General features: G+C 41.4%; 6 protein-coding genes across 8 annotated transcripts in view; 1 reads left to right on the top strand and 5 right to left on the bottom strand.

The window, feature by feature from the left end:
- The window catches only part of usp43a (ubiquitin specific peptidase 43a), a 126,504-nt gene extending 28,801 nt beyond the window's left edge, over positions 1 to 97,703 (bottom strand). The window contains exons 1-12 of the mRNA XM_075462609.1: positions 96,632 to 97,703; positions 82,214 to 82,369; positions 52,083 to 52,186; positions 42,050 to 42,142; positions 35,884 to 36,019; positions 33,466 to 33,610; positions 21,878 to 22,046; positions 18,419 to 18,530; positions 13,912 to 14,015; positions 11,443 to 11,520; positions 11,084 to 11,213; positions 6,303 to 6,422 (exon numbers count right to left, since the gene is read on the bottom strand). Coding sequence (XP_075318724.1) covers positions 6,303 to 6,422; positions 11,084 to 11,213; positions 11,443 to 11,520; positions 13,912 to 14,015; positions 18,419 to 18,530; positions 21,878 to 22,046; positions 33,466 to 33,610; positions 35,884 to 36,019; positions 42,050 to 42,142; positions 52,083 to 52,186; positions 82,214 to 82,369; positions 96,632 to 97,243 — 1,959 coding nt within the window. The 5' untranslated portion in view covers positions 97,244 to 97,703. The remainder of the gene's footprint in view (positions 1 to 6,302; positions 6,423 to 11,083; positions 11,214 to 11,442; positions 11,521 to 13,911; positions 14,016 to 18,418; positions 18,531 to 21,877; positions 22,047 to 33,465; positions 33,611 to 35,883; positions 36,020 to 42,049; positions 42,143 to 52,082; positions 52,187 to 82,213; positions 82,370 to 96,631) is intronic.
- Positions 97,704 to 100,123: 2,420 nt separating this feature from the next.
- Positions 100,124 to 113,656, bottom strand: cfap52 (cilia and flagella associated protein 52). Its single transcript, XM_075464345.1, has 14 exons — positions 113,596 to 113,656; positions 112,673 to 112,872; positions 112,443 to 112,579; positions 112,224 to 112,352; positions 111,914 to 112,013; positions 111,258 to 111,374; positions 110,659 to 110,759; positions 110,355 to 110,525; positions 109,274 to 109,422; positions 108,968 to 109,113; positions 107,510 to 107,661; positions 105,215 to 105,317; positions 100,818 to 100,929; positions 100,124 to 100,444 (listed from the first exon to the last, which is right to left on the bottom strand). The coding sequence occupies exons 1-14, from the start codon at positions 113,654 to 113,656 to the stop codon at positions 100,263 to 100,265; spliced, it is 1,860 nt and encodes a 619-aa protein (XP_075320460.1). The 3' UTR covers positions 100,124 to 100,262.
- A 367-nt stretch (positions 113,657 to 114,023) lies between these two features.
- LOC142379204 (uncharacterized) lies at positions 114,024 to 119,285 on the bottom strand. Its single transcript, XM_075464344.1, has 3 exons — positions 119,137 to 119,285; positions 117,070 to 117,127; positions 114,024 to 116,972 (listed from the first exon to the last, which is right to left on the bottom strand). The coding sequence occupies exons 2-3, from the start codon at positions 117,116 to 117,118 to the stop codon at positions 115,852 to 115,854; spliced, it is 1,170 nt and encodes a 389-aa protein (XP_075320459.1). The 5' UTR covers positions 117,119 to 117,127; positions 119,137 to 119,285; the 3' UTR covers positions 114,024 to 115,851.
- A 1,286-nt stretch (positions 119,286 to 120,571) lies between these two features.
- Positions 120,572 to 132,578, bottom strand: LOC142378288 (TBC1 domain family member 24-like). Of its 2 annotated transcripts, none has more exons than XM_075462607.1 (11): positions 132,287 to 132,578; positions 131,944 to 132,131; positions 131,558 to 131,819; positions 131,290 to 131,403; positions 126,283 to 126,699; positions 124,356 to 124,595; positions 123,493 to 123,648; positions 122,554 to 122,617; positions 122,300 to 122,398; positions 121,346 to 121,622; positions 120,572 to 120,932 (listed from the first exon to the last, which is right to left on the bottom strand). In XM_075462607.1, exons 1-11 carry the CDS (start codon positions 132,484 to 132,486, stop codon positions 120,757 to 120,759), a joined length of 2,193 nt encoding a protein of 730 aa, XP_075318722.1. In that variant the 5' UTR covers positions 132,487 to 132,578; the 3' UTR covers positions 120,572 to 120,756. The 2 variants fall into 2 exon arrangements, with proteins under 2 accessions (XP_075318722.1, XP_075318723.1); XM_075462608.1 differs by having other exon boundaries at positions 132,016 to 132,131.
- A 2,814-nt stretch (positions 132,579 to 135,392) lies between these two features.
- stx8 (syntaxin 8) lies at positions 135,393 to 186,601 on the top strand. Its single transcript, XM_075462605.1, has 8 exons — positions 135,393 to 135,507; positions 136,241 to 136,340; positions 136,421 to 136,515; positions 136,800 to 136,910; positions 139,639 to 139,772; positions 142,489 to 142,581; positions 170,492 to 170,593; positions 183,890 to 186,601. Exons 1-8 carry the CDS (start codon positions 135,491 to 135,493, stop codon positions 183,952 to 183,954), a joined length of 717 nt encoding a protein of 238 aa, XP_075318720.1. The 5' UTR covers positions 135,393 to 135,490; the 3' UTR covers positions 183,955 to 186,601.
- ntn1a (netrin 1a) lies at positions 184,993 to 256,603 on the bottom strand. Of its 2 annotated transcripts, none has more exons than XM_075462603.1 (7): positions 256,307 to 256,603; positions 255,096 to 256,144; positions 213,134 to 213,322; positions 204,028 to 204,177; positions 202,093 to 202,149; positions 194,019 to 194,093; positions 184,993 to 187,790 (listed from the first exon to the last, which is right to left on the bottom strand). In XM_075462603.1, the coding sequence occupies exons 2-7, from the start codon at positions 256,117 to 256,119 to the stop codon at positions 187,462 to 187,464; spliced, it is 1,824 nt and encodes a 607-aa protein (XP_075318718.1). In that variant the 5' UTR covers positions 256,120 to 256,144; positions 256,307 to 256,603; the 3' UTR covers positions 184,993 to 187,461. The 2 variants fall into 2 exon arrangements, with proteins under 2 accessions (XP_075318718.1, XP_075318719.1); XM_075462604.1 differs by having other exon boundaries at positions 202,093 to 202,146.
- Positions 256,604 to 257,877: the final 1,274 nt, after the last annotated feature.

Raw genomic sequence — 257,877 nt, 5'->3', positions numbered from 1 at the left:
TTTGTTCTGCTGAGCTTTATTCCATGAATAACACTGGTTTCTGAAAGATTTTTCTGGTTTAGCTGCTGTGCTGCTTTCGACAATTCTGTTATGACGAGTAACCATAACAACGGGAGTGTCGTTTACTTGCGGGAGCAGATGTGATCTCAAGTAATCTCTGGATAAGACAAAAAATCCAAATGAGTTGAGAGGAGACGTCACAGATGTAAGGTAGCAGCAAAAGGGAGAGAAAGGAGGAGGAAGCTCTAACTACTTTTTCCTTTAATCGTCATAGGGAATGCAAGATCACTAGCAATAGATAGATCAATAAATAGATGAGCTTGGAGTTCTGATTTTAATAAGACAAAAGGGAATATTGGAAATTTGTGCTTCATTTAAGGCACAGAGAGCAATTTCTGCTTAGCTCCCAGATTATACAGACAGACAGGGCAGTAACAGTAAAGTGAAGCAATGTCTCAATATCATGCATGTTACACTGTTGGCTGTTACTTTTCATCCATGTTGTCTCCCACCAATGGCGAAACGATGGCAGATCTGGCTTTGTTAGAGGACCTGAACGCGCGCATCAGGCGCGAGAGAGTGTTCCGGGACCGCCAGGATTTCTTTCGGGAAAATGATGAGTGGCTTATGAGCCGTACAGGAGAGGCGCTTTAACACTGCGCATACGCAAAGACGTAGCTCCGATCAGGCCAGGCCAGCCACCCTCTCCTCCAAGGCACTCAAATCCAAACCTGGATCGGAGCTCGGAGCTCTCTCTCCTCTCAGTGAGCTAAAATCCCCAGTAAACTTTCATTAAAAAAAAAAATCTGTGGATCACCAAAGGTTGTGGTACAAAATCAAATGTCAGGGGAACAAAATCTGCAGTCATAAAGCATACAAAAATAAATTGACAGCCATCTTAAGAGCAAGTAAAAAATTAGTATTATACAATATTACTTGATAGTAAAATATATAATATTCAAGGCATGTGGAAGACACTGAATAGTATAATTAGAGGAGGTTCTAATAGTACCTGCTATCCAGAGTATTTTATGGAGAATGACAAGGTTATTTGTGAAAAGCAGGAGATTGTGGACAGATTTAACTAATAATGAACCAATGATTGATTTAATTGATACTAATCCAAATTCTATGTTTCTTGCTCCCACTGATGAAAAAGAGGTCTTAGACACAATAAAAAAATGTAGTAATAAAATATCTCAGGATATTGATGACGTAGACATGAGAACAATTCGAAGTGTTGCAGAAGCAATTGTCAAACCGCTTATACATATTTGCAACTTATCATTTCAGTTTGGTCAATTCCCCTCCAAAATGAAAACCGCTAGAGTTATCCCTTTATTTAAATCTGGAGATAAATACTGCTTCACTAACTACCGCCCCGTCTCTCTCCTGCCACAGTTCTCAAAAATAGTAGAAACAATATTTAATGTAAGATTATTCAAATTTATGGAGAAAAAAAAACGATCGATCCACAGCACTTGCGTTGATTGAACTTGTGGAAGAAATTTCAGATTGTATTGAAAAAAACAAATTTATTATCGGAATTTTTATTAATCTCCAAAAGGCTTTTGACACTATTGATCACCATATTCTACTGAACAAATTGGAACATTATGGCATTAGAGGAACTCCATACAACTGGTTAGAGAGCTATTTGCGGGGCAGACGGCAGCTTGTTCAGGTTGATCAACATAAATCTATATGCAGAGAAATTGTGGGGTCCCACAAGGTTCAATTTTGGGGCCAACTCTCTTTTTACTTTATATTAACGATATATGTAAAATATCTAAAATCATGAAATTTATTCTATTTGCAGATGATACAAATATATTATGTTCAGGGGATGACCTGGAGAAACTTCTGAATAAAATAACGTAAGAAATGTATAAGTTAAAAAACTGGTTCAATATAAATAAATTATCATTGAATTTGAATAAAACTAAACTTATGCCGAAACCGAAAAAACAATGTGCCTGTACAAATAATAATTGATAACATAATAATTGAAAAAGATGAAAAACTATCTTGGAAACCTCACATAACACATGTACGATCAAAAGTGGCTAAATGTGTTGGTGTGATGAAACGCTGTAGTTTTGTATTAAATCAAAGTTCTTTATTTATACTATATCACTCCTTTATAATGTCATACTTAAGTTACTGTATAGAAATCTGGGGAAACTGTTACAAGACAAATTTGTTACCTTTAATCACACTTCAAAAACGAGCCATGAGAATTGTTCTTCACGTTAAATATAATGAACACCAACACACTTTTCCTCAACACCTTCAATTTAAAACTGTGTGACTTGATTAATTATAGAACAGCTCAAATAATGTACAGGGCATCGAAAAATTCTCTTCCTAGTAATATTCAAAATCTATTTCAAGATAGGGAAGCTCACCACAATTACAAACAAAGGGGAATTAATAAATTATACCAACCAAAAGTAAGAACAACCCTGAAATCTATGTGTATTTCGGTGAGGGGAGTCACATTATGGAACAGTCTAACAGGGGAAACAAAAACCTGTACAAATTTGGTAAAGTTTAAAATAATGTTCAAAAGAAAGGTGATGAGGAAATACCAGGAGGAGAGTGACTGATGCCCAAAAACCTATTGTATTAACTATTGTGTGTATGTTATGTGTGTATGTATGTATATATATGTGTATGTGTATACATGTGTATGTATGTATATTCTGTGGGGAGAGGGGTATAGGGTTGGAGTTTGTCTGGGCCTGTCTGTGTCTCTGTCTTTGTCCTGTGTTTGTGTTGAGAGTTATTGTAATGAATTGTGTTTTTATGTTTGTTTTGTTGTGAATTGTGTTTTTATGTTTGTTTTGTTGTGAATTTTGTGATTGTTTTGTTGTGAGCGGTTGAGTGAGGGGTTGGAATATTAAAAGCAAAGCTTCCTCCATCCCCTTTTCACAATTAGCTACAACACTGCGATTTGAACTCTATTCTGTATACAGATGAAAGAAAGAAAGAAAGAAAGAAAGAAAGAAAGAAAGAAAGAAAGAAAGAAAGAAAGAAAGAAAGAAAGAAAGAAATATAAAGCGTTATTTTCTCAAGGTCTTTCTAAAGTTAACTCATTTTGCAGCTTTGCAACTATCTGAAAATGATTTTCAAAATGTTGGAAATATGTTTCCCAGCGTGAAATATGTGGAGAAAAAACATGTAGTATTCTCCTGACAGGGACAGCGAGTTAATGAAACACTACAAATTAGATGATGCAGGGATCATATTCAATATCATTACAGCCAGAAACAAAAGTGAACATTTGGCAACTGGAAAAAGCAAAACTACCGCAGTAATGACTTCTCTCTTTTGAAGTGCTTCCGCTCTCTGGGACTAAGTTGTCACTGCCACTGACTGTCTCCACATGGATGGAACGCTCCTTTTGAGTGGCAGTGCTAATGACATGTTAGCCTGTTTGCTTGGAGTTTAAGTGGAGATTTACACGTCTATTCTCCTACTTTTAACTTTCCTCTTGGTGGCCTGCTGCTGTAGAATAAAGGTGCAGGATGTTAAAATACTCAAAATGAACAGGTTGGTGTGTTCAGATTTTGGACTGGTAATGTAAATATGTCTAACCGGTCAGCAGATTTGGAATAGTAAGCTGGCCGCAGGGAAGCCACAGAGGGAGGTTGATGATAGGACATGAAAACTCACAATGCACTGAGAGCAGCACCTACACCTTGCAACACCTAAGCAACAATAGCTCTGTGTCACCCTGTGTCCCATAACGAAACAAACACCACCCAAGAGTCCAACAGCAAGACGGCTCCCTAGGATGAATTAATGAGAGAGTGCCTCAGCCAGCTGCAGACAGAGGGTTAAAAGAGGAAGAGGAGGAAGCATGGAAGACCGAGCCCTTCCACATGATGGATCTTCACATGGCTTCTCCTACAGGAGGTGGCCGATATCCAGAAATCCAAGCCGGGACCAGATAAGCTCTGCTCGAGTGACAGCACAGAGGCTCTGCTCACGGTAGCGCAAACTGAAAATCGAAGAAAGATGAAATATCTTAAAATCACATGTTAAGATATTTCTTCTTCCCAGGATATTTTTCTGTCAAAGCATTTCACTTGCATCAGTCGCTGAAGTCTTTTCTTTCGCTCCGTTCTTTAAAAAGATGCACTTTTGGCCAACAGCACTCGGAAAACCTGAGGCTTTTATATTTTAAAGGAGGTGGAATTTCATTTCAGCGCCGTTTCTTTTGCATTTGAACTAAAGTCTGAGGTCTGCTGAAGTGCCTCGCTCAACCCCAACTTTCTTAAATGGAGTGTCAGCACTGCTGCGCCAATCTAAGCTGCCTACAGTATAACCAGAAAGTCTGCTTTTGCAATGTTGACTCAAATTCTGTTCATGTTACACATCTCTACGGGTAGCGCATGTGTTTGCGATAGATCCTTTTAGCGCCTTAGAACATAACCGCTGTAAAACAACCAGAGAGGAACATTTGGTTACTCTGTCTTCTTGTCACTATAAGAGCCATTATTCCTGGGTGGCTCAACCAGAATAAGAAAAACTTTATTGATACTGGAATTGCCTGCATGGACAAACAGATGTGTAAATGAAGATTAAACACATTATATGAGGAGCCTTATGTATAAATTTATGTGTAGATTAAATCTATCAAGAAATTGAATCATAAGGTGTTTGTCTAATATAAAGGAAAGTGACATCCAATACATTTTCTGACATCTGGAAATACTGGAAAAGCCAATTTTATGTGGGCCTATCCAATCCGATTTTTATGAAATGATTGTCTCTGTGTGTGTGTGTGGGGGGGGGGGGGAGGGTGTATGTATTTTAATGTCTTTTTAATGTACTGCATATTCTTATCTGGACCTTGAGTCTGTGAAATAAAGTTTATTATTATATGATAAAGAATAGAAATGTCTAAACAAAACTACAATAAAACCTAAAATAAACCCAATATATTGACTCTAAAATATTGAGCCTGAGGCTAAAAAAAACTTGAAAAGTCACATTTTTCTTGTGCTGTTTGCACATAATTCTGCTTATGTGAACAAATATAGAGTATATGCCCCATTCAATAAGTTTTTGCAGTGTTGTGGCAGAAGAACAGGATCTAAGCATCAGAGCCAGAGGTATAGGACGTGGAGGGAGTAGAGGTTTCCAAGTCTCTATGGGACACAGCAACAAAAGTGGCAGAGAACAAGTGCTTGAAGATTTAGACCAAGAAGCAGGTGCTGGCTAACTTGCCAAAGTCTTTATTTTTTCTTCCTGACTCCACTGAGCCTCGTGGGCATTAGTGAATTTTCCTAGAGTGTTGTCCTCTCTTCAAAGAATTCATTGGGGATATTATTCAGAGGGTCCTGCTCCAACCCCCTCGAATCTCAGCTCACCAGTCTCAGCCTGCATTATTAAGCTTCCATGTTCTTTGGAAGCTGTTCTGTTCCCTGATTTTACTTTTTAATACTCCTCTGTTGAAAACTTGCATGCTGCAAACAAGCAACCGCAAGTGCAGCCTGAACATTTTTCAGTTGAATTTTATTTCTGTATTTCTGTAAATAAAATTCTTTCCTTTCTGTAAAAGCTACGGATAAACGGTAACAAAAGCGAAGCCATGCCGTTACCGAGAGGTACCTCAAACCCACAACTAAAAGTAATAATTCTGAATCTGACATCTGATGCACAAGACCAAGGACCCAAAGCTGTCTGACTGTTCATTTCGTTTCATTTCATTGGGTGACAGCCACTATTCATATGAGCACCTCCAAACTCTTGTCTGCGTTTCAGACTTTCTTTTATGTATTTTAATGCTTCTTCCACTCCCTGCTGCAATGCTTTTATTTTATGTAAAGCACTTTGAATTGTTTGTACATGAAATGTGCTATATGTGCTAAATACATTTGATTTGATATTGTCAATTCTCTTTTTCGGCTCACCATCTGGTTTCTTAGTTTCACAGGAAAATACCTCACTGAGAGACCTGTGGAAATCACAGGCTCTTAAAAAAACAACAACAACAAAAAAACGTAGTCGTGCAATTACCCTTTATCCGACAAATGTTTTCACTGCATCTTTGTTTTGAAGTTTCGTTAAATGTATTCTGCAACCCCACAAATGATTATGACCCCACTTTAAATAATCCAAAGGGATGTACTGTACTCATCTTTAATGTACACTGGATCTTTAGTGCTTCTTTGTTTGAGCAACTCTTCATAAAGAATTATTGATCAGTGCAGCTTTAAAATGTGGACGTTCAAGTGGAAGATTATTTAGCACAGCTGCCTTCATCAACAGCCACTTCAACTATTGCCCACCTGTCGGAAGCGCTTGAGGTGGAGGATGAGGATGTCGGGCAGTGTCCACAGACTCATCTTCAACATGCCCTGCTGAAGCTGCTTACAGTGGGGACACTTCCAGGCATCATCTGGATCTAGCTGCAATCGGTAAATTGAAAAGGCAAACAAATGGTTACACAAACAGAACTTAAAGTCCACATTAAACATAACTTCATTTTATCAATGTTTTTTTTTTTGTTTAATCAAATGTGCCCCGGTAGAATGGTGCAAGTTCACTCGTACTCGTTTAAAAGCCTGAGTCAGAAATAGAATAGGATTGAAAATGCAGATGAAAATTGACTTTGACTTTTGTTTTAAGCCAGTATCAACCCAAAGATATCCAGTTCGTCAACTAAAGCATAGGAAAATCATTAGAATGTTTAAAAGCAATTTTCCTCAGAGAAAGACTGGAATTGACTTTGCATATTTGTCCCTCGACAGTACATAATATTATCAAAGGTTAAAAAAAACAACTTTTTTTAATTTATTTTTTTATTATTTTGGGGGGCTTTTTATGCCTTTAAAGGCGGTAGCATGGTTGCCGCGTCTGTCACGGCGGTGGTGGACCGTGACGTCAAAATGACGTTTCAGGCCTGGCGCTTGCCTTGAAAAGACGGCGCAGCGCGTTGTCGTGCACCAGTCGATTTTTGTAACTTGGCGGCGCCGAGCACAACGAACCGGATGGACCGATGTGAGACCAGGCTCAGTGAGGAGGTGCGTTTGTACAGGCAGCTGTACGAAACTGCAGGGAAACAGCACAGGGAGCACGTAAACTCCCCAAACTGGTACACAGAGATTGGCAGAACTTTGGGGAAAGAGGGAGAGTTCTGTAAGAATGTGTGGAAGCAGCTACGGGACAGATACGTGAAGGCAAAGAAGAGGGCAGAGACTCTGTTGATGCCGGGGGCTTCAAACCTTTACCTCTTTTAACTGAATTAAAAAATTAAAATGATCCGAAAACTGCAGCAGTATCATTAATTACAGTATTCTTGCTCTTGACAGCGGCATTGTTTTCTTCTCCACTTTCGTGGTTGTAGAGTAGAGGTAACTTTCACGCAGCAGCGCCACCTCTGTGACGGAGAAAATTGCAACTACTGGCGCGCAACGACTTGCGCCACTATATAGGGTCCTATGGCGGGCACGAACTCATGACGTCATCAACACCGCTCGCGCGAGCAGACGCGGCAACCATGCTAGAGCCTTAATGGATAGGACAGTTAAGAGAGACAGGAAGCAGAGAGAGGGGGGGGGGGGGCGACATGCAGCAAAGGGCCGTCCGATGCAGGACTCGAACCGGGCCAGCTGCAGCGAGCCACATATTACACAGGTATGGCTGTAAAAGAGGAGGCTCCAGTCTCTCTGCCCGCTTCTTCCCTTGATACATTTTGAAACACAAATGCAATGACCATTGTTGACCACCTTAAAAGGTGTTTTTAGCAGAATGGGGACCAAATAAAACTTACAGCACACGCAGGTTTCCGTTTCCTTGCCAACACAAGTACAATTGCGCAACTGCATCCAATCAGGAACAAATCTCCCTTGCCTTGTTGTTTCATACCTCCAAAGGTTCATGATTAACTGACTCTTCAGAGAGGGTTATTGCTAGGGGCATAAATGCTCAGTAATGAGAAGATACACATCACAATTTAGAGGATACGCTTATTGGTTATTCTTAGCTATTATCCTGTTCATGTTAGTAATAAAATTACAAAATGTGTCCCCGGATAAACAAAGGACAGTCATCTTCTCCAGCCTTCATCCAGCCCACAGCCATTCACGTTTACATTCTGGCTGTCATATCTGTCTCCATGGATGGTCTGTGCAGCTTTTATGATATTTTTTTTCTTTCCTGTAAAGGCTTTGTTGGCTCTACTGGCCTGTATTTCAATTTAAGAGTGGTTGTGCTGCCTGTTCCCCAGGTTTTAACCAAGAACAAAGACTAAATGAAGCTTCAGATGATGGTCATTACCTTCCTCTGTATACAAACTTCAAAGCTTCCTTTATATCAGTGCCTGATCATTATTACTGTATTCCTCCCAGTCAGTTCATGCTTTTGGTCTTCCTCCACCAGCAGCATTTTTGGTGTTAGTTGGAAATAAAATTCTAAATAGCTCCTTTCAAGCTGCCTCCCACCGGTGAATCTGCATTTGCGTGACAATAGATTTCTATTCAATCTTAAGAAAAAGAGAGAAAAAAAAACCCAAAAAACCTTGAGGCAAAAAGTGAGTTGGGTTGGGAGGTGTCAGGGAATTCTAAAGAAATTCTCAGACCTATTTTTGTACCTAAGCAACCGATCTTGTAGCCATGACCTTGACTGCACTCGGTTATGTTTCCGTCCATCATTTCTCATAAGCGCTTATTGCCATTTACAGTTGACAATAGGCTGACTCCTTCGTCTTGTTGTCTCGTCATTTCAGCCCCCTCCGCTCACACGCTTTCATAAAAGTTCCATCACTCCATCTCTTCACCTCCATCCACTGCCAGGCTATTTCTGTACACTACCAGGTGCCGGTTAAAACAAATTACTGTCACTGCATATTAGGATTAATTCCTAAATCTGAAATAAACTAAAAATAAATAAATAAATAAGACAAGAGAAGACCAGGCAAGACAAAACATTTGCCAGGGCACTGGTTCCTTTGAGCACATCATTCAATCAGCCTTTAGAATCTATTTTTAAAATAGGGAACCCATGTCTTGCTTTTCACAAGTAAAGTAACTGCCTCACCTGAGACCTTGAGCAGCATGAATAAAGTACAGAGCATAAGAGCATAATAAGCCTGGCACCTACGGGACCGTTCATCTGGGATTTGAATAGGTCAGCCTCAATTAAATGTGTACCCATCAATTTCCTGGAGTCTTCTACAAATATGGAACAATACCGCAGCCACCAAGAGTTTTCCCCCAGTGGGCTGGTTGTCACAGTGTCAATTAGTGACAGTAATAATGGGAGCCTTCAACACAATTAGTACATAACTAACTTGCATGATAATGAAGATGCTCCTTACAAAAGCAATTTTTTCAACTTCAGCTGCTAAACTAATGTTATTATAACATTTCATTATAACATTCTTTTCTCATTATACCTTAGTGCACAGCTCAAACATGTTGGGAATGCTGTGTAAAGTGTAAATAGAAACTGAATTTTGGTTTTCAACTTTAATGAACTGGTTTTTCGTTCACAATTAAAAGTGAGACATTTTACCATTTCATAAAAAAAATAACCCCAAGAAAAACAACAAATCTGGAATTTAATGGAAGAAACTTTGAAACATGGGCAGGGCAAAAAAAAAAGGCTGGTGAAGAAGCTGGTTTTAAAGAAAAGAAAAAAAGAGAGCACCTGAAAGAGACAGAGTCTCTCAGAAGTAAACATGGGCAGAGGTTTAGAAAAAAAAAAAAAAAAGGAGACATCTCTGCGCACAAGCAACTCATCTGAATATCAGTTTGGGATGACCGTGATCTTTTGGCCCTTTGTTACTTTGAAATCAGGCATGATTCTGTCATGGAAATCACTGCATGGGCTCAGGAACACTTCCAGACATCACTGTGAGCACAGTTCACCGTGTCATCAACAAATGCAGGTTATAGCTCCATCATACAAAGAGAAAACAATTTGTGTTCATGATCCAGGAACACAACAGCCATCTTCTCTGGGTCAAAGCTCATTTAGAATGGACTGAGGCTGCGGCAGATTGGAAAACTGTGGACAATCCACCTTATTAGTGCTCAGTTAAAAGCCTGCATCTCTGATGGAATGGGGGTGCATTAGTGCCAATAGAACTGGTAACTTGCACCTTTTAACAGGCATTGTCAATGGTTAAAGGCATTTACAAGTTTTAGAGCAACATATGCTTGGCCTTTCCTTGAAAAAAATCATCATCTAGATGAGAGCACATGTCAGCAAGACAATGCTAAACTGCAAACTACCAATAGCATGGCTCCGTAGTAGAAGAGTTCAGGTGCTGCATGAATCATGTTGGAAGATAACTTCTAATTGTATACGATGCTGTATGAAAATTTTTTTAATTTAAATAAAATCATTCCAAAAACTCCTCATGTCAGGATGAGCCCTTAAGAGGTGACCCAGCCCCCCCCCCCTCACTCACTCAACTTACATCTATCACAGGTGGCATAAACAGTGGGGACATTTCATCCAAATTCAGATTGAGAGAAAAGCATCCATGCTTACTTAATATAAAGAAAAATAGGGGTGTCACAAAGAAAAGGTTGACAAACTGCAAGATCATAATTTTGAGAGAAAAAAAAAAAAGGCCTGTAGGGAGGTCATAAATTGCTTGTAACTGAGCAAAAGCAGCAACGGACAAACTCCCCTTAAAAAACAAAAACCTGTCGTGTCCATCAGCTCGGGCTGAATGAAAGCATTTTGGTATACGAGAGAACAGGCACTGTTTCTGCATACATGCTGCCTTTCAGCAAATGAACCCTGAAAATTCCCTTTTCCTTCATTTTTGCCTCCAACAACAACAACAGTTGTTTGATTGGTGCATCGTTTCAATAAAATATTACTTACAGCTCTTAAGGTTACCATGATTGAAAAATTTTTTTTAAATCTTTTTATACTACACTATAATGAGATTAAAAGGGAGACGAAATAAAACTGTAAACAACCAGTTTAGAATCAGTGAGTCACAGGGCAAGCTAATTGTACAAAAGTCTAACTCTAATTGCAATTCTAATGGCACTGGCTCCATGAGACCCCTTTTTTTCCACTGATACAGCCCTGTTGCCTTCTGTCTCACCCGTTCTTCTTTGGTATATAGCTGGAAGCACTCGTCCAAGGTACAGCTGTGCTGCTGAAGGTGCTGTTGCTGCTGGTTCCTCACACTCTCTGCATCCTTCACCACCTCCTCCTGGATGCTGCCAAACAAACTGAACCAAGTACAATGTGTATTGTTCTCATTCATGTGCGAATCAAACTTTGTTTACACGGTTCAAATCAGTAGTCATGCATGTTTGTGTCACCTGACGGACAGACTGGTTTGGTGTATGTTCATGGAATTTCAACAGCCGGGGATCCTCTATACAGACTGTCCTGATTATGGTTTTTCTAGTTTCACATGTGTACTCTACTGGGAGTACAAGTGGGCACCTTACTTACCATTCTTTAGAGCTGTGTTCCCACTCGATAACAAGTTTCACATGGGGAGGTCCCCCCGGGCCACAGAAATTCAACGCTCTATGATACAAGGAAGAGAAGAACCTAAATATTACTTTGCAGATTCACACACTTCCATGTTGTCCCAGTTGACTCAAAAACCCAAAACCAGAAAAGACAGCTGGAATTAGTTTTGCAGCACCTAATAGAGTTAGTCTGGTGACAATGAGCTTTGGGTTGTGTGTGGGCGCTTCTATTTCATTCTACAATGACACACACACACACACACACACACTCTGGCAGCAGGAATATCCAGACTGATGCTGTCCACAAATGAGATCTGGCCAAAGCACATATCTGCATGCAAACACAGGAGAATCCCTAATGCGAGGATTTGTCCTTGATGAGGACAAATTTTATCTGCATTCCATTCTCCCGTGAAAACACGCATTACTCCCTACCTCCTGGCTCAGACAATGTCACTGAAGTGCACTTGACAAAATGACTCCATTTGGTACATGCGGCAGTGTCACCAAGGTTTTTATTATTACTTATGTGATGTAAAAACCTCAGATACAACTCATTGCCATTGAGAAACTTTTGCAGTGACAGCTAAAATCTGTTGGAATAAGTTACACAGGGATGCTAGATCAGTTTAACACACCTTTAGGCCCATTTTAACATAAATAATAACTTTTTCACCTGAAAACAGATTAATTTGACTCTTAGATTTTTTTTGTGCATTGTTTGTTGGTAAAAATCTGTTCTTAAAAACCTTCTCTTACCGTTCTGTACACAGTCTCCGTCTGTACATATAGTCTGACGGACGGGTGGAGAGGAGCTGGAGTCATGTTCACGCTGCCATATCTATGTGGAATAAATAATGCTGCATTCCCAATATGCCTGCTGTGTCGCTGTCAGCGAATAAGGCCTGTGTTTACTTGTTGGTGATCGTACTCCATTCTCCATGATGATCAAAGCACGAAATGGTTTAAACTTCCTTCTTCTTTCTCTGCATTTTGCTCCTTCCCTACATCTTAAATTGAGTCTTCTGGTTTGGAGATGGCAGCGTGCTTTGTCCTTTGGAAAAAATTTATTCATTGTAATCAACTGAAGCAATTCGTTGATTCTCCCCCCCTTTTTTTTTAACACATAAAAGATCAGTAGAAAATTCCAAGATGGTAAAAAAAGGGAAAGGAAGAGTAGGGCTACTGCAACAAGATACAGTTAGGTGGTGGTGGTGGTGAAAAGGGAGGAGGAGAAAGAGAAAAAGGAAAGAAGAATTTTGCTTGTCCCTTGAAGTAATGATTCACTGTTCAGTTCTTCCCTCTATAGGTCACCACTCCATTTAACATGACAAGTCTTACAGGCTTTTACTCAGCATGTACGGTGCACTTCATATGGAACAAGTGAGTTTCACTAACTCTTCAAAGCGTGTACAGAGCATAACCACTAGGTGTCAGGCTTACGTAACAACACAAATCAAGGACCTCGATGATCTCAATACGGTGTCAAAGGACTACCACAAACACTGAAGTTTGACAAATAACTCAGTTACAACTGCATCTACGGCGCCTTACTCTCCTTGATCTTACCTTAAAAAAAAGAAGAAGTCATAATCCGCAACTAAGGAACTTAAAATGTATCACGCCTGACATTCTTAACTCAAAACAAAAAGGGATCCGTCCTGTCTGTGTGATTGAGTGCTTCCAGCTACACTTCAATTTCAGTTGTTGTCTGATGTCATTCTTCTGTTGCTCGGGAAGGACTTTCATGTTGAATTTTGCCTTTTAAAAAGTCCATCAGCACAAATGCTGTAAGTCAGTGGAATTTGATGTAGGCACTGATCTGTAACAGTCACGTGCGTGGCACACAGATTCAGATGCTGATGCATCAAACACAGGCTTGTTGAGACAAAGGAACACAAAAAATATACTGTCCGGTCTGAAGGATTACAATGTTCTTGCTCCTTTTTGGAGGGCCTGACCCTCACCCTCAGCTCAGGACAGGACAGCAACATCAGTGAGCTCCTCTGCTGGATGATGACATCATGATTCTTTTAAATCACACAGACTTTATTTTCACACTGTCAAACAGAGCAGTCTACCCGTTCTCTTTTCATCCTTTGTGTGCCCGCTGAATTTCTGAAGACTTGATGCTACAACACCTGTTCACCATGGTTAAATATGAATTATTGTCATTTCTATTCCTGCTTTCACTTCTTTATACCATTTTTGTGTGTTCAAGGCAGTTTGTTGGCCTTTTCAACAGCAATTTATCATTTAAGTGACATGTTTTTCTATACAGATAAGATTTATTTCAACATCACTGCCAAATAATGTACATATCAGTGTTTCAGTGTGGGCGTCTGTCAAGGATGAACTTTCTACTGCATATGTGATAAATGTCTTTGTAACTTCAAAGCTGCATGTACGTGTTTTTCATTGGTTTGAGTGCACGCGTGTTGCCCACCTATCAACAGCTGGGTGGTACAGTGGCCTGCTGTCCTTTGGGGTCAGGTAGCTACAGGCTGCAGATCCTCCCACCACTCTGATCTTAAACAGGGGACCAGCATTCTGCAGGGAGACATACACAGGTCAACATTCTCGTGTCCTTAAATTCCGCCGCCACTTCTCAAAACAGCTTCAGGACATCTGCATCAGATGTTCTGAACCTTTAGATGATATTAAGTGTTGCAGGTAATAGAATACCCAACCATAATTTCATGTTGAGGAACAGTGTTTTTAAATTGGTCCATTATTTGTTGATGCAGTTTTTTTTGCAGATTGTTAAACCTCTTATCTATTTTCCCATTCTGACAGTCTCTGCTCCTCTAAGGTGCTCTTTTTCATGTCATTCACCAGTTGCTAATTACCTCAATTAGTTGCATCACGTTCCTTCAGCTGTTAATTATTGTGCAAAACCTTTTTGAGACGGTGCTGCTGCCATCAAACTCAGGATGAACTAATATTTTTTTGAAAGAGTAAAATGTCTTACTTTTAGTGTTTGATATGCTTTCAGTTCTCTAAAAGAATTACACACACACAGTCACTCATTGTTAATTAAACATACTGGAACTGTTTAGTAGACACTGAATGCCTACCTTACATGTGCCTTTCTACTGTTAGACCTTCCAGAACCAGGTTCATTTTGCTAATTTAGAACCATTCATTCACGTGCGAAAACCAAATGATCATGTTACATATATGCAAAATCCTACAAGGAGGAGTAATGGGAAAGAGTTCGGCTGACTGTAAAATCTAATACAGAAAACAGAGTCAGCATTTGGCGGAACACAACTGTGTACAACTATGCAGGCCACTGGCATTTAACTGCCGGAAGATTGTTGCCTAAGGCAGTGTAGCTCGTGAAAATCAATACAAAAATAAATAGCGAAGCCATATAATTTCCATGCACAGTAATTTTTTCAAGCTAGTTACGCTAAAACTGTGAGCAACACAGAAAGGCAACGACACATGGGTCCAAAGTGGGGGAAAAAATGAACAGGTTCAACCTTATAATAATAACAATAATAAATCAGATTGCTGCTTCGTCTCTGGTGTGAAAAAGAAGAGAAAATAAGTTAAAAAGAGTTCATGAACCAAATTCTCCTTGTATCTGTGTTTTTTCACTCCGACCATGGAAAAGAAGATGAATGCAGACGTAAAGGTACAGCTTGATTTATTTACACAGAACATAAATGTCAATTATTATTTTTTGGTTGTCTGGATGATGGATGTCATTTATAAGCACGGTTATAGAGAGCAGAGGGCAACACCAGGTTGCTAATTTGTTATATGTGCGTGGCCTGCAACATTATTTGAGAATAAAAACTGTGGTCGGGGATAACGAGAGAAAAATTTGTTGGTTAATAAGAGCCTGAAGCGGCAAATTAAATAAGCATACCCTGTCGCGGTTTCATGGGCTTGAATGAGCGTACACGTCGAGAGCAGACACTTGTCGCTGATGAGTAATAGAGCAGGGGCTTGGTGGAGATTTTGATTAAACTGAAGAGTTAAGCATCCATTTCCCTCTCAGCTTGTAAGCGCCACCATCAATGATGTTCTACTGCTACCCTCCATGCAACAGGAATCATTTAAAGTGGCTGAGTAGAAATGGTCTTATCGGAAGGCCTCACTGTTAGCTGTCAAAAAAAATAAGGATTTATAAGAGGAAGTTGTCCTTCAATTCAATTAATTTTTATTTATATAGCGCCAAATTACAACAAATGTCATCTCAAGGCACTTAAATAATAAAGTCCAATTCAAGCCAATTGGAATTCAATTCATTGTTATTTATAAAATAATCCAATTCATTCATATAGAGCCAATTCAAAAACAATTTCCTTGCTAAGGAAACCAACAGATTGCACCCAAACTTGTCTTCAGTCCAATCTCCCGTCCTGAGCGTGCCTGAGAATAGATTCCTTCAGGCTCTATTTGTGCAAAACCCATTTTAATAGAGCGTAAAATCAAACACTTGGACAAAACTGGCTTGAAGTCACCCTGAAATCAGCCCCGTCTCTGCTCATTAACTGCCAGCCGATCCACTTCCTTCTGTTGAAGATAACAGTAACTCCTCAAAAATCAAAGCCCACCTGGTGGCCTTGTTGTCTGTGCTGACGAGTTGATGAATGTTACTTTGACCGAAATAATCTTCCCCTCAAGAATATGATGTTTAGAAAAGGTTTAACACACACAGTGTTGGTCAGATGTTAAATTTGTCCAAATATTCCAACGCTTCAGAAAGTGTCCATCAGGGAAACCGGCTGCCGAGTTATATATCGATCAATTGATTTTTTTAAAAAACATTTTTCCTTTGAATCTCTTCTTTTATCAGCCAGCACTGATCTGTGGCAGTTTGTTCTTTGTTGTCAACATTTCTCCCTTCTTGCTTTGAAAATCTCTTTAGTGCACATTCAGTTTTATGGAAAAAAAAAAAAAAATACAGTAACAGTGTTTACCGATGTCAACGGGAATAAGAATAAAAACTATGGAAGGACTGAAAACACCGGTGTAGACGGCGTGTGCGGGAATAGATCCTGAACCATTAGGTGCATGTCAATGACTCAAATGAAGTAACTGTACCCTGGCGCTTCCCCACCATTAACCCCTGCCCTCCATCAGGCCGAACGGAGCTCCTTTCTCATGTGTTTGCTTTGTGCCAACGCCACAGTGTTCATCAGTGCACAAAAGCCACATCTCAATGCATCTTTAATTAGTTTTAAGCTGCTGCACAGTTTTTATTTAATAAAGTATTCGGTGGCCTTTGGCCTGCATCTTACTCTTTTTTTGCCTTATTGTAAGACCAAAATAAATCCATTAGAGATTTGAGAAGGATTAAAAAAAAAAGAAGAAGAAGAAAACAAAACAAAACATTTAGCATTGAGAAGAAGACATGAGGAGATTTTTAAACCTGGCAAAAGTAAGTAGCAGCCTTTCTATAGTCGCAGAGACTAGAGAAACAGGACTGTGGGTAGCTATAGTTACAGTGCTGGGGAACTTAAACGCACCTCAGTGCTGATCTTTCACTGGCCAAGAAAGAGAACCAGTGACTCCTGGGTCCCAATTCTCCTCTCTGGACACTAACTGCACGCTGATAAGATCTCATTATGTTTAGGTCAAAGGCAACATGTTTTAAGATACACTTCAGTACCACCATTTAGCCATTAGCAAGCAGTTCAAATGAATCATGTTATCGAAAGTGAGCGTCAGAGATGTTTTTCCATGTTTTCATCTTCTGAGCTGCGCTTCACCAAACAAACCTGTAGGTGGCACCATGAAAACATCTGATGATAAAGCAGGAATCAAAGGAATGAAACAAAGTAGAAACAAAAGGAAAAAACTAATAAATAAATAAAAAAGGGAGGTGGATTTTTACATGTAGGTCAGCTTTTTATTTCCTTTTACACCCTGCCTTGTACCTAAAACACAAAAGACCTCTAGGTGGCACCAAAACACTGAACTCTAAAGGTAAAGGAAAAGGCCCATTCCGTGAACTGAAGTTCTCACACCTGCTGCTTGTCTAAAGACCTGAAAACATATAGGCTGAATGAGAAAAAGGAAAAGGAACGAGCTGTTAAAAATGCCATTTTACTTACCATAAGCTTACAAAGCACCCATTTTCTGCTTCTTTCATTTTTCAGCGGAGCAATTCTTCATTGTTTGATTTTTACAAGCATTAAACTGAAACCAAGCAGCCTTGAGACATAGCTGATCTTCTCTGCTTAAAAATATATAAACAAATCCAACAAAGGGCCCTGCTGATTGCTTTTTACCACGAAGAAAAGAAAGATGAGGGCAAAGAAACATTCAACCACTTTAAAGGTGGCCAGACGGGTTTTAAGGCTCTCACTACGAAACTCAGATAGCGATCAGTAAACAACAGACTGATACTCCTCTTTCTTCTCGTCTTTGCTGCCGGATAAGGCTGCCTCAAATATTGCCTGTCACCACTGCGTTGCCCATGGCAACAGTGTGTGCAAGTGTATAAGTGTGAATGGGTGCCTATATGCGGATGTGTACTCAGGAGTGACGAGCGGTGATTAAGAGCTTATGATGTACAGATCACTTGAATTCACTTTGAGTAAAAGATGAAGCTGAGATGGAGCTCATGAGTGGTTGTTGTCAAAGCTTGCAGTACAGGCTGAGTGGACAGGTAGGGAGGGGAGAATTTTAACATGCAAGACTGGCACATGATAAAACAAGCACATCAGAGGCAGAGCGGGCACTGTATAAATACCAACTAAGGAATAACAGGAGTTCTCTGCACACTAAGAAGTAATGACACAACTGATACATTTTGAAATGATCCAAACAAAATAAAAGGTTTTTGGGGTTTTTTTTCACATCAATCCTCTGCTTTGCACAGCAATTTTAATCTTCTCCGTCCAAGTCCACTGTCAGAGGCCCAAGAGCCCCTGCGCTGTAAAGAACAGAGTGGGTGACATGTTATTGGTTAGTGAGGGTGCTGGAAATACCTGAGCCTGAGATTCATTCTGCATTAGATAATAGAGCTTGCTGAGGATGCTCTGATGCAACTGGTCCCAGGAGATATTCCTGTCTTCGAGCATGAGAAAAGGAGGGCCGAATCTGAGGGGAGAGGACAGTATTTTGGTCTGTAACACGACGTAAAAACTATGAAATAGAATTCAACTTTGACTAGTTTGGTTAGAAAAATAATAGAAAAAAAGACAACTCACAAAATGCTCTTTTTTCTTTAAAAAAAAAAACAAAACAAACCTCTTTCTCAAAATGGTACATTTTCTAAGATGCAATAAAAGCTTCCACCTGAAACTTAAGCTTAAACCACTGATCCGTTTCAAATATGATCAACTTCAAATATAAACAAAACTTGATGCAAGTGACTTACTCAAAAAGATTGAGAGAAAGGCAGAGAAAAAATAGGAAAGTTTATAGAATATACTGTACATGAAACACAGTTCTGGAAGACTCAACAAAAAGCAGAGTATTTGGCGGCAGGTGAGGGTGTCAGGATTGGATATAAAAGGAGTGTCCATCAAAGACGTTCCAAGCAAAGATGGGTTGTGGCTCACGAATTATCAAAAAAGAAAACATTTCTCAATGTAAAACTGCAAAAGACTTCCTTACACTCCCTGATTCTTTTCAGAATATTTCGCTCTGTAGGTGCTGAAAGACCAAGGAAGGAAAGCCATGTTGGACGTGCGGGACCTTCAATCCCTCAGAGGGCATTTGCATAAGATGGCATCATCATAAGTATAGTTGCACGAGCTCAGGAGTACCTTGGAAAACCCTTTTCATTCAACACAGCCTGCTGTAATGTAACCTGAATCTGTATTACCCAAAGAGGAAGCCATATGTAAACTCTATGTAGAAACACAGCAGAGTTCTCTCAACATGAGCTCATCTCTGATGGACAGAAACAGAGTGGACACATGGCGTGAACTCATATGAGTCTACATTTCAGCTGTTTTTTGGGAAAATAAGCCGTTCTTTGTGTCAAAGATGAGCGAGACCATCCGTGCTGTTATAAGAGAAGGGTGCAAAAGCCAGCATCTGTGATGGTGTCGCAGTGTTTCTGCATCTATGGCATTAATGACTTGAAAGTGTGTGAAGGTAAAATTGATGGAGAGAAATGTACTGGGATTCGGGAGAGACGTGCTTCCGTCAAGGCGGCGTCTTTTCCCCGGGAGGCTTTGTGGTTATTTCAGCTGTAAAAATGCCAGAGCTCACTCTGCACGACTCTCAGAGTGTGTGTGTGTGCTTGGCTGCTGAAAACGAACGGAGCATCATGAGGAGGAGAATCAGACGATGACAACCGTGGACTGTTGAGAGCAAGAATCAACACAAATTACTCCAAATTACTTCAGTTCCCAATTGATGAAAAAGCCCGATTGAAAAGAAGACGTTGGTCTTCTATGTCATGGGGTTGGTTTAGTGTGTTTGGTTGTTAGGCGTTCTGCAGCCTGATCCTCTGACAGGATTCGGCACCCGAGTGGGCATGGAGCATTTCTGATGGTGCGATTACTGAGAAAAACTGTATTTTCACTTTACTATTTCTCAATGGCCTTCTCAGACTATGGACCTAATTCTTTAGTTTTATTGGTCAATATTTAATGTTGCACAAATCAAGGAGCTCAGAGTTTGTTCGTTATTTTGTTCGTTTGTTTTGTTGTCCCGCGGAAGGAACGGGTCAAATGGCCAAAGTCGGCGCAGTATGCATTGCCTGCAAATTTACTGACAGCATTTTGTTAAGTAAATTTAAAAAAAAAAAGATGAGTACAGCAGCTATCGTGCCCTTTTCCCCAGATCATCTTCTGCAGATAAATAGCTCCACAGACAGTGATATTAACCGAAATAATACAAGTGAGTCTTGAAGCTTGTGAAGAGATGACGTTTCAAATGTCAGATCCTGACATTATCCAGCCTTTAGAAACGTCTGCAATCTGTTCCTGTCCAACCACCATCCACACATGGAAGTGTGAGCGAGCGCGAATACTGTGTTCACGCTTGAACACTTGGAAGTGACACTACAATATCAAGTCCCAAAGGGCACACGATGACTGAGACTGGATCGTAGAGGAGACAAATAAATCTGTCTGCCCTTCTGTTGGTAGTAACTTTCCTTTGGTGTCAAACAATTACTGTGCGACTGCCGCCGAGACCCTGAGCAGCTGCTGTCATGGACGCAGCTGAGTAAAGACCTCCAGAATAACACTGCGTTTCTAAAAGTGGATTTTTTTTGTCATAATTAGTTTGCGAACAATGTGACGACTTCATTTTATGACAATTAAATGGCGGATAAACCGGATAAGGCTCCACAGGGATGAGGGACGCCATGAGTGTTTCTTAAAAAAAAAATTAAAACTAGGGATGCACTGATCCGATATTTGGGTCGGATATCGGAACTGATATAGAAGAAAATTCGAGATCGGGTATCGGTGACAATGGGCCGATCCATATCGGACAATTATTTTTTATTATATTATATTTTATTTTTTTCCCCCCTTGTCCTGTCCAGTATTGGCATTCATCCAAGGGCCTTCTGCCCCCTCTAGTGGTGAAAAAACATGTTAAGTTGGGACTACCTCTGATTTTTTACAGTTTTTAACAAGCTAGAGAAGCTATTGTTTTGTTCAGATGCTTTTGTAATGGATGTTTAATTCCCATTTACACTAAACTATATAAAGAGCTGACTGCTCTTTATTTTGAAAGTCTACCAACCAAGCTAGAGAAGCTATTGTTTTTTTTTCTCAATTTCAGCTCCTTCATTATCTAATATTTTGTTTTACATTGGATTTTGAATCCCTAATTGCACTGACTGAACCAGTTACACTTGTTATATTTTTATGGTTAAAAATTGTTTTACTGCTGCACAATTATTAAATAATGAAGTAGTTCAGTACATTTATATCTGTTTATTTGTTTTTTAAAAATTAGGAAGGACATGTTTAAGTCAAGTCTGATGTTGCCTTGCACAAAAGAATGATCCCAGTCTTTTCCACACAATGAAACTTACCGTTTGTTACCGTAATTCCGCGCTGTTTTTCTGTATCGGTATCAGATCGGTATCGGCCGCTACTAAATCTCAGATATCCGTATCAGAGGTGAAAGAAGCGGATCGGTGCATCCCTAGTAAAAACCCAGCAGGAACTGACGGATATGTTGCCACAACAGTTAAAACCAGTTCTTAGACTTTAGATTAAAAAAAAGATACACAGAATTATTCATCATCAACACAATCATCGCTGATGATTTGATCATTCTGACACCTGCGTAATGTTTTTTCCCCAAACAGCTCAACACAGAGCCGTCTGTAGAGTAAGGTGTTGATACTAAGATAGCACCAAAGGATGTGTGTGGGGGGGGAGGGGGTCACTAGTCACTAGATGAGGCTTCAGTCAACGAGATGCAAACTGAACCCATGCTAAATCTAACATTCCACACCCAAAGCTCACCTGGCAGCTTTCTGGCCGGATCCCGCTGTGTTGCACATGAGGAGGACGACTCTCGTGGGGCTGCTCTGATTCAGGTACTCGGAGGAGAGGCGGCCAGACGGAGCTAACCTCTGAACGTCAGGCCCAGCAGTGGAGGTGTAGGGAGAGGAGGGGAGGCTGTGGTGATACCCTGAGCAGAGCAGAAGCAGTGGGGAGAAACATTTCATGAACGCTGACACACAGACTGTTGGAGTACGTTAAAGGGTTTTACAACAATTATCAAAATGTTTCAGTTTGCCAACTTGATGTTAACAGGCTTCGTGAGGAAAATATCTGCAAAGCCACTCTTTTAATTAAATTGAGTGCAGTTTTTCTTTTTCATTGCAGACTAAGATTGCGAGTTGTATTTGATATAAGCAGCTAAGACGCTTAAACTTCAGTTTTCTTCAACCTTTTAAACTGCAACTTTGGACAGAACAGAGTAAGTCAATTAAAAAAAAAAAAATGTAAAAACTGCTGTAAACTATCCAAAAAGATCCCTTTGTTTTAGATCCCTTCCACCAGCCCGTCCATAAAAGCGGCGCTCATTCTAAAAGCCAAGTCTATCAAGCTGGTAAGTTGGACTGAAATGGACCACAGTTATAAAACAGCTTTGGGGGCCACGATGAGGAATGGCTACGAAATACTGGCCTCTAAGGTGACATGTTTACACAGTGATATGGAAAACATTTATAGAAAAATGCCCACTATGGTAAAGTTGCCCTTTGATTCTCGTTTACCCCGAGGGGCTGTAAAAGAAAGGAATTGCACCTGCTACAACACAAGAAAAACTTGCCGCTGTGATTAATAGTTGGTAATAGCTGGAGGGGAAACAGAAGGCACAACCTCTCGTCTCCGAGGAAACACAAACTTTGACATTATCAGAGGATTTAATTAAGCAGTGCTCGTTTGATCCCCAACATGCAATTAATCACTGCCAACTTCCAACATCTTTCCCTCTCCCTTTTTTCCTCACACACACAAAAAAGAAACCTGAACACACGGATGAAAGCGAGCATGAATAGATGTAAGGCTTAAATGCAATGCCTCCACAAAAGCAAGCACACAGACTATTAAGGCACACACAAAGGCCTGCGTGAAACAAATCCTTCTAGCAAACAGAAACATAAAAGGCCAAAATTCTCACTGAATCGGAATTCCAGGAAGCGAACCCATTTGGATTGGAAATGAAAGCTATGGAGAACCAAAATGCTGAGCAGGTTTGACCAAACTGCTACTAAATTGTAAAGAACAATCTGTCAGAATGGATGAAAAAATAACACTGTTGGACTGTAGTAATGTACATCTCGAAGAGCTGCACAAAAATCTATTCACTATTTCTAAACCAGGTGCTCTCACCACTTCAAGGTCTGACTGAGTCCCAGTCTCAAACAAGCATTCCAGTAAGACTGCTCACACATCAAATACATATGTGAGACCTACAGTTCTGTGCACAAGTCTTCAGCCTCCTCTCATTTCTTTATATCTTGCCAGGATAACTGGAAACAGATAGAGAATATAAGACAAAAGCAGATTCAGTGCAGTTCTAACAAATTGAAAAGTCAATATCTGGTCATTCTTTAACACAGCCTGGTCCCTCTTAGACGAGCTTTCTGTCCTTCCTTTAAGGAGTCTTCAGGAATAGTTCTCCAGGCTTCTTGAAGGACATTCCCAAGCTCTTCTTCGGATGTTGGCTGCCTTTTTTCCGTTTCTCTATCCAGGTTTGGTTTCACAGCATTGGTCGTATGTTTGGGATCCCCGTCATGCTGAAAAATGATGTTGTTGCTAATCAAGCACTTTCCAGATGATATTGCATCTGGGGGGAAAAAACAATTGAATTGTCCTTTATTCAAAGTTCAATTAGAACAAGATCCCCAAACTGACTATTAAACACTCCATTGTTTTTTTTTGTTTTTTTTTCATGTAGCTGCAGATGCTCACTGTCTCCGGACCCTCGAAGTACATCGATTTGGACAAAATTTCCAATTTTTGTTCCATCCCTCCATCAGACCTGCTGCCACTGATTCTCAGTCCACTTCTTGTGTCCTTTGGCACAGCTCAGCCTTTTCTCCCCGTTTCCCTTCCTTAAGAACGGCTTCTTGACAGCCACCCTTCCATGGAGATGGTATCTGACGAGGCTCCGGTGAACGGTAGAAGGAACAACTGAAAGGTCCAGATGCATCTCTCAGGTCCAAGTTGGACTTTTGTTCCATTTTACGGACATTACTTTCAGATAGTGTTAATCTGTTGTAGATGTTTTCTAGGCTTGTAAATGCTTTTGAACTCTGCTTGTTCAGTTTCCTCTCTGTTTTTTTTTTTTTTTTAATTAAGGGACACACTGCACACAATGCTGAGATATGCCATTTTGGCTAATAGCTCCTTGAAAATAACCTTGTTGCTCTCTTAATAAGGGGGCCTTTTTAAAGCTTGAATGATTCATCGATTCATGATTCATCGCTCAGTGTTCAGTCGCCTAAGCAAAACAAAAAATTTTACCTGAAAATGGTAAAGTAGGAAAAAGTGGAAGAGAAGCCAGTTTTCAAAGAAAAACTCGGCAAGGCCTCCAGAAGTCTGTAGAACTATTGGTACAGACCTCTTTGAAATGTTACATGGAGGTCTGGCTCCATAGAAGCAAAATATAAAACAGAGCTGATGTTTACTGCACTTATGAACTGAGACGGTGCTTCATTGTAAGGGTTCACAAACCAAAACTGTTTGGATCCGTGGTTCTAGTAAACAGCAGAATTAGCAAAACCTCTCCAGATGGGAGATGCTGTTTATTCAGTCAACCCACGTTTTCTTTACACCTGGTACTTTAAGTCATTTTCAAACCAGAAAGTGACATGTAGTGCATGACAAGCAGCATCATTTCACCCACAGGTCCCGAATGTGCCTGGAGAGCCTCCTGCCAGACCTTCAATCTCACACCACCTGCCGCCCTTAGTGAGACGGACAGATGAGAAGCACAGCCTGAGGGAGGTGTTAGAGGGGTGAAAATAGGGACAAGTAAAAGAGTGTTGGGGGCAAATGGAAAGAGCAGGGCTCTCTCATTCTAAAAAGTGATTACCACAGTCAGGTGTGAGATATCAGGGAAAACACAGATTTAGTGATCCCCCCAGCATGATATTAGCGTTTGTCGTTATTATCACAATGTCATGGTTTGTACGATCCTCTATGTAATCTCCTATCCTATCTCCTGTGTCTGCCAAATGCATAAACATCTGTAATTAAAAGATAAAAACTAAGCCTGAAGTGACCCGAGGGAGAATGAGACAGACAGAGACAGGGAGCGTTTTTAAGGAAAGGAAACCAAAGGGAGAAATATGAATAAGTCCACAGACGGGAGCTGGTGTGCATGGTAAGATTGATTAAACAGCTCAGTCCTGCACAAGACACGACGCCCCCTCTGGCTCTCACACTCCCCTTCCGACGCCATCCTCCATTTCTTCATTTTCTTTTTCTTCTTACACCCTCCTCCCACCCAGGGACTCCACACATAATTGCCTTTTTCACCGACTGTTAGGCAGGAAACCAGCTCTTAGCATCAACGAAGCGGGCAGGTAATGGGAGGGAAAAAAAAAAAGATTGAAGTAATAATTGCCACGAGAAGAGAAGACTTCTGCGCATCTCATATCCGAAGGTTGGGTGAGTGAGAGATTTTTTTTTGTTGGAAAGGACGCTGTTACAACTTCTTACTGTGGCTTCATGCAGACATATGAAATGTTCTCTCTTTTGTAGGAACGAATCCAAATCAAAAGAACTCACACTGAACATTTAAATCAGCGAAGACAGTATTTGATTACTCAATGTACCAGTTCAGCTATCAAATAAGAACATCTTAAAGATGACTGTGTTGGAAAAAGCACCACGTTGTCTGTCACGTCTTCAGATGATGACTGTCGGAGTGTTAAAAAGAAAAGGTATCTTGATGGACCTCCCCAGAAATCACTTCAAGCACAAAAAGTTGAAGGAGTCCTCGTTTACTCAGGGTTAATGCACATTTTCCATTTCAAAATCCTAAACTTTCCAGACTAGTCGGTGTACATTTTAGGGCATCCCAGTGCAAACATGTAGATATTCATCAAGTGGATTTAAAGTTTAAAGGTAAACATGCGTGTTACAGTCATTCTGCTGCCAAATATTTGACAGAAGACTGTAAGATTCTGGGTACTGCAGCTCGTAAAAATCAATTACCACCAAAGCAGTGAGCAACACGGAAGAGCAACAGCATCCTTTATGGGTGCGGCCTCTCGATCTGAACAGTGAACCCAAAGTGCAAAGTGCTTTTCATCTGCATTCTTTTGAGCCATCGTGTGGGGACGACTGCTCTGGTGACAAAACAGATTTGATTTGTTGCCGGTTCCCTTGATGGTATTTTTGGCTGAACGCAGCTGCCATGCAAGGTGCTGCCATCAGGAGCAACTTGGGACAAAATGTCTTGTCCAAAGATACTTTGACAGGTGGAGAAGCCGTGGCCTGAACTGCAAATCTTCAATTAGGGAGCAGTACGCTCTAGCACCTGAGGCCCAACCCTCTGCGGTGTAGATAAAGACACATGGGCACAGATGACATCCGTGGGTTCTTATTTAGCAAGTTGACTGAGCTCGAGGCTCCATGGTGTATGAACCAAGCGATGACACCAAGGTGGCTACATTCATCTGTTAAATATCTGTTAAATATCTAATGAGCCTCGAGCTCAGTCAACTTGCTAAGTAAGAACCCACGGATGTCATCTGTGCCCATGTGTCTTTATCTACACCGCAGAGGGTTGGGCCTCAGGTGCTAGAGCGTACTGCTCTCTAATTTTAAATCGAAGCTTAAGACCCACCTTTTTAGACTGGCGTTCGAACTCTGATTAGGGCCACTATGCATCCATTCTATCCGCTCTTTTTTAATTATCTTAATTTTATAAAAATTTTATTCAATTAATTTTATTGCACTTGTGGAAGGCGTTTAATGCCCTGCAGCACTTTTAGCACTTTTACCATTTCTGAATCGTGTTTTATGTTTTGTTTTATGTATTGTTGTTTTTATCCTGTTGTAAAGCACTTTGAGTACCAGTTAGCTATTGTAAAGGGCTATATAAATAAAGTTTGATTGATTGATTGATTGATTGATTGATTGATTGATCTATGAAAAGCACTCTTTTTTTCATCAATTCATTCTTACAAATTCCCAATGATAGGAAACCCCCCCAACCCACCCAAAATCTCATCTATATCAGCAAAATGGGAAAAATTCCACTTTCTTCTGCTGCAAAAGAGGCAAAAGTCTGAGGAAAGTGAGGTCTTATTTTCAAACACCTCAGTGAGTTTCATTACTGAGGTGTAAACTCAGTAATGAGAACTGCAACAGCAACAAAAACTAATTAGAACAAACACTCAGACGGGGATAACACCTGCACAAATCCGAGGTCCTGGCGGCTGACAGCCGTCTGACCGCACAATGGCCTCCATGACGGCTGAACACCTGAGCTTTTGGCCAACGGCAAAACGACAGACAAAGAACTGAACACACCCGATTCGAGCCTCATCTTTCCTCTCTTCCTTTACTTTTTCTCTTCCACCGTCCCTCATTGACATGCCATTCATCTCCGGTCCCCCGTTTGATATTTAATAAGAAGGCACAATATTGCATCACCAGCTGCCACAACATCCGAGCTGAATCCCCATATTAAAAGAAAACAACACATGTGAGCCACAGCGCTGCAGTAATTCCAATAAGATTTTACACTTGGTTACATCATGTCTCAAATATTTGTCCAGCATGGGGAAATTTAGACTGCTTGTGAGGCACTCGGTTAATATGTTTCACGAAAGAGTAAATGTGGTGTTTTAGGAGGAAAAATGTGTAGGAAGCTCAAGATGTGCTGTACGATAATAAGGTTTAGATGTTCAAAGATCAAGAGTGAGCACGCAGAAATGTTGAATACTGTGATGGTGATATGAGGTGGAAAGATTACCTGATAAGAATCAGGGCCTAATTTCAACATTAAAAGATGTAATTACATTGGTACCCTGGACTGAATCAAATGTGTAATACACCTCTTTGATGGCCTTACTCTACCATGATAGTCCCGCTGAATTGGACGGTTTTGCTGAGTCAAAGTCAAAGTAAATGTAAAAGCAGAGATCAGATTATTTCTCGGCGGACACATGCCGGATGAGCAGAGTCTGCACTCGGATCTGGCTGTGAAAGCCGCGTGCGATTGCCTACAGTTGCTTGTGAGGTAATAACAAATAAAACATACCTAACAAGCAAAGTTGACGCAGTTTACAATGCACCATGATATGAAACCTTTGGATGACGTTCGAATTTTACAATAAGGAAGAGATAATGGGCAAAGGTCTGTGGAGCCTTGATTAGGAACGGCGGTGGCACAGCAGATCTGAACTCTCACGGTCACGGTGAATCCCTGAATGCCAATAAAGCTTGTGCCAATATAAACGACAACTCAGAAGATACAGCAATGGATGCTTGCTATATAACAGCTGTCGTGATGTGACAGTCAAGTAGAGATTGAAGTGAAACAAGAACTGCCAAAGGAAAGTAACAAAATAAAATTCCTTTGCTCTTCTGTCAATATCTGGTTGAAAAGAGCAAACCGATGGCACATTTATAGAATCCCTTAAATTGCATCTTACCCCCACACGTCTCAGCGCATACTGCACCGTCTTACAGGAGAGACACACACTCCTAATAACTGCAGGTAATCACCAGTGGCTTTCACATTCTGTTGCTGAAATTTAACTAGTTTCTCACCCATAGACAACGTGGCCTCGCACTCCCAAAAGTGTCTCCAGCGAAACAACGATCAATACATTCTACCGTAAACAGCACGTTTTTAAAATGCTGAAGACTCAGAAGATGCTTTTGATGCTGAAACCTAAAAACAGCTACGAAGAAAGCGCAATTATAGAACAATTTTGGGGGTTTTTTTAAGCTGAATTTTTGTTTGTTCGTTCTTGTTCTTGTCCAGGCTTGATTACTGTAACAGCATCTTTACAGGTCTACCTAAAAAGTCAGTTAGACAACTGCAGCTTATTCAGAACTCTGCTGCTCGAGTCCTCACTGAGACCAAAGAAGTGGAGCACATCAGTCCAGCTCTGAGGTCTTTACACCGGCTGCTGGTCCATCAGAGGATAGACTTTAAAGTTCTGATGCTGGTCTATAAAGCTCTGAATGGTCCAGGACCAGAATGCATCAGTGACCTCCTGACCCAGTATGAACCTTCCAGACCCCTCAGCTCATCTGGATCCGGTCTTCTATCAGTTCCCAGAGTCAGAACCAGACATGGAGAAGCTGCGTTCAACTTCTATGCTCCACATGTCTGGAACAAACTCCCAGAAAGCCTCAGATCAGCTGAAACATTCAGTGTATTTAAGTCCAGGTTGTAGACACACCTATTTTCAGCTGCGTTTAAAGGCTCAAAGCTTAATCACATTTTAACTATTGTTCTTATTTCTTTCTTTTTGTTTTAAATTTAAATCAAGCTTTTTATTTCTCTGATTTTATCTATTGTTCTTATTTCTTTCTTTTTTGTTTAGAATTTAAATCGTGCTTTTTATTTCTACTGTTTTAATGTCTCTGTAAAGCACTTTGAATCGCCTTGTAGTTGAATTGTGCTGTACAAATTAACTTGCCTTGCCTAAGCACTGAGCGCTTTAATGACAGAAAAACCTCCCGTTATTACTGTCGTCATGCAGAAAATCATATTAATTTTGTGATCTTGCTGATGGCCTGATATTCTCATAAGATTTGCAGGATTAAAAATAGTCTAAAATATTTATACCGGTTTGGGGGAGGGGGGCTGATTAACCTGCGGTGCTGAGCAGATAAATGAGAGCAGAGTGTCACTCGTGAAATGTAGAATCCCTCTGGGCTCACAGAACAACACAGCGGCTTCAGCTCGGCTCCGAAAAGTAAATGTGTGTTGATATTTGTCTCTTTCAAGTCGCAGGGGCTTGTTTGTGAGAGGGAATTTTGTGCCTTCTTTTCTTTCCAACACCGTGGCCTGGTCCGTATATCCTTTCCGTTTATAAGCAACCCCCACAATCCACTCTGCTCAAATTCCGGTGAAGACTCGGTCTTCACTGTTCAATTTCAAGAGGAATTTGTGAACATCACACGACTCCAGCGGGCTAAGCTTTCCCAGGCTTCAGAGGAGTCCTCTGCCTGTGTGGGTTTTATCACTCTATTTATTTGCAAATCGCCTGGATTGTTGAAGGTGAAATAGGACGTGATCGTGGCACTTTGGACCTAATTGATTTTTCAGTGTGTTTTCCATCATGAGACCTCCTGCTGCAATTTCCTCTGAATGCAAAAACTCAAAACCCACCAAACATTTGCACACAAAGACCGCTACTTATAACAACTCAGGAATTCTCAGCATAGACCGAAACTTCTCCTGCATCACTTTAACACGGTTGCTTCACCAAAATGTTTACATTCTCTGCTCTTTTTGAAAATCCATTCATTATTCATTTATCTGCTGTATACATATATCTGCTGATCATCGCTCTCAAGATCGAAAATGGGACTCCATTTGCCAAAAACAACAGCGAAAACCAAACACCCACGGATAGAATTCACGATGCCAACTGTGGTGAGTCAAAAAAAAAAAGAAAAGGAAAATAGGCACAGTCGGTTTATCATTTTGGGCCAGACTAAAATTTCCCAAGTATCAGATGGATTGTTTTAAAATCTTGAGTACACATTCGTGCAGAGACACAGCTGTAGAGTCTTGTCTTGCTTCCATGTTGTTCAAATCTATGTTTGTTTTACAGCAGGACAGAATTTCACGTCCCATCAAATCAACATTCAGGCCAAAAGGGAAGTTGTAATGCGAGTCGGTTATTCATTACCTTAGGGGACCTTGAGGCTTTCTGTACAGGCATCCATCATGGGCGGCATGCAGCTTTACTTTTCACACAAGCTGCAAAACAAACAACTTGATGGACAGCAGGAAGACTGTAGTCCAAAGACCAAATTCAAACGACGTGTTTCCACAACATACAGAAACACCAGTAAAACCCGCTTGGGGAGGTGTAAAAAGTTGCCCCTCCGAGTCTCACTTTGTCCACATAGAAAGAAGACATCTAAAATGGCAGAAAGATGTCTATGCTAATTTTTTACTGAAAACTTCAAGTGTTCTTTTTCAACATTAATTTCAAGCAGTTGAGGAAATGTTCGCATTTAACCTGGAATTTACCGGGATCGGCTGTATAAAGACAGACGGTGCACTTGGAAATTATTTGGAACTTTCATTTTGCTTCGCATTCAGGTGCCGACTGGCACCCCCACAGTCTGATATTAACAATGTTCCATAAAAAAGTTTAATTCTAAGGCTAATTTTTTCAGGTATTATCTTCCTTCTCCATCATACCATTGTGAGCTCTCTGCAGTAATAAGTGTGTGAATTCACATGCTGTATTTTTAATTGAGAAAAGGCCATCCTAAGGACCCTCTGCATGATATTGAGGTATAGCCATTGGATGGATGGATAGATGGATAAATCCCGCTGAATAGATTTCTTTCAGCTTTTGTGATTCTGTGATTTATTCTGAGCAATTACTATTCATGATATCACATAAATCATGCGCTCACAATAATGGAAGTCCCATTTACCAGAGTACACCTCAGTGTGTTTCTGCACATGTGTGTGAGTGTGTGTTCTCTACGGGGACTTCCTTTTTATTTATGAGGCCCTCCAGTGTAATTCTAATGAATTCATTACCTACATGACTTAGAAAGTCACTGTGTGACTCACATTGTGGGGACCTGCCTTCCCTTTAGGGACAGATTACCATAAAACAGCTATTAGATTTTAGAGTCAGGACTTGGTTAGCCTCAGTTCGAAGGGGGGGGGCAAGGTAAATGTCCTATCTAATGCCTGATACTCTCTGTGGGAGAGTTTATAATTTTCTCCACAACAACGATCGTGACGCCGCTCGCTCTCCTGATATTGTTTTCATTGAGTGAAGTGACAACAGAAATGCCTCTTTTCGAGGAAGTAAAGGGGCTTAATTTTTCATTAGCACTTCGAGCATGGAATTTAATTATCATCATTCTTCTTCACAGGTAACAAAATTGCCCTCAAAAAACTGAATAAGCAGTCCATTGGAGGCCAATATTAATCACAGCCCGATACAGACTGCTAAAAATATCACAATCACTGTGATCGTTATTGTTATTCACCTCAATTAAGCACCATTCAGAAATGGTCACAGAATTTAGTGAAAAATGCATTCACACAGGCTGCCATTATTATTTTGCATGATGCTTTGGAGCCCATGATATATTGTCTAAGCTCCTGTATCCTTCCCGAACCTTTCAGAAATGTCATAATTCATCAGCAAGAGATGAGCACGCATGCATATTTACCCTTTGTACAGCCATAGATCTTTGCTTGTTTTATACAACATCTTTTCAACCTCTAGTAAACGGTGTTGAAGGCCAGGTAGTCAGTGATTGCACTACAATGCAGCTGAAGCTCTTAGCAGATGGCTGGGAGACAAACCAGCCTGTTTGTTTTTAGTCTAAGCACAGACCTCCACTCCCTTGCTGAACATCCACTATTCTATATATACACTTACAACATCTCCTCCCCTGGCCAAAGTTCAGCTGATAACATTAACACCATAACTTGTACCCATCTTGATTCAACAATCTACCATCAGCGTTACTAACACGTTGCAACAGGTTATCTTATCAACAATGTGGGTTCATTTGACCTGCAAGTAGTAACTTTTGGCAATATATTGTCAGTTTTTTTCTTTTTATTAATCAATAAATATTGCTACATAAATAAAACACTAGAGACATTTAAAACCATATTCTTCTGACTCATTTTAAAGTACACACATTCCCGGGCCTGAAACTGCCCTGGAGCGCCTGGAGCTCTGAGATACCGCACTTCAGAGCCTGGTTTTCCGCCCGGCATGACACCATTTTGCTTTACGGTACCACATCACGATGTGTGTACCACATCACACACATCACACTTTTGCCATAACAAATAATGTAAAAAAAAAAAAAAAGAATCAAATGAAAAAGTCAATTTCACCATTATGAATAAAGTCGGAGAGGAAAAAAGACCCTTGTCGTTAAAGATGCAGCAACTAGACCAGCAACAGAACTACTGAAGGGAGTGTGGAAGAAGAAAAAAGTGTACGAGCAGGACACGGGACAGCAAGAAACATCTGATTGGATTTTACTGCTCAAAGAAAAGCACGATGTACAATAAGCTTCATTTTTGTCAGTCAGTAATAACTGCTTGGTTCCGTCGGTGAAGTTGCCGACCTGCAGGTTCAAATTCACTAAAAGCAGAACCCCGTTTTTTTTTCTTTTCTTTTTAAATCTCATCTTTTCTGTTATTCTCACTCCAGGCTCACTTACATGCTTATTTCGAGCAAAAATATTTGTTGTTTTTTTACTTATTTTTGGAGGCGCATTTTTTCCAGTGTGTAAGTGTGAGTCACTGCGAATGAAAGTTAATTGAGAGGACAGGAGGAGGCCGAGACAACTGGAAGTGAGTGTCTGCAGTGTTTACAGCCTGTTGCCATGGTTACCTGAGTGTGGCGCAGAGCCGCCGCGACTGCAGTGAGGAGGAGCCTGGAAAGCGTAGACGACGTCGCTGTCGGCAATCGCGGTCAAGTCGTCGCCGTCCGAGAAAGAACGCTGGAAACCAGTGGAGTACAGCTCTGACAGGATGACCTGTGCACGGAGAGGAAAACATTGTTTGTTTCTCCAATTCCAAATGATCCTCATCTCAGGTCAGTACAATTTAAGCTGATTTTATTTTCAACTTTCTGCCAAAATACTCAAAGAGGATATTCTGACATCAAAAATACATCAAAGCACCTGGAAAAACGGGTGTTGTGACGTCAACAGCTCGCTTTGTCTTTCATTATTCACTATTTATTTGCTTTGTTTGTTTATCTGTTTATCGTCCCTACCAAGATTCAAATAGAATATTTAGCCTCAAAATACAGTACATTTGTTCAAATACACTCAAGTTCAGGACTAATTAATGGCCTACTAAAAGAGTAAAACTTCTAAATCTTGCAGAAGCTGCTGTTCTCCCTCCTCAATCCCCCCAAAAAATACAGACCAGTGCTGCCTTTTTACTCATCTATGAGCAATCGATGTGTGAGGGTGGGGCCCTGCGCCAGGCAGTGACGCTTCACAGAGCCAGCTGACTCAGAGCCAAAAGAGGGCCTTTTTCCCTCCTTCTACAATCAAATTACTCACAGTACAGACACTTACTTACAATAAAACAAACTCGCATACAATCTTCTCACAGTCCAAAGAAATGTATGTTATTCACACAAACATGTGGACAGTTAGAAATGAAACAAATAACCTTGTGTGTTTCGCATTTTTCTGAAGTGATGACCAATCATGTGCATGGAGATGGTCTTTTTGGGTTCTCGAACAGCAGGGAGTAAACTGTCACGTGGCTTGAGTTTGATACACCCCACACGTAAAGCAGTGAAAGCAACCATCACGCTACTTAGAACTGTGTCATTTTTCGCCCTCATCGGCCTTGTGAGCTCTTTGCACTCGACTCTGCCAGTTCCGGTGTACACTGGAAGGACATACAGATAGAACCAAACTAAGCAACAACTTTAAGTTTTCTAATGCAAACTAATGAAGTAGTTATATCAGCCAAGTCTCTCACATTACCATTTTAAAAACTCATGAGATGACTTCAAATCACTGACATCACTTAACCCAAGTTTTCCTCTGCTCATAAACAGGAAAGAGTGAGATTTAAAACACGCCATAAATATCGGAGAGTTTTACCACCATCAAATCCATAAATTAGAGAGTTAAGAGCATCCTTGGAACAACGAGTGGCCCTGATGTTATTTAGGGTGACCAGACATCCCTTTGTTCTTGGGGCAGTCCCAGTTTTTAGTGGCCTGCTCTGAGAAATATCTCCCAGTTTATGGGGTGCATTAACAGTGTTGTTAAACAGATAACTGCTTTCTGTCTGCCCAAATAAATCTCAAGCCAATTATGAGGGACCCTCCAAGCCATTCCTCTATGGTAAAACCGTCAAATGGGTTTAATGAACTTTTACACCCCCCACAAAAGGGTTAAGGGTTCCCTTGTAGCTTCATCTCCACAATAAAGGACATTTCTGATGCGACTCACATTCTGCCATTAAGTCAACGACAGACTTCCGACCCATAGAAAAAACATTTTTCATTTCTTGGGTCATTTGATAGACTTTTCTGCTCTCCTGCTGCTGCTGACCAGGCTTAGAGAACCCAGCAGCATTTATCATCTGTGAGAGGACAGGTGATGGTCACCCGCCTCTGGAGCTTTTTCATTTAGCCTTTTTCTCAAAGGTGACAGACACTCTGCTCTCTCATCCAAGTTTATAAGTCTGCGTTGCTATAGAGTAAAAAAAAAAAAAAAGAAGATGTTTCCTCTCATTGTAAGTAATTATCTGGATTGGGAATTTAAGAACTGTCCACATGTGGGATAACCACAAAAACACAAAGAGATTCTTAATGATGATCTGTCAGTGAGTTGCCTCACTGTTGTAATCTTTGTTTGTTACACCCACCACATCGTAAAAGGCTGTCCATTAACTGAAACAGACTTTTCCTGCAAAACCACTCAACCAACTGAACTCACCAAACTGAGGTGACTCTTACAAACTTTTGGTTCCAGTGTCTTTTGTTTACAGTAAACCTTTTCGTATGATTGTCAGAGATAAAATGAGTAGTCGACTTTTTTTTTTTTTTGACGTGTTGTTTTGTTCCCTCGTTACCTCTAACAGTCCAAATCAAAGCTACTAAACTTGACATTATGCAAAGAAAAAGGACCTTGTGTATTCCCCTGCGTCATTTTAGAATTTCACAATTACCGTGTGTGGGGTTGAACTTCTCAAACCTCTCTGAAAACACCAAACACTTGTCATCCAGCAAAATGGACACGAACAATTAACTGCAGTGTGTGCTGTCCCAGTGTACCTGGTCAGGGGGGATGTTACCCTCCGTTGCTACCATCGCTCTCAGGGAGGATACAGGACCAAAAAGAGGCACGGCGAGCCCCACCCGCAGGTATTTCTGGCTCTTTGAGCTGAACACCAACGTCACACACATCGGCCTGTGAAGCACAACAGACAGAGGAAGACACTGAGCAGAAAGCAAGTGTGTGTGTGTGTGTGTGTGTGACAGTAAGGAGGGGCAGAAAGACAGGGAGAGTAAGACAAATGGAGAGCCAGAGCAAATTGTTCAGCGGGTTGGATTTTCCAACTGGACTTTACTACACATTCTAAACCGATCCGGGCAAACTCAGTTTGTTACACATTTGCATGCAGACACACACACACACACACACACACACACACAGTCCAGAGATGCACAAACGTAGCAGCTGTGAACTGTCAAAAGACCAAAAAGAGATTAATGTATCTGTGCAGAATTCTGGGAAACCAGAAAAAAAAAAAAAAAAAAAAATCCTGTTTGCTATGTGTTTGAGCTAAGCTGACTTCAGCTCCTGAGCATTAAAACAAAACACTTGATAGTACAGAACTGAAAATACGCTGTTTGAGACGCAACAATTTCCTTTGATGAAAATCTAATTGCATAATCCGTCCATTTGTTTCCGATTCAAAACACGAAGTCATTTAACATTTTCAGATGTTACCTTTGCAGGGTTTTCATGTTTTTCCGTGTGTTTTGATTTATGCCAGACTGGACGTGTAGAACAAAACCAGTTTAAACAACAATCTGAGCACCTCCTGTGGAAGATGCAGGGATGGAAATAATGGGGCAGACAAGTTGACAAAAGGTGCAGGGATAGAAGGGAGATCCCATCAGACAGTGGCAGGAGGACGAAGAAAAAAGCAGAAGAGGGAGGGGGAAAAAAAGCAAGGCCGTGCCATTTAATTTGGGATGAACGTGGGGCCGTCGCAGACACCTCCACTTCCTGTTTCCCATCATGCATTATTCAGGCGAGTAACGTGTTAGCAGTCGGGAGGCTGACATGGCCGACGGCGGAGGATCTGAGCAGCCGTTTTGTCTGCCTTACTCCGAGACGAGACGCAGGAATGTGAAATGAAATGGGACGAGCAGGAAATAAAGATGTCATCCTACAAAGCAGCAGACTTTTTGCTGCCGCTTAGCTCCCTGCAGGTTCAAAGCCTGATTGTCTCTGTTAAACAACCTCTCAGCAAAAAATAAATAAATATATCAATAAATATATATGAACCCCAGATACACAGAGCACTTCAGCTGTCTTTAGAAACCCTGCTGAAACTATAAGAAGCACACGTGTTTCTTCATGTTGTAGCTCCAGATCTTTGAGTGTTCATATTAGAAGTGAACATGCCATTTCATTTGTTGCAATGCATACCCTCAGCAGGAGCTAATATTTGCATGAAAATACTTGTACTTAGTGTAAGTGAGCATTTTTTTGTCTACTGACGAGATGAATTTGGATTGCAGTTAACGACAGAGTGTGAAGGAGCGTCTGGGACGGGAGCTCCAATTTGTGAGGATTGCTCTCCTGCCACCTTAGCCTACTGCCATAGTTAGCGGTTTGGTTTTTGCTTAAATTCTAGGAGACGTGAAGAGCAGGAGGGAAGGAAAAGGAGAGAATATGGGCCTTAACTGCGATGCTGAATGAAAGATCTGCTAATCGACAAGGCGGTAATGTGCCAAATTTGGACCCCTCCCCCCCCCAAAAAAAAATGTGGAATTCTCCTTTTTTATTGAATTCTAAAACCATACATTATAAAATTCCTTATGTAGTATGTTCATCTTATAGTCACATATGCAGTGGGTTGTGTGAGTCATTATATTGATAAAGATGTTTTGATTATTAAAATCCATTAGAAACTGTTAGGAGTAGAAATAGAAACATGTCTCAATCTAAAAGGTTGATCCCACAGTTTAGATTTGGAGACACTATCCTGAAGTGAGAATTCAGGGTCCGTGCGTATAAAAGACAACCTCGGAACAAGTGCAATTACAACATGGCGGCCAACAAACCGGCGGCAGACGTCCACTTCACAGACATCCGCTTTGGTTTCTGAGCAGATCCAGATTTGCAAATGAAAATCGACATCGTGTTGTTCATGATTATACAAACAAGAACGTCTGGTAATATTCTAAAATGAAATATTAGCTTTAATAAGACGGCTGGTGGAAAACACTTGGATGCTGGCATTATCTGCAGTACCCATGTCTGGATGCCATGCTGGCAGCCAGACTCTGCTGCCTCTCAGGGGGCCTCAGACTTATCAGGCATTCAGCTGGGATACTGCTGCAGCAGGACAGAGCGATGAGGCCTCTGTGTGTGTCAGTGTGGGGCCGGCAGAGTCCGCAATGAATCCGACTGAATTTCGCTCCGTGCTGGGCTCAGGCAACTGCAGGGGCCGGCCTCTCGCTGTCAGAGAGCTCAAGCTGCAAAACCGAGTTTGGGGTTAGCTCGATGGAAGCCGTGCAGAGAGGATGCAGAGCAGTGGCGTCTGCATGCTTGAAGATAGGAAGATTCATTACACACTGAATGCAGACACGTGACGTGCATTACTATGACATTGTTTTAATGCATTTATTCACCATCTTTTTATTTGTCCATTGTTTGACTGGACGAACGGGCAGAGAGAGAAAGGACATCACGTCTGAAAAGAGTCTCCACAGCTCATGGTTGCAAAGACACCCCGCATTCAACTTATGTTGAACACCAATACGGTTATTCTTGCTGGTTAGACCTCTGCTACAGCTGAAGGTGAACCGGGGCTTTGATGGGAATCACTGGGGACAAAGGGCTCCACCCATTAACAAGAATGGTGCACGGACTGAAGGGCTCTCAGAAGTGCACCGATTAGAGCACATGCTTTTTATGTGCTAATAAACATCTGGCAGAAGTCTGTTCATTTAAGATGAGAAAGGTGGGGGGGCTGCCATCCAACACGAGATGCCATACCTTTTGTGGCTTAATCTTTCAGTAATGTCACAACAGCAGTGTTCCTGTAGCCTAGAAATCTAGACGCCCCTAGCGGCCGCAAATGGAATTTGCTCCGGGGCTCCTGTACAGCTTTTTGCTGTACGGGTCTGGCTTGCTAGGCTAGTGTTCCTGTACTCCTATACATATATCTCCTGTTACCATGGTTACTTCACTGAGTGACATATCGCCTCAGCAACTTTGGACAGTTTTTGTCTTTTCTATGGACAGGCAGAGTAGGAGGGTGCCACGGGCAGAGGCGGGGGATAGCTTGTGAGTGTAGTCACCATTCTAGCACAAGCTGAATTAAAATGGATACAATTTGTGCTCCCGCAGCTGGTCTGACCAGGCCGACTGCAGCCAGACCAGCTTCATTCATATCTTGAACACCCATGACCCCATTTCTGGCTAACCTTTAGCACAATGCGAGACAGGAACGCTCATACAACGAGAGTCATACGTGCACCCGTGCCGTTGTGGAGCACACTATCGGTGTGATGAAGGCCAGGTGGGTGTGTCTCGATACAGCGGGGGGGCAAACTGCTCTATAGCCCAGAGAAGGCATGCCAGATTATTCTGGCATGCTGCGTTTTGCACAACATTGCCATGAACGAAGGTCTCCTACTACCAGGAGCCAACCCAGGCAGACAACATGCCAGAAGGCCCCCTCATGGACCGCCCCATCAAAGTACCATCATGATGAGGCAACAACTGATTGCACGGCTTTAGGCTGGGCCATCGTGTTGTAATTAATCGAAAATAATCAAGAACTCGACTTAGAAAGGTTTTTGTTTTACATTTTATTATTCTGAGAATTTGTCAACACATCTGCTATGCATGCAAGACTATTTGATATCTTGTCCAACGTCACAGACATATTCTCCAGACATTTTAAAATCTGCTCTTGATTTTTCAGTACTGCATCGGATACCACTTGGTGTGCGTGGGAGACGGCGGCGAGCTGGAGCATCAGATGGTCCCGGCTGTGGTGCTGCGTCCAGTTGCTCTTCCACTAAATAAAATGTTGATCATGATTGACTATTCCCTTCACCTGCACGTAACATTTACAACATTTGAACAAAGGGAAAATGAGTAGAATCAGAGGCGGGTAAATCTTATTTCAATCTTTTTTCTTTTCATGGTGTTAATATGGTCATTATGAATTATGACAATGGGAAATTATGAAAACAACAAATAATTTCAAACATACCTTCACAGTCAGGTTGATGCAAGTCGGTGTCCAGGGGAACATCCTCCACCGAAATGCCTGACAGTGCAACATCACCTATTATGGAGCGTATTGTTTCATCCACCACGGTGACAAAGTTTCCCCTCGACCTCCTCCAGGTGCAGCCATCGAGCGCCTGGCCATGGCGAGACTCAAACCACTTCTTTACTTCGGTGGCAGTACGCACCAGAGGTGACACGGAATTAACAGCACTCGTTATTTTGTCCCATTCCTTTGCTTTAGCAGGCGACGTAATTCCACTGCTGACACGGCTAAAAATGACAGCTTTTCGTTTCTGGATCTCTGAAAGCAGAATTTACATCTCAGAGCCCGTAAAGTGGTTCTTTTTGCGCCTTGGTGCCGTTCTCATGAAGCGACGCTTCCTGTTTACACACTTTTTCCGAAGTTAAGAGCGATTGTTGAATCTGACGTGGCATGTTCGTACGAGACCTTCATACGAAAAAGTTGAGAGAAATTTAGATTAAGAATACGAAAATGTTCTTGCATGAGGCCCAATGTCTTTACGTTACCTGAATAGTGATATAAAATCAGAGCAAATCTCAAACGCTTCAAGTTGACACGGTCTCATTGGGCTGCTTTTCAGTCTCAATTTCTGACACGTTTAGCCATCTTACGAAGTAAACAGAGAGATGTCAATGAGAGCAGGTGCCATCACAGGTGCCATTCAAACAAGAGGATCTTTGTTACTCATTTCACTTATCACTGGTTTTAATGGCTTTTCAGAGTTTGGCATTTCACTGCATATAAAAACTCAAAAGCCATTAATTTATGTCCGTTTATGGCTTTATGGCTCACGAGGATGAAAATGGAGAAAAGTAGCTACATATTAGTCGAGGTTGCACAGTAAATGGTGCCGCCTCGGCTCTGGTGGCTCAGCTGCTTCATTTAGAAGGCAAAGGAACCCCCCCCCCCAAAAAAAAACAAAAAAAAAAACAGGTAATTACTCAGATTTGTTGTTTAGAGGTTTTTACTCTCTCTGCTTGTATCTTTATCGTCAGAATATAAATACCATCTGCCTCTCTTGCTCCGTGTTTGTCCCTTTCTTCATATGTCAAAGTCATACAGCCTTACAGCAGCACCTTGCTGACATGCAGCTTCTGGAACAGTTAAAAAATGGAAACCACACCAAAAGTGTCCGCTCAGGGACTTTTGACAACCAACATTTATCACTTTGTAATGACCGTGGCCAAAATCTGTCCGTGTACACAGCCAGCCTGCGCAGGTGTGTGCTCAAATGTCCCCCTGAAATGTGTGCAGTTTGAGCTCTTAGGATTTATACAGCATTAGAATGTCTAGATCTATTCTATTTCACTGAGATCCGGGGAAATCTTATGTCCACAGAGTCAACTGACAAGCAGAGAGACAAGTAAGGTCTCTGATCTACTGGGTGATTTCATATTAAAAAAAAAGATCATACTGATAGTTTAGACAATTATTACCTTAATAGAGTCCTAACACAGAGAAAAGCGTGAGCAAGCTTTTTAAAGAAACAATCAGAAAAATCAAATGTCATTATTGATAAACCAACAGAAACCTACACTTTACTTAAGCCACATATTATTAATGCCTTCGTATGATGAATCCATATCATTCTGGCACTGAAATACAAACACCGTCACATATACAGTACCAGCCACATGTTCCCGTTAGAAACTAACAGCTCGGTGTGTCCAGACTTCTGATGCACCTGAAAAGTGAACAACAGAACTGCAAATGACCAGGATCCCTGTTCTCACTTTCCAAAGCGATGTAACGTTGGGTGAATGTAAGAAAATGTAAGCGGGAATATATAATGCAGGAATAAAATGTTTGGGCGAAAGAGTCAAAATGAATCAGGGTGAGAGTACAAATATGTGCGAGTGTGCCAGAGTGAGTTATGGCTGGTACAGCCCCTCATGCTTTTCACTGTACCACTTGTCATGTGTGTTATACATCACCTGGTGTGTCGAAGGGGAATGGGCAGAGAGATGCATAAAAACGGGTCAAAGGTGTTGCTCTGTTTAAGGCAGTGAGGGCACGTCAGTGAAGACCTGGGGAGAGGCACAGAGACACACAGAGCTTTTTTTAAGTTATTACATTTCTTTGACAAGTATGAACTAGTAACATCGAGCCATCTCTCTCTCCATCTATTATATATATATATATATATATATAAATACATACATATACACATATACATATATATACACATATGTATACATACATACATATATATATATATATACACATATGTATACATACATATATATATATATATATATATATATATACATATATATACAAACATACATACATACACACATACATACACATACATATATATACATACATACACATACATATATATACACACACACACACACACATACATATATATATATATATATACATATATATACATATACATACACATATGGCTATGAATCGCGTGCAAAGCAGCATGGGAAGAACCAGACGCCATTTGATAGACATTCGTAGCGCCCAATAAACGGCTCTAGGCATTCGTAAACCACGCCTCAAATACGAGAAAATGCACACTTAGTTCCCAGACCACCATCTCATCGAGATGTGGACGCGTCAGCCAGGCTAAAAGATATTTACAATTTCGATTAAATGTGCAGCATCTTGAATGTCAATGTGCATGTTCCTTGTGTACAGTGGTGACTCAGCACATTAAGAAGCCAACCTGGGCTCTGGTGCGTTGCTGAGAAAAAGGGCGGCAAAGCAAGAGAAGATTTAAAAACATTATGTCAGTCAGTTGGCACACAGTAAGATAAGTAAGGTACAGACAACACAAAACTGGAAAGGATAAGATGTAGGTGGGTGGAGGGTTGAAAATAGAAATAGAAATAAAAAAGGAAGATATGTTAAGGAAAAGAGTTGAGGTGGAAACAGAAATGATGGGCAGCAGACAAAGAGCTGGAGAGATGAAAAATGAAAAGGTCAGCAGCAGGAGAGTTGAGTTGACAAACACTAAAAAGGCAAAGCTGACACAGAAAATGACACAGACAGGTTCTAGCAAAACAAAGAGGAGCTGATCAGAGTGGAGGACTGACATGAGGCTAGAAACCCATCCTTTGGGCTGCTATCAGAAAGAAAAAGATCTGTATCCTGACAAAGCTTTCAAAGGCAGCTGGTGACATTCTAAAGATGTGGAGAAAGACTGTGTTAAAAGCCCCAATATCTGAAAACCATATATAAGAAAGCATTGGGTTTTAATAAAATAAAACATATGATAATGAAATCAATAAAACCAAAAGCAAAAAAAAAGATAATAATAATAATAATAATTTAGAGCCCATGAAGCTGTTCTTTCAGTCTAATGAACAGCAGGGAGTCACATGATGCCCATCACCGTCAGACAGGCTGCCACAATACAGAACACACGAGTTTGGATTAAAAGATAGAAAAGGAGAGAGGCAATGTTCTCCATTTAGAATGGCAACACACAACTATATCTTCACAAAGTAAGGAGCGGTTTACTGCTGTAATAAAGGAGACGTATTCAAAAATACATGCATCTTTGCCCTTACGGGTTCATGGTTTCCTAAAGTGTATGTAGAATGTCTCTGTGTGGAATAACACCAAAGTGTTGTTTGAAGAAATTTAGGGAAAGTTTCTGAGTCAGAATCAGATCCCAAACATCTAAGTGAGCAGCGCGATAAACCACCACAATGAAGAATGTGGCGCAGGATGTCTGCAATTGGTAAATGTCAGGGATGGGCATTTTAAGTGAGTTTTAATGTCGACTAATCAAGCCAATTAAAGTCGATTAGTCGAGACTTCATTGTGACACGTCATCGTTAAACTAACATTAATCACCAAAGCAGTTATTTGCACCAGCCGTTTGCTACCACACGAGGGTTTAACTACAGAAAAGTTGTTTTTCATCGTCTTTCTGCAAAAAAATAGCACTCTTTAAAAAAAAAAAATGTTAAAAAAAAAGTAGTCGTCTGTGTGTGCCGTTCCGACTAATTGACAAACAATTAGTCGTGCACAATCCCTAGTAAATATGCTAACATTGCGTGAGTTTCTGAGAAGCTGTAGAGGCAACAGAGGGATATGTTCACGTGTCTTGGGTATAAACGTAGCCCCCTTAGCTGCCTTTTCTTCAGGAAAGCTTATCCATGTTTCTGATCTTATTAATGCTTCACTAAGAGGCAAACTTAGTCATATTCATATATTGAAGATCTGTTATCATTCATTATACCAACCGTTCTGTTATTAGCTATATTTTTTAAATGCTTCCTCTTAGAGGAAAGTTTATCCATGTTTGTTAGCTTTTGTTAGTTTACTCAAATTACCTGTTATAGTTATACCAATCTTACTATTAGCTACAATTAATGTTTTTATTTCTGTGTCTTTGGCTGTGTTGTATTTTTTTATGTCTTTATGTAAAGCACATTGAGTTGCCTGTGGTATGAAATGTGCTATATGAATAAAGATTGATTGATTGATTTTCACCCACTTTAACCATAATGTTTTTTTTCACAAAATTCCATTTATATGTCTAATGCCAACACAGCACAGACATTTGAAACTGTTTCACTCGCAGCTTGCATATAAAGACTCTTGCCCTTTTAGTGTTGGCAACAGCCTCAACTTTGAGCTTCAGTCTCCCCATAAAGTAAGCATCCAACAAGCTCTTGTTCCAAGATGTCGGATGAAACGGGTCAACACTGCCAAAAACACCTTTTCTTGAAGACGAGAAAAAACAAAGTACAAGCAGATCACTTTGGCTATTAAAATGCTTGTGATGGATGACGAGTACGCTCTCGCCCCTCTGGGGGGGCTCACAAAAAAAATAAAAATAATAAATATATATCTCACAAGTGAGGGTTCAAGATGACTGGATAAAAGGAGTTCCATCGACATAAAACTTATAACAGTTGTCTTTTTTTAGGTTTGGCTGACATTTATGGTGATAAAACATCATTTTAACAATGTAGAGAAGCCAGGAAACATGGAAAAGCATGCCATGTGACCTTTAATAGTAGTGAGGAGTAAATTTGTTGTTGGAAAAAATTAAAAAAAGAGAGAAAAAGAAAATGTTTTCTTCCTTCCATAATGTGAGGCTACTGTAAGTGTACCCCCACCACATTACAATATGACTTTTGTTTTTGCACAGTAAAAAGGATAAATGTAAATACAAAAGGATATTCACTTGATAATGTTGTGGACTAACTGGCCAGCGCCCACTTCAAAGTAAGGTTCAAAGGAGTTGGGGGGGTGTCAGCGGGAGGGAAAGTGCTGTGTAAGGCTGGGCTGAGGGAAGCGCTGCGGGCGGCAAAGCATCAAAAGTAAAGAAGGTCAATGTTCGGCCATATTTGCAGCCACTCAGTTGAGCAGCAGTGGAACGGCCAGACTGATGCCTCGGAGAGAGGTCAACATGGGCACATCCCATTTTTTTATTTTGGGAAGTGAAGCCCCTGCAGACATCATCTTTGAAGATCAGAAAACGTTAACAGTCCTTTATGGGGTGTCACGTCTTCAAAGGACACTGTATAAAAGTAGAAAAAAAACTTCTCAAACTGGATAATTATCAAGTTCCTCTACAATGCATTGCGTCCATAGAAGTTAACATTCAAAAAGTGTTAACACAATCTCACTTCAACACTGTTAACCAATGCAGAGGGCACCTGTCACTAAATCAACTCTGTTACATCACATGAAGTTAATTAGCAAGGTTACTCATAAATTTGCCCAGCTAAAGCTGTTTTTACCAACTTCTCCATTAACTAACTTATCCGTTGTGTCGCCCAGAGTTCAAATTAGAGCACTTTTCTCTAAATAAGGTCTCATGAAATAGTGTTTTTAATCACACAGGAAGTCATCCACAATTTCATTAATATGCTTTTTAGGTGTTTTCAGTGCCACTGCAAACCGTGTGTTGCGAGGGGCTGACGCCTTGCCTTGTCCTAGCCAATTGACCCAAAATATTTTTGTGTGACATTTTACAGCAAAAGAAAACACACGGAAGGCTTGAAATGTGTAGAAGTGACGCCGTGGCAGTGAAATAATGTTGAAAAGTAGAAAGCATAGCCAGTCATAGCACGTATGCATTTAAACGCCATTCATTTGGGTAAAAATCTTAATCTGCTTGCAGTTAATCATAATCAACTACACAGGGTCATGCAATTAAAACTCTGAATCACTTGACAGCCTTAAAAGGCATATTTAAAGATACAGACTTTGCTTTGTTAGATAATTACTGAAAGGGGCCGTTAGGTCAGCTTCAGCAACAAAGAAAAAAAGATTAGTTGGCTTTTATGTATTTTTCATTTGAGCTTTTTTCACATTTTAGGACAAGAGCTGAAGGATTGGACGTTTATTAGACGTGTATGTATGTATATATATATAAAAAAAAATGACATTGTCGAAAATTTCCACTTCACATCTACGTCTAAATAAAAGCCAGACCAATAGGTAAAAACCTTTCCCAGCTATCTTGTTTGTCTAGATAGAGATAAAGACTGAGGCTTTCTGCACGTCTCCCAGGTCATTAAAAAAAATAGATGGCTCAAACTGAGAGTGACAGACGGAGGAGGGAAGGAGGGAGGTTTTGACAAAGACTCATTTAAACACTACCGCACTACAGAGTGACTGGAGCACAAAACTCCCACATCGGCAGCTCAAACCGCAAGACAGTCCCGGCTCTAATCACAAACATTTATTCAGATCAGACAGCTCCAGTGGAATCCTCTGAGGACAATCTCTGAGATATAAAAGGAATCGAGAGGGAAGAAACAAGAATAATGCGAGAACGAGAAAGTGATAGAGACAGAAAGAAGGGAAGGCCAGAGAGCAGCACAGAAATGCACACAGACGAATGGAGGGAGAAGAAGAAGAGAGGAAGAAGAAAACAACAAATAAGAGAAGTCACAGCAAGCTTGCAATGGAGTGATGGCTCTTTTGTTATCCTGCATTTTGAGGCAAAGTGACTCCAAGTGATCCACAGTGATAAGATGGTGCAAAGGGCAGAAGAGAAAAAGGAAAGGATAAGGAGGACTCTGGACTCAGCAGACTGAAACAAGCTCACACTAATGAGATAAGAACACACATGGATATGACTATGCATATTTACACTTTAGGTGGTCCGATAAAATCCAGTGAAGTGAACAAACTCCTTAAGATCCAATTCTCTAGTGCTGGTTAACCGAGAGTGAGTCACCGGCCGTATCCTGCACGGTACTAAGCAAGTACTAAAGATAAACACCCTGCACACAAAAGCACTTTGCTAACCTTTATTAGGCTTTTAGCAATTTTTGGATGGATCTACTTTACTTTGAGATTCAGTTTAAGGACTGATGATTTATCCAAAGATGTTCTGTTGTTGAGCTCTCAGATTTGGAAGACAAAGAATGAAAGAGAAACAGAAAGAATCGAGTAATTAACACTGCAGCTACAGCCCATCAACACAAGCCCACTCTGATCATTGAATGAAGCAAAAAGCCCTAACAAAGTGGTTTGACTCACCATCTCCAACTTAATTTCAGCAGAGGAAACTGTAAACTCACTTTATAGTGAAAATACATGGATATAGCATGCAATATGTACATCAAATTGAAAGGAAATGTCAAATTTTCTCTAATTTAATGGCTAACAACTGGGACAGCCCTAAATACGACTGGCACAAAATGAAGCTAACCAGCCTCAAATCCGAAGGATTACTCACAGAACTACACAAACCAAAAGCAGCAACAAAATCCATCCAAAAGTGGTATTTCATGCAAATGATCTCAAAATGCCCACCTTCTGTGGCTGCAAGAAAAAATAAATAAATAAATAAAAGCCCTAATCATCATCCCCCCACCACCGTGCTTAACAGTTGTTTTTCAAGAAATATGCCATTTGGTTTTCACCTAATGTGATGCTCAATTCTGGTCTTGTCTGTCCAAAAGACATCACACTTCAGTTGTTTCAAGAGAGCAGAGGTTCTCATACAGTATTCATTTTCATTAGGGGTGTACAATGCTTAGTCAGTAAAATACTAAATAAATAAAACTCATATATAAAGTCATTTCATGAATCTGTGCTGTGTTAAAGAGCTAACAGCTGTTCATCACTAGTCCCTTATGAAACATTTCAAGGGTCTTTACAGGCCTCAGAAGTGCTTTTCTTACAGAAAGAAATGAGTGCAAGGATACAGCGGCATATTCGCTAATAGCACCCATCATGAGACTGAGCGAACGCATCATAAATGTCAGTTAATGTGTCCTTACATGCCTTCTAAATGTGTGTGTGTCATACACATATAGTGAATTGGGTCCCACTCAGCCGTGCTTAGAGGCGCGTCTTTGTGAGGGTGTGCATGTGTGGCATATAGAGCCAATTACTGCAACTCGAGGTCTTACCCTGCTCGCGCTCCCAGAAAACCTAAAGACGTATGGAGAGATGGTCTTCTAGATATAGCTGGAATTGTTGGGGAAAAAAAGAAAAGGAGAGGGGACATGTCTGTGGGAGTTTGTGCGAGGTGGGAGATAGAACAAGGAAAGGCCAAGGAGTTTTGATTGGAATGATTTGTGTGCAAAAGTATAGGGCCAAGCTGCTATGTGAAGATGTGAGAAATTCATGTGAAAACGAATCTGCAGCCAAGAGTTTGGAAATGTCGCGTGAACACACAGGTTTGCGTGCGAAATATGGTGTGAAAACAGTCGGCGGAGAAGAGACGGAGGAAGAAATCAAAAGCAACATTCATTCTCATTTCATTCCAGAAAAAAAACGTCACAGTGGAAAGACTCGGTGCAAGTAATTTCAATTAGCCAGTTTGAGGGCCCGGGCCCCATGGCAGTCAAGGCTCAGCAGGAATATACGGCATCACGAAGCATTTAGTCCGTCATCCACGAGACAGGGAACGGGATAATCCCATGAAATAAAGGCTAGTTAACCCCAAAGAGCAGTCAGAGCTCGACTGGCTCACACCCCAACCCGCTGCAAGTCAACTGTGGGCCTTGGACAGAACAAGACTGAAAGCCTCTATAGAGTGGCAGACTGTGAGCAACGTAATCACTTTCACCCATGGGTTTAACACATTTATGGACCGCAAAAGGATTTAAATATACAGTTTACATCACCCACAAGATTGACTTGGTTCATTAACGCTGTACCACCTTACTTGTGCTCATTCTCCCTGGCGAATGTTTGATAGCCTGACTTGAGCTGATCTCAATGAACAATCGATATTCATTCCGACCATTTGAAAATGTTACCGTGTAAGGTGATTGACTGTTTGAGAAAAAGTGAGAATCAATGTTAAGTTCCGGAAGCTTTCTCGAGACTGCAGCTTCTAGTTATAGCCATGCGTCTTAATTGAAGCCTGGTTTGTAGCTTAGCTGCTAACTTGTCGTTACGGTTTGGACCGACTGCGGTGAAGATCAAGCACAGACAACATCAGTCAACCCCAGCGTGGGACTGTAGAAGCTCAGAGCAGATCCCTCAGCAACAGACTGATCCACCCAGTGTTGGAAGGATCAGATACGGCTGTCTGGTCAATCGTCCACATGGTGCTCATTTCCATCCGTCTCACCATGACATTTCAGTGCAATATTTCTCTCAATAATACTCTCCATCACGTACCATTTGGTTCATGGTCTACGTATAGTTTCTGTTGCTCAGTTTTTGCAAGAACTTCTGGAATTTCTCTTGGTCTCCATTGCTTCCGTTTCACTACTTCAAGCATTTATCTTTTTAATATGTTGTGTATATTGGTGGGCGACTAAATATTAGTCGTTTTCTGACCGCACAGCACTTAATCTAAAGCGTAAAGCGATGATGCAGGTAGCCCACCAGTGTATGTCAGCAGGTGCTATACTTTGAGCAGGAAGTATGATTTAACATGAACTTCAACTGTGGAAAAAAAAAAAAAAACGTATTCACTTTTTATAATAACAATCATTTTTAACTAAAACTCTAAACCAAGCTCCCCCTCAGCTATTGTCCGAAAACATTTGAAATCTGACAATGCTGCTATAAAAGCGTATATATAAAAACAAGAGCTGCTATGACACAGGAGCCAGGATGCCCTTGCATGGAGAAGGCCTAATTGGGAAAAAAAAAATGTTTCAGGTGCAGCAATGCTCAACAATATGATAACGTCAAGGACTTAGACCAGGCGGCGGGGCGTAGAGCCCTGTTGCACGGCCAGTTGCTTAAGGTGTGGGGAAAATAGAAAGAGCATCTGTTTGGTGTGTGTCAACTGGCACAACTGGTGTGTTCAGGCCTTGAGGCTCTCTGCCTGGGCGGCACCTTCAGTTTTGCGGTTAAAAAGTTTCATCCCCTTGATGGCACTGAAACATGAAAAAAGGAAGATATGGAAACGCTGCATCCTTTTCTGGGACTGAGCTCATTTAAAATGGATTGAAGGACACAGCATCCTCCAGGCTAAACATGAGAGGGACGTTTAAACTTGTTCAGAAAACAGCATCCGTGATGGTACTGGGGTGCATGAACACATGCACATGACATGCACGACTTACACATCTATAGAGGCACTGTTAATGCTGAATGATAAATACGAGTTCTGGAACAACATATCACGTCTTTGTCAGGGAAGGCATTGCTTACGTATTTAAGCAAGACAATGCATATATAAAACAAACCATATTCTGCACGGTGTAACAACAGCTGTGGTACCACAGTAAAGGTGTAGGGCTTACAAGGGTGCTGTATTTGAGAAGGGGATACGGATTAATGACCAGTTATTATCAAAATACTTTAAGTGTGTGTGTCGACTTAAGCCTTGATGCAAATCTAAAGCAAACAAATCTCTTACTACAGATCACTGACCAAGGGACATCGATTTGGTCTCTTGCCCTCTACTCAGTCCATACAAATAAAAAACCAATTCAACACAACACGGTACTAATTGAATTCATAACTAGTCACCCAGGCAGTCCTTTGATATATTGTGTATCATGCATTAGTGACCTCTGTTGCTCAGCAGTTGGTGTAGACATGTTAGAGGAAACAGTCTGAGCCTCCAGGGGCTGCAGGTTATTACAAGAGTCTGCAATGAGATTCTCTCTTATATCCTCCTTGATTATTTATCTTACATAAGCAGCTGTATCTGGATTAGATGGCTTTATTCTGTCATGTCCAAAACGATGATAGGTTACAACTCAAAGGTAATATATTTCATACCAAGAAACAACTTACTTGCATGGACGGTACTGATGTTTTGATACCTATAGAAACACTGTATTTGTCTAAGTGCAGATGACAGCCTACCTCACATGACACAAAAAAAGATGCACACGAGCTTTAATCAGACAGTGTAGCAAAGAGATAAAAAATTATTCTCATCACGGCTGAATTTAGTCTCCTCTACCAGTTAACATGTTTAGGCTAAGAGGCAAAAAAATGGTATTTTTCTCCTCATCCCAAATCATCTAACTGTGCACTCACAATATTAAAGTCTGAACTGATAAAAGCTTGCCATTTTCATCAGTATATCTCACATAACATCTAACATCACATGCACACCATTAAGGAACCGTGTGAAGAGTGCCTTGAGTCAGTTCCATTAGAGGCTTGATTAAACTACAAAACCTGAGACTGACTTTCCACTGTGAGCGAAGCAAAGCGAGCCAGTGCTAAAATCCCCTGAATCCTTCACAGGTCTGTCTTTTTTCTTCCTCCCCAAGAGTTGCAGATTCTTCTCCTCAGGGGGAGAAAATACATTCTCACCCGGCTGGAGTGTATATTCTCTTTAATGGTGTGTATTGCACTGCATTTATTCAAACCTAGCCCCAAGACATTATTCATAGTGCATAGTAAATAATTTATGTGAGATTTGAGTTTAAAAGGGTAGTTCTCCTGCAAGAACCGTACATTTTATGCATTTGGACAAGACATTTTCAAGGTTGCATTTGATTCGAGGTTATCCCCCACATAAATATCAACAAACACAGAGCATTGTGCAAAAAAAAAAAAAAAGATACTTTTTCTAATTTGCAACTCTCTCCCTCTCACCTGTATTGAGCCTGGAAGTGTTCCTGGACGAAACTGTGTCGACTTCGAGGATGCAGTGTGCTGGCTGAACTGGGACTGGAAGGATTCTCCGATGAACTGGGGCCCTGCAGGCAGGTGCAAACACAGTAAATTAGCACTTCTATGGACATTTGGAGAACTCAAAAAAACTGCAAGAAAATGCTTTTACAGAAAAATTCACAGACGAAAGCAGGAATGATCCCACTAAAGAAGTGCAGCCCATCTGCGTTTGCAGCGTCTTCCGATATCAATGGACAGGATTTGCCGAAAGAAAAAAAAAATAATAATTTGTTGCAAGGGAAAACAGAAGGCAAGAACAAAATGTTTAAAAAAACAAAAAAACACCACCTGCAGCTGCTGCAAATTGCCGCATTAATCACATTTAAAGCTTGCTGCTTTACAGGCAGAGGAGATAAGAGACCAAACCGCTTGCACTTTGTTCTCTATGTGCATCAATTTAGTTCAAACAATGAGATGTCTCCATAAAGAAGGAAAAAATAATAAAGGGAAGCATTTTACTTCCGCTAAAATGAACTTCAAAATGCGATAAAATGCTACAGTGTGACACGGACATGCAGTCGTGGAGAGATGGAGGGAGAAAGAGCGGGACAGTATAGAACTTTAGCCCGTCTTGTGTTTATGTCACCGAGTCGACGCGGCTTACAGAGCCTACTACATAATGTCAGAAACGAGTTCATCCATAACATTTCAGAGCAAGCAGGAGGACAGAAGGACTTCAAATAAAAGAATAAAAGGACGACGACGATGATATAAAAGACGTGTGAGTATAACTCCTGAAGTCACCACGACAGACTGCTGCATCTTTATCTCACACAGCTGATAAAGATGTCAGCAAACACAAGGCAGCAACAACAGATTTACAGGAGACATGTGATGGAGAAAAAAAAAACTCGTCTGTGCTCAAGAGCAGAAATGCAGCTTGGAAACTCAGAGAAAAACAAACAAGCAGGCCCATTTTGTTCCGGGCCTCATATCTCCGCCGAGCTTCAATTTTAGATGATGCCACAGTCTCTGTCCCTTTGAAGTGGGAAGCCGAGAGTCTTTTGTTCTTGCTTTTTAGCTTTGCTGTTAACATCAGATCCTACTGTTAGTTACGCAGCTCACTTCAGAAATAAATGAGCTTTACTTTGTTCCATGTTTTATATCTCTTCCATCAGAGTTCTAAGTGGCGTTCCTACGAGTCGGATGTCAAAATCCGATTTCTCTTTTGTCACTGCAGGCACCATCAGTACACCTGCAGTAATGGCAGTTGCGATATCTAAAAGAAATGTGACACTACAGAGGGGTTTGCCCCATTCTGGAAAACTTAGGTTTACTGTAGGAAAAAGTGAAACTGTGTGAGAGTGTGATCTTTACCTTATTTCTGCTACTTTGTCTCAATTTCAGTCTCAGCCACATCCTTTCTTTGATCAGATAATAAATCCTTTTAAGTTTCCAAATTATATATTCCAACAAAGGTCGTGGGTGGCAGCAGGTGGTTTTGTTCTTGCATGCACTTCAGTTGATTGTTAAAAAATATATGTAGTTTATTTTTGACAACAAAAAAAATATGAACAAAACAATAAAACAAAAAATTTCTTACAATTTGGATGAAAAACGAAAGTTAACTTATTTTAATTTAACAATATCTAAAAGTGGTGAAAAAAAAAAAATCATTCAACCACCTCCCGTCCTCACACCGGCAAACAAAGAAAAAAGAGCCCCTGGTGTGTTCTTAATCTGTCTGATTAATGGGCGGGTCTAAAAGTCACCAAAATAATTTAAACAATCTCTAATACAAAAATGAACCCCAGATCTTGACTTGAAATCAACCAAAGTACATTCCAACTGCCCAAAGAAAACCAAACCGATAGAACCCATGACTTACAAAACATAAATGGCCACAACAAATCCTGTACTGTGGATTTGCCGAAAGAGCCGAGACACCTAACGCAGGTGTGTTCAATAACGCTGCCAACACAAACTGATCTGGACTACCAGCTGAAACAAAGAAAACAAAAAAAAAATGGAAGCAATGAAGTTTGTGTAAAAGGAGGCTGAAACAGTGGCCTTTAACTGTTTAACTCCAGGTATCCCAACTGGTTACTGTCAAGAGTTTTCTGGTTTTGATCGAAATTTCATAACCGTCGATCACCTGGCCGAGGAGAAGCGCTCTCCCGCACAGAAAAGAAAGACCAGCTCTGTTTACCACTTTGGGATGGACACATTGTTTCGTTTATTCAGGCGACGCTTTCAAATGGTCTGAGAAGTAATTATGTGACGCATGCGAATCTAAATAAATTATGATCCAAATTCAAACCCTTATGTGACATCAAGCCGAAAACATAGTCATAGCACCGCGGTTTAGTCTCATCCACTTTCTCGGGGGAAATGAGACTTCCTGCATCTGTCTCGAACCGTGTCCACAGAAATAATGACTATCCAACTTTGATGAGGCTTTTCTTTTGTTCAAACTAAATCCAATCACTGCTGCATTCACTCCGAAGAACAATAACGCTGCTTTTGGCATCTTTGAAGACTTCTCCAAAGATGGCTCTTTCCTGAATACGTAATGAAGCAAAAGCAGAAATTCCAACAAGCGTTTGTGGCAGTTTGTACTCAAACTTCACCTCGGCCCATTCTCAGACCTCGGCCTCGTGTCAACAACTTTGTCTACGAAGCAGATTAACACTCAACCTACAAGTGAACTCTTCGGTCTACTCCAGAGTTTAGGATTCCCCCGATATGACCAATGCATAATGCGAATATGGTCGCACATTATTCTGGGATACCCTTACAGCTCGTACACATATAATCTCAGAGTGAAGTCGAATATTTTCATTTCAAACCATCTAATCTGTGATTAAATACTTAGTGGGACAATTCCGTTTTTTCTCAAAGTAATGACAATACACCGAAGACCCGCTGAACACACAGTTTGGAATATCTACAACTAGAAGATAGTGTCGGGGAACTTTGGGCACCTAACTACTGTAATTACAATTCAACACGTGACTCGTGTTGTCCGGGAAGCAGACACCCTTTCCACTTTTAAGACCAGGCTTAAAACTTTCCTTTTTGATAAAGCTTATAGTTAGGGATGGCTCAGGTGAACCTGAAACATCCCATAGTTAAGCTGCTATAGGCCCAGCCTGCTGGGGGGCCTCATCTGTCACACCTTTCCTCACTTTACTCTCTTTTTCCCCCCTGTTTAATTTCTGAAATGATATTATGTACATGTGACATTATTGTGGTCATTAACTCATGTTTCTCTGTTCCAACAGGTATCCTTTGAATGGTGTTACAGTGGTTTTTTCCCCTCTTTTCTGTCCTCTCAAACCCCAGCTGGTGGAGGCGGATGGCCACCCTTCCTGAGTCTGGTTCTGCCAGAGGTTTCTTCCTGTTAAAAGGGAGTCGTTCCTTTCCACAGTCGCCTCAGGCACGCTCAGGACGGGAGATTGGACTGAAGACGAGTTTCGGTGCAATCTGTTGGTTTCCTTAGCTAGGAAATAGTTTTTGAATTGGCTCTGTAAGTATGAATTGGATTATTTCGAAATTAATTATGATTACAATGAATTGAACTCCAATTGGCTTGAATTGGACTTTATTAATTAAAGGTATGGTTCGGAGTAGATTCACTCTAGGGTCATTTGAACCGTGATATCCAGCCAAGTAGCCCACCCAAAGTTTTTCTGATCTTGGCCGAACATCAGCTGAGTTACTGAGTTATCCCGAATAGCTTAGTACAAGCGCTAACGGACCCTGGCAGTATCTCCAAAATTACCACACTAAAACCACATGCCATGACACCAAACTTCTACAGTAGTACAAATATGGTCTGTACTCACAAAACGATGCATTTTGAAGTTTGTACATAGTCCAGGAGTTTATTATTATCAACACAAGCCTGATAGCTTCTCTGCTGCTAAAGCTGCATCGACGTCACTTCCTTGATCTGGGAGCTTCAATGTAAGATGAGGGTTGATCTACTACTGTAGACAACAAAGCAAGGCTGCTCAATTTCTCCATTGATAAAATAAATTCACAACTCTACAACATAAAAATTCATAAAAAAAATCATGTAGAATATAGCATATACACAAAGCCCTTAATCATCAGGCACCCGGTTACATCTGTGACCTGATCCACTCCTATAACACAACCAGGCCTCTTAGGTCCTCAGACCAGAGCTTATTGACTGTCCCCCGCTCTTGTCTAAAGACAAAGGGTGATCGTTTCTTTGAGGTAGTGGCTCCAACTCTTTGGAACTCTCTTCCTCTCTGTCTATGGTCTGCAGCTTCTTTAGACATTTTCAAAAAAAATCTGAAGACCCACCTATTTAAAATAGCTTTTATCTGTACTTAAAGTGCCCATCTGCTCTGTAGCCTCGTGCTTTTCTGCAATTACTGTGTTTTCTTATGTGTGTATATGAAATGTTGACTTGCATCGTATTGTGAAGCACTTTGTGAATTTTATTTTCTGTGAAAGGTGCTATACAAATAAATTTATTATTATTATTATTATTAATGGATTCCATGAACAGAGCTAATCGAATAGCCACTGTATGAGATTTGTGAACCTCAGAGCTAGGGGTGGGCGATATGGAAAAAATGTTGTATCACGATTTTTTTGCATAAAATCACGATTTCGATTTTTTATCATGATCTTCCATCCAAAAAAAAAAAAAAAGACCAATTACAGTAGAGTTAAGTCGACATGCTGAACCACAGAAGAGCTAAGGAGTAAAAGAAAGAATTTGGCAATCAACACATTGTAATTCAACTGTAACCCAATTCAAGATGAAAAATAATGATCTAATTGATGACATCTGACACAGTGAGAGTGAAGCAACCGGAAATAGAAAAACGAACCTCTGATGACGACTTGACTCCACCTCATGATGCCATTTAGCAACAGATGAGCAACGCTGCATGTTCATTTACTGCAGCCACAGTCACGCACTGCCATCACCAGAGCGCCCTAAAGGAATACTTTTCAACTGTGTAATGTTTGTCACGGTCGCGGTGCATCCCTTTTCTCTTGCACTGTAGTTAGCCTACGAGCTAGCGGTTTCCTCATCCGACCTGAGAGTGCTGCTGCTGGCCGTGAGTTTCTCCCGTGCGCCGCTATAGATGTGCTGTGGATGGTGCCGCTGCTGCTGTTCCCATTCCTGATGTGGACCTGCAGCAGTGGGTTAGGGTAGAAGAAAACCCGAACCAATTCCAAATTACAGAGGTGGATTTCCTCTTCTTCACCAGCTCGTCGGCTTGGCTTTCAGCCATGGCTGTCCATGCGTTTTCTAAGTTTTTACAAACACAACATGGAGGTGTGTAAGAAAGTGTCACGACACACAGTTCGCTATGATTGGTCGGTTAGGTTAAGGACGCCCTACGTCTGCCGCATCGGCGGGAACCAGCATTGAAAAAAAATAAATAAATCATTGCGCTGATTGGCAAAGGCGATCTATACGGTTTCTCTAATTTGGTAGATCGCCTGCGATTCTCCACTCTTCCTCGCCAGTCACGATTTTATATCGTCAGATCGCGCACCCCTACTCAGAGCCAACTGACTTGTATGTTATACACACCAAGAACTGAGGGGGTCACTCAGACACTGAAAAGATGCAGCTTTTTATATTTAAAAAAAGAAGACGAAAAAAAGTAGGAATTTAAACTGATATGCTTGGATATTTTTCATGAACACGTAGCCATGCGCAGTCCTTGTAATGTACAAGTGCAATACACTGAAATTGACTTGAACTGAATCCTTTTTAAATCCCAAATGGAAAAAGATTCCCAGGTCTAACCCTTGCCGTTGGACCTCATGATCAAAACAGCGACATAAGACGGTTTTGATCACCAGTGTTGACCCCATTTTCTGTTTTTTTTTTCCTCAGGAGGCCTACTCAGCCAAAGAATGAGCTTCTTTAAGGAGGAGGAAGATCTGAATGAATAAATAAGCTGTAGGCTTCCAGCCGCAATATGTACTCCAACAATATTTACAAGTGAAACCCAAGTTTCATTGTAATTCTAAAAAGTTGCAAGTACTGCGCACCAATATTAAGGTAAACGCTTACTCATCATTAGATACAACATTCAAAAAGATTCACAGGGAAAAGCATTAAGTCGCCGAACGTCTTCGCCTGCTGGTTGGCACGAGTCACCTATCACACAACATAGTAAGTTAGGTCACCTCTGGCTGTTACAAAGTATGATATGCACCAGAATTCCTGGTTTGAACATTGTTGGAAACCTTTTGGATGTGTCAATTACACAACTCAACAAAATACACAAGCTCCTGTCTGGCTGGTTTCTAACTTTTCAATCTTTAATCATCTTAGCAACAAAATGCTTCAATCAAAGGAGGCTGCTGGTGTAAAGCCGCATTTTACCCAGACCGCAAGTGCTGCTTTTTTTTCTAAACAGACTTTCTTCAATTCCTCTGGCACATGCACATTTTAGCAACTAATGTTCGCGTGCATTATCGCGATTGCTTTACAACATAGAGGTACATGGCAGTGTAAAGGTAGCAGTCAGAGCCAGCTGGTCGGCATGCTCCGTTCAGCAGATTTCTCAGCTGTAGAAATCACAGACATCTAAGAACTTAAAACAGATGTCTCCACTGCTGAGAATAAGAGTTAAAAAAAAAAGTAGAGAAATATAAAACTGCATGTCAAAATGTCACTATCCCACACTTGGAAGACTTACAAAGTACATGGTAAGGTAAGGTACAGTACACACTGCAGATATACACAATGGGACGGAGCAAGAGAAAGAGCGTTGGGTGTACTGAGCCTCCAGCATTGACGGAGTAATGAATACTACCCTAATATTGTTCCAGCTCTGCTAACATCTGCCAAAAATAGATGAGGGGGTCTGCCGCTGGAATAACAAGTGAACAGTACACTATATTCAGAAGCACTAAGCTGTTCTATTGTCACATTGAGTATTCTCCAAAAGACCTTGAATGCCAACAGATATAAGCCCCATTAAGCAGCCTCCTGTTGCTGGCTGACCAAAATGAGTTGCAGCATCTCCACGCTCACGGTGAAGTCATTTCTAAGAATGATCCTTGTTCGGCATGTTGTAGTTTACACCGCGTACCTGCGCTGACTTTGTCCTCTAAATAAGCACGGTGCGTTCTGAACTGCTGCGATGGAAAAAGGCAGATGACCAAGTGAAGACATGGTAACATGCATCCATTGTATTGAATGAACACCTTTTGGTCAAAGAGAGCTCAGTTTTTCTTTTTTTGGGGGGGGGGGGGGCACGTTCACTGTAGGGCCTGACGACAACCGTCGCACACTTCCTCCGGCCAACTAAACCCCTTTTTAATAATTACATCAATGCTCTTAAATAAACTACCTTTATGCGTTGGCAGCGAGGTCATAGCCAGCATATTTTTGGGGCGTGAAAGGAGCCCAGGTACCTTTGAAGAGAACAGTGTGTTCCCCCTTCCTCTCCGTTTGCCTCACACATCGCAAGCATGAGCCCAGATTGCATCACAGGAGCAGCAGAGCCACATGAACTCCCTGATACAAGATGTGGAAAGTGCGTTTTCTGCGCACGCTCACGTGCAGAAATCCGTGTGCGCGCACGCCGAAAACACCTGAAGGAGGCGCAATGAGTTTCAATCAGCCCTTCCTAATTATTTGTTTTTGTCGTGAGATTTTACTGCTGCGAAATGTGTGTATTTATTAGATATAATAGGTGATATTGATAGGTTTATTGGTATTATTTCTGGGACATAAAACAGTGCAAAGTGAACAATTTATAAAAATGCCCATGTCTTTCTAATAAGTACACGATCGATGTCAGTCATTGTCGGCGGCAGCGCGCACGTGTGTGTGTGTGTGTGTTGGAGTGAGCTCACATCTAAGCTTCAAAACAAAGGCAGAAGGCCAGACAGGATGGAATCTTCCCAGGAAGTCGCAGTGCTGCCCCACACAGTCCAACTGATGCCCGGCTTTACAACCATCACCAAGGAGCCACGTGATGACTTTGAACCTCGCCATGATTTGGGGCTCAGGTCTGCGTGATCAGTGAAACATTTCTCTAGTAGAACCACTGGAAATCTCTTGGCCCCTGCGCCCCCTTTGTCTGCTGGTAGAAGCACAGCTTCCCTCTGGAGACCTTCATACTTCAATCCCTACATGAAAACATATGTTGTTATCAAAGCCCTGCTGATTCCCAGTAGCACGCAGTCATGCGCGATGTTTCTGAGGCACTCTGCAGAGCGCTGGGGAGTGAGTGGGAGTTAGGCTCAATGTGTGAGGCTGTATATTTTTAGGTGTGTGTGTGCGCGCTTGTGTGTGTGTGTGGTAGGGGAGGGACTTGCAGTTTCAAAGCACGTAAAAGTCTGAAATCGATGTAACAATGAGAAAGAAAAAGTTTTGTTTTCGGGCGAGTTAAGAGTAGCTTGCCTGGAGGTAAAGAGACTGAATTACAACTAAAGAGTAGATTTCAGCCGAGTCACTGAGAGGCAAGCCGCCACTGTGAAAAAGCAATCTATATATTTTTCTACATATTGTTTATTAAACCGTACAAGCAGAGCTACAGAAAAACTACTTCCAAATCAGAGTCGTCAGAAGCAAATAAGCAATACGGGAATAATTCAAACAAAATGGGTTAATAAAACACCTGAAGATGATATAGATTCAACGTGGAGAACAACATCTATCCACAACGTGCTTGAAATGGAGCGGACTTCGTCTGGATTTTTTTTTTTGGCTCATTCCTCTTTTATGCCACACAATAAAAGGGAGGAGTCACAGGACCAATGCTGGAGGTTACGTCACTCACATGACCTCTGGAATATGCCCAACATTCACACAATTGTAGGAAAATATTTAGCTTTGGAAAAAATTGGGGGGGGGGGGTTAAGTCTGCAACAGTGTGCAAGTCCTGTAGGGCTGTCACTTGTGCTTCAGAGACTGAAAAATCTGCTCAAATGTGGGGAATCTTTGGACGTTTTGAACGGTTTGGTTTTATTAAACTACAGTCTGTAAATGCGTCCACAGGCTGTAAGGAGGGATGGATGACAGTTTGGCTTAGTTTGTTCTGGGATCCAGCAGAGGGCGCTCTAGTGACAGCTTGACCTAATCCATGCCCTCTGTGACCTCAGTAAAACAAGTTAATGTTGTGTTTGCTACCTTACAACTAAAATGGAGGACACTGGCAAGCGATGCCTTTCAGAGAGGACATTCATAACAGCGACTAATCCGAGCAGCGGGAAATCCGAGATGACAAAAAGATGGGAGCTTTGTAGCATGTGTGGAACACATTTGAGTGTAGCTCAGCATGTGATTTGACTCCGCCCACGTCATCTGTGTTTGTTGTTCTGGAGTGAGAAGCTCGGAATCAAATGATTTCCTATGAGCCAACATGCTGACATGCATAGAAGTCTGCTTTCGCTCAGCCTGACAGTAATTAGTCATGAAAACCCGCTTTTTGATGAAAAATAAAGAACTTCTGAGAAAACATGTCTCTCTTACTTTGCTGAAAATGTTTAAAATAAAAGAATAAAAAAATAAATCTAATGACAGTTAACTGATGGGATGACTTATAGGCTCTTGGAAAAGGACAATGAGAGTGGTTTTTTCCCCAATACTACTGGGACATTTGCTGAGTTTCTCTACCGGGTTTGGGGAAAGGAACACACATGATGTCGGGAGCAAAAATAGCCGTAAAAAAAAAAAATAGACTGTGCAAGGGACAGATTCACTTATCATCCCAAACCACATTTCCAATCAACCGGCTGGCTCAAGAGGCTTAACACATTCACCTTTGCTGCCAGCACCTGCTCCGAGTCATCCTTACACATTCAGAAGAAAGCCTTCTCACACATGCCCGAGCATTCACATGTAGGCATTCGCATAGAACTAAACAAAGACTTGCATACAACGACCCCGTTTCCTTTTTCTTTGTGCGAATATTGACGGTTGATGACACTGCATACTTGCACTCCCAACCTTCTTCACTTTCTATATTCAGACACGGTCAGAATCGGCTTCGGACTCAACAAAAACCACCTTCGGTTTGAGCCACAAAGCAACATTCTCTATGTTGGCAAACAATGAGTCTGACAGCAGAATTTGACCGACACTGAAAGAAGAATCAGTTTCAGCCGCTGCTGAGGTCCTTTTTTTCGCCCTTTTCACCTTAGCAAGGCGAAGCATGATCCTGCAGTGCCAAATCCAGTCGGGGTATGACCTCACGCATCGATTCCATTGGCTAAAGTCATGAAGTTGTGAGAAAATTCCTGTGATGAAACCAGGCAAACTGAGCCTTGATGTGAGCCACAGGCAGCCTGAGGCTGTGTGCGACGTGGTTGGTACAACCACCTTTTCCGAGTTAGCATGAGCAACCTTTACATATCGACAGCTCATGTAAGATAAGACAACGAACCTCTTAACCCTGGGCATCTTAAAAGATCTATTCTATGTTTGTTTCCTGCAGCAAGATGAAGCCGATCACACTCAACACAACAGAGATGAACTCGCCCAGTGTGGCCAACATCCAGCAACTCCCACAGTTCCAGGCATCTCTGATGATTTATCTGTGCAGGGAACTTGTCTGCCTGCTGTGAGTGCACAACATTTTGATATAAAGTTGCAAGCTCAGAAAATTATCCCCAGTATCTGATAAGCGCCGCATTCACAGCGAGAATATAACAAGGAAACATAGATGTCATGAAGAACGGTGTGGGTGTCGCAGACTCTTCTAAAATAGAATTGTTTTTAGTTTTTTTATTTGTTCCAAACTCTCACTAAAACTGTTGTTTTTCTTGTGTTTGCAGCTACCATCTTAACAGGTGAGCGTCTGCACCTTTTTATGTCTGTGCGAGTTTGTGCTCAGTAAGTTCCAAAGCTCTTGGGAATATCTTTGCGGAGTCGAGGCTGCCAAACTTGACGTTTTCCGTCTGCTGCAGGAAAAGATGACGTCTCCCGCTGTGCATGAGAACAAGGTGAGCCTACGCTGACAAAGGTGTTGGATGCGTCAAACCAAGCCAGCTCCGTGTGTACAGTAATCATCGCATCACGGCACTTCAGTGCAGGCCAGGTGTGGGCTGGTATGAAGTGTTATGGTATGAACGTTTCATCAACAGCTGGACCGGGCGTTTGTCAGAGTCTGCTCACATTCCCAATTAAGCAGCTTCTAATAGAAAATCAAGCTGCGATGTAGCAGTTTTACTGTGACGCTCAACTGACTTAAATGTGTTCGATGGCCCATGTCTGCACAGATCTGTGTGGACATCTGACAGGAGCCCAGACAGTAAGTGGACATGAATGTAGTGACCATGAATTGGAGTCAAACTCTTGTAAACTTCTACAGAGAAGCAATAAAGAACATCCTAACTGTACAAGGCATTGCATTGGGTGATTCAAATCTGTTTTTTTTTTTAACCTCAACTAATACTCAAGTGAATAGCTTCTTATTCCTTATCAGTTACATGTTGGAAGACACATCCCGTATTCCTTCTGTTTCAGAGCGGTCAAATGATTGTCGCGTGCCAGACAAACGAAACATCTTAGGAGGCTGAAACGATCAGAATTAGGTTCGGATCTGTCCAAACCTGGAACAAACGCGATTGTGAACGACAGTGATCAGCGATCACCAAAGTGTTTTGGTGTAATCAAATCAAGGAAAAAGCGAGAGCGTCGCTCTCAGCATTGTTTCTGACAGTGAAATTAGGAGAAACGGCAGAGCGAGTGAGACACGGACAGAGAGAAGTACAGACTAACTCACAGAGGCAAAGAAAGGGAAGCATTTCGGAGCAGGGCAGGAATGAAAGAAATGCTGCCCGTGCATTAAACCAGCTGAGTCACCTCGATTCTTTCAGCTCTGGGCAGCTGCTAATTCGGCCCATTCAAAGGTGGCTTATGGTAACAAGACAAGCTGGGAGATAACGGCTGAAGCCACAGGCAGTTTTAACCCCTCTTCCTCATCTCGTCTTCTGCTCTCTTTCAGAAATCATACCCCCTTCTCCTCTTTTTCTCTCCATGTTACAATAACTCTCGACTCTCCAAAGTTAAAAAAAAAAAAAAAAAAAAAAAAAAGCCTGTGTCCAAGTTGTGATCTGGTTTTTCTTGACAAAATGGTCATCCTTTACCAACTGGTTTGTAATCCATTGTTGCAGCTGCCAGAACCGAGTACATACAAAGTATCCCTTTCTGATCTTAGACCTGTCCCCCGAGGGTGTTGCATGCACCCACTTCATTTTATACAATGCCAAGTGCAGGCTGCCAGGCTTGCCACTCTCTGGCTGTTACTATGGTGATGTCAGCAGTGCCAAAACATAGACAGGACAGAAAAATAAGCAGCCTCAGACAAGAGGCAGAGGCAGCGCTCTGACAGCCAAATCCTGCTTGGCACCACAGGCCAGAGCCATCTCATGGCGTGTGTGTGTGTGTGTGTGTGTGTGTGTGTGTGTGTGTGTGTGTGTGTGTGTCTAATCCGCTCACTAGATGCATTCATTCCCCAGAAAATATTGATTCAGTAAAATAAAGGAACTGATGTCACGCAGATAGAGGGAGGGGAGCTCATTAGCTTCTAAAGAGGAGGATCCCTGTAAGGTTCTGAGGGCAACAGAGCTTTGTAATGGCCACTGCCAGAGCCTCTGGTGCCCTCAGAGGAAAAGCAGCACAGCTGACCGGCGGCCTGCCGTCCCGGGACAGACTGGGAGAGATCACCTGCAAAAAGAACAAGCCGAGAAAATTTCAACTGAAACGTAACAAAACTGAGTAATGACACAGAGTTACCGGACAAATCTCTTCAGTGGAGGAATGAGGGGTGGCTCTGGCCGATTTAAAAAGACACGTTTTCAACAGTTGGCTACAAAAACTTGGAACCGATCTGGCAAATCCATTATTATCCTTCCTTGACCCGTACCTGACGGGATTTCAAACTCCATGCGGATACCAAGCAAAATCTTCAACAATTGAAAATTATGATTTGGACACAATTTCTTTTTTCTTCAAACTGGATGTTTTTTTCCCTTGTAAACTATTTTGTGACCTCTCCTTTAAAACACAACATACGTTTGTTCATTTGCACTTATCTTTCAGCAATGATGTCAAGATGGATTAAATATGAACGTGTTGAGTTGCCCGAAGTGATTTGACTGACACAACAGTCATCAATTAAAATCTGTTAGTTGCACAATTACAACAAATGTGATTAATGGCTGCTCTTCCTTCACACTGCTGTTGAGCGTAATGATTTTTATTGTCATTTCATTCTCTTCTGCAGACTGATTAGTTGCTCCAGGCTTTGAAAACATGCCTCCGCCAGACCAGCTGCGGTGTAGTTTAGGCATCACGCTGCTGTTGTGCTTCCACAGTGTCTCGTGCTAAATGTTTGTGGTGAAGTCGGAAGACTTGTAAACCACTCAAGTGTTCGGCCACAGCAAGAGCAGGACGTGAAATACACGGCGCTCCCATTCATGACTTCGCCTCATAAACTGAGCACTTTTATGTCGGAGTGAGTTCTCCGCTGGCTGTTTCCACATCTCGCTCTCATCATTAACTCTGGACTGTCATGTCACAGGGGGGCTCTCAAGCTCGCACCTTTGACAAGCGAACCGATGGCTCAAAGTGTGGAGCGGAGAAAGAGAACTACAAGCTGCTCACCAGGCAGACACAGACAGAAAGTCGAGCCGCAGTTTTAATTGCTCCCACCTGTATTGTACGATGACAGCCCGGCGTTACCTCTACGGTCTCTCACTTGCAACACACACAGATTTCATAAGAAGCATAAAAATCTCTGGCCACATTTCCAAATTGCCCCATGTGTGCCGCTGTACGGTACAAAAACGGTCACAAAAGTTATTTTTATGTCGTTGACAGCAGTCGTTGTGCTGGGTGTCCCCGTTTCAGCTGCTGGTGAGGAGAGGAGCCGTGTGTCTGTCGGCAGGGTCGGCAAAGATGGCAAAACAGATATCCATTGCAAATGAACATCAAATTAGACGCTAAATGTTAGTGTCGATCACACGGATTTCTTTTTGAAAACCCTACTTGGACAATGTGGAAAAAGGGATGTTAGTCTTTTTTTAAACAATAGATTGATTGAACATCCTCAAATGACAAATAGAGATATTTCTCATTTCAAATTAATGTTGAAAAAAACCTCCCAAAACATATACAGAAGGAAGAAGGTGAAAAATAGAATCACGCAGTCCTTTAACCTTGAGTTTTAAGATCTTTGACCAAAATGATCCAAAATGAACTAGGAATGAAAAGGAGGGGGGGGGTTAATTTCTTTCTCAATGAATCTCAAAAAAAAGTACAGAGGATTAAGCCTTAGCTGGTCAACTGGATTTTTAATAACCACTTAAAGGTCCTCTGTGGATTGTTATCAGCCACTTCTTTGTGCCTTTGCCTTGCATGAGACGTTCCAGTTGGCAATAATGCTGCTGCTACTGTCTGAAAGGCTCCTGGTTTCAGTCAGGAAAGGTCCGCGTCTGTCTTTTGTAAACCCTTTATCCCTCTGTAAAATCTGCCACCCTGGCACATTAGCAGTTAATCTGCAGCAAAGCCAAGAAAAAACACCGACACCCACACAGAGCCAACCTCAAAATAAAGTGTTACACAGCCAATGCAGTAACTATCCATTTATATTTCGGAATCTTCTCTGTGAAGATTCAAATAAATTAGTTTATTTTTGTTTTTGTTGTCGTTGTCCATTCGAGTTGTACTATAACAAAACAAGATTTGGGACTTAAATGATTTGGAAGTTTTTTCTTTTAATGACAAGGAACAATAGACAGGAACAGGTCAGACTGCATAGCAGTGACGAGTCCTGTTGAACAGGCCCGTGGGCACCAGCAGGACACATCAGGAATAAAAGGCGATGGAAATGACAATGAACAAGGAGCCCGTGTGCGAGTCTTGTTTGTTTGAGTAAGACTAACAAAAAGCATGTCCACATGTCGTTTCAGTTTCAACCAGAAAGACCAGTTCTCAATACCAAACACTGAAGACAATACATGACGACAACTGTTAAATGCCACATAAATCCCTGTGAGAATTTCAAACGGATTATCGCTGCCTTCCTGCTAGTGTCTGTGACAGTATAGGCAAACAACAGCCACGAGATAACCACATCTTTATTTGGATTAATACAGAAACCCACGAGTTCTTGTGACCAATTCCACAGAGCTCATTTTACAATTTCATTCCAAACAGAAAATGGCTTTGAAATTGTGCCTGGGACCAGGCACAACAGTAAAGAGAGTGAGGAAATCCATACTTGTCAGACAGAATTAACGTCTATACCACTTTTATTAAATCAATTCAATTAAAACTAGAAAGCTGCAAGCAGCCTTGAGCGGGACCGAGATGTGCGCACGTTGGGGCATGCGCTGGACGCCGTAGTCGCGCAGCTCTGCCCACACACACGATACCCTTTACATACGTACGAGGTCGTCAGGGTGGACGTGTGTGCCAAGTTTCATGACTTTGCGATGATGATAAGGCTTTCAAATCACAAACGCCATCACACGATTTTCATCGCCTGGCCACGCCCACACCGTTTAGAGTTTGGGAAAGTTTCTTCATGATTATTTCCCCCGTGTCTTAACAGTAAACTGGCCAAGTTTGAAGCTTGTAGCATTAAATCTGTAGGACGAGTTCGATCATATGCAAGGCGTGGAATCGGTCCAAAATGGCACGAAAACTCACTTTCCATTCAAAATGGCCGCCTTCCTGTGGACGTGGGACCATGGCGGCATGAGACTTTTTTGTGCGTCTGGGCATGATGAATGAGTGTACCAAATTTTGCCATCCCACCCGAAACTAACCCCAATGCGGGGACTATTTTTAAGCATCGTAGGGGGCGCTACAGAGTCCATAGATGCGTTTATATGGACACGTTTAATCTGATTAAATGCACGTTTAAACCGATTACACGTGTAAAGAGATTAAATATGCGTCATGTAAACAGTCAAATAATCTCCTTAAATATAAACGGGTTGTCCGGGAAGCTGTTGCAAACAATCCACATCTTTGACAATAAAGCCCTATTTAAGAACAACTAAATTCAGAAACATTTTTTTTATGTAAATGTTTATACATTGCAGAAAGTGGAGTCACAGCTTGTCAGCCTGGTCGTTTATGTTTCATTTATTCAAATTTGTTGGTCTCTCAGCAAAAGAAACCTTTTCCAACTCCAAATTCTGAAGGACAAAAAAGAAAAAAATTAACAGCATTTTGCACACTTGTCATGATTTTTAAGCTTGATACAGTAATTAATGTGGAAACGAGGTGGAACCATTCCAGATCACATTTTGATGCATTTAAATAAGGCATCGTGGACGAATATGACAAACAAATACTAAAAACACTGAGAATTTAAAACAAAGGCCTGACCATGGCCACGATGTTCTGTTCACAGTACTGTAAAGTTTTTCATAACATATCAGCATTGACAGAAATTTTATTTCAAGGTTGGGGGCGGCAATACGCAGAAAGTCTTCTCATTGGTGAGGGGAGCACTGTTGACAGTTATCATCATTTAATGGGCTTCCATCTCTTGCGCCGTCATTTGACATCCGGATATTTCCACCTCTATTACAGCATCTGAGCAGTGCTTCGTTCAGAATAGGCAAATGTGTTTGTTTTTGTTATTCAGACCTACCAAACACACCATTTAGCACACAGCAATAATGATGGCATTACCTTTTCATAATTCTAAATATGAAAGGGCTTCATTTTTTCATAATACTGATGTAAGTTCAAACAAACAAACCTGAGACACACTTGTGCCGTCCAAATGACACACTTGTGAGTCATTGTGATACCAGTTTTGTTCCTTTCTTGTGAAGACTATCAAACTGCCTTTGATATCGCAAGTGACATTCTTATGGAACCATTTCAGGGACATAATGTTTGGTAATTTGAAACAAATATCTGAAATTGAAAAAATAAAAAATACATTTTGAAACTGAAAGTACGATTTTGAACTTGAAATTTGAAAATCAGTAAGTGTAGCAAAAGCCATTTCAGCTTGAATTCCACTGCTAAACTTTGGGAAAAATGTGCTAAAGTGTGACTTCAGAAGAGCAAAATCATCACTTACTAATATATACATGGTGGGACGGATGGGACGGATGTGCCCGAAACACCTTATAACTCATGTGTAAACACTACAAATCCATAACAGGCAGGGGCAAATGATAGAGCCACGAGCCGAGACGAGGCTGTGGTCGCCCGGGTAGATTTGCGTTTGACCAGGTAGTCATCACAGCCAGCAAAGCCTCCTCCATGTAGGCAGAACAAGAAGGCTGCATATCTGGACATTTGGAGGGTACTTCTCACGGTGTGTGCTTTTAATTAGAACCCTGCTTTGGCTGCAATTAAAGCCATTTCACAAATACACATGAATACAAGTATCCAGATAGGAAAACATATGGAGAGATCAGAATTGGGCAATAACGAGTTACATTTACTTGAGTAAGTTTTTGAAAAAATTATACTTCCAGGAGTAGTTTTAAATGTCTATACTTTTTACTTTTACTTGAGTAGATTTGTGCAGCAGAAACTGTCCTCTTACTCCGCTACATTAGGCTACATTGAGCTGGTTACTTTTCTTCTTACCTCTTTGGTATTCTACGCCTCATTATTTTTATCCCCCCGCGTACGCCTCATTTTAATGTTTTATTCTGACAGAGAGACACTTCCACCAAAGGCTCTACCACGTGACTGTGTTTCACCAATCAAACGTAGCCGTGCAGTCTCGTCACATGACCATAATCAATCTCAGCGGCGGGACGGGTTAGCTTTACAGTTTACAGTTGTAGCAAACAAACAAAGAAACGGATGAAAAATGTCAGAATCAACGGTCGGAAATGTAGACACAGACAAGGAGGCCAGGCCTCATAATGAAAGCATGTTTACCTTACAAAAAGTGAAACAGCAGCTACATTATGCGGTGTCTTCTGTGTGTACCAAAACAAACGGACATTTCAGCATTCAAAAACTCAACATCTAACTTGAAGAAACATGTAAATTTCCTAATTTATTTATTTTTTCCATGGATAGGCGAATGTTTGTTTTTTAGGTATTTTTTATTGAAGTACTTGAATTTACCTGGATTATTTTAATTTAAGCTATTTTGTAATTAATTAATTAATTTTATTTTGTTTTATTGATTGGATGAACTCTTACTCAAGTAATTATTTGGATGACTAATTTTCACTTTAACTTGAGTCATATTATTCTTAAGTAACAGTACTTTTACTTGAGTATAATTTTTGGCCACTCTACCCACCTCTGGGAGAAACAAACACAGGTAGGATGACGGGGAAGATGCCACGCTGAAGTGAACTGTGGGATACTTTGTAGGTGTGGGAAATGTCCACTTCTGAAGCATGACTGAGAATAATAATTTATTATGGCAACATGTATAACTCTTACGCCGCGATTTGTGTCGAATGTTACCCCAAACGACTTAAACAAATCAAACTTTATCAGTGCCATGTCATGTTGTGTTCACTAGGAATCACGTTAATACCGCCTACAAGAGGTTGCAAACAGGTTGTTGCAGTTCCCAGTTCCCAGGCACCCTGAATGCAAGATGAGAGTGATCCCTTCAGCTGGCTGTCACTCAGTTCCACACCCCTGTCATCTGAAGCCCCGCCCCTCACGTCAGAATAGTGCCAAAGGTTGTATGAGCATTAAAAAAAGGAAAAGAGAAAATAAATAAATCACAAACTGAATAAAAAAGACTTTTGAACTGAAAACAAAGTTTTTCAAATTCAGATATTTGTTTCAAACGAACAAACATTATAACCCTGAAATGGCTCCATACTTTCAATTTACAGGACGCTTTGGAGCCCTGAAAAAATGATGAATTAGCAAGAAATTGGGTTAAATTTTCCTAATGCAGCAGAGCGCCATGTTTTTCAGCCAATGTGGCAAAAGTCCAGAGCATGACTAAACCAGCCAGAAACTTACAGAATATCTTAAAGGATAAGACCGGTTTTTTGACATTGGGCCCTTGATTTCACATTATAACATGATGTTCTACTCACCCCTGCTTGTTGTTGGTCATTTGGAGCTGTTCCGAAGATATTCGCGAGGCGTCCGGCTGCTCTCTTGAGATTTTCGGCCATGAAACGGTTTCCTATGGGCAAGCTTATACAGGTACAAACTATGCTGTTTATAATTTATTAATTACTCTACACCAGCACTGATAACGTGGAGGTGCGTCGCTTACTTAAAAAAATCCGGGTTACTAATTTTGAATTTTAGCCGAATGAATAAATAGGCAGCAGGTCTGTGGGCTGTCTGTGGCAGTAGCACGACGAGGACGTCAGTAACACCCACTTTACGACAAAAAAATCAAAATTACAATAACCCGGATTTTTTTAAGTAAGCGACGCACCTCCACGTTATCAGTGCTAATGTACAGTAATTAATAAATTATAAACAGCATAGTTTGTGCCTGTATGAGCTTGCCCATAGGAAACCGTTTCATGGCCGAATATCTCAAGAGAGCAGCCAGACGCCTAGAGATAAAATAAGACAAGGATGGGTGTGAAAGCACTTATGCTGAAATCAAACTGTGTAACAATGATGAAAAACACGAAACATTGCATGAACATTTGCACGAAATAGTACGTACGTACGTACGTACTTTGTAACGACCTGCAGCCTAGCATTTAAAAAGGAGTCCACAGTTACTCTGAAGGGGGCCTCTGTCATTTATTTTTTGGTTCATCCCAACTCAACAGTGAACAAAATCTACAGCTGAATAAAAACAAAAAAAAATGTAATCAAAACATTTTTGCAAATATATCTTTTGGGGCACCATTTACACAAAAACTGTTCAGGAGGTTATGGAGCCATTTTTCTTAATGAAGGCATACATCGCTGCCCTACTTTTAAAGATTTATATATCCAGGGCTTATGGGCCTGAAACTGTGGGACACAGGCAGGGTAAAGAAGTGGCAAATTGTTTAGAGACTGCTTTTTTTCCCCTCTTTGCTTTAGCAAAGCATTCCTGATTTTATCACGGCTTTTGTGTGAAGTTTATTCTAAGATCTCAGAGTGGTCAAACCCAATGTGCGATTGTGTCTTTCCTGATTTTTGGCTGACACAAAGATATCAAAACGCTAATAAGCAGAGAGCAAGTGTAAAATAAGGATGCAGGAAGTAGTAAAAAAAACAATGCAATGACCACGCCATCCAAATATCATGAAACACCCTGCATGGTCTGTGGCTGCATTCACATCATACCCTGAAATGGGACAAATCCAAGAAATTCCAGCTGACAGAAACAAACAAATAGCTCCTAAAACACAAATTCAGGTTGATTTATCAAGCACCGTCAGCATTCTGTGTGCCTTTCCAGGGCCTTGATATCCTATCAAAGACACAGTTTTGTAATCCACAGGCAGACCTGGACTTCAGCTCCTTAAATCCATTCTCGGAAGAAAGGACTTTAAACCTAAACAGAACGTAAAAGTCATCATCTGTGTATTTATTCAGCGACCTTTCGGAAAAAGCTTTTTAAATGCTGAAATTTTCAGGATTAATAATGCAAGTCTTCCAGCTGCCTCACCTTTGCTAGTCTATTTGACTTTTATTCTATTCCTATCAGTAATGTCAGAGGTTTTCCTAGCATAGGACATGTTTTTGGCCCATTCAGCAAAGAGAATTCACATCCATGTACAGGTTGTTGCAGGGCTCAGACAACAGAAGATTTAAAAACATACCACAAGCTGTAATATTTATCAACAGTAACTAACGTTAGCCTTAAGGCATAGAACATTTATGGCAGCTTGGCAACGGCCCCTGCTCAGCTCCCCTGAATCCTGGCCATCCAGATCTGAACTCCAAAATATCAAACAGTTATAACAACATCCCATCCTATGGGCCAAACATACTTACATTGAACTGAGGTTTAAGACCAGATTTCTCTCCAGAAAGGAGGATAAAGCTGGTGTCGTCAGAGCCCAGCGTAATCAGAGCAGTCAAGGACATCTCCGTCTACTTGTGAAAAACATGTACAGGATGGTTTTAAAATGTCCTCAAAACTCTTCCTGATCTCATAACACCACACACTAAGAGAGGCCCGCTGACAGAAAGGCAGAGGACACAAGGTGGTTGGGAGGACTTAGAGTACCTGCTGCAGTCTCATGGGCATCAATCAATCACTTGGTTAATGTCCCTGCCACTTATGGATCTCCTCTGTGTGCCTGTCATTCACTGCGACTGTTTTACCCCCTAAGAGGACATATTGAATTTTTCATCACCCCTTTCAGCGCGACATTTCAGTCACAGCATCCCTCTTTCGGGCTGCTCAGTGGACAGTAGGGAGCCGCATCAGATCCCTCGGCTCACAAGCTCTGCCAAGTCTGATTTCTACTAGCCTCTGTGTTGCTAAGTTCTCCACTCAAAAATATCTTGCAAGAGTTCTGTGAACCGGTCTGTCCATGGGTCTTTTTCTTTTACCTTTTTTTTTTTTTTTAGTTAACCCATGAGAAGAACTGAGATTCAGATTGGAGAGTTCAGCTCTCATCATATGATCTCTTGGGTCAGATTGTCCACCCCAATAGCTCATAATCTTCTTTGACTGAGATGAAACCTATTGTAGTTTTTCTTTCCAGTGTTGCAACACCCGTGAGAACTAATCTTTCGCTTCATTCAGGCTGTAAATGGCTACTACAATTGTGGCTCCCTGCTGTTCTGAAAATGGCATCTCTGGCCACACACTCAGACAAGCAGATGCTCAAATACAGATGTTTCCTGGCTCCATGGCTCTTATTTATATCCCTATATCTAGATCTTTATTCTCACACGTCTAAAAATCCCAACCTCTCCCGCTTTACTACTCTCAAAAACAAATGCGTAATTGCGTCAGCTGCCCTTTCCTTGCTTTCTTTCTTTCTTTCTTTCTGGGCACGTCTGACTTCTCCTCATAGATCTGGGCTGGCATTCTGAGAGACAGTCAACTCTCTTATGCCACATCACTTAAAGGGGAACTCCAGGGCATTTGAAGCGCATTTCCATTGCTAGAGGTTGTCAAATACTGATAGTAGGACACAGAGAGGTGCAAATCTGCGCTCCCTGTGTGGAGATCGCGCTGTTCGCTCAGCCTGTCATGCGAGGCTAATACGTGGTGGCTAAGGGGCAAGCGCTAACCCTTCCACGTAAAACAACAACTTGCACACAGCAGAAACGTCACACCACTTTATAAACCATCCGACAATAAAGTCACAAGCCTTACCATCAAAACCATATGCATGGTTCTCACATTACTGGCATGGGGACGTTACAAAACAACTTTATAAACAGCATGTAACTCACCGGTTAGTTGTACGCTCGCGCATGTGAAAGCCCAAAAGAGTCAATGGACGATACTCCCATATACAAAACAATTATCTTCTCTAGAAAAACTGCGTTCAAGTATTTAAAACATTACAACAATACATGCCCAGTAATATTGTTGTAATGTTTTAAATACTTGAACGCAGTTTTTCTAGAGAAGATAATTGTTTTGTATATGGGATTATCGTCCATCGACTCTTTTGGGTTTTCACATGCGCGAGCGTACAACTAACCGGTGAGTTACATGCTGTTTATAAAGTTATTTTGTAACGTCCCCATGCCAGTAATGTGAGAACCATGCATATGGTTTTGATGGCAAAGCTTGTGACTTTATTGTCGGATGGTTTATAAAGTGGTGTGACGTTTCTGCAGTGTGCAAGTTGTTGTTTTACGTGGAAGGGTTAGCGCTTGCCCCTTAGCCACCACGTATTAGCCTCGCATGACAGGCTGAGCGAACAGCGCTATCTCCACACAGGGAGCGCAGATTTGCACCTGTCTGTGTCCTACTATCAGTATTTGACAACCTCTAGCAATGGAAATGCGCTTCAAATGCCCCGGAGTTCCCCTTTAATATCTTACACTTTTCTATTTTGACTTAAACGAATGTCTAAAGAGTGATGCAGTAAGGCAGAGGAAAAAAATAAATAAATAAATAAAAATCGGAAGAACAACAAAGGTAAATAGTGAAAATGTGCTTTCATTTTCAAGTGAAAGCATGCTGTGTTACGAGCACCGCAGCAGAGGTAGGCTCGAGACGCCATCAATCCAAAGGAGAAGCAAAGAAAAATAAAAGAGCCGTCAGAGCTGGTTTCGTCTCAATAACACACAGCAGCCACAAGAGAGTTCACATTATGTCTCTGCGGGAGAGGTCTGTTTTAGAGAGCAGGTCAGAGTTGGAGTAGAAGCAAATAACCCAAAGATATTTCAGAAGGAATCAAGCTTGGGCTGGACACTAACAGGGGGAAAAGTGAACTATTCAATTATGGTGAAAAAGAGAAGACAAAATATGTACATTGAGGAGTACTTGAGAAAGCAGAGGGCACACACACACACACACACACACACACACACACATAGCCCTTGTAAATCCTATTAGAGTGGTAGCGGGGGGGGGATTAGCCAACCTATACCACTCTGCTGCGACTGTTTCACTCCGGAAAAATATAGAAACACTCAGAATCACTACCATACAGCATGTTGTTCATGCAGAAAGAGGTTATAGCTCATGTTAGGAGGGCCACAAAAGACTTTTTCTCTTTTACAACATTAAAAACGTTGTAATGCTCCTTTAAACGATGAAGAGAAAGGAAAAGAAAGGCACAAAGACACTAAAAACAAAAATTGTGGATTTCTTGTTCCCGCCCTGTGTCAGGTGAAATTTGTGGCATCTCGAAAATGTCACAAGCGCCTAAAGTCAAGTTGCTGGGTCGAGTATGGGGTCGCAGCTGCGGCAGGGGTTGCACCGCTTTCATGTAACCTCTGTGAGAAGAGAGATGGGTGCGGAGCAGTGAAGGGGGAGAGCGGCCAGATGGCAACTGAAGGCTTCATGACAGAAGAGCTTCAGCTGGATGATACATCAACGCCGCCAGGGGGAAGGAAGGAAGAGTGACCAACATTCCCCATAAGTCCCTCTCAGATCCAACAGATAAAGAACTCAGATACTTAAAAAAATAAAAATAAATGCGATGCAAGAGTCACTGCCTAGAAACAAAAGCTGTACTTCCTTGACACCAGTTTAGGCTACCAATCACACACAAAGTTCATCATGTGACCTCAACTATGCACCTCAGCAACTCAAGTCACAGATGACCCCACAAAGAGGTTAAATACCTTAGATGCCCCACCAGTTAGTTAGAACTCAACAAGCATGAGAGCTCCTAAAGAATCTACATTTGTTTACCACATACGAGTTTAACAAGAATAGAAGCTGTGATCTGTCAAGACAAGAATTCACGTTCCCCAAAAGCTTCAGACACATCTGTAGATTAGCACAAGTTCCATACCAAATCAGTTTTCCCTGGGTAAATATTGGGTTGTTATTTTAATTTACTAACAAAATGATTGGCATAAACTGGATGTTTTTAATGGTAGGCAACAATGCTAATCTATAAACAGACAAACAGAAAAACTCCAATGATCATATTATGTGAAAAGCACATGGACATGCTGGACAGCAGAGCGTGGAAACATTTATAATTAATAATAATATGTAAAAAAGCACAAAAGAATGAGGCTGAATTCCAATATAGCTGTTCATTGAATGTAATTGATTGCCAATATGATTCTCAAATCTCACATGTTGGATTGTTGGAGCTCAACAGTTAAAGTTAATTCAAAGGCGTTCTTAATATCTGATAAATGTTTCTTTTAAAAATGTAGAATATTGATAACCTCTTCTTCACTGTCCCTCAACAACTGTACATGGTTATTTAATTACGTATGGTGCTTGAAATATTAATCCTCCATTTGCATTTTATTGTCAGAACTGAGATACTAGCATTCTGCTGGAGAAATTCAAGGCTTTGTCTTTAGTCTCTACCAACAATGATGTAGGAAGGCATTCGTGACATCAGAGCATCAATGTTCTGTTGATGGACACTGATGAAGAACACACCAGCTAAAAGGTCCCATCAGCCTCCGCCTGTCAGCAAATTCAACTCTTTCACTGACATTTGCTTTGCACTCTCGGATGAACTTGAGTCAAAAGCTCATGGAGCGCTATCAAACTCACCATTTCTGTCCCTGTTGATAAGAGGACTTGCTCACTTTACAACAGACACTGGCCCAACTTCAAAGTCTATGTCGTTGCCAGCAGGGCCAAGAGGTTTCTTTGTTCCTCTCTCTACACCAAATCCACTTGGGGCAGAAAGGCCGACCACTATCGACATTTAAAAATCGAACAGCGCATACATAATTCTTTGGCACTGGCGTTGCACTGGCAATCCTCCGATGACTGTCCTCAGGGTGAGACACCAGATTTATTTAAATACACCTGCTCTGAATCCTACTCATGGAAGGTAAAAACTAACTGTGCGCCATGTGCTCGCTCAGCGAACAGTGACTTAGTTTGTTGGACGGTCTGCCGGTGATATCAGAGTAGTTTCGTAATTGTCTCCACATTTTGAGAACTGCTGAGGCCTGAGGGGAATAATCTAATGCACCAGTAATGAGACACAGAATATCATGTAATCGGTTCCTGCATCTAGCAGGTCAAGAAAAGAAAAGGGAAAAAGAAAAAAAAACTCACTTGTGGCCAAAACTTCCCTCTTGCTTTTCACCGCTCTTTTTTTTTTTTTTCTATTCTAACAACTCCTGCTCCACAAAAGAGTAATATCTAAGACGTTATTGTGTGCTAAGCCATGACTTCACTGTGGTCTTCTATTAGCTGGTCAGAATCCTGCTGATATGGAGCCAGTGAGGCGAAAGGGAAACCAAGCCAGTTTAGCGAGGTCCCATTCGAGGGAGGATTAACATTATTGAGCTGCCTTCCTGTGTATTCAGTCTTGTTGTTATATAATGCTATTTAGGTAAAGCCGGTGGACTGGTCACACCATATATATGTTAGCAGGTATACTGCACAAACAAAGTCTGTGACATGAGCGGATCCCTCTGTATGCCACACTAAAAACAGATCTGTTTCCTTGCAAAGCTTTGTATCGTAATGCAAACCAGGATCAGTATGTAGGCTGGCCTGTGACAGACACATCAGCGTCCAAGTCATCCTATAACGCCAACTTTTTTTAATTAACAAAAAACCGGGGAATAAATTTGTTAACCAGTAAAGTCCATTGCTTTCAAGACTCAGCACTGACATCAATACATGTTCCATCACGGCTGAGCAGACAGTGATGCAGAGTCAAACCCTATTGACGGCATCTCAGGGCCGGGTTGCACTTTTTATTAGCGTTTTAGATTTAATCTCCAGAAAGATGTTGAAATTCTCAAGAGTAATGGGCTCCTGTTGAAACAAGAACATATTGATGCTTGTTTTCCACTCTTTTACTTGGTCTCTGGCTAATTCTCAGGAAAACACAATAAAGTTGTGCATCATGTATTGTTGTCTGACAGATGTGTATATATACATATAGACACATATCTGTATTCCACTCAGATAATTGAGGTTTGCAAATGTTCAACAGAGAAACAAACAGGCCGAGGAGTCTGAGATATACTGTATATCTCGTGTGTATGAGTAGCTGCGCACGATAATACCCTCAGATTAAAACCAAATACGAGCGTGCAACGGGAGTCAGATCAATTTGTAGCTTCAGTCGTGTTGGTGACACATTCATCTCTGAAGTCCACATCTGTTTCATTTACATTTTGACATAATGTAGTTACATCTAGATGTTTATCCATTGATTTGGGACCCGTGGTTGTGCAGGTGCTGCGACTTACTCGCACATTCCCAAGATAAACTTGGCTTCTGTGCTGTGACGAACATGTGGCCCGTCTGTTCTGTACCCTGCCTCTCACTTAATGCATGCTGGGATAGATTTTAACCCCCTTTCAAGCTTGGACATGATAAGCGGTTTACAGAATGGATGGGTGGATTTATTGATTTATTTGGATTCCCATCAGCAAGATTCAAAGTGGCAGCCAGTCTTAGTGAGTCCCTTTGCAGAGACTAATACATGAGCCAACGGAGGCAGACAAAACATTAGAGTACAAGACAAGTTACAGCCTCCGGAATGACCACACAGTTTAACCCAACTGACATGGTGTCAGATGAGCATGACATTAGGATTTACTGGAAGCCCCCCCCTTTTTTTTTTTTACTCAGTTATATTTGTGTGTGTAATTAGTAAAGCAATAAATCAGTGTGTTGTCTAAACATATGTCCATGATGGATTTCATGTCCTCAACAGAGGAAGGATGTAAAACATTTTGTCGGTGAGAAAATATCATCTTGCTTAAATCAATACAAAATATATGACCATAAAGAACATAAAGAAGGGATTTTTGATGAGCGAAGTCAAAACAATAAATGTGCAGAATGTTTTTCAATCAATCAATCAATGAATTATACTTTATTAATCCCCAAAATGCAAAATGAATATTTTTTGGTATTCACTATTGAGATTCACTATTGATACATCCATCCTTGATACTAGGCTGAAAGACCAGACAAAGCATTTAAAGTCATAGGTGCTACCTCACCTACCACTCCATCTTATTTTCTGTCTGTCCTTCTGCACTGCTAAAAAGACTTCCATCGTCTTGTAGTTACGGTTAAAAAGGCATCAAAAAAGACACATAATTTTAAAAGTCAAATGATATTCTGTTATTATAAATGAAAGAGTGTGTGAATTCCTTGTCCACATGACTGCACACTACTCACTCTAAAGTTATTAAAACACAACAATTCTTATTCTACAGTAATGAAAACAGTAAATATGATACTGCAGTTCTATCAATGGACCTCCCTAAATGTAACACGCTGGAACTTTAACAAATGAAGATCCTAGATGATAACCGACCCTTAGATAACTGATCCAAATCTGTTTCACTACCATCTGATTGAGAAGATGATGAAAATAGGATTCAAAAGAGGATATAAGAAAAGCTTTTTTTTTTTCCAAATGAAAAAAAAAAAGCATAAAACCAATAGAGAGCAGACACAGATTAATTTGGAGATTGCAATGAAAGAGCCATTTTGACTCTTTAGAGATACTTAAGCTGTCCCAAGATATTTGTGAAAATAGAAAATAGATTATTACAACATAATCTTTCTCTTGGATCTGTTGGAACAGTGTAACTGTAGGAAGAAGAAACGCTAAGTTCAAATAGAACAGTGAACCTTGTAGTACAGAGCTAACTGTTCATTTTACATTTAGTTGGATACCAAGATTACCCATCCGCCATTGCAGCTTACTTGAGCTTCAAACCAAAAGGAAAAAATGAGAGGATGCAGATTACACATGTGTTGTCATTATAATTAATAGTTATTATTAGGTTATCAGGACCGTGAAAATCAAAAAATTCTACAATGTCTTCAAGAAAACAAACAACTGCCGACATGAGCACTAGCCTATTAGCAGGCTAACCTTACGTTAATTTGGCTAACTTAGCTGTTGAACTGTTAACATTAGCTTTGTTTGCTAAAATTACAGCAGCAGAAGAATTGGATAACTTCGATGATTGGGAGAAAAACGTTACTGTTGACCGCGGTGGTGACGTAGTAGAGATTTCCAAACAGAGGAATTTTTGTTTAGAGAGCTTTAAAGCCCAAGTCAGCATAGCGCTTTTCTCAGGCAGTAAAGTGCTAGCAGGGTGCTCGAGAGCGCTTCCCGCCTGCCTTCTTATTGTCAACGGATGAGCTTGTCATGACTCAGTCCAACAGCGCAAAGAATTCGGTGGCTTTTGCTAGAATAAAAATTTTAGGCGGGAAATATAAAGTAAGATTTATAACTAAAGCAATAGGGCTCCTGAAGCATCGCTGTTAGCATAATGGGGCTAGCAGTCTTTAAGATACCATGATTTACTGGCAGCATAATGAGTCACAATCCTAAGCCGTTTGCTGCACGTTACATAAAGTGTGCCTTTATTAGCACTGCTGTCAGAGTAATGGGGCTGGGTACTGAGCAGCACAGCAGCAGTGACAGTTAAGTCAGTAACAATATTCACTTTCTAGGACTGCTTGTCCTCAGTGGGCAGAGTGGAAGCAGAATAAGCAACGCTGCCAGTAAACTCGAAGCAAACTGAGAGGAACAGCCTGATATTAACTAATGTAGTCAAACACTGGGGGTTTGTCACAGTGGGTGCCGAACACAGCAGGTCGTCATATTCAGTATGCTATACTGTGAAGCACAAACAACATACAAACACACACAAAATTATAAAAGACTAATTAGAAAGGTCCCAAAACAAATCCAGGCCATTCTATGACTACGGCAACACAATAATCACGGAGTTGAACGCAACTAGGGAACATTTCCGATTCCTTCTAAAGTCATGATCTGAGACCAAGAGATTGTTCTCATTTACTAACACGTCAGAAGTAATGTGAGTAATTTAATGAAAACAAAACCTTTTTGTCTTATAACTTGCCAAAAGCACGAGAAAATGACTGACTAACAGCCTTGTTGCCGATGGAAACAAAGTCCATTTGTGTCCATCTATTCTAAACTGAGCACGATTAAGAGAGGAGAAGAACAGAAAAAAACCTAAAGTGCACTCCTGTCCAGTCCAGCAAATGTATCCACCAAAGACAATTTTTACTTTAGGCTCTAGGAGAGTTTAAACATCAGATTTTAAATAGGACATAAAAGTAATAAACTCCACCATGATGTGTACGCACTTCATTCCTTCTAAACATATCACGTCTAGTCCTGGCTACGTTCCAAGTGCGAGGTTGCAAGGTGAGCATCCGAGCAACATCAGATCTGTGGTTAGCAATGGAAAACAGACTCATTAACCCTTTCCTTTTCTGCACACATGTGAAGTGATTACTTTGACTAAAATGAAAACAAGAATGTTGTCCATCAGTAATCCATGAACAAAAGAATTTCCACAGAGTTCAACACTAGTAAGATCTGCCATGGTCAACTTAACATAATAAGATAGGTTTGTCATAATGGGGCCGGGTGAGGGTACAGTATATTGGAAAGTATTCCAGTTTCATCTCATAAAGGAAATCAAATAGTTTGAGGAGACTAGAATATAGATGGTAGACTTTGTGCGCATTTGTTTTTCTTATGATACAATTAGTCTATCAGCCAAAACATCGATTAGATTCCTCATTTTTCATCTAGGCAAAGAAAGCAAAGGAATGCAGACTCACCTTGGTGCTGGCTTTGGTCTTACTGCTACTGCTGTTGTTGTTGTCAGGGCTGGGATTGAAATCTTCGTTGACTCTGTCCAAAAGCCAGAGGAGGAACTCGAGGGCATCGTGCTGAGAGTTTCCCCGAAACTGAGAGCTGTATTTGGCCACAATGCTCTGAGGAGGGAGGAGACATCACAATCAGAGTGTCACTTTGAATGAATTAGACACATCTTTTCTGTCAAAAACAAACAAACAAACAAAAAATCATTCAAAATTCTCATTGGAATTGGAAGATGCTACGGTAGACCTACCAGGTATTACAAGAAGAAACAGCCTTTCTGTATAATTCAACCTTGAGGAACGGGGTAGGGAGTGTACAATCAGACAGAAAATTACATTAACACTACAGTAGGTGGCTACTGCTCCGACTCTCCTTCACTCCGTGTGTGTGTGTGTGTGTGTGTGTGACTGATGGGATCCACTATCTGCTCCGAACCTCATTAAAAATCACCACATTATACCTGCAGTATCCCGGGATCTAAATATAAACACAGGAGGGAGTCACCCCTCCTGCTCCATTCTGTCTGACAGAGACAGCCCGCTAATGAGCTTCATCACCATGAGCGAGCGCTGACAGGGGATGAAGGGATGTGGGACAGATGGAGAGAGGGAGAGAGGGAGCTGCGGAGTAAGGAATGGGATGCTGGCGAAGTTTCAACGGGCCGCCGCATGTTCGCCCCGTCTCTCTGTCAAATCTACGCCAGAGTTGTGACAGGCCCAGAAATATGAAGTGCCAAACCACAGGCAGCAGGGATCCACAAAGTTATCAGCCAAATTGGAGAGGTCAAGCTGCAAAGGGTGAGACAGAAGGAATATTCTCTAGAAAACAGTGACAAGACTGAGTCTAATTACAGGCGACATCAAGAGGCTCGGACTTCACGGAGGAGATCTCTCTCTCTCTCTGTTTTGTGTGTCACAGCTGGTACCGTTAGTTTTGCTCATCTCTTTGATTTCTGTTTGTGCGACTGTCTCTCGTGAAGTGTGCCGCACGGCTTCAAAGACACTTTGCCGAAGCAGAGAAGTTGTAATCCCATGCATCACTTCTTTTTTATAATTGATTTCTTGCAAAGGGAGGAATGAAAGGAAGAAATCAGGGAAGCGGGAGCACAGACTCTTCAGGCTGTGCGCGGTGAATAAGGAGTTATCATGACGCGCCACGTCAGATGGGACGAATGAACACGCCACGTCATGTTTCAGAAGGAAAAATAAATAAACAAATAAAATTCTTAAAACTCACGAATCACTCAGGGAACTTCGATGCGGCATAATGCACTCGGAGTTTTGGGATTTAAACTTAATTTACTAAAACGAGCAGTATGCTGCTGGTGAGTGGCATGCAGGCTCGCGTGCCCACAAACACCAGAAAAAAGAGATATGACTGCCAGTTTAGATAAAAAAAAAAAGGTACTGCAGAGGTGAGCTACTTTATTCAATACATGTGGCAACAGAGGTTTCTCTTAAACAAGACTCTCTCTGACCGGGAGAAAAGCTTAGCTGATCACGCAGGCGTCCTCCCGGCCCACTCTTCGTGGAGACGGGCTGAGAACATCTTTCCTCTGTGCAGCAGGGAGGGTGTGGCGTCTCTAAAGCCGTCGTCCTCCCTGAGTAGGGAGAAAGGCTTTGAAAATGGGTTGTTTTGCCATGAGGCTCCATCCTCACCTGTATGCTATTCACGAGGGAAATAAGCCCGACTCCTGAGGGCTGCGGGGGGGTAGTAATGGACCCTTAGCCAGAGGCAAACTGTAACCAGCTGAATAGCATTTGAGTTTTTTCCACTTATTGTGTTCAATGTCTTCGGAGGTACACTTCCGTTCAAAGGCCCCTGAATCAGTCTAGATAGAACAATCATTTCCAGGTAAACGTGTTGGAGTCAGAGAGAAAATATTACATAGCCACACAGCCATAAAAGTGGAAAATGCCAGTGAGTGAAGTAGGCCGAGGACAGGTTGAAATGTCAAGTTCCTCTGCACACAGCTACAGTCCTCAAGTCTGTCCTGCAAACAGCTCTGGTGGGAACTTAAGTGTTTGTTGAGTAAACACTTCAGAAGTAGCCAAGGAGAGGATAAAGGTGGGAGGAAGGCTCAGCTTGAGAGAGAGCACAGAGATTACTCGAAGCACTATTGATCAGTCTGGGCCGAGAATCCGATTCTCAGCCCACACCTGACCGGGCCCCTTTGTTTCTTCTAGTTAATGTCTTCATCAAATCAGAGAATCTGCAACAATGGTATGCTGTATATGAACATTTTGAATATCAGCTGTTGACTTGAGTCATAAGCAACACAATCTGTCCGAGTTGGTCTCTTTTTCTGCTTTAGTGTTGCTGACGAACTCTTGACCTCGGGTATTTCAGAGAAAGGGCATTTCACCAAAACACAATGTCACGATAGAAAGATGTGAGGATGGGCACTTTAAAGGACCCCAGTTTGTTTTTGTTTTTTTAAACCAAGTCCTGTGTGATAGAACTGTTGACGTTTAGCCCCAAGAAAATGGTTCACTGAAAAACACCATCTTTCAATGAACTCCACTAAAACCCCCGACAAAAAGAGGCGGTGACGGGAGGTTCTTATGGTTGAGGAACGTTGAGACAAGCACATGTTTTCAAGGAGCCTTAAATGGTGATATAATGGTAATGTTAAAATGGTCATTCTCAAGTAGCATTATATGGAAAACCATCTTAAAACACACTGACCAACTCAATTTGGCAATCAATACGAACCAAGGAGACGAGGCCTCGTTAGGCAGACAGAGTGGACGAGGGGGAGTTTTTCCAGAAACTAAACACAAGATAACAAAATGACAAAAGACAGACGTGCGTCTGCAGTCTTCACGGTGTGGGGGGAGGACCCCGCAGTGGTCAGCAGAGGCAGGGCTGCACCCACACCCACATGTCTGCCGTAGTGTTTTATCTTTCAACCTTCACTTCACCTCACACCTTCAGCACGCCCCCCCCCCCCACATCCATCCTCCCACTGTGTAAACAATGAGGGATCGGAGCGCTGGCAGGGCAGGAATTTACTATAAACTTACATCAGGCAAATGACCCCCCCACCTAACCCAAAAAAATAAAAATAGCAGCTCGCCCCGCTGTGGTTCAGCCTGACAAACGGGCCTGGATGGATTCCAAAGTGAAAGACAGAGAGTGACACTGACACATTATGAAGCAGAACCTTAAGAGGAAGTGCTCACACTTGTTTTCCACGCACAGGTGTGGCTGGAATGAGACTGGATGCATCATCTTATTACTGGCAGCTCGCTCCATTTGCCGTGCCATTTCTCTGCAGCCTTGTGTTGCCAGATCGCTTACAGCCTCCACTTCCACCACCTCGTTCATCAACCCGTTTCTCCCCAACACACATCCTCACCGTTTCTGCGTCTTGTGCCGTCGGTTATTTTTTCTATTCTTCTCCATCATGCAAGAACCATTCCCGCCACTAATCAGTGGCACCTGAGCTCCCGTCTGCCCAGCTACATCTGGTTAACACACACACACACACACACACGTCTCTCTCAGCAGTGTAGCACCTTTCCTCACACAATCATTCTTCCACCTCGAAACATGAGCCGCCTGCGACTTGTACCTGTATCAACTAGCAGACTAGATTAAACTCAAACAGTGGGACACATGCAGGGATTTCTCATGACAAATATTAATACAACCCAAGTTGAAATCAGACACATCTCTCAGGCGACTCCGACAAAGCCTGAAAGAAGTCCTCCAATCAAGACCCAAGCGAGTGGAGACCGAGCAAAGATTGCCCGTCCACAGACGTGGGATGAGAGGTGGACAGATACGATGGACATAATCACCTCTGAATGCTTTACAGGCCCCGGAAGGCTCTGCTGAAACTGAGAAATTGATTCTTTGAGGATTCACAGCAGAGACTGTAAATTCGCTCCCAGGTGCACAACCGACGGAGCAGAAAGCCGCAGCTGTCACAGCATCAAGAGCCGTGTGAGCACTCTATAAGAAGCTCCGAGACTCGAGGTGAAGCCGAGTCTTTCTATGACGAAGCGATTACAGCCTCATACAGCAGAATAATGAGGACTGATGGAGTCCCACATATAAATCCCGGGAGGGATAAGAACCCGGTGGAACAGGGTCTCATTTCGTGGTGCTTAGCGAAATGGTGCAAACACCATTTTCCTCGTGTTTCTTCATTGTGTGCCGTCACAGCGGTGTAGCTACAGAGTACGGTTCACCGAGTCGTAATAAAGCAGCATATGGAGACCGTTACTGTACCTGCGAAGGGTCTCGTTTCTCTGTAAGAAGCAGGATGTATGTGGCAAAGTAAGTAAAAGAGGCTCAAAAATCTTCAAGCCGCACTTCATTGTTGCCAAACCAACAAAAACCAAAAATCTCCCATCTGCTCAACTGAAAAAGTGCGGCAGTCAGACTGAAACGAGAGGCAGACCCGCGGAGCACTTCTGAGCTGCTCAGCACAGAAGGTCCAGGTGGCGTATGGCCCCACTGCTTTACGAGCGTGCAAAGTATCCGTGGTCATCACTGAGAGCGAGGACGGTCCTCAAAGGAGAGCGGAGACAAGACGAGGCAAACGAAGCGTCGGTGTCTCTGCCCACTCACAGCTCGAGGCTTCCTCTTTCTGACACAGTCACTGCGTGTTGTTCCTTAGTGAGACGTTTGTTAAAAATCTAAACAGATAAAAACTGAAGAAAATAGATGTGGGACACAAACAAAAAAACATTAACATCAAATCTGAATTGTGAGAGCAAAATTGGAAATTGGGACTTTCAAAATATGAAAATATCCTGCAGGTGCGCATTGATTAGAAGAATTTTAACTTGTGGCTATGGGAACCTGAAGAGGTGGCGAAGCCGAGTTTCTTACAGCGCAGCATATAGGTCATTCATATCGTGACCCGGCACTCGAGGAGGGTGCAATAAATGCTCTGAGGGAGGTGACGCTCACAGGTGTCCAGCGTGGTCATCACATGAAACAAACACAGGAAGCCAAACAAAAGGATTTCAAAATAATACAGGACGTGAACATAAAGGGGCTTTAACACAGGATACAGTGGATGCTGTGCTCCACCTCCATACTCATTCATGTCTATGAGATGCACAACACAACAACGGACCCGAGCCAAGCTGGGGTTTGGGCGTGCCGTCTGCTCGCTCTGCACTGAAGTAAAAACAAGTTCAACTCGGGCACGGCGCTCTCCGACTACACGTCCAGTCTGAGGGTCTCTGCATGAGCGCTGCAATAAAAACAGACATGCTGTAGCAAAGACAATAAATAGATAAATCACTGCATGGCCTCAGAAGCACTACTGAAAACCACCATCAGGGAACTCTGTTCATCCTCATGTAACTTACATCCTCATGCAAGTTAACGCCTTTTACATTCAAAGGGAATAAAAATAAATAAAAATCTATCCAGGACCAGCCAGAAAGTAGCAGGTGTGTCCAAATAATTTTGAACTGTATGACCAACATCCGGCGAGGCGATCGTCTTCTCCGAGCTTCAAATGGACTCGGGCGAGGTGGAATGCTGTCCTGCGGTCTTTCATGAAGACGGCGTCCTCCGTGCGAAAGATGAAAGAGTCCATCCAGTTTGTTGTCAGGGCCGCGGGGTTATGGTCAGTGATGCAGGTGTTCCAGCATATGCTGCCATTAAAGGGATAGTTCGCCTCTTTTGACATGAAGCTGTATGACATCCCATATTATCAACATCATTTATGAACATTTTCTTACCCCCCGCTGCGTCCTGTGAGCAGAGTTCCAGCCTCGTTTTGGCGTCCACGAAGGTAGTCCGGCTAGTTGGCTGGGGGTAGAAAAATAAAGTGTTTTGCTTCTCAAAACAATATGCGTTCAAAAGAGTAATACATTTGCATCACAAAATCGTTCTCGATGAAAAAGTCAGACCTCACATCGCTTGGCGCTATTTTTGCCTCCCTTGATATCAATGCGCCCAGCCACCTAGCGATAGCCGCACCTGTTACGGTGTTTGCTGCTCGGTCTGCTCTTCGGTCTGCAGTTTACATTGGACGCATTGATATCAAGGGAGGCAAAAATAGCGCCAAGCGAAGTGAGGTCTGACTTTTTCATGCAAAACGATTTGGTGATGCAAATGTATTACTCTTTTGAACGCATATTTTTTTGAGAAGCAAGACGCTTTATTTTCCTAGCCCCTGCCAACTAGCCGGACTACCTTCATCAACGCCAAAACTCGGCTGGAACTCTGCTCACAGGACGCAGCGGAGGATAAGTCAATGTTCATAAATGATGTTGCTAATATGGGATGTCATACAGCTTCATGTCAAAAGAGGCGAACTATCCCTTTAAGAAGACTTCTGTGAGACTAATTCAAGTTTTAGAAAAAAAAAGAAAAAAAAAAAAAACAATTTGGAATTTCAATTTTCAAGGTTTTCTTTACACCATTTTCACTTAAATGATCCTGCAGTCTGTGCCCAGCTTTTGTGGAAACAGATGCATTATGTGTGGAATTTAGACTGACATGGTATTGTATATTACATTTATACATCATAATCAAACTTTGAGTGTCCGTAAGTCTTTAGAGGTAGAAAAATACACCGCTGCGGACCATTCTTTGTATTCATCTGGGAGTTTTATTCTGTGAAGCAAATAAGGAATGGGAGGTCATTCCATGTGCCCTCTATCTTACTGTGGCTCCTTTCTGTATCTTGTTTCGTCTTCTGTACGGTCTGAAGCCATGGAAACCAGTCACAAGCCAGACAGTTGTTCAGAGAGTGAGATTACGGCGTCTTTATCATTTTAGCTTCTCCAAAACTGTTAAGCGCCGTGGCGACAAAATGCTCCTCGACAGAAAATATGGAGAAGCCCTGAAAATATCAAATAATGTACAAAATACCCCCCCCCCCCCCACACACACACACACACACACAAACAATTTTATTAAGATCATGTAGAGAAAAAATTGATTGAAAAAAAAACCAAAAAAACAACCGTATCAAGTCTAAACAAAGAAGTCAGTTTTCAGTTCAAGATGAGTGCTCATAGAGCTTAATGAGCCGTTTTAACCGGCTGACCAAGGAAGAGGTCAAAGTAATAGTGACGGTAGCAGTGTGCCTTGAAGATAGAAAACGCACAACAGAGGAAATTAAAAACAAATGGGCAGAAACAGGAGTCAATGTTTGCGATTAAACTCAGAAGGCAGTTGAAGGCTTTTCTGGATGTAAAACCACCACTAATTCCTAAACAGAGGCAAACAAGTTTCACTGAAGAGAAGCAGTCGTGGACTGAAGATTGGATGAAAGCAATTAATCCCCAACCTGCATTGGATAAGGGGATGGTGCCAGAGCTTTTGTGCGGTGCAGGTCCAGTGAAACCTAAAGATGGGCACCTGAGGAAAACAGGCTAATGGCCATTTTTCTGACTTAAACCTCAGCGATATGGGGCTGATGTCAGGTGAAGAACCGGAGGAGATGGCAGTCATTGCGATCACAGGACTTCTGACTCATTGCAGTAACCGAAAGAGGGTTTTGGTTTTTCAAGGTGACCATTCGTCTCGCTGCCAAACAAAGAGCATTCAAACTTTTCTTCAGAAAGGACATGACTCAATGACACGGCCATCCAACTCGCCGGATCTCAATCCGACTGATTCACGATGGGAACAGAAGGTCATACGTGATGAGGCTCCATGCTGCAAAGCTGAACCGTCTACCGCTACACGAGACAGCTGGAACCCTACTGATGAAGAATATTGTTTTTCCTTTGTGTAGTCAGTATGGGTGGGCGAAAAAAATAGATTCATGTACATATCGCGATTTTTTTATGGGATGATTTTAAAAATCGATTTTTCTCCCCTGGATTGATTATACATATATATATATATATATACACATATATATATATATATATATATATATATATATATATATATACCCTTGTCCTGTCCAGCATTATGGCAGCAGAATTGTAATCTAAATACCGTTTATGCTAAACACATTTGCTATGCCAAGGGAAGCTTTATCGATTATTTTACATCATATCCGTGTCCAGATAAACTTCATCAATTCATCACATTAAGTTATGTTAAAACTAGCCCACATTTGTGCTGTGTGGACATTTCAATTCATTTTGTAACTGTAAACTTTAAAAAATGCCTCTTTTTGTCTCAGTTGAAATAAATGTCAGCTGCTGGACTGACTGACACAGACTGATGTGCATTGTTTATGGGAACGACATTCATTCTAGAAGTGTATGATTCAACTTGTTTGTTTTTTTTAAGGAGGAAGAAAATTGCAATTACTGATTATATCGAATCGCAATACTTGGAGAATCGCAATTATCAAGAATCGTGATACAATCGAATCGTGACCAAAGCATATCGTCCCACCCCTAGTAGTCAGTGTTTTTCATTAGTGCAGCTGCATCCAAGCTGTCATACAAGTCTGAGCACCGGTCGAGCCAATTCCATAATTTTTTACTTAAGATTTTGCTTGCATGAATGCTACTGCAAATGTACACATTTAGGACTCTCCCATCTCATCTTTCATCTCCCCTGAGAAAGAGGTTTAATTTCCACGACTTCTCATTTCTCCGGCGAAAGCCAACTCTGAATGAAGAAAGAGGTTCTACTTATTTCAATGCCGACTGAAGTTGCTGCCGTGTCGTTCTGTCGAGACACCGGCAGACAAAGACGGCAGCAAAATCGAGCCCGGAAGGAGAAAAGAAAGCCGGCGACTAACCCAACAAGAACAGAACCGGCACCAATGATCAGTTTGCTTCCAGAACACAGGGATGGGTGGAGGACCGCGAGAGGTGCTTTATTTTGGTAACAAGCAATGTCATCCCTCCACTCTCCATCTCTCACTCCCACCCTCTGAGTGCACACCATTATTGGCTTCTCGGCAGGGGGGATCCCCCTTTCTGAGCCAAATGCACTCGCCACAGTAAACATCCTTTCTCCCATTTCACAGAGGAGCAGGCAGACAGACATAAATCACTGTGTCGATGCAATGGGGCGTTTGGAGAAAAGGTGAACGAAGGACATCTTTTTGTTATTGTTGATGTTGCTTTTTTTTTTTTCAAACTGCAGCCAAGCATGAGAATATTAGATCGCCATGGATACACGCTTCCGTTCATTCCGTTCATTTAAAGAGTTAATTAGCATTTGGGCTGCTCATCGTGCTGTCTAGACTGCGATAAGAGCCAATTCAACTAGAGTGAATATATAAATAGTTTTCCCTGATTTCTTCATTCAAGTCCTATTTTCAATAAACGGTTGCAAGGTTGTATGAACCCTTTCTAATTTAAAAAAAACTCAGAGAATGTGGTCCAACCATACAGAAAAACTCAATCCGACTGAAAAAACTGACTCCATCAATGTTTCTTGCAGCTACTCATGACAAATGAACAACAGTCGGGAGGAATTTTGGGCTCTTCCTCCATGCAAAACCAATCATCCTCGTTTCAACAGTAACCTAAGTGCAGTCTTTAAATTTCTCTATTTTTTCCCTTTGCAAAAGTTTTTTTTTATTTTTATAAATATGAATGCACCGTTCCATCAATGAGCCTTTTTCCACAGATGTCACGCAATCACACATGATACACCTTCCAAGCCAGAAAGGGAGGGGAGTGACAGATACAAAAGAAGCAATGGGTGTAAGCACGAGCCAACTCTGCAACGTCAGCTTATTGTGCACAAGAACACATTGATGTGGCGCTGAGCGGGCTCCGTCTGTGTGAATTACCGAGGAGGAATAGCGGTACTTACTCGCACCAAAATACTTTTGGTTGCAATGAGATTTTTGGTGTTTGTGTGAGATGCTAGCCTAGCAAGCCAGACCTGTACAGCAAAAAGCTGTGCAGGGGTCTAGTGACGCTGGATAGCAGTGTGGGCGGGATAAACGGTTGTCTGTCAAGTTGCCTCTGCACTCAACGCCACGCAATAGGATGGCGCAACAACCAATCAGAGCGATGAAGAAGGATTACGTAGTCAGCGCAAAGGACCAACGGAGCAAGCTGGTAAATTAAACTTTTACCGTACCCGATGGGCAAAATTCCGAAAACGTCCTTTTTTAAAAAAAAAAAAAAAAAAACTTAAGTGCAGTTATCTGTTCGTCTCGCAAAGAAAACTGTATATCTAAATCTTCCAGAGTCGCTGCCAAAGCCAAATTGAAAGACTGTTCGCAGCCATCGTTTACCTCTCTCTGGAACTACACACTGAAACGTCGCACCTCTGTCGTCACTAGGTAGCCCGGCCTCCGACCCCGCTCCTCACGATTTGATTGGCCCGATTAATTTTCGATTTGTAGCCTCGCAAAACGACCACAACTGACTAGACAAGCCCGGGAGCAAATTCAATTTGCGGTCGCTAGGGGCGTCTAGATTTCTAGGCTAGTGAGATGCTTCATTTTCTCCAAAAAAAAAAAAACAAAAAAAATAAAAAATAAAAAATGCCTTTTACCAAAAAGTTGATCTGTGGCAGATGCTTTTGGCAATTGATGCCATATTTACGCATATCAAAGCCGTTACTCCAAGATCCTCTGAAAGTCAACAAATCTTACTCGAAAAGAGACGATTTCTTTTTTTCCAGAAACCAGATTTTGACTTGTGTGAGACCTCACATTTACAAACTAATCTCCTTTCAGTAGAAAACCTCCCTTTAAGTATCTTTCCAAAAGGTTGCAAATCCAGAGGTGCGCACACTTACTCAGGCGTGAGTAATAGTTCTACATGTGCTCGTTCGGAGACAAGAACAGCCCAACTGTTTGTGTGTTGTTAGATCAGTCAGATTGGGCGGGTCTACAATTGGAAATCAGATTAAGATTAAACCACATTTCAGTTCATTGTGATTAGTGCAGAAAGTTTGAACGATTCCCACAATAAACTGTATCCTCCTCAGCTCGTCTCCAGAATGCCCGTGTTTCTTTTGTGCACATGCTCCATCGATCCAACATCCCCCAGCCACTGATGCAGCAAGCAGTGACTCCTCAGAAAGCCTGCTAATTGACTGTGAGTCACTAAAACCAGAATGACTACTGAAGGCCCGAAAACTCTGCCTCATGACAGACAGGAAGTATGACGCCTTTTGTGTGCAAAAGGTTTTACACTTGTTGATTTAATGCATTTACATTGACCAGATAAAAAGGTACAGGGCCGTGGGAAGTAGTTTTTAACAGGGGGTGCGGTTTAAAAAAAAAAAAAAAGGGGGGGGGTTCTCAAACTTGTAGAATGTTATGTAAATACAATAAATAGCTGTATATATCTCCTTCAATGAAATATTTTAATGAGCAAAAAACGGAGCCTTTCCTGCAATCTGACCGTGGAACTCTATCCGTGCTCGTGTGTAAAGGGCTCATATTTTGCAACATTGTTGCGAGCTTTAATTATATTAGAACGTTGTTTAAGTTCCTGTTGTTACATTGTGTTTAATCGTGTCCTGAACACACAGTTTAGGTCAGTGGCGGCTTTTTCGCCCTCGTTATGGTCAACGCAAACACCCATACCATTTCAAAAAAAAGTATGCAGCCTCATCAACTGGTAAAATATTGCATTTTATTAAAGCACTAAAAATTCATGGCAACAAGGGTAGCCTATACATTAGGCCTACTGAACTCATGTGTGTGATGTGTCCCACGTCAGCTCACACAGCATCAGTCGAAAGTAATCACTAACAGAACTAATTAAGAATTAACTACATGCTGCGCGGTGGTAGCCGCAATAACAGCATCGTCGAAAATAACTCAAAACTCAAAAAAATAACTATGCGTACATTACTGCTCGACGGCAGCTGGCTTAACAGCATTTTTAAAAAATTAGGCTATATAGAGAACAGAATGTTGCTGGGCTGAACTTGTTGGCCACACCTCCATCGAGGGTCTCTGTGGATGACGAGCACAGACAGACAGTGGACATTAAAGCTGCAGTCTGCAGGATTTGTTGTTGTCATACGTAAAGTCCTAATTTTTGGCATTTTAAGAGTTTACATGATCTATCAGAACGCTTGAAGTTGCAAACGGTGACCTCCGTAGTCGCAAAATGCAAGAAATGCTTATTTTTCGCACGCACAATCGGTGATTGACAGGCAGCAGAGCCCAGCTCGTAACCTGATTGGTTACCTTTTACCGGTCCGGTCTGCAATTTTGTAAACAAACCTGCTGGCTTTGGAGGGACCTAGCGGGACATATAGGGGACCTAGAGAACTCTTTTTTTTTTTGTATTGGGGTATTTAATGTACTACTTTCAGAATCCCCGGACAGTTCCAGGCATTATGCTTGAAAAAGAGTTGCAGACTGCAGCTTTAAACCAGAGGTGCCATAATATCATAAACCACGTCTCATTCTCAGCCTCCTCATGGAATGAGCCTACACGCGGCACGCGAGTCCTGAGTCTTAACTTTATTTTTGTTTAACCTTTTTTTTTTTACTATTTTATTATGTTTATCGATGCATTTGTAATGGATGCAAACTAGCAGAGAACAGTCGAGTCTAAGCATAGGCTACATAAGTAAACCGCGCTGTCTCGCATTACGGAGTAGCTACAGATGTCAATAGCAACTTTGTATCGGTAGACCGGAGCAGTGGCTCAGTTGGTAAGAGACGTGCTTCCGTTGCTTGAGTCGGAACGTTTGTGTTTTGAGACGCATGTTCGAATCCCGATTGGAGGAGACTGTACAATAGGTTTTCATGAAATATATTTTTGTTAGCTCCCCACCATCTCGCAATGCACATTCAGCAGGGGGTGCAGCCGCACCCCCTGCACCCCTAGTTCCCACGGCTATGAAAAGGTACAGCTCCAGTTAAGTCTCTGCGCATTTAATAATTTGTGTTTGCAAACAGAGGGACGCCTGTTTCCTCTTACACCATGTAAGACAGTCTGGGAATGCGGACAAACCACCTTAAGCTGAGGAACAGGTCAAACTGAGAAACTGCAGTTTGAATCTAATCAGTAACCAGATAGCATGCACACACAAAACTACCACCAACTCATTACGACAACAAGTTAAGGCCAGAAGCCAAAGTGGAGAAATGTCTTTATTGCCCCACATGACTAATGTTTTTATGTTCCCCTGAACAACTCCCAGCTAAGCTTTTATTGATAGAAGTACACAGGTTGAGCACCGCCATAGAAACCACACAGTTCACGCCTTATGCGTGTCAAATTTTCATGCGAGACGTGTTCATTCTGTTAATATGTTTGCATAGTGGCACACTGGCCGCACAGGTTTCACTAAGACCACAAAAAGCCATTTTCTCTCAACCCGAAGTGGACAGATTCACGTGGGAAGAATGTGTATGAATAACTAAACCGGAGGATGAATGGGTGGCATCTTTTAATCTTGTAACATGCTTGAGGTTTAAAATGTTCCCGATGAGCTAATGGCCTTTAGTTTCTACCCATCCTGATTCCTCTGGACAGCTGCTGAATGTAATTCACACAGCACAGCTCAAAAACAACTTAAATGCATTTTTATGGTAAAACCAAGACCCACCACTACTGCTGTGCTGCTGAGCCTTCTGGCTACAGGCTTATTGTGTGAATGAAATGAAATTAAGGATACTTTAATCATAGAGACAGGGGCGGGGCCACAGGGGCATTGGCCCCAGCTGAAATCTGATTGGCCCCCTGACGTTCCCCTGTCCTGTCACTCATCTGTCTTTTGTCCGGTTCAGTTCCCGTCACAAAAACCGAAGAATAATGCTGTTTTAGAGGAGTAAAATGTACAGTAGTCACCCACATGCAACTGTGTGTATGTTTGTGAGAGAGATGTTTTGAACTGACAGTATTTGTGAAAAAGTAAAAAGGTTTTAAAAAAATGAAATAAAATGCTGGATTTTCTCACATGCTGTGTGTGTGTTTGAGAGCATTTTGTCTATGTACAGTAAAAATGCATGTAAAATTGGTTAGGAGTTTTTTTTTTTTTAAATTACGTGTTTAATTAAGTGTTTGAACATGGTGTGACTGGTGAAATGTATACAGCACCTTACCAAAACAGGGAATTGTGTGCAAGGGTGTTGGACAAATACTTGGCCCCTCTATGAACACTGTGGCCCCTTAATGGCCCCTTACTCAGAAATATCCTAGATCCGCCACTGCATACTGCCTCAAAGCTGAAGAAGACTCTGGCTGAACACACCATTGTTGCAGTTTGTCAAGCAACTGGTAATGAGATTTAAAATGCCGGCTTCTGTTTTATTGGGCTTCAGAACAGCATGCTCTCAGGCAACTAAAAGTTAAACTCATGATTACAACCCATGTGAATGAAACGCCAGTTTAGTTTTAAGGGTTTTACGCGCCACGTTACATCCCGAGCCTTGCTTCTATCCAGCAATCCAGTGTTTTCTTCTAAAGGCATGTTCAACTGTGGTTTTACTTTTCCAATACTGTCTAATAGTCATTAGACGTTTTTCTTTAAAACTCTGCGCTCACCTTGAACTCCACAGACAGCTGCGGCGTGTACTCCAGCGTCCACAGCGCTCGAACCAGCGACGCCAGCTGCTCCGTCACTTCTCCTCTGGCACCCTGCGGCTCCCCGGCTTTCGCTTCGCCGTTCGCCCTCCTGTGGCACAGATCCGACTTGTACTGCTCCAGCCCGAGGTACTCGGCCAGCAGGTCGGTGTTGCTGAGGCACTGGACCACCGCGTTCATGAAGCAGGTGTTGCCGTGGTTCTTCAGTCCCTGCACTCCGGGGGTCTTGTCGCCGGAACACCACGACAGCCTGGCTTTCACCGAGCCGTGAGAGGAGACCGTGGAGCCCTTCTTCGCGGCTCCCTCTCTGAACGCGTGAGAAAAGTCGCTCTTTAAGCCGCCCGACGCGCTCTGGGAGAAGCCGCCGTCGTCGTCCTCCGCGTCCGGCGGCTCCGCGTCGCCAAAGTGCGCCAAAGTCCCCAAAGTTTTGAGGATCCTTCCCATGAAATTCCCAATGGACCGCAGCGATTTCCTCCTCGTAAATGTCCCACCTTTGTATTTCTGCTCCCTTCGCTTTTTGGTTTTGGGCTTCATCGGCTGTTTCCTCGCCTTGCTCTCCCTGCGGCTGTCCATGGCTCAGATCTCACAGCCACAGGAGCGAAAGGAAAATGAAATAAGACTGAGCAGTGCACCTGTCTGCCAAGCCGTCTCCTCCTCCTCCTCCGCTTTACTTCCCTCGACTGAGGCACATGATTACTGAGATTATTACGCTGACATCTCCCAATTTGTTTTGTTTTTGTCAGCCGTCTGCGCGTTTTGGATGAGCGACTTTCCGCAGGAGCTACAGAGAGAGACGGAGCAGGTTCGGCGGGCTGCGCTTCCTCATCGATGGCTCTCGGCGCTGGATCTTGCGCCAGGCGGTCCGACTCTCCCAACACCGCTGTTCCTCACTCCCTCCCCCCACCCCTACCCCCCCCAGTCTGTGGCCGTCTCATGCCCGTTCATCTGACAGGAATTTATTAAAACCCGGATTAGATCACTGAACTTCCCTCTCGCTGAGAGAGCGCTCAACTTCGCACGTCTGGTTGGGAACACCGGGAAGAAGGAAGTTGTCTTTAATGGGTGTCAGCCTGAAACCGCCCCCTGTAGGACCAATTACAACATCACCTGCCTCCATTCTTTTTCAGAGGGTGTGTAGAATACCTAGGTGGCATTTCCTTTACGACTGTAACATCCACGAGTCTATAAACGTGTCTTTTTATTTATTTATATGTATATATATATATATAAACGCTCCTAAAAATCTGAAACACTTCTACACATACAGCCTTTCAAAGAAAATGTGAAAAAGGAGATTTTAGACATCAGGACAAAATAACAAATGATTCCAACGGTCCTCACCGGGTCTTGAAAATGATGCAAACGCCACCTGAGATGAGCAACAACACATGACATCTTACACTGTGGTAACGTTTAACCAAAACTAAGCCAAAATGCAGAATTAGTGTTTAAAAAAACAAAAAACAAGTCCCTTCACAAGAGTTAATCATCAGCAGGTGTGAGCACCTCTATAAAAGCAGTGTTTTTTAGCAGTGTGCTGGTCTGGAGCGTCCAGGTGAGTTAATGCCAAGAAGGTAAGATAGAGGCAGCCATCTTAGAGGATTTTTATTATTATTATTATTATTATTATTTATTTTATCTGCCCATCAATCTGGAAGAGTTCTGCAACTATTTCTAAAGAGTTCTGAGTCCATCATTCTACAGTAAGACGGAAAACGTTCCAGACAGTTGCGAGGTCTTCCCAGGAGTGGACGTCACAGCAAGTTCACCCCGAGGTCAGACTGTGCAGTGCTCAGAGAAACGGCAAAAAACCCAAGAGCTTCTGTGCATCTCTAACTCTACGGGCTTCGGTAGGCACGAGACCAAAGTTGAGATGTTTTAAGAAGGTGAAAACCAAACTAAGCATATCAGCACAAACGCCTCACACCAACGGTCATGCACAGTGGTGGAAGGGTGGTGATCTGGGCTTGTTTTGCAGCCACAGGACCCGGGCACCTTGCTATCGTGGTGTTGACCATCTCACTGTAAACCAGTCACATGTGAGGCCACCTGTTCCGAGAGCAAAAGCTTGTCTAAAACTGAGTCATGCAACGGGGCAAGAATCCCAAACAAGGCAGGAAATCTAAAGCACAGCTTCGTTTCACTGTAGTGCTGTGGGGGAATCGTTTTTTTTTTTTTGTTTGTTTTTTTTGGTGGTTGGTATATGCTTGCATATCTGTGTGTGCTTGTATGTTTAAACAGTAAGTAAAGCTATGGCTGTGCATATATGCTTATGTGTCATATAGAATGTTGCCAGCTTTCGCCATCTCTGTTCAGCTCATTGGTTTCCATGTTATGAAAAGTGCTGCATGAAGACAGGCGCCATTAAGAGAGCTGTGGATAAGTGAAAGCCCGCAAAGCTCAATGAACTGAGGCAACGTTGTGAAGAGTGGGACTAAATTCCTCCACAACAATGTGAGAATGATGAAGGACCGCAGCTAAAGGTGGTTCTACGAGCTGTTAAAGCGTGGGGGGTGTACTTAGTTTTTGTCAGGCACTGCTTTTGGCTTAGATTCTCTTAAATAAACAATCAAAAGGTGTCAACATGTCACGTGATGCTGTTCATCTGAGGTTGGATTTCCCTCGTAGCCTAATGGCACTTTGGCGGGGACCAGAGGATTTTTCTTCATTACACCCTGACATGGAAAACCCTCCAAAGAAAGAAGGTGTAGCTTCTTTTTGACTTCATACGGCTTTGATGTGTGCACGTTTGTGGATCTCATGCATAAGACGACCTCACCTTGCTCTAAATGGATGGCACTGAGAGGAACTATTCACACTGTGTCCACTTCTGTTTCGTCACACTGACAAAATATCACATGTAGACCCATGATTTACAGTCAGGTTTCTCCCTGCTAAGCTGGTCAAATGAATCCTGATGTACTGTTTCGCCCGACACACGATGTGCAGCTCTGTCTCTCAACGGGGTTCGAGCATCTTTCGTGCAGTGTTCAATATTCTAATCATCTGAGGCTTAATTTCACAGCTCAGCAGTGCTAAAGATTGAATTTAGCGGACCAGATGTGTGGATTTATTAAAACAGATAGTGAGGTAGCCATTCAATATTTCTCAAATTTTCCTGAGGCTTTTATTCCAGCACCGTTAGGGGAAAATGTTCCGCCACCATACCAGATAAAAGAATTCTGAAGCTAATGGGATACTACAATGTGAATGCATACTGTGATGTTCCATGCCCCGGAGTGGAGTTTTAAAAGCTTTCACTTTGAAGGGGTATCAGCATTAAACTTTTTTTTTTTTTTTTCATAAATTCAGTTTTGAATTAAATCGATATGTAAGCCCAATAGCTCACGACTGGTTTAAAGAAAGCCATTTGGCCGCAGTTGAAGCTTGAATCCTCGTGTAACTCTTTACAATGTGAATACTGTCTAAATCCAACATAGCCAATGTTGCCTCATTAAGTCAATTTACTATCTTCCGAGTGTCGGTCCATTCTGCTCAATACAGCTAGTTCAAAGAAAACGTAAAGGAAGAAAACTTTCCCAAAACAAAATAAATCGGAGAAGGAGTAAAGATCTCAGGACCCAACGCTACATCAGGAGGGGGAGGGGTGGGGGAACTTCCACCGCAGAATGGCTCCGTCTGCGCTGGTGGTGACCAGGATACGGCTGTTGGAGCAGATCTTCATGCTGGTGATGCTGCTGCCATGAGCTATGCCCATGTGGGTAACCTCACCTTTCATGAAGTCCCACACCTTCACCACCTTGTCGTCTCCGCCTGGTAGAGAAGGTGAAAAAGGAAATATATACTGATAACCTGAAAGAAACCTGCGAAAATCATGCCCTATGGTGTCAGTGGGAGAGCGGAAAACAAAGGCTTTTGAAGTGATGAAACATACTCGACAATAAAAGTGTTTTTAAAAAAAAAAGAAAAGGAAGAAAAATAAGTTTAGCACACACATGGAAGATCAAAAGGCGGTTCTGAAAACTAAAAGTCACTATGAAACTGTAGCTACAAATGTCACCCTTTACCTCAATGTCAAAGGATTATTATTATCTGTATCATGATAATAGATTCAGCATTTATCTTTGCTTGAAATTTAACCCCAACGTAAACCTCTCTAAACGGAGCACAGAAGCAACACAACAACCTGTCACAAAGTGTTTGCCGTCCTGTGTGATGTGCATGCCGTTGATAGCCCCAGACCGGGAACCCTCCAGTTCTCTGATCATACAGCCATCGTAAACGTCCCAGTAAGCCACCTGAGAATCAAATGAACACAGAGACGGGCTGAAATGCAGTTGCAGGTGTCACACGTGCACCGCAGGCTTTGTTCATGGAAGAAAATGAAACGATGAAACAAACGTATGACAAAAAATTCCACAGAACCAAATCGTACCACCCCAGATGAGACGGCCTCATTTCTGGATCATGTTCGCATAATATGAAACCTGCATTTGTGGGTGAACTGTGTTCACAGACAATGATTTCTGGAAGTGTTTCTGAGCCCACGCAGTGATTTCAGTAAGACAGAATAATGTCCGTTTTAAAGGAGTGCTGCCCGAAGAATACAGTCATCCCATACTGATTTTCAGCTGTGGGCCTTGCACACAGAGATGTCTTCAGACTCTCTAAATATTTTGATGATATTGCGCACTGTGGATGACCGAAAAGTGGTTGGTTTCTATCAACCTGTCACACCCAACTTTTCAAACCTTGCTTGCTGATCTAAATGAGATTTAATCTTCCCTACTGCTGAACAGCTGCCAGAGTACCTCGTCTCACAAAAGGCAATTGTTGGCTGAGCTTATTTATAGCAGCAGAAACATGACGGCGCAAAAGCGATCCTTCCTTGTTATTTACACACATAAGCTGGTTAAATTGCATAAGTAAGCTGTTGTAAACGAGGGCACAGGTGGGTTTGATCATTAAAATCAGCCCTCTGAGCCATCCTGCATGAATGAGTCTCCTGTGGAAGATTTAGCAGCTCATCTCAACACTGCTATGAGAGTGTTAAAGTCTAAGTTTAGAGGCCATTTCGCAGTTAGCAAAACACGTGCCAAGCAGATTGCACTTCAAATCAATTAGGTTTTCTTGGACAAGAAAATTAAAGTAAAGTGTTGGTGCATCGTATCATTTGGCTGTTGGAAAAGATCCGGTCACAACGGAGCTACTCAGAAAGAGCCCAACGTTTCTGGGACTTGCCAACACCATTGCCCCGATCGCCAATAATGCATTACAGGGAGGAACGTGTCATTCAGGAGATGGGTGTCAAATATTGTTGGATGTGATGGATCAAAAGAGGAACAAAAGACAAGGTGAAATAAATAAATAAATGAATAAAGGATCTTATTTATAGCTTCAGCCTCGGCACATTGACTCTCAGAGCAATAATCTTCCATTAAAAAGTGCAGGAACGTTGCTGTGGGGAGTCTGAGTGTACAGCATTCTTCTGCCTGGAACGGTTTGCTCATATTATTACATCCATGAATTGCTTGAGTTGATTTAGAGGAACTCAACCACGCTCATTATGAACACCGAATAAAAAGTTCTACAATCCTTTTCATCTCTCTATGTGTGAAACTGGAGTGTGTTTTTTTTCTATGTTGTTCTTTTTTGCACATTCATTCAGTTCTGACAGATGTGGCCGATGCCTCTGTCGGCAGTGTGCTATCTGAGCCATCTATCAACACTAATGTACAGACATCTGTTTTTGCCAGAATGATGAAAGCTACTGTATATGTTCTCCTCCTTCCTCCCGCACTGGCCATTTTCTCTCTCTTCCTCGTTGCCACAGTCACAACCTCTCTTTTCTGTCTCGTGTAATTTTTCTAGCTTATCAGAGACCCCCCACCTGCGTGAGTTGCCTTGGCCCATCTGTGTTTCCTCCACCTCAGCCTGGGAAACTGGCCCACAGCCACCACACATGCCACCAGAGAATTAATTACAAGCAGATATCAGACCTATTGTTGGCTCACCTTAAATGTGGGACAAACGGTTCACAACTACGCAGGGTGTACCACGCACAAAGAGGAAAATGTGAAAGTTAACTACAAGGAGAAGTTAAATGCAGAGTTACTAGGAAACCCATTATTCTCCATCCATGCATTCTATATACCCTGCTTATCTTTAAAAGGTTCTGAGGGGCGTGGGAGCCCGTCCCAGCCTGACATCCAGTGAGAGATGGGGTACACCCAGGATAGTCTGTCACGTGGCTAACATTCCCAGCAGGTTCAAATCCAGAACTTGCTTGCAGTCGTCACCACTGCACTGTGGTGCTGCCCTCTATCATCCTGCTGTGCTACTGCAATCCAGAACAGCACACCAATGCAAGGTGTCGAGCTCAGGGACGTGGGCAAGGTAAACAACGCCATCGCTAAGGTTCACAAGTTGAAGCAAAGACAGATCACATGGGCACGAGAAGAGAGAGATGCTCAGTGGAGCAGATGATAGAGCCGTGCAGCAACACTGATGGACAAAACTGCAAGTCACATGACCTTGGAAAGCAATGGGCCTCATGCAAGAACATTTTCCTATTTTTATTAGCTTGTATAAAAAGCCAAACTCACTGCACAGAAAGATTTTATTAGAGCCTGGAAATGCTGCAGGAAACCCCAAATTCACACTTGATGCATCAGAAATTTGGATTAAAAAAATCAGCCCATTGAGACTGAGTGTCAACTCAAAGTCGTGTATTTCAACGGGATTTCCTGGCTGCTGCTCTTTTTTTAATAAAATCCTGATTTTATAACTGCAAAATCATCATTCAAGTAACTTAAAGACGTATGTGCTGTGAATTTGGTTACAGTTAGAAGCGGCTCACACGGTCCACAACGTCTCGCCGTTGAGTGAGCTTCAGTCAAAAACTCTATTCTGCTCCAGTTCTGTCTGTCTCAGTTTAGGGAAACCGATAAGTTGGAGCGAAAGCTTTACTGTTGATTTTTACACCACATCACTTTTGCATCAGACGGCTATTTTTTTTTTTATGTCACTGCGTTTTCTTATTTGCACGACCATCCATGATGTAACACAGTCTGTTTAACACAGTCCATGCGGCGCAGATCAACTGATGCAAATGTGAGGTGCAAAAATTGACGATATTGCTTTTGCCCGCACTCTTATGAAAAGTTTGAGTTGTGAGTTGTTTTGGATAGCGAAAAGTTTGCCCTTTCGTAGCCCCGTTCTGAGTCTGAGTCAAGAGCTTGACTCAGAGAACTGACTATGCTGCAGGTAAGATGCTACCTGCTCATAAGTATGTCATACAACCCCACCTAAAAGAAGCTAAATATCCCCTTAAGCTTTAGCTGATGGATTGTTCAAGAATATGCTTGCTTATCACCAAACAACCATTTCCTTGTAGAAAATCAAAAATCTCCATTTTAATTGGAAAAAATGCAGTCCACATGCTTTCAGCTACCATTCCAGTTCTCCAACACAGAATAACTTGGAAATGGTGAGTCAGTACTACATCTCCACTTATTGCACCATTATCATTATTAGCAACAGCGTCATCATCCCATCTCATTAAACACAACCTCAACCTGACCCTACATCCCACTCTATTTAGTCCTCCTGGCCGCCTTTCTTCTTTTCCTCTCAGTTCTGTCGGGATGAATTTCCCCAGAGGCATGCTGGGAGATGAGGAAAGCTTAGAATGCGAAGAGGAGAGAGATGGCGTTGCTATTTGTTGTCTCAGACAGAGCGCCTGTGTCCTGGGATGAGCAGATGGTGGATCTGGCTGGTGGCACAGGCACATCCGCAGGAAGGCACGAACACCACAGCGCTCCTCTCCATCCCTCCTCTCCCTCACCTTCTCTGAATACCTCCCTTTCACTCCTCCTCCGCTCACATCCACAGTGCTGTGCTAATCAGCACAACTTGTCCTCGGCTCTCAGCATGCAGGGACGGCAGCAATATGGGTCTAGCGTGTGGCCGGGTTCAAGGGGTGTGGGTAAAAGCGCACAATCAAGGGAACAAGCGTCTCATTCTGCCACGGTGAACTTCCGACCTTATGCAAATTAGCTTTGCTCAGCTAATCAAAATGACTCACTAAATGAAGGGCGTGTTTTTGCCCCAGTCACTAGCAGCCAGCACAATGGCTTAATTATGCTGTGCCCAGAAACAAACCGCAATCTATTGCAAACTAATGCGCGGACATGTGGGTGTGTGACTGTGCAAGGTGTTCACTGCGCTCCTCTGGGCTGCTCTTACCAGAGAAACAGACTTTTACCATAGTCGCCAAGTGGACATTATCATGAAAATAATGAGGCATTTGAATTTCCAGCGACAAGTGCCAGTCCCTTTGAACCTCGAGGGATTTTCAGTAATTACTGAGCATTACATTTTGGCCTTGAGGCGTGCCAGCTGAGTTATGAAACCACCAAAAGAAAAAGGCTCACGAGATCACGCTGATGGGTCATGCTGGTCGGGATAAGAGACAGGCAAAAAATACAAGTTTTTAAATCACTTAGAATTAGATGAAAATGTACTGAACTGCGGCGGGTAACGAAAAAGGGAAAAAAAGTGATATCAAAAACCACAACAGACCTTTCTGTCAGTGCCACTGGTGATCACCTGGTTTTCCTCTGGATGGTAGCAGATGGTCCGGAACAGTGTGTTGGCGATTATCATTTGAAGGCTCAAAAATCGACTAAAGGAGGCGATACAGAAGAGCCAGTAGACAAGTTAAAAGAAATGAGACAGAATGAGTTTCACAGGTGTAGCAGTGTCCATGAAAACAAATCTTACCCTACCTCTCACTCAGTTTGTAATAATTCTGAACAAAATACAGCACCGTGCAAAAGTCTTAAGCCGCTCCTCATTTCTTTATATTTTGCTTCCAGACTTTGTTGTAATCGTTTAAAGTGGTCTCGATCAATAGTTCTCCAGGCTTTCTAAAGGTCTTTCCAAGATTTTCTTTGGATATTTGCTGCTTTTTTCAGTCTTAAAAAAAAAAGAAAATAACATCCAACTTAAAAGAGTGTTGTGTTGTGCCTTTGCGTAACAGACAACTTAGCAAAGAACCCATTTTAACTTGTATATTTAGGCACTTTGATACGAGCAGTCATTTACAAAAACAGTTAGACAGTTTAGTTGCTTTCAGAATAAAAGTTTTGCACTAACAAGGTGATTCCCAAAGAACTATTCAATGAAAAGCTTAGCATGTCTCAGCATCATGTGAAGTGTGACTTTAAACAATTTGAGATAACTGAACACTCGGAGGACTGAAAAAGGACCGAAAAACTATCTGCAGCAGATGAGCAGCATCTGAAAGTGATGTCCTTAAGAATTAGAACAAGATCCAGCAAAGACCTGACACAGGACCTGAGACATACATCTGGCCCTTCAGTTAATCCATCTACATACACGTCTCATCAGAAACGGTCTCCATGGAAGGGTGGCTGTCAAGACGCCGTTGTTAAGGAAGGGAGAAGAGGCTGAGGTAGGCCAAATGACACAAGACCAGGGCTGAAAATCAGTGGCAACAGGTCTGATGGAGAGATGAATCCTCAACATTATAGAAGGTGGTCATATCAAATATTGACTTTCAAACTCATAGTAAACTGTAAAAACTCCCTTTTGACTTATATATTGTCCGCCCGTTTATGTTTACACGTGTTGCAATTAATCACTGCACCTATTTCCCATTTTCCTGGTGCAAGGAGGGCTTTCTGGGCGGCCGTCCTGTTGTCACCGGGACCAAGAGTCAAAGTCGATGAGACTGGAAACAAGAGTCTTTAGAGGAGGATATTCTTTATTACTGTGTACACGGGGTCATACAGCTCGCATGCATCAGAGGTAATACCTCGGAAAAAGAAACCATGTCCCATTTATACCCTAAGGTACGTGCAAAACAACATGTCGGTCATGTAGGTGTTATTTTCTTCATATGGTTTCTGTAAGGAAAGTCCAGACATGCTGGTGCCATGTTGACATGTCCTACGTTTTCTCTGAACCCACTGGTGCCATATATCATAAGACTGACCCTTCCAAGGTCATACAGCATCAATCAGGTCGTGCTTCTCTGGCAAAACATACCGTCACCCGGTAACAAGCTTGTATCAAGAAATGAGGGGTGGCTCAAAACTTTTGCACAGTACTGTAAGTCAATCACGTTCAAATCTCTAAACGCGCACATTTAAAAGAAAACCTACTAAATGAAGGTGTCGGCTTGCAAAAAGTTCTAAAACGAGCAACCGATTGCGTCTGACTGGATTCACTTAGACACTCATCTTAATCCTGTTCAGGAGTCAGTAGTCATAGTAAATGGGAAATCCATGCTGCTCTTGACGAAAACCGCCTAAAAAGCCTTTAATCCACAGGCTTGTTCAGAGAAAAGATAGACGGTGAAAAAATATGAGCACAGTCAGAGTTTTCGATGGTTTTACTCTCCTTACGGTAGAAGCCCATGGCTTAAAAGATTTAAGCTTTTTTCATACAGAGTGCACTTTTTTTTTATTTAATTCGTATTATACAAGCCAGACACCAAAGAACAGCCTCAGTATTTCTCTTATTTTACAGCTCTCGTCACTGTTACTAGGAATCAATTCACAAAACTTTTAATTAAATACTATGATTAATTCATTTTTGGCACCTTTCTCGATCTCAATAAAATAAACCTTGTTGTGGTCTGAAATTGAGAATTAATTTACCGCTGTTTCAACTTAATGAAGTGGCTTTTCTAACTGATGATATGCTGTGATTTATGTCTTGTCATACTATTTCTAATAGATATGATACGAGATTAAAGATTCAGAGGGGCTACGCAGAGGAAATGTGAGGTGTGTGTTTCTAGTTTTGACAGACATACAGTTTGATATGATCTGTGGATGGACCACTCACACTAAATCCCAGACGATGCAGGCACCATCAGAGCTGGCGGTGACACACTCTTTGTCGTTACTTTTGATTTTGACACAAGAGACTGTGGCGTTGTGCTTTTTCATGATCTCCAGCAACTGATGGCCATGCGGCAGCAGCTCCCAAACACGCACCTGCAAAGAACGAGCACAAACTCATTCACAGGAAAACCGTAATACGTCCCATTTTATCAACCCATTAAAACCTCTTACAAGTCGGGTCGTAAAAGAATTGCAAAAACTCTGCACACCCTTTGAAGAGCCATCGAATATATATCATTAGAAAATAGAAAGAATATGGTACAACAAGTAAGCTGCTAACTATTTTGGAGTGTTTGTCCACGGGACCACATCTTACACTTCACTATGGTGCTCTTTGTGGAAAAAGCTTCCATTTCTTCCAGTTCAGAGAAAGACTCCCCAAACATAGGGACAAAAGTCACCTGGTCAGATGAGACTAACATGGAACATTCTGACCAACGAAAATCTCAACCATCTCAACACAGTTGTAATGGACCTCAGATCAGCAGGTATTTTGATCCAGAGATCCTTGGCAGATTTGCATCTAACAGTGGAGGGTCTTTAGCCAGAACTCTGGTAGCTGTATTCTGAATGAGTTGAAGCCATCCTACGGATTGTTTGGATAATGCTTAAAATAAGCATTAAAGTAATCCAACCTGCTTGATATGAATGCTTGAATACATTTCTCAGAGTCAGTTTGAGATCAAAGCTTTTTAACTTTAGGTCCATTTCTTAGCTGGTAGAAAGCAGCTTTAGTAAACATTGGTAATATGATTATCAAAACTGAGATCAGTTAACAAAATAATGCCATGGTCTCTGCATGCATGGTGGTCCTGGTGTCATTGTGTGGTAAAAGCTATAATCAGCTGGAGAAGGAGATTCAGAGCAAAGTCCGAATGAAAGGATGAGCGATCGTGTTGTATACAGGTAAAATCCAAAAGAAAAGCTGGTTCAGTCTTCCTGAGAACTATCTGCTTTGATACGCTGTACGAGTCATACCACATGGTGCTGGAGGCCGTTCAGATTTAAAGAACTGTAGCAGGTTTGTCATGAGGAATGGGCAAACATCTCATTGTCTAAACGTGCCAAACTTACAGAGACATAACACAAAAGACTTATGGTGACGTCTGTATCTTGAACATGCAGTAGAACATAATGGATTCAATTCAGTGTGTGCAGGTTTCCTCAATAACACACAGCTGCGTGTGTCAGAAAAAAAATCAAATTTAAAGGCTACACAGTAATGCACAGAGAAGTACATCAGACAAATCAGACAAACAAAAAGGAGTCAGGAGAATATTCAAAATATGGGATAACAGGTGACTTCTCGAAGAATTAGACGGTGCCGTGATGATAAAATGGAACCTGTTCATGATGCTCGTGGAGGTTTGAAGATTTCCGTATAATAACGTCTACCGACCTGTCCTGCTCCCCCTCCACTGACGATCCTTTTGCAGTCCCTGGTGCCAGCGATGGCCGTCACACCCGTTTTGTGTGCATTGTGAATGATGAGCATCAGGCGTCCACTTTCGGGTGCAAACACACGAATCTTATTATCATTCCATGCTAGAAAAGAGAGTGAAATCCATTTTTACTGGCCTGCTACCAAGATGTTTAGTTTGACTCAGTGCTTGAGAAAAAAAAATCATGTCAGATAAAAGTAACGGAAAATGACAGAAATTAAAGACAGAAAATGCATTGTTGTGGTTGGCTCCCCGATTCCTACCACTGATGATGCTATGTCCATCAGCCATGAAGTCCAGGGAATTGCAGGTCACATTAGGAACCGTGATACGCAGCAGCTCTTTGGGCCTGTCTTTGTGCCACAGTCTGATGTCTTCATCCGAGCAGGTTGCAAACAGTTCAGATGTTCCACTATCCGTGAAATCCAAAGAGAAATGAGGAATTAGTCACGTGAATGTCAACCTCACTTAAGGTTAAGTTGGGTTAAGCTGAGCAAAAGGCATTCAATCTTTAGTTAATCAAAGTTCCATTGTAAAAACAAATGTCATAATGAAGAGGTTTTAGAAAAAAACAACAATTGACATTTTTCTGAGAACATAATGGATGAGGCATGCATGTGTCACCCTCTTGTGGGAAATTGTGGGACTTGAGTTGCTGTTGTATGAAAATAAAACTATAGAAATATGATGGTGGGGGGTAAAAAGCTGCAGACATTACATAATGCCTGCTGGAAATTTAAGAAATGCTGTTCCTGAAATAAATAAGGAGGTCCCTCTCTCTTTAAATGTAAATGTAAGGCCAACGAGCAGATGAAGTGAAGGAGAGTAGCGATGCGCCGTTGCTTCCCTCTAAACAACATTTTTAATTCATGGCAAATTGGGAAAGCAATGGTGAGCTCTTGTTGGGCTTGACAAAAGTAAAACCTAACGACATATGTTTACAGAACTTAAAATAGTTGTATAGGGGGCTGATATTTGTGCTCTTTGGTCCTTGTTGAAAACTGCAAAGGCATCGACACACTGCTGATCTCGTCCAAACATTAATCTTCATCATAACTGAGTAAATACAGGCTTAGAAGTATCTCTCTTTCTGCTTCAGGCCGGGCAGGGAGCTGCTTTAACACCAGCGCTTTAGCAGAGTTTCATTTTTCTGAACGTCATTTAGTCAGTTTATGGCCAACTGTGCAGCCCTCGCCAATTCAAAAAGCTGAAATAAGGCAATTTTATTCCCTCTGTCGGAGCTTAGATTCGAGGCATCGAAAAATGGAACAGATGGTAAATGTTTTGTTATCTCTGACTGACACCTTTGACTCTCCGATCCTGAATTGCCTCCCCGCCACTTACAAAGGGATGGCTACATCCTTGACAGCATTACTGTGGCTGGTGGACACGAGTTCAGCTTTGAAGCTCTCGTAACTGAAGCGATACATCTGTGCAGCCTGTGTTCCAACAAAGAACTGTTGCTCGTCAGCTCTTACGGCGATTGAAGTCACCCCCTTTTCCAGCTGGGCTATCCTAATGTGGGGAGCGAGGGTGCAAAAAGAAAAGCACAATAAACACATAAATAATGCTACCCTTTTTACATCTGTTTGAAAATGCAAGTATACACGTGTGAGGAAGATAGAAATGATACAAGACTGAGACTCACTTAAGAGTTTTGAAGTTAGCTTTGGAGCACAAAGTCAGGGCGCCAGATCCAGAGCCCAGCAGCAGGTCCCCAGACTTCAGCAGCCTGAGGACACTGACGCCCTGCACAGAAAAGACTCGAATCATCCATCCATCCATTTTTTATCCCCGCTTAATCCAATGTAGGGTCGGGGGGGAGGGGGGGTAACAGTGAGGTAACAGTGCTAACCACTCTAATCATACGATACTAAAAAAAAATAAAAAATCATTTTTTTGTATGAAAAATAGAAGAATACAAATTGACAATTCAATTTAGTCAAATGGTTCCGCCTTAAAAAATAATTCTATGAAATATGAGCAAGGGCTGACACATCTTACATAAAATAAATGACTCACAGTAAATTTAAAAAAAACACTGTCAAAAGGAGACAGACAAGTGCACGTTGATCCATAAAACATGTGAAAGAAATTACCCTTGCAGATCAAATGCAAAGCATTACATGAGTCATTTCCACAGGAACATTTCATACTTCACTATCAGGTGCAGCACGAGTAAAGAGCAGCTCAAGTTAAATTCTGTGTCCAGAGAGGAATATAATGAGCACCGCTGGGATGGCTTACCTGGGAGTATGTCGCTTTAACTGGACCATAGTGACTCAGAGTCCCCATCTTCAGGTTAATTTTCATTATGTCTCCACTGGTGGTTCCACAGAAAATAAACTGATCATCCTCAGACACCTGTGCGATAATAGCAATTGAACATGAGCAGCCCACTTTCTTTCTGCATATCTGGTGTAATATACTTTTTTTTTTTTTGAATGATGAGAAATGATAGAATCCCTGTCATACAGCAAATTTTGCTGCCAGGGAATCAGACTTTCTTGTGATCTTCTAAAGTGGTCTTGAGCGAATGTATTAGTTCTCCAGGCTTTCTGAAGGTCTTTCAAAGTTTTACTTTGGACATAGGCTGTTTTCTGTCTCATTTTCAGTTCAGTCCTTGTACCTGATGATTTTCAAAGGAATGTGTGTTTTTTTTTTTTTTATAAAAAACACCAACCTATAAATCAGTCAAGCATAATCAAGCAACCGAACCCAAGGGATGGATCGGAAACAACTTAGCAAAGAATCAATTTTAGAGTTACTAGCAGCTTGTGGCAAAGAGACACAATTTGTTCCCATTTCTTTAGCTGGATCTACATAAAATGCCAAACTGTCACGTTCGTGGGGTTTTCCCTATGTTTGTAGTTTTGTGAACAACTGATCTCATGGCCTCATACCTCGATGCATTTCACAATCCTCTTCAGCTTGCCTGTGTTACAGTCTGTGGGCCTTATTTTTCTGTTGGGGACATCCAGTTCCCAGACTCGCAACGTATCACTGCCCAAACAAACAAAAAAAAGTGACCAAATGGTATTTAAACTAAAAGGTAGTGGAACCCTAATTAAAGCGATCAGGACAAGATGCACTTTGAGAGAAAAAAACAAACTTTAATGACAAGTAAATCTCATAAGCAAGTATACTGATATTCATTTCATAACACCACTGTACCCATGTCTAACAGAATTCTAGCTGACGTGATTCACTCACCTCCCGCCAGAAACAAAAATGTTGTCATCTGTGTTTGAGTACTGCACAGTGAGGCTGTGACCGGAGGTGCGACCTGAAGCCGGGCTCCCACAGATGGCCTGCTTGGTCTCGATATTCCAGACGACTATTCTAAGAACACACAACCAACACCTCGCACACTACGTTCTGAATTTCCATCCTGCTTTATATGCTCCCGTGTGATGCTGTACGGAGCCCTACCTGTCATCGTCGTGACCCCCAAGAGACACCAGGTACTTGTCGTTGGGCGAGAACGCGAGTGCCTCCACCTTAGCCTTGTGGAGTAGCAGCTGGGCATGAATTGCTCTCTGTGCAAAGTTCCATATAATCACTGTTGCCTAGAAAAATGTGTATTTAAACAAAATGTTAAATTACAACGTGCCGTGGCTAAGTCAGAGACTTTATAGAAAACGTATCCTGAGTTGGGCTACCTGAAAGCCCATGAAGTTGACTTGCCCAGAGGCAATGTATGATCCAGTTTTGGACACTGAAATACAGGATACATTGTTTGTGTGCCCGTGCAGGAACTCCTGCTTGCCATCTGTGATTCTCTTCAGAATAACTGTGCATCCCAGAGGATAGATCAGGTGTTCCCTGCCTGGATGGATTCTGAGGCCAGAAGGCACATACCCTGATGAAATAAAGCATACCATTCCATGCCATGAGAAAAATCGCACAAAGAGAAGCCGTTTATGATCACAATACACTGTGTTCTTTTTTAAAGGTGTATGAGCAGAGACTCGTCAGAATGTGCAATTGCAACATGTCGTTAAAAAGTAGGCTCTTTGCAAGACCGTTATCCTACGGAAGAGTATTAGGGCCAGGCATAAGAAAAAATATTTTAAATTTTAAATATATTTTAATATTACATTATGGCCATACAATATGTGTAATTCCGGAAAAATTTGCAATATTTTATCAGTTTAAATAACTCTGTTCCATTCACTACCATATATTATTTTATATTTCATACTGTGCCTTCATTTTATTTCAATATATTTAAATTTATTTTAAACATAGTTTTGTTTTAATTTCTGATTGTTTTATAAGCACCTTTGGAGTTGCAACCAAATTTCATTGTAGTGTAAATTATAATGACAATAAAGGCGATTCATTCATTTCAACTTTATTCTCGACATGTTGACTTTAATCTCGACAGGCAAAATATAAATATTTTTTCTTATGCCTGGCCCTAATAGTCTTCCGTATTACCCCACCACCTCCTTCTATAAAAATAGTATTACACGTGCCAATGAGCAAAAAAAAAAAAAAAAAAAAAAGTTTTTTTGTACGTTAATTAGCGCACTAGTCTGTATACTATTTGGAGTCGAAAAGGAAGTTAGCAGGAACTTACCGTTGAAACCGATAGCAGCGTCTAACTCTAGCTGAGCGATGCTCTGTGTTTCTTGAGCCATGGCTTAAAAAAAGTACAACGACAGTGACTTATGTACTTCACCTGTGGGACGTTAAAAAAAAAAGGCCTACTTCCGTCAATAAATTTAAAATGAACAAGCGTTTTTTGTAGTTAGTTTCCTTCCTCCAACAAAGGCCAAAAGTTGCTCACCGTGCCCCAATACAAACGGTCGCCTAGCAACAACAGCTGCTGCCGTTGGGCGTTCGATCACGACAGCTCGTCGCTGTATTAACGTCCCGTTTCAAATTCCAATTTAGAACAAAAAACCACTAAAAACGGGGACATTTAAATGAACGACAAGTCCTCCAATCACATAGGTGGAATTTACCGTTAAGTACATTTATTTGACAACTTAACTTCAATGCAAATTTAAGGTGCTTACACTTGAGCCTTCTCTTTCCATGCCACTTTCTGCTTCACTACATTTCTCCGACACCTTCAGTTACATTTACAAATAATACTTTTGCACTAAAACAAACAAACAAACAAAAACCTGGAGACCAAACAAAACACCATGGCATATATTTTGAATTTTTTTTAAATAATAGTTTGAAACAGATCATTTTGTCAACTGACAGAATCCATCATGAAAATGAACAATGGCTAAGCACAAAACAGCTCATAATTAGCATTATTTCAAGCTGCAACTGTAAAATCCTGCTTTGACATAGAAGTAGTGGTAGCATAAAACTAACGTGATAATACCTAAAGTTTAAGTGTATATATACACTCACAGGGGACATTTTTCAGCATTCCCTTTACTCTCAATACTTTCCTGATGACATACTTTTACTCCGACAGTGCTAAATGTGGAGTTTTATTTGATACAAAGCATTGTTGTATTAGTACTGCAATAACCTTGGGATATGGATATCTTCCCCATGTAGGACAGCTATATACCAAAGACATATTTATTGTGTTTGCACTTCTAATAGAAACATTTCCACGATCTAAAATGTCTTCTGTACTTGCGTTACATGAGAAACCTGAAAAGTAAAGAAGCTAAAATCATATGAAACCGTTCTTATATGTAAGACTAATTCTAAAAAGCTGATAAAACGAGGCCGGAAATATTTAGATAACAGTAAAAGCCAGTATACACCATAGATACATTGTTGAATATGTATTTCAAGAGTACTGACTTTTGTTATTCCACATTTCCAGGCCTGAAACTGCCCTAGAGGACCAGAGTTCACAACTTTGGTTTCCAACACACCGTTTGCTTTAAGTGAGTCATATTTACCTTATTTTTAAGACCTGTTTTGGACCAGCCTTTTAAAAAACGATGTCATGATGAAATAAATCCTTCACTGAAATAGAGCATTGGGAGCAGTACAGTGAACACAGGACAGTCAATCCCTTTATTGGCAGTAAGTTCTTTTGCATGTAGACAATGCCACAAGTAAAATGAGTGGATTACACCATTACACCATAATGTGCTGTACATCTCAACATAAAGTGAACTTTATATGCGGTAAAAGACGCATGTTCATTTGAATTCTACTCAATCTGGAACATTTAAAAACTCTTCTTGCGTTCTACAGCCCGACCACTGCTCACATTTTAAAGCTTCGAAGCGCTCGCATTTCTGGCCAACGCAATAAACAGCCACGTAATCTGAAATAAACTGACCATCCACATGAATAAAGAGCAGTGCAACAGCTCTTTTGTCCTCTTATTTGGTATAGCATTAAGTGTTCTTAATTCTTCAACGTTAGTAATAATGCTTGTACTGTATTTGACAAATACTCGCTGTTTTTGGTACGTGACACTCTTACCGCTGGCGAGGGGCTAACTATCATCGACACAAGAAAATCACTGAGCAACTTCTTGAATGGACAAAACCATGCAGGGATGTGTAATGATACGGATGCAAACCATTACAAATTCCCTTTTAGCTGTGACAAATCCTATGATGAATAAACATGATATAAACAAGATGTGAACACACGTGAATTTACACTCACACGCATGTCCCAATAAACACAAATGCCATATTATTTACCCCCTGTCTTTGATCAATTAATGTTATCGGGACAGAACAGGACACCAGCGTCCTGTTCTTTGAATTTCTAACTGGCATTTTGTGAATAAGTCAAGCATTCACAAGGTTAAACGTCGCAGAAGTTCAAAATTCCTTTTGCTTGACCGTCTCTCCGGGGGGAAAGCTTTCCGATATGGATTTTGCTCCCGTTTTCAGCAGCAGGGATTCAGAGCTGGTCCTTCAAAACTCGATACGTCTTTCGACGTGTCCAAAGACATCTGTCTGTGAGCGTGTGTCCTTCTGTGTCTACTGAGAGAATGGCTCCATGAAAACCTGCGACCGCAGGTGAGGCACAGATAGGGTCTTTCCCCCGTGTGCGTCCGCTGATGCTTTGTCATCGACTTGTACCGTGTGAAAGTTGCCCCACACTCATTGCAAATGTATTTCTCGGACTTGATGTGGACGTTCTGCTCGTGCTCCTTCATGTTGCCCAGCTGTGAGAAGCCTTTGCCACACACGGGGCAAAGATGCGGCTTCTCTCCCGAGTGAATCAAGCCGTGAGTATTCAAATCCTGGCGAGAGTAAAATCCTTTGCCGCAGATAATGCATTTGTACGGCCTCTCCCCTGTGTGGCTCCTCATGTGTCTTTTAAGTCCCTCTGAGCGGGAGAAGCAGCTCTCGCACAACGTGCACCGAAACGGTTTCTCTCCTGTGTGGGAGCGGAAGTGCCGGCGGAGCTCGGAGGCCTTAAAGAAGCACATCCCGCAGTCCGGACAGCGGTGAGGCTTTTCCGGCTGGTCCTCGTGGGTCTTTTCGTGTGCTTTGCAGTGACCCGACTCGGAGAACCCCTTTCCACAGACGGGGCAGGTGAAAGGCTTCTCACCCGTGTGCGTTCTCTTGTGGCGAACCAGTTTGTTCAGTTTACTGAACGTCTTCATGCAATATGAGCATTGGTGAGGGACCCTCGGTTTCTTCGAGTGCGTGCGCCTGTGCCTCTCTAACTTTGAGGGCCTATTGAACACTTTTCCGCAGTCAGGGCAAGGATGCTTGTTAGTTCTCTTGTGGCAATTCTGGTGTCGGAAGAGCTTATCCTGCTGAGTGAAACTCTTCTCACAGCGCTGACACTGATGAAGCATCTTGGGCTTCCTGGTGTGGACCGGTTTATGCCTCTCTAGCTTCGATGGTCTGTCAAACGTCTTGCTGCAGACGGTGCAGGGGTAACACTTGTCTGACGTGTCGCTCGCTGCCCGTTTGGGGTTCTCGGGCTCAGCGGCGGCTGAAGCGTCGCTGGCATCCGATTCGGAGATTACCTCTAACTTGACATTTCCTGGACCTGTTGAAGAATCACAGGTTGTTGTGAAGTTTTGAGCTCAGGAAAAAAAACAACGACAATAACAACAAAAAAAACACAACCAACCATCAATACATACTTTCCTCTGAAGATTCTGTTTTAGGGTCCGGTACACTGTCTGGGCCCATGGCTGCAACCTATAAACATAAACACACGAACACACACGGAGATAAATTACATTGTGAACAAATTTTGTAGAGCGGTGGTCGAAAGAAATATGGGGAATTTAAGACTTATTTTGATCATTTTGGGTAAAAAAAATTTTTTAAAAATCTGATGTGAATACGAGTGATGGAAAGCAAGGATGAAAACTTTGCTCTCTCACAGGAATAAACTCATTTTCATTACATGGTATGGTAAGATATGACTTTTAATATACAGAGTCGGTAAGAAAGGGACGCTCAAACTCTCTCCTGAACTGTCTGCAAGAATTCTGTGGATTAACTCAACTAAATAAACATTGTGTTGATAACTTCTATAACATTCAGCAGCTGAGTTGTTGTCCAACGGCTGTCTCAAGTCATGTTTGGAGGCTCAACTCGGCCACAGCGGAGAGCTGCATTGTGGCTCCTCGGGCTGCTAACGTCTGCGAGCAGTTGGACTCTTCAGTTAGAAATTCGGGAAAAAAAATTTGCCGAAATGCTCAAATTTATGGGAATCTAATGATGGGACTCCACACTGTTGGGAAAGGGTTCTTACAACTCTTTTCAATTTGATGGGGCGCAACAATTTCTTCACTGAGATCATTACTGCGGTCTCTCCTCTGTGTTAACACACACCTGAACGCTTCACACCAAGCAAACTGCCAAAAACCTGAGCTTTTGTAGAGGCGCTCACACCTGCTGATGATCAGTTAATCACGTGCATTTGACTGGCAGCACCTGACTTAACCTCTGTTATTCTGTATGTATCAGTTATTGTTCATCTGACGATTGAAAAATAAATAAATAAATGCATTAACCTTAAAACTAAAAGAGGGTATACATTCCTTTTCACATGACTGTGAATAAAATTGTTCGGAGGCTCCGTTAAAGAAGCCGAACCGACTCTGTAAAGACAAAACCCAAAGAGATGAAACATCAGAAACAGATAAACTACCGAGGGGTGAGCTTGGTTAACAGCATCCGCAGCAGGGACAAATTAAATGCTGTAGACTTTTGGGTTCTCACATGCAAGCCCTGGGAAAACATTAGAAAAATGTCAGGGCTGCGATCCACATGTGAGAAAAGACTTTGCCAAGAAATGGTGAAAAGAAGATTTTTCAAAGGCTTTAGGGACGTATGAAATAAGTGATTCTTGATGGATTAGCCTTCGCTGGATAATGGCCTCCTCAGTGAACCCTTCTGAGCTCCTTTGAGTCCTTCTCCAGCATGAGATTTACAATGTGAGGACACTTCAAAAAGGTCATTGCCAAGCCGTGATTGCTCTACTGAAAGTGCTATTATCCAGATACTGTAAAAGAGGGGTGGGTGTATACTGTCACTTACCATTTTCCACAAGATAAAAATGTAATTTTGTGCTACTTGTTTGTTGTGCCAGACCTAATAACCGAGAGCAAAGAAGGTGGTTGGTGATTAATGTATTATCTTTTGTAATTGGGCTGCCATATAATGTTTTTAGCCTGAGAAAGAGATCACTCGATTCTCCTCCGGAAGTCATTCTGGGTTATAGTTCATTGATATTTGGACTGACGAGAGAGAACAGCTTTTGTTAAAACACTCAAATTAATCCTAAAGAGCAGACTTCCTCCAGCAGTTGTACACACAGTGTATTTTACACATTTACACAAACTTTAACGTTGGCTGCCCATATTTAACCAGTTGATAACGCTTATTTGTTGATCAAACAGTACATGCAGCGACGTTTAAAAAAAAAAAAAAAAAAAAAACATCAGCAGGGCAACTAAAGTGTGCTAAAATGTTTTTGAAGTCCGTTTAGCATGACCCCCACATTTTGGAGAAAGACAAGCCGCACTATGGATAACGTTCGTCGTTTTATCGCTGAGGGTTAGGGTTAAAAATACGAAGTATGAGACACACACACAAAAAGGTAGAACTAGACTACCACTAGCTACCTTAGCTAATGCTAACGTTGTCGTGTTAGCTAACAACACAGTGAAAGTGTGGCACATTTAATTAGGTCAGACCTCTCTCTAATAATCCTCAAAAGGAGGGTGTCACATCTCCTGTCGTCACCGGTTTCAGTCAAATGTCGTACACGTGAAAAGAAGCAGCAGGATGAAAATCTCAGCAGTTCACCAAATAAACCACAGCAGCTCTGCTTTGATGCGCGCTCCCCTGCGCGCTCCCCACTCATGTTCGACACTGTATTTTGTTGCATGAGATATGTTATCCAGCGCTTTCCGACGAAATATATCACAACGTAGCGACTGGCTTTCGGACGCGGTATAAATGCTGAAAAAGTGCGGATAGCAACGTTTTTGTTTTTAACGAAGAATGCCTTTTATTAAACTTTTACTTTCAAAGTAACATGTGTCTATGCATGAAATCTGCACGGCATCTTTTAACTTATCTTGACTGCTTGTTTTTAAATTCATTTAAATGAGTTTATTTGTTTCTCATTATATTCTTTTATGTATTTTAATGCTTCTTCCACTCCCTGCTGCAATGCTTTTATTTTATGTAAAGCAATTTGAATTGTTTGTACATGAAATGTGCTATATAAATTTGATTTGATTTGATTTGAACTCACAAGCCCTACGCTGATTATTCACAGAACCCAGATACGCTTAACTGTCCTACATGGTTTTTCCTATCATACTTCAAGTATGTTATTTATTGTCACTCAACAAAAGAAAATGAATTTTCCAGTTGCCACCCCTAACACTTATTTTGTCAAACGGTCCTAGGACGCAGCATCGAATAGGTTGGGAAAGTAAAGCGCGTTTGGTTAGTCATTTATGACCCAATACATTAGATTAGAATAATATAGCTCTGTCTAAATCTATCAGGAATCAGAATTAAATATTTCAAAATGACATTTTGTTAAAAATTATGCAGTCCCAGATTTGTTTCCCCTTCAAACGAAACTATTTACCAAATTGCAGCTAAAATGACTGCTCAGTTTTTACAGTTGGTGAACTGCAAATGCTGCATGTGTTGTCAGTAAAATGTGTGAGATGCTGTTTTGTGTAAAAACAACTGCTTTTAAACAATAGAAATGGAGGGCTTTGGTCCTGCAACATACCAGGAGCCCTTTTTCAAAATGTCAACCTTCCATTTAAAAAAAACTCTACTATCCATAAGTCATCATTTATGTTGAATGTTCGTGTTCAACATAATGAAAAATGTGTCTTTGTTTCAATCTTCATAATAAGGCACATATCTAAGTCAGTTAGGAGACATTGAAATGACAAATGGAATGTAAAAGCATTATATCATGGAAGATTGTTTACAAAACGCAGCTGAACTGCAGAAAACTTGTAGTTTTAACCACCACACATCTTATACTGGTACACAGGACAGTAAAACCAGTGAACTTTATGGGAGATGCAAACCAGACAGAGCTGTAATATTTTGATGCTTCTGCTCCTGCAGTGTGGTTACTATGAGCCCAGACAGTGAAGGTTCATTCTTTATTTATTTTTCAGTGTAAGTAAATGAATTTCATATCATGTATAAATTTACATTTCACAATATAAATATCTGCAATCTGAATACAAATCGGGTTCACTTTAAATAGCATCAACAAAAAAAATGGCCCGGCGTCGGCTAAAAAACAGAGTTATGAAGCTGTTCTTCACCTTCTACTGAGTGGGGAAACACTGAGATAAGTAAATAGAGTTCTGGATGCCCCATACTTCCAGGGACTGGATCTGGAAATGTTCCCTGCAGAGAGGGCTGCTTCCGAATGTGTCACACGGCTCTGTGTATCCTCCCTGCAAGTCCTCCTGCAAGCAGAGAGCGTGGCCCCCATCCCCACCTGAAAAGATGACATGAATGTCAGCACTATTTGCTTCTGAAGAGTCCACATCTCTGCTGAGGAAACTGTTGAGATAATTGTTCTCTATGAAGAGATTTTTTCTTTTTTTTTTTCTTTTAACTGGCCTTGTTTGAATGTCCCCGGCTGATCAGACCGGGGATAAAGCGGGTACACATTTCCACAGTTTAAAACAACTTAAGGGTTTAATAGCAGATCAAGCAAATAGTATATCGTAGATTTGCACACCGCGTCACTTTTACATCACACAGTTTTGAGGACTCTGAACCATGTTGCAATATTTTCGGTAAGAAAATGTTGTGACAAAGTAGCTGCTCATAACTTCATACAAGCCCAATTACAAAACAAATCTTTGAAGAATAAGAATATTCTGACTGTATTTTTAGCTGATTTACCAATAATCAGTTGACTGTCATCGCCTGCTATGAACATTGAAGTCTCTTGCTCCTTTGGTCTCTTGGGGTCTTTGGCAGTCCCGGGATCTTCTGACGGCACAGTGAAGGGGATCATCAGGTAGCTGGGGTTCTGAGGGGTCCCAGTGGGACAGGTCAGAGTTTGACCATTCGAGACCTGTGAGGAGGCTCCGTTGCTGGCTCGAACCGGCTGATGAGAAGCTCTTCGGCTCATAATGGTGACCATTGCCCGTTGGTAGCGCTCCATGTCGGGACGGAGCTGAAAGAGCAGTCATATTTTTGTTTAACCTTCATAGCAGTTTGGGAGGCAATGCAGGGTATGGTGAAAAAAAATCTAAACTCCCAACAAACTCCCACATCTTATCTGGGATCTTGACAAGAAAAATAACAGCATGATGTCACCCCTAAAAATGGCAAATTGTGTTAAATGAGCATACCATACACACAAGGTTTCCAGTTCTGGTCTTTCTTGAGACTACAACAGGCTGCAGAGTTACAAAACGCAAATGTTTTTTGACCCCAAGTGGCTGTAGAATAACTTTCTATATCTGAACCATTTAAAGACAGTTTAATAGTGATTTTCAGGATGATAAAAATCCTCACCGATAACCCCTGTAATGTCTGTCACAGTTCACATTTTCAATTTGTAAATAAAAAAGCCTGAAACGCTGAAACACAGCGATAATAACATGTCAGAAACTTGGACCAATAATTTAACTGCCCATGTCTGGACACATTCCTCACCTGTAGACCTCATTATGCACAGTGCTGCTTTCTTAGAGGCGATGGCTGAGCTTATAGCACATTTGTACAAAGCGTATTTACATCTAAAAATCTTTCCTTTGTCCGTATGTTGACGCAGGTATCCAAGACTTATGTCAGGAGTAATGTGAACATAAAAGTTAGATTCCAAAGGAAGGTAGGACAGCGACTCACCCTAAAAACGAAACACTCCCCAGTTCCAAAATATGTAAGTTCCCGAGAGTCGTGATTTCTTCTTTCTATCACATCTGTCGACAGAAAAGCTCCAAAAACCTGCAAAATGAAAGATATAAATATTTTAGTCGCGTACTAAACTTGTTCCATGGACCATGAGCAGTTTTTCACCACATTAAGGTTGCATCATAAAGTGAAATCAAAAGGACAAGCACACACAATTATCATGTTTGATCCATCTTTTTTAATGTTACCTCGTCATCCATTGATTTGATAATCAGGGCCGCTGGTTCGTGTCCCTCCACGTGTGAATAAAATCTAAACGATAGAGAGATAAAGGAAAAAAGCATTGGTTGTTTTGTTTTTGTTTTTTCCCGAAACTGATACAACTGGCAACTTTAGCTTTTAAAGGTTTTTACACCATATTTCCCTTTGAAACTAATATGTAAAAACCTTTGGAGTTTTTTAAGGGCATAACTTTCCAATGCAGCAGCGTTCAAGAACGAGAGAAAGCTACGTTGGTTGGTGTCACATTTTCAAGGCTCCAAAAAACACTAAATGATAGTTTTCTTTTGAAAAATTGAAAGCTCAACTATATCATGTCCAAAAAACACTGAGAAGGAGGTAAGCATGGGGTGGACAGCGGTGTTACATAGCAGACTGTCCCACCATTTAATCCAATTCAATCCCTGTCCCACTGAGCATTGTCCATGGGCTTTTCAATTCAGTTAGGGTTAGGCTTGAAAAATATTTGGACTAGATATAATATATTGGTTTAAGTTGTGAAAAAAACCTATTTAGACTTGAACATTATTGAACACATGGTTACATTGGCTTCATTGTGACATTACAACATTTGGGACAAGTGGAAAAAACGAAGCTATAACACATTCTCTTGAGAGACTGAACATTTTGTCACCTCTGAACTGCAAATGACTTGACTTTTACATTCAAGGTAAACATGTTTATGGTGCAAATATACCACCCGCCGCTGGATTATGGATCAGTACGCTTGCGTGAACTGTCTTTATCAAATACAATCAAGTGAACTAATAATATAAATGCAATGATAACTATTACTTTACAATAAACGACTCAAGACGTTATTCAAGCTGCTAAAGAAACAAATGATTAAACTTGTTTTTTCAGGCAGTTTCTTATATGTATCTAGTTATTGAGTAAAGGTTACTTACGAAGTGAGACCTCCTCCCTGTTCAGCTGTACTAAACAACCTAATTGGGCTGAACAGAGCAAAGCGCTCAGGAATCCAGGCCCACATGACTCTCATCTCAGTTTCTGTCACAACACTGGAGCTGAAGTTCTTGAAGTCCACTGCGCCCACCGTCTTCCTTTAAGAGCATTGGAAACAGAGATATTAGGAAATGGAAATCAAATGAGTCGCAGTTTGAATACTTAGAATGACATTAGTTGGCATATCTGCCATCCCTGACGAAAAGCACTGTTTTCTTTATCTTTTGTTTCAGTCAGTGGGGTTACATGGCACTGAAAGGATCGGATTATTGACTAACTATTGCTAATAGAGCCACTTCCGGTTGACCGCTTCACCACCACCAACAACAACAACAACAAACTCAGGTATTTCGAGAAAATGGAGAACGCAGAGCAAGATGAAGCTACGTCCCTCTACATTTGGTCTGTGATGAGCTGCTTGTTGCACAAACGCGATGCACAACGAAGCATTCTCCATCGCGTTGTTTGTTTCTTTCCGACGGCGACAACAACAGTAATATCGTCTCCTTTGACTTCACGACCCCGGGAAAAAATCTCGAGCATGCGCAGAAGGCAAAGTCTAATTCACCACGTGCTTCACCGTCTACAAGCACGTTTGATTTGACTTTCAACCCAGTTATCTCGGTGTCTTAATCCGATCCAATCCGATCCAATTTCTTGTCAGATTAAGGTGTCTACATGAACTTAATAACTCAATCTTATTGTAATTTAGCCAATTATCCGATCCCTTCAGTGCCATGTAACCCCACTGAGTGATACTTTTTACATGCCTGCCTTTAGTTGGCGGGTCTGTTGGGAAGCCTACCTCTCCTGGTATGTGCTGACACCTTTTTGCATCAGGGAGTCCTTATTGGCAGTGAACAGAAGGTGGAGCTCCCTCCGCGTGGCAATCGGAACTTTAAAGGCTCTTTCCAGAAGCTTCTCGGCTGTGCAGTGGCGAGCCACATTCTGCACGAAACCTTTCATGTCAGCCCTAAAGTCCTCCACATCTGCCACTCGAGATGACACAGATACCTTGTAGAGATCGAGCAAAGCCAGTGCCACCCTGCAAAGAGAATTAATGAAATTTAGTTGAATTTTTTTCGAGGAATGTTCATGCATGACATCAAAAAAGCTCTGATTTCTATAGCCCTTTTTCCATCAGATTCTGTAGCGAATTAAAAGTTATATCGCATTACTTTGTTGCGATATAAGATGCGTTCGGTTAAATTTTCCATCAAACAGGACGATTCTAGCGAAATAAAATGACATCACCGGAACGTGCTGATGCGCATTATTCTGACTCGACCAGATGATTTTCCATTACAAAAGTGGCGAATTGTAGTGAATTAGAATGCTCGGTAGCGCGCTGTTAATAGCCGCTTTCGGACAGACCGTTCTAAGAAAGTAGTTATCAGAACTACCCTCCTCGAATTTCGTTCTGATAACTATCCTTCCCCAGCGGAACTGTTTCAGTCTGCATTCGCACATGAGTCGGGACCTGATAGGGACTGATGCGCCGCGTGCAGCCGTCTGCTTCAGTGACGTGTTAGCCGTTAGCCGTTTAGCGCTACATTCAAACACAAAAACAAAACGGTAAAAGTAAGGAGAGTAGAAAAAACACCACCAAGAAGCTAATATGGAGAGCGGGGAGGCCACTGTGTTTATGATCTGCATGATGGTGATATTAATCATGGACAATCACTTTAGGCGTCTAATATCGAGGCTGGAAAAGCTCACAGAGAGAGTCAGGAGAAGATACTTTTTTATTTCATGAAGGAAGAAAGGAGAGCAGCGCTGCAGACAAATGAGACCAGTGTACGTTTAACTTATTGAACACCCGCCGGTTGTGTCTGTGTCATATGAGGAGACATTTCAGCTGTGATAGCATGACATGGGGCGTAGCTACCGACCACCACACACCTCCGTCAGATCGTTCTACAGAACTATGAAAAGACCCGACCTCGGAGAAGGAGCTAAATAGTTATAGGAACTAAGGGAGAAAACCCCGAATTCCTGTATGTCCGAACACGGGAGAAAACGGCCCCGCGGATTAAAAGGTTATTAGAACTGCCAAAGGTTCCTACAGTCCGAAAGCGGCTATTGTCAGCCTCCGGGAATAGTAACAGTTGCTATAACTTTCAAGGCTATAAGTACCTTTTCACCATCGGCTTTCGTTTTATTTATTAGGCTAGTTACTTATTTAGAGTTATGGACCGTAGGATAGGACTAAACATGCTGCTAGTGCTGCTATGTCAGCTTATAATTGCCGTCAGAAATATAAGAAGGAGGACGAGAGCGAGGCGAGAATTAACTATGCTGCTTCAGGACCACCTTGAACACCAGAATTGTGTTGAAAAAAAGCAGAGTCTCTGCTCTCGACCAGTTCTTTCTTTTATCATCGGACATTGTTGTTACTAGTTGTTGCTGCTGTTTTGATACCGACAGGATAGGTGAAATGGGGCGCCTGAGCGGCTCAACAACAACATTCGAATCCTCGCGCTTTACCAATACCATCTGCGCATGCGTGGCTAGTCTGAATCGCATTAACCTTTTCCATCACTTCTGTAGTGATACAACTTAGCCCTGAACCACCTATTTCGAGCGAATTGATTTAATGCGACAAAACAGGCGTTCTAGCGATTTAATCGTTTTTCCATCACCTGTATGGCACTGACGTCTTGATGCGCATCAAATTAAAGCGAATCATGTCGTTGATGGAAAAAGGGCTCGTAAGTGCAGTTGCAAATGACCTGTAGAGAACCTTGTAGCCCTCCAGTAGGTAGACATCCAAAACTCTGATGGCATATGTGAATGGAAGGTCAGCAAAAATCCACATGATCCAGTCAGAGTAAAACTCAAAAAGGTTCTGGTGAGACCTGGCGATCAGCTTCCGAATGCCTCGGCAACACCTGTTGGCAAGGTCCCCGAATGTCATACAGGAAGCACGGTAGGTGAGGAAAGTCTGGTCACTGTAACGCTTGTTATCGTCTTTGTAGCAGATGAGTCGGGACACGCTGTAGAAACATTCAGCTTCGTCCTCGCTGAAGTGGAGGATGAGAGAGACCAAGGCAGGAAGGATGGGGCAGAAGCTCATGTCTGGGAAGTATTCGCCAAGGCAAAGAAGGATCTTCTTAACCGAGTTCAGGCCCGCTTTGTTGAGACAGTACCTGGAAGGGAAAAGAGCAGGCTCAGACTCACTTGGTCCGAAAAATGGAAATACAAAGAGCGTGCGTGTCATGGGCAATCTTCCAACTTGGACAACGATGCGACAACACTAAAAAAAACTGATGTGTGGATAATGTGGAAACTGTGCACAAAACAAGGTGTACATGTGGGACCGTCAAATAGACAGATATCAAAAGTCATAAGAGAACTTAATACAAAATTTCCTACTGATCATATAGTGGTTGGAGGTGATTTTAATCTAACCCCTGATGAATGGATGGATAGATGGCCTTCAAGACTTTTAAGAGAGTGTAAAAACCCTATCATAGAATACTTTACTAACAGCAACAAATTGATAGATATCTGGAGAACCTTGAATAAAGATATCAAACAATTTACTTGGTACAAACCCAATGGTCAAATTAGATCACGCATCAATTATTGGTTACATTACACTTAGCTGACGCTTTTTATCCAAAGCGACTTACATCTATTTAGATACAGGGTATTGGTTACAGGCCCTGGAGCAATGTGGGGTTAGGTGCCTTGCTCAAGGGCACTTCAGCCATGAATAGAGGTGTAGGGAGAGGTAATGGCGGGACTTGAACTTGCAACCCTCTGATCTTAAGTCCGCCTCCCTAACCACTAAGCCACGGCTGCCCATGGTTGATACCTCATTCAATTTCACAGTATGTTACAGAGACGGTGATCTCTAACTGTCCTTTGAGTGATCATTGTACTATTAATCTGATTAATTTCCAATAAATTTAAAGATTATTGGAAATTTAATTCCCAATTAAAAAACTAAAAACTAATTTTGGATATTAAAAATGATGACATTATTAGCACATCAATATATAAATGGGAATTTCTCAAATTTAGTATTAGAAAATTCTCAATCTCATTTAGTAAAAAACTAAACAAACAAAAGAGAGAAGAAGAAATAAATGTGGTTAAAGAACTTATGAATCTTTATAGCAAATTAGATTGGACTGAGGAAGAAAAAGAAAGAATTAATAACCTGCAATGCCAATTGGATGTGATGTACTTGAATAAAGCCAAGGGTGCTTATGTGAGGTCCAGAGCCAGATGGATAGAAGAAGGAGAAAAAAACACAGCCTATTTTTGCAACCTTGAAAAACGCAGACAAGAACATAATTCAATCTGTAGTTTATTGATCAATGGAGAAGAATGCACAGACTCTAAACGCATTTCAAATGAAGTTTTTAAGTTTTATAGTAACCTTTACAAATCCTCGTACTCATAGCAAAATGTCACATCCTTTTTTGACAAAATCAAGAATATAATTCCGGTAATTGATGATAACTTTAAAGATATTTGTGACGAAAATTTGACTTTCAATGAATTTGATCTTGCTATTAAAAACATGGCTTCTGATCGATCACCAGGGCCGGATGGAATAACAACAAACTTCTATAAACACTTTTGGGAAGATATCAAATTCTTACTGTCTCAAGCTTTAGTTGAATGCATTAATCAAAAAGAGCTCATAGAAACAATGAAACAAGGGGTAATAAAATTGATTCCAAAACCTGGAAAAGATAAAAAAAAATGTAAACAACCTTAGACCTATAACACTATTAAATACGGATTACAAGATATTTACAAAAGTTTTGGCTACAAGATTAAAAACCGGTATCTCTAAAATAATTAGCCCAACACAATCAGGATTTCTAAAAGGAAGGTCGATCCATAATAATATCCGTCTGGTTCTGGATCTTATTGATTACAATCATCTAATTAAGGATGATGGTTTTATGCTGTTCCTGGACTTCCGCAAAGCATTTGACTCAATTGAACATGCTTTCATTATTAACACACTTAAACATTTTGGGTTTGGTAAAGTATTTCTTGATATGATTACAATGTTACACACAGATGTTAACAGCTGTGTTTCTCTCTCAGAAGGTACATGTTCCAGATTCAGGGTAGAAAGAGGCATCAGGCAGGGTTGCAGTATTTCACCTCTTTTATTTATTATAGCCACTGAATGACTAGCTATTACTGTTTTAAATTCAAACATTGAAGGGTTAGACATAAACAACCACAAATTGATTATAAGTCAGCTTGCTGATGATACAACTATATTTCTAAGAAATAAGAATCAAATTCCATTAGCCTTAGAAACAATAAAGTTTTTTTCTCAGGCCTCAGGTTTGCACCTGAATCTGGACAAATGTGAACTCATGAGTATCCATGACTGTTCTGATTCTTCGTTGTATGATATGCCTGTCAAAAAGGAGACCAGATATCTGGGGATTTGGATAACTAAATGTGAAGAAGTTAGTGAAAAAAAGAATATGCAAAATACTATTGACAAGTGCAAAAAAACTTTAAATAATTGGCTACAAAGAGACTTAACGCTATTCGGTAGAACCATGTTAACCAAGGTTGAATCATTATCCAGATTAATTTATCCAGCATACTCCCTCGCCATCCCACCTAGAATTATAAAAGAAATCAATAGAATGAACTTTAATTTCATATGGAAAAATAAGCATCACTACATCAAAAATGGAGATTTGATAAAGGATTATCAGGATGGTGGATTAAAAGCAATTGATTTTGAAATTATGAATGATATATTGAAGATCAAATGGCTTCGTTCTTTTTTAAGAAATCATGATGAGATATGGTTCTCGCTACCTTCTCTTGTTTTTAAGAAAGTTGGAGGCATTGATTTTCTCTTAGTCTGTGATTTTGAAATCTCAAAACTGCCCATAAAATCATCCAAATTTCATCAACAGCTTTTGTTAAATTGGAAACTGATGTTCAAGCATAATTTCAGCCCTCATAATGTTCCATTGTGGAATAATCGGGTAATATTGAGTGGAAGGAAGTCTGTGTTTATGGAAGACTGGATGACTAAACAAATTTGGTCTGTTAGACACATAATGGATGATGATGGAAACATTCTTGAACTGAATTATTTTAATGCTAAATATAGCATGAGTTGTTCCAGTGAGACTTATAGGAAAGTTATACATAATATCCCACAAGTCCTTATCCAATCAGTAAAGAACAATATCTTGATCATTCCAACTCCAAATTTACATAAAATAAAATTAGATGATTTGGACCTAGTAAGTGATAAATGTAACAATAAATTTTTAAGACAGTATTCAGTAAACACCATATACCCAGGTATAACAAGAAGCTCATTCATTCTTAGAAATGATAACAAATGTGAAAAATCAAATATTCGGACAAAATACTTAAAATTCCCAGTTCCCCCAAAATGTAAAGAAGTTAATTTCAAAAATATAAACAACATCTATCCCTCAAATGAATTTTTAAAAAGAAGATTTAAATTTGTTGTAGAAAACTGTTATAACTGCAAAACAAATTTGGAAACAACAGAACACCTATTTTATGAATGTGAGACTGTCCAAAATTTGTGGAAATCTCTACATGACTTATTATCGTCCAGTTCCATAAGCACTGATTTTTGGTCTTTTCAAGATATCCAAGTAGGCGTAATCCTCAAAGATAAGAAAACAGAGTTCTTGATAAATAATCTCATCATCATCACTAAATTTTATATTCACAAGTGCTGATATGCCAAATCCCCACCTTCATGGCTTGCATTAAAAAATAATATATCCTTATTACAAAAATGTCTGAAACATATAAATAATCCCCATGCAAATAAATTATACACACTCATAGAAAATCTTAACCTGTCCTAACCTCTTGTAACTGTTTAGAAGTTTTTTATTTTATTTTATTTATTTATTTTTATTATTATTTATTATCCCCCTTTTTTCTTTTTTTTTCTTGGGCATTTAAGATCCTTCAATTTTTTATATATATATATATGTGGAGGTGTGAATATGTAAAGTTAAAAAAAAAAATAATAATAATTGTTTACTTCTGAGTATGTCATTGTTTTGTCTATGTGACATGTTTGAATAAAAAAAAAAAAATAAATAAATAAATAAAAAGAAGCTGTTCTTCTTCGATGTCGAGCAACTCCAGATCCATATCTTGCATACACTTTTTTTTTTTTTGAAAGATAAACACTTCCGGCGGCGCCCCCGAAGTTCTCGTCACCGCCCACCAAAATTCTCGTGAGGGGAAACTGCTGTGCGTCCCGAGAAATTCCAGACCGAGGTTGCAGAACCATAACATGAAAAGTGGTTCGCGACCAGAGCAAAGCAACACGTCAAGACGATAGACGCAGAACTATAATCCGCCCTTAAGGCCTAAGTTTCATACTCACACATATTAATAACCTGTGGCCTCGCAAAAATATTTCAATTCTAACCTTTGTGTCATGGCCATACAACATCATATTTCAAACTGATATCACCTGATGGGTTTCGCACATGTAACTAGACAGGGTAAAATGCAAAGCAAAAGTGTTTTGAAGGAAGCCACAAGTGTAGAAAAACCACAGAGAAGCAAACCAATATCGAACTCCAGGAGTGGAGTTAAAACACGCTCCTGAGCCACAGGCTCAATAAACCGAAACGTTATTCGACCAGGGATTTTCGTCAGAGCTGAATAATTAACTTCAAAGATAAAACAGAATTTTCTACTGTTGTGCAAGTATCATCTCAAAAAAGTACCTTGGTATTTCTCCATCCTCCATGTACTCTGGGACTGGATGGGTGCTTAGTTTCTGCTCTCCAAAAAGCTTCTTGGCCAGCTCATAGTAGACATCTCTGTCTGGAGCAACAGCCCTGCAGCAGATACCATCAGTTTGCTGTTACAAATTCATGCCATGTGAGATCAAATTAACAGGTACAAAGAGGTCAATATCCATCACGCCCAAATGCATGCTTCATGACAGATGATACTCTTAGAATTTTCTGTATTCACTGTAATGGCTCTAACCTGGAATTGATGCTGTGGATGATGTGATAATAAGCTTTGGCTCTTAGAGTGTGAGGCATGGCCCAGAATCCCTCTCGGCCCATTGTTTTCAGTTGCTGATGGTCGCTCTTTGAGATCTGTAGATATCGTTCTGCTGCTTCGGGGTCAATCTTCTCCCAGTCCACAAACTGTCCGTACTTCATCCCAGAGCTGGAGCTTATCTCCCAGTTGTCTGACTCAGAGATGGTAATCATGGACACCGACTTGACATTGCCTCTACTGCCTGAGAATAACAAGCACAAATACTGTTAGTGTAGGTTTGTAACAGAGGAAAACTCCTTTTGTTTTTCTCTCTCCAAATTTTAAAAATATAATTTCCATTCTTTTGTAATGCATTATTAAAGTACCATTGAGTGTTCTTGAGAGTGAATGCTTGCTTGGTTTAAACTTGGACTTCTTAGGGCTGACGCCAGACCCACCCCGGTTTCTGTTCTCCTTTCGGGACACTTGATCCTTGAATTGTGGGCTGGACCTTGAAAACTTCCCCGCGTCGTAGTCAGCGCACAGTTCTGATGTCTCATAGCTGTAAAACGACCTAAACAAATGTAGATCCAGCATAGATTATTCAGTCAGTGATGTTTTTCATTTATCATGCGCTGTCAGAATAAAAACAAAAGATTTCAATCTGTATGATTATAATTCAGTATACATTTCTGATTACAAATCTAATCGTGAAACATGAAAGTATACCTGGAGCGGGGTCTTTGGATGATTTGCTCTGTCTGTGTCTGCAAGCCATAGTTCTTACTGTCCTCTGGGCTGTAGTAAGAGTGGGACCTTTGCCTTCTGCCTGTTGCCACAGAACTCAGGTCTTGGTCAGAGGATGTATGTGAAGTTGAATTCATGTTTCCAAAATTGAAGATCTCTGGTGTCCTTGAAACTTGAATCATCTCAAGTCCTGTTGTTCAAAGACATCAACGCTGGAACGTAACACAGGAACGCACCGTCTTTTGTCACTAGTCCTGCTCTCAAAGAGCTCGGGCTTTATATAAGCCTGAGGGCTGCAGTCATGTGGGTTAGGCATTGTTTGTGTGTGGTGGTTCAGGTACTGAAAGAAAAAAGTTCCACTGATTTTCCTGTTTTTATCACTGGCAACTGTTTCTGAGAAGTCTCTGAAAAACATCCACAGAGCCACCCCCATCCAATAGAGCCAAAAAAAACAGGACATCAAATCATTTGAAAATTAAAATAGAAATGCAGCTTTTTTTTTTTTTTTTTCACGATCAGCTGTGCCTCAAAAAAATATAATCCATACATCCACTCATGTTCCACAATCACTTTTGATTGATTGAGTTGAGCTTATTTTCAGGCAGATTACAAAATAAATACATTTCCATAATACATATGAATTTACATATTCATCTAAAACAAAGGTAACAGAAATCAATACTCACTCGAAAGGGAGTGAGATGAAGTAAAAATACTTATTTGCTCCCACCCCCATTCAAAAATTACAATTTATATGGATGCGTCTTACATACATTGGCATTGTTTTTAACTTTCAACCTAATTTTAACATATTATTACACATATCTTCTCATCTCTTATTTGATGTTAATCACAATTTATATGATGATAACATAATAGCCCGTGCATATACATTACAAAATTTCTTCAGTTTTGTATTTTGTCATTACTTCCACTTTATATGTGGCCTTGAACTGATGAATAGAAATACACTGCTTAAGTTGTTCCTTCAACCCATTCCAGAGCCGAACCCCAATCACAGACACACACATGCTTTTTCTGGTTGTTCTCACCGCTGGCACTTTAAATATTTTACATCCCCTTAGGTGATGTTCTCCATGTCTCAATTTAAAGAGTGTTTGAATATTATTTGGCAGAGTATTCATGCTGGCTTTGTACAATAATTGAGCTGTATAAAAGTTTACCAAATCCAGCAATTTGAAGTGTTTAGATTGCAGAAATTATGTGTGTGTGTGATCATAAAATCCAGCTTCATCTTTACTTTTGAAATAACCAAATGGCCTAAAGATAACCAAAGATTTAAGATTATGTCTGGATATGAGGGCTGCACGGTGGTGTGGTGGTTAGCACCGTCGCCTCACAGCAAGAAGGTTCCAGGTTCTACTGGGGCCTTTCTGTGTGGAGTTTGCATGTTCTCCCCGTGTATGCGTGGGTTCTCTCCGGGTACCCCGGCTTCCTCTCACTGTCCAAAAACATGCATGTCAGGTTAATTGGTGTCTCTAAAATTGTCTTTAGGAGTGTGTGTGTGGTTGTTTGTCTCTGTGTGGCCCTGCGATGGACTGGTGGCCTGTCCAGGGTGTACCCTGCCTCTCGCCCGATGACCGCTGGGATGGGCTCCAGCCCCCCCGCGACCCGACCGACGGATTCAGCTGGTGTAGATAGTGGATGGATGGATGGATGGATCTGGATATGAGGCGAGAAAATAATTTTTTGGAAAAGGAGGGCAACCAAGTGGTAAATAAACCTTTTTCTCTGAAACTGCCTTGTGCCATGCAAAATGTCAAGGGGGGGGGGGGTATTCCAAGAAGTCCTCATAGGTCTATTATTCTGCATAACATGTGTATGTTTTCATTCAAACACGAGCATTGCTTGGTTACAAAACAGAAAACCTCTACAACCCTCACATGTGGGACCTACGTGGAACGGAGCTCAAAAGCAGCCTTTGCTCATTGGTGAAGACAGAGTTGTGCTGCCAGAGGAAAACTTCTACACCTGAAGAAAAAGAGAGGAAAACATGTCACACACGTGGAATCTTGAATCTTGACTGCATTTTTTATTCATGTGAGGGATAAGTCGCAGTCTGATCGCAGAATTGCAGATGCAGCTCTGCACACGTGGCTGTGGGTTACTAAGCGTCACTAAGTCTTAATATTCAACACAAAGTTTACCCTGTTATTTTTTTTTTAGTTAGTTTGTTTTTGTTCTAATTGACTTTTTACTTCTTTTTAAGGCAAATTTAGATTCAGACCTCCTCTTTAAGACCCACATTCAAAGGGCCTGTAATAGAGCAATTTTTACTTTGTCAAATTTCAGATATATTAGATGAATTCCATGTTGGGGACTGCATGGTTGTGTGTGGTGGTGAGCACCATCGCCTCACAGCAATAAGACTCCTAGATAGAATCTTGGCTGGACTCTTGGTGTATTTTGCATGATCTCCCCCCATGAATGAGTTCTGTGGCTTTCTCCCACAGCCCAAAAACATGCCAGTTAACTTTACTAGTGATTCTAAATTGATTTTAGGGGGTGAGTGTGAGTAGGCCTCTCACCCTGAATAAGACAAAGTGAATATTGTAAATAAATGAATAAATAGAATTCTACATGGAACAGGGGTAACTTGTCTGCAGAGTTATTTAGATTTGTCTCAAGTATCAAAGTTGCATCCATCTGAGTTTCAAGAAGCAGGCTTTTCCAGTAGAACATTTCCGCAACAAGATAAGCAGTGTCTTGTTGGTGCCTGTGGGTATGATAGCACTCCCAAGTGTTTTAGTACTCACATAACCTACCAAAGGTTGCCATGTTTAGACAGATATTGGTGTTACTGGTTATGTTTTCCTCTTTGACCAAAATTAGTGTTATGCACAGGACTTCATCCATGGCTCGATTTGATAATTAGTTTTCAGCACAAAATTATGTGTCTGTTTACAACACAGCCACCATCATAACTGAAGTGTATGTATACTGTATATTTAAAAAAGAAAAATCACATTTACGACATTTTTGACGCTCATCTGTGTAAAGTTTATTTTTCTGCGAAAACTAATCGACGCGGCCTTGGAGTAGAATGGTCTTCGCAGTATTCCGTAGTGACGTCACATCCAAAACAAGCGACAGCTTGGTGGTGATTACTGTCGTATGGTCGTACCGGTTCAAACGATTTTCGCTCCATAGTTCACTTTTATAACAATGTCCCAGGATCCCTGGTAGGTAATGTTTTCGAGTACTTCAATAAACCGTCTCAGACGTGTCCTGAACAACAACAAATATCGTTTCTACGTCTAATTGATTTGATAGCTGCTGTGTTCCTAGTTAGCTGGTAGCTAGTTCCTTATTAAGATTAGCCAAACACAACAACATGCTCTTTAAGATGGTCTAATTACTCTCTTAATTTTGTGTTGATAAATGTAGTTTTGTTAGGGTTTGCGCTTATTCTTCGGATAAGCAAATTAACAAAATAGATAGAACAATTGAAGACATTTTAGATGATTAATGCTTACTTTCTGCTTAAAAAAATAACTAAACCGTACCGATAACATATAATGGCGCAGCATTAAATACTACTGAAGGGCAATTGTAACGTTTGGGTTCTAGAATCAGTCCATTGTTATCGTGCAGTTAGTAGTGTGTTTGCATCATTGGTTACATCGTTTATTAATCTCTTAGCATTAAAAAAAAAAGGCCCCAAGGGGTACATAACCCCCTCCACAAGTATGAATGTAAGCACTGGCGTTAATTGATAAACTTTTGATTTATTTATCTAATTTGAAACGAGAATAATTTGATCTTCAAACGTTCCACAAGATTTGGATTGTCATGAAATATTTCCTAATACTCTTGCATTTTCTTTCCAGATTTGTGTTTGGTAGCAATATGTACGTACTGTGACAGTAATATCAGTCTTTACTTATCATTTTTATCCCATTCATTCATCTCAAGGTTGCAGAATTATGATGCCACTTGTCGCCTGGCACAGGAAGTGGCGGAAAACATCCATGAAAGGAACAAGCAGCAGAGAACAGGGGGGAACCCCGCGAAGGTAACGTGTTAGACTCTCTTTTAAAGTGAAAAATGAGGTGGTCTTGAGTTCACAGAAGTGCATGCGCTCTGTTTTTCCAGATAAACATGACACTACGGGCGTCGCTGCAGAAGCTCAAGCAGAACATTTCCCAGCTCAAAGAGGGCTTGCTGCGAGCTTCTTCTTCTAGGCGCATGTATCCTTTCCTCTGACGATTGTTCAAGCTCTCAGAGTCATCAGACTGAGATTACAATCTGGGCAGGAGTGATTTCTTGTGCATTAACAGTGGTGTTCCTGTAGAGGGCATTAGAGTTTTATTTAAAAAAAAAAAAAGGAACCTCTGCACCCATACACACACACACTGTGACAAGCTGTGCTCAGGATTCTGAACCAAAACAAATGTATATAAAAAAAAAAAACTGGTCCACGTTCTTTGAAGGTCATTAGAGGAGTGTATGGACCTTGATATGGTCTTCTCAGAATGCAGTCAGAAGCCGACAGGAGACAGAACCTTATCGATGACCTTCTGACCAGAGAGAAGCAGCTCAATGCCACTTTCAAAGGAGATCTCTCGGAGCCTGAACCCACCAGGTATTAACAGCTAGAGAAATGAGTTCATCCTACCTTTAATAAATTGTTGAGAAAGTCAGTATTTTTAAATCTCATCAAATGTGGGTGTAAGTAATGTATTTCCTTTAAATTTTAAATCCATTTATTTTCCCCCTCTTTGTGTCCTCAGTGGAATTTTTTTTTCACCCTGACTGTCTGTCTAGGAGGGGGGGGGGGGGCTTCTTCTCAGAACATGTCACCTTTCATTTTGTGGATTTCATCTCTGAAGTCTTTTTAGATTATTATTATTATTATCATCCTATCCAACTGTATGGCTGCCTAATTAAAAATAACGAACCCTCCTTCTCTTGTCTATGTTCCTGACCAGAAGGGTCATAGACTCCGTTCTTTGCTTTGATGGTACGTTACCGGTCACTAAGTTTCCGCGGAAGTCTTTGTGCATCCGAAATGACCCGTGTGCTCTGGAAGGAAGTCTCTATATCCGCCATTTTGACAACTTCACGGCCAATTCTTTTTCATTAGATCTGCTCGCTATGCGCTGTTGATCACACATTTGGCACTCCCCCGAAGTAGCCACACACACACACACACACACACATTTACGTGATTGAACGAGTGTATCCTGGTGAACCTGCATAAAGGAAATTAGTTTATTGGTTATAACTTAGCCGATACTCTGCAGGTAGTGGAGATGATCAAAGAGCTGAGGAAACCGATCAGTGTCTTTATCATCATCTGATGTGGTGTCGTTAGAACTGTTTAAAGCAGCAGGTGGTCATGAGGCTAAGGTTTGACCTAGTGTGGCACAGGTGATTTTTGTGTGGACAGGAAGAGGAAATGATGTCGTGTGAATAGTTGGTGCCCACCTTATTGTTTAAACACTGCAGAGGATCAGCATGCACTGAGAAATGTTGCGTAGCAACCAACATCTTTGTGGTTCCAGACGTTTTTTTGGTATAAAATAACAGCAGAATCGGTTTCATCAGATCAGTCGGACTTAAAAAAAGAAAACACTTGCTGATGCCTTGAGACGAGAGCGCTTTTCTCTGATATCCCTCACAAAGTTTTGGTTTTGGGATTGATCTACTTAGTGGTGCTTTGAACTGGCTTTCATCTAATTTTTACAGACCACACACCCTATTACATGAAAGACTTTGTTAAAAGGGGGAAAAAAAAAAAAGAATCTCAAGCGACATTTGCTAATAAATTAGCTTGGCTAACAGGAATCATGTGGTCGTATGGTTTTTAGTTTGCTCAGTGAGACCTGCATTTAATAGTGATATGTGGTGGGTAATTTGGATTTAAGGGTAGGCGTCGGACCCATTCCCACTGTGTGGTCTCTGTGGGAGGGGATAGATTGGCCATGCTTGGATGATCTAAGCCACTTTTTTTTTTTTTTTGGTGAGAACTTTGGGTAGAAAGAATGGCATGAAAGTTGCTCGAGGGATTTTAATTTATCCCTAAAACAATGAATTCTAGGCATCTTCTTTTCAGTCTAAGGAAAAGAAGGACATGGCGCCTATTTTTGAAGGCTGAGTTCACCCTCTTGCCCCTTGGACCCACCTTTACTCTATTATTCTCTAACCTTTCCTTCATATGTGATTGCATAGGAAATTGTTATAATTAGTTAAATCTGGCCTGTCCAAGTCACTCAGTCAGGACCTGGATGCTCAGGCCTCAGTGGTGACAGTCAAGTGCTTAGTGGGTGCCAAGAGATGTGCCTGACTGGTTTTGGCGCTTCCCACTGGCTGCCTAATTGGATCTTCACACAGTGGGTGCTAGTATGGAGGAAGTGCAGGTCTGGCACATAGTAAGCACACATCTTAGAAAGATTAGGCTGAATGCTTCGTCTCATCCGCTCCTCTGCTGTTGTGAGCCTCGGCTTGCTTTATTGGGAGTAGTCTCACATTACTTTAAGAGGCTTCTTCAGAAGAAGTAATACAGTAAGATCTTCATAAAAGTGTTATGCCTCAATTCCAAAACTAGCATAAAATCTTCTAAATTTGAAAGATTTAGTTTGATTGTACTAACAATAGCCTGATTAATACCAAGTGAATGACTCACATTATAGGACTTTAGCACATAGGTCTAAATAAGTAATGAATTATTAATTTTTTGTCTGTTACGCTACATTTAGTTCAGGTCCCTTTTGCACTACCTTTAAAAGCAGACACCTTGTGCTCAGCAGAGACGGTTAAATCTAGAAACCCTGAAGTTGTTGCAGAAAGACACAGCTTTAAACTATTAGAATAATAGCTTTTCGACCACACAGCAGAAGTTAGCGCTGCACAAGACAGCGCAGAAAGCTCCGGTGTCTCACTTAGACATGATGATGATTAGTCCCGATGATCACTCACTGTTCAGGAGCCAACTTGGTCAATTTTGATTGTGGGGGGACAAAAAGGACAAAAGAGTAAATTAATTTGTTTTTCTGTGCGATGGATGTGGTGTCGTAATTGTTAGAAAAAGCACATGGCAGACAAAAGTGAACAAGAAGAGCAGTTGTACATATGTGCATTGCACTTCCGTCCCATCCAGGCATATTGACCGTGTCACTGGAGCATGATGGGTGTTGTTTTAAACCTGTGCGCTAAAAAGTGATTAACAGGCTAAACAAGCACATATCCAAAGGCGATGTGTCTTTCAGTGTTGGTGCATGACTAAGTTTTTGTTTGGAGGTAACAGTAATTAGATTTTTTTCAAATCAAAGTTTTTAGAATTGCACAACTGTTGTGATTATGACCCACAGGTCCACACTGATGGCCGGAGGGGCAGCAGCCAGTGGAAGCTCTTCGGCCAACCCTTGGCTGATCAACGAATCGGAGGAGACCAAGGGTCTGACCTTCGGGGAAATTAAACAGCAGCAACAAAGAATTATTGAAGGTAATTCAACGCAATAGTATTACACTCAGGATTGATTCAATTCAGTTTTAATTAATGTTGCCAGTTCACAATGAAAGTTATCTCAGGCTCCTTTACAGGGGAAGTCAGTAGGTTCAGTACAAGTCCAATCCAGTTATAATGCAATTCAGTCCAGTTAATTGTAATGATGACCATATAATGCCAGTTGATTTAAAAACTAGCCTAGCTAAAGAAAGCAAGAGATTGAGTTGAATCTTGAGTTTGCTTCAGTCCCCCATCCTGAGCATGCATGGAGCTTCAGGTGACAGTGGGGAGGCAAAAATCCCTTCTGACCGGAATAGACCTCCAGCAGAATAAGACTTAGGAAGGGTTTCCCTTTGTCTCAACCTGTTGGCAGTCGGCTAACGGGATGTACTACAAAGTGAGACTAACAGCTCGGTAAGGTATACCAAGCTTAGAATCACAGTTTTTATGTCGTTAAAGGTGGCTCTGTTTTAACCTGGCTTTATCACCATGGTAACTTGAATTGAACGCATAACCTACTCTGGAGTAGTTTTAGTTGAGAGTTCAGGATTGAATCGTATCCCACACATCAAAATCAGGATGACACATTGAAGTGATATTGAATCTGTGCCGATTCCTCTCATTGAAATTGAATGCGCTTGTTTTTTATGGGCAGTTTTCATGAAAGAAGCAGCAGGCGTGTATAAACGTACCACTTTGTACAAATGATGATTTTCTGGCAGCATTCCTCTCTCTATTGAAACAAGCTGTGTTTTTTTCCTGAAGTTATATTTATAATTTCACACCTCTCCATTCATACAACCTGCTCCTCTGATGAGTGAAGTGTTAGGCAGTTGGTGTATTTTGCGTCGGAGAAGCATCAAACGATCCGTGAAATGAACGATTTGTTGCAGCACACAGAACCCGAAGAGGAAAGTCTTAGTTAACAGGATAGATTCTGATCACCGTCAGAGTGCCAGTTATCTCTAAGAGGAGTTTTTCCATTTTCAGCCTGGCACTCAGTGGGGTAACATGGCACTGAAAGGATCAGATTATTGACTGAATTACAATAAGATTGTGTTATTAAGTGCATGTAGACACCTTAATCTGACAAGAAATTGGATCAAATCGAGTTACTCGTGATCGGATTAAGACCCCGAGATAACTCGGCTGAAAGTCAAATATAAACGTGCTTGTAGACGGTGAAGCACGTGGTGAATTATCGAGATTTTTTCCCGGGGTCGTGACCCAGAAGTTGGAAGAGACGATATTACTGTTGTAGTCGCTGTCGGAAAGAAACAAACAACGCGATGGACAATGCTCCGTTGTGCGTCGCGTTTGTGCAACAAGCAGCTCATCACAAACGGAATGTAGAGGGACGTAGCTTCATCTTACTCTGCGTTCTCCATCTTTCTCCAATGCCTGAGTTTGTTGTTGTTGTTGGTGGTGAAGAGGTCAACAGGAAGTGGCTCTTTTAGCAATAGTTGAAATGGGTACAGCGCCACCTATCGTATCGGAGTATGACACGCTTTGTGCCTCTGATCCCATTCATTCACCTCCATATATCCAAGGATAATTACCCTTGCTCAACTCATTCTTAATGTAATGTATCTGATCCTTTCAGTGCCATGTAACCCCACTGAGTGTTTAACATGTTTCGTTATCAACAGCTCTGGGATACCTGCTATGGAACCCAAAGTTACTGACACCAATGATAGATAAAGATCATCACTTTGGGATCAGTTGTGATGTTTGTTTATTAACAAATTGGGCCAGAAATAAATGTAGGAGCTATTCAAAGCATTAAATATAAACAGTATTGTGAATCACTTCAAAACATTTGTTAATCTTCTGCTCAAATATTTTTCTTCACATCAACTACAGCATGGTAATCCTCACATAACATAGTGTAATAATTTAATGTGGATGTGAACAGCAGGTGGATGACTTACAGTTATCACTACTGATTTCTGGAAGACATGCAATTTTGTTCGCAGTCAATTAAATTCAGTATTTAATTGTTAAGAGATTTTGTGATCAGTTTGACTTGGATAAGACTCGAATGCTCTCCCTATAATACGAGACTACTACGGACGAAGCTTCGGACATCCACTAGAAAAGCATTTTACGAGTCAATAACCACCGTTCAAGTGAAGATTAATTTTTGTCAACAAATCTACCTTTTGGACTCCACTGTTCTCACGGTGAACACACGAGCACATTACAAAAGGCAGAAGTTTGATAGAGATATTGTGTTGGCTGGAAAGTGGATGGAAATAATTTGTACTGAAGGAGTTCTGGCCCAGCTGATGCCAACATATAGGGTGTGATTATTTGAAGTCCCATTTACAAGGCATATTGTAATCCAGAACCTGCCGCTATGAGACATTTTACTGCGGTATCTTCATTTCGGCTCGGCATTTTGTCAGTCTGAGATCAGAGTATGGTGTAAAGACCGTGAAAACAAACCACATGGCGGTTTCTGGACCGCTGTGAGATTCCTGGTGGAGTTGGGTGACTGTCGTGTCGACCTGAACGTGTGGGAGAAAATCAAATTCCTGTGGTAGGGAACATCCCAAACTTAGAAACCTACAGAGTCCAATTTTAATTTTTTTCTCTCCTTTGTAGAATGTTTTCCCTCCCCATCACACTGATGTTATTCTAATTTTATATTTGTATTTGTATCCATGTCCAAGTTTGTAGTCATGTTCTTTTCTTTCTCCTTTCTTTTCAGCCCAGGACGCGGGCTTGGACGCACTAGCAGCCGTCATCAGCCGGCAGAAGATAATGGGCCAGGACATCGGCAATGAGCTGGAAGAACAGAACGGTAAAGTTTAATGTGCCGCAGCGTCTGTGCATATTTGTCACACAAATTCCAGAAACATTACATGCGCGAGGTGCGAAAGCAGTCAGACAGACTTTGTTCTGGTGTGGAAGAACTTGCCTCATGCACCTACACCCTCGCAGCACGATACGGTACCGAGCACACACGAGTGTGAGACGTGTGAGAGCTCCTGACCGTACCGTCAGGTCATCACCGTGTCATCCAGCCCACAGAGAAATGTGACCTCACCATTCATGCAACTTAGATAAATAGAATGGGAGGGAGGAAAAAAAAAACCTGAGTTTGGTGCTCTGCAATAAGATCTGCTCGGAGCTAATAGTGCTTTTGAGTTATTCCTGGCAAAACACCGCTGCTCAGTCCATAAATAGCTGCCATCGCAGGTAGAACGCGCTGCTCAGGATGGAGTGTGTGACCCATGGCCGTTTTTAGACATTTTTAGACAGGAGGTACTTGAAACATAAGATTTAGAGATTATCATCTGTCAACCATTGAACTATTAGATACTTTAATGCATCACCGCCGGAAGACTGTAGCAGTTGATAGGCCAAGGCTCGAAAGTGTTGCCTTACTTAGATGTGGTACACATGTATTCTTATCATTATCATTTTCTTTTTTTCGTGACTGTCGTCTCTGATGTTTACACCGACCCAGAACCCGCATTAGTCTGTCAGTGTCTTCACTAACAACAAGCAGGAAAGTAATGTCTCTGTTCAGAAAGTGCAAGTCATTAAAAGAGCAGATCATTTAAAGCTGCAGTCTGCAACTCTTTTTCAAGCATAATGCCTGGAACTGTCCGGGGATTCTGAAAGGAGTACATTAAATACCCCAATACAAAAAAAAATGAGTTCTCTAGGTCCCCTATATGTCCCGCTAGGTCCCTCCAAAGCCAGCAGGTTTGTTTACAAAATTGCAGACCGGACCGGTAAAAGGTAACCAATCAGGTTACGAGCTGGGCTCTGCTGCCTGTCAATCACCGATTGTGCACGCGCGATACAAGGTAGGCTCGTCCCCACGCTTATTTATCTAGACTATTGAACTTCATTACGGGCTTGTCTAATTACTGTGTCTTCCATGATCGCAAATGACAGGTGAGTTGATGAATGAGGAGTCGTGTACGCGCATCTGGCGTGCACGAGTTCTCATGTGTTTTGATGAGGCGGGACAGGAAGTTGAATAACTTTTTATTTTTCGGTTAAAAAATAAGCATTTCTTGCATTTTGCGACTATGGAGGTCACCGTTTTCAACTTCAAGCGTTCTGATAGATCATGTAAACTCTTAAAATGCCAAAAATTAGGACTTTACGTATGACAACAACAAATCCTGCAGACTGCAGCTTTAAGCCATACTGACACTAAAGGAGTGCAGAGACTGAGTGACGCTACGGGTCGGACTCTTTGTCGCACCCTCTGGAGCAGCGGAAACATAAGAGTTGATATTCCTTTCTCCATGGTTGGCCAAAAGTGAAAAACACAGTCTTGAGGCTTCAGTAATTAGCAGAGCCTGTTGAATGCCCCTCTGAGATGTGCAGTTAGACATCTCAGCCGAGAGACTGTTGGCTTTATAAATGGAATGGACGACCTGATTATTCTCAGAGGAGATTTCTCACCAGCTGCTCGTCTCATACGGTCAGCACGGTAGTTTTCTGTTTCCGCTTTGATGACCACTTTCGTGTCATGAGGTGAAGGCTTTGTACGATGCCGCCATATCCCATCGGAACGTTTTGCCAAAACATTTCCAGATTGAACCAGGTGATCTTGTTGTGGAAATGTAGGCCCTGTGATGGGCAGCACATGTACAGTTGATGTCGATTGAGAACAAATGGGAAAATGGAATAAAATGCTTTTCTTTTGCTGTACTAAAAGAGAAAAATCATTGAAGTCGAGTCTTAGTGTGTGTTTTATGAGCCTAATGGTAATAAGTATGTTTGAGTCTGAATGAAATTATAGAAAATTGAGCAATCTCAATCCTGATTTTATAACTGCAGCTCCTCTCACAAAACCACCATTCAAGTAAATTAAAGACAACACCTGTGCATTGAATTCGGCTACATTTATATGTACAATGATCTCCCGCAGAGGAAGTTAGAACTGGCAAAATGTATTGGGACATTTTCTCACACAGTCCGTAGCATCTGACCTACTTCAGTCAATAACTCGATTGCCCAACCCTGAAAGATTCCATTGTTCTTCTTGGGGACTTCAATGTCCATGTCAGCAATGATAAAGTGACCTGGAGAGGCATGATAAGGAGGAACGGCCTCTATGATCTGAACCCGAGTGGTCTTTGGGTTTTAGACTTCTGTGCTTGTCATAGATTGTCTATTTCGAGCAACATGTTTGAACATAATGGGGTGCATAAGTGTACCTGGTACGAGACTATCTCTGGCCAAAGGTCGATGATTTACTTTGAAGTCGTGTCATCAGACCTCAGACAAGATTCGCCATGAGCTGCTAAAGGATCAGGACATGGCGGGGCTGTCTTGGCTGTCATGCCTCTTAAAGGCAGGGTAGGGGATCTTTTTCTGGAACATTTTTTTACATATTGCTTGAAATACTCTTCACACCCCCATTGCAACCAATTAATTAAAAGTTTTGACACAAATATGAAAAGTTTTAGTGGCCTCTAGAACGTACAATCTAGGAAAAACAGTATCCAATCATTGTGAACGGACCGTTCACAATGATTGGATAGATTGGATAGATTGGATCCAACAATGATTGGATTACACGTCCAGAAGCTTGGCAGGAAGCTAAACTAGAGCCAGCTTGGCTAGCACCTAGCATTATTAAACGTATAGTTAGCATAAACTAAATACTAAATACGGCAACGATCGATGCTTGCTGTCAGAACAGCGCTCGTGCAGCTTCGTGCTCGTGCGCGTTCATGTACTCTAGAGGCGTGCCTTCGGGGGGAAAGCAAAGAAAAGGGTTGGGACTTTTTACCTGTGTATTTTCAAAATGCAGCTTCGCTGGACTCAAAATCCAGGATCTCCTACCCTACCTTTAAGTGTTGCATGGAGGTCTGGGGCAACGTCAGTGGAGTGGCAGATCGGGGTGGTGGTTGACCATATTTATTTTGAGAAGGTACCAGAGATTGTGTTCAAACTGCAGAGGGATCACACTACTCGGCCTCCCTGGGAAAGTTTACTTCAGGGTTGGAGGGGAAGCTCTGACAGATTGTCGAACCTTGGTTTTTGCCCAGGTCGTGCGCAGTGGACCACATCTTTAACCTCAGAGAGTTACTGAGGGGATCATGGGAGTTTGACCATCCGATCTACGTGTGTTTTGCTGACTTGGAGAAAGCCTATGACCGTGTTCGCAGAGGGATTCTGTCTGGGGTACCGGAAGTTAAGCTATGCCAGCTATTCGGTCTCTGTAAAACCAAAGCAAGGGCTGTGTGTGCACTCTTGGAACCAGGTCGAACACGTTTACAGTACGTGTTGGACTCGCCAGGGCTGCCCCTTGTCACCGATCCTTTTTGTGATATTCATGGACAGGATCTCCGGGAGAGGGGGGTGTCTGGTTTGGGAACCTCAGGGTCAGACTGTGTAGAAGAATTGCACAAATGCTTATTGAGTAGATGTTTTCAGATGTAGTGGCTAACATAGTCATTTGAGTAATACAGAAATTTTCAACTGAGTAAATTAATTATCTGCATAAAAAAGTTATAGGATTTGTTTCTGTGCGATTATTTGAGTTAAAAGGGAGTCCTCTAAATGAAATGTGCTAATTGATAACTTACACACAGACCGAAGGAACAACTTATCGCTTTTTTTCCCCCCAGAAGTGTATGAAATGTTAAAGCCAATCTCTGAATTGACTTTACAAAGACCTTACAGTGAGCTACTTGGCTTAATTCTGTCCAAATTTTACAACAAACCATCAAAAAGAGTTTCTTTGTCAAATGTCAAAATTGAGACAAAACGTAAGAGGAAAGTTCATTGTTTTCGGAGTCACATGACAAATGGATTTAAGTTGTGAAGCAGAGGAACGGCGAGACCTCTTGTTGCTCTTGACAATTGGCGCGTATCCTTGGCGTCCAACAGTCTTTCCTTCTTCCGAGTTCTTTTTCCGCCCTGATCACTGTACTGTAGCCGTGTTTTCCTATAAATAGATTAAGCTCTTTGTAGTCGGGCTGCTCGAGTCCAGCTCATGACCGAAGTGCAGTGAAGGTTGCAGTCATGTCCTTTTTGGGAAATGATTCCGGGTGAGGTCAGCAAGTAAAATGACCCGTTTTTAGAGGTTTAGGAGTGAACCCAAAGCCCTCAGTGACTCTTCTTCTCAGTCCCAGCTGGATTTGAATAGACTTAAACGTAGAAATGAGTAGGTGGACCAGTTCTCTAAATTTCAGTCGCCGGTTTGTGGCACATAACAGTCCTCCAATTTCCACCTTACATGCCAATCTTAGCAAAAGTAGAAATTGAATCCTCATTGTAAGTTTTTTTTTTTTTTTTTTTTTTTTTTAATTAGTTCAATTATATGTTGTCATCATCATTTCTTTTTTCTGTGTTTCTTACGTGATACTGCCACAGATTAGTGTTTTCATTTTCACAGTAAATGGTGCTGAAAACAGTCTGACACATACCAGTTGAAATGATTTGCATTAGCAGCAGCTTCCCTTACCAACAAGAAAGATCAACATTAATTATACTTTATTAGTGTTGATATTCCTCATTCTGTGGCTTGGAACGGTGACATCAGCCCATGTCAGGGTCTTATATTTATAAGTGACAGACAGTGGCTGGCTCATTAAATTTACTTCCTTTGAAAAGGGCAGCAGAAATTGGAAGCTGTCTCATTTGTCGGGTTTTAATGTTTTTTTTTTCTTTCCAAATTGGATTGGACTGCTGGCGAAAAACTGCTGCAGTTGCACAAACTATGTTCTGTAAAAGTCTCTCCTCTTATATTCTTGTGGCGTACGTAAAGTATGTATTCATTATAAACCTTAAAACTCTCACTCACCACTGGTTGGGTTTTATTGTCTGCCTCGTCTTCCCGTAGACTCGCAAACTGACATATTCTCATTTGTAAAGCTATTCTTGGCCTCCTCCCATCCTACCTACAGACCTATATTCTCCAAAAAAGTATTGGGAAGTTATTGTCTCACCTCTAAAGATTTGTCTCCTTTATCTTTACCGAAAGCCTGTACTGAGTAGGGGAAAAAGGCTATTGATTATATTGCCCCCCTAAAATTGGAATCCGCTCCAAAACAGCCTGAATCTTAAGCAGCCGGTCTCACTAAGTGAATTTAAACACATTTCAAACATTCAAGATGTGGGAACATCTGGCTGTAAATGTTATGATTGATATCGCTGCCCCTGGTTATGTCGACTGTTGCGATAACTTGACAAGTAAATAGTTGCCTTTTCTTTTGTTTGGGATGTTTTGATGGCTTGTCGTTAATTTCTTGTAATGGGCACTTGCAGCCCTTTCGTATGAGTCTATATTGTTGCATCTATTGCTGCTCTGAGCTGCCGTCTGCCTTGACCTTAACACGATTGACAAGAAGACTTTTGATCTCAAGAGTTTTTTACATTGATTAAATAAAGTTTTTATAATGATTATAGCATGCATAAGGTGTAACTGAAAACCTGAAAGATAACTAAGATTAGTTATTAAAGTAAAAGATTCTGGTGTTTTTTTTATTGCTCTTTGGTTTCCTCTGCAGATGTTGGATGTACAGGGGTGCACATAAGATTTTTGGTCTTGTTCTCAGGGGATAACCTAGGGTTGCTGCTTGGTCCTCACATTTTGAATACATTTTTTTTTTCTTAACCCACCTCACGGGAGGGATCCGTGGATAATGTGACATATACTTTAATTTCAACTGAAAATGAAGAGAAGCAGCACAACGAAGCAGTCTGTTCTTTAAACCCTTGTAATTTTCTAAGAACATGACTGTGTTTCAGGCTCTGAAAACTAAATGTGCCAATATCTACTTTTCAAACACCGAAAACCAAATGAAATGACAGCTTTTTAAGCACTTATAAGAGTTACTATTTTAAAGCATTGATGGTTCTGTTATCCTAGAAAAGTTCATCATCGTCACCTGACTACCTCTGTTTTCATTACCAGTTGCTTGAACTACTTTCTGCGGCTCTCTGCTACTGGCATACTTATCAAAAGCTGGATGACTAGAGTTTTTGGTACCTGTCTAAACGGCATATTCTGCACCACATCTCTGTGCGTTCATCATTCGTTTGAAGCCAGCTGACCTCCTGCAACCACTTTTTCCGAGAACACGCACTTCTTTTGCGGTTCAGATTCAGTCTGACATTTCTTTGGAGGTGGAGGAACACCAAAGTAATCGCTTAATGGAGCTTGCGTCTTTGACATTTTGACGACGTTCTAAAACAGTGGCTCATAGGCTTATCCTGCGCTACAGATTGCGCAACTATCTATCCCCAAATCTAACGAGCGTTACAACGTTTCATCTGGCGTGCATTCTTTGTTTTGGTCGCGCCTGAGCACCTGCACACCACTTATGTGCACCTTTGTGGATGTAAGACTATTGTTGTAAAAACAGTCTTCACCTGAGCCTTTCACATGCACAGCCATACACATGTTGTCATGCTTAAGAGGTTGACAAAAGACACCTCCAGAAGCCACCAAAAATGTCTTGCAACAAGGTAAGGTAATAAGACTTTAGTATAATAAGAAATAAGGAAGCATATTTTTATATACTGTTATATATGTGATGAAAAACTGTTCTAGTTTATGTGTGATACAGTTTGCTTTTTCTGATTGACATTTTTGAAGGATGTGAATTTGGTTTGTGTGAAATCAATACATGTATAATCTGCATTATATACATTGAAGTGCCATCACTTGCAAGACAGCAGAAAACACTTTGAAAGCCTGCAGGCCTTTCAGACTTTGGTATGAGAACGGCTAAAAGTGTCCAAACGGTTTTAAGTAAGAAGAACTTATTTTCATGTTAGTCTGAAACAGAGCGAAGGTGTGAAACTGAGGCTTCATATGACTTGCATTTCAATCAATGCCCATTCTCCTGCTGTGTCTTCTCAAAACAAGCATCTGTGTCGTTGTTCTTCTCCTCATCTTTTTCTGTCTGGGGTATGTTTTCTTTTTTCCTAATGGGAGATTAAGCAAGATGCACGGGTAGTCGGGCCGCTTGGTTTGTGTGGTTACAAATATTTGGTTTCGGTACAGTTGGCCGCAAAGATGGATCCTGGCTGACTGGAGAAGATGATGAAATTCCGAGTGGATGTGGAAACCATTAATTGCCTAATTAGCCAGCAGATGATAGCAGATAGGTTCTTTACATATTGATTATAAATATACGAGACAACTTTTGTAATTTTGATTTGAGCTTTTCTTTCCGTGTTCTGCCGTCCTTTTAGGATTTTGTGTATCATTCAGAAGCCTTTAAATGAAACAAATGACCGTTGTAAACATGGCTCAGTTTGCTAAAGCTAGAGTTAATTGTGAGTAGCCAGCCTTAGTATAGTTCCTTATTTTTTGGCCAGCATATTAAAAAAAGAAATCCAGATAGACGTCGTTTCTGTCTAATAATTAAACCAGTGATTTGAGCCTGCGTCGGAAGAGCATGTACACAGACGATATGGGCAGCACTAATGACTTCCAAATAAACTCAGGTGGAGGTAGAGGAGAGACGCTGGCTGCTACAGCACAGTGACATCAGCACTGCAGCAACCCCAGAGAACAGACCTCCGCTTGCTTCTGCTTTTAGAAACAGCTCGGTGAGCAAATAAACCGTGCTTATGATGGCACTAGGCAGAAAGTCAGCGTGATTCCAGTTGTAGATTGATTTATTGTTTGTTTGATTGGCTCCACTTGGAAGTGAGGTTGCTCGTAGTGACTGGCGTTTTCCAGACGGCGTGGAAATGCAGGGAGTCACCATGTGATGTTCAAAAGGGCGTCATCGAAAGAATGTCGAGCTTGCAATGAGCCGCAAAAGAAAGCATATTGTGTGTCCACTGGTTTGTCTCGTGTTTGACTTTGAATCACTGAGAGCGACAGATGATGGAGGAATAATGCTGGGCACTCACTTTTTGTTTGGATTTCTCGTAAGAAAATGTTCACTTTAGACTACTCCTGAAATGGTTGAGGATGGTTCTGGGTTTGAGGAGAATTCCAGCTTTCTCTGATCATTTGCATAAAATGCAAATGAAAGCGATAGATTTGTGCTGGGAAGACAAATAGCCAAATGAATAATGATGATGATGATGATGCACTGGCTGGTCAGATTTCTGTGCCAGCTTAACCGGCACACAATCAATCATGACCCCCTTTGGCTTTGATCCTCCATTCATCCATCTCAGCATTCATCTATGTCTGAAGGCTTTTGGTGTCACACTGATAGATATGTGGTGGAGAAGGGGCCAACAATGACTTGAGGGACTCTGTTCACATCAACCAGCGGCAAGTGATGAATAATCCAGTTTAGGCACAGTAAGAAAACTTCACTTTTTTGGGACAATAAAGAAAAACATCTCAAGACATTTCATCCATCAGGTCTACTTTCGTCTTTCTTGGTGGACTGAGGTCACTCCTCTTGGTCAGAGAATGAGGATTTATTTTGATGTGCAACATGTTCCATATTTCACTGATACTTTTAACATCACTTTTAGTTTTATTTCTCATTTATGTCTCAGAAAACTATAGTTTCATGTTCAATGGCACTACCTTTTTTTCTGTTATTTAAAGAAACTGTCTTACATCCAGTTGATGATAAAAGGCTATCATATAAATAGTTATCGACCAGGTCTGTTTGCACGGTTGAATTTGCTTCCAACTTTGAGGTGGCAGCTCACTTTATTGCACTTTCTGAGATGAGAGATTTTTGATATCTTCATTAAGCCTTAAAATGATCTCAGTCTCTCTTTCTCACACACACACACACACACACACACACACACACACACACACACACGCTGAGATTCACAAGTCACATCATATCTGCATATGATGGAGACAGGAACCCAGAGAAGTCCAGTATACAGAACAGAATGATGGATGAGTTAGGTGGGGTCAGTCCCACTCATCTGCAGATCCGGATCTTTTCCAGATGTCCGCCAACAGGCCTGTGGAGAGACTGGGTGAGGTTGTTTCTCTTCCACTCCCTGCCCCATCCATCCTCAACAACTTTCACAGCCAGTGAAGCTGCCAGTGGCAAGCTATTAGAGAAAATGAATTGGGAAAAAGTTTACGAAGATGTATATTTTAATGAGAAAGGAAAGAAATAACCCAGGTCGATTTCACTGGTCTTTTCCACCACTGTCTTAAAAGTAGCAGCATGAGAAAATAGCTGCGTTTCCATTCAATAGCTGAAGCAAATCTGGAGCAATTTTTTTTTTTTTTAAATCTCCCAAAAAAAGAAATGACAAAGACATTTTCCCATTACCACAACTTGAAGGAAATTAACTAGGCTACTTCAGGTCACCACAGAGTGGCAGTATAAGCAAGATTGCTTGCAGTTGTGATTCAGTAGAAGTAGTTCTAACAGTAAATAAACCCCAAGGAGGTAAAAACCAACAACAACTGTAGTGGACAGCCATGAGAGGAAATTGGAAAGTAATTCTTTAAGACTTGCTGTCACGTCAGTCGCATGAGTTTATTGGTTGCCCTCTCAAACAAAAATTACCTGGTTTGTCACGTCATTTAATCTTTGCCCGGTCAAACACGATTGGAAAAGTTGTTTGTAGCCCCCCATATATGCATTGAGTCCTCTTCTAAACAGGCTTATGGAATTTACAGGGTTTAACATGTCTTTGAATCTCGGGCTGTCTCAGTCTGTTACTATCTGTTCGATGGATTACTACGTTTTAACCATCCAAACGCTGGTTACCATTTCACAATCATAAACGCCTGAAGTTCAAACTTATCTGGAGGTTGCACACAACATTTGTTAAACTTAATAGTCTTAGATATATTAAAGCTGTACAAGTTACTCACTAATTCAGTCATCCAGGTCAAAGAATATCGACGGAAGGAGTATCGACGCAGCCTAATTTTCATGTCTGCCTTTATGTGTTAAATATCCTCATCCACAGTAATCTTTCTTTACCATGCAACACTCATCCTTGTGAATAAATAAACACGTCTAAAGATAATCTGCTCAGCTACTTCTGTGTTACATGATCACAGCCATGAGGCAAAGTACTTTGTATTCACTATATTTTTGCTGGAGATACAAGGAGTCGTTTAAACATACAACACAAGAACATAAAGAAAGCCAAACACAGATGATACAATTTAAAAAGATGTATCAAATCAAATCAAATCAAATTTATTTGTATAGCACATTTCATGTACAAACAATTCAAAGTGCTTTACATAAAATAAAAGCATTGAAGCAGGGAGTGGAAGAAGCATTAAAAATACATGAAAGAATATAAAGAGAGTAGAATGTATAATGCTGTGACTATTTGTAACAGTTCTGTAGTCCTGCAGTGTTTTGCAGAGCAATGCAACATGCAGTTGCTCAATGCAGTGGAGCGTTTAGAGCATTTAGGCTCACTGAATTAATTTCCTTTTGCCTGTTTTTGTCCATACACCTTTATAGCGATCATAAAGCTTCATATATGAGTTTTGTGTTTTTGATCAAAAGCTCTTTTGTTTGTACTTAAATGCAGCTTTAACACAATCAAGTGATTTCTATTTATATCGGACGTTTTATGCATAGATTTGTTTGGCCTCGGTTCTTCTGTTGAGGAGCAGGGACCTTAAAACTAGACATCTGTTTGCAATGTGGTGCGTGTGCAAATATGTCAGTCATAAAAAGAATAAAGTGTCAACATTTAGAGGAATATTAGAGTGTCCACTGGTCACCTGTATCTCAATGGATCGCTGGCTCTAAACAAAGATGTTTGACGGCATTTTGTTTGCACAGCTAAGCGAGGTGGCTGCTTTTTGCTGGGAGAAGTTCCTGGAGCGTGTGGTATGTGCACATTTAACAGCAAACTAATGTTGGTACTGTGCTGTAACATATCCCTGGAGAGCATTTGTGGGCTGATTGTACAGGGGAATCGCATTAACCAAATGTGTTCATAGTTGTGGTGTTTGGGAACCTCTGCTGTTTCAGCTGCCAGCTCTGTTGGCTCAGGGCAAAGGATTCCCTGCCATTTAATGGTACCTTAGACTGACTCAGCCTTGGCCCCGGCAGGTTCCTTTTGGCTAACGCAAGTGACAGCGGGAACAAATCTCCCGCTCTGTTTATTTAATTGCTAACTGCTCTGGTTTTGGAGGCTGTGTTCAAAGGGCCGAGGCGCAGAGAGCTGATTTGCGCTCTCCTCCGTCTCCGAGAAGCACGGGTCATCCCACATAATGAGTGGAAGGACTTACTTTACGAAGTCGGCCTGAACCCATAGCAAGCACGTGGTTCCCATTTAAGCACAGGGGAAAGATTTTACCTTCATCTGCTGGGCATTTCCATGTGTTTATGTGTTAGCGTGTGCAAGTTAACATATATACAGCACATCTGCTTTTTAGCAGTCTACTTCAGTGTGTGTGTGTGCACAGAGATGAGTGTGTAAGTGTCCCGCCTGAGTGTGAGACCCTTTTTTTTTTTTTTTCTTCTTCTAAAAACCTAGTACACGCACCACATGTCCAGCATATGTAGTCAGGTTGTGATTGGCACACAGGCTTTATTTATTAGAGGCTATTGGCCAGTCGGAGATGAGACCGCGTTTGAGGCAGACATTAGCGCAGGACCTCACACGCAAGCTGACAAAAACACACAGACGCAGTGTGCTACAGAGCATGGTGGGCTCCGTAAAGACATTTAGAAGTACATGAGGGAAAGTAATGATGAAAGAAAAAGTAAGATGGTTGGTCATTGTGACGATGAGGTAAAATCTTTTATCAAAAGCTTTTTTTTTTTTTTTAAACAGCCAACATTTTTTCTGAAGACTTTTACATTTGAGGAAATTATATGAATAGAACATCTTGCAAGACCAAGATGACAAAGTGCTTCATGTGAAGCTGTGTAAGAATTTGTTCAGAACAGTTAAGTTAATTTTAAGCTACAGTTTTCAGCTTTGGACCCGCTTCCCCAACACAGCCTCCAAGACGAGTGGAAGCAGCACTGTTCAAGCAAGCTGGAGACAGTGGATGTGCTTTACTCTGTGAGCGTGTTGTGGGTGTGTTTCTGAACTGCTGTGTCACTTCTGTTTACCAGCTGCATCCTGTGAGCAGTAACTGCTGAAATTAGCTAAAGATCATTGATCTTCAGCATCGGGAAACTGTATCTTAAACGCCTGTGATGTCGCCTGCACTCTGGAGCTACGGTGAACAGTGCAAAGTTGCTTATTTAAAGCCGTTGTGAACAATAAATGTTTTTACTGTGTATTTGTTGATTAAATGAATTATCCCTTAAAAAGAAATCGAAGCCAGTTCAGTGATTGATGACCCTTTTCTCAGCAGAAAGGTGTTGTTCCGGATTTTTTTGTTACGTTTTTCTGTCATGTTAAAAACACGGTTACGGAAGACCTGTGTGAAGTTGGCACCCCATATGTTGAAAATATGAATAAAAGCATTTTGGTTCGTTTGTGCATCGTTTGTCCAAACAAACGATTCCAACCATTTTCGAGTCATTTGGATGTTAATGGGGTGCTAAGTGACCTAAGGTCACCAACCTCTTAAAAGTTAAATATTTTCAAGACGGTTTGTGCACAAACGCTGATTTTGCCTGCACAATCGTGCACAAACGAACCAAAATGGTTTTATTCATATTTTCAACATATGGGGTGCCAACTTCACACAGGTTTACGGAAGAGACCCACTTAAAGGTCAATGTTGATCTGAAACTGGATCCAGGAGCTTTTTATGCAGCCTTGTTGGAACCGCTTGTGTTTGCTTTGAGCCGTCATAAATGCCGAGTCAGGGGTGGAGACTGCAACCAATGAGTTGGATTTTGTGACTATTTTTGCGGCAGGGTGACTAATTGTGCAGTTAAGTGTGTGTGTGTGTGCCCTCGCATGACACTGATGTGTCAACCATATATATCTATTCTATCTATATGATAGATATGTTTGCTATGAAGTTACAGTTTAGCTTTGTCAAACATCTAACTGTGGTTCTATTTTAAAGGAAGGTAAATATATAGAGATTTATTTATTTCAACTAATTTCTGTAACTTTCTGTGATGATTATTGAAGATTTGCTGTTGTTATAAGAAGACAACAAACTAAAATGAAACAAAGATCAGATAGCTGATGATGTCACATACAGCGTCGGCAGGTCTCCGGTGTCCACTCACTTTAGACCACTCACAGCAAGCAGTTCAACATCTGGGATGCAGAGGCACTCCTTCTCAGTGACACTTCCTTTCTTGTTAACAAGAACTGCCGTCCTTCCTCCTTTACTGTTACATCTCTGTCTGCAGTCTCTGCCTTCCTAAACAGTCTTAACGCTGAGTAGAGAGGTGTTGGATTTGTTCTTGCGCTCATGCTTTAGTGAGAAGAAAAAAAAAAGATCTTCCTGATATTCCTGCTGCCTCCTAGTCAGGGGTCCATCTGGCCCATTTTATCTGCCAGTGATCGCACACTTCCCATGATGATCAAGGGAAGTAATGTTTAAACTTCCTCCTCCTTTTTCTCTGTTTTGACCCCACTCTACATCCTAAGGGTGTCCTCTCAGCTCATCTGGATTTTGGGTCTTATTACAGGCATTATTTTAGCTTTGGAAAGCTCAATTAACTGTTCCCAGATGCAAACAACTTTCTCATTGTCATGGTAATGCATCATGAATTTGCCATGTGTTGGAAAAAATTCACAGTTTAACTCAATGATCATTTAAAAAACCAAAAACATATGCATATATAATATTCTGCTTGCTCTGGCGTAAGCTGTAGACTTGGGATTTTCACTGCCTTTTTGCACTAAATTGTGTGTAGAAGGCAATTGTAGACATAACATTGGCTATATATTGTTATTGTACTGGAGATTTTTTTAAAACAGGATCAAGTGGGTCTTAAAGCGATTACAATCTCTTAGCCTTCTAACTGATTCATGTCTAACTTATGATAAATACTCTTTCATCGTGTTGCAAAAAGTGTCACTGTTATGTCACCTTGAAAAAAAACAAACAAAAAAAACCCCTTTCATGTGGCATTTGGTCTGTATCCATCTCATCTGTTATCTGATCACCCTGCATGTGAACAGTCAAAAAAACAAAAACAATCTTAGGAACCACGAACGGGAAAAAAAAAAAAAAAAAAAAATTCAAAATGTTGGTTTGCGGCACACATAAAACAAGAAGCCTCTTTTTATGGTGTAAATGGTTGACATCTGTTTTATGTGTCATGAGCACCACACAGGCTGCTTGAACCAACATGTCCCCATCAAAAGGCTTTTCATCTGTTATCTAATCACTCTCATCAGTTCCACTTTGGGCTTAATCCCAGCCTCCCTCATTCTTTCCAAGTGGCTATTGTGACACATTTGACACAAGCAGGGCTGAAACTGCTACATTTTGCACTGTTGCACTCTCACGATATACAATCTTAAGATTGATGTATTATAGTGACTTCATATGATTTTAATTTTTTTTTGGGACAAATTGGTGACCAACCCAAAGTGTCTAAAATGACTTAAGTGTGTTTGACGATGAGCTGAGACTTTATGACCATGGATGAAGTTAGCATTGAGGGACTGATGCCTTAAATTTGCAATGCCCCTGATTTGCTGGCAGTTGCCACAGGGCACCTTCAGAGGTATCGAGCCCATGGCTTGGTGGGGCAGAGCTGCTGTTGTGCCACACAAAGAATCAACAGCAAATTAAAGCAGGGCCTGGTCCTAATTATTTTATTAGTGTATTGAAAGCTTGCTATTTTTTTTTTCTGTACTATGTAAACTCTCCTCACATGCGCATACTGTCTCAGAATTCTGTCTTCGATACATAATATTTTTGTACAAGCATGAAACTGATGCATGGCAAAAGTCTAGTAACACACACACACACACACACACACACACACACACACACACACACACACACACATACATTGGAATGTCCTTTATAAGATGTTTTTTATCAGATGTCTTTTTCCCACCAAAAGTTCTTGCCGTAACTCTCGCATGTATTTCAAATGATGCCAATCTCGAAGTGAAAATCAAGATCTGGATTTCAGCTCTCGCGTGTAGCTCACGCACGAGCCCACTGGTGGGCAGTATAGGCAGTTGCAGCATAACGCTTACAGTTCTCAGTAAAAACTCTAGAGGAGACTTTCAAACTGCGGTGATCCAAGGCCGTGTGCTTCCTTCTTGCTGTGGGGAAATCAACTGGGAGTCTAGAGCGATGAAGAGAGTCATAAGACCTCACACAGGATTTGTTAATTTATTGAAATTCACCCCGTGGAATTTCAACCCCATCTCTTTCTTTTTGGCTCATCAGTTGAAGGAACTGTATAAATCGCACAACAGAAGTAGGTGCGCTGTCAGGGAGAGTGCAGCAGAGTGCAGCTTCTTGGACTGTAATCAAATGCTCCGACTGATTTGTGTGTGTGTGTGTGTGTGTGGTTTTTCATGCTGTGTAATTGAGCATCCAGCACTGTTTTTCAGTGCAAACAGCCCGCAGTGCAGCATGTGGTCTTATTGCATTTTTTTTGCTGTTTCCAGAGCACCCGCCACCACTTGTAGCTGCCCACAGTTATGTTGGTGGCTCTTGGGATGGGAAGTCGTTCCAGGCGCTGTGGTGCTAGGGTCTTCTTTTAAAGAATTTGAATATTTAAGTATGTTTTATTGGCATGAATTTATTGCATCTAAGTGCAGTATTTTGTATCAGGTTGTAAAGTTCCCAACGTAGGTGCCAAAAAGGAAAACAATGGCAGTAACAAGCACAGGAAAAGAAAATTGAACTAAAAGAGATTGGACCTTACCTTACACAACAGCTTCCACAATAGAGCGGATGCTCTCATGTAACTGTGTTATTCAGCCACGGCCCACACTTGGAGCACTTGAATTAACGGCCTCTGAGTGGAAAAAATTCAACATGCTGCTGCTGCTGCTACACGTGGAATTGGGGATATATTACATATAAATATCACCTTAAATTAAAGCTGTTGGTCTCAGCTGGCACTTTAAAGTGGGATTTGTCAGTGAAATTAAGATGACGAAGTACAAAATGGACATTCTGGTCGAATATGGACAAGTTTGTACAAACATCTTTTATTTTTTTTTCTAACTTTCGTAACTAAAACTGTAAACATGGATGAAATAATTGTATAGAACCCTCTTTGTAGCCCATGTTGTATGAGAAAACAGTTGTAACTTGTAAGGCCATTGAAATGTTTTTATTATACTTTTATAGATGTTGAGATTATAGTTTTCTTATAATCTTTTTCCCCTTACTCCCTTTATTTATATGAGTGGTAAAACATTTGACTTGTGAACCATGGGATCAGAATTATAAAGGGCAGGTTCCAAGTGTGATTTAAAAAATCATCAAAACTTTGACAATAAACTCAGTTTGGTCATACTTGGAGCAAGTCACTGCCTGTTCACATTTCACTTGCAGAATAAACCAGTTGTTGCTCCTTCAAGGATGTATTGACTGGCTTGCATCGAACCCTCATCCACATTGCAGACCAAAAGGAGCGTTGTTACACACTTCTGTCCCATCTTATGCAAAAACTTTGCAGTTTTTTGGACTTCAAATGAGAAATGCTACATAGTTAATCATGTCTATGGTTTGTCATCATATTGTACAATAAGATTTTTTTACACAGAAATAAAAAAAAAAGATTATTTTTTAAAAACAAATCTCAAGACTGATGACATCATCTATTAGTAAAAAAAAATAAATAAATAATTTTAGTTTTTAAAGCTTGCTTAACTTTCACTTGCCATTAGTGAAAAAAATCCGTCAGCTTTATTCCATAGCTGCTTTCTCGGCCCAGCATTTTACAGACTAATGTCTCATCACACGTGGATGAGATGGGGACTCGGCAATGGGAAATCAGAAATCAGTTTGTGCACGCATCCAGAGAACTGGCCCCATCAGAAGGTGATGGGCGGATCATGTTCTGTGCAGCATGGGACTCCAGTAAGACGAGGAGAAGAGGACTGCGTGTTAAAATCAATAGCAGCATTTGAACTTGAGAAACCTTTTCCGGGAGTCTTGTAGTAAGGGGCTCCTTTTCTTGGCCCTCAGGAACCATGGGCTAAACGGAGTTTATGGGCAACACTTTCACAGTCGGTTGCTCAGCGCTGATTATGACAAAGCAGTGAAATCGCTGGAAAATCAAATTAATCTTCGATCGTTTCACTGCGGTTATGTTCTACATCGAACATCCACAGCCTGTAGAAGTGTGTAACATCAACTGATTTGAGTCAATACAACTGAAGCAGACTTTGTTGTTTAACTGTGGCTGCTCTGATCAGAGTGACAGCAACAATGCCGACAGTTTGGTCTTCTGGGCCATATTTTTCCATCTCTGAGGTGTTTTTGTTATCCCATCTTAGCTCATGTTGTGATGAATAAACCAAATCTTGAATCTTGAAATCACCTGCTCGACCCAACCTCTCATTTGCTGGGGTTCACAGCGTTTTTTTTTTTTTTTTTTCGTCAAGTTGATTTAAAGATGAAATTGTCTTGAATTGTTATTTTTGACAAAACAACATTGGAGGACTGACAGCATCTGCCCCAGATCTGAAAATGCCCCCTCCTACTCCCTGCGTACAAGTTCACCTCGTGCCTTGTTCCCTGATGCAGTAAATCACATAAAGTTGCTTATGCTTTTATTTTCTCGAAGCTGCACTTTCCTTCTTTTGCAGTCCAAGAATATGTGTGGCTGTCTTTGTCACAAAGGGAGCAGGCATTAGAAATGTACTCACTCAAGGTATCACTCATTTCTTTCAGGCGGTCTTGTGAGGTTTTCAAACTGCCGTTAATGTCTCTAAGTGAATGTGATGAAAAGATCTGTGTTGAAAGCCTGTCACGGATAGATTATATGCCAACTCCTTACCAAGTATAAGCCTGAGTAGGCTCCAGTGGCCCACAACCCTGAACAGAGTAAAGCTTACAGAGATGATGGATGGATGACGGATATGGAGAACTCTCACATCAGATGCTCGCACAGAAAAGTCCAAACCTACTATCATCATATCTGAGAATTTCCCTTCCCGTCCTTTGTCCCACTTGTGTAGAACTCATCTATCAGGGACAATGTAGCTCTTTATTGCTTCATGCTCCTCTGTCCCGTTGAGCAGCCGTATGAGTTAGCACTGTAAACGAGGATTCTTCCCGTGGGATACGAATACTTGTTGGAAGCTTGTCGCTTCCAGGAAGTGTGTGGGCCTTCTTCTGTTTGCTTGCCAGATTGGGGTGTGTCTTTTCAGTGTGTTGCTCATAGACCAGAATGCGTGTATACGTGTTTTCTTGTCTGTTCATAAGAGCACATGTGTCTTAATGCGTGTGAGTGCATTATGAGCAGGACGGCGTCTGGCACGAGGATCAAAGTCTCGCCATAACTCCTCACTCAGCCAGCGTGTTGCTGGGAAGCTCCACTCACCACAGGGGTTGCTGAGTTATTACACTCAGATCATTTCAATTAGAACACAGTTGTTCAGTTAGTGAGAAACTCTTTTCTTTTTTATTTTTTTTATATAAATTTGTTTATTACTCCACAACAACTGAGAGAAGCAATATTTGGCCTGCTTGAAATGTGCTGTTAGTTGCCGCTGAGCAGAGAGAGATTTGGACGTTATTTTTGTGATTTTTGTTTTGAGGCAGTGCAGCATTATAATTTTTTGTAATTTTATTTTTAACAGACGCATTTCTGTGCAGAACTGTTCGAAAGTCTTTAGCCAGCCCTATTTTTTTTCCCTGCTTTATATATTTTTATCCTATGTTGCCTGGAAAGTGAAGAATAAGTGCTGCGATTAATTGAAACGTGTGCAAGAATAAATGGAAATGCAAAATTCCAATGCCAAATTGGAGTTTGTACACTTCTAAGGAGCCTTAAAGTCAGTATTTAGTAATGACCACTGCTTTGGATAGTTGTGGACCTGCCATTTCTTTATTTGTCCTCGAGTATCCTCAGTTATATTTTCGAGGGCACATGCCCAAGTTTTGGCTAATTTCTCGTTGGGATTCACTGCGTTGGTGTAAAAATACAATTTTTGTGCTGTCCAGCACTTGATGGGACAGGATGCTACAGCGGAAGATGAGCTGATCACTGTTCAATCACTGTTTAATAATCAATAATCTACCTATTTTCAGATCTCGTGTCCGTTTAAATCCGCTCGGTTTCTTTTTTCATTAGTTCCCAGTGCCTTGATTGTTCACCCCTCCCTGGTGTCCCTGTTAATGAAGTGCGATGGTAGCGATGAAGTGCAACCACGACTGGTTTGGAGCTGCAGTGCCAGTGACAGGGTGGTCCCTGCCTCACGCTGCTGCTGCTGCTGCTGCTGCTGGCACCCTCATGCTCATCACGCACACATTGTTCAGTGGCACCAGGCCATAAGAGGGGTGATGGTAGAAAGCCTGGTAATCATTAGACTCCATGCCTGTTGGTCTTGTACTTTTTGTCAGACTTTAAAAACCTTTTTTTTTTCTCCCCTTAAATTCTACAATGACAGAGTGGATCACTTGTGTATTAATTGTACGTAATGCACCGCTACCTTCAGCCAGTGTGCACAGTGTTGAGTGATGTCTGGTCTTTATGAGATGAGGGATGCTGGTGAATCTGTCAGCCATATTCAGATGCATTCAGTCTAGGAAATAAAAGTTGTGCAAGTTTTCTTCATTCCTCTTACTTCTATCCTCATTCAAGGCATTGTTTTTATTTTTTTTTCTGTGATTGATGAACTGTGATTGAGGAATCCTTTCCTCAGATTTCTTCTGTTCACTTGCATACTTATTTATTTGACAAATCTCCATGTCCTGTGACCATAACAAAGCATGTCCAACGCGACATACAAATGTTTGACATGTCCTGCAGAACCTCAGCGGACTGGATTCCCACGTTTTGCGAGGATGCCCGTGTCTGGCGTCTGGGTGGTTGTACGTGATAGAACGCGACTTGTATGGAGGTCTTTCTTAATTTATGCTTCTGTCTTTGAGGGGCCTTTTTGTCAAACTTTGAGAAAGCCATTTATCAGCTGGTCATTCTTTTTTTTTGTCCATCATGTGCAATGATGGATCTTTCGGTGGATGCGGTAGGGTTAAGGAGGTGAGACTGCCTGTGGGACACACAGCAGGTTTCAATTTCACATTGGCACACAGATGGCCGGCATTAAGGCTGGACATGTGACAGCCAGGTTGTCAAAAATGCTCGGTGACCACTTTTCCAGCTATTGTTGTTATTCTATCTTTAGATAAATATATTTAAATATGTTTGATTATCTTTTGAAATTGAGTTTAGATTATTTTGTAATTTGTCAGTGTTGAGCTAATCTTACTATGTTATAGTCACTGGTAAGTACGAACATGCACAAGTGGCATAAGTGAAGACATTCATCATCACACTGTCAGCTCTGCTTTGGAGAGGGATAATGTCTAATGATGCAATAACTGGTGTCGTACCCCCATCATGTTGAGGAGATGAGACGGTCACTACTTTTGGAAGGACGCGAGATTCATTGGGGCCTGAGAGGTTGATGATGTTCAGCAGTGAGACTAATTTGTACACATGTGGCCGAGCACCTCAGAATGCCAGATGCTTGGAAGGTTAATTGAGAGAATGGTGATGCCCTCACAAAGCATATCTGCACACATTTGATCAGGAAGACACAAAAACAGACATCTTATATTGGGCTGAATTTCTTTAACTTGGGTGTTAAATTATTTTTCAGGTTTAATCTGTATATAAGTCCATCACCCATATATTTGTGTTATTAGGCCTTACATTCGCCCTTCTAACATTATTTTTTTCTAATTCTTTGCATCAAGAAAAAACAAAAAATTCTCTAACATTATTGTAATTATTTTGTACATGTACAGTATTGTCCTGTATACATTATTTTCCACTGTTATATCCTCAGGTTCATTCCTTGCTAGTTTCGAGACGAGCCTTGTTGGCCCCTGAATGAAAACCAGTTTGTTTTGGACGTCGCAGCTGAAGTCATCTTATTGACCATCTATCACCATTGTGAATATTTAGAAATGATTGAACGTGAATAAGAAATAAATTAAGACATTTTTGTTGGCTTCCGAGTAGATCTTTAGGAAAAGAAAATGTTTTCCTGTTGGCATTCCTAATGCCAGATTGGCAAAAAATAAGGATTGAGCATGATTAATGTCCAAGGGCTTTTTTTTTTTTTCCTGTTTTTCAAAGGTTTGCACTTAGTTTACAAACTGGTCAAATTTCCTTTCCTCCCTGTGACTCCCAGGTTGAGTTTTTGTAAAAAAATAAAAATAAATTAAGCCTCTGAGAAAGGAACAAATAAGTTGAAAGAAGACTTTCCAACATTCTACAACTTTCTGTAAATACCGTAATTACTCTGAGTTGCATCAGAGTAAGTGCCTCAGTATGTGTGCCAAGTGAAGTTCCAATTACACCCAGAGACGTGTGTGTTTTGGTTGGCAGCAGAGCTCTGACCTCCGTGCACAGTCAGACATACCGAGGCCACAAGTGGTAACAGTTGTGGCCATAACCCCCCCATACATTAAAACAGAAACTATAAAAGAAAGGTGGTATGGTCCTCATATGCTCAGGAGAAATCCTCACCTTTTTTTTTTTTTGGCTAATTGACTTGATTTGGGCTTTGCAGAATGATGCGATGATTGGCTTTGAAGTTCATCATCTAACTTTCTGGAAAACAGTTTTATTCTGTGTGATCTTTTGTCCATATTGGCACGTGTTTGGCACGAAAACTCTTCCTTTTCTGTTATATTAGTTTCTTGACTGCCTTTTGGTCTGTATTTTGTGTCATCACTTTGGTCACGTGAACCAAACAGTCACTGATGGAGCACTGCAGGGGGTCTGAGGACTTGGGCCGTCCTGTTTTGATGTAGTTTGTTGACCTGGAGTTAGTAAGTCTTGTGGTATCTTCCGGTAGCTGCTGAGAGCAGAGTTTGGCACCCACCGTCACACCGCAGTACTTTATGTGGCAGGGCTGCTACGAGTGTGAAACCACAAACCAAAACCAAGGAACAGAATGCTGCCGATATTTGTACCGTTTGCAGTTTGTGTCAACGCTGAACGTGGTGCTGACGTCACTGGAATGAAAATGTCAGGAACACAATTTGAACAGTTTTGCATGGCAGGTAAACTTGCTGTCTGTGTGGTACCTGCTCTGTCACACTACCTACCTCCACCAAGTCTACCGACACCTTCTGAAAAGGTTTCATGCAAATCCCGCTATAAGGTTTTGAGTAGCCCTGCTAACAATTGCACTTTGTCTTTGTCTTGTCATTTGCACCTTTATTGTCACCGTTACTTTCATTTTATTTTATTTTAGCATGACGAGGATAAGCCTGTCCTCATTTGCTGTCGCCTGTGCACTTTAATGTTTACTGTCATGTGTTAGTTGTTGGTAAATGTCTTGTCCTGTCTTCACCGTGCGATAGTTAGGAACGTGATTTCGATCTCTCTGCATGTCTTGTATATATGAAGAAATTGACAATAAACTTGACTTTGACTTTGACTTAACAAACAAAGAAATAAACAAAGCACATATCCTCATTGCCAGAAGCAAATAAAAGGCTTTTTTTCACTGAGGTTGTACCATAGAGCTAGAGTTTCTGCTTCCCACTTCTGAGGTACAGAAAATGCAGCATGATATCAACTTGAAGTTGGGTGGAGATGCAGGTGAGGAAGCTGGATGGTTCTCTGAGCTGGGAGTGTGACAGAGAAACATCCACTGCAGCAGCTCGCTGAATGAAAGATTTTCAGACCTGGAGGACCCCACTCAACGTCATGGTTGTGCTTTTTCAGTGTTTTGAGGTGTTTGTGACTTCAGACATCTAAATATATGCTCTAAAACACAGAAAAAAGTTGTAGATTTTTCTTAGAAATAATTTCCTTTTACGTCCAACTTTGAGGCTGATAAGTGATTTTGCTCTAAACTTATCGGCCTGTGTACACCTTCACCTTGTGGTGTACCTAAACATGAAATTCCCCGACCTCAGCAGTCTTTCATTGTTGTCTAGTTTAGTTTGTACCTTTGGGTGGGTCGTAATCCTTTCGTCTGGACCAGCAGCAGTCGACCCTGGCGATGGCAGATCTCTGTCCAAGGTTTCAGGTCATGCTGATGGCAAAGATGGAAACAGACCTGTTAACTGATTAGCCCCCGTAGAGCACACTTACCACGGGGAACAGGAAGTTTATACAAAAGCTGCAGAATATTCCAACCGAGATGAAATGGTGTTGAGATGACTCAGAGAGGCTGGAGACTGAGGTAGAAGGTGATGTCATGTGAGAGCAACATCTGTCTCCCATTGATGTGTGTACGCTTCGGGGCTCTCATGCCTCTACTTAAAAAGGCCAGTTTTTTTACCTTTATTTTTGTTTGTTTGTTTCTCTGTAAAATTAGGCACCGTAGGTAGCAGAAAACCAGAACAGGAACCTAACGTCCCTGCTCTTGTATCACTACCTCAGTATTTTAAATACAGAAAGAAAGCAGCGCATAATGACCCTTAAATGTCTCCTTTGTTGTCCATGTTTTACATGAACCAATATGTAGGTACAGATTCTTGCATTTACAGTTAAATTCACCTGATCGCGTCCCTTTTTGGTGTTCTTCTTTAAATAGTTCAATGACAGCTGGCAATGGCATCATCGAGTGGAGAAAAAAAAGTGTTTCATGCACAGTAATTATTCTGCTGGGCTCCAGTTGCTGTGTGGTAAAGGATTTGTATTCCATTCCAAGACTTGAGGCCCTGGCCATGTTTTCACGTTGACTGATGATGAACGACAGACTGATCTCCAAAGGGAGAAACTGTCTTCCGGAAAATACATGAAACAAACTTGTTATTGGCTGTAAAAAGTGATTTTCTGCCACTATATCTTTATTTCATATTGATAGCTCTGCTTTCTTGGCTGCACAAAAAAAAGAAAAAAAACCTTTTATGACAAGTGCTTTTTTTCAAAAAGCACTGGGAAATATTTGGTTGTTTTTTTTGCCGTTAAAAGAACACAACAACATTCTCAGTAACAAGTCCCTCGGCTCAAAGAGAGCCTGCAAACGGCCTTGTGTTGCACATGCAGTAGATGTAATTAGGGAAGCCACAGTTGAGTTCCTCCACAACAGAAAAAAATCGGCTTATTAGTTTTTAAATTTATATTCAGTCGCTGTGCTCAGAGGAGTCTGAACGCTCGCTCACTGCACGGCTTTTTTCCACATTTTACCAGGAAAAGAAAAATCATTTGGATTTGTTCATTACTGTAGTATATTAGGATAGACTTAATCTGACTCTCATCACTTTCATCACTGCGTAATCTGTATCTTAAGAAAAAGGTGAAAATGAATCGCTGTGATTTCAGAGGTTTATTCGCTCTAAAAGCTTTTTTTAGATGAAGAAACGTAGCCTGAAACATGCGTCTCCTTTATGTGTGACGCGTCCCAGGCTGGGCCAGAAGCTGGTGGGCACGGAGGCAAATGCTATAGGAAATTGGGAATCATTGGGCACATAGATTGATGATCGGCTGAAGCCAGTACCTCGTAGGGTAACAATTCGGATTATTTAATGGGGCATTCCATTCAGCCGCGGCCGCTGTATTTTGGCAGACCTGCCACACCTGCCACACCCCCAACCTTTCTGAAATTATAGATAAAATATTTATTTCAACTTAAATCACAGTGGGAATCGTATTACACCATATTGTGGCTTGTGACGGACTTTGCGAGTGGAATCCGTTTTTATTTTCGCTGAAATATAGCCTACCTCCAGTGTGGCTGCTTAACGTTAGATCTATGGCCACTGGCCAGGGCAGATGCCTGGTCTGCTCTCAGCTAAGCCCGGCCCCGCCGCCCCTTCTTAGAACTCGCGAGCACATTCTACCAATCAGAATCACTGTAGGCCCCTACTTAGCATAATATCATGTAACATTTAGCGCGCCTGTATAGATGCTATTGGGGCAGGTGTATGATCTGCCCTGATATGATGTATGACTTGTCCTGGACATGGAAAGGACTCAAAGGGTTTAAGAAATATATTACTCCGCCCATCTAGCCAGTGGGAACTTCAGTGCCGCAAAATTCCCCTACAAACTTGTTGGATAAAACGGATAACTATGTCGGATTTGATGAAGGATATTGGCTGTTTAATCCGGATTCACGTTTGTGGTAGATAAAGATTTTCCTTTATAGTTGCTATCTTACAAAGTTTAAGTGATTGTGAACGAAGTCTTTGCAAAATGGGAAACTGGGAGTGATTTAATGAAATAATCTTAGCTTGATGAGCAAAGCAATGTTGAGACAGTAAACAATGTGTTGACAGCTTCGTACATGTACAGTAGGTTACTTGTCTGCTAGCTTAGGTTTCCCCAAGACTAGCTAAAAACGTTGTAAGGATCTCCTCCGAGAATCTTTGCTACACACTGTCCCACATACTGCTGTATTACTCTGCACAACCTCAGGAGCGAGTCACTCTGATAGTAGGCTACAGTGAGTGAAAGCAGTAATCCGCCGGTGAAGTTTTAACCATGGCTGCTAGCATCGAACCTGTACTCAATAGCGTTGAGTTTCTCTTGGAGAACTCATGTGAAAGATTTGGGAACAAAATTGGCTATTAAAAACCTCGGCCCCCATAAACCTGATATTAATATAGTTCAGCAAACAATGGATAAGGGTAGGTCTTTCAATCGGACGTTTTCCCGTGCGTGGTATGACAAAAAGCCCTGGCTCTCTGGTTGTTCCAATAGGAATAAAATGTTCTGTTTCCCATGCTTGCTCTTCCAATCACCTGGCACGGGGGGACAAGGGGATATGTGGAGCACTGTCGGTGTGTGTGACATGAAGCATTTTTCGGAAAAGGCAAAAAAACACCATCTGCGACAAGTTTCCCTCTAATTGAAACGTAGGCAGTATTAATTCCTTTCACAAACTTTCTCTTCGCTCATTTTCATGGGGCTTTTGTGTTTGTTGTATGGCAGACTTTTATGCGAGTGCGTACATCCCCCCCCTGCGTATGGTTGCATAGACTATTGGCCTATTGGGTATGCTCCATAAAGATTTGCATTTTGATAACGCAGATCATCTGCCCCGCCTATTTTCCAGACCACGAGCCGCTACTGGTTGCTTTGCAGCTGTAGTTGAAGATCGTGCCGTAGCTCAGGTGCATTTTATCCTGGTGGGAAACACGTCGATAGATTGAGACGTCATGGCCTGAATCAAGAAACTTTGCACCGGCTGACTAACAACACTCTTTATGACTAGTTGGACTGGCATGCGGCACAAATGGCTCAGTGTCTACACCCCTTCCCCTGACTGTAAAGGAAGAGTTTCTTCCCACCAAATTGTTGCCTGATGCGTAGATGATGATGTGGGCGTCTCCGGGGATCCTGCACATACGGCAGTCTACCGTCCCCTCAGTACTCGCTCTCTCACATTCCGACCTTCCGCACTGACGAGCCTCACTTTCCTGCCTCGAATTTGTGCATCTTAATCACCCGATGTCAGCCGAAACGCAAACCCTTTTTAGTTGGAGAAACACGTTCTCTCACCAGCTGAATTAAAAGACAAATACCGCTGACAGCCCTGAGCGCACACTTGCAGGAATATAGTCTTGTAGCAAAAAAACCCTTCAATCCTACTGCCGAATACCATTTTAACACACAGCATCAGCCAAATGCTGCTCCTTATCTTGACATGAACGTCTGTTTTAATTGGCACTCGGCTCCGGTTTGTGGATGAGTTCATTTTCCCACTGCTGTAAAACATTCTGTTTTACTGCCTTCTTTATTATTCAGGAATTGTTGTGGCTACTGGACAGTACCCGTCATCAGTGCCGGAGCAAAGAGGAAAAACAGGCCACCGATCCACAGCTCCAGACACACACATCCCAGTTGAAATGGCCAATTTGAGTTGTGTTTTGTAATATATCTCCTGATTTATAGCAAGAGTAATGAGGCATGTTGTTTTGAATGTTATTACTCATGTTTCTTCGTCTGTTTATTCACAGTTTTCTGTCGGTGTGAAATTTTGAATCCCGCACGAGGCCGATTGATGGCCTTTGCAAGAAGAGAAGTTGCTTTGAGTGAATTTAGTTCTTTTACGTCCGTCTGTCTTCAGATTACTGAGTCGTTTAAAAAAAAAAAAAAGTTCACGGTTGTATTTGTTATAGCCACTTTCTAAGTCAGCCATGGGTTTAATGATTTAATGAGATCTCCCACCAATGTCATATTTTCATACCTAACTAAAACAAATCCAGAATTTGGCTTTCTTCCAGCACTTATCTGTTTTTGTTGTTGGGCCAGACCTCTGGAGATGCCATGTCAACACGGCTGCTAACTCTAACAAATCACACAGACTTCCATCTGGACGACCTTCAAGTCAGGAAGTCCCACTTGAAAGACCCGAGCCAAACACACACACACACGCACATATACAAAGAGCACATGAGCACACTTACGTGGAAAAAAACACTCGTTTTGTTTTGATGCCTCTGCAGCGTCCCTGCAGCCTGAGCTCACGCCTTCAATCCTCATGAACAAAAGATCCTGACAAGATCCACGATGGATTCAGGGAGTAGCTAAGCCATTTTTCGTATGAGCCGCTCCCTCCTCCACCACTGGGAGCGGGTTCATGCACAGCTTCTGCCTTTTGAATTTGCTGACTGGTCCGATGTCATGTCCTGCGCAAACTCCCACTTTGTCATTAAGGGTAATTTCCTTAATTACACAAAATAAGGGAAGACGGCCTTTTGTGTAAGAAATGAAACAAAACATTGGACATCATAACTACTCAAAGATTGCACATAATGAGCAGATATTAACTTGGACTTGTCTCCCCCTCTTTTCTTTCAGAAATCATCGACGACCTTGCAAATCTCGTTGACAAGACGGATGGCAGGATTCGTGATGAGACACGGAGGGTGAGGCTGGTGGAAACGAAGTCAGCCTCATGTGGTGAGCCCTGCTTTGTTTACTTGTGAGGCACTAAAAAGCATCTCAGCCTCGTATCAGAGAACACAGCTTCTTTCTATAAAGGAGAAAAAGTGTATTGATATTACAGCATTTCCGCAGCTCTTTGTCTGCAGACGTATGCTGTGTCAGAGATCACATCAGTGTTAATTTCATCAGCTTTTTTTAATTTAGTCTAAGTCTTAGTCACAATGTCGAAAATCAATTTTAGTCTTAGTCATATTTAGTCATTGCCTTCCCAATTTAGTCTTAGTCTTAGTCACAATGTCGAAAATCAATTTTAGTCTTCGTCAAATTTTAGTTATTTTAGTAATTTTAGTCAACACTGTACATAATAGAACTTCTCCACACACTGCTTCTCTTTTTAACATATATCACACTGTACAGAGTAAAACTTCTCCACACACTGCTTCTCTTTTTCTCTATTTTATTTATATAACACTGTGCAGAATAGAACTTCTCATCTTGGCCACCACCGGCATCGGCGGCATGATCAATCATTATCATGCAGGTTGTTTTGTTCTTCGCGTTGTAAACGAAATGGCTCCATACATCCAGGCGTTGTTTTCGCCCAGCTCCAACAAACCGTATACCGGTATCCGAGCCCGACGCCATGACAGGACTGCAAAGTTGAACTAGCTATGGTTAAGTTATAGCTTGCTATCGGCTACGTTACTTGACTGATTGAGCCGCGCGAGGCACCGTGGGACAGGCGCCGTGCAGGGACAAACAGGGCAACAGCGCGTAATCTTCTGAAGTTCAAGAAACATTTATATTAACAATTACAAATTAATTATAAACAATTACATTTTTTAATGTCCATTCGTCCATTGCTTGTAAATTTTGTCTTGTCTTAGTCTCGTTAACGAAAATAATTTTTTATTCTCGTCATATTTTTATTTTCTGGAAGCAATTTTGTGCGTCATCGTCTCGTCGTCGTCACGGGAAAAAGGGGCGTTAACGAAATATTTTCGTCATCGTCCTAGTTGACAAAATTAACACTGGATCACATGCTCACTCACTAATCTTTACTGACCTCTTTAAGTGTTGTACACGAGGACTTAAGAATGGCTTAAGAATGCTTTCTTACTCTACTTGGGTCACTTTTTTGGGGTCCATCTATGGAAAGCCCTATTTCAGGCACCGGGCCAGTACAGCTACACATTCTTGTGACATATCGGGTGTATTTCACGAAAGGATTTGAGCTAATTGTGTTTGAATTTTCCACTCTGCGCACATTAATTATAACAAATTAAGCACATTATTTTCATGCCACAACTTAAGTATTTGTATTATTTTGTGTTTTTTTTTTTTTTTGAGATACTTCTTACTTCTATAATAGAGATTTTCCTATGATTTATATTGCTAATGAAATGGGGAAAAAAAGATCACTTATGTTTGTTGTTTTTGGAGCTGCTGCAGGTCTGATTGATCAACAACTGATTTCATAAGAAAGAGGGCAAAACAGCAAAAACAACAAATATCAAAAAGCACAGGTGCAACAGCTGCCACACTCACTGCATCGCAAAGCATGTCTTTGTCCACTTTGACCTCACTCTGGCCTTTTCCAAAGCAGGGCAAAGCTAAAGCACCAACAAAACACAACCAAGAAGAACCCACAGCTGAGACTAGTTTTGGTCCTGCCCCGAAGTGGCCACGGCTTTGAACTCGGCCAAAAAAGAAACACACTTCCCTACCTCCCTTAGTGTGTGATCTGAAAGCTACACGGCTCGACAGTTAATAGCAGTCCTTTAGCTACACAGTCCTTTTAGAAACTGAGCAGTGTTGTTGCTCTTGCTGACTTGGAACTCTTTTCCAGAAAGAATGGTGCTTAATGAAGCAGAAAAAATGATGCTGATGAGGACAAGCCTCGTCGGTATGGAGCATTATGTGGCTGAGTGGTGGGTGGACAACTCTGTCATGCCTGCTAACATGTCCCAGGCTTTGAAGGAGGTAACTTAAGAAATCTTCAAATGGCTTTTGAGAGTTGCGGATCAGACAATGTCATCGTTTTGTCTCAACTTTGCAAAGGCATCGCCCGGTGAAGTCGTTACCACGTGCCTTATTTGGTTTGTTTAACATCTGGTTTATCATTTACGCTGAATCTCTGCTCCTCGGCTGCCATGAAAGGTGTGTTAGCTGGCTAAAGCCAACCAACGGAATGGGGCAGCATGAGCCAAGCTCATTTTGCCCTGTGAAATGTTAAGTCCCCGTTTCCATGGCAGAGGCTGCATTGTGTGCCAGCTAACAGGCGGTCTGAGACAGAAACGGAGCATGCAATAGGAAGGTCAGCCTCCAGAATGCTTCACTCTGTTGGTTGTGTCCCCATGGCGCCCGAGCGTGAGTTTGTTTGATGATCCCAGAGCTCATATTGTGTTAGAATCACGACTCTTTCTATCCTTTTGTTGAGCTGGTTCTTTTGCTTGCCCCATCTTCTTCTGTCCTCCTCCTCAGTTTTCAGACTGAAGAACGTTTGTGGACCCTGTGTGATTGTGTTTTTGAATGCGTTTCTGTAACACCCTGCATTTCTATAGTGAGCACATGTGCGCATGTGGCTATTTTATTTTATCTTTTAATTGCACGTGAGCAAACAATCTATTTTGATTATAAAGTATGAACTCGTGCATGCCTGGCTGTGCTGAAATGTATGCCTGTTAGTCTCAGACCCTCTTAGTGAATGGAAAATCCCCCTATGGTCTTCTTCGCGCTCACCTCTATGCTCTTTTTCTTTTTTTTCTTTTTTTCCCCATTCCTCTCTGTCATCCCCCTGTTCGCCGTCTGAGTTGTTTGACACTCTTCTTTGTGTCAAGCAGAGAAAGAACTGAAAATACTACATGCCACAAATTGTTTGGAGGCCTTTCCTTCTTTCTCCATGGCAGTGTGTTTAGAATTCCTTGGCTTTAGGGCTTTATTTATTTTTTGAAGCTCTGCTCATCCAAAGCCGGTGTTTAGTGTTATGTCTCAGCCGTGTCCTTGTAAAGTTAGGATCGTCTGGCTTTGACAGCACAGAGTATACTTAACATAACTATTGGTCGCTGCCGCATTGTAAAGGACAAAGCGAAGCTCTTAAAAGCGAGAAACATTTTTGAGAAATCTGAAAAATGTTTTTCACTGTAGGATATTCATTATTAATCATCAGGCATTTGCAGGGTATAGCAGATAGTGTGCATGCACGCATCAGGGATCTCCAAAAGAGCAGTTTAATGCTGCAGAAGCAAAACGATGGAACGGGTCATCTCACCTGAAGGAAAGCACCCTCATGGTTCCTGTGGTATACTTTGCACGACTCTTGGCTATAGCGTTGTGAAACAGTCATTATTTTTGAATATACTGAGTTCTCGTGCAGCACAGGCACGTGGGAAACATATTTCCACTAAACCTACACCAGATTTATATGCGACTGTTTTTTGTTCATATTTAAATATATTTGGACGCGTCCACAATATAGATGAGAAATGCAACATGTGGGTCATTCTTAGCAGCGGTTTTCACTGTGATTGCTTCATAACATTTACATCTGTATTCACACATTAGGTCACTGCGGGCTGGAAGCTATGTTCAAGCCAGCACATACCTGAAGCTCCAAGCCAGAAACCGTTTTGCTTTTCAGTTGTGGAGTCACAGTCCCTGGAGTATTGCCTTAAAACCTGTCCAAAATACTACGTCGTTGTGATCATCGCCCCAAACTGTATATCCTGTATAAATCCTAAATTTTCTGTATTTGTTAATGGCTCTACACAGCGGTGTACAGTAAACAAGCAGAAATGCTCAGATTAGGTCCATAGAACACGAGGCCATGGTTAACACGAACCAGCTAACTCAATTTGCAGGTTTAGATTTTTTTTTTAGCTTCAAAACTCACACTTTCAGTTGAGATATTTTTCTATTTAATCGAGTCGAGTGAAATACATTATTAGGTCATATTGACTCATATAGCCAGGACCATATTGAACTCTCTTCAGCCAAAAAGAAGAAAATGGAAATAGAACTTTGCCTTATCTAATGGCCCTGTCACACTGTTGCGTATGAGAGAAGCCTATGAGTTGCGTATGAAAATTAATAATATAATTTTCATACGCACGAAAAGTCCTTGAAAATAAAGAGTGACTAGCGTATGAGTAGCATATGAACTGCGCATGCCCAGCGTACGTTTCAACGCGCCTATATCAGCAGCCTTTCCACATTGCTCCATTATTGCAGTAGACGATGCGCTATCAACATCTCTCAAGACATTCATCTCGATCATGCCTCCCAAGAAGCAATCGTCGTTTGCCCGGGCCTTGGGCCAAGGAAAAGGCAAAAAAACACAAGAATCATTCTCACCCAAACCTGCTGAAATGCCTGATGCACCTGTGGCTGATGAGTTACATGCTTCTGAGCGATCAAGATCCCCAACTCCTCCTCCTGACCGCTCCCGTGAATCGTCGGTTGCCTGCCGCCTCCATCTCCGCCCGTCTGGCGGAGATGGAGGCGGCAGACGGGCGGAGGCTATAAATACGCTAGCTGTACGGTACACCTTCATGCCAACATATGGCAATTTATGTCCAGCGTTCTCGACCTATCAGTAACGTACCCATATCGTACCTCTAGCGTATTCAGCGTATGCCTAGCGTATGCTTAGCGTATTAACCATACGCACAAAAGTTTTGAGCATGTTCAAAAATTTATTTCTGCCTCAGCGTATGCCAACGTATGCCAGCGTGCTTGAAACGTATACAACCTATGCCTAACGTTCCCCTGGCGTATGTCAGCGTATACCAGCGTATGAGTGATCATTTTCATACGCAACTCATATGTTTCTCTCATACGCAACAGTGTGACAGGGTCATAAACAGAGGAACGGGAATTTTTGGTAAATTTAAAAAGGAACTTTGATACGTCCAACCTTGAATTTTTTTTTTTTTTTTTTTTTTTTTTACTTTTGAACCTCTAATCCACTGCTGTCACCACAGCATAACTGAATGAACCAGATTTACTGCTCGCTTTAGCTGATGTTGTCAGAAACTGAGGAGTGGCTTTGAGTTTGGTTGGATTAGTGTGACAGATTAGTCTTCAGGGCCAAGTGATCTCTTGGAGTGTTATGTGAGTTGGAGCATCGCCATCTGACAGCATCAGTGCATGAGTATCATGCTCATCAGAGTTAATCCTCAGCTTCTAGAGGGCCACTTCTGGAACACTATAAATCCCAGAGGTGGCTTGCATCTCAAGTAGGGGTTCCCTATTTGGGCTAGAGTGGTTATCCAAAGAGACTGGATGAGTCATGGACAAAGAGTAGGATCAGTTTACTGAGTCTGTAATTGTAATTTAGGGGTTGCTAGGGCTATACTAATCCCGCTCAGTCGGGAAGTGTAACTTTCAAACTTTTTGTCGACTCTGATTTGAGACATTGTTCCTTCTGCTTCTGGTTCCTCTTGTTGCCCTATCATGTTGCACTTTTGGAAACCAGAAATGGCAACTGAATGTGTTTAACGCAAGTGCTTCAAGTTACTCCTCTTACTCATGATGTTTCCACATCTCGCATCTCTCTGCGAGTGACAAGTTTTAGGAAATATGCCTCAAGATATTTATAAATATTTAAACTGTTTTCATGGCTCATTTCTGCCAGGGCTTCGGGGAGACCAGTTTACTCCTTGTTAACATGTTGAGATTACGAACTTACATCATAGTGCATCTGGTTTGCCAGCGAGTTTAACTACCAGCTGATTATCGAACCCTTAGATCTCTGTAATACTTTCTCAACAGAGCAAGCCAAACTGCACACTTGTAAGGGAGTGCTCTAAAGAAATGACAGACTTCATAAAAAATGGATGTCTGCATTGCTCAGTCGATGGCACGATACATTAGGCAATGACTACTGGATGGATTGCCCTGAAATTGTATACAGATATTCAATTTGAAATATTCTGCCTCTAAATTTGGTGCAGTTAATCGGCCATCCATTGCTCACAGTGTGACTCTCACTTTACCTGATAATCCCTTGACCACCATCAGGAACTCCGCACAGTGAATTGAAATCAGTTCATCATCATCTGTTCAAAATCAATAATGATATAATTTTTCTGTATACACAGTCTACACACTGCGTACCATGAGGATGTGGACTAATGGAAGTAGCCAAAATGACACACATTGTAGATCCTTTATGCCTCACTCCATTAGCTTTATTAATTTGAAAACATATTCCCATCTAAAGTCACTTTTTTTTTTTTTTTTGCAGGCTTAAGAATTCTATTCTGTTTGTGCTGTTTTGTGCGTTGAATCAGAAAGGTTAAATATTAGAAAAGGAAAAGGGAAAGTGCACGTGACGTCACACCGCCTGTTTGAGGCTATGAGTTTATTGGATGTTGCTAATTTGCCCCGTTATTCTGTTAGCGTTTGGTTTATTTGGAAATGTAATTATGGTGAGATGTTGTTTGACAAAGTGCATCGGCGCTTCACATGAGCATAATTGACACAACGTAGGAACAGAATAACATTTCACTTTTTTCCTGCCGTGTGGAGGAAACTGAAAAGATAGCTCGCATCCAAATCCATTTTTTTTGGCATTTGTCTTTGATTTGTTAGTGCAAAATTTTGAGGAAATGTTTGTCTGCTGTTTATTTGATGGTGGCCCACACATTTATACAAAACCAGAGTGATCCATCACAGCCTCGGTGTGGAGCTTTCTGCATATGGCCTAACAGATGCTGATCTGAGAGCTGCATCCATCTCTATCAATCTATTTATCTAAATGAACCGATCGTTCTCTGTAGCCTTGCTGAGCTAGACTACACAAATGGTGTGTTTAGTATCTTTTTTCAACAATATTTCACATTGGCTGTAAAAGACAGACTGCCTGACAGGTTTGACTCCACGTACATTTGTTCAAATGACTGACAGTATGACGATTTGTTACCCCTGCACCCATCCATCTGTAAAATGTACATGAGAGCAAACAGATTTGTATCGCCTGAAATATTGACTGTATAGGCTCTAACGGCACTTATACAAAAACTCCTCGGGTGGTTTTGCGTGGGGAGGCAGCAGGTCAGGATCACTGGCCATCGCTTTATTAGGAGTCCCAGGGTTACCTTGACAACTTTTCTTCCCTTAACGCTTGCGTTGGACTCTTAACAACTTTTTCCTCTCATAACTTATTTGTTTACTACTAGAGCTCGTTGCCCTAGCTACCAGAATGGTGACCACTAACCAAAATTTGTGACACCATATCCCTTTTTACGTTGCTTCTTTTTGTCTCCGCTGGATAGTTGGCAGGTTGCCGAGTGCTGGCGTGACACAGCAGAGAGCAAAAGAAAACAGACTTAGAATGAGACGCGGTTAAGGATGCCAGCGAATTTAGCGTAGCTGTGTTGCTAAGCTTCAAAACGGATGCGATCACTCTCCTTTTCTGCGTTAAATTCTTGTTTGATTGTTTCACCAAACGGAAGTGCAGAAAAAAAAGTGTGTTAATGTTTGTTAGTTGTTTTAGGAGGAGAAGGACCATTAATAGAGGCGGCTGTTCGAGGTTTGTGGCTCTTTACCTTTGCTCAGAGTAACTACTGGACACCTACACAGATTTTGCATAACGTGCGTAACTTTATGAAAATAGTTCAAGCAAAACTGGAGGGACGCCATCCTGTGATTTACTAATTTATGTGAATTTACATGTGCTAACAAAGATGCCATATGATTTGAGTTAAATATTCAAATATTAAACTAATTTATTGAGCTCATACTCTTAAAAAAGAATAAAAAAAAAAAGAAAACCCTTTGTGAGAAAAGAACAGCGTCACATTAATCTTGTTAGCATAAAATTTGTCCTCTTCCTTCAGAGGTCATCCTCGCCCTTTGTGGTCCAAAAGGTCTTTGAACTTTAAGCAGGGGGCCCGACGGGAGTACGGAAGGACGCTCAGGGGTCGTCTCTGTCTGTTCGTGGGGTCTCACCAATTATTGGTTCTCTCTGTGATTTGTCTTACTGATGTGTCTGAAAATCGCTAAAATGGGATGAACCCAGACTAGGGGCCTCCAAAACTCCTGGGTGGCCAGTCTGTCAGCACACACCAACTACCTCCCTCAGTATCACTGTCACAGCAGAGCACCAAATCTAGCTGGGAAGCGAGCGCCGTTATTGTCGTTGGCCTCTAGAGGCCCTCTGAGGGTCACCGGCAGTCTTGGTCACTGGGGCAGACAGGGACGGTCCAAGGAGAGCAGGAGGGTGCGGGTCAAAGCGGGTGTCGGCTGAGACTTCGCGACTCACTCATATTTTATGTTGAAGAGTGTGAGAGCCTTGCTCCCTCGCAGTGCAAGCATGTGTTAGCCTTTAATGCTGTTGTTGCTATGGTGCATGGATTGAGGTGCTGACAGATGTTGGATCGGAATCAGTGAAATGCTGATGTCTCAATCCGTTACAGATTGGGTTTTGCTTAGGTATCGTTTACACCCAAACAAAGATAATTGCTATACATTTGTATGTGTATTTGCTTTAAGCGAGAGGCTTTTAAAGAGTCATCACAAGTACTTGAGCGTGTCTTTCTCCTTTGACATTTACATTATGCTCACATGTGTTAGCTATTTGGCGGAGAGGTCCTGTTTTATCCAGTGATGACACCTAACATGCATCTTCTGTGTGAACGTGCATAAAAGCCCTGTCCAATCACATAAGATAAAAATACACTTTCTTCAAAAAACGAACTACATTTCGACAAAGATATTATCGTTTGATAGAAGGAGAGATAAAGAGATGACTCGGAGATGAGTGGAAAAAATGAGACCTGGACATCTGGGCGCCTTGCAGTCGAGCGCCGTGTGCTGTCTTGGGGAAGGAATAGGCACGTAAGGGATTGAGCATGGCTTAAATGTTGCCTTCTCTCTTTACCTGTGGGAAAACTGATGAATCAAGAATGTAAAAAATGTAAACACAAAGCGAAAAAGATGGCGAAAATACCAACCACATGCTCGCTAACACAGACCAGTTGGAGTTTGGTAGAAGGATGGAAATACTGGGTGGCTGTGACCTCGGCTAAAGTTTTCCACGTCTTATTTGTGTGTCACATAGTTTGTGCTGTGAGTTGTAGTTATAAAGAATAATATGCAGAGCGAAAGATTTCTGCATCGGTGTTAACGGCGTGCGTGGTTTAAGCAATGAGGTTTTAATGCGTACTGAGTTTGTTCGGTTTATGCTCGCCGTTCTCCCCCGAGTGAGTGGTTGGGTGCACCAAAATGGGCGCGACAATAGCTGTTGCTTCAGGCGCTTCGGTGTCATTTCAGCAGGTCACGTACCTCGCGATTTCTGTAACCCGTCACACACTAAAAATCAGAAGGGCTGCAGGTAAGAATGTGCATCAAAAACCAAGAAGGCGCAGCGATTGTAAATGTTACACAATCGTCAAAAATGGCTTCAAATTGAAATCAAGAAGTTGAAACTGTATTATTCTCTGTCTTGTGATTATTTGTTACGTTATGTCACGCAATTGGATTTATTACATAACTCGTTTCACAAGCTCCCTTTTCTCAACAACGGATTCATGTGATTCGTTCATATTTAGTTCAAAAATTGAATTCACTTTCGCTTTCTACGTTGACTTGCAAGCAACTTTGTTGGACTCCTCTTGCTGAAAGGTTTATATTCGGATCATCCTAACACCTCATCCTGACTGAATGCGAGCGAGCGATTGATTAAAAAGTGATCAGAATGCGTACTTCTCAATCAGCCTGTCCTGACATGCCGCGAGCAATGTCGCTCCGTCCAGCGATGACGCCGACCCCTTATAAAATCGCCCGCGCCGTCTCTATTTGGACGACATTTCGCGGCGGCGTCCCGCCCCTAAACACTTATTTTTGGTTGAAATGAACACGCTGCCTCCTGTTGACAAGCTAGTGAGCAACAGGTCAGCATCACTCAGGGAATAACGGACGAGGAGAAGCTGATCTTTACCGTGGAACAGCCCCCAATGGTTTATGACCCCAAACACCCGTACCACAAGGATCTGAACCGAAGGGAGCCAGAGAACTCTGTGTTTCAAGTGAGTACTTTCTGAACCAATAGAATCCCTCCCGACAAAATCATCACGTTGCATATCAGGACACCCTCGCGAAATTTCAGTGTAACAGATAGAATAGAAATAGAAATAAAAAATACTTTATTTATCCCCCAATGGGGGAAATTCAATAATAAGATAATCAGATAAGATAAAGCGCTGTATATTTCTGAAAATGACCCAGATTTGAGCTTTTAACGTCTCACTTTCCGATTGTTTTAAAGGGATAATCCGGAGTAAAATGCACTGTAGGTCAATTTACGGGATGTTGGGAGTACATACGTTGAGTTGACATCAAAATCATGTCATTCGGATGTGTTTTGAGAATTTTTATTTGACCGTTTTCAGCCAAAAGTCGTTAGCCTGGAGGAGAGTGGGGCATATGGTATCGCCGCTACAAAACGCTATTTTTACACCTCTTCTACAGCTCCAAACAACATAACACTTACGTGGTAGTGAGTAGAGGGTCCCTAAAGCCAAACCGAAGTGTCCCGAGGTCTTCATGTGGTCGGATAGAGAGTCCAGAATGAATTTAAAACCAGCCAGTATCTTTCCGGAAATGCTCCTGCTGCAGCTGGCATCTTCAGCGTAAAGTCCGTATAGTAGAGAGCCGAGTGTGGAGTAACACGCTCTGGAAATTCACAATTTCGTTGCCGTTTTTTTTTTTTTTTTACAAACATAGTCCAGTATTTCTTTCGAAAGCCAGGATAGGAACAAACACGCACCATAACTCCAAAAGTTTGCTCCGCTGTTTGTTCAACAATCTGCTCACACACCTCTCCTTCTTCTGTGATGGTCACTCCAGTCACGCAAAAGACGTCTTCCGTAAACAGGAGGCTAGGTCACGCGAGACGTAAGGTCACGTGACATTTTATAAAATTCCAACCTGTTAGTAAGCTAGGCTTTGCTGTTGCATACAACTTCATTTCACTTTCGAAAGAAATACTGGACTATGTTTGTAAAAAAAAAAAAAACGGCAACGAAATTGTGAATTTCCAGAGCGTGTTACTCCACACTCGGCTCTACTATACGGACTTTACGCTGAAGATGCCAGCTGCAGCAGGAGCATTTCCGGAAAGATACTGGCTGGTTTTAAATTCATTCTGGACTCTCTATCCGACCACATGAAGACCTCGGGACACTTCTGTTTGGATTTAGGGACCCTCTACTCACTACCACGTAAGTGTTATGTTGTTTGGAGCTGTAGAAGAGGTGTAAAAATAGCGTTTTGTAGCGGCGATACCATATGCCCCACTCTCCTCCAGGCTAACGACTTTTGGCTGAAAACGGTCAAATAAAAATTCTCAAAACACATCCGAATGACATGATTTTGATGTCAACTCAACGTATGTACTCCCAACATCCCGTAAATTGACCTAAAGTGCATTTTACTCCGGATTATTCCTTTAAATGTCTCAATATGTTTTCAGTTTATACGACTTATTTTTGGAGCATCAGCAGTTTTGTAGACTTGTGCTAGTTGTTATGCAAACAAAGTGTAGCCCATGTTTAACGAGTCGGATGGGGCAGCAGTTGATGGGGTGGGGCCCTGGAAAGTGTACCATCACCACCTCTCTCTCTTAAGTCCCAGAAAAGTCCTACAGAGATGGAAGAAGCTGTGCAGGAGCAGGATGGAGCTACTCTTACAGGAACTTGGATCGTTTTTAGCATGATTGAGTTGAGTTACGCTGCTGCTTCTGCTCTGTGGCCCACCAGATTTGTTAACCCCAGCATTATCTTGATAAAGTGTGTTTACAATTTATCAACAGATCGATTCAATGTCGTCATTTCATAAATATTTCATCTGAAAAAGCTTTTTCAGACACGAGTGATATTTTTTATGCTCATGAAAGCAATTGAACCTTGTGAGAAAAGAAAAAAAGGGCACTCTTCACGTATTTTTGTTTTCAATATGTCTCCAATTAGCTGATGTCCTAATGTTAAAGGGTAACACACCGGCCCAGCGCTGTGAGCCACTCTGCACAATGTGAGGGTCCTGAAACAGCTCAATATAATGTAACCATGAAGTTTGTTTTTTTATTATTCTCTTTACCTGTGTTTTTCTTCTGTCTTGTAAAAATATCCTCCATAAAAAAGCACTTTGAGAGTGCTTTCTGTGCCAGTGAACCGTTGGGGTTTTTCATAAAATGACAGGGATGCTGCCAACATTCTGCTTTATATGAATACATCTTCGTCAGCCTTGGTGCAATGCAGGAGAACGATTTGGCAAAATGTCAGCATCAAATACAGTTACAAATGGCAACGATAATGGATGAGACATTTGGTGTGTGTCAAACTTTCAAGCGGGATTATTTAAGGTTGAACCCGAGTAGATCCATTTAAGCATTCAGAATAATTTTGGTTTAATACAGTTCAAAGCCTGGAGGTGATCTACATCTTTTCTAAAGGATGTAAATTCTACCTGTACTTTACTGAAGTCAACTGCAGAAGCTTTTTTTTTTTTTTTCCAGGGTGGTGGCTGTAATAAAAAAACTGTAATACTTTCAGGTCCTGAGGGTAAAAGCACTTTGATGAAGTGTGAGTGAGCATTTGCACATTTTCCTCCGCTGCCATAGTATCAGTGAAAAACAATGATTATCCTCTCAAGGCAGAATTGGAAACATATGCCTATCGCATTGGTGCAATCTGTGGCAGCAAAGCTTTTTTTTCCTCTTTTTTTTTTTTTGCGACCATCGAACGCGTGCGAGTGTTGAGTTGAGTCATCGAGAGAAGACTGTCCCGCAAGGGCAAAGAAACACCGGGCTGGTGTCAGACCAAGGCCTTTTAAAAATTAGTAGTGAGGTATGCCGGCTTCCTGCCTCTTCCAAATGCGTGCTCCCTGGTGTCTGATGAACTCCCCTGCTTCCCTCTGAGCCTCAAATCAAGGTTGGAGTTTCTCAGCTGTCTGACATTTACCATTTCAACCAAAAAAAAACAGATTTTGATGCTGTAAAGGCTACATCACAGAGATTTGACTTCATCTTAGAACATCAATTAGTGTGCGTATTGCTCCGTTTAAGGGTTCATTGATGTACTGTGACTCCGTATCTGATGTGATACACATATTTTATTGTTTTATTTGTCCCCCCCCTCTGTGCACCAACTTAAAACTGACCAAACCCTACTAATGAACGGGGTATCTCATTATGGCATTTTCACAACTTTAAGAAGAAACCTGCAGTCATGTTGTATGTTAATGTGGCTTAATAAAGCTCGAAGTTTATATGACTGCTTTTGTTTCTCCTCTCTCTGAATTTCGCCGCAGGGATGCTGGTGGTGATCGTGCTGCTTCTCATCGCCATCATAGTGATCGCCGTGTGGCCCGTGTAGCCGCCGAAGACCGCAGAAACCGCGGACTTGTGTTGGACCGCCACGACGCCAGTTTGGTGACTTAAAAACGACTTTAAAACAACACACGGACATCTGTGAGCCATCTCTCGTTATATTTCCCAATCTGGTCACTGGATGGGATTGTCCCACCACGGATGTGAAAGGAAGACTTGTTCCTTTAGCAGCACGGAAGCATGTTTTTTTGTGTTTTTTTATTTTTTTTTTACAGTCCGTCTTCAGTTTGGCTGAAGGATGCTGATGACGTTTGTCTTTTCTTTTTATAAATATTGTGCAGATGTGAATCGTCTTCTTTAATGGTTTTTCAAACGTCTGCTCCATTAAATCGACTAATAATCAAACTATTAAGTTATTGTACATATTTTTAGCCCGGCCCGCGGGGAGTGTTGACCCAACAGTAGGACCTCCCGCAGGCAGCTAAAGCTTTCCTCTCATAAGTCTGTCTGTGGTCGGCGTGAGGTTTGCATTGGGTACAGTAACTCTGCAAGCTTTGCAATATTCGCACTCACTTATATTTACCCATGCATCACTGTAGCAGCTGTAACGTTATAATTTTGTTTGGGTTTTATGATGTTTATTGAACAGCTCGTAGCCAAAACAAACAGCTCGGCTGTGTTACTAACATGGCTCTTTTTCCTTCCTTGTAAATCAGTTCAGCTTGTAATTTCTTATAAATGACATTTCCAGTTAATAGCCCCTGGATTCCTGTCTGTCTGCGTTTATACCATAGGCTACTGGCTCCTCTCTCTGGAGTACTGGAGTGTTTTTAACATGATATTTAGCCGGGGTGGACCTTTGACAAAGTTTCAGCGCTCTACTGCTGCTTTCATACTTTCCATTCTGAAATATTCATAATATTTTTTCCTGCTGGACTTGAATCTGAAATGAGTAAATTGAGAGAAACTGTCTATATTCCATAGCTAAACTAATAAAAAATAAATGATTAAAAAAAAAAAAACACAATTCAAGGCAACGAAGACAAGTGATTTTTCAATGTAACAAGAGTTTATTTCAACTGGAAATCTGAATTTAGTTCTACCAAGATGGTGTGTTCAGTAGTTATTTTTCTCTCTTTAATGTCAATCATCTAAACAACCACGAACAAGTAAAAAAAAAAAAAAAAAAAAAAAATAGCTGAAAAGACAATAAAATCCACAATGTCTTGTGTCATTAAATATATTCATATATAATAACCGTAATATATTAGTAGGCATTGTAAAACATTGCTAAAAGTCTTTGCAATGGTGACAACAACATTTACAATTCATAGTATGAACACAAAGCAATGCTTTGACGTATGTTTATGGCGTTTCATCTGGAAGCTTGTCGAACCATTGCTCCCAAGACGGAGGGAGAAATTTACAGCATGAGGCTACGAGAGACGTGTGATTACAGGTTACAAATGTGCCAAATGAAAATAAAAGTAAGACGTCGACACGCAGCGCTTTGTTGAAGGTTTAACAGTGAAAGGCAGGAACATGTGAAGTCTGTACGGGTCAGTGTGGAAGAAGCCACCAGCACTTAGCGTCGTGTTGGGATGAAATCCATCCAAGGGTTTTGTAAAGAAAAATCCAATTGCAATTTTTTTTTTTAAACTACCAGCATATCAGTTGATTTCTGTTTTTGTGTTGTGAAGAAATCCCCATCTTTGTGACAATTCTGATACCACTTTGGGCTTTTTTCCAAACCCGAGCCGTGTTTTTACCATCCGCTCCGAGAAGAAATCCAAACTGAACAGCATACAAATAAACTGGCAATGTGGTTTGAATCAGGCATGCAATTCGCTCCCATTTCTCCGTGGGCAAGTGCTGAAGTGAAGAGAATTAACGTGGCAGGTCAATGGCAGACTGCAGCTCCTAACTGGCCGCACAGTGTCCTTTTAGTGAATGTACATTCATGCAATGTAGTTCCAAACTCCAAAGATGTTTATCTGCAGTCTTATAATACTGTAGGAAGTATCTCAGTTGGCACAAGCCCGTGTGAAGTGGAGTTCAAGAGCGAATTTATGTCGTACCTTTTTTTTTAGCTTAAATTCTTTGCACTATAAGGATTTATTTCTGTGCCACAAGGTCCAAAAATAATCTTTTCATTATTTCTATTCTTGCTGCTTTCAACAATCCTGCACGTATTACTTTAGAATTATCAGCATGTTCCATATATAGGAACACCCTTTCAAATACAGTGGTTTGTACTAGTTATTGTTAGTAAAAGGCAGAGGTCAGTCAAAAGTATTTCTTCTTTATTCAAATCCATTTTTTAATTTCTATGAGCAGGTATCAATGAGTTCACGTCTTGGAGATAAATCATATAAACATCTGCGTTGTTGCACTTGTGAAATACGAAATGTGCTTTTTTATTTTCTTTCTTTCCTGTATCCTCTGAGAAAACGTAGCAAACGCAAGTGCACGGCAGCACTTTTACCTGCAAACTGCTTGAGATTTTCTGAATATCAACATACACGCGAGAATGGCCTCTGATTCTCAAGTTGCTTGTTGAAAGGACTGTTTTTTTTTTTTGTTTGCTTTTTCCGATATAAAGACAAAATAAATCACAGTAAGTACTGAAAGTGAAATCAGTGATTTGAAATGCACCTTTCCCCCTCCAAAAGAAAAAAAGAAAAAAAAGAAAAGTAAATACCATAAGCAGCACCTTAGTTAACTGAACATTTCTGTCTCAAATGAGACGCATTCATAGGCAGGTTTTTGTGAATAATTAACCAGCACATTCTAACAGAAAATTAAGGGGGAGTATACAAAAAAAACTTTTCTTAAGTTAAGAAAAAGACCAATTCTATATGTTCTTTTTGCTCCTCTTCTGCCAATTGTATATTTTCAATTTGTAAAAGACCCTGATGGTTACAGGAAAAAATGCACAGCTCAAGCATCTTACTGGCAGCTAGATGGGATGCATTTCTGTGGATTAGCAACAACATCTCTTTAAGCACAAATCTCAGGAAAGGAAATACAACTGCATGGGACAGATAAGTGAGGACTTTTTGATGAAACCAGGTGGCTTCTTGGCAAAACAAACAAAACAAAAAACATGCAGAGGCAACATTGCAACTGTAATTAAGTGGCTTTTTTTTTTTTTCCTTTTTCAGTTTTTGCAACCAGCATAGAATGTCCGTAAAATTTTGAACAATCAATATAATGATTTCATACTGGTAGAAAGAAAACAAACACAAAACAATGTTATATACTGGTAATAGGTGCAAATTCGGCAAATCCACAAGAGAGACGAATCTCAAAGTAAAATAAACCACAAAACCAAATCTGCGAGGTGAGCTCCTTCAACAAAAGTTCACTAGAAAAAAAACAAATCATCCTAAATAATTCTCTTCATGCTTCTACACAAAAAAGCAGCGACATAAACGGTCTCCTCTGTCCGAGGTCCTCTGTCTCTCACCTCTTTTTTTTTTTTTTCTTTTAATCCCAAATAACCTGCTCCGCATTACTCGTGGACTCCTCTCCCTCTCCTCCAACTTTCCACCTATGGCTTCTTGCACTTGCCTTTCTTCTCACGCTGCTGGAACTTCCTGAGCCTGCGTGCCCACGTGTCCCTCCACTGGATAACCAGACTGCCTTTGTCGGCCACCACTCCACTCTGGCCGGGGGAGTCCTCGTCATTCCCCAGCAGCAGATACTTCTTCCCAGGCTTGATCTTGGGACACTTGCAGGCCACGTCCTTGGCGCGGACCCACAAAAACTGGTCCCCGCGGCGGATGCGGCTCTCGCCTTGCTTGTAGACAGAGATGATGTTGACGGTAAATTTCCACCATTCGCCGGCTTTGTCTGCCTTCAGGATGTGCACCTGGACGGCTGTAATGTGGCAACAAAGAGGTGAAACATTGTTTGATGTACTTTTCGCATACATGCAATACAGTTGTGGTCAGATTTTGGGAGTGTTCTTGCTTTTTACTCTCCCTTTGCACAGGGTAGGCCTAGCTTTTTTACGAGGAAAAGAGAGAACACTTAAAGCAATGCACTGTCTGTCCAATTATTTTAGCCAATCCTGCATAACTTGAAGTTATTTTCATACATTTAAGTGGGATTTATGACATGTCAGTAAATATGAGTAGACGGCTATTCCCTGGTTTATTTCAGCTCCAACCTTAGTTATGATTTACCCTGAGCTGTCTGGGCGCACATGTTTAGGTTATCAAAGATATATTTTGGATTGTTCATCCACTAAACTTTGTCGTTTTGCCCGTTAACATCTGCTGTCACGACTATGTACTCTGGTGTAGCTGTAGTCACGTTCTCTTCCTGGAAGTCTTTCCAAAGTCCCAGTGAAACAACTGACATCTGTTCCAACACGTTTAGCATTTCAGTCAAAGTCAAAAAGTGTATCGGAAAAGACAGCATGACAAGATGACAAATATATCTATACATATACATTTATATTCTTTGACTGTTCCACTGCAGCCACATTATATTAATCGCTTGCTGTAAGACTGTCTGCACCGACCATGAATTCTAACTTCACAAGAGTGTTTCAATGCTTGAGCTGTAGGATCAGCTTCTAAAGTCCAACCTGCGTCCATATCTGCTCTCAATTACCAAATGCTAAACTTATCTGTTCGCCGCAAGTTTGAAGGAAAATCTTTTCATGAGTTTAAAGAAAATAAACATCTTTTTTTTTTTTCATCAAAATAATTACCCACTGCATATGACCCCATGACAAAAAACGCACCGCTGAACATATCTAGAAGTATTATAATCTGTTTACTTTGATGAATTAGCTGGAAAAAAAGCGGGGTTTGTGCGGTAGCAGATTTCAGTACAATACCAGCTTGTTTAACCTAGAATGCAAGTATTTGCTATACTGACAAAAGAAAATCCCACAAAAACGCTAGATCAAAAGCTAAGACGATCACTATATTCTGAGGAATATGTTATCTGGGTGCCCCTGAATGTCTGTTAAGTGTTTTGCGGCGTGCTATCCAGCCGTTGTTTAGATATTTCATCAGGACCAGTGGTGGACCAACTTTTAGACCTACACCGCCATGCTAGCAGCCATGCTGCTACTGGCTAAAAACATCAAAGCGCAAAGACTTTGTCCAAAATAATTCTGCTGACTTCTGCGTCGTGATGTGCTTTTACCTGATTTTAAAGAATCTTTCCATACCAGTAAAAATGCTCCTGGCTGTCTGAATCAAAGGTTTTGCTTTTCTACTCCACAGAATGTCTAATTAATATGTCAGTAGACATTTACTGTTGCATCTGAAAAAACAATATTTCTCCTGTGCATTTTTCTTATGTGACTAAAGACCTGTCACGATGGAAGAAAAGGGGCTTTTGTGTTTACATCATCAGCACACACTCTGTCTTCATCAACAACCGGCAAAGATTTGGCCACTATAATCGCATATGTTACAGTATGCTGACAGACTCTGAGAAGACAGGATGATGACCTCAGCCAGATCATCAAACAATGAAATACAAAACTGTAGATGGTATTTGTTTTTATTAAAAAAGACATTGCATATATTGTACAGAATAAACAGAAAATTCATTAATTAGGAAAGATTGAGCTAAATGCAGATCCCTCATCATTTTTGGCAGCAGGTTTTTAATCAGCTGACAAATCTACTGAGACTATATATGGGATGTAAGTGAAAAAGGGGAGATAAATGGCCAAATTATGGAATAAGTGGATAAAAAGAAACCTCTCAACTATTATACGTTAGCTGGATAGACACTCATGAGGAGTGAACTGATGTGATCCTCAGAGAGCGAATATCCTCTCATGGATCCAGTGCTCGTATGTATCAATATGCATTATATTGATCAAATCACTATAGTTCTCCTGTGCATATGGTGCAGAATTTTAAAGGAACCATCTTGTTAAAGGGTCACTGGTTTCACCTTCAGGATAGAGCTAATGGAGGGGAACATCTTGGCAGTATTCAGAAGAAATCCAGTTTTCAGTGCAGGTTTTTCAGTTTATTATTTCATTAATTCATTTCACAAAGTTCGCTTGTTGCTAAACCTTTATTTAATTTGACGCTAAATATAGTATGTTGTGACTTTATGATCTAAATAGACTATTTAAATATTTCTGACTGAACCATGGACATTTGCTCGAGCCAGCAAGGGAAGTAGTAATGGGTCCGTCTCGTGTGCTTACAAACATCCAGCCAACATTGCTGAACTCGCCACTCTAACTGAGCTGTCATCACTCTGTGGATTCCGCAACGTCGGCTTGATGTGTGCAAGGACACAGCGATGCAGAGCTGAGGCGCCTCTGGTGTGCGTGAATTACAAGGAGCAGGGGGTTAACACCTTTTCTTCGCCTTGGAAGTGCAACCGATTTGTGAAAGAGGTTAAAGTGATAGTTCGGAGTAGATTCACCCTGGGGTCATTTGAACCGTGACATCCAGCCAAGTAGCCCACCCGAAGTTTTTTCGATATTGGCTGAACATCAGCTGAGTTACTGAGTTATCCCGAATAGCTTAGTACAAGCGCTAATGGGACCTGGCAGTATCTCCAAAATTACCACACTAAAATCACATGCCATGACACCAAACTTCTACAGTAGTACAAATATGGTCTGTACTCACAAAACGATGTATTTGGAAGTTTGTACATAGTCCAGGAGTTTATTATTATCAACACAAGCCTAATAGCTTCTCTGCTGCTAAAGCTGCGTTGACGTCACTTCTTGATCTGGGAGCTTCAAAGTAAGATGAGGGTTGATCTACTACTGTAGACAACAAAGTATATGCTATATTCTACATGATTTTTTATGAATTTTTATGTTGTAGAGTTGTGAATTTATTTTATCAATGGAGAAATTGAGCAGCCTTGCTTTGTTGTCTACAGTAGTAGATCAACCCTCATCTTACATTGAAGCTCCCAGATCAAGAAGTGACGTCGACGCAGCTTTAGCAGCAGAAAAGCTATTAGGCTTGTGTTGATAATAATAAACTCCTGGACTATGTACAAACTTCCAAATGCATCGTTCTGTGAGTACAGACCATATTTGTACTACTGTAGAAGTTTGGTGTCATGGCATGTGATTTTAGTGTGGTAATTTTGGAGATAATGCCAGGGTCCGTTAGCGCTTGTACGAAGCTATTCGGGATAACTCAGTAACTCAGCTGATGTTCGGCCAAGATCGAAAAAACTTCGGGTGGGCTACTTGACTGGATGTCACGGTTCAAATGACCCTTGGGTGAATCTACTCCGAACTATCATTTTAATAGCGCTGGCAGTGCAAGGGTCGATAGGATGGAGAATCAGGTTAACCCGGAAGCTAGCAGAGTGAACTCTCAGCTCACAGCAGAAGCCAGGCCAAGTGAGAAGCCATGACACTCCAACCGGAAGCTCACTTGCCCCAGCCAAGACTTTGCTCCAGGAGTGCTGAACTAGCCAACAGCTAGCAGCCTACACTACAATTGAGCTGGAGGCCCAGCCAAGATGTCATTTAGCCAGCTCTCGCCAAGTCCAGCACTTCAAGAGTGAGCAAGCCACTAGCTGGCTGACCAAATGCCGAAACATCTCGCTTGGCTTTGCTTCTGCTGTGAGCTCATGGGGCAAAACATTTAAATTTCTTGGCTGGTCCTATTCTCCCAGAGTAAGTCTAGTGTTTTAATTTCTTTTTTTCTTCTTTTTTTTGTCTGGGGTTTATTAAACATACTGTCACAACACATTCGATTGATTGATGTATGGCTGAATTACACCAATTAGTCATTACTAAGTAGAGACAGGGAAGGCTTGTATCAACTGCTGGTCGGTGGAGTTGTCTGAGGCCAGATTAGCATGATTACAGATCCCCATTCACTGAATCGGGATGAAGAGGAAGAGTCATTTCCAATTTTAAAGACATAAGAGGTTCTTTTCTCGGCAAACACTTGAAATGTACAATGCAGAGGTAGGCAGGTGAGTTATTATTGGATTTATAACTGCCGGAGTGGGACTCTTCCAACTGTGTGTATTGTCCTTAGATCATTTAACAGATCGTTTTCATAAGAGCTGTATTTGTGATTTTATGTCATAATGTCAGTAGACTGAGCTGCTGTGACCTGACAGTGACCCCTGCAGCTCCTCGCACCCACCAGCTGCCGGCGTGTGCTGCTCTGTTTGGGTTTGGTCAACAATCGCCACGCACACTGAAATGCACAGGATTTTGCTGAGATGAGATTTTTTTTCTATCCATCCCTCCCTATGCCCTGCTCTCGCTTTTGAGTCTTTTATACGTGTCTGTATATCAACCACAGAAGCTTGTGGCATCGTTTCCTGGCGCAGCATGGAGCCCTGCTCCCTGCTGATCTTTTCAAAACATTCCAAAGCAATGCCTCTCTTGAGCCAAATTCTGGGGATTTATGCTGTATTTGACTTTTTGATAAGCTTTGCTAATTTATGGTAAATCCTGCACAGGGTTCTTGTTCAGTTGAGTCTTGAATATGTTATTACAGACTGTATGGATATGCACTGTTAATTTTCCAACAAAAAAAAGCCCCAAGTGAGAGCAATGCGAGAACAAAGTGGATTACACAGAGGATAATGTAGCACTTAAAACTAATGGTGGACACATGGATTAAATAAAATGATCCAATTCTTTTAAAAGGAAAAAAAACTTCTTGTTAGAATAGAGAAATCTTCTTACTGTGTGTATCAGCTGTACACCATTGTAATGAGAGCGTGAAAAGGAAGCCTCCTTGCTGTGCTTTTATTGCATTACAGTGGTCTTCATGTTTGTGCCGTCTAATGTTTCAGGAGCTCACTCTGGTCAGTCAAATTAATCCGGCAAAAGATACCCTGCTTCTACTCAAAAATATTTGAGCTATAGCTTTTTGTCTTATGCTTGATATTATCTCATCTGTCAGTACCAGCATACCCTCTACACTCCACACTCACAGCACATGCCAAATCAGCTTGGAAGCTCTTCCGAATTCACATTTTTGCCTTGGGATATGTACATACAGTCGATAAGGGCACTCAGTCTAGTGTTGAATGATGCTTTTTAACACATCCCGATGCCTCTTTTTACTCACATCACACCCCTCTTTTTATCATGCAGGTTAACATAGCTGTTGACATGTAAGTCCTGTTGATAAAATGATCACTGTTTTTTGTTTTTCTTGTAATTTTACCTAGATTTAAGATAAAATATGTCATTTAAAAAAAAAAAAAACATTTCCAGCCCTGCAGCTGACATTTTCCCGCAGGGACTGGAACGCATTGCAGAGACCACGCTTTTCTCATGACATCAACGACAAGGTGGGAGAGGTGGAAGAGGAGGTGTCTATAAGCTGACCCCTTAACTCCTCCAAATCCCTGCAGAACAAAGCCTGGACCTGTCCGTCAAGCTGCTGAGGTATGCTGCAGGATGCCCCTGCTTGGTTGACCAGCTCTGTAGTCCGACTTCAATCAGGGGAGGGGACGCAGGGGCGGGAAGAGGGGAGAGGTCATACGACTTATCCACACCTTGAATGGCGCGGCAGACGGATGGTCGCAGGAATGCAGCGAGAGACGCTCTGGTTGAGGGGGAAGTGGGCTGCCATAATGAGGATCTCTTAGAGAGAAACCCACTGTCTGTCTCACTGACTTTGCTTTATCCGCTGGGGTCTTAAATGCCTCCACAAAGATCACCTGCCTCCCCCCGCAAACACACACACACACACACACACACACAGTCTAATTCTATATCCTGCCTTTTCCCTGAAGCTCCCTTTCTGTCCTCCTGTTTGTGTTTTCCTCTCTTCTTCCTTGAAGATCTGTTGTCTTTTGTTTGATCCTTTGTCTCTCCCCGAGAAAGCTGGAGTAAGACTCAAACTAAAATGCCTCCCCTGTAAACTATAGGCGCTGCTCTGGATGTATGGGATGTACATACATATCTTAAGTATGTTAAGTCTTAGAATAAATTTATGCCTTTTTTTTTTTTTTTTTTCAGATCATTTTGCTTGGGATCAGTGAAAAAAAATGTTTCACAGGGATTCTAGTCTTCTATTTGTCCCAGCATACTGACAAACTTGCTTATTAAAAAACTAATGCGAGTTCTTCCATTACATCGAATGGCCAGTGTGTGGTCTGGTGACTCACCATAATCTTTCTTGCAGTACTTCTTCATGTTGATTTTCAGTTTGCCTTTTGACGCCTTGCAGTACGAGTCGCAGTCTGCAAGAATGAGGGAGAAAATACAGTCAGGAGGTTATTGGGAAAAAGAATCACCACAGTGAGTAATTCTATGTAATGAGGCTGCCTTGTGGTTTTTAAAATCAAGGTGCGAGGCGTCTTGTGAATTAAACATGTTATTATTCCTTAAAAACTCATTGTGGAATTAATCTCTTTCTCAAAGCGTTTTGAAAACATGAAAAAGAAAAACGCTCACGGCTTTAGTCGGATTTGCTGATTTTATTTCGTTCCCAGTGCTTAATTAAAACACATTTTGGTTAACGCAATAATTAAGTCAGAAATACTGCTCTCAATGAGAAAATGCAAATGATTTTTCATTCGTACTATTGTCTGTGTCTAATTCCTGGGCTTCTTGTTCTATATTAATAAATCAACGTTTAAGTGTTCAATGCTTTTAAAAATCCACATCTTTAAGTCAACAGTCTGTCACTTTTTTTTTTGTTGTTGCAAAAAAACAGAAAAAGTGACGAAACCAAGAAGAAAAAAAATACTTAAAAATATTCGAAGAGCACAGGCTACACTTATAAAAGGTAAGTCGGGAAAAAAACTACAAGAGTTGTGACTTGAATTCAAATGTATTGAAATGATCAGAAATTTCAATGAAACAGACGTATACATTTTAAAATCTATGAATCATAAATCTGTGTATATATACACACATATGTATAAAGAAACAGAAAAATATCATTATGTATGTTTTTATCCATTTTCAGTAAGAGAAGCAGGAACAAGACCAAATCTCCTGTAAGCACCTGCCATTTACCATCACAAATAAAAGTTCCTGGAAAACAGTAACTATGTTTGGCTTTCTGCTTCAACCGTGTTATGTGACATGACTGGTGCAGCGCCACTGCTGGAATAATTGTGTGTTTGTCGGTTGTGGTGGAAGACACCACAGCGTCGCCCAGTGAGATGGCAGCAGTGATTGCAGACAACTATAAATTACTGTTTCTTGTTGTCAGACTGTGGGAATGAGGGACCACCCCACACCCGTCCCACCCCCCACTTCTGTCCAAATCTCACCTCGTTCGTCACCTCACTGCCCTGACCCCCTGGTTTAAAAAAAAAAAAACAGGATCACATCAAGACCCTACAGAGGACCATGTGAGGCTTTTGCATTTATTTCAGAGTGGATGGGGGGGGGGTTGGTTATTCAGCTATTTGAGGGATTGGAAGGTGGGGGAGTGACGGGGGTCAATGCCACACAAAGGAAGGTCAGGAAGGGAAAATTAACCATCCATAAAGCGTCGGGCAGAGGACCCTTTGGAGGGGAGGGAGAGGGGTATGTCCACTCTGGGGCCGCGAACAAATAAATACCTCACGCAGGCAGAGAGCTTACCCAAATCGCCTCGCAGCTCTGTGCTGCGGGGAGGCTGTCAAACACATGGCTGTGTGTGTACCGGGCAAGTGAGTGGTTCGAGTTTGTCATCTGGATAACAATCTTAAAAGAAAGCATATTTGGGAGAGACATCTGGAGAAAGTGATCAGGAGAGCAAAGAGCCTTGATTAAACTTTGTATATTTAGTGAGAGTTTGGGGAAGTGTGTATGCTGCTGGTTGCAAATAAAGAAAAGATGACTCTCGTACTGTGAGCACGACACGTGGACCGAAAGCCAGAAGTCTGCACTGAAGATAAGCACATACACAAGAGATGCAGTTCCTCGAAGTTAAGAACACTTCAGTGACTCAGCACGGTCATGAAAGTGTGTCCGTATCTCGCCGTATGTGCCATATCTGTATTCAAGGTGTGTGGGCACATGTATTGCAAACAATAGCTAACCTTGCCCCATGCCTAAATAAATATGCTAGTTTCCGCCTCTCTAGTTTATGACTGTAGACTGGCGGAGACAGTTTATCCCGTCATCCACTTTTCTGGCCCCAACAATCAAGAAACTTCACAGATTCATTGATGACCTCATACAGCTTAATGAGGCTGCTATCCACTTACAGCGAGGGACACAATAATGGGATGTTAGGCCGTATTAGAGGGGGGAAAAAAATCCAATTTTCTTTTACAACGGAGAAAAAAAGGTTCAGCTGGCTTTATTCGTTTTACAGTTAATTTCTGAGAGTTGTAATAAGTGTCGTAGCAGAGGAAAAAAATTGGATGGATTGCAAGTTGTAGTATGGTGATGGGATGGTGGAAGAAGGATTGGAGCTTTCAGACAGCCTGAATATGACAAAACATCAATGATGTGAGCAGATCTTTCGTCCCCCTTTATACTGAATTTCAATTAGGTTGCCTAGGGAACGCCACAACAAGAAAAAATGCACCAAAAGAAGGGAAGGAGGTGGGAGAATGGATACTGGTGTAGAGCAAAGGGGTGGAGAGGATGACAACAAAAAAAGAACAAGAAGAAGAAGATGAGGGAAAGCTAACAGCAGAGTGGGATGTGGACATGGACGCCCAGGAGTGAGCTTATGTAAAAGCCCCAAGGCTGGTAGCCTTACATTCTAGTTAGAGGGGGCACAAAGCTGGTGCTGGTGCTAGTAAATAGAGAAAGAAACAAAAATAGGCAAAGCAAATGAACAGAGGAGTCTATATGAGCTGGACCTGATTACCATGTAAATGATCGAAATGGGGGCTGAGGAAAGGAACCTTTGTTTTCTCATAACCCCCCCTTGATGCCATCATGATACTTCCCTTTGCTAGCCTTTCGTTCCCCATTAGTGTACCCCTGAGACACAGCTCCGGGCCCCGCTGAGAGCACCCCGAGATCCCCATTTAGGGCCAGGCAGTCCCCTACCGTGAGGACAAATGTTCCCTTTGTGCGTGCGTTACAAGCGGGAGAAGTGGAAGCAGCCTTGTCGTACTGAGCTAAAATGTGCTTTGCGTGTTCAGAGTAGATGTAGTTACTACAGCGCTTTGTGTCCTGCCTTTCAGAGAACTGGCAAGTTTGTAACTGAGAGGAGGACCTTTGCCCCCTCTATCAAAGTACCGTACGGCCCTTTAAACTAATCGTTTTCACTGAAGCTGCTTGGAGGCAGACGGGATAGCCAACACTTTACAGTGCTGCAGACAGAAGCAACACCAACACTGTCATCACAGTCAACAAGCAACTTCAAGGTTCTTTTTGGACACCAGGTGCCTTAAATGAAATGCTTCATCAATTTGTCACTTCTTTGTTACTGTTCTCCACATCTTCATTCTGACAAACAATGACACATGTCGCCAGGACAACTCATAAAAACCCGACGCTGCGTGAGTGCGCTGTGGTTGCCAAGAACAAGCTGAAAAGACCACTTTTCTAAATGAAAAGGTGCTGTAATGAAGGAATCTGACTTGCAAAGGTTTTATTTCACATAATGTAACAAAGTTAACGTTTCCATCACATCTTCTGTTTTCACCGTCTCCGACATTTGCTGTCAGCTCTGTGGTTTTTGTTTTTTTTTAAGAAAAGAAAGGCTGCACCATGACCACAAGTAAAACCTAAGTGTGGTGGACCACTTCCTGACCATTCCCTGTACCGAGCAATCATCACTGTTATTTTCACATATGTCATGCCATCATCTGCAGTAGTAGTAGTGAATGCAAGATTATTAAATTCTCAATTTCTCAGTTGTGTTTGGAAAACCCAAGTCATGGTTAAAGATGATATGAAAAGTTTTTGTCAATCTAATTTTAAAAACTCACAACCACTGAATTTAAAAAAAAAAAAAAAATGAATGCATGCCTAGTGGCTCTAAATATAAGATACAAAGTGAGAACATGGCCACGGAGGCAGGGCGGTATCAGCAGTACAGGAGTGGTGAATTAAGGAGGTGTAAATGATGGTCCCGGGAGGAGGGCTTTCTCTTTCAAACAGACTGATTGAGAAACAAATTGTGGCAAATAAAGCATGTAATTAGATTATAGAGCCCAGTGTGCTGCCCTGCAGTGCTCTCCTCTGCTCCTCACTGGGCTGCTCACATTAGAGCGGAGGTTGGATCCCGTCCAGCAACGGCAGAAAGAGAAAGGAGGACAGAAAAAGAAGCCCCCTCCTCCCTCTTTTCTCACTGTATTATCACAGAGTAAAAGGTGGTTTGTTTTCAGCAGGCAACAGGCTGCGAAGAGGCTGCTCTTCGTTCTTGACCTGATTTGAGATTATACTTTGGGGTGGCAAGCAATCAGTCCTGATAAGGTACATGGATCATATTCTATTACGGTAATTCAAGAGTATTGGATAACGCCTGTTGATTATTAAGATTAAACACAGAGAGAAAATAACCCTGCCAGAAGGATTTTGAGAAGGAAAAAAAAGATAATGACAATTTAGCAATGTGTTCTTCCATTTTTGTCTGTGCTTATTGCATATCATGTCTTATAGTATTTTTCTCTACAACTTTAACACAGCTTAGTGGTGTAATGACATCCCACATCAAAGAGTCGGAGAAACGGAAAGTACAGGGTGTGTGAAGCAAGACTCATGTCCCAAAAATCCAAGGAGGGGTCCCGCTACAGATCCTGATCGCTTGCAGCCTTAGACACGACCTAGTTATCCTTATGAACACCATCGTCATCATTCCAATTCTCCAGCTCCTCATCATTATTAGTTAGTTTCACATCCTGTCCATTCTGACAGGCCCGAGCGGCCACCGCAGGTCATCAGCGGTTAATCTCCTCCACATTTTGTTGCTATGCAGACGTCTCTGTCATGACCCGTGGGAGTGGCGACTCACACCATCCATGACCTACCACCACAATGTGTGTTTTGTCTGGGCCACACCATCGGCGCTATTCTCCATGCATTCCAGCCCTCCGTGTGGTCGACAAGGGGAGAGCCCTGCTGCAGGAGACAAATTAATATCCACTCCATCTTCCCCCATAACCTCCTTTCACCCCCTCCACCAGCCCACCAGCCCCACTCCCCCACCTCAAGCGAGGCGCAACAAGACACCTGCCTCACAGCTGTTGGTCTCAGACTTGCACTTTCCTTTCCATTTTTTTTTCCATAGTTTCATCTTCTTAAAATTTATGTTTCATCCATCATTTCCTCAGTGTCTCTCAGTGCCAGGCCAGCACATCATTGCACTTCTTCATGTTTTACGACTTCTTTGTCTTGTTCTCTCCATATTCTAAACGCTGTTTGATTCCACAGTGTACATAAATAGCACTTCTTATCCCCTGTTCCCTGCTCAGAGAATGTGAGCAAAGGGAACTTCCCTCCACAAAATTCTTCTATCATGTGTTTTCTGTAACGTCTCCAACAAAGATGGTACTTTTTTCCGTGAATTAAGATGGTCACCTAGTCACCTGAAATAGTGCTACTATTGTACTTTTTGCACAGGAAACTAACATAAGTACCTAGTTCCCTTAACCAAGCTAGCAAAACCGAATTAGCAAAACCAAACTAGCCTATTAGCTTGCTAATAGGCTAGTTTTAAAGTCAAACCATTTTTTATTTTCTTTCAATTTCCTCATGATAATTTTCATAGTTTTTAACACTGTTGTTCTGAGGTAACTTCACCTCTTAAATCACACCAATAGTAACAGTAATTAGTAATTACCTTTAAGATACATATGTAAACAGTTAAGCAAACTCTTGTTTTTAGTTTGGAATTCAAATGAGTCACACAAACTGGTGGGTAATCTTGCTATTGAATCCACTGTGAAGTAATGAACCGTTGTTCAGTTCTTTTTTGCACAGTTCACAGTTCGCTCCCTAAAACCTCTTTCACTTATATTGTAAATGTGTTCATATAAAATTCTTTGCAGAGCCTATAATGAAAATCTAATGTTGTCCACTTCTTTGAATTATTTATTGCACGTTTGTGTTTTTCTTGTAAATTCATTATGCATGCCAAAAGCCTTTTTTTTTTAATCAATTATATCTAACATTGCTTTTGTTAAAAGAAAAGAAAAGAAAACTTTAATACTCCACACACTCATACCACATCTGTTTGCAATCACAAACTAGGTGATATCATAGCTTTTGGAATACCAGGCTGAGCAGAGGAGGGTTTGTTAAATGACCTTCTGAAGAGACTATTGGGAAAGGTTTGCATCCTCTGGGCCTCAAGCCTGGGTGGGCCAGTGGGACCCTTGATTATGCAAAATGTCCAACAGGGTGCTGCACCTTACAGTCGGCATTAATTCTGTCTCTAAACAAGTGCTAAACAGACCAATGCTTACTAAATATAAGAGATTCTCAGAAAGTAGAACATAATTAGATTATCTGCAGCATCATAGCCCAGATCAATCGATTAACAGTTGTTCAGTGAAACAAATGAATCACAGAAATACAGTAGTTTTAGCCCTAAACGAGACTGTAATTTAATTACAATCTCTATAATCTTTACCTGTAATTATTACAGGTAAAGATTATAGTTTATATATAAAAACAACAGCAAAAAACTGTAAAAAAAAATTAAGAAATGTTGTAACCTTTTTTTAAGCATTCATTTGAATAATACAATTATTCTCTGACTTTACCGTTACTCCCTTACTGATGTGAAAAATCTCTACTGCACCCCAAAACTAGACAGATTCCTGATGAGGGGGCCAAGAAACCCCACATATTCCAGCTCTGCACCACACACAGTGTTATATGAAGACAAAGCGTGAAACAGAGAGAGACGAAGGAGGTCGAAAAGAGTGAAAAGAGACTTAAAGAGAAAAGAAAAGAGGTGGAGGAGGGTTGGAGACTGGCAATATCCCGACTCTGCTGTCAGTCAAGGCTGTGCAGGGAACTTTCGGGACCTCAGAGGGCCTAACAACAGCTGCAGGACACACTCGCACACACTCACGCATAACACGTATGTTTGGCCTCCTGCAACTTCACAAGGGAGACAGGAAGCACAGTACGAGCCAGATGACTCGACTTTTTCCATCAAGATATTTAGAAAAAAAAAAGAGGTTTGGTTCAGGTGAAGCAATTCGGTCAACAAAAACCATAAATCTCTTACTTGTTTTCCATAAATACACGCATTTCCCTTTCCATTGTTATAAAATACACAAAGAAGACTAAATTCAACTAAAATTCAACTAACATAAGCAGAAATTCAGCCAATTAATAAGCTTACATTCCACTCTAAAAATACAGAATCTCTAAGTGGATGCAATGTTCTGGGACCTAAATCTAACCCTATAATAGATAATTAGTTACATTTGCCATAATTCATCTCATTATTATTCAAAGAATTAATAAAATCTTATAATGATTGCCTCTTCCAAGGAGATTTTGTGGTGGGTATATTTCATCTACATGATAGCATGATTACTCAAAACAATTTGAACTGATTGGGGCATGGCGTATTTTAGAAAGGATTAACTTTTGATGTCGATCTGGGTCTGGATCCAGATCCAAAACGTTTTCAATCAGCCTACGCGGAGGTATGTGTTCTTGGACCCCTCTGGTTCTCTAATGTAGTTAGACTGCTGCCGTAGTATCTAATGTATTGCGGTAGATCGTGGTGCCACGTTCCCTCTGTAAATAAATGTTAAACCCACAAATTTAACAGAAACCATCTGGTGTGGGAATGAGAAAAGTTGTGGTATCTTTTGCTAAATTACAAGATGTAGGTCCATCTATCAGTTCCTCACAGCGCTCAAGAAAGCAGACTGGAAACGATTCAGTCTAAAAAGATGAAATATCATCAAATCAAACAAACTGAAAGGTCCAAGGCCCATACATTATACCAACACCCCACTGTGCCACAGTTATCCTGATTAATTGTGAAAGTGCGAGAGATTAAAGGAGGTATATCCCAGAGTTGCTGCTAATGGATTTAATATTTATGAACCCCCTAATAAGGAAGGGAAAGACTAGTGGGATCCAATTTATCCTGCAGTCTGTTTTTACACGAGTGGAAAAACATTGCAATGAGGAGTGGAACTGAAGTGTGTGAAAAATCCCATATCCATTCATTTACATTTCCACAACATTCTTAACATATTTCCCTAAAGGATGAACGTTCTCAACATAGCCGTGTGGATGTGTGGCAGCTGCAAGATGAATACAAACAGAAGAAACATTGGATGTCTGGTTCTCAGCTGTACTCACCTGATGGCTCCTCTGTGCTGCTAGATGGAGTTGTAGGAGGAGAAACTGGGATCTCTACTCCAAGAGACAACAAGAAATACAAAGAAAGATCAGCTTCATTGATCTTTACATGTGTACATCAATACAAGTGTACATCTATGCATGTGTACATCTATAAAAGGTCATGTGTATTTGTCTTAGTGTGCATTTGTGTTTGTACAGTATGCAGATGTGATCATTTAATAAAATGAAATGAGTCCGTGTTGAAAGTATAAGCTGTTTATAACTCTGATTTAATTTTTCAACAGACAAGATGTTAGTCATTATTTTCAATCGTTATGCTGAACTGTAAGTGTAAAATTGACTCAATAAATTATCAACAGGGAGCCCCAAGTAATTTTCTATCCTCCTAATGACTGCTTGATATGGTTAGGTTTTATATTTAAAACCTAATGACAATTAACTGTGTCTCTGTAACTCAGGGGTTGAACAGGGACCTTTGTTGTCTATCATCATTTCTTTACAGCAATCCGTGGGAAAGTCATTGCAACCATTTATATAAAGTGGGGACAGAGGTTACAAAATGTACAGTTTAAGCTTCTGTAAAGTTAAAAAAGGAAAACAAACTTTCCACTTTAATTAATCTTCTGTTTACGTCTTATTTTAGTCCTCCTGAATATTCTTTTGCAGATTCATGACAAGCCTCCTCTGACACCAGTCGGGTTTCAGTTGCTGTTTTTGATGCACATTCAGAAAATAAGAATGGTTAAGAGTGAATGGAAGCTGTAAAAATAAAAAAAAAGTTCCACTAATGCACAAAAAAAACATGTATTAACAGGTCTTTGTTGATTGCTCTTCCCAGAATTCTCTAATTTTATCGCGTTTTTACCTGCTGGCTCCTTCACTTCCTACTCGCATTTAATCCAGAACTCCAAGCAACTAACATTTAAAAGTTGAGCGGACATTTCAGCCTCCATCCGTGTGTCCTACTGCAACCACAACAGAACTGCTGAAGATTTTGGACGTCCAAAGACTTGATTCTTTCAGCCCTCCTTCTTTCTCTGCTGTACTCAACAGTGGGCAGAAAGTTGACACACAGGAAAAAAAAACATGCATGGAGAACGGCTCCCTTATCTCCAAAAGGAGCAGGATGGCAACAGAAGATGTAACACACGCATGGTTGTGGGCAGGAGGGAGAGCAAAGGATCATCAAAAAGCAGGGGGTAGACAAAGGGGACAATAGTCCAAACCGCAGAGAAGTATCAAAGAAACATGCAGAGACACATGAAGGTAAGAGATGTGCGAGGAGTGGTGGTTTTGTGCATGAGGGGGGGGGAAGAAAGAATCAAGTCTTTTGATCATGTAAAATAGGATTTTTCACAGCTGGGACTGAGGAAAACGTGCCTCCAACATTCAACTTCTTTACGCGCATATAAGACTCTGCAGAATGATGTTGCACACCATTGTTGACCATTTGATGACAGGCAAACAATTGCTGCCAAAAAAAACTGGCGCCGAAAGCCCAAAGGTGCTGATGCTGCTGTTGATAAGCCACCCTTTATGAGTATTCAGCTGTCGTGCCATATTCAAATGATGAGCCCGCTTCTCATAATTGCCTTGTGTAGATTTATGGCTGACATCATTGGAAAGAGTAAGCAAACTCAAAGGTATAACAGAGCTCTATTAAAGTGAAACTAACAGAGGGGTGTCAAAAATTACAAGCAATCTTGTTGCAGCGACTACTATGTGTTCAACACTTCATTTTGGACTCCGAGATATGTCGGGAGAACCAATAGTTGGTCATGACGAGCACTTGTCTGAAGAAAAGAGTGTCACGGTTTGCAGGAGTGTATGTTGGGTTAGTGTTGGTTTCACTGAGTGTGTTGCATATGTGTATGGGGTAGGGCAAGACTGCCCTTCAGTTAGGCAGACATGGTAAAGACTGGTTCCACGTACTTATGCAGGGGGCAATGGGCGAGCGGCTCTGCTGGTAGCCTTTAGCACAGCGGTTGCACGTGATACCAGTCACGCCGTCTTTACAGGGACATTGTCCTGTGGTTTGGTTACAGGTTTTGCCAGCAGCACCCACGGGATGGCAATCACATGCTGTGAGGAAACAGAGGAAGAAAGAGAGGCACAGTGAGTGGTGTCACACACACGCACACATGTGGGGAGATACAAACATACACCGACTGAAGAGAGTGTAGGTGGGTACACAGCAGCAGTGTGGCAACAATAATAGAGTGGTGAGAGACAGGTGGTGGCGTGCACATAGAGACGAAAACAACACACAATTGCTCTGAAGCGAGAGTCGCTTTGTGAGCGAAAGAGCAACATATCTTCCTGGTCTACCGACATTTGGGTGCAGGTTATTGTAAAACCTACCAATCTTTGAGTGGGTGAGCCTTCGAAACAGGGTTAGGTTCATGGACTGTTTGAGATTGGCTTGTATTTGAGTTTTTGGAGCCCAGTGGGACGGTGGCTGGTACGTGTGAGTTAAAGAGAAAGGCTTGTGCATGTTTACCAAATGGTAAAATAATGGAGGATAATCCTAATAGCCTGTTTCTGATTAATGTCAGGCTTTGAACATGAGCCCAAAAATGTCTTTCACACTTCCTCCGAAACTGGGGGGTCTATCAAACACATATGCTTCAGGAATGTAATAATTTTTCAATTGCTCACCCTTATCCAAATGCTTAATCTATTTCACAGCCAAAGCTGTCAAGTTGAAAATAAGTGTTGAACAATAGTTGTCTGAAAGTTGTCTCTTTTCTTCTATTTTGGGATATAAATTGTTCTTAGTCTTCCTCGGTCTGTAATGGAAATTCACAGCACAGCAAACTTGTTAATCTGTCAGCATTTTCACCGAAAAAAGCCAAACACCAAACACGCTCCTACTCGCCCTGTAGATGCTTTATTTTTCTGTTTGTTTCCTGGAAAGCCTGCGATGGTCCAACTTTCAGCCTATGGTCTGTTCATTCACTGCCCCCCCATCAGATTTTCTCATGTGTTGTGTCACATGTCACTCGGAAAGCCTTCAAAGGCACAGCTAAATGAATGTACTCTGAGGGGGGGGTTCAGTGGTTTGGCCTTTTTTTTTTGCTTTTTTTTTTTGCTTTCAACCACAAGTGTTCAGCCCACGTGCAGAATTATGGCTTCAAAAAACGACGTGTACATTCCGTCCCATTGTATTTGTTTATTGTGTTTATCATGTTTTTGTTTCTTTTTTAAATAATCTGACAGAGTTCCAATCACATAATTGCTTCTGCGTGAGTTCGATAAACGAAAACTGTGGCGTCAGTTGGAATGCAGCATGTTCTTTGTCTTTAACTCTACTTTAACCCAAAGAGGTGATACGGCTGTAATTTGATCAGGCTGTCGGAGACACAAGCTTACGGGGAGATCGACATTACAGCGAGCCTCAGGGAAAAGACTGCTGTAAAGCTGCGATATTATGCACAATCTGCTCTCTTTGCAATTGATCTCTGCTCTTGCAAACAACATAGTTGTTGTTCGTGAGATATTCTGACAAGTGAGGTCCTACAACCCAATTCTATCCTCCCGATGAAGCTTTGTTGAACTGACTGTTCCAGCAGCTCACCTCCTCTCTATCAAACTCTTTCTTTTTTTTATCTCTATTGCCTGTTTCCTGTGTTTCAGCTTCTGTTGCTGCTCTTATCAGCCCTCGCTGTGTGTGTGTTTGTGCTGCTCTTATCAGACTCAGAAAGCCTCCCTAAGAGTGTGTGCCTACTAGTACTTACATAAACCCAATCTGTCACTGCTTTCTTTGCATCTAGTTAAAGGAACAGCACACACACACACACACCAACCCACAGTCATGCTCTCAGGATGCCCACTAAGCGGCGTGGAGGAGGTCGAGCACGTCTTCAACCTGTAAATTAAGGTGGATGTCAGAGGAGTTTGAGGCACGGAGGGGCAAAGGGAGTTTGTGGTTAAAGCTTCAGAGAACTCAGATTATGTTTTTAAGAGCATGTGCCTTCAACTGTGGAGCGCAGCCTCCAGCCTGCCAGTAAATCAAGGTGCAGCGCACATGGCACACAGGTGGGGAACACTCCTCTTCCTCCTCTTTCTTCACATTCGGTCCCCCTCATTGACTCAGAACCTAACTGACTTGCTGTCCTGTCGGATGACAAATTGGTTGACTCTCTGGCTGGATGACACACCTGTTGACTTAAGGACGGACTCACTCCAGAGGTGTGAGAGGTGTCCACTTAAGCGGTTAAGTGGCTCTGTGCTGTGCTTCATGGCTACTCCAGATGGCTCAGGGAGATATATAGAGAGCAAGAGGCCCCTTTCTGTCTCAGCACTTCCAGCATGAAAAACTGCGGGATGCTTATGGTGAGAAGCTGCTTTGCGCCTACAGTGGAACCTGAGGCCTTTTTCTATTAACACAAATCTGCATCTGAGGGAGCTCTTGCTGCCAGGAGTTGCATATAAAAGCATGAAAAATGCTGTCGTTTAATAGAAAGACGATAGGGAGGATAGGGAGACGAAAATGTTTCCAAAGGCAGGCAGTCGGGTATGAGATTGCACAATGTGAGTATTTTGAACTCTGCCTATCGTTTACCATTAAACTGGTGTTTGAAGTCTGAACTCCGCTCCTCCTTTTGGTCTGTGCCAGTAAGAATAATTTGTTGGCCCTGGAGTGCAGCCAATCTACCCAAGTCTGTGTTCTATTATAATTAGATTTCTGTTCCCGCTCAAGCATCTTTGGAGTGCATGGAAAGAAAAAAAAGGATCTGTGTTACTATACTATACATAAACAGCTTTTGAAATGACACATTTGCCTAATGGATAGTGTTTTCTTTTGATAAGAATGATGGGCTACAAGATTCATGTTGAGCTTGAAATATCGGACAAGAGCTATTCTTGTTAGTGATATTTACGAGAAACAACACGTTACGTGTGTTCTCTTAATTGAAAACATGTCGATATGGCACAGCGCACACACACTCCCACTGTGAATGAAAAGCTGAAAGTGAAGTCATGAAGGACAAAAGTTTTCAAACGCCAAGCAAAATAACATTTATTGTGTTCATCAAAAATAAATCAATCAAAGGCATGTGCTGAAGAGAGGGGAGGAGGGTTTTAGTATGCTAGTGAAACAGACCGTCTCTCAATAAAACCCTAATTGTCATCTGTATGCAAAGTATGTTCCTCATCATCCGACTGAGCGTTATAATCAAATGACGGTTGGTGTTTGGATTTGAAGGCAGCGAAAATTTGAATTCAGTCCATGAGTCACAGAACCAACGCCAACCTGATCAAGCAACATGTAGATGTTATTCACTTTGGATAGTCCTCTGAGAAGGACTAATCAAGAGTAGGGCTCATTGTTTGATGTAGACTCCTAATTGCCAGGACCGTAGATGACATATCCACAGAGATTCGCTGGAAAAACACCAACTTATTAACTTTTAAAATCAAGACAAGGCTGACTTTTTTTTTTTTCAGTACCAGGGAAACAAACAGCTGATTACACTTTCCATTGGCTTGTTAGTGTAGGAGGACATGTGTGACCTCCATTAGAAGCCAGAGGTGTTCGCAGGCCACACAAGGTAGGGTAAACTCCTGGTGATTTCAAATCCGATAATCATCTTTTTCACCCAAACTTTGTTATTTCTGGGTCAAATACCCCCGGTAGGTTTAAATCAGAGTCTCCAAACAGTCAAAGATACAAACAAGCGCTGACTGAAAAGTGTTATAGATTTATACTCTTACTCAATGACGGGTGAAGTTGTAACTTTTGGTGTGTAAATGTAGCCACCGGGCAGGGCTCACTCTGCAGCGGAGAAGCCTCTGCTCTCTTTTGCTCGTAATGGCCTCCGATGGAAATGAGCTGCTTTCTGAGAGGGATTGTGTTACACATATAAAAGCAAACTGTTGTGCTCCTCGACCAGCCCGCGCTCCTGCAGCCCGCGCTCGCTTCCAAAAACGCAGCATGGCAAAGGGCTCGCTCTTTCGGAGTTCAATAAATAACCAAACCTCTTAATTGCTGTCACTTAGGTGCAGCGCCCACGCTGCTTGAGGGGCGGACAGAAATTAGTTCTGCGGTTTGGGTTTCATTGAGTTATCTTGAGTTATGGTGTGGTTAAACTGGGAGAATTTGGCAGCGCGGGACTTTGTCAGCACATAAAGGTGCCTGACGCAGGGAAAAAGCAGTGTGTGGTAACTTTGTTCATAAGCAAAGAGACCATGTAACACGGTGACACACATCTTTAAATTCTTCATCAGTAACTTTCCAGATATAGTTTGGAAAAAATGTTTTAACTGGCAAAGGAATCCGTCCATGCTCCGTATCATTTATCAGCTTGGGGTAATTACCACAGATCCTTTATTAAGTCTATTTTGATGTAACTGAATACCTCAGTAGAACTTGGACAGTGTTTTCTTATAATTACACAGAGCTGGGAGAGGTGGGAGGCGCATACACTCTGGCAAATTTCACGGATTAAATTGAACAAAACTGTTTGGGTGAGTGGACAATTTTTTTTAAACAATGATGAAATCTGTTTATACTTGCCTTCGGTGAGAGGACGCAGTGAACGTGAAGGAGTCGAGGAGGAATAGATCCCCATTCTGGGTGAGATGATTTAACTTTTGCTAGCATGGGAACCCTGATGTAACGAGTGTATGACGTGACCACACTCCAGGTACGAACCTACGGGACTATCATTATCTGAGCACAAAAAAAACCAAACATTCCAGGTCAAATCAGAGAATTACGTTGAGATTCTAAAAGAAGCCGCTGTAGCGGTGCTGTACTTCTCGTGAACTAAGTGTATGGCACTGAAATGGTTCATGGTGGCATTTTTGTTTCCTAAATGTTTTTGTAATCTTTTTAATAATCTTCATATTCTGATCTGTGAAATCGCAAAAGAAGTTAAAAAAAAGATTATTTAATTGCTCTCAGACCCCGAGAGAGAGACGTCATATTGATTATTTTTGCACAAAACGTATAAAGATATTCAATGAAGAATGCACTTGAGAAACTGAGAGCAAAGAATGCCATTGGAGGGAAAAAAAAGTAGTCATCAAAATAGGAGCTTCCGTGGCAAGAATGAGAGGCAATTTTGTCACAAAATATCTATGAGTAAAAGGAAGTTTTATGCACTTTTATCCCTCAGCCTGGAATTACTGGAATTAGTACTGGAATTAAACGTATAAAAAAACCCAGTAAATCTTAAAGTCTGTGATCATCATTGTCTGACTCTCCTCTTCACGAGGCTTCAGACTTTTTCAACAGGACAGACAGATCTGGAATGCAGGTAGGTCAGTGTCTCTAAAGCCACGCTTCATAGAAGTCATGCGGTTTGAGGTCTGGCACTGTCCTGATGACATGACCACAAACCTCCTGGGAAAAGATGTCACCTCGATGGTAGTGTATGTCTCTCCAAAATTCCAACATACCGCTCTGGATCAACCTTCACACACATATACGGGTCATCCATGCTTTGGACTCTGATGCACTCCCTTACCATCCCAAAGGCTAAGTTTTTGCACCTCTCAGTGATAACAACCTGGGTGTTTTTTTTTCTCATCTCCTGGCCAGCTGAAACATGGACTCATCTGACCACAGAACACGTGTTCTCCGTCTTTCTGTCCATCTTACGGTGCGTTCAGACCGGACGCGGTGCGAATTTTTCACGTGACGTGATTACATACAAAGTCAATGCAAAGACGCGAATAGACGTGAATTCGAGCCGGCGGCGCGAATGATGGTTTTGAGGCGGTGCGAATGAGGCGAATAACGCGAATTCCGCCGCGCGAATGACAAGACGCGAATTCGCGCGAGTTCAGAAAATCCAACTTTGGCGAAATATTCGCGTCACGACAGCATATCAGCGTTGAGATTTGGAGCGCCTGTAGTTGATGTCCTGCCGAGAGATCACGGCACCGATCCTCCCGAGCAGGTCATCAAACTGGGTCCTGGTGAGCCTGAAATACCGCTGGAAGCGGCCGTCATCCAGACGCAAATCCTGGAGAAGGCGGTGAAATTCTCCGAGCTGAGTGCACCTCCGGATGATGTCACTGACCCAGACACGACGCCGTGTGCGTTTCCGACGAATCTCGGACTGCCACAGCAGGTACAAGGACGCGATGGTACTTATGTCAGCCATGGTTGATGAGAGGATGAAATGAAAATTCGCTCGTTGTTTACTCGAGCGAGTAAATTCAACTACACCCGCGGCAAAACTCGCGCAAGTAACACGGTGCAAAAATTCTCATGCAGTGTTGGCTGAAGGCTTGAAGGTTGGGTGCATTCATCAGTGGTTTCAATCCTTGGCCTTCACACACTGATAATTCCACAGATTCACTGGATTTTTTTCAGCTACTTGATGATTCTCTGACCAAATTTGGCACAACCCATCCTTGCTTGAAAAAGGCTAATCAGTAGGCGGCTGCTTCTTTTATACCCCATTCTGGCACCCCTACCTGTCATCAATTAATCTGATGATTGTAAAATCTTCCAGAATGATGTTACTTGTTTATTTGATCAACTTTTGTCTTTCTTTATTTCTCTTTCAACTATTTTTTCTTTAGTATGTTGTGGCATCAAGTTCTGTTTATAATGCATAAATATAAAAAAGTTTGACAGTGAAGACATTAAAAATCCTTTCTTTGGATTCGCGCCTGTCTATCAAGGTTGATACGAATGAACAAATACAGATTTAAGTTTTACTGCGTTTAAAACATTTCTCCAACTTTTCTGGAAGGTAAGGTTTGCATTTCGAAAAATAAGGCATCCGAGTCTCTGTAGTTATCAAAAACGTATTAAGAAAACACCAATGCAGCCCCCTTGGATCCAAATGCAGGTAGTATACATCACTTTACTCCAGATGCCAGAGGTTCATACCAGGTGCATTTTTCACAGCTTTTGACTCGCTGTTTTGACTTCACGTCATGAGTCATTCATCCAAATTCTCCTAACATCAAATCAGTCAACAGAGTTGAGTGAGAGCACATTTCCACGTCGGTGGAGACAGGTTTTTTTTTTTTTTTTTCAGGCAGACGTGGTTAAAACCTTTTCATTGTAACACGAACTGAGGTTTTCATTTTTGTTCCGTGGTGTTAATTTGGTCTGTCAGCTTCAGACTTGGAAATAAAACTTCATTTCTTTTTTTTATATATATCTATATATAGATATATATAGATATATATATCTATATATATATATAGTTTGCGAAATGTTGCCCGTTTCCTACAAAACAAAGTGATTAATGCCAGGATTTTGCCAGATTATTGATTGAGGATTATTGTATTTTTAGTGTGCCGGATATCTTAAAGATTTATCATATGGTAATAGATTTATCATTACTTATGTGCTTGATGAAATTCACAGCAACACCACAAAGTATTTCATATTTGAGGAACAAACCCCGACAAATGTTAGTGATGAGATGCTGAAAGAATCAAGCCTTGGACACATGAGAAGGGATGTCAAAAAAAAAAAAGAAACAAAAAAAAAGAGGTTAAATCTTTACAACAATCACGCCTGCTACACACAGCAGAGGATAGGGGTTAACACTACACAACGTCTCGTCATGATGAATGTGTGTTTGCATTCCCGGCCACCAGGAGAATGGGCCCAAAGCCACGGAAGGTGTTAAAGCCCCTTTGAGAATCTGGCTTGTTTGTGACTGGAGGGGGTGGATAAATGTGAAGATCTGTCCAGAGATGTGTTATCAAATCGGATTCATGCAGAGAAAAAAAAAGTGTGCTCGATCGGGTTACTGTATGTGAGGAATTTAGAGAGTTTGAGTGCAGCACGCGGGCCGTTCTCTTTCTTTAGTTTGATAAATGTTCTCGTCACAGAGGCATGAAGCATGTCAGCATGGAAAAATGCAGTTTTTTTGCAAAGGAAAAAAAAGATGAAAATCAAGAACTAAACATTGACAGGGAGGACAGATCATTTCCATCAGAGGCATGAGCTGGAGTACAGCTGAATAAAACACATCCTGACAAACTAATTCTGTCATCTAAACAAACACCACATTCTTCATCTCATTTTATAGATGTTTTAAGGCACGGTGTCTGTCAAACTGACTGATGGGCCAGTTTATTTATTTACTTCCTGCTGAATGATAAAAGAAAACTCAGGCTCAACCTGTCAACAGGCAGCTAATATTTCCTCATAGACTGCCTTTAGAGGCGACTGTTCAGAAATCCTCAAACAGGTATGCATGTTTTTCTGTGTTCTGTCTGTACAGAGCTGTTCTGCGGTGCCTCTTGGCTTGTTTGCACAGGGATTGGGCTCCTGTTATCATTCCCTGCAGCTCTAGGAGAGGTGAGAAAACATTCTCTCCTTCTTTTCAGTCCCCCTCACCTCTTCCTCCTCCACCACCTCTCTTTCTTTGACCCTTATTAGCTACGGTGAGGGCTGATAGCAGGCAATTCATCCAGCGGTGAGTAGTGAGCACACCTGCGTAGGGGTGTGTTCCTCTCCTCCTCCTCCTCCTCCTCCTCCCCCCCATTATTCCTCCCTCCCATCTTTCATTCTCTTGCCACCCTTCCAATCCTGACTCTTTCTTTGTTTCCCCCCTTTTCTTCTCCCTCCGTCTTCCAGCCCTTCCACCGATCTCCCCGGGATCTCATTCGTCTTTGACCCGCACCGGGGATCACTTCGCAGCTCAGCTCTGTTTGTTTTGCTTGTCCTGTCATCCCCTCACCCCACCTCAAACTAAGCCAAACAACTCAGTGCCAAGGAGGGAACACCCAGCCTGACCCCGCCCAAAACACCCCGACCTCCACAATCCCAGAAGACCCCAAACTCATCTCTGCTGACAGAGGGGGCCGAGGGTGAGAGTGGCTCAGGAATGTAACCCCCCACCCCAAAAAAAAAAGAAAAACCCACCACCACTTCCTCTAATTTTCCTAGAACTTTTTCATTTTAGATTGGAATATTTAATATTCTGCACCGTCTTAAATATCCAGCAATTAAAAGTACTTTTATAACATTTTGAAAAGCAGCTGTGTTACTGGCCTGATTTCTATGAGAGCATACACCGCTCACTGAAATGGACAAGAGCGAGCTCTGTACCTTTGCAGGCTTTCCTGTGAGAGATGGGTTTTGACAGGTCTCTGTAGTAGCCCTCCTTGCAGTAATGGCAGTGACGGCCCGCTGTATTGTGCCGACAGTTGAGGCAGACTCCCCCACTCTTTCTCCCCGACAGTTTGTAGAGCTCCATGTTGAAACGGCACCGTCTGGCATGGAGGTTACAGTTGCAGGCTGTTGAGGAAACACAGCAGAGCGCAGATATGTTATAAGCGTTTTTTTTTGCAAATATGTTTTGAGTTTGCAATGAAATGAATAGATTTCAAACAAGACTCAGTCAGTAAAACTGTGTTTTTTTTGTTAAGGGTACAGACCAGACCAGCTTTTTTTCTTTTCTTAAATGAAATCCTGAAATCATTTTATTTTGAGAATCAGCAGAATTCTGTCTTTTTTCTCCATCACTTTATTAACTCTTAATGAAAGCAAAAAGAGGAGGTTGATTTTGGACTGTTTGTTTTTCTTATGAAATCAGTGAATGGGACCCTGTATGTAGAATGTAGAAAAGCGACTTGTCGCAAAAGACTGGAAAATGAGGCGATACTAAAAAGAAACAGCTGGAGGAACATGCTGGAGGAACAAACAGCACCTTAGAGAAGCAGAGTCTCTCACGTAAAGATGGCAACGGTGCATCTGTAAAAAAAAACTGCATCTACAAACCATGGAGAAATTTCAGAATAATGTTCCGTAATTGTGAAGACTTTGAATATTCCATCATCCACACTACTTTAAATCATCAAAAGGGCCTTTTGATGATTCGGGCCATCGTCTTTGGGCCGTCTAAAAGCAGGCATGATCATGTCATGGAAATCAATGCACGGGCTCAGGAACACTTCCAGAAATCACTGTCTGTGAACGCAGTTCGACCAAACCATCCACAAACACAGGTTCAAGCTCTGGCATGCAAAGAAGCAAAATGAAATCCTGCCGTGTCTCTGAACCAAAGCTAATTTGAAATGGACTGAGGCCAAGTGGAAATGCAAAATAAGGCAAAGAAGATCCAGGACTGTTGAGCAGCTAGAATCCTATATCAGACAAGAATGTCCCTTCCCACAGGTCTTCAACTGGTCTCCTTAATTCCCAGATGTTTATGGACTGATGTTAAAAGAAAAGGGAATAAAATCTCTGTTTATGAATCATTGCATTATCTTTTTTTTTTTAAACCTTCTACACAGTGTGACAACTTCCTTTGAAATTGGGATTGTATTGTTGCAGTTTAATCACTTATGGCCGAAATGTGTAGTCTTCTTGCTTTTGGCGGCTTCAGTGGGATAGCCGAGCTGTAATTGATTCTTGAAAATCACCCCAAAACACAGTAAACGTACTTTAACCTCGAAGTAAGAATCTTACTGAGAGGCAAATGAGCTTTAAAAGCTAACAGGTGTGAAAATACATAGAAATGAATTAATTTCTCATTGATGTCAGTGGAGGCAACGTGCACACTTAATTGGTTATTTCCCCAAACATAAGACACAAAAGAAATGCGCATATAAGACTGTAGCCTGTGTGTGGACTTTATACATTCTACTATCTTGTATTGAGTCTAGAAAATATCTTTAAAAAAAAAAAACATGTAAAAAAAAAGCAGATCAGTCCTCAGGAGAATTCAAGCTGAGCAAGTTTTTTGCTGGCTTGTGGTGCAGATACGTCCAAATACACGAGGTATTAATATAAACCCAAAACAGTCATTGGATAAGTTAGGAGCCTCTTCTGCCATCCTCAACGTGCTTCGAACACGACATTACAATTCCGAAACACACTTTTTGCATCATGTTCTGCCTCCTGTGGCTCAAGCCGGGCACCTCTATTGATTTCCATTTGTGAGGACGCCTCTCACATAAAGGAATCTCCTGCTGTGTAGTCCGTGTGTGAATAAATCTCTGCACAATCTCCGGGGTTTGTGTGTTAAAATAGCTTAAGATTCAGCTATGGTGATATTTAAAACATCTCATTGTGGAATGAATCATTATTGATATTTATTTATGCGCAAATTTAGCCTGCAGAGGATCCAAAGGATGTTTTCTGTGAAACCTACTACCTATGCCAATAATAATGCAGCCCGACAGGCATGTGATGCATGTATGGTGAGATGCAGAAAGGACGAGATCGAGAGCAGCTTCAAAAACATAAATGAATAAAACAAAACAAAAAAGATTGATTAGAAAAATGGAGAACTATGTCTTTTAGGGTTGCGGTTTTAATGAACATTTCCCAGCCCGTCAGAAATTAGACTTTAAGTTGTTAAAAATCGTTGTTTTCAGAATGTTTTGCTTTTGCGTTTACATGACTGAAATATGTCTTCAGAGCCATGTTAGAGCAGATACAGAGGAAACGCAGAGGAGTTTAAATATCTCTGAAATTGAGGTCAAAGGCTTCATCTTCTTCACCTCTCTACTCCCTCTGTTTTTTTTTTCCTTCCCTCAAAGTCCTCTCCTGCTCTCCAGAGTGCAGACTGTACTAAACAGAAAGCGAAGGCCTGGTCCTACCATTCCTACATTCCCTTCAAATCCCTGTGAGCGTGTGCGAGATGCCTCTCTTCCACTTGTTTACTGGTGAGTACAGTTGCCAGAGCTGAGTTTAATTAGCCGGCTGATGTTTATTCATGACTTTTTGGCAGCGGAGAGCAGCAGACGTGCCTAACTTCATTAGGGCCAGCCGTCCAAGACACCGATCCCCCTGCCACCGACACCACAGACACATTCATGCATTATTAACCGCAGAACTTCTGATACAGTTTGTGGCTCTACTGTGTGTGGTTACACACTGTGTGCTGTGTGTTTACTTCTAAATAGGGTTATCTGGGTCTAACTGCTGTCCCCTGGTTGGTTCATCCTTCCTTGTTTTTCAGCTCCACCTCTTCACACAACTCTATCATCACAATGGAGGAAGTCTGAGGGCTCCCTCAGCATCCTTCTAACTGTGATAGTGTGTGTGTTTACTTTACTTTTTCTTTTCTGAATGTGTGTGCCGGTTTTTAACCCCTGAGACTCCTTATTTCCACTCCAAGGAGCTAATTACAATATCTAAAATGTACATACAGTCAACACTCACTCACTCACTCACACACACACACACGCACACAGCAGCTCTGCGTCTTGTCAGTAGTGACTTGACTTGACCGGACTGTCTTTCTTCTAGGATAGCGGGAGTTTAATTAGTCATGCCTCTCTGCTTGTTGTTCCTCCCTGCCTCAGACAAATGTACGGAAAACTTAGTGTATGCAAAAACTCCGATTTACAAAATAACACACTATAAACAAGATTTTTTGTTTTTTATTTTTTCATGCCATGAGAGCACACGATCACAATACTCTGCAATGAGTAAACCTCAAATAAAAACCGATATCGCAACTGTTGCCTTCTGTGGTCTCACCTGGCTGGATTTGCAACTATGTTTGTGACAAAATCTGATGTTTTATTGTTGTCTTAAGCAAGGAGGTGACTCACATTGTTCAGCCTTTCAGACACCAGTGCTTCCTGGCTCCACTGGAAACCCCCTCAAGCCCACTGATAGCCTCAACCTGATACTGTGCCCCTATGCATACGACCTCAGAGGGGCTGAGGGATAAAAGTGCATAAAACTTCCTTTTACTCTTAGATATTTTGTGACAAAATTGCCTCTCATTCTTGCCACGGAAGCTCCTATGATATCACAATGGGTTAAATTATTCCCTGTTTAGACAGCCCTCAAGTGATTTGTCTCTGCTGACTATCAATCCATCCTGGGAAAGCCATGGGGCAGGCTCAGTCTTTTCAGAAGACTCGTGCTTTAGGTCGCAGTTGGTGAAAGCCATCTTTGAGCATGCCTGCAGGTAACAGGGATCACTGTAGAGAGGTGTAAGGTGGGTGGAGGATAAGTGCACAGCCCTGAGACCTGCACACATGTCTCTGTTACACTACAAAGATAGTTTCACACCCTGTTTAAATGGGTAGTGCTGTTGCACTGGAGTCCCTCCCCGGAGGGCATGTTGGTCATAGTAGAAACGGCACATAAGCTAGTTCTGAAGGTGTGAAACTGAAGTTCACATTGTCTTTCAACATATTATATCTCACAATGGCGACAAGTGAGAATCACTTTATCTAAACTCAGTGACACAGGAAGTGATGAAAGCTTGTTCACAAACAAAGCTTGTAGAATATCTCTCAGCTTTGAGATAAAAAAAGAAAAGGAGAGACGTTAAAAAGATTATTACAGTTGTTCAATAGTTCCTATAGCGCAGGCTGTTCTAAAAATTAAACCACATCAGATTTGTCTAAGTCAAAGTACTTTTAAAGCTGCCGTCGGCAACTTTTTTGTTAGTCATATTAGCTTGAACTGTCATGGGATTCTGAAAGGAGAATATTAAATAGGCTGTTTAGGAAAAATACTGAATTCTGGGGGGTTTGGGGGGCGATTCGGAGCTTGTTAGAGGTTGGGGGAGGGACCTGAAAGTTGTATCAGTTCGAATTTTCCAACTTTAGACTCGGAATTTTGAAAACCTGCCGACGGCAGCTTTAAATGAAAAAGTTGCAGGGATTCACAGTTCCGTTTCCTTCTATGGGCCTCTATTGGAAAAAAAATAATTAGGGCTGGGCAACGATTAAAATGTTTAATCTAATTAATCACATGATTTCCCTGATTAATCACGATTAATCGCATTTGTACGCAGAATCCAAAAATGAGTCCAAAAGTAGTGTATAGCTTTTAGCATTTAGCTTTATTTTAAATGTGCTGCCATGAATGAAAGTGCCATAACATTTGTTGTGCAAACACACTTTTAACATCAGCATCTTTCTGTAGTTTTTATGTAGAAGCCTCGCTCCACTGTCTGTTTCCTTGAATGACTTGCTGCTATCAGTTGTGTGTTTTGCCTTTAAGTGATATTTTAGACTGGAACTACTACGCTGAGAAGACAATTCAACTAGGGCAGTGTTTACAGATGACTTTGGTTCTGTCGACTCCGCCGTCTGGAAGAACTTTAAAATGAAAATGGCTGAGTAAAAGTTCCGTACCCTTCTCCATGTTTGGTGGATCCGCCGATTACTTTCTTTTCCGGTTCCGCAACAGACAGCAACAGACTTTTACAATAATAAAATAAATGATAAAACAGGGGTGGTCCATGGCGTAGTGGGTTGAGCAGGCGCCTCATGTACAGAGGCTATAGTCCTCGCTGCAGCTGGCCCCGGTTCGAGTCCTGCATCGGACGGCCCTGTGCTGCGTGTCGTTCCCCCTTTCTCTGCCCCCTGCTTCCTGTCTCTCTGAACGTTCCTATCCATTAAAGGAACAAAAGTCCCCCAATTTTTTATTTAAATTATTATTTTTTTTAAATAAATAAAACCTGCGTTAATGCGCGATAAAATATTTATCGGCGTTAAATAATCAACGAGTTAACGCGACAATAACGAGTCAACTCACCCAGCCCTAAAAATAATCAAATAATTCATGGAAAAGCAAAACTTCTTCATATAAAAACGGGGATGAGATCATTCCTGCAACCCTACAAGGCTAAAAACCTAAATGTAATAACAGAGAAGAGCATTCACAGCCCGATCTAATGAAAGAATGTTCAACAGCGTTGCGTTACAAAGCAAACGACGTTGGCATTCAGTGATGATATGTCACTCCGATCGGCATTTAGAGGCGTGTATAGACACTAATGTTAAGAACTGTTGCTTATATGGGCAAAGTGGAATGGATGTGAAGATTTGATGCGATCGCTTGGCTTCCTTAAGGCTCGTGTATACTTCGCAGCAGTGTGTCGCAGTGAGCTTGTCGCAGACACGACGCAGTTATTTTTGATTTATGCCTTGAAGCGCTGTCTGCGCTATGTTAATCCCACGCCACAACGGAAGAGGGACAATCACGAACAAGCTAGGATTGTGGGTGTTACGGTTACGGAGGTCATTCAACAACAATGGCGACTGGACGAATGCGCACTTTGATTGCAGCTGATCGATCTAGAAATAGAAGAAATATTGCTACTACTGGAGCTGGCAGAGAGGCGAAAGAATCGTCACGGTTAGCACGGTTAGCGTCAGCCGGTTAGCAAACCGGAAATACGCATAGTGTAGAGCGGATGTAGAGTTGACCAATCAGAGGCCTCCTTTCTCTCCTCCCTGCGGCGATGTCTGCGGCACTGTCTGCGGTGAGTTACAATTTTGAGGAGGTGCACCAGAGTGTCTGCGTAGTGTCTGCGTAGGAGGCGGGGGCATGTCTGCGTTAACTGCGACACACACGCAGACGACCTGGTTTCCGACCATCAATCAGGCTTTAACAGGGCTATTTTTCATTAACTGGTGACATATGAATACAATTGTAATGAATTCAATTGAATTGGATAGTAATTGAATTTATATCAAACTTGTTTATTTACTGTTCGAAGTGCCTTAAGATGAGATGCTTTAAATTGGTGCATAACAGAGCTGAACTGAATTGAAAGTTGAACCAATATTTTTTTGCGTATTGTTGGAATGCTGCTTCATTCAATGACAAATGGAAAAATCCAAATTTCCAACGACTGAGAAAAAAAATGAAAGAGTGCCGATTAAAAGTCAGATTCCCTAGTTGGAATACAACACATTCGACAAAGTACTGCTCGAGCATTATAACTTCTTTCTGAAGTTAAGTGCACAATATAACTGCTGAGGAGACTTTGCTGTTGATAGCTAAGCAAAAAGCAAGAGCTTGAGACTTCCCATTTCTGTGTTACAGCAAATGCAGCATGGTCTGAACTGGAGGTTGGTAGGAGAGAAACATGAACATGATCTGAGGTGGGAGCGGGAGTAAGACTGAGAGAGGGAGCCCCGAACAAAGTGCCAGGATTGTGTTATTTCAGGATTTTTGAGTTGGTCGTGACTCCAGGCGCCTAAATTCATGCCTCCAAGCACAGAAAAGGTGATTATTTTTGATACGTCCTCTTTAATTATAATTCCTGAACAAAAAAGCATAATGTGGGTCCTAGAACTTGAAATGGATGTTCTAAAAGTTCTCAAAAAACACTTTAGAAATTGCTTCCAGATGGCACATAATGTCAAATACCCCCGATGCTGCACAGACACACACGTTATGTTTAGCAAATGTGATGTTATTCAGTTTCCGTAGCTTTGTAAATGATAAGAATTGTTTTTTTTTTAATCATCAGAGATGAATATTTCCCTATAGAACACGCTTGCTCTGCTTTCAATCAAGTCAACTGCTTCAGTCGGCACAGAGAGTCACTGATCGACTGTTACTGCCCCCAGGGGATCTGTAAAACGAGGTGGGAAGTGACACCTTCAAAATGAAGGTAACTGAACTAGCTGGACGAAGCTAAGCATATACCATCATTTCAAATAACAGAAAAGCTCCATTTAAATCTTGCAGGGTTTTTATTTTTTTTTTAAATCTCCAGCTGCGGTATTCGACAGGAAACTTATTTGTTTATGGGTTGTTGCCGTTTCCTGCACATCCTCGGAAACATGTGTCTGAGTGTGTTTTGGAAAGTTGGCTAATTAGTTTCTTTAAGTGTTTCCCAGCCTCCATCAACTGACCTCAGTCTCTAGCAGAGCAGAGGCAACCTAATTAGAGAGAAAACTCAAGCTGCAGGGCTGGAGGTTGAGGTTAAGCTCATCGTACTTACGATAAGCCTGGTAATTGAGCGATGTTGGTCAGAGGCTTAATTTGTTGTAAAGAGACACTCAAGCAAGTGATCTCTGCCACTTTCGCTCAAAATCTACAGGCTGGGTTGGTTGTAGCTGCTGTAACCACAGAAATAAAGACACAAATGATCCCTTGCATGCAAAATTACACTTTCAGTCTATTGAAAGGTGTGCGGAGGTCCCACGTTCAAACAGAAGAGTCATATTTCCAGAGCTTTCAGAGGATGTGAGCCTCCCTGCTGCCGTCACCTGCCCTGCTCACCCAAACAGGACAGCAACCCAAAACCAACGCCTGCGAGCAGGGGGCCAGTCACAGGCAAGATTTTACCGGGGCCCTGTTATTCTGAGCCCCGTTTTCAAACAAACACCAAAGGGAGTCCCCATATGAACAGTTTACTTTTAATCCCATAGTTGGCCAGAAAAATAATCAGATTAACTTCTAAACCTCCCTCAGAGAGAAGTGATAAATATTGAGTGTCTTTGGCCCATCACACGTTTTGAGGCTGATAATGTTTCAGTTCAAGGTTTACGTAATTTAAAAAGCAACTTTAAAGTGTTTCACACACGAGATTAAAATGCACTATGACATTTATATAAAATGAAAACTTGACCTCGGTTAGATATGAACTGCTGCCCTGCAGGAAAAAAAAAGCGTGGAAGGAGAGACTTGGATCTCACTGAAACATATTTGCAGAATCTTTCTCTTTCATGTCTTTTTGTGGGGTTCAGGTAGGCCGTGCAGGATGAACACAGAGCCACCATTTAAAGAAAAAGTAATGATGAAACAGTAAGATGACAAAATTAAAGTTAAAGCAGATTAAAAAGACCCAGTTTGTCTTCTTGGCTCTCCTAAATTAAATGTTAACAGTCTTTTGTAGCTGCTGAAATGGCATATATATATATATATATATATATATATATATATATATAAAATTGAGTTTAATCCATAAAAGTGCATCATATCTTATAAATTCATTATTTGTTTCTGTAAGAAAAATCTTAATTTGGGAAATACTGTAACTAGTTACAAGGGCTATTAGAAATTCAGTAGAGTTACAAAAAAAAAAAAGAAAAGAAAAAAATAACAATATTCTTCTCTAAATTGTAAAGATGAAATTTGGATTTCCGTGAGAAGGAATTACTCAATGAAATTTTGGAGAAGTTTAAAGGTTTAAAGTGGCAAATGAGTCTGACTACAAACGGAAAGCTGCCAGAAGGTAGTTCCTCTGAGATGAAAGAAGAAGACACGTTGTGATTAAAAACAAAGGAAGAAAAAAAGAAATAATGTCTGGGACACATTCTCTGATACAACCCACACAATCCTGCAGCCAAAGTTATTTCCTTGTTGATATTTTCTCAGGCGTGATTAAGAGACACGTTGACAGGTTAGTCTGAAAGCGCCCTGTGTTGGAAAGTCACGATGAGCCATCTCTGACAACCGCAGCTTCTTCCAAAACATTAGAACAAATTAAAAATGAATAAAAATCCCTTAATAAAGGTTGCAAAACCAAAACAACGATTTAATATGATTTATTTGACGTGTTCCTTCTGGAGTCAAAATGTATCTAATTTTACTCTGAGATGCATATCACTTTACAAATCTTTCTTAATTGCTGCAATTAATGAAATTGTATCCTGTCTCCAGGCTCTGCAGCTACTGTTTATTTAGTCTCGTATCAATGAGGGAAAAATTCTCTATCATATTGTGTTTGCTGATTCACTGACGTGACAAGGGAAGGCAAAACTGCAAACTGCTGATATTTATTGAGTCGAGATGACAGATGCACTGAACTCCGTGTGGTTTGTGCAGGAAGGTCTTTTCAGATTTTATAATTGCATTAGATATATGATAGTTATCATTTGAAATGTTGCCACATAAAAAAAGAAAATCCCTTATAACTGTAAATTCTTCATGGAATCAGATCCTCATCTTAAAATGCTGCCAAACATGGCCACCGCTTGCTGTCGGCAATAACCTTGAAAGGGATTTTTTTGGGAAACCTCATAAAGCTTTAACAAAAGAGAAATATTGGGAATGTGATGGACGTGTGAAGTATGTGGGTGAATTGAGGGTTTTGGGCGTGTGGATCCGTCTGTGCAGCGAGAGGCACCCTGGGAATGCCTTCAAACTCTGGGGTGAAAGAGCCGGGGGCGAGTGGGAAGACTGGGGCGCCCACTGCAGAGATTATATACAGGCTAATGTAATTCCTTTATTACAGCCAATTAGCCACAGCACTTTAGCACCCTGGGAGCCCTCTGGCCTTGTTCACAAACTGGATTTCCAGCGCCCCGAAAGAAAGCCATGTTTCGCTATTTTCTAATAAAACTCCTCGTCTTTGTACCAAAGGTGAAAAACGAGTGGGAGAATCGATTGAGATCAGGAGAGAAAGAGAAATTGATGGGGGGGGTGAGGGAAAGAGGAGAAGGACAGAGATTTATCTGCTGCTGCTGCTGCTGCTGCTTGGAGGCCTGACTTGAGGAGACTTGGCTAAATGAGATCGAGTCTTACCGAATATTCATCAGTCCAGCAGGATTATGAAAGGCAGATTAAATATGCAGCCAGGACTGATTTCCAGTGGATGTATTCCATTTGCTGCCAACCTGCCTTTACTCACTCATCAGACACCCCCCCCCCCCCTCTCCTTCTTTTTAGTGAGTCGAGTTGCTCATTTATTTCTCCCTTCTTTATTTCATAATTCAACATTATGATGTTTTCTCAGATTTGGGCAAATTATGCAATTCCCAGAGCAAGCGGGTAGGAGCCTACAGTGCATGTTCTGTCAGTGGGTGATAAAATGTAGCTTGATTACCCAGCTGACGCAACTAAAGAGCTGTGAGAACTGCCTCGCTGCGGTGCAGGCAGGGATCCCTCATGAAGCTTTTAGCTTGAGAGTGAAGGTTAATGTTAAGCTGTGGATTTATAGTAAATACCTGCAGAGAAGGGTCCTCATCCCAAGCTCCCCTGAGCACCAATCAGCTTACAAAAAAATGGTGTGAAGAGATTCTATCAGTATATAAATTAACAAGGAAACTGAAATTTTGTTTTACAAATTAAAAAATATATCAAAAATAATTGAAGAACTTAATTTACAATTGAGCAGCAATCAGACTCATTTATTTCATTCAACTGACTATATTGACACAATTGTGCTTGTACTGTAAATTCATTCTTGCTCTACACAATTTAAGATTGCATCTGATTCCACGTTGTGCTTTGATTTGCAGTGGCACACCACACAAAAATTAGAAGTGAATTTTAAAATGTACTACCATCTGTAAATAGGACTTTTTTTTTCCTTTCTTGCAGTGTGATACATTTTCTTCAACTTCATAGGGGTTTTATTGAAAAGCACTGACATACAAAAGCAGCATACTTGGGCACACATTTACACTAAATCAAATAGAAACAATAATTTTCAAAGTTATCATATTTTCTTAAATGTAATAAAAACATAAATTTGTTTGAATGTCTGTTTAAGTTGACGCAAGTTCAAAGAAATGTTGTTTTTTTTTGCTGTCTTCACCGACCAACTTCATTGTATTTATAATATATCAATTTTAGAGACAGTAAAAATAAATAAATAAATAATTAAATCAAAAATAGGAGAGGGGCAAAATTTTTTTTTACATTTTTTTAAAGTTTGTAATGTTTCATTACAGCGTTCTGGAAGACTCCAAAGTCATCAGATTAACTGGTGACGAGAACTGACCTATGGCTCTGAGCGCCAAAGATGAGAAAGACCATCCAGGCTGTTATCGGCAAAGGTTGCAAAAGTCAGAGTATGTGACAAGATTTAGAGAGCTTCAGTGTTCACGGCATGGACAACATGTGTGAAGGTGACGATGTAAGTGGCTATTACAACGTAAGACCTCATTCTGCACATCTCACAACAGCATGGCTTCATAGACACAGAGTGGGTGTGCTCGACAATCTATCCCGGACTGTAAATGCATGGTGAGAATCAGGAAGAGGACCACAGACTGTTGAGCAGCTGAAATCTTGTTTTCAGCAACAATGAACGGATTCCTCCAACCGTTAATATCCTTAGTTCACAAATGATTAAAAAGAGTGAAACAATGACAAACATGTCTCTATCTCAATTTCTTTTGAGTATCAAAGTTGTTTGTATTTTCTGAAAACAATGAAGTTGGTCACTGACACTGGAAATCTTTCCTTTTTTGGGGGGGGGGAATTAGGTTTGTTGAATCAAAGTCCCAAATTTTCTTGCAATTTTTCTTTCTTTAAACTCAACAACTATGATCAGAAAGCAGTACACCGCATGTGAGTACACACAGCTTTTCACTTTGCAGCAGCCTCCAGCAGCAGGCCGGCCCGCTTCATGTTGAGCTAAATGGCCCATATATTCACTCTACGTCTGCATGTGGGGGCTAATAAGGCCTTTCCTTTTTCAAGAGTCTAACTAACCACACAGAGCCACAACAACAAAGAAAGGCCTAATGGCCTCCAATTTCCCGCATTAAGTGCCCATTTAATGGCTGACCTGCCCTCTCGTTAGGCAGCGCAGCATGGGAGCACTTCTCAGCCTGGATGTGTGTGCACACACTCTCTCTCTCTCTCTCTCTCTGTTTCTCACACACACACACACTTTCAGCTCTCCAAAGCCACATTGCCTCAGGCCCCTGCAACACTTCCACCCCACGCTGAGACTGCATAATAGACCAGTTTGTAAAAGGGCTGCCCTGTGATCAGTGGTGCATCCATTTGCTGAGTAATCAAGGGTCTTTTGTCTGAGTGGTGAGCGTAGAGCAAGAAGGTGTGTGTGCGTGTGTGAGCGAGAGCGTGGACACTTGCATGAGGCAGATTCTCTCCCAGAGTCTGTCTCTATTTATGCGTCCATCGCCGTTAACGTGTGTATCTCCGTGTGACTGTTTGTGTGAGTAATTCCAAGATAAAGTGGCTGCCTGGAAAATATCTCCTTCGGTTCATGTCTATGGAAAAACACCAGCTGACATACAGTGCAAGAATAAAGGGAGCCTGGCCTGAGCCACGGAGCGGCTGACGAGAGTGCGTTGTGTGTATGTCAGCTATGCCATAAAAATGCCATGGGTGGAGGATGACATTGGCAGGTCCTATTCAGCACTATAACAGTGAAAGGCCCTTTAGGATGAATAAAGATTCTTTGGCCTGTCAGGTCTCCATAGCTCCCCACTGAACAATACCCACTAAGAGCAGCTGTCTTAATAGGCGAAGGGACTGACAGTTTTAGGAGTGACGCGATACTAAGAGCAGCATCCACACAAACTGAGTCCAAACAACCGTCTGCTGTGTGATAATAATCTCAACTGTTTGCCCGAGAGTTTGAGCTGCGAATGCCTTCCTGTATGTTTCCTTGACACTTCAGTCTTTAAGGAGCCTGAGCTGACAGCGTTGGCAGAGCCATATCACCTCCATATTCAGGAGCCTCATGTGTGAACGGATGTTGTGGCACGATGCGAAAAGATTTTTCCCGAGCGTGAAGATTATTGGAACTAACTGGATTTACATTTCCTGCGTCAGGAAGACCCAAAAATCTCTGCGCTCACTTTACTGTAAAAGAGCTGTTGAGTTTTTTAAGGAAGGCCCCGCAAGTGGGAACTGTGTATGAATGTATTGTGTTTGACTGATGGAGCAAAGTTTCTTTTTGGATGTAAAGATGGGTGACCGAAATAAGTGCCCTAAGTTTCTTTCTGCCATTAGTGTCAGATCTGACAATCACAGTGTGAGCTGTTTAAGTCTTTGTTCCTCTTCAAGCTTTAGCTGTAAATCAGTTGTGCAATGGTTTGCAACCTCCTTGCCACCTCGCTGTCAAATCCAAGTCTGCTCTCTGTTGTTTTACATCCAGCCATTACCTTCCCCTGTCTCCTCTACTACAAGCATCACACATCCACAATCTCTATTCGGGCTTCGGCAGAAAGGATATGTATCTGAGACAGGTGAGGCAGATCTCCAAATCTCTCCAAAACAAGGACTCTCCCTTCTCATGTCAAACATCACCTCCAGTCTGTTTACTTTGTGAGTTTGGTTTCTATGGGACTCGCAGATCCATAATGTTTTGGGTTCACATAACTCCTGGCAGATAGTCTTGTGCGTTGCTGGCCCCGAGGCTGACAGGGACGGGCTGGTGCTGTCAGTGCGAGACAATGAGGCAGGGCTCACACAAGGCTAACTCATGCTGCTCCTCCATAACTGTGGTGCAAGCTAATCCCACCGCCTCTGCAATTAAGCCCATCACTCTGCTCCAACAAAGTTAACGAAAAGATTTTGAATCCAAGGTATTAAAACAGAACGAAGTTTGCTAACGCTGACTGGCAGCTGTGAGCTGAGAAAATAAACAGTGTTTAGAAGATTAGATGAGTTAGTCTGGGCCTTTAGACAAAAGGGCATTTCTTTTCTCTGGGATTCTGAGACAGAGGATGGAATACTTGGTACATCTTTGTCAGCACTTACAGTTGCTCCTCTCCTCCTTTTTTGGCTGCCCCCCCCCCAAACATATTTTACATCTACAGTTTGTGAAGAAGAGCTCCAAGGCAAGTAGGCGTTCACTACCTTTCTGTGGTAAGTGTTCCCATGATGTATTGACTCAGCCTCGAGGATAAACAGATGAGTTGGATTAGGGATGATATAAAAAGGCTCTTTTGGATTTCTTTCTTAACAAACGGTTAAAAAACATTCAGGAAATTATCACCACAAGTGGTTTTCGCTTGTGAAGTTCATTATTGACCCTGAGTTGAACATTCATGAAAATAACACCACAGCAGAAGTGGCTCCAGATATTTCCTATGATTACTTCAAGGAGCTGTAGAGTGCTGGACTCATAGTTGCTTAAAAACTTGTTTGATTTATGCCAACATGAAGGTTATTAAAAAAATTCAGAATACTGAAAAATTCAGCCTGCATTTGTAGAACAACTTTGCAAATCTATCTCTTGATCAGTTTCACATAAGAAGAAAGAGCTACTGAGTCACATGACATCGATTTTCGAAAATCACTTTTTGTGTTCTTTTCCAAGAAGCTATGGATATATACTGTGTCAGTAAGTTTTAGCCCGGAATCTCTCCAACTCCGTCTCATGACACTTTATGAGAATCATGCAGGGATGCTGATGTCATATATATATATTTTTTTTACATTGGATGTATGCTATTGGTAATCCCTTTTCCCAGACTTCAGCTGTTGCTAACAGCAGTTAGCAGCCTGCTAACACCAGACACATTTATTTTGAACTTATATGTTGATTAATGTATATTTTCCTAAATTTAAATAATTCATCTCTATTTCTATTTTACACCAAACCATGATCTTTTGTACGTGTTGCCTGAGTGTTTACATGGGGAATGCATACAAATAACACCTCAGAAATATAGAGCTCATATCTATTTTCTTAGATACATTTCATATAATATGCTTATGCACTTTAAGTTAAGGTTAAGATCAATGTAGCGTGTTATTCAGGTAGCTAAATGATGCTTAAAAAGAAAAAACTGTACAGTGACAACACTAAATGACTGAATGTGATATTTTTACCACTTTTTATGATACCAAGCTGCCTAAAGCTTTCGGGTTTAAATCATTTCTAATGGCTGAAAAAAAAGGGCTGTCCAAATATCTGACTACTACACAATTATTGTTGCCAACACATTATTGATTTGGAATGATTCAATATTGCATTTATCATTAATAGCAGTATATCAACCCTAGGAAATAATGTATTCTCTGGCATTGAACCTCTACAGTTGATCAAACAGAAACAAAAACCACGATCACAGAGACGCACTTGCTGGGAAGCAAATACTTAATTAAGGTTATTTTCAAAAATGTGACCAAGGAACGCTGGAAGAAAATATTCTTTTGGAGAAGATAGCTCTCTCTTCCGAGCCACACCACGACTCTCCTCTTCCTCCTGCTTCCTCTCTCGGCGGGGGAAACTGAGGCATTCCCTGCTGCAGATGTCATTAGTGAGAGGCACCCTGACAAGTGTCTCCATAAAGTTTATAAGCCATGAAAATGCCTTCAGTTGAGCAGTCAAACAGGGGAGAGGAAATACAAGTTGATGTAGTGACAAAGGGGAGTGGAGGGGAGGAGAGATGGAATGTATAAGAAATAAATCTTATCTAAACACTTCTCTCCATTCCTCTCCTCACTTTGTGTCCGTCTCTCTTGCTGAACCTCACAATAAATGTATGTTCCACTACTTGGCAGCCTGAACTCTTTCACAACCTGCCAGTTACTAACATTTAACACTGGAAGAAGGCAGGCCCGACTCAAGACCAGGTTGCAACAAAAAACAAAACTGTCTGGACAGCCCTGTCTGATAACCGCAAGCACAAATATGTATGCTAGTTAGTTAGTTTCTTAGCATACAGGTGTGCTTTCTTGTGAATATCCACTGAAATTCTTCTTCTTTTGAATGATTCATTTCACTCTGAAGAGCACATGATGAATACTTGCCATCTGAACTCACATGGAACCAGTAACTAAAACCAGAAATGATTTCACTATAAAACTGATATGGGGAAAACTGTAGAATCCACAATTACAGCTGACAGAAAATTTAATTGTTCACTGCAAGAATGCGGTGAGAAAAAGCAACCGTGAAGCTGTCATAGTGTCCCAAAAACTCTTTGCCAAGATGAATTCGAAGTTAGGGTCTCTAATCATCTTGGCACTTATTGCACGTCTTTACTGTGTCCGGACTTAAAATAAGACTTTACGCAGACAGCAGGATGATAAGAGAAGCCAGCTGAAGAGTTCTATGTGTGTCCTTTTGGATGAGTGTGTATGTGTGGAATTTTGAGTTCTTGCCACCTATTCAGAGGGGGGAGAGAGCAGGAAGCCACTGAAAGCCAGCTCCTACTTCTGTGACACATTTATTGTCATCAGCTCGCATCCATCTTCAGAACAGCACACTCTTAAACTTTACCCTGAATTCCTTAACATCCTGCTCTCTTTTTTTAACCCCTCACTGTGTACCTTAGAGCGAAGGGAAAACTAATTTGCCGCTGTGGCAGTCAGTGTTTTCTCTACCCATATTCTGGGCTTGGTCCGCAGTGGGTCACAAATGGACTGTGACGCCAACAGCTAGTGCGGCCTTTTGCCAAAACTCAAGCATTTGTCTGGAAGGAGGCAGCAGAGAGTGGGGCTGAATGTGAAGAGATGAGCTTATAGAAAATGGATTTTAAAGTCTGTCTCAGAGAGGCTGGATTAAGAATACAGAATCAACATCGACATCATGACCCATACTGGAGGAGGAGAGTCTGTGATGGACAGGGAACTGCAGTGAGTGACAATATGAACTTAAAGTTACCTGGACTCCCTACAATGTGCTTAATACAAATATGATCTCTTTATGAAACTATGAAACTAAAGGAGTGTATAAATGCAAGGGAGCAAGAAGGCCACATAATGTTGGACATTTCAAAGAGAAAAAGAACATCAGTGTGGGAAGAGTGTGTGCATGCATATGCATCAATTTTATGGCACGTTGTCTTTGGGCTTCGAAAAGAAATCTATGCTTGAAACTCAGCTATCGTGACTGATAATCATGCAAGAACATCAGGAAAATTATGATATAAATATAAATCAAACACAGTTGCTAATATTTTCCAGAGTAGCTCACACTCATTACAGATTCTCGAAGACATGCTCTCGAGTTTAAGCCCCTTAAATTATTAATGTGCAGCCAAAGTAATGTGGATATCAGTTGTATTTACAGTTAAATTTCAGTCAATATAAACCATAGTCCTAAAAGCAGGTGAAAAGCAAGTTAAAGTGATTGCATTAATGGATGGAAAAATGTTGAAAAATGTTATCATTCAACTGAAGTCACGAAAGCTTTACCCATTTCAGGTCTGAGAACTTTTCTTTTCTTTTCATCATAGTATTTAATAATCTGTGTAGACACTTCAATAATTTTTTCATCTTAAGTAAGTTTATGTGCACAATTACTCTCTAATACTGTCTGGCGCTTAGCAGTGAGGTAGAGAGTACAGAAAAAAAAAGTATAAACCTGCCATTAATGTGCATAGTGAATAGTAAAATCATGCCATTTTAAACGTATTGAATTAAGCATTAAGTCCCCGCTTCTTTGCTTTATCTTAAACCACTCTGGATCAGCCTGGAAAGCTGTTGCAAACTGTATGGATCCATAATAAAAGCCCAACTAACAACAGGTGCGTTCTCTATCCAATTAAATTCAGAGGGGATTTTAATTTGACATGGCACAGGAAGTGTTACGCACGTAATAGTTCATTAGCCTGTTAGCTACTTAAATTATTCAACTTACTGACACAGAGTTTCATTTCACGAGCCACCACAAAAGTTACATTTTTTCAAAGTACTCTAAGCCAGTTCAAAAGGGGGAAAAAACAACAGCAGTGTTTTGCACACTCGTTTTCACTCACTGGCATATGGAAACGAGTCGTGCACTGTTCCGGATTTTATTTTATGTTTTTATTTTATGTGATTGCTTTATGGCATTTAAATAAGGCATTAGGCAAAGAAAAAAATATGACAAATCGTACCAAAAACAATGAGAATATGGAAAAAAAGGCCTGCCTCCAGGCCAGATACCCTAAACTCTTGAAGTAAATACAGGCATCAGCCTCTTTTTGAGGAAACACTATAATTTGTTTAGTTTAAGTAAAGCAGAAATTAATCTATGTTTTGAGTTTGTCACATCACAGACAAAGGTAATTTATTAACCACCCAGCCCAGTAACTCAAGCACTTGCACATATAGACCATAGAATGAGATGGTTAACTTGACCCCTCACTCTACTGAGCATAAATCTGATTCTCTGAGCTGGAAGTTGGCTTCTAAGCTGGTGTTTTGCCAGCTCTACGGTGGTGCTGCATTTCAGCTTCACTCTTCAGAAACTTTATACAGTTTCTCTTGTTCTCATTATTCCTTTGCAATCTAATTAGACAGCCCAAGCTCTGTAAATTTTGGCATCCAAGAAGACAATTACTGTGATGAAGGCAGAAAAGTTAGCTAGATAGTTGCAAGTCTGAGGCTAATGCATCATAATAAACCTGTTTAAACATTCCAGTGAGGGTGAGGTCGCCTTTTTGTTCGCCTTACATTTGCACACTTGCTTAATCGAATTTTAGACTGAACTTTTTAGACTTTTAGTTTATGTAATTACTTTAAACCTGTTATAATACTCCTAAAGAAATTGACAAAATAATAACTTAACAATTCAGTAAGAGTTAGTTGTTGTTAAATATGTTATAAGCTACTACTCTTTAAAACATTATTTCCATGCGAGTCTCTGAATATGGTTTTCTTTTACTTGAATTGCTCAAGTAATGTACTGATTGATTTTGAAAAATAGCGAGCCCCTTTATTTTTTATACCAACCGTGACACCAATAATAAAAGCTGAATGTTGTCAGTCAGCTATGTGTTTAAATATACATATACGATCTCACATGTACAAAGATATCTTCTAAAGCTTGTGATTTTCTTCCATCATTCTGAAAAAACTCCTTTTATAAAAAGGGTCATTTCTCTTTTTATTTTACATATTCTAAGGTAGATCCAATATCAAACAGGAAGAACCACCCAATGGAAACATCAAGCGCCAAAAACCTTTGGTTTGCTCCTAGGGAATCACAATTTCAGAACAGCGTCACCAGGGATGGAGTTATTTAAAGGTTTTAAGTCAGTGACCTAAAACTTTATGTTAATAAGGAAGGAAGACAAAGAAAGCATACAAAATGCTACGATCACTTAACAATACCATGACCGTTTTTACAATCCACTTAAAAAGAGGAATGTACTGTAATCTGGCAGCGTCTAGAGGCAGGGCTCTGCATATTCAGGTGGTGTGGCAGCTGGTTTGGTCCATGCCGATTGTTTCTGACACTGATGGCGCAAATATATTTTTACTGTACACGCTCCAGAACCACAGCCATTGAAACCCTCATGTATGTGGCATCATACCTACTATTCAGTTAGAAACAGGCCCTGGTGCGTATGAGCAAGCATATGTGGTGGTGCACACACATATTTACTTACACCCACTGCTCTAATTGCAATAACGGAACAGTAGCCATTCAAAGTCTTTTCTTGGGCAGTTTTGTTCCCCAGCAAAACTTGCAGCGTTTCAGCTCTTCCGTAACTAAATGTGACACCTCTGGCTCAGGCAAGAAGGATACATTTGGGAAGTGGAGATGGAGAAAAAGAGACCTCTGATCCAGAAACCCAAAACCTCATTGTAATTAAGTCATCGGCAGAAGGCAATTAGTGAGGGACTGGTCTTTGCCAGAACAAGCAAACGAATGACACACACAGAGTAAACTCACAGAGTTTCGCAATGATAGCAACAATTTAGCTGGGCCAACAATGTGGCGATAGAAAATGGTTGCAATAGTGAACACAGATTAAAAGAAAAAGAATGTTTCATATTGTTTTAAAATAATTTTGTAATGAAATGAAAAGAGTTTTCCGAGACGAAAGATTGTGCTGTCTGGGTAACGGGGAGGCGAATGGCCTGAGGATTCATTGATGATACAACTCACCCAGACAACCTGCTCCCTCTTTAAAATCAACTTTTGCCATTACTTTTCAAGACCTCAATAGAAGCCCTTCGACATTTGCAACTGATATCATGAAATGTAGTTTTTTTTTTTTTGTTGATAAAGTCACAGCCATGGGTTGGGTTGCCTCCAGAAAATGGAGGGCATGCTTGTTGCTGAAGGGAAAAATGTGTCTTCAATATGTCTTTGATATTCTCAAAGGATGTATTTTAACCCAATCATAATTTCCTACACCTCATTAAGAGGTTTTTATGGTTAGAGACTACAAAGCAGCAATTGAAAAAACTAACCAGAATACAACAAAATTACACAACAGCGACACTCCCATGCAGGGCATAAAATCCAGACATGGAACTCAAACTCGTCTCTCCTATATTAAAGTCTTCTTTTTTAAATTGCAGGCTTTGATGGATGTTAAAAGTTGTTACCCTGCAATATGCACATATAAATCTTGACATTGAAAATTAAGCCAGAAAGATAACCAGTGCATTGAAATGTAACAAAAGGTGCTTGTGAACGAGCATCAGATAGAAATCAGAAGTGATAAGTTTGGAGTGAGAAAATTCAAACACTAAGGAAGGGGGGTGATTAGCTTCTTATGCTTCATGTCTCATTTAAGAGGAATATTTGTTCAGTCCAGGATAGCATTAAAATAGGACCTTCAACAGTCTAGACTCTGAGCATCTTTTGGGCCAACTGATTAATACTGCATACTAGCTACGTTTACATGCACAGCAATGTTCCAACATTAACCTGACTAAGATCTTACTTTGAAAAAGATACCGCCATGTAAACAGCATTCTCTGATTAACTTAATAAGGTCATATTTATAGTACACAATAATCGAATTACGCAATATGAAGTATGAAGATCTTTCTCCCATTATCTACAGACATGTATGCACCTTAATCACAATATTATTCTTACAGGAGTTTTGATGTCTGGCGACACAGACTGCTGTTTTACAGCGTATGCTCTGAAGCTCCAAAGTTGCCAGGTCCACTCATTATGAGCAATTTGGGCTTGTTTTTCAAGAACACCGTTAGATTGGATAGATTGGATTGCTGGTTTCTGTCACAAGATCTGGCAACGCCAGCTCTGGAGGAGTTCAGGAAGGCTGCGATAAAAGAAGACACTCTTTTGGGATGAGGGAGAAACAAGAGTTAGCTAATGGTATGGTAATAATGAAAGATTTAGATGGGTGCAAATATTTCATTAACGTGGGAGAATGTAATGTAGGTGTAATACATTAATTGGAGTATGCTCTGTCACATGTCAGTTTGGATGGATTACACTATCTGCAACACATATGATATCATAATCTGAATATCTTCCTTTTTTTAGATTTAGGTCATTGGTCAGATTAATCCTGCTCATGCACAAATAGCCAGGGAGGATAACTGAATGATCATTTACACAGTCTGGGATAAACGTGCTGAATGGGCAGAATGAGCAGAAGAGATGGAACTGGTGTCAGGATGACATATTGGAAACACATTCCTCCCTGACACACATTCACAAAATGACAACAAATTACAGTCAAGAGTAATGCAAATAATCAAAAATAGAAACTGGAGAGACCATTCGATATTTCAGAACATTTAGTATGTTAGTGTAGCCTGGCTGACGCGTCCACAATCTCGATGAGATGGTGGTCTGGGAACTAGGTGTGCATTTTCTCGTATTTGAGGCGTGGTTTACGAATGCCTAGAGCCGTTTATTGGGCGCTACGAATGTCTATCAAATGACGTCAGGTTCTTCCCATGCTGCTTTGCGCGCGATTCATAGCCAATTGTATCACTTATACCAGATGACGACAGAAATTCGACGAGGAAGAAGAAAAAAATGGAAAATAAAAGTAAACTTGCGCTCTAAGCTACTTAAATTGAAAACAAAGTAGGCCTATATGCTATATTCTACATGAATTTTTATGTTGTAGAGTTGTGAATTTATTTTAATAATGGAGAAATTGAGCAGCCTTGCTTTGTTGTCTACAGTAGTAGATCAACCCTCTTCTTACTTTGAAGCTCCCAGTTCCCAGAAGTGACGTCAACGAAGCTTTAGCTGCAGAGAAGCTATCAGGCTTGTGTTGATAATAATAAACTCCTGGACTATGTACAAACTTCCAAATGCATCGTTTTGTGAGTACAGACCATATTTGTACAACTGTAGAAGTTTGGTGTCATGACATGTGATTTTAGTGTGGTAATTTTGGAGATACTGCCAGGGTCCGTTAGCGCTTGTACTAAGCTATTCGGGATAACTCGGTAACTCAGCTGATGTTCAGCCAATATCGGAAAAACTTCGGGTGGGCTACTTGGCTGGATGTCACGGTTCAAATGACCCTAGGGTGAATCTACTCCGAAACACTTTCTAAGGCTGCATTGAACGGTAACGTTGTGTCCGCTGTCATGTTGGATTAACGCTCTACAAGCTTCGGTGTAGCGCATAGACGTCGTCATCGTCTTGCTGCTGCCCCCCGTTCTGTGATTGGTTCCCAAACTCTAGCAAAAATAAGGGCGGTGGTTTCCAGGCTGACTTTGCAGTGAGAATGAAATCGAGCGCAAAGCAGCATGGGAATTCCCAGGCTAATGTTAGTGCACATTCTGTGCACATTCAGGCCTCTCCTTTGCCCGACATAACAACCTTTGAATATGTTGAGAAGCAACAAGCCAGTGATTTTGAATCCCACCTTTTCTACAGTATCCACATGTCGAGTATGTGGCAAAATTAATGTTCAGTTGGAGGAGGCAGGTTTCAATATGCTGTCAGTATAATTGCATTCACCGCAAGATTTTTTCCCCCTGAAGATTTAAGTCTAAAGACCATTTTGAAAAGCTTTACACTGAGATGTACAGTAAGTGGTTGTGAAATTGTGTCAACAGTGGTATTACCCCCAATGTATTGTCGATTCTGTAGATACTTCCTCTCTATTTGCTCTGGCTGGAGGTCGACTCTTACTTACAAGATAATTGTGTGGCTCGGTGGGCCAGGGAAATTCATGATAATTATCAAATAGCCCACTTAAACTTAATCTAATGAAAATGGCTTGAGAAAATAGTTTGACCTGAAAGGGCAGGTTTTTGACTCGCCATATAACAGCTGATTATTGAAGCCGTGAAAACTAAACAGAAGACTGTTGGAAGACATTTAATACAGATCAACTTGACCATGATTTACATTCATAGTATGATAAATCAACACATTTCTAACTTGGCTATTGTGCTGTAATCAACATTGTGTAAAACAAAATCTGCACATTGGCAAGATAGATGTAATTTCCGAAGAGGTCACTGGCCATGGCAGCAGCGTGAAAACTAGCCACTGTTATTCCTTTCCCTAAATCTAACTAGTCTGACCTTTTTTATTTCTGTCTCTGTTTATAATGGCCTCATTCTTTATTTTCTCACTGATCTTGTTTGTTATTAGGACTCTGGGATAATTAAATTTACCTCCCACTGTTAAAGAAACCTCTCATAGAAATCCAACACCGTCTATCTTTCTAAAAGTGAAAACCTGCTGCTCAGAGCTCTTGCACAATGAAACAGTGGAAGTCATGGGAGGCAGAGCATGCCAGAGCTTTTAATGAAGAACTGCCAAAGGGTTTTTTCTTCTATCGTAAAAATCTTTTTTTGATAGGACTAAGATACAAAATGAAAAGCATGACAAATCTCCAGTTGGCTAACCATCACCTGTTTATCTGGAAGTCCAACAAGATCCTAGCTCTGTCTCCACCACCTTTGGAGGTATCTCCCATTTTGACTTTGAGACTTCAAACCCACTCGGATCTTACTGTCCACTATTCCCACCACTGGGTTATGGCATTCCATGTATGCCGTACCTGCCAGCATCTTACACCCTACTACTACCTGCTGGACTGTCTCGGCGGCTTCTTTGCACAGCCTGCACCTAGGGTCCTGTCTGGTATGGTAGACCCTGACCTGATATTGCTCTTGTGCTCTGGGCCTGTTCTTGAGCTGCCATAATTAGTGCCTCTGTACCGTCTCTCAGACCAGCCTTTTCTAGGCCTTCTCGATATCAGCCACTTCTTTGATCTGTCGATATTACTTGCCATGCATAGGCTTATCTCTCCATTATAGTTCCTCCTCTCCCCTACCCTGGGTTTCAGCTGCCTGAGACACTCATTTAGCAGTTCATCATTGGGGGTCATCTTCCTGATGTATTCCTGGTTCTTTGTCGTTTCATCCTGGATAGTGGCTGTGACGCTCACTTGCCCCCGCCTCCCTCCTTTACCTCACTGTATCACTGGTGCTGGACTTCAGATGAAACCCTCCATGCATTGTGAGGAGCTTTCTAGTCTTGTTATCAGTGGTTTTCTATCTCCTCTGTTGGCCAGGTTGTTATTCAAGCACGGCATCTGATGACTGGCAGGACATACGGGTTGATGGCTCGAACATTCTTGTTTCAATCAGCTGACTTATCAGGACCTGCCTCCCTCTTTATATCTATCACGAATGTCCTTGCCTTATATTCTGGTCAGGTGTATCAGTGAGTCGATGTCTTGCTCAGTCTTGGCATACAGCTCGATGTCCAAGTTGAAGAGGTGGCTGATGGTTGCTCCTCTTCATGATAATGTGGCTGAGGGGGTTCAGGCCTATGCAGAACAGCAGCGGGGACAGAGCATCTCCTTGGTTGATACCCCGCCTGATGACTGGCTGAATTAGATTTTTGTTTACTCAAAAAATGACCTTTTTTTTAGTTAAAAAATACAGTATTTTCAGAGCAAGATCTTAATTGGGTTGATATCAGCATTTTGCTGTTGATGTAGGCAGTGTGCCTTCACTTTTGCATTTCAGTCAGTCGTTTATGCCGGTTGACTGAGAAAAAAAACAGCATTTATTGAGGAATAATCAGCTATACAGGCAGTTTCCCCATGGATAGATGGACAAATGACACCTCTTCTATTCACAAATTCAGTCAGGCATCGCACAAACATTAAAGTTAAGAGTTGCAGAGTTAGGTTAATATAAAGGCCACTTAGACATTTCTTTCAAACACCATACACCTCAAATCTTCCCAAGAAATGGCAGGTACATCATAAATCTAAGGCTTCCTAGGCAAGAGTAAACATCATGAGGGAACAAAGTCCACACTGCAATTACGATTCCCCGTTAAACATAATCGATGAACACAATAATAAAAAATGAAAAGGAGAATGCAGAGAGAAAAGAGTGTATTTAAGAGCGACAGGAACAGAGACTGTGCCGCTGGCGATACAATTCCTGAAAGTGGCAAGATGAGGCAGAGGAAGACCATTCTCCATCCATTGCTCTCTCCATCTGCCTTTTAACTGCATCCCAGGCCTTGTCCTGGCTGTGCAAGGGAGGTAAAAAAAACAGATAAAAAAAATAAAAAATTCCAGTTTCTTTTTATTTTCAGGTGGACATCTGATGCCCTGCTACATAATCATTTAAGATCTGTACGTGTCTCTAGAGCCAAGACAGCAAGAGACAGGCCACATTTTTCTCCTTGAGTCAAACATATCCAGGATTTAGCTTCAGAAAAAAAAAACAAAGGGGCCCCTTGTGGAAATTAATTTTTACCACGTACGATCATCTCATAACACAAATATTACCATTAATGACTCAATTTCCTTATAATTTCCTTATCGACCCTATAATTAGGCCCATTTGTTTGCTTTGTCATTCTCCAATGATATGGGCCCTTTGTTATTAGAAGCACTGAGGGGACTCACACGGGAACCTAATGACTTAGTCAGCTGGGGGAGGGGCCCCTACAGCGGCTGAGTAACCGCCTGCCACCAACACATCCCACATTACCGCTATTCTTACTCTGCAACCACAAAACCCAGCAGCAGTGGAAGCTATTTAAACAGCACATGCTGGGAGCACACTCAGTCAAGAGCCTCTTTCTGTCTTTATGCATTTCCCCCTCTCTTTTTCTTTTACTCACACAAGGGCACCCCTAAAGTCTCTCTTTCTCTCTTTTCTCTCTATAATGGGCCTCACGGAAGAGCTAAATCAGCTGAGGCCAGTGCTTTCAAGGCTTCCCTCTGCTTTCAGTTGGACACTAACCTTAATTAATTGGCTGTATTGTCCCAGAGGCAGCAGGGCCAGCATGGGGAGAAAAAAGTGTAGGGAAAAGGAGGCAAGACCATAAAATAATCAAGTAAAATTCAAGCAAACAAGCTTAACAAGAAGTGATTTAGGATTCTAAGCCACATGCAAACCTGAAATTTTTGATAAAATGTGCAGATATTTTGCCCTGGACCTTTTCCAAGTTGGACATAGTTGCTCTTCATACATCTTCCTAGCAGTTGATTCGGTGCTGGATATCCACTCTCACAGCTCGAAATGCGAGGGTAAGGAGAGGTTAAGGTGATATGCTGTCACACAGGAGACAGGATATAATGCAAAATGAATGCTGTGGAACTCTTTGTTTTTCTCTCATCATGTCCAGCGTGGCTGATAAGGCTCCTTGATGGGTGTTTTTATGTTTATATCAATACCACATGTATTTAAATGTATTCACGATAGTGACAAGAAAATGGAAAGCATACAGTGGGGTAGAAAAGAATATGAAGCAACAGCTCTTCATAACATGTACACTCAAAGTAAATGCTCTGTAAGATTAACTGTTACAATAATATATTTTCTCTTTCAGGGATCTTCCAAACATTTCATTGGTTAGCTGGCTGGAAAATCTCAAAAGGTCTGGAGTGAATGCTGTGGACATTAGCCTTCTACCACAGCATTACCACAGCATTTTAGCAAAAGGGAGTGCATGTGTGAAAATGGCTTTAGTGGGTATATTAGGCTAGTTCGTGTAACAGTAAAAGCCGACATATGTGCAGCTATCACAAACAGAGTGTATCCCATATGTACATTTATCTACAGCACAAAATCTTAGTTGTGTAGTGCAGGAAATTTTCACAGATTAATATTGTCTCAAATAGAAGGTGCTCACAAAGTTAGGTACTCACTGGAAATGACGACTGAAACACTTTTCTGCAGTTTTGTTGTGCTACCCTCTGCTTCTTAACATTTACACACTTCTTGAACCTCTGACCACACAACTAATTCTGCAAGCTGACAATTAAATACACAAAGAACAAACAATGCTACAAAAGATCTAACCTCAGTGCCTTGAGAGAAAACAACTTCTGTTAGCTATCTTGCTACTGTTAGCATTGCAATCTGCGCTATCCTCTTACTGCGGGATAAAAATGGTGGTCATTAGCCCTCTGCTATGTAGCCAAGATGGCTAGCATTAGAGAGCTACATACAGCAATCAATATTCCTATTTTTGACAGCTATACCATCTGGATACTCATTGTACACTTCATATAACTGTATTTCTGTGCACTTCTTTGAGGTGTATTGTGACTGCACTTCTGTACCCAAAAGAAAAAGTATGTAGCTTTGCAAGTTGAGACACATCAAAATAAAGCATTGTGAACCTGAAACAAAACTTTAAAAAAGAAACAAGAAAATCAATTAGGTTATACACAGCTGACTACAATAGGCAAGATATAGATATGTCTTCAGAAATTCTTTTTAGTTGGGTGTTTTTTAAGTATTCACCCGTATCAGCGAGTAATATCCATACTTCTTCGCTAGAGTGACTAGTTAAAATTTGTTTGTTGGAGGCGCTAAATCAGAAAGTGTTCCCTTACCCTAGTAACTTTCTAAACTCTAGTCACTTTTTTTTTTAAAGTTCAGCATTATTTTAATTATAATTCTGTTTAACTTTTTGTCATTATACATATACATATGCATATATGTAATGTATTGGAGTTTCTAAACTAGTATAATGAAAAATAGATCATTGCTTTATACTACAAAATGGGCTCATTAGCATGTGAAAGACAGAGAGGGAGAAGATCTTTTGCAAGATGTTTGTGACAGAAAGAAAGAAAGAAAGAAAGAAAGAAAGAAAGAAAGAAAGAAAGAAAGAAAGAAAGAGAAAGTGTGGACTCACAGCCCCTCACCCCACTTTGTCCCTTATCTGTAAAAGCTAATGAGTGATGGATTAACCTGGGATCACCCCTGGCAAATTGAGATGACCCTTCAAACTTTCCCCCAAGCATCCTCCCAAAAACTCTGCATTCCACTTCACACAACCAAACAAATGGACACATGGCTAAGTTGCGCTGGACGTTACTTTTTTTGTCAAGAAAAACCTCACTGTTGTAAATGTACAGGCCTGTGGTTTGATGAGTTTTCTCCAAACCTTAAACTCTGCACCTGTAATGAGGTTGTTGGATTATTTTTTTGAAAAACAGATGTTTCCCTTCCTGCTTTTTTAGCAAGCATTAATCTGCAACAATGATGTCACACTGCAAATATGACTGAAAATGACAAGCAACGGCCTCGTCAACTTTGAATTGTAAACCATGCACATCAAGAGAACACACTGCATGCACATCATTCTCTCCTAAAGACAATTGTAAATCTGTCTACTTTGTGCTGACCTCTGCTGACTGTGATCTCTTTGTGCAACCATGTCAACCTACTGCATTCAACAGCAGCTTTATTTACCAGCTTGTTGTACACAGGCTACTATCCTTAAGGAACAACATACTAAAGTGGTTGCATGAGTTGTTGCTGCGCACATTACTGTCAGTGATACAGACGTTTATAGGCAAGCACACATCAAAACACATACACGCACACAACGATGATTTAAAGGCATCCATGACAACCAAGTGCTGCAAACCTCTGGTGACCTGCTAGCTGCCATGAACACTCACACACACAGATACACACCGCCTGCGCCATGACTTATATGGGAAAGACAAAAACATAGTTGATAAATCACTGTCAGCTAGTCACCAACAACACACACACACACACACACACACACACACCAGAGGAGCTAAAGGGAAAATTTTTCTTTTCTGGCAGCATGTGCGCATGTTTGACGCACAATGAAATTGTTTAACTCTGCTTGATCTGTCACAGGTGCTTTCTCAAACTGTGTGTGTGTGTGTGTGTGTGTGTGTGTGTAAAAAGAATAGGGAAAAAAAAAGGTGGGATATATGTGATTCAGTGAAAAAAAACAATTGTAATTCACATATGTTCAATTTGTTCTATGTAATATCTTTGTAATAGCCATCTCCAGAAAAATTTATTGTCTTGTTGTTAAGCAACTTAATTCTGACTTATCATTCACGAAAGCAAAAAAGTCATCAAAACCAAGAGATGAATCAGTGTTGTGTCTACACATAACAATCGGTTTAGCAAAGAACCTTTTTAAAATTGTGTCTTTGAGCAATTTGTTACTAGCAGCATGTTGCAAAGACGTAATTAGTTACAACTTCTTTAGTTGCAAAAGGAATTTTTGTGATATGTTTGAGAAAAAGGCCAAAGACAACGCAGTCTGGCAAACGTGAAATAGCGTTGTTGTACCAACGAGGTTGTAGGATGAGATATTAGTTTAAAACTTGGAATATCTTAGCATGATATGCAGTGAGTCCTTAAGACAAGTTGGGGAAACTGTCCAAGTGAAAGACAAAAGAAGAAATGGCAGGCTTAAAAAGCTATCTACAGCAGAAGAAAAATATCTGAAAGTGATGTCCTTAAGTAATAGCAAAAAAAAATTCAACAAAGACCTTACACAGGACCTGACAGATGCATCTGGACCTTCAGTTGATCCATCGGCTGTTCGCTGAAGCCTCATCAGAAATGGTCTCCATGGAAGGGTGGCTGTCAAGAAGCCATTTTTCAGGCACGCCAAATTACATGAGAACTGGACCGAGAATCAGTGGCAACAGGTTTTATGGAGTGATGAACCCTCCCCAGAGCCTGGAACTTGACATAATTGAAGCGGTGTGGGATCACCTTGACAGAGAATGGAACAAAAGGCAGCTAACATCCAAAGAAGAGCTTTGGAATGGCTTCAAAAAGCCTGGAGAACTATTCCTGAAGAATTCCTGAAGAAATTACAAAAAAACAAAGCTTGCCTATGAGGGTTCAAGCTGTGTTGAAGAATGAAAGTGGTCAAACTAAATATTGATGTTCCCGCTAATTAGAATTTTACACATCCTGTTACTTCTCTTCTTTTCTGTAATTTATTCATGTTTGCACACGTTTCACTAAATTCCTGCATCTTTTTCCAGCTTTCTTCGACAGCCGTCTTCTACAGACTTCTACAAAGTGCAGTACATCTATGTTACAAACTCTGACTAAAGAGTTTACAACATAGTTAACCACCATACACACACACATTGTTCCTCAAGTTCCAGCTGGTTACAGTTCACTCAGAGGAAGACAGCCGTGCTCTACAGAAACAGCGGGGGGCGCTCTAATCGGCCCAACAGGCTGCTGCATGGAGGTGTAACTTCATCGAGCCATTAATCATCTGTAGCTGTGAGTCTTAAGGACCTGTGCTCTGAGCTCACTGTGCTCATGCCCGTGCTTGGTGGTCCTGTCGGTGAGCAGTGCGAATGTTGCCAGAGAAGTTTTTGCCAGGACTTTCACCTTGAATCGAATGCTGAGCTGCTGCATGTACAAAAGACTCCTTCTCTTTTATTTCTCTCTCTTTCAAACACACACACACACAACAGAGTATCTTTTTTTTTCTCCTTCCATTGTTGTTGATGCTGTTACAACCCTATCAGCTACAAGGAGATTTGGAGGTGCTGTAACAAACTGTGCCAGGGCTTTCATTTTTAAGTGCGAGCAGATTTGGGTAATTGCAGTGTAACGTAACAACACATGCTGCACTAGCTTCAATACTTGTTGCGGTGTGTTTCTTTCAACCTGGAAGGACAAAAAAGAAAGCAATATGGGAGGATTTTCTATCTAACACCCAAACCAGGGCACAGCGCAGGAGATGAGTGACCCCCTCTCTCTTAAAATCACTTCCCTTATTACTTGCTTTCTTTTTTTTTTTCTTACACTCTTGTTGCATACAGTTCACATTATATATATGTTTGCTTGGCTGCAAACACGCGCCCCTTTCTTGGTAACCTGCTGCCACACAGAGGTGCTGAGGTCATCAGCCCTGATCTTCACCAGCATCGCTGGCCCCGGCCTCGGGATCAGGTCTCACATAAACACACCCTGCCTGCCGTTAACTCAGAAAAGCTGCCAATGCCTTCACATGCATACACTCTATTTCTCTATCACAAACAAAGTTTCCTTGCACTGTTTACTTTTCCCCTTGTAAGTCTTGTTAACAAGAAAGACCACTCTGCTGGATATATTGAAGCAATGAATCAGGATTGCGCTCACAGTGTGTTTCAGGCCTGATGACTGGATGACTGGATGACTGTGTGATGTCGGCCTTTGCACAGTCTTGAGCTTGAAAGGGATATTCAAATTCAAACACTATAGATAGTGTCTATTTAAAGGTTTTTATTGAGCGCTGCTGCATCTTTTTTTTTTTTTTTCACTCTATTGCTATCTTTAATTGAAGTTGTACATGACCTCTTGGGGCTACTGGCCGTCACTCAGTGTTTCTCTTCAGGCCTGAAGATGTCATGTCCAGCCAAACTGTAAGCTGTTAAAATGTACTGTGAGTATTGTAGGCACCAGGCTCTGATAAAAGATACAACAGAAACAAGATAAAGAAACTAGGTAGAATAGAAAAGTTTAGAAAGTACTGTGCGGAAATCTTAAGCTCCCCCTCAGTTCTTCATACTTTGCTCCAAATAAGCTTGACCTTTGGGATTTAGTGTAGTCTTGATCAATAGTTGTTCAGGCTTTCTGAAAAGTCTTTAAAAGTTTTTATTTGGACATTGGCTGCTTTTTTCACTTATTTTCAGTCCAGTTCTTCTCCTGACAAACTACTCTTTTTTGTTTTTTTTAAGCCACTTAGCACTGACTTATGAATCATTCAAGCATAAAAAGGAGCATAACTCAAGAGATGAACTAGTGTTTTGTCTTCACATAACAAATAGCTTAGCAAAGAACCAGCTTTAATTTGTGTCTTTTGGCACTTTGTTACTAGCAGCCTGTCACAAAGACAAATTTCTTCTCATTTCTTTGGTTACATTGACAGAGAAAGCCAAAAATAACACAGTTTAACAGACATAAATTTGTATTTTTGTACCAACAAGGTGATTCCCAAAGAGTTATTTATTTAGAATTGGCATATTTCAGCATGGTGTGTAATTTGGCTTTAAAACAATTTGAAGAATCTGAACAAGCGTAGGACAACAAAAGACGTGGCTGGCCAAAAAATATATATATATATATATATACAGCAGATGAACAAAATCGGACTGTAATGTCCTTAAGAAATAGGGAGAAATCCAGCATAGACCTTACACAGGACCTGAGAGATGCATCTGGACCTTCAGCTGATCCATCTACTGTTCACTGAAGCCTCATCAGAAATGGGCTCCATGGAAGGGTGGCTGTCAAGAAGCCGTTCTTTAGGAAGGGAAACAGGGAGAAAAGGCTGAGGTATGCCAAATGACACAAGAACTGGACTAAAAATCAGTGGCCACAGGTTTTATGGAGTGATGAATCCTCCCCAGAGGCCAGACCTCAACTTTATTAAAGCAGTGTGGGATCATCTCAACAGAGAACGGAACAAAAGGCAGCCGACATCCAGAGTAATTCTTTGAGATGTCCTTCAAGAAGCATGGAGAACTACTCCTGAAGACTACCTCAAAAAATTACAAAAAGAAATAAAGCTATCTAAGAGGGAGCAGAAGAATGAAAGTGATCAAACTAAATATTGAGTCTGAAGCTTTTGAAATTGCATAACTCTCTTTTTGCCATATATATACTGTTTGCATGTTTCTACACATTGCTTCATCTATTTCCAACTTTCTTCTAGAATGGAAATGAGGGGCTGCTAATGACTTTTGCACGATACAGTATCTGTGTTTCTGCTGCACTTAGTTTGACTATAAGAAATGAAACAGCTACAGCCAAACAAACATCTGACTGCCAACGTGTCCGCGAGGAATTACAGACGATATCTCAATTTTCCAAACAGTTTCTCTGGGAACTCAATGTGATATCGGCTGTGTAGGAAAGTGGAGTGTTATTTTTCCTTCTTTCCTTATTAGAAGCAATGAGTAAAATTGTGCGGGAACATTTCCAGGCAGACAATGTCCTGCTTGATTAGCGTCTGTCGCCTCTGTGTTACAGCATTTATCCAGTGGTGTCAATCACAATACATAGGAGAGACAAGCTTGGTGTGATTCATCCAGCTCGTGAGCAAAGCACCGGAGTGTCTTCTGTCCTATGTGTGAACACAGGCTCATTTTGTCTGGGTACGTTTTAATTACCCCTAATCATTTGGTTCCCTCAAACTAAACCTTTCCATTGCACACAGACTCCCCCCTCTCGCTCTCTCTTTTTCAAACACACTGACACACACACACACATACGCGCGCGCTTCAGCTGTAACTCATGCCAAACCGACAATACACACAGATCCTCCCTTGGCTAAGACAAGCTTTCACTACGGCATCAAGTCACCAATTAATTCATTAACAGACGTCTCCACAGGCGCTGAAAAGCTGCTCCCATCCAGGACAGAATTACTGTTTGCATAAACACCCACTGGCACACAACACAGACTGAGAGATAGCGCTGCGGCAACGAACACCCTGTGTAACGTCAAATGTTAGAGAAGAAACACAAGAATATAAACAGGCAAAAGGCAGGCAACAAAGGCAGGTACCAACAGAGACCGAGAGGAGAATCTGTCGCTCGGAGCGAACAAAGTCAGCAAACCGCTGAAGATTGCATGTGTTCTTTGAGTGTAAGGCTCCCTTCTTTTCTTTAATCCAACAGCTAACAGCACTTTTACAGATGTTTGGGAGCCATCCTAGTCATGTTTGAACACTCTTTTGGGTAAATGTGTAGTGCATTTAACTTTTTGCACCGAAGGCGACCTGCCATGATCGAGTTCCAGGGAAAATAATGAAACAGCTGTTATTGACAGCTGTACAGAAAGCCTACTTCATGCTTGTGCTTTCAAAAACATTCATCTGATGGCTGAAACTCTTTAGTGAGCATGTGCAGGATGTCCAGGTCTCTTTTAAGAGAATAACTGACAGCATAGTGCAGAAATGTGTGTGTGTATACGTGAGTTACAGCTCGTGTTGAGTGAGAGGAGTGCTGTTTTCTCCCACAGATATGCAGCAGTGATAATTCTGATCATAATGAATAATCTGATGATGATGATAATGATAATGACAACTAAGTTCCTGGCTTGATTGGATGTTGTTATAAAGCAGCCACAGTCCACCGTAAGTCCAAGATCCACTGAGGGTGACGAGAGGAAGTGAGTGCAGGCCCGAAGCCAACAGAGTAATGCAATATGGCTATTGTTCAGAGGCAATATGGCTTTTTACCAGACTGTTTTTAGAAAACAAGACAGAGGCCACGTTTCTCGTACGAGCAGTGAGACCTGCGCGCACATGTGCACAGACACTGGCTTGAAATGCGGGCTCACACTTCAAGCAGGATCTGTGTTGAATTATGTGCTGTAGCCAGAGCAATGAAACAAAACTACAGCCACAGATCTGCTCATTTTGCCCAAAGGACACTGAACTGAGCAACAGATACACAGGCTGCAAAACTTCAGAATGGATTTTTGCCTGTTCTGACAACCAAAAGCATTCCATCACCTCAAGCAGTGCGACCCGAGCCTCGTCAAAGGCGCAGAAAAAAAATCTTTTGTAATGAAAATAACCATTTTCCACTTGACTAATATCAGACAACATGCAGAAAACTCTGGAAAAACAGAGATGCAGATGTAAGTGCATGGCGGCAGCCTTTCTTGCAATTCTCTCCCAGCACAAATACACACACAAACACACATTCTATCAGAGCGTTTTTATATATAAACTAATTTCCACCCTTCAAAGGGCTGTCAGAATTTATTATCTGTGCAAAACTGGAACTCCATCAAAATTGAACGGCTTCTTGAATAGACCGCATGACAAGCAACAACAAGCTCCAAAATTCCAGCTCCAAAGGGCTGCTGCCAAGCTCTGACATTAATAGCTTCAAGATCTCCCATGCTTTGACATACTCAACAGTATCTACATTATTTGTCACAGTTATGGCTCCCATTTGACGCAAAATGATTGTTGGTAGGAATGATCTCACTCCTGGCTTTTGTGTTGTCCCTGGTTGCAGAAATGCACAAAGTAGTAGTTTAACTTGTAACAGTTTTTTACTCTTATTTCATACCGATACTTTGACATCCTTCTGAGGACAAAATGTAGGAATTTCACTTTAATGGGGTTTTCTCTTCCTTTTTCCTTTGTTTTTAAGTAGGATTATGTGAATTACATATGAGTGAGTGGCATCCCTGCACTAGGAAGTGGTCAGCGTGATTAGAATCATGGAGTAATACACTTTTTGCATCATGCAGTTCTTTACTTGCTAACTATAACTGTATCTCAACTAAAGGTTGTTTGTGTTGCTCTGCATCACTACATGCGAGGCAGCTGCGCTATGTTTTCTATAGCTGACCAACTGAGTCCGCCAGGAGCTGTGTCAGACTTGTTGGATTGCTTGCTGTTGGACATGGATTTTTTTGCACTGACTTAAAAGATGCCATTCCTGCTTTTCCAGGCTTTTCGCTTATTTTTACTGTCTCATGGTTGTTATTTTAGGATCAGACTTCTGGACTTTTGAGTCCCAGCTGATCAGCAGCAGGATACGTTGGGCAGCCACCTTGCATGCAATGACGTAGACCAACACAGACGCTCTTCGGTCGAGAAACGGCCTGATGCAGAAGTGAAAAAGTCCCAGTGTAAAGTGTTTGCTCAAACTGCTAAGAAATTCTTGAGGTGTGAGCTGTTTTTCGATGGAGAAAATGTACTTTTCTGGCAGCCCTCAGCTCTCAGCTCCCAGATTTTCCAAACTTAGAGCATTCTGATTGGATTGATCCCTTTAAATCCAAAATAGATTTTGTTTTTTCTTTAATCTATGTGACCTTGGTGACTATTGATCCAAAAGCTCAAGCCTTGGACCAGGCACAGAATTCACCTCCTATCATGAGGCCCTTACCTCATGATAGGAGGTAAATTCGTTCAGTCTATTTCAAGGTGAAAATCATCCCTTAAACCTATTTGTGGTTTGAATGAACCACCTGAAATCAGATAGGAGACTGCACGTGCACCTTTCTTTCTTTCTTTTTTTTTTTAAAGCACTCTATTATCAAATTAAAAACTGTAAAGATTTATCAATAGATCTAATGATAGACGCGTTTTCTATCGTTTGTTTGTACAATTCTTATAGTTTGGGACTCCAACACTGTGACAACACTTAACAGCTGTGATTATTGACCCAGGGTAAAAGTTCACACATTCAAGTCCTTAGATTTTAGATGCAGCTCGCTTTTAAATGCCTCACATAGTTTCCCAGTAAAATTAGCCAAGAGCTGTTTGACAAGCCCCTCAACCTTATGGTCACACACACACACACACACATAGGCTTCCAGTTGACAGCAAGACTATTGGTACCATGTGGGCAATTCAACACACATTTGCAGACCTATGCTGCAGGAGGGTTTTCATTATTACTGCCCTTCCACTGCATATGAGTGGGTCTGTGTGGATCCCTTCTGGCTGCCTTTTTTTTGGTGTTTAGTTACAGCACTTGATATACCGTACCATCAGCCATGCTTACAATATACACTGGCTCGGGGACCGTGTTTCTGTCTGCTTGAGAGATACAGCAGGTCTCTGAATCTAAAACAGAAGGCTAAGCCAGTCGTCTGGACCATGCGCAACTTATTTCTGTGCTAGTTTACAAAACCAGTCATAAACACTGATAAGAAGTCATGGAAAGAGGTTCTTGAAGCAAGAGAGAGCCCCCCCCATTTGAACTTACAGCTGAAGACCTGAAGATGTGCGCATGTGATTGTGTGTATGCAAGGCCACCGAAGGAGGTGAGCAAAGGCGAGGAATAGTCGGACGGTGCAAAGTGCAAAGCTGCTCAGTCAGTTTATTCCCAGCTTTGTTTGCTGTGACTGAGTCTAACAATGCATCCTGCCGCAACCTTTGAAGATGAAGGATGCCGCTTCATAAAAGTGCACAACGGTGAGCTAAACATCAACCAGGCCTTCAGTGTGAAAGGCACCAAACAAACAAAACAGCAAGGAAACATCTGAAGAAAGCTGCGTACGACATGGCCCTTGTCCAGATGTCAGACTTATTTTCTTACGTAAAAACTTACGGAACTGTACATAAATTTCCACAGAGAAACCCGTGAGGAAGAAATGCAGCATCTTCACCTGCAACCACGTCTCCACTCTCAGAGAAATCACCAGCACGTGATGTTTGACCACTTCAGATAATGGTTATCGACACCTGATAGCGAAGACAAGAACCTGCTCTAGATCAAAAGCATCTGGGTACAAATGTGTTTATTTAGGTCACAATTCCTTTTTCTGAATTATGGTGGAATCTGTACTGAATTTCAACTTGAATTGTTGTGGAAAATGGACAAATCTCCATATTTACTTTGTCTTTGCATTTTTTATTTTTTTTTAAATAAATCCCTTCCTGTACCATCACTGGAAAGTGCTTCGGCTATCACACAACCTAGTTGTTGCTCTGGAAAGATCTTAAACCTCATTAAGATTTGGGCATCGATCCATGAAAATAATAAAACATAAAATACCTCACAAAAGGATGGAAGCAGCTGTTTTTAAGCATTAACATGTGTGCGCTTGAACCTTGTGCCCTAAGAAAAACCTTTTTAGCTCTTTTCTTTTTGCTCAAATAAAGTGCAAAAAACAAGTCAAAATATATATATATTTTTTTTCCCCTCTTCCGGTGGCTGTGGCTTAATAACTCAGTTATTTTTACGGATGTCAAATCAACTGCGCTAACCCCTCTGCATGGCTTATTTGCTCCTGTCAGTCAGATGCCACAAAACGGCACCTGGGAACAATTGACTGTACTTTCTGCAGTTTAGAGTTCGATAAAAGGGAGAAAAAGCAAGCAGCAGATATGTTAAAATCGCGTAGATGATATTCAGATAAAGGAAAGGCTATAATCATCCAATCAGTGTATGGGATTGAATGTCTCTCTTACTTTTCAAGTTTCTGTTTTTGTTGAGTTCACCGTTGTGTGGCAGTTTCAAGTTGATTTTCTAACAGTAATCTCTAAAAAGGTTTTGGTTACTTTCCAGCCTCTATGACAGAAAACAGCCCTTCGTACAGTTTGCTGCACCTCGTTGGAGAATTTCTACGAAGCCCGAGAGGCACACAGAGAGCCTGCAGACACTATGCAGGGCTCAGAAAAGCCATTTCGACTGCATGGCTTTCATTTAACAAACGGGGAAAAAAAAAATCTATGTTTTTACTTACAGTTAATATTTTCCTGCAATGTAATAAGATAGAGATTGATGAGACAGTAATGCTTAAAACGACATATTTCATATTTCAAGTTTCATTACTTTTGAGCAGTTTTATCGTAATCTGCCTAATCTGGCACCAACCCTTGCCCCACCCTTGGCTCTAGGTTTGAAAAGGGCTCATCGTGTTCAGAAACACATATGGGAAATTAAAGAAATAAGATTGGGAGGAAATCTACAGCCAACTGCGAGAATCTCCTCCATGTCAAAACTATGCGGGGGAAAAATAAAGTATAATATCGTTGTGCAAATAAGACTTTAGGGTTTGGAACAGAAGAAAAACGTCGTCGTCCCCCCCAGAAATACCCATTACATTGTAGTTGGAATGGCCTGGGAAAAAAAAAAAAAAAAAAAGGCATTCGTCAGACTGAACCAAACCAAACAGGTCATGGCCGTATCATTCTCCAGCCTGTTTTTTTCTCTCACACATTTTCTGTAGCACATCTTTCGTTCTCTCGCTTACGTCCATCTCTTTCATTTCCACTCCTGTCGCCTCGCTCCATCCTCAGCCCTTCCCCTCTGCCCTGCTGCAGTGTGCGGTGCAGTGCTGGTCCCCTCATTCTACATGCCTTCAAGCTGCCTTTCTGCTCTTCCCGAATTATTCAAGATACCCCCTCCTTATTGTTTTATCTTTTTTCTTTCAACCAAAAACACCAAGTTTAGTGCAGAAATATCCCATTTAAAGTTGATCTACATGGAAAGAAATATTCCTCTAAGGTCTCCGACTGCAGTCCACTCAGGATCCTGATAAAAAGCTGAAACACTGTCACCTTTCTTGGCTTGGAGAGCTGAGAAGGATTTCTGTGAAAAAGCTCCACATTTAGCCTGCAAAGCTTAGAGGAGTGTTCCGACAGCGACAGGACCGTATGGCACGGGCATAATTTTTCTGCAGCCTCACTTAACACCTCTAAAGTGAGACTGAAACAGGCCTCTGATGGTGCTGCTTGTTGAACGCATTGCATTATGGATAATTTCAAATGGATCAAATGGATCATTTCCCTTGCTGCAGAGTCAGTAAGCCAAATGGATCGTGATGCACTGAAGAGCACATGAGCAACCTTTAAGATCCCAATGGAAGCAATCAGCAAAGTGCACTAAAACAGAGGCCGACCTGCGTGTTTGAAAGTGCTGTGTACGACTTTTTTTTCTGCATTTGGTAGAAAATCTAGTGTCAGGGTATGTTGGGCTCACCGCAGATTTGCACATTACCAGCCCTTTCACGAAACACAGATGCACTTTTCCTCTAAACACATCCTGTTGAAAGGCCAGAGACAGTCTCAACTGTCAGATGTCAGTGTGATCACTAAACTTGGCCCACAAAATAAACCCCTGCATCTTTCCACACCATTATTCCCTGCACCTACAGAGGTGCGATTTCTTCAAAACCTTTCCATAGTACTCTGCAGAAAACGTGAAGGATGCAGTAAGTGGCAGGCTTTTGGGGCTCAGATAAGGTAAAAAAAAAATAAAAATTGTAATCTGATTTTTCAGTGAATGCAACGGCCCACTCAAGGTTCGTGTGACTGTTTTTACAGAAGATTATGTTTATGTGAACAGCTGTAAAAGCTTCACATAAATACTTAAACCAGGCTGTGAAATATTTGGATAATCTTAGTGCAAGTCCATATTAATTATTCTATTGCTTAGAATGCCACACACAGTTGTGATTGCATCCTTGAATGTAAAGTGCTTAAAAATGACTCTCTACCTCCCCTGGCAGGGCGTGCGGGCTGGAACTGGTTATGCTAACTGAACTTTAAAGAGCAAAAACCTCTTTAACCCTGCTTTCTTTAACTCGATGTGACTCACAGTATGTACAGTGTGCCGACATTTCAACAAAACTGCCCGTGTTGATTTAGCGGCATGTTCACATCTGCCACCAATACCGGCTTCAGGAATGGATGACACCAGCAAACAGAAACCTTTCAAAGTGGCTGACATGTGCTGCTGGTGTCGAGCCGTTTCCAGAGCCGTTCCTCTGCAGGCCTGCGGCTGAATGGAAAATGTAAGGCTTCGGATGGGCTTGGTGTGGCTTTGTCTCTCTGTGATTGTAGGAGTCACACAGAACCTTTAGTGTCTGCGTCTATTATCAGACGTCTCTCTGCTCATCCTTTTCATTCACCGGCTGTCTCCCGTCCTCCTTGTTGCTCTACACCTCATCAAACATCAGATTACAGCAAGTCTCTGCTCTTCTGTTTTGTTTTGTTTTTCCTCATGTTTTAAACACTTTTCCATCCAATAGCTCAAATAGAAACATAGTAAGGGGGAAAAAGGATTTGATAGTCATGTAATACACAGAATAGGATTGATTGGTGAACTCAGATTGAATAAAATTCCCCATACAGAAGCACTGAAAGCAGTTTTTTTTCCCTCCGGAAACGGGACCACTTTAGGGATGCAAATCATAATCTAAATAATCGTCTCAAGCTGTTACTTTTCACACATTTTGAGCTTTTCTTACTTGCATCTCAAATTCAGAGCTGAAAGTGACACAAGCCAAAGATGGATTCAGATTATCTGCCCTGTGCCGGCTCACCTATCTGTGGCAGGTTGGAATGAATCATAACTACCTTAACTTTGATCACTGATAAAACAGGGTGGTTCTCAGACTCAAAGAGCAGGAAATCCCAGAGAGCTGCTTTTTGCCCTCTTCTTTTCAGGTTTAAACGCAATACACGCTTAAAAGCCACAGCCATCCGGCTCATTTGGTCATTGCTCAAGTTGCCTCCCAGTTTTCTATTTATGCTTCGATAAAGCCAATATTGCTGATCTCAAAGACTCTGCAGAGATGCTCATCATCATTTGATATCCCGTGAAAGCAAAACCAACCAACAGTCATGAAATCGAGTTACTCCAGTTTTTCAACTGTGATTTTCTTTATAATTATCAATCGGTCAGACTAAATGTGCGATACATATATATATCTATATCTATATATATAGATATAGATATATCTATATATATATTAATTGCATTTTAAAACGTTATTTCGCGATTGATTTTTGTGTAAAAAAAAAAAAGCTGTGAGACAATATGAAATTTTAAAAAACAAGATACATAAAGCTCTGTGTTCAATTACCGCTGTGGTGACTTTTCTGCGGGATTCATCGACTAAATTAAAAGGCAGCAGCAGCAGCGGTGGGCTCGGGCTGTGGGAAGTGCCGCTGTGGGTGATTAGGCTCAGTGGTGCCGTTTGAGGTGGTTTGAAAGCCTCCATTACGGCCTGCAACGAGCCAAATGGACCTTCAAATTGCATTTTCGTGTTGAGTGAGACTCGATCCGAGTTCGATCCTGCTGAACGTGCGCCTCGAGCGCTTTTATTCAGACTCGCTTTCGCTGCAGATTATTATTATTATTATTATTATTATTATTATTATTATATATGAACTTTCGTTGCATATCATTATTGTTTGTTGTGGGTAATTTCAATCTTAATGTTCAGCATCACACACTCGCTGGGACTTACCGACACACTCGTTGGCCTCCCTGGCTGTGGCTCTCTGCCACGGTCGGTCGTAGTGAAAAGGTTTGCACCTGTCGCACTCCGGCCCGGCGGTGTTGTGCTTGCAGTCGCACACCAGGCTCCCGTCCCGGTCCTTCACGCACCGGGACGCGTGTCCGTTGCATTTGCATCTCCCTCCGACCTGCAGGTCCGACACGGCGTAGAAGTAAGAGTCCCGGGCCAGCTCCGAGTCGTCCTCGTTCTCGTCGCCGAACGTGTGCAGCCGGCTGAAGGCGACCTTAATGTCCGTGGCCGTCACCCAGTCCTGCAGCACCGGGGAGTTGTCAAAGTCGTGAGCCGACGGTCTGCCGTCCAGCGTGCTGAAGGCGATGAGGCCGCCGGTCAGGGGGTACATGTCGGTGTGGGAGTCCGTGCAGACGGCCTCCTGCTCGTTCTGCTTGGTGATAACGGCCCTGTTGGGCTTGTTGTACATCTTCCTGCACTGGGCAGAGTAAAACTGAAAGGGGACCCACGTTTTCCCGTAGTCCATGGACTTGTAAATAGCCATGGACTCAGGACGCGGGGAGCAGAACTGGAGGCTCACGTATGTGACTTCAAACTTCTTGCCGAGGGACAGAGTGAGCGTGACATTTTGCGGGAACTGGATAAAGTTGTCGGACTGCCAGCAGGTGAGGTTGTGAGGGTTGTTGAGATCCGTTAGATACGCCGGTGGGTGATACTTCTTGGGGTCGGACGCGTCGCAGGTGTGACAGTTCCTGGTCCGCTCGTCTCCCTTCTCCGCAGATGTCACCACGCAGTAGCGGCTCGGCGTCTTGCCGCAGGTGCTGGACACTCGCACTTCCTTTCCGAAGGCGGAGTTGACGAAGTCCGGGATGCAGCGCCGCGGGTTGCCGTGCTCGTCGTAGCAGGGGTCCGGGGGAGAGGTTTGCGCTGCGAACAGGCTCATCCCGTAGCCGCCGAGTGCGCGCGGGCAAGACATGGACACGGCGAGCAGGACAGGCACGACAACATCCGCAGCCCTTATCATGGTAGGTCCACAAGTGTGCCCGGAGCTGGAGGGGAGAGGAGGACGCAGCATGAGAGAGAAAGAAAGAAAAACAGGAGAAGGGAAGTGTGTTTGATATCATTTAGGCACTTTCCAAGACAAGCAATACGGACATCATCACGTGCAAGTCAGGTTATGTTGAAAAATATATATATAAAACTTATCTTACCTGAGAATAATTTAAAGTGATTACAAAAAAAAACAAATGCCGGCGAGGGTAGACTTCTTTTCTTAATCAAGCGCACACAGCTCCTCTTGTTTTTGTTGTTTTGTTTCTTCCAAGATTATGCGTAAAAACAGAGGAGCGGCTGGACTTTAGAGTCGCTTGTGTCCTTATAGCAAGTCCCACTCCTCCTGCCGCTCTTTTCAAAAATCCCTTTCTCTCCCCCTGCCGCTCTTTCACTCGCAGATCTCGCTTGGCACTGCTTTAGGTCAGCTCATCCTGCGAGGTGACACCACGCGGAACAACGACGTCCACTGGTGGCGCATCAGAAGACTGACGCGCGGAGAGGCGCCAGATTTACCGCAGGAGCAAAAACAGATCATTCCCACAAGTCCGTCTGAGCGACACCTGATATATACGACCACGGGCTGCTGTAAATCAAATTAGGAAGATTAATATAAAATGACTAGCAAAAAGGCAAAATAAAAAATGCCTCGTGTTGAGCTCAGGTTTCTCTAAATCCACAGAGCAGCAGCCACTGAGGTCATCCAATAAATTAAGGGATCAAATCAAAATAGAAAAAGTTCTTGGCAATAAATGGTGAAACTGTGGAGTCAAACTTGCGCTCAGCGGCTTCAGAAGAGCAGACGCCTCCTACCAGGAGTCATTTGGGATATAGAATGACTTTTTTTAATCGGATGATGACCAGCTCTTGAAAAATAAAACATTTTCAGAGCAGATTTAACGTGGTCATTTAGCACTTTACATCTCTCCTGAATCGGGGCTTTCGCAGCTGTTCCAATAGACCTGTTGCTTGTCAGCTCTAAAAAGTTACTGCGCTATCTGGTGCCCAAAGAGGAGAACAGCAGCTCAGCGCACAGAAAAAAAGGTGCCTTCTGCTTGCTCCAGGCGGGGGAGGCATAGCACCGCTTATTCAAATCTAATCAAGTACTGTTATATTTCTGGAGGCCAGAAATCACCAAGTTGTTGTGAGGTAAGTCTTCCCCTGTTAGAAAGAGCATTTTTAAAATCTTTTTTAAAGATTTTTTTAATCGTTGCCCAGATCAGTGATGAAATGCAATCCAGTGCTTTTTGACGCATTTGGTTGATTCTGAGCAAACATGGGTCCAAATTCGGCCAAATCGTCCCTAACCTGTCAGCTCCAGCCTTTCATGCCTCAATCATAAAAGAAGCACCAAGTAATCTGATATGGAGTGGTCGGTGCTTGTGTCATAGCCCGGTTCATCATTTCTTTCCTAGTTACTCCTCAATGAGTCATTTTGTTTGGAGCTGATTTCAGCTGTTTCATCACATCATTCAAAGCTTGTCCCAGAACCTAACCAGCTTCCTCCACCCTTTTGCAAACAGTTTTTTTTTAAGCAGACCTGAGGTTTACTGAGGTTGTGGACAAAAACAATGTGTGCACCTCCCGGAGAGCGTTCGCCGTCTTGGTGTGCATTCACAACAAGGGTTATTGACACTGCAAATAATGTCCGACTCATCCACAACACATTGTAGTCTTTACTTCTCTTTTTTATTTTAAACTCCTGACTTCCAAAAACGTTTTTCACAAGAAA

This window comes from Odontesthes bonariensis, chromosome 4, assembly GCF_027942865.1.
Source record: "Odontesthes bonariensis isolate fOdoBon6 chromosome 4, fOdoBon6.hap1, whole genome shotgun sequence".
In the NCBI taxonomy this organism is placed as follows: Eukaryota; Metazoa; Chordata; class Actinopteri; order Atheriniformes; family Atherinopsidae; genus Odontesthes; species Odontesthes bonariensis.
This window is presented reverse-complemented; position numbering and strand designations above follow the sequence as displayed.

Excerpts from the sequence above, each read along its gene's own strand:
- ntn1a (XM_075462603.1), bottom strand. The coding sequence starts at position 256,119 with ATGATAAGGGCTGCGGATGTTGTCGTGCCTGTCCTGCTCGCCGTGTCC. Across the intron at positions 204,178-213,133 it reads TCACAGGAAAGCCTGCAAAG|CATGTGATTGCCATCCCGTG; the intron begins GTACAGAGCTCG and ends GTTTCCTCACAG. Across the intron at positions 194,094-202,092 it reads CAGCACAGAGGAGCCATCAG|ACTGCGACTCGTACTGCAAG; the intron begins GTGAGTACAGCT and ends TCATTCTTGCAG.
- LOC142379204 (XM_075464344.1), bottom strand. The coding sequence starts at position 117,118 with ATGGGCCCAGACAGTGTACCGGACCCTAAAACAGAATCTTCAGAGGAA. Across the intron at positions 116,973-117,069 it reads AACAGAATCTTCAGAGGAAA|GTCCAGGAAATGTCAAGTTA; the intron begins GTATGTATTGAT and ends ATTCTTCAACAG.
- cfap52 (XM_075464345.1), bottom strand. The coding sequence starts at position 113,656 with ATGGCTCAAGAAACACAGAGCATCGCTCAGCTAGAGTTAGACGCTGCT. Across the intron at positions 110,526-110,658 it reads GCTAACTTCAAAACTCTTAA|GATAGCCCAGCTGGAAAAGG; the intron begins GTGAGTCTCAGT and ends TCCCCACATTAG. Across the intron at positions 105,318-107,509 it reads TGCATCGTCTGGGATTTAGT|TCGATTTTTGAGCCTTCAAA; the intron begins GTGAGTGGTCCA and ends CGCCTCCTTTAG.
- stx8 (XM_075462605.1), top strand. Across the intron at positions 136,341-136,420 it reads CAGGGGGGAACCCCGCGAAG|ATAAACATGACACTACGGGC; the intron begins GTAACGTGTTAG and ends CTGTTTTTCCAG. Across the intron at positions 136,516-136,799 it reads GCTTCTTCTTCTAGGCGCAT|AATGCAGTCAGAAGCCGACA; the intron begins GTATCCTTTCCT and ends TGGTCTTCTCAG.
- LOC142378288 (XM_075462607.1), bottom strand. The coding sequence starts at position 132,486 with ATGATTCAAGTTTCAAGGACACCAGAGATCTTCAATTTTGGAAACATG. Across the intron at positions 132,132-132,286 it reads ATCCAAAGACCCCGCTCCAG|GTCGTTTTACAGCTATGAGA; the intron begins GTATACTTTCAT and ends ACATTTGTTTAG. Across the intron at positions 121,623-122,299 it reads GGGAGTGTTTCGTTTTTAGG|CTCCGTCCCGACATGGAGCG; the intron begins GTGAGTCGCTGT and ends CTGCTCTTTCAG.